Raw genomic sequence first — 288,358 nt, forward strand, 5'->3', positions numbered from 1 at the left:
TAATTTTTTAATGTTTTTGACAAATTTTTAATGTTTTTGACAATTTTGGAATTGGTGGGAGTGGAATGAGGATGTGAGTGAGAATTTTTGGAATATGGGGATAATCGGGGCCTTGTTAGAACACATTAAGAATGAAGGAGAACAAAAGTAGGCCAAAAAGGCTAAAAGTGAGCTTAGAGAGCTATATTTGAGACGATGGAGGTAAAAAAAGATCTTTGGGACTTCAAATGGATTTTATGAAGGCTAAAATAAATATTGGGAACTATTGGTTGTGGAAAATATTTGATATGTGTACTGATTTGCACGCAATTCATGTCGATAATATCTGAGAACATAATCAGACTCCATGTTTCCTCTGAGTTGCCTGTCTTCCTTTTGTTATTGTTTTGCTAGTTGTCTCTACTGCTGTGAACTGTGTTTGAAGCTAAGAAACCACTAAACTATAACCCACAAGTGTTTCTCAATTGGGTATGTGTGAAATCAACTCAATTGTGCTAGGTAGTGTGGTGAGATGTAGGGAGAGTTTCTTGAGGCATGCTTGGTTGTCTCTCTACATTGAAGGACTTGTGTTGTTTAGGGAAGTCCAAAGTTGTTATCTCTCGCTCCTTTTAAACCAAAGGTGATATTTCTCATTCCTTTTGTACCATTTTTAAAAAATGTTTTCTATTATTTTTTATTTTTTTCGTATTTTAAGTGATGAGGTGCTTCCTCAAAGCTTTAGACATAAAACCTTTTGAGATGGATATTGTTGACGAGCTCTGCTAGTTCCTCTCTATCACAATCTGAGAGTCTATAAGTACCAATCCTGAAGGATTTCATGATGATGTAAGGATCAATCCAATTGGCCTCCCATTTTCCTTTCTTTTCCCTAGCTGCCTGCTTCTTAGGGTTTTCCTAGAGAACTTAGTCTCCAATTTGAAAGACATAGGGTTAGACCTATTTGTTGTAATGTCTGGACAACCTATTTTGATACACTTTGAGATGCTCGTGTGTTGTATGTTGATGTTCTTCTAATAGTTCTAGCTGCTCTAGATGGGCTACTCTATAGTCTTCATTTGATAGGATATCACAGAGGGTAACTATTAAGTATGGGATCTCAACCTCTAAAGGAAGAATGGCTTCACAACCATAAACCAAGTAGAAGGGTGTGGTGCCTGTAGGTGTTCGAACACTCATCTTGTAGGCCAATAGGGTAGGGTTCAGTTGTAAATGCCAATCTCTACGAATATCATTGATGATTATTTTAAGAATATTGGTAATGTTCTTGTTGGTGGCCTCTACTTGGCCATTGCCTTGAGGATAATAAATGGATGAGGAATGGTGTGTAATGTGCAACTTGTCACACAACTCATCAACTATTTGATTCTTGAAATATAAGGAATTATCTGTAAGGATGACATGAGGTATGCCAAACTGATAAATGATATGGTTTAGTATGAATGAAGATTTTTTTTTTAGTAAAGTCTACAAGTGGTTTCGTTTTGACCCACTTGGTGAAATATTTTGTTGCGATGATGATCCATTTATGTCTGTTAGAGGAAGGTGGGTGGATGACTCCAATCAAATCAAAGCCCTACTGATAAAAAGGCCATGGTGTGGCCAAAGGATTAAGTTCTTGTGTTGGTGCATGAATAAGGTTGCCATGGATTGGCAGTTTTTACATAGTTGATAGAATCCTTTTCCATGGTTGGCCAGAAATAGCCCATTCTAAGAATTTTCTTTGCTAATGTAAACCCACTAGAATGTGACCCACAGATGCCTGCATGGACTTCTTATAGAGCAACCCTAGACTTGTCCTTTTTGAGACATCTAAATAAAGTACCCTTGAGACCTTTACTATACAGCGTATCAGCCACCAAAGTGTAATGCAAGGTTTGAGAGGTCAAAGGGAATGGCGTCGTCATGGAGATAAGTGGTGATGGAGTCATACCAAGGGGAATTGGGGGTGTCTAAATGGAAAATAATGAGGGATTTGGATTGAGTAAATGTAGATTGAACCACCTCTTCTACTAAGAACTCATATCGCTTGTGTTGATTTGGTAACTGAAGCAAGAAGGCCGGGATGGCCATGGCATCTTCTGCCCTATTCTTGTCTCTAGGAATTTGTTCAAAATTAATGTGAACAAAACATGCCTTAAGCATATCAACTATATGCTTGTAAGGTAACAATTTGCCATCTTTGGTTTAATACGTGTCTATAACTTGATTGATGACCAAAACTAGTGCTTCATATTTTTCCATATTATATGTGCATGGGAAGAGCAATTTTTAAGATTTGGGGATGGTGACGCCTAGAGGTGTGATGAAAAAAATACCAACACCTAAACCAGGGTGGGTGTAGGAATCGTCAAAGTAGAACTTCCACGTGATTGGTTTTGTTTGAAGGATATGCATGTCTGGAAAGTTAGCTAAGATAGGATTTGAGCTCTCTATGGGCACATCTACCAATTGATTGACAATGACTTGTCCTTTTATAGCCTTCCTATCAATGTACTCAATGTTGAATTCACTTAGGATCATTACCCATTTGGCCAATTTGCCTGTTAATGTTGTCTTGCTGAGAAGATATTTGAGAGGGTCAATTTTTGATATGAGCTCAACTTTGTGTGTCAAAAGATAGTGACATAGTTTTTGTGAAGCAAAAACTACGACCAAGCAAGCTTTCTCAAGAAAAGTGTAATTTAGTTCATAATTAACCAGGCTGCAACTGATGTAGTAAATAACTCTTTCTTTGCCTTGATTATTTTCTTGCACCAAGAGGGATCCTATTGATTTGTTTATTAGAGAGATATAGAGCAACAAAGGTTTGTGTGACACTGGAGCTGCCAACACAAGTGGATTCATCAAGTAGTTTTTGAGAAGATCAAAGGCCATTTGATACTGACTATCCCATTTAAAAACTATGTCCTTGTGGAGTAGATGAGTGAAAGGCATACACTTTTCTGCTAACTAAGATATGAAGCAATGAACTGATTGAAGTCTTCCCTGGAGAGAACGTATTTGACTCAAGTTCTTTGGAGGTTGCATGTTGATAATGACTTGTACCTTCTCAGGATCAAGCTCAATTCCTTTGGTAGGGACAATGCACCCTAGGAGTTTTCCAGATTTCACACCAAAAACACATTTCTTGGTTTTTAGTCTAACTTTGAATGCTTCTAAGCATGTGAATATCTTGTCTAGGATAGGAAGATGATCCTCTCAGGTATGAGATTTGGCAAGAAGGTCATCAACATAATCTTCCATAAAAGTGTCCATCATGTCATGAAAAATGGTGGTCATGGCCCATTGATAAGTAGCCCTTGAATTCTTGAGAACAAAGGGCATGGCATTCCAACAGAATGTGCCCCATGCACAAGTAAAAGTTGTTTTCTTTTGGACCTTAGGTGATATTTTGATTTGGTTGTATCCTGAAAAACCATCCATGAGTGAAAACATGGAATATCTCACTGTTAGATCTACAATTGTATCAATGTTTGGAAGGGGAAAATCATCCTTAGGACACACTTTATTAACATCTCAAAAATCAATACAGATCTATATGCTACCATCTTTCTTTGAGATAGGTACAATATTGGATATCCATGATGCATAGGCTAATGGTTTGATGAAGTTGGTACTAAGCAGTTTCTCCAATTCTATTTTGACTAGTTTTGCTATGTGAGGATGCATTTTCCTTAGTTTTTGTTTAACTGGCTTGACATCTAGAGAAATGTTTAGGTGATGAAGGATTAGAATTGGATCTAGCCTTGGCATCTCAGCGTAAGACCATGCAAAATTTATTTGCCTTTCTTTGAAGAAGTGAATGAATTTACTTATTTCCGTCATAGTTAAGGACTATGCCAAATGAACTATCCTAGGTTCTTACAATATTCCAATATTGACTTTTTCTATAGGCTCAATTAAAATAGATGACCTTTACTTTGAATGTTCAGGTAAGGTATCAATCATCTCATTCATGGGTGCCACAGTTGGGTTTTCACTGTTGGATGTGTCACTTCTATTTATTTCAATTTTTTTCAAGACCGACCATAGTTTGGTTGTTGGTTGTTGGTTTTTGGATGTGTTTTCCCCTTTCTCATATGATTGAGATGATTGATATCAGACCCATCTACATACATTTCTCTTGTTCTTTGTGAACGAGATGGTTCAACTGCATTAAGGTATATGAAAACATCTTGGACATTGTCAAATTGTGAGAAGTTGTAAGGTTTGGTTGAGTCCCAGATGATAAGCTTGGGATGGACTAAGGATAGTGATATGTAATAGGAATGGAATTCAATAGAGTTTGAAGAAATGACCTCATTTGATGGTTCATACATTTTATCAGTTAGGTTGATAACGTGTGCCTCCCTTAAAGTGTTAAGGAAAGTAGAGCTTATGAGAGGCTCATAGTATTCATCTTCGACTTCTATTGGAAAAAAGTCTAGGAATAAAGTCTTAAACTAGAACCTATCATTAGGTTCATCATCCTCATGTGATGTGATGACACATGTTTTTTCTGTATCCTCTTCTAAGCTGTGCTAATGTGGATTGACTCTCGATGGAGTAAGGTCTGCTGTAGAACTATTAGGTGCAGGAATGGGAACAAAATCACATTCTTTATCATGGATGGATTCTTTAGATAATGAGTCAAATTCCCACTTGGTGGAATCATCATCATCTTCATTATTTGGGGAATCCATGGACAATTCTCTTGTAGGTTGTAAATCAGGGAAGGATAGATTCACATTCTTAGTATCAATTGCTTTTTGGTTGTTGGCATCTTTTTCATTGGGTACCAATACCTAGGTGGAAGAGGAGGAATCATTATGTTTAGAATGAGATCTAGAAATGGCCTTTGCATTGTCTTTTTCTAAATATCATAACCCTATTTTTGATTTTTTAGACCTGAACTACACTACTAGGGGTCTAATGATACCTTTTCCTTTCCTTAAAGGACCATCACTCGTATAACCCATCTTCTTCATTAGATCAAAACCTTTTCCGAAAAGGTGAGGGGAAATATCAATATTTTGTATTCATTCACTTGTTTCCTCTTAGGAACTTAAAGGTACACCATTTTCTTTGATGAAATGGTCATGATATGGCCTAACGGTTGAAGAGGGTTTTCCATGAGATCTTGGAGATGGTGGGGGATCAAATAATGAGATTGAATACTCTCCTACCCCTTTGCATTACAATTTACAATTTTGATCAAATTCTTTCATTAAGTGGTCCATTTCCTCATTATGTGACTATTTGGGGTTTTTTGATGATGATGGTGAAGGAGTGGAAGAATTGGAACAACCCACTTTCTCTTTACCCTTAGTTGATGTAGATAAGTGGTTATTACCTTGGCTAGTGGAGCATGAAGTGTCTTTTGATGTGGACTAGTTGATGTCATCTATTGAGATGTCAGTTTCTTCCCTATTATGAGGAACAAGGGAGTTACAATATCGAGTAAAGTTTTGATCCCCAGGCATGGTCACCTCTTCACCCATGTATGGAAATTTGAGAAATTGATGGTAAGCGGAAGGAATAACTTGCATCTCATGGATCCACGACCTTCCTAACAAAATATTGTAAGTTAATTTAAAGTCAAAGAATTGACAAACAGTTTCTTTTGCAACTGAGCCTACCTTGATTGGTAGAATAACCACATGTGCCCTTGGAGGATCTCTTCTTTTCATTATAATCTTTGATTGTGATCTTCTTTTTAGGGTCAAAAACATCCTCTGTGTATCCTAGGGCTTGTACCAAATTCAAAATGAAAATGTTTAGGCCTACTCCAACATCAACTAAGGCTCTTTTGACTTTGTTTCTGTGAATAAAGACCTCAATGTGTAATATAGAGTTTTGTGGGTGAATGACAAACATGTCATCTTGGGATGAAAAAGATACACAATGGGGATCAACAAGGTTACTTACCATGTTTTGAAGTCTGCTAATATCCAGGTTGTTTGGCACTAAGGCTTTGGTGAGGATCTCTTTATGCTAAAGTGAGGTTTGCAACAACTCAAAAATAGAGATATGGGTGGGAGTCTTTAATAACTAGTTGACCAAGCTATATTTGGGTATGTGGGCATTAGTGATGGCTTTCTCTAGACTAGTGACTATCCCTAACATGACCACTTTAGAGGCTTGACCTCGGGTAACATCATTTAAAGGTTGCTTTTTATGTTTGTCTGTAACAAAAATGACATTAACAACATTGTCAAACTCATAGATCATGTTAATTGTGTTATCATAGTTATGGGCGTAGTTGACTTTGTCATTGGATGATGAGGCCTAGTTATTTTTTAGATGATTCTCCCTTCTTGTGACTCATGAAAGGGTTCTTGAAAGTTGTGTGGTCTTTATTGTTACAAAGACTATATTCTTCAATAGTGCCATAATCAATTAATTTTTGGATGGATCCTTTCAGGGTGTAACAATTGTTGGTATGATGCCCCTAGTTTTGATGGAAAGCACCAAAATGCTTTTTTCTTCACCACTTAGGTTTGACCTATGATTCATAGGGCTTGGCTTCAGGTAGCACAATGAGCTCATCTTCTAAGAGTGTTTGCAATGCTCTTTCATAGGTCTCCCCAATGGGAGTATAGACTCTAGATTGATTAATAGATTTGTATCTTGTTGGTGGAGGGGCCTAGTTATAAGCCTCCTACTAGTTGGAGACACTTTGGTTTGGGTGAGTGATTGTGTTTCTACAATAAAAAGGACATGCATGATCTTTCTTTGGTGTGTCCTGTCAAGCAGTAATGTTGGTATTGTTGATAGTTGGGTACTGTTGATTAGGAGAGGGGAGGGGGGAATTGTGGTTTAATATGATGAGCTTCTACCAACCCCCTCATTGGTTATTTGTTTATTGTTATTACTCCACCATGATTTTTGTTTATTACTTGACCAGTTAGAAGAATTATGAGGTTGGGAGGAATTGATTGAGAAACCCTTACCATCTTTTGATAGCTTGATGATATCATTATTTATTAGGGTCTCTTCTACTTTGGCTACATTTTCTAATGTAGTTTTAAAGTCCTTAGGACCTTGAAGTTGAAATTAATAGTTCATTAGTTTGGAGAGGCTATTAATGAATATGTCTATTTTTTCTTTATCCAGGATGTCCTGATGATATTTGGCAAAGTTATGCCTCCATCTTTATAGGAACACCTTGAAGGATTCTCCTAGTAGTTGTTTTGTGTTACATGAGTCGATCATGGTGGTCTCCCTTTCGATGTTATATGAGTACTATATAATGAATACAACAACCAGTTGATCAAATGATTTGATGTTGAAGGGGAGTTTCGAGAACACTCCATGGCTTGCCCTCCTGGGCTTCTAGGAAACAATCGCATTAGGTAAGTTGTGTCATGGACAAATTCCATACTTAGAGTATAGAATTGGCTAAGGGGGGCTCTTACTAATAGCTTGCTTCCATCCTTCACCCCCCAGTAAGATAGTTGATGCCAACTATCCCTAAATAATTGTATACCATGGGGGAACGAAGCTCCATCCTTCAGAAGGTATTCAATTAGGAAGGTGATCATGAGAATCAGATGTACCAAAATACTTATCATATTTTGGTAGTTGCACGTTCTATGGGAAAGGTGTAAAGGTGATACTTTTATCGAATGGAAGGGGGCACACATTTTCAAGACTGAACTTAGGGGGTTGGATCTTTCCTCACTTCATTCTTTCCATTTCTAGTTGTAAATCTTGGACTTTTTGTGTAACAACGTCCAAGGGTGCTTCTTCTTCATCCCATTTAAAGTTTGTTACATCAAAGTTGGGTTATAATTTTGCTCCTTGTGTGCTAATGCTAGCAAGTAGCGTTCTTTGTGTCTTTCAAGTATTTTATCCATGATGTCCACGAGCTTAGGATTTTGTTGAAAATCCTCAATTTTGGTTTCAATACTCTTTTCATCCCACATGTTGGATGAACCCATTTTGATAAAGGGCACTAAGCTCTAGCTGAACAAGGGTGATTCATGGGTAGTTGTTTTTGGTGAACAATTTTTGGGTGTGACAAGCTCACTGAGGTTTGGAGATTGTGTGTATTTGATGGTTCTCTTGGCTATTCTAGCACTCACTCATATAGATGATCATTTTGGTTTTGCAACTACATTGATTTTATGTAGTGGCATGAGATGTAGATGGGCTTCCTTTAGTTTTTTTGCATTTTGATAGCACAAGGATTTCTTGCAGACCAAAGTTCATTGAGCAACAAGCGATGTTTGAAAAAGTGTTTGGTGATGTTGATAGATGATAAAGTCACCTTCGTGAAGTCAGGTAGGGAACAAATGTTTGTTTTTGGTTTGGTGTTGACTTGATATGCAAAGTCAAAGTAAAAAAAATATTGGATACAAATCTCCAGTTGGAGTTAGAACATTGCTTGTTTGAAAAATGGTGATGGTCAATTTCAGAATCTCTCAGTTTTGCAAAATGTCAATGAGGAAAAAGGGGATCCAAATCTATTGTTTGTTTATGAAAGTTACACATGCAAATAGCCTTTGTTTTAGGATTTCCCTCAAATGCATTATAAGAAGTCTTAAATGTGCTATTTCAATGCTTTTATGCACTATTTAATTCTTCAAATGCATTATTGTTTCAACTAGATGCGCTATTCCAAGATGCAAATGCATTACAAAAAAAGTCAAATGCATTGTTTAAAGCATTGGATGCACTATTTTAGTTTATTCAGTAGTTTTTGAGATTGGTTTTGTATCAGTTTGGAGTTGCATCTTCTTGGGAGGATTGTAATTTGAAGGATTGTGATTATTATGTATTAAAGTAGACACATCCAAACATAATTGTAGTAGAAATGAAAATGAAATAAACCCCACACACACCTAGAAAAATGGCTTCCTAACAAGGTTGTCTAAAGCTGGTGACTATGACATTTTAGTGTTTGACCAATGATGTTTGAATGTACCTCTCTGTGAGAGAGAGCTTCCCACCAATGCTAAGGAGGTTTGGCGCAATTTCTTGTGAGACTACTAGAGTAGGGCTATATTTCAAACACAGTTGACTTGCATTCAATTAAGAATGCAAGATTAGAAGATGTTCCCTCTCACTAGCCCTGCTAAGGTGGATCTTGAGAGGTAGCCCTTCTATGGTTATATAATCTAGCTAGTAAAAAGTAGGAAAAGTAGAGATCAAAAGTAGGTTTGGGAGTTTGATCACACTAAGAGAGTGAGAGCACATCTATACTACTTTGATCTCCCCAAATACAATAGAAAAGGTTTGTTTAATTTCAAGCCCTTAACTACAAAAGACAAAGGGGCTCCTAGTTAAGCTAAGTGTTTGTTAATTACCTATTTGATTGTTATTGACCCTTACAGAAGGTTTGGCATTTTGACCAACTCTTGTGAGTTGAGAGCATAGGCCTACTCTGATCAGATCAATGAGATCAAATTTCTTACTTAAACTAGGTTATGGATTTAGAAATGTCACAATCTAGTTGATCAGTGTCTAGGTCTACTTACTTGATTTGATGCTAGCAAAGGTTAGGCACATTTTTGAGGGTCTTCATTCCTACCTCATAGTTTTAGCAGCTTGAGAGTTCCTATCAGCCTAGAAGAGATCTATAAACAACCAGCAATCAGATCTACAAGTTAGATATGGTGATTTAAAACCCTTATCAGATGTGCTATAGAAAATGACATATATGTGTTACATAAATGTTTAAATGCTATAAAAAAAATCAAATGCATTATTTAAACATGCAAATGCACTACAAAATCTAGCAAAATATTTCAAATGTGCTAGAGAAAACTTTAGACGCATTACAGTACACTTCAAATGCATTAAAAGACTATGCAGAAGTGTTAAAATAGTGTTTAAAAGTGCTGCAATGTCAGGAAAATTGTAGATCAAGTTTTCATGAGCTTGGGAATGTCTTTGAAAGTTTTTTGTTCTTGTTATGAAGCTACCCAAACATTGTAAAACCTACAACCAGTCAGATCTGCACAAGAAACCAGAGAAAAACATAGATCTAGAAGAAAAACAAAGATTAGTAATAAAATTTGAAGAATAAAGAGGCTTTAAGACAAAGCCCCATTGTGGGCACCAATTTGTACATGGTGGAATCATGTATTCATGGGACCTTAGAGTAGAGTGCAAATAGAATGACAACGAACTAATCTAGACCCAAGAAATCATTGTCAAATAGAGACTCTACGAACATCCCATGTTTCCTTAAATACAACTACTAAGATTTCTCTTAGATCAATATCTCATTGAAAATTCTAGAACGAGAGTGTGCTATGAATGCAGATCTACAAATATCTATGCAAGATCTATGTCAGAATGTAGATTATATGAGTACAATAACCCTAGAATGCTATGATATATGCATGCAATAGGCTAAAAAAGTGCTAAATGATATCAAATGAACAACACAACAATGTTAAAAAGATGCTTGAATGACATAAATTCACTATAATATGAATGCTAACATGATAACTCTAAATATGCCTATAGTGCAGATGCATCAAACTTGGGTCCTTTTGCTCTTGAATTTCCCTCCTATTTATAGGATTTTAGAAGGGGTTGGGGTAAAGATCAGGATTTCACTTATAACTAGAGGGTAATGGTGAAACTATAAATATCATATAAGGCACCAAGAGGAAGAGTCCAACATACTTAGTTTGTGAGGGAAAATGAGGATTTTCCAATTCTTTTAAATGTAAAAAAGGAGGATTTTCACTTTTGTGAGGATAAATGGCTTTATTGATTTAATAAATGTTCCATTTATTTTCAACTTTTGTCTTTTCCTTTTCCTTTTTTAATTTCATTTTACGACTTTTTGAATTGTTTTTCCTCTTTTTAAAGTTGATTTAGGTCCTTTTTGATTTGATAGGTGATTTGATTGATTAATGACTTGATGTAATGATTGATTTAAAGGTCTATTTTTTTCATCTAATTTGATCCTTAATTTGCATCATTTGATTGAAATTTGCATTGTTTTAGGTCTTTTCCAATTTTGGTTGTCTACACCAGTATTCATGTTGAATTGTAGATTTGACAAATTTGAGTTGACTATTTTGTTTTCTTGAATTTTTTGAAGCATGTGGAAGATAACTGTGATGAGTTGGTGGCACAAAATTCATGGTAAACCATTTTTGAGGAGAATTCAAAGAGGATTGAAGAAGAAGTTTCTAGAAGGGGCTCAAATGAAAAGATGGGTAGATTCATTGAATCCTACCTAACCTTTAAATGGACGATAAAGTTTCAATGACAAAATACCTTAATTTTTTATTTTTAGAGATGGCTGGTTAGAAGCAAGGTTGGTCATGTTGAAGAAGCTAAGTTAGACAAGAGGTCTAAGGTATTGCTTCATTTAGTGACCGTATAGAAGAGACTACTATTGGAAAGCAAAACAAGAAGGCTTAAGAGTATGAATGCTTGAAGGGTGAGCAAGATATCAGAGCTGAAGTGTGTGAAAGCCAAGAAAAATAGAGTACTAAAATAGAGATTTGTAATTTGCAAGTGAGCTGTAATTTGTTATCAGATCAAGCCTTACTGTTACTTTCTAATCATTGTACTAGTCTAGGGTAAATCCTTTGAATTAAGGTTGACCTAATAGTCATTTCTAAATCCTTTAACTGGGTGACATGTCAAGTGAATGATCTAAAGTCCTCTAACAAGGCTCACTCCTAACAGAGTGATTGAAATCTTCTAACTAGGTCACATTTAACAGTGTGTCTTGTAACCTTTAAAAGGGTTGGCCTTTCATAGGGCATCACTTCATAAGAGGGAGAATGAGTAACATGTTACTAGTGGTTTTTCCCAAATTGGGTTTCCACATAAAATCCTAGTGTCAAATGTGTTATTGAATGTTTCATGTTTACATTTCTACAAAGTTGTTTTGACCTAGGGTAATAATCTACAAGTTTAAGTGATTGCATGATCTAATGGATGCATGCATGAATATGTTTTATGGATATGGGTTCACTAAGTTGTGAAAAGTTATTATTTGTACATTTGAACCTTGGATAACTGATTCACCTCCCCTCTCAATTATTCTAAAGAATTCCAATGCAATTCAATAAACTAAAGGAGCAACTCTCTAAATCCTTGCAAAGAAGGAAAGAACTAGCATCACAAATGAATGTCAATCTCTACATAGAAGAAAGAATTGAAGATATTTTCCAAGACATAAATTCAGATGAAGTTGATGCAATAATTAAAGACTTACTTGAAAAGAATCTCACTCTACATGAAGAAGTCAGAAAAATGAAAAGAGAACAAGAAATTCAATCAATCAGAATGTGTGAAGACATGGACCAAAAAGACATGGAAAAATAAGAGAAAAGATTGCTAACTGAAAATATAGAAGAAAAGGATAATGAAATTCAACACCTATCTCTTCAACAAGTAGATTTGATAAATCAACTCAATTATGCAAATCAAGAGCTTATCAACTTAATGATAGATAATGCAAAATTACATAATGATATTAGCATAGAAAGGAAAACCAATGAAAGGATGATGAAATATCAAGAAAGCATGAATCAATTGGACAAGCAAACTCAATTCAGATACAAAGGTAAAGCTAGATTAGGCTATACAAATGAAGGTGAATCATCACAACAAGGAGCTTAGAAGAACAAAAGGCCTACATGTAATCATTGTGGAAAGATGGGGCATACATCAAACAAGTTTTGGATTAATGGTAAATCAAAATTCGGTGGAAAATGTTATAGTTATGAGAAGAAAGGTCATAGAGCAAGTGAATGCACATACAAAACCCAGTTTGAAGGAAAATGTTTCAAATGCAACAAACAAGGGCACAAATCTTTAGAATGAAAAACCAAGAAATGGAATCTAGTAGAAAAAATTGTGAAAGCTATATTTGGTTGGGATTATAACACATGGTGTAGATGTCACTTATGTGGTGAGCATGGACACATTGGATCAAATTGCATAAGAACTCATACTAGGAAGAGAGACCCTACAAAGAGATGTTTTGTATGCATTGAACTTGGTCACCATGAATTGAGTTGCCGTTGAAGATGAATAGAAAGAAAAGGATGACAATATCATAAATAAAATGAGGTAGTAATGGGTAAAGAAATCTCCAAAGAATGCAAGTCAAAGTCATGAGAGCATTGACACCCAAGTCAATGAATTGGGTGATTTAACCTTTTCAAGTTAATTATCCATGGAGATCACTGGAACTATAATTCAAAGAAACATCTTATATCAGTTCCAGCCAGCAAGCAAGAAGATCCAAATCAACATTTTAGATGCATTGGGATCACTGAGTTGAATGTAAGTCTGAATCAGTATCTTAGACCTTACTGATGAAAGTCGGGTTGTATGACTTAACCAAGTGATTCGAGCACAAGTTAGTTCTAATCAATCTTTATTGAGTTCAAAGACCTAACCAAGCATGAATGTAAATGTCATTTATCAAGTTAAAAACTTGAGTTGAAGACTAAAGGCATTAGCCGTGCATGTCACATCTTTCGAGTTAAACAGGCTATCACTAAGCTATTTGTTGTACAATGCATTTATGGTTACTTAAAGACAAATTTTGAATAAAAGAAAGAATCAAAAAATTTCATTCTTTTCCGTGAATTCAAGAGAAAATAGAGCAAAGCAACCTTGAGCCCCCAAGCAATTCAGAGAAAATTCATCAATGGTTATTCTACCATCATCAAGCATTATAGCATCCTCATCAGGCAACAAGGTTAAGAAGGGATCTGAGATGTTAGTAAGGAATTTTGTGCATGAAGATCTAAAGTTTAAGATTTGTCCTATGATTGTAGAGGAATTCGACCCATTCAATGCACACTCACAAATTCCACTAAAGGTACTGTTAATTCATGATGTCAGATCTTTTTATCACTATTTAATTCAAGAATTAGGAACTCTATAGCTAAATCAACCATATGAGGCATTGTGTGTGGACAAAAACCTCAAACACGAGCATAAACACCTAGAAGCGAAGGGTTTAACTCATATTTTATATATGCCAAATAATTTTCAAATCAAGTGGATTAGGTTCATTCCAAGTTGTGTTCATGATATGCAATTTTGGCTCGATCAACCCATCAAGATCATGAAGAAAATGATTCATAGGATTACCAAATTTCCCATGCTTGATAAATCCAAGATGACCAAAACCCTAGGTCAATTTGATCTGGTAAAGAAGACTCTTTCCAAGTGGGGTGGAAGATGAATGAAGTTAAATGGAGTCATTGAAATGGAAATTAAGTTTGGCATTCTTGTGACTGTACATAAGATACATAGTTCTAGCTGACCAAATAGTGTTACATGTGAAGCTGTGGACTTGGCTTTCAAGGTAGTCGAGATCAATTTTTATTTTGACCTTGTCAAGTTGCAATTAAAGTAGTTGAGAAAAAAATGGAAAGCATCTCGGCATCAAAGACAAATCTATGTAAGTTTGGTTCACTTTTAGTCTGATTATTCTTTTATGTTCATAATTTTTTTCCAAGGGCAGTGTAGTATGGAATAAGGACATACCCATTGTATATTAGATTAATGAATTCATAACTGAAATGGGAGACAACTTTGAGGGCATCATGGATGCATATTTTGAAACTTTCAAGGAAAGGATGCAAAGCAGATTTAGAATTCCTAAGAAACTTGTGGATGACCATGAACAAGACATATGTTTCCTTGTAGACTATGATAAGGTACATATTCAGGCAGTCAGACCTAGAATTGTATGGGTAAGACTGTTGTCACAAAATTTTTCACCCTTGTCCAAAGTTTTTACCTAAGGACAACCTTGTGAAACATGGACACAACCTCCAAGTTGTGGGACTTGAACTGTGAGGTTGAGTCTCCGAAGAAGGCTGACTTCCTTTATTATCATGATGTACCTAACTATTCTTGGAGAGGAAAAGGGAGAAGGAATGCTTGAAAGAAAATCCACCTACTCTAACCTAAGGGGGTGATGCACCAAAATAGAGTGTTTGATCCTTTCTCTACCCATAAATGCACAATTAACCAGTTATAATCTCAAAGGATACAGATTCAGACCTTGATTAATCTCACAAGCACACATAGACTAGACAACACAAGAATGCTATAGGAAGAGACTTCACTTAATATCATTCAAATGCCAAAATAGGTACAATCATATAGTTGCAAACTATAGACAAGAACATTAACCAGAGGCAAAGAAGTTTGGCACAATGTGTTAATGGTTGAAAGAGACACAACAAAGAATTACAATGGCTCAGAGGCATAGGAAGTTATAGTAGAAAGTATGGGATACAAGGCTAGAGAATCAGAGAAAGATCAACCCTTACAAAGATTACAAAATCTACCTTTATAGCTCAGGCATAACTGAGACACCTTGCCCTGGAAGCCAAATTCAACCACTACACTCAACAATTACTGCAAACCTAGAAGAATTATGATCATGGAACAATCCTAGATGTAGCATAATAATTGAAACCCTACCTGGAAGAATCTTGGAGGTGATAGACATGACACCATTCAATGCAAAAAACCCCAAAATGGGTAGTCAGACAGTGGAAAAGTGTCCTTTGCTTCATTTTTTAGCCTTGCATTTATTTGGATGTGGTTGGGATTGATCAAGGAGATCAAATCGCACAAGAAAACCCAATTTCCATCATTTTTGGCATATGGATCAGCAAAGTCAGTAGGTCAACTGAGTCTTGTAACCAAAAAAAGCCATGTGGACCAACCACATTATTTTGTTTTGCCACCTCGTGAAGTCTTCAAGTATTTGACTATATCATTTAACTAACTATGCCGCCCTTTACAACTTGACCATGACAACTTACAATATTGTTAACTTTAGCCACAATGTCAACCTAACTGCACCTACAATTGGGCCCATCAAGACACGTGGTCATTTGTTTCTTTCTCACACTGTTTAAAGATCGAGCAAATCCATAATGCGAAAAAGTGATGATCATTGATTTGAGAAGATGAGATGACCATGAAAGACCTCAGTTAATACTATGCCTGCTTTGCCTTTTTTGGGCCCATTGAACACTCAACATCCACCTCATCAAGCACATAGACTCCTAACCAATCTAAACTTTTTGACCTATCATGATACTCTAACATATCCACATTTTTCTGAAAAGTTTTACTTTTGTGGCCCACTAAGGGGAATGACATCAAAAAGTCCACGTGTCATGATGTCACTTTGTGGCATTCCATAAAAACCTTACAACTTCATAAAGTGATAAAGCGATGGTCATAGATGCTCTTTGATCTAACGGTGAAGGCATAAACTAGGAAAATGCAGCCCACCCAATTGACCATGTCACAGACTTAACCAATGAAATGCCCACCATATGCTAGAATAGTCTGACTCATCATGTTGTCACATTGTGGTCCACATGATGGAAACAAACCCATAATTTCCATATGGAAAAAAGTCACTTTCTCGCATTCTACAATATTCTAACAATTCTCAAGATGTAGGGAAGCACCAGTCATTGATCTAGGAAGATCCGATGGCAGATAAAATTCGAGCCCATAAGATAAAAGGCATAGCCAAACAATATAACATAATATTTTAATATAAAGTATTTTCATGCCCCATTTATTTTAATTTTCAAATATGTGAACGTTACTATGTTTGAATTCAAATATGGAAATTTTGGTGGGAAGGCAAAAATGACCAACAAATCTGGTGACTTAGGGGGAATGCAAGCTAGCTATGCATAGACCAGTAGCCTGTGTATCCATTGGGCAAAAAAGTCATAGAAATCATGAAGATCCACCCAAAAAAACCATAAAATCATAGAAAACATGCCCAGTAACCTCAAAACTACCTCTCTGCAACTTAAACTAGGAACAAGAACTCTCTGCAACCTCTGCTAAAAAAAAAAAAGTGCTTGTGCACTTCTTGGAAAATAGTAAACAATAGGAAGAAAACTAGCTAAGTATATACATGAAACACTCATTTTTCACTAGAAGTAGGACTTAAGATATATTCGATTATCTGGGATCGAGAAAATTTCACCATCAGGCCTGCATAACTGAAAAGCATTGGACTGCTTGCAACTAATAACCACATAGGGACCACTCCACAGTGCATCAAACTTTGAGTGCCTCCCTGGTTTTTCCCTATTTGCATCCTATTTCAACACAAGGTCACCTTCCCTAAAAATTCTAAGCTTGGCCTTCTTATCAAAGCTTTTCTTGACTTGCTATTAGTGTGTTTCTAAGGCTTATATGACATGATTTCTTTTCTCCTCTAGCTCCATCAGTTCTACCATTCTTACTGTCATAGCATCACTTTCCATTAACTCCAACTGATGAGCTAGTTCTAGAGATGAGAATTCTAATGAAATTGGAACCCTTGCTTCCCTACCATATACCAACATAAAGGGTGAATTTCCAATTGCCCTCTTAGGTGTTATTCTATTGGTCCATAGTGTTGTCCTCAACTTTTTATGCCAACACCTCTAGTTATCCTCTATAGTCCTTTTCATAATCTTGATTAGTTTTTTGTTAGATGACTCAGCCAAGCCATTATCTTGGGGGTAGTAATTGGAAGAAGTGCTCAAGTATATGCCATGATCAACTACCCATGCATAAATCTAGGCTCCTACAAATGATTGCATTGTTTGAAATAATGGTGGAAGGAGTACCAAACCTTGTGATGTTTCCATCTAAGAAATCAACAATAGAATTCTTAGTGGTATCTTTTAATGCAATTACCTCTGTCCACCTAGTAAAGTAGTCTGTAGTAACTAGGATCCATTTATAACTAGATCTAGAAGGAGGATTGATGGGGCCTATGAAATCTAATCCCCATCGAGCAAATAGTTGATCAACTTGGATAGGATGAAGTGGGAGGGCTGCAAGCCTTTACTTACTTGAAAAGAAAGAACATTTCTCACATTTTTTGACATATCTATGGAAATCATTGAACAAGGATGGCTAGTAATATCCTACCCTCATTATCTTCATAGCAGTTGTTCTTGCTAAAAAGTGGCCACCATCAAGACTATCATGAAGTTCTTTGATCATTCTTTCAACTTGGTTTATATCAATGCATCTCGATAGGGCTCCATTTAAATCCTTCCTAAATAGGATACCATCAACTATGACATAAGGAATGGACTACAATCTAAACTATCTTCTTTTTTCACTATCCAATTCCTGATGATATCCATTGCTTGATAAGAAAGTCATCATATTATCCATCCAATTCATTGGATTATCATTTCTTGCTTCTTGTTGTTCTATTAGTATCAAAGAAAATTCCTCATCTATCTCTTGAGATGAGACCCTCTACTTGCACAATCCTTTCTCTCTTTCCAATTTGGTGATTTGAATGTCCACATCATACTCCATTACCCTAGTGACCCATCCAACTCTCTTCTCACTAATATCTTTGTTCAAAAGAAAGTCCTCGACACTTGCATGAGGCACTAGCAAATGGATCTTGTTGTGGGACAAAAGATGTTTGACCTTCTTCAAAGCTCTTATGAGTGCAAGGGCTTTCTTTTCCACATAATTGTACTTATCCTCATACTCTTTTAGCCCTTCACTGAAGAAAACAATAGTTTTCTCTTTATTCTTGTAATTCGATTGAGTCAAGACAATAGAGATACTTGAATCACCACCTAAGGTGTAAAGAATGAAGTCTTTCTCAAAATTTGGATTGATGAGAGTAGGGGCTGAGGCTATGGCTACTTTGATCTCCTCAAAACTTGCATTCCCTTCCTTGGTCCATGAAAAGACCATTTTCTTTTTGAGCATTGCTGGAAGAGGTTTCACCATGGTAGCTAAATTAGGAATGAATCTCCTTATGAAATTTATCCTACCAAGAAAACTTTGCAGCCCTTTTTTGTGACTAGGAAGGGAGAGAGTAAGTATTGCTTTCATTCTTTTTGGATTAATGGTCAGACCATCCTTGGATACAATGTATCCTAACAATTTTTCCTTGATTAGTAGCAAAGACACACTTGCTTGGATCTAGGGATACTCCATACTCTCTACATCTGATACATACTTGTTTGAGATGGCCCAAATGGTCTACTACATTATTTGAATACATTGTGATATCATCAAGGTAGACTAGCACAAACCTTTCAATCATGTTCCTGAAGCCCATCTCCATTACCTTTTAAAATGTGCAGCTGCATTTGTTAGCCCAAATGGCATCTTACTATAAGCATAGGAGCCCCACTTCATTGTGAATGTAGTCTTGTATCTATCAGACTCTTTCATTAACACCTGATTTTAACTTGAGAATCCATCAATGAAAGAAAACCTCTCTGAACCACTAACCTTGGATAGGATCTACTCCACGAAAGGAAGGGGATGATGATCCTTAACGGAGGCTTGGTTAAGATCCCTACAGTCTACACACAATCTGATTTCTCCACTCTTCTTCCTAATAGAGACAAGGTTAGCTACCCAAGAGGAATGTTGATAAGGAAGATGATATTAGCCTCAATCAACTTGGATAGCTCCTTTCTCATTAATGGTTCAATCTTAGGATTCGCTGGCCTCTTCTTTTTCCTTACAGGTTTGACATTATCAATTAAATCTATGGTAAGCTGAAACAAACTTGGGTCAAAACCCTTTAAATCATCATATGTCCAAGAAAATATATCATTAAATTCTTGACATAGATGAGCACAACTTTCTTGCTTATTTTCAAAACATAACTTTCCCATTTTCAAGGTCTTTCCATCAGTAACCACAACTGGTGTGTAATAATCTTTGTCAGTAGTAAGGTTCATGCCTCTATCTCTTGCTTGGTCATCATGATTGAAGACACTCTCTAAGGTAATGAGACCCTTCAAAAACTTGTTAGAACTAAGATTAATGATTTGATCCCCATATTGGTCATGTAGTCTCAACTAATTTCTATCTAAGAACTCTGCTTCATTCTACAAGAAACTTACAATTTGTGCATTAGATTCAAACACTTGCCAATTGACATTATTATCAAGGATAGCAGGCCTAACCGCCACTCTAATTTGCTAATTTTTCTCATCTTCAGGGCTCTTTAGCACATCATAAGATGCACCAACTACTGTAAGTGTATCAAGATGTCTATTTTCTTTTCTAAGGATGCTTTAGATGTTAAATGCATTAAAAATTTCAAGAAAATCCCATACTCTATGTTTGTAACACTTGAGCAAACCATTTTTAGTGACATTCTAATTTCTCAATTGATTAACGACCAACTCACTATCTCCATATACACTCAAGGCTTGAATTCCTCTTTTTTGAGCAAGTAGGAGACCTTGAATCAATGCCTCATACTCTGCTATGTTATTAGTACAACTAAATTGAAGCCTAAATGAGAAGTGGTACCTTTCTAGTGCAGAAGAAATCAACATCACACCAGCCCTTGATTCATTCTTATTTCTTGATCCATCAAAGTACATGCTCCATACCCCACTTGTATTCTCTTTGTCCTTCATAAGGTTGGGGACAAGAGTATCCTTTTTTGATAAACAATATGTACCAAGGCCTGTCTCCAGGATTTCTAATATAGGATCAAACTAGTATACATTAGCCCACTCATCCAAGAGGAAATTAGGTATCTCTACTAGGGAAGTGGTAGGTTCATTTACTATATCATTTTCTTCTACCTCTAGAACAATGCAATTCATATTGATGAGATTGGGAGTGTAGGGCTCAATATGGTGGAGGGATAAGGGCTTTGCTCTAATCAAAGCTTTAGTTCCATATCTCATTCTGAAAAATATGTATGACCAATCAAAAGATATATAGCCACCTATTTGTGTAGTGAAATATCTTGAGAGACAAATGACAAAGTGTGGCTTGACTTCAACAACTGATATATCTTGGACTATAGTACAACCAAGGCATGCATGTAGGGCCATTTCAACATTCTTAAAGATTCCTACAATCTTAATAATACTACCATCCAACTATAATATATTCCTAAATATGGGATCATATTTCTTTTCTAAAACATTAGCTACACACTTGGGCATCATTGAACTACTAGCCCCCGAATCAATCATGCAATTGTGGACTAGTTATCCCCTATAATCAGAGAAACATAAAAAGGTGGAGATCTAAACTTTTTACTAATTTCACCTTCTTTTAATGGTTGTACAAAGCTTGTGGCACGATGGCTAATCCTTTTGCTCAATACTCTCCAATTCTTGCTGTAGCAACTTCTTTTGCATAGGTATAATAGCAACGACATCCTGCTTAGAAATATTCACATTTGTTTTCTTCATCTGCTCCACCATACTGAATGAGGCATTAGGTGCTTTGGTAGAATCCTTGGGAACTACATGAGTAGAAGGTGGAGGTGGAATAACTTGAGGGCCATTCACATCTCCTCTCTACTATTCTATCTTTGTTGTTAAGGAGCATTGGATTGATCATTTTCTACTTGTACATAAGGTATTGCATCTAATGTTGAAGCTTGATTAGGAGGAGGAGGGGTAGCATCTTCAACGAATTTTCTCTTGCTCCTAGATTTGTGAGCAATGGAATCCTAGTTTACATTACAATGCTCCTCCACTTGATGGTTCAAGAAGGAGCAATCACCTTGTCATTGCAAATGTGAGGCATCTTTAGATTGACTCTCCTTGCATGATTGTCCTACTACAGGCTCTTGAGTGGTCAATGCTAAATAGGATTTATCCTTTTGACATATACAATAGGCATAGGAGTAATTGTAGGAGGGATGAAAATCTTGATCTTGAGCCATTTTTTTGAGGGACTAAGGCCCTACTTTGATTTGCGTTTGAAGTAGAAGCATGACTATTCTACCTACTCTGAACAAAAGAAGTATTTCTTGTCACAAAAGTTTGCACCCTTTTCTAAGGGAATACTTCTTAGACAACCTTTTGTAACATGGAAACAACCTCCAAGCTATGGGACTTGAACTATGAGGTTGAGTCTTTGGAGAAGGCTGACTTCCTTTACTACCAGGATGCACCTAACTACTCTTGGAGAGGAAAAGGGTGAAGGAATGCATAGAATCAAACTACCTAATCTAATTTAAAAAGGTGATGCACCAAAATTGTATGTGGATCTACTTATTTTCCAATGAATGCACTAAAAAACTTAATAGATTTCTCAAAAATATCATTATCTGCACCTTTTCCATCTCTATATCATGATAAGCCAAAGATAACTCAATCAGAGAAGGAATACAATGGATTCACTTAATCTAATTAGTAATCAAGTATGAACATGAGTATATGATATTTTGATTGTCAAACATATTCAACAAGTGAGGTCACATGGGTATACATATACTTAACTAATAGAGAATGGATATAGCAGAGAAAATCTCTATTAAGCATAGGCCAAATTATAGAAAAGCTTTGAAAATTAGAAAAGAGAGAACTCAAAGAAAATTAAAAAAATTGCTTTTATAGTTCAAACATAACTCCCGAGATTTCTCACTAAAGTTACTTTACAATTGCTGCTATTAAGTGCTTAGAGAACAATCAAGGAAATCTCAACAATAGATCTGATCTGGTACGCTTGTAGAGGAATGAAAATCATGGAAACCCTGACTAGAGTAAACCTTGAAGTAATAGAAACAAAACCAATCAATGTTAAAACTCCTCAAAATGGACGATCAGATGGTGGGAAGAGTGTCCTTTGCATTTTTGAAAACCTAACATTAACTTATAATGTTTGGGATTGATAAGAAAGATTAGATTTGTGCAAGAAAACCCAATTTTCCTTCATTTCTGGCTTATAAATCAGTAGGGTCGGTAGTCAAGAAAAGTCTTGCAACCAAGATGAGCCACATGGGCCAATAGTCTTTTATCTTTCGACCACCTTGAAAATTCCTCATGGTTTGACCATCTTATCTATCATAACCACGCCATCCTTTAAAACCTTAACCGTGACTGCCCAAGAAACTGCCAACTTAACTGCAATGTCACCGTAAAAGTTATCACCGATGTTATCACCTGGGCCCACAAGGAAAAATATCCTTTAGGAACTTCCTTTCATTTATTAATTTCCTTACATCTTCAAAATGTGGAAAAGTGTCGATCGTCGATCTCCACAAGATTGATGATCACGAAAGACCTTAGTGTTACTACGCTTGCCCTTCTAAACTTTTGGGCCCACTGAACAATTGACATCCACCTTAGCAAGCATGTCAAATTTCAATGAATCAACATAAAGAAACTGGTAGATATTCCACCTTGGCACTACCTAACACCCTTCAAAGCAATTGAACCCACATGTCCATTTGTTAACAGGTCGCTTCCCTGCATTGTCAAAAACTCTGACAGAATACAGAATGCAAGAAAGTGACGACCAATCAAAATGCCAACGAACACCAACATGTCAACACAATAAAAAGATGACCACAAACAAGAAGCAAGGCCCCACCCTAGACGCGTGGTAAAAGGTTGCTTCCTCACATTCGTTAAATACTGGGCAATTCCAAAATGCGGGAAAGTGACTACCATAGATCTGTGGGAGATCTAACAGTTGGACAAAGTTATGGGGGCTGGAAAAAAAAATTAGGAAAAATAGGAAATACAATAAGGTTTTATTTTTGTATTTCCATTGGCATTTAAATATTTAAAAGAGTGAAGTGATTGTCAGGTGGGCTTAGTCATTAAAGTTCAAATATTTGGTGGGTGGCAATTTTGGCTAACAATTCTAGCAACTCAAGGGGGATGCAAACCTGCTATGCATAAGACTAGTGGCCTAAATAATCCATTGGGCTATAGAGTCATAAAAAAAATGCAGATCTTGTGCATTATGAAACCCTAAAATCATAGAAAAAATGCCCAAGAAACTCAAAACTGCCTCTATGCAATTGAAACCAGGAACCAAAATCCTTTGCAACCTCTGTAGAAAACACATGTGCTCATGCACTTCTTGGAAAATAGGAAACCACAGGAAGGAAACTAACCTAACTATATACATGATCTACATATATGTAGGGTTAAACAAACCCATTGATTGGTTTGTTGAATTAGCTCCCTTTCCTCACCAGTTGATTTCTTCTCTCATGCATAAGGACAACTAAAAATGATAGCAAACATAACAAACATGTTGCTGCATGGATCACCTCCTTCTTAATACTGAAAATAATGAAGCTTTCTAGGACTGGGGTGCTATCTTGTGGAGCAAAACATACTTTCTCTTCTTTGTGATCTTCCTCCTCATTCTTATGTATAAGCATGATTGGGGGGTAACTTGCTATTTGTTTTAGAACTAGGTGCTTGATGAGGCATCCTCTTGATGGTGTAGGGCTAGAGGAATCATCCTTTACCACTTGATTATGCTCTGCAATAGTAGTCTCTAATTGGATTGGGAGTGGCTCCTCCTCCTATGAAGAAAAAATCTCCACCTTGTCTTCATGATACTCATGAACCACCTCCTTGGGAGCTATTGGTATGGTGTGATTCTCCACCTATTGCTACTATGGAACATGCTCTTCATATATAGAAAATGATGATTTAATATCAATGGAAGAGTAGATAACATCCAACTAATCCAAAAGATCATCCTCATCATTGATCTCCTCCATTATAGTTGTAAAGACATGCATATGTTGAGGGGAAACCTTAAGTAGGTTAGCATATTCCTCCTCAAGGACAAAGCTATCCTTGAGGCTCTCTTTTCCATCCTCGACATCATGGTGCACAGTCAGCTACAGTGAATGATCTTCTTCCTTTTCCAACAACAGCTCCTTATTGTCTTCTAAAGGCTCAAAAGCCATGATTGAACAACCTTGTTGTCTTCTTGTTCTTCCTCATCAAAGGAGGGAAGCTCTTCAGATAAGAGGATTGGATCCTCTTCCTTCTTCTCAACGGCTACCTCCTTGCTCTCCTTAGTAGGCTACAACTCCTCCCATGGAAATCTTGTTGGCTTATTTTCACACTCCCAAAATTCCATATTTGGACCATTAGGAGTTCACACAACCGATCCACCCTAAAAGAGTGAAATGGTGGCATGTGTGGAAGGCTCATGACCTAGCCAATTTTCTCACACAAGGACTAGAGGGGCCACAATAATAGGCTCTTATGAGGGAGGGGGCTTCTTAAAGCTTGGGATGACATGTTTTGGAGAAGGGGCTACCTTTCTTTCCTTGTCTTGAAAATGAGTTGACTAGAGCCTTATTTCCTCCTCTCTTACTATAGAAACGCCTTGCAAGATTCTCTTCAAAATGTCTTTATCTCTCCCTCTTTTCTTCTTGTTGTTGGAGATAGCCTTGGTATGCCATCCCTTCCTGTTGTTTCTCTATTTCTTGTTGCTTTGCAATCTTATCAAGTCATCTACCAAGGTTCAACATTTGCTCATGGCTTTCATCTACTTTCCTATCCCATGCACCCATCTTCCTTTGGGATTCCAACAACATATCTTTAAGCTCTTCAAATAGGGATGTTGGGACTAATGGAGTAGGGGTAGGGGAAGGGTAATAATTTTTTTTAGGATTAGACCACAGACATAAATAACAATTACATGCAAATATAACCAATAACAAAAAATAATAGATCACACAGAAAAGAACACAAGACAAAAAGATTTAACATGGTTCACCCAATCTCTGGACTATTTCCACCAAACAACAAGTCTGATATTATTATGATCTAGTGATTACAACTTGATTACGATTTGTAATCCCTTACAACTCACTGCAAGAAGCAAATTCACATGACCACAATTAAACAATCCCTAACCCTAAGCCCTTTTATACAAGTATTTTAATGCCACTTTAGGGTTATAACATGTCGATCATATGTTGGCCATGATCCAAAGAAATTTTTTTGGGCCATTGCCTAGAACCCCAAAATTTATGAAGTATGTACAATACTTCCCTGATCAGTCACCACAAACTAACAATTTTGAGCAGAAGGACTATAAATAGTTTGGGGTTGAGATTGAAACTGGCAATATTAGGGTTGAAGAATGGTATTGTCATGATATAGGGGGGAATAGTAGCTATTTCTATGAAATGGATTCATGATTGGAGCTTCATAAAAAACTACAATTTCATAGAAAAACTTAAAAAAAATCACAAAGATCAAAGATGATCCTTACATACCAGCACTGTGTCCATATAAAACTAGTAGAAGTGCACTAGATTCACCATTTTGTTTGATTGAATGCCTCTAAAGGTTGATGAAACTGAGAAAAATACCCAATTTCATAATGGATCAAGCTCAAGTGACTAACAAGTGGACTTATGTAGTTGAATCTTCTTTGTCCCATTGTGCATGCCAAAAACTGTTGTCACAAAAGCTTGCACCCTTGTGTAAGGGAATACTTCTCAGATAGCCTTGTGTAACATGGAAATAACCTCCAAGCTATGGGCATTGAACTGTGAGGTTGAGTCTTCGGAGAAGGCTGACTTCCTTTACTATTAGGATGCACCTAGCTACTCTTAGAGAGGAAAAGGGAGAAGGAATGCATAAAATCAAACTACCTAATCTAATTTAAAAAGGTGATGCACCAAAATAGTAGATGGATCTACTTATTTTCCAATGAATGCACTAAAAAACTTAATAGATTTCTCAAAATATATCATTATCTACACCTTTTCAATCTCTATATCATGATAAGCCAAAGATAACTCAATCAGAGAAGGAATACAATGGATTCACTTAATCTGATCAATCATCAAGTATGAACATGATTATATGATATTTCAATTGTAAAACATAATCAACAATTGAGGTCACAGGGGTATATACACACTTAATTGACAGAGAATGGATTTATTATAGAAAATCTCTATTGAGCATAGGCCAAATTATATAATAGCTCTAAAAGTTAGAAAAGAGACAACCCTAAAGAAAACAACAAAACCTCCTTTTATAGTTCAAGCATAACTCCCAATATTTCTCACTGAAGTTACTCTACAACCACTGCCATTAAGTTTTTAGAGAACAATCAAGGTAATTCCAACAATAGATTTGATTTGGTACGCTTGCAGAGGCATGAAAATCAAGGAAGTCTTGATTGGAATAAACCCTGAAGTCATAGAAATGACGCCAATCAATGCTAAAACTCCTCAAAATTAATGATTAGATGGTGGGAAGAGTGTCCTTTGTATCGTTCAAAACCTAACATCAACTTAGAGTGGTTGGGATCAATAAAAAATATTATATTGTGCAAGAAAACCCAATTTTCCTTCATTTATGGCTTATAAATCAGCAAGGTCAGTAGTCAAACAAAGTCCCGCAACCATGATGAGCCATGTGGGCCAATAGTCTTTTATCTTTTCATCACCTTGCAAAGTCCTTGTGGTTTGACCATCTTATCCATCATAACCATGCCATCCTTTAAAACCCTAACCGTGACTACCCAAGAAACTGCCAACTTAACTATAATGTCACCGCAAAAGTTACCATTGATGTTATCACCTGGGCCCATAAGGAAACATGTCCTTCAGGATCTTCCCTACATTGCTTAATTTACTCACATCTTTAAAATGCCTAAAAGCATTGATCGTCGATCTCCACAAGATTGACAATCACAAAAAACCTTCATATTACTGCACTTGCCCTTCTAAACTTTAGGGCCCACTAAACACTTGACATCCACCTCAAAAAGCATTTCAACTTCCATCAAATCAACATAAAGAAATTGGCAGATATTCCACCTTGGCACTACCTAGCACCCTTTAGAACAACTAACCCCACATGTCCATTTGTTAAAAAGTTGCTTCCCCACATTGTCAGAAACTCTAATAAAATATAGAATGTTGGAAAGTGATGGCCAATCAAAATGCCAACGAACACCAACATGTCCACACAATCAAAAGATGACCCACAAACAAGAAGCAAGGTCCCACCCTAGATGCGTAGCAAAAGGTCACTTCCTCACGTTCGTTAAACATTGGATAATTCTAAAATGTGGGAAAGAAACTACTATAGATCTGTGTGAGATTTGATAGTTGGAGAAAGTTGCAGGGGCCAAAAAAATAACTTAGAAAAAATAGAAAATACAATAAGGTTTTATTTTTTATTATTATCATATTTCCGTTGGCATTTAAATATTTAAAAGTGGAAAGTGACCATTGGGTGGGCTTAGACATTAAAATTCAAATATTTGGTAGGTGGCAATTTTGGCTAATAGTATTCCCATGGTTATGATCTAGAGGCATACCATTATTTGGAGTTTGATATTGCAGTTGAGGAGCCTTATTACCTTGAATTTGCTATCTCTCCAAAGTCACCACTTTGTTGCTCACTTTTTGCATCACGGAGAAGCTATCTTCCAACTTCTTCTCTTGACCTTGCAATCTCTTATTTATGTTCAACATCATAGATTGCATCATCTCCTTAATCTCATCCATTCCATTTGAAGATGTGGAAGCTTGAGGGGCTAGATCAAGGGGTTGTGATGTGGAAGGTGTGAGAATAGGGGCTATTATTTGTTGGTGATTTGGGATATTAGGGAAGAAGGGCATAGGAGGCCTTGGGGCTAACTTTCCTCAAATCAATATTTTTTTTTGCCCTTATTGCTATTTCATAAGCATCAGGTAATGTATCTCCTCCCATGGTTTGTATTGTAGTGGAAATATCACTATTAAAGGCTCTGAAGTAATGTAAGAATGCATTACTATGGGTAGGCTTCACTGTAGTTGGTATTCTATTCCATGTCTTTTGAAATCTATAGTTAAAATCAGTCATGTATTCATGAGGAGCTCTTTTTATAGTAGTCAATTGTTCTAAAAGTGAAAGATAGTCACTTTTATCCTCAAATATTTTGCATAGTGCTGCTCCTAACCCATCACAATCAGCTATAGAGTTATGAGGCAACCCTTTATACCAATGTAGTGCTTTTCCTTTCAATGATGATGCTAGAAGCTTGATTGCTACATCATCTTCAGATACTCCATGTATATTACAAACATTTACAACTTCTTGAATATGTTCTAAGGGGGAAACAAAAGTCTCACCAATAAACTCAGGTATACTTTTAAGAGCTAATATTGGTATGTCATGTCTTTGGGCTAATAGGAGAGGACTTCCATCATTAAAGGTGGAAAAAGCATGAGCTTTAGCCATGTAAGAAAGTGATCTATTGATGTGAGTAGATGGTATTCTAGGTTGAGATCTAACAATAGGAAGAGTGGAGATAGATCTTATAGGTGTATGTGTTATTACTGCACTCCTAACTGGTGATAAAGACACTCTAGTTTTTCTTCTTCTAGGATTGGAAAATGAAAGCTCTTGGTACTGAAACTTACCTCTGGAAGATGCCCTTATTTTAGCCTTGAGCATGAATCACAACAACTATGGTCTAAAACTAGATATGAATGATGTAGAATCGCCAAGTGCTTTATGGAAATGAGCTTCTTGAAGACTTGGAATTCTAAACATAACATTGCTTCCTCAGCATCAATCTTGAAATTATTCTTGGACACCAATAGACTTAAAATCTTCTTGAATATTTGTCCCATCAGACATGCCAAAAACTATTGTCACAAATGTTTTCACCCTTGTCCAAAGTTTTTACCTAAGGACAACCTTGTGAAACATGGAAACAACCTCCAAGCTGTGGGACTTGAACTGTGATGTTGAGTCTCCAGAGAAGGCCAACTTTCATTACTATCATGATGCGCCTAACTACTGTTGGAGAGGAAATGGGAGAAGGAATGCATGAAAGAAAATCTATCTACAATAACCTAAGGGGGTGATGCACTAAAATAGAGTGTTTGATCCTATCTCTTCCCATAAATGCACAATTAACCAGTTATAATCTCAAAAGATACATATTCAGACCTTACTCAATCTCATAATCACATATAGACCAGACAACACAAGAATTCTATAGGAAGAGACTTAACTTAATATCATTCAAATGCCAAAATAGATACAATCATATAGTTGTAAAATATATATGAGATCATTAACTAGAGGAAATTACAGAAGCAAGTATGGGATACAAGGCTAGATAATTAGAGAAATATTAACCCTTACAAAGATTACAAAATCTACCTTTATAGCTTAGGCATAACTGAGATACCTAGCCTTGGAAGCCAAACTCAACCACTACATTGAGTAATTACTGCAAACCCAAAATAAATCTAATCATGGAACAATCCCAGTTGTAGCATAATCATTAAAACCCTAGCTAGAAGGATCTTAAAGGTGATAGAAATGATGCCATTCAATGCAAAAAACCACAAAATGGGCAATCAGACAATGGAAAAGTGTTCTTCGCATTATTTTTTGGCCTTGCATTCATTTGGAAGTGGTTGGGATCAATCAAGAAGATCAGATCATACAAGAAAAAAAATTCCCATTGTTTTTGGCATATGGATCATTAAAGTCAATAGGTCAATTGAGTCCTGCAACTAGAAAAAGCCACGTGGACCAACCATGTTATTTCATCTTGCCACCTTGCAAAGTCTTCAAGTATTTGATTGTATCATTTAACTAATTGCACCACCCTTTATAACTTGACTGTGATGGCTTACAATATTTTTAACTTTAACCACGATGTCAACCTAACTGTGCCTACCAAACTGGGCCCATTGGGACACGTGGCTATTTGTTGCTTTCTCACATTGTCTTAGGATCAAGCAAGTCCATAATGCAAAAAAGTGACAATCATTGATATGAGAAGAGAAGAAGACCTTGAAAGACCTTAGTTAATACTATACCTGCTTTGATTTTTTTAGGCTCACTAAACACTCGACATCCACCTCATCAAACTCATAGACTCCTTACCAATGAAAACTCGTTGACCAACTACACTGCTCTAACATATCCATGTTGTTCTGACAAGTTTTACTTTTGCGGCCCACCAAGGGGATGTCATAAAGTCCACGTGTCATGATGTCACTTTGTCACATTCCATAAAAACCTTGCAACTTCATAAAGTGAAAAAGTGACGATCGCAGATCCTCTTTGATCTGACAATGAAGGCATAAACTAGGAACATGCGGTCACCCAACTGACCAGGTCAAAGACTTAGCCAATAAAATGCCCACTGCATGCTAGCTCAGTCTGACTCACCACCTTGTGACATTGTTGCCCACATGATGGAAATAGACCCACAATTGCCATATGGCATAAAGTTTCTTTCTCGCATCATACAATATTCTGACAATTCTCAAGATGCAGGGAAGTACAAGTCATTGATCTAGGAAGTTTCAATGGTAGATAAAATATAGGCCTTAAGATAAAAAATGTAGCCAAACAATATAACATAAGGTTTTAATATAAAGTATTTTCATGCCCCATTTATTTGAATTTTCAAATATGTGAACGTTACTATGTTTGAATTCAAATATGGCAATTTTGGTGGGAAGGAAAAAATGACCAACAAAGACCTCTTGGCTATGAGGTAAATATTGATTATACTAAGGACATTATTGAGGCTCTTGTCAATGATCATGTAGACTCAAAAGAACCTTATTTTGGAACCTACGAAGAAGCCAGATCAAGATTCCTCAAATTCTGAAGAGAGGAAGGAAGAAGTTAGAAAAGATTAAGAAGGAGAATGTGAAATATGGTTCCCCTCTTCTTCTCACAGAAGGTAAGGGTGATGACATTAAAGATGAAGAAGAAGTAGAGGAACATGAAGAAGAAGAATAAATAGAAGAAGAACCACCTAAGAAAAAGAGCAAATCTGCATCAAGGAAAATTACAAGGTTAGCTCTTATTTTTACCACCAACAAACCCACCAAATCAAGAAAGAAGCTCATAATTGAAGATGAAGAAGAAGAGCATCATATATCATTCAAAAGGTCTACTCCAACCTTTGAAGAAAGGTTGGAGTGACTCAAAGAAGGTGGAGGTATAGCAGATTTTAAGTTTCTTATATATGAAACTAGAAATAAAGAGGAGAAGATACAAACAAAAGAAGCCTTAGTTGCAAAGAAGGCAAAATGGAAATACTCTCCAAGTGAATTAAGAACACATGTTCATGATATTCTACTTTAGGTAGTATCACATCATTGGGATAATGCAATAATGGTTTCCAAGGATATTTGTTATCAAACCTTGAGGAAGTTACTAGCAAACCTATCAGACAAAGAAGTGAAGGAGGCATTGAAAAAGCATGAACAAAAATTAACTCCTAAGTTCAACGCATTCTTAATTCTATCAAATGATATTGAATCTATTGTGAAATCCAATACAAATGCATGGAAAAACATTTATGGATTGAATTTTTTAAAGGTCACCGAGGAATTTGTACAAATAAATGATGTGAATGACGATGAAGAGGATAGGGAAGATCAAACAGTCAATGAGGATTTACCTAAAATTTAGAACATTGAAGATTCAGATCTAAAAAATATTGTAGTAGAGGTAATGGCCTTCCTCCCTAATTCTTTGAGCAAAACATTGATAACATCAAGTTTAGAGACATCATCTAAGTCTCAAACCATTGGGTTAAATACTATTAAAGAAAGAATTCAATTGGCTGTTGGATCTATCTTATGAAGTTCAAAGATGAGTAATGTTACCACTACTTCATCTACCAAGCTATAGGCTCCACTCATCTCAGAATCAAGTTAGACCAAGTCACAACAAGGCACTATAAGTACTCCTACAATTGTTGTTGTTTCTCTAATTAGTCATGTTGTTATTGTTGCAAGTGATTCTACAGTAAGTGCAATGACAATTGAAGTCAAGCCTCAATTGATCACTAAAGATATGAGTAAAGGTATGAAAATCATTCTTTCACCTATTCAAAGGCTAAAGGGAAATAGATAGAAGTTTGTATTTATGAAGTTGATCTGGATGAAGACATAAAATTCCATATTGGGATCTCTCCAATCTTACTCCTAATCAAATAGACACTCTTAGAGAACTTCAGAAGAAAAGAGCCAAACAAAAAAAGCTTAGAGCAGAGAAGATGAAAAGAAATAAAGTGTTGGAAGACATCAAAGATATATTTCTTGATGCATTGAGTATTGAAGTTAATGAAAAGAACTCTATTTTGGACCAACTTGTTAACTTAGTCCACATGTTTAATGAAGATTTAAATGGTCAAGAGAAACTACTATAGAGGGCAGAGAGAAAATTTGAGAATAAAGTTTTGGATAATGTGGCATAGAATATTTCCATAGATCAAGTAGAGCTATCCATTATTCTTATTTCTTTTGGAAGCACTGTTAATAATGTTGTTTCTTTGTTTGTAAAATTAAGTAATACCACAAATTTTACCAAGGAAATGAGAGACAAGTTGTCAAAGATTGATACTAATTTGAAGGCAAGTGCAAACCAATTGTCACTTGAACCTAGTACTACCTCAACACATTTTGTCAAGATCAAGTATTTGAATAAATTGATAGTAGAGTTATTGAGAGAAGAAGCAAGAATTAGGGCTACACTATCAAAAATTTAGATTTTGATAATTTTGAACATGGATGTAATGCAGAAACACATTGTTCATGCAAAGAAATTAATCCATGAGAAGAACTTTTCTATTGCTGATCATATGATGGAGTTATCAACTAAAGTTTAGATAGCTTTGCATATGTCTAAAGTTTTGCAAGAAAATTGGGACAAAACCATGTCTCTAATTTTGAAGATACATAGTGATTTCCTCTCACATTTTGGTATTACCATGCAAATATGCATTTTTGGTATTTGTGTCAAAACAAGGGGTAAATATAGCATGTGAGGAATCAAAGGGGGAAATATAACTATATATAACATTTAAGGAGTCTTTTGTACAAGGGAGAAATAATCTATGTATATAGCAAAGCTACAAAAACAATTTAAAAAAATAAAAAATAGAGTTAGTGTCAGCTAAGTCTCAACACAGTAGTCAAAATTGAGCTACAGACCTAGGTACATTGATAGGAAGAGTTTTGAATCATCATTTTGAACATTTAGAATTTTTAGTATGATAAGTGTTTTTGTCACTAATGCCAAAGGGGGAGATTATTAACCTTATGGTCAGACTAGTTGTCAATTAGTGCCAAAGCACTTCATCATTTGGTTGGGTACATTATCACTGAGCACCACCGAGTAAACCTTGCAGATAGTGTCAACTGAGCATGGAGTGTTAACAAAGCATAGCAATTAGCCATGTTAACCAAGTAGAGCAGATAGTAGGGTTGATTGAGCTACAATAGTAACTGAGTTTTTGTAGTGTCAACCAAGCTCTTCAATGTTTGCGAAGTTATCAATGTTAATCAAAGTTCCAAAGATTGTCGAGTTCACCGTGTTTCCAAGTATCAGTATATCACTTGAGTGGACTTATGAACCTAAGTTTTGGCACTGAGTCAACTAGTTGAAGATTGTTTAATATGATATTGTAGCTAACTTCGTAAGGTAATTATTTGGATTGGTATAAACATGAAATATCTTTTCATATCCAAGTCTAGAATGAAATGTATGAAATATGAAGCACATGTGAGTTTGAAGGCTACAAGCAGTATAAGGAAAAATAGAATCTCATCCATCACATTAAGGTGATCATTTTACATCAAAGGAATCTCATATAACAAACCAAGTTGTAGAGCAGAGATCAACTACTGGTTCAACCTAACAAGTGCATCAGTCAAATCCTCTAACAAGGTGGACTTAATAGTCTTATGCAAAATCTCCTAACTGAGTACATACTTCATTGTATTGTATAAATCCTTTTAGAAGGTGGACTTAATAGTCCTTATTTCTCCTAACAGGGTAGATCATAATAATGTTAGTCTCAAAATGGTTTTGACATTTGAGTGCCATCGCACTTAACCATTTTCTACATTGGAGCCGAGCACACTATGTATGCCAAGACACAACATGAGCTGAGTCAGGAAATCCAACAGATGCCGAGTGATCTTCAGGTGCCAAGTAGACTTTAGGTGCCAAGTGAAGATCAGGTGCCGAGTGAAGATCAAGTGCCAAATGACTTTAGGTGCCGAGCATGATACAAGTGCCAAGTGATATTTGAGTGCTAAGTCACAAATGATGTCGAGCAATATAGAAATGCAACAGGAGCCGAGTAAGCTAGTTTGTCACATGTGCCGAGCATTTGAGATCAGTAAGTGCCGAGTAACACAAAATACATATATGAGTCTGGAACTTTACAAATGCAGATGTAAATCATTTTCATGGCCGACATATGAAGAATCTTGAAGGATTAAATAATAAGATCAAATATTTTGTATTTCCTATGCAATCTACATGCAGCCAATAAGAAAAATGGAGAAGCCATGCAACCAAAAATAAAAGTGCAAGGAATGAGCGAAAACAAAGATTCAATATGGATCGTAGATCCACATCTAACCCTAAGTCTTCGAATGTCTTTATAAGGAAGACTAAGTCTCATTGTATGAGAATGGACGATGGTATGTAAGGGAAACTATTTTTAGAGTGAAGAATATCAGATCTCAAGAGGATCAAGATCAGAGAAAGAAGATCAAGTGCCTATATTTAGCAATCAAAGGATTGTAAGCTATCAGGTTTATTACACCTAATACTCTCAAGCAATTGTATTAGAAAGGAAACCCTATGGTGATAGGTTAGCTTAACAACTATTTTGTAGATCCTTTAAATAGGTGATTAAATCCTTTAACAGGGTAACACTTCTTGTAAAGTGTTTGTAAATCCTTTAACTAGGTCACTATTGATACAGTGTAAAGCCTTTAATAGGGCAGACCATCATAAGTGGTTAAACATTATTGCTGGAGTAATTTTTGTGGGTATCATCCCCACCCCAGTTTTACCTTCTTATTCTTGGAGGGTTTCTGGGTTACCAAAATTTCTAGTGTTATGTGATGATGCACATATGTTTCTCATAATTGCTTAATGTTGATATGCATGCATGTAAATTTCAATATTATGTTATTAAGGATTTGAGAAAATAGGTTAGAAGCTAGTACTTCTGATTCACCCCCCCTCTCACAAGCATTCTTTCCATTAAGATATTTCAACAATTGGTATTGGAGCTACAAGGTTCTCACAAGAAGAAGTCTAACAGCTTGGAGAAAAAGGTCTGAATATGGAAGTCTTCAAACTTGGAAAGATTATTGACAATCAAGTGATTGATGTACAACTGGCTCTACACAAAGTAGAGGAAGCAAGGGAGGAACTGAGAAAATCCTTGAAAAGAAGAAAGGATATAGCCATAGCTGAAAATGATACAAACTACAAGGAGATAGATACCACAAAACTATTTTCCATGGAGACACTAAAGAGTTTGATGCATCAATAGCAGAACTGGTGGAGAAAAACAAAGTTCAAGCAGAAGAGATAAGATCTCTCAAGATGGAACATGAATCACAGGCCATAATGTTATGTGAAATCACTGAAAAAAATAAAAGAGTAGTCGATGATAAAGTCATGATAGAAGATGAAAAAAGAAATCTTGCAAACAGACTTGAAGAAAAATGTACTGAATTAACAAGGATGTCAAATATGCAGATGGATACACTTGCCCAAATGATGAACCTTCATCATGAACTCAATATGAAAGATATTGAGATCTCTACTCTGAAGATGCAAAATGAACAAATGGTGAATGAATTGAATAGAGAAAAAGAGGTAGCAGAGAATCTAAATAAGTCAAGTGAAGCCATCAAGTACTTTGAACAGTTGATGAAATTTCCAAGATCAGCCCATGATACATCAGGACTTGGATACAATAGCACTAAAGTAGGAGAATCATCAAAGAGTGTTGAGCAAAGAAGTGACAAAGGTAAGGATTCAAAACCCATTTGTCATTACTGTAATAAAAAGGGGCATACTGCTAATATTTGTAGGAGTAGAAGATTCAATCAGCAAAACACACCCAAGAGCAAGAGTTACTGCCACAAGTGCAACATGCAAGGACATGTGACACAAGATTGAAAATCCAAAGTCACAAGGACACAAAGATTTGATGGACATTGTCATAATTGTAAGAAGTATGGACATAGAGCATTTGAATGCAGATCAAATTCTATGTGGGCATCAAATCAACCAACAAAAACAAAAGGAAATGAAAGTCAGTACCATTGGGATTACAACACTAGGTATAGCTGTCATTATTGTTAGGAATATGGACATATACCCCAAAACTGCATAAAAACACATTTCAAAGGGAACTATAAAAGATGGTTGAACCAAACCACATGTTTTAGTTGCTTGAAAATTAGTCATATCAGTAGAAACTGTCCTACAAGGTCTAAAGCACCAAAAAATGAATCCAATAAAGAAAATAAGGGCAAAGAAAAGATTGATGTCAAGAAAATAAGAAGAAAAATGAATAAAACTTGGAAGAAGAAAGATGAGAGTGGCACATCAAGTGGAGGGATCACTTCAGCCAATGGGTCAAGTGATCACACTTTATCAAATTAAGCATAAGAGAAGTGTATGGGACTGATATAAAAAGTTACATCATACATTAGTCCCAAGATAAAGAAGTACTAACAAGTATAAATAAGCATGAAACAAGATGTCAAGACAAAATTTTAAATGATGATGCCAAGCTGTCTTTGGATGTTGAGTAAAACTCCAATACATGCCGAGTTCTTAACAACGACCGAGTTGATAGCTAATGCTGAGTTGAGTAACTCCTATGGAAGCTGAGTGAAGTGGAAATGTAGTGCAAGCTGAGAAATGTCAAAAATCCTTTAGAAGCTGAGTTTGCAGTTGAGCATTTAATATGATGGAAATAGGGTATATTATCATGATTTCAATCATTTTTCTTCATCGTGATCAAGAAGCAAAGAAGAGAAAGAGAGCAGAGTGACTTCATATGAGCGAATCTAGCATTCCAAGCAGATTGCAACCTCTTATAACACATTTTCATCAATCTTGAGGTATTTTCATTTGTGCCAAGCTACACAATTTTCATATTTCTATGAAAAGGAAACCCTAGTTTGCATAAATGGCTTCGAGTTCTAAGACAACCCAGGAAAAAGAATCGTTTGAAGTGCAACTAGTATCTAATGAGGTTAGGCAGCCTGATTTTCATCCTATCCTTGAATTTGCATACAAAAATGATCTTGCTGGAGCCCTTTCTTGCATACCTCCAAATGTTGTTATGGTTCAGGATGTAAGGAGATGTTATAATTGCAAGATAGGAGCCATAGGAGACATGGAAATAAGAGAATCCTATGTGAAGCTGTGTGTCGATGGAGTCTTGAAAGATGAATACAAAATTTCTAAAAAGAAGGGTTTAACATGAGTTTTGATTTTTCCTACCGTATTTAAAACAAAATGGATCAGACTTGTGTTGAGAAAAATTCATGATGGCAGTCTGTGGTTAGAAGATGTCCCTGTCAAAATCACAAAAAGAATCATTCATAGGGTAACTAGATATCCTACCCTAGATTGGTTCAAGACCTTGAGAAGTGAATCCAAGGAGGTTATAGAAAAGAACATAGGTGCTTAGTGGAACAAAAGAGGAATGACAATTCACACCATTCAGGATCCTCTAGTTGAGTTTGCTATTAGAGTTATTGCCCACAAATTCTACCAATCCAGTAGACTCAACAGTGTGCCATGTATTGCAGTAGATGTAGGCTACAAACTAGTGAAAAAGGATCATACTTATGATCTTGTAGAACTGCAACTACAACAAATTAATGAAAACCTAGTAGCCATAAGAAGGACAAAGGGTGCTCAATGCAAATTTGGAGCAATTCTAGTTTGTGTACTCTTTTATGTTCAGAATGAATTTCCCTCTTTTGGAAAAGTTACATGGAGAAGTGATAGAACTATTATATCTCAAATTAATGAATATATAGAACAAATGGGAGACAATTTTGATACCCTGATGACAAGCTATTTTGAAGATTTTAAGAAATCCATGAAGCAAAGGGTGAGAATACCAATTTCCTTAGTGGAAAAATACATTAATGATATATGCTTCTTAGTTGATATTGACTTTACCTATATCCAAGCAGAAATTCCAAGGGTGAGATGGCTAAGGCCATTTGGTTATGAGATCAACATAGATGAAGCATCTGCAGTAATAACTGCATTATTGGTAGAAGAGACAGATAAGAGTGCCCTACACTTTGGCACTTATGATGTGGTAAGGTCAAAGATAAATATGGAATTAAAAATTGCCTCCACATTGAAAAAGAAAGATAAATTGATGAAGAAAATTAAGAAGAAATTTGGTGAAGGAATAGAGGCTGAAGCTGAAGAAGAAGATGATGATGACAATGATGATGATGAGGATGAACAAGAACAAGGCCCAATGGAATTAACTCAAGGCCTAGGTGAAGAAAAGGAAGAAGGTGATTAGGAAGAAGAAGCCAAGGAAGCACCAACCCAAGCCAAGCCAAAGAAGAGAAAGGCAACAGAACAGCCTCCAGCTCAGCCCAAACCAAAGAAAATTGCCATGCCATCACCACAAAAGCCAACAACTAGAGCTGCAACGAGGGCCTCCATACAAAAAGCTAAAGAGGAAGCCACAAAGAAGAAAATAATCAAGAAGACATAGGAAGAGCCAAGGAAAAGAAGAAATATATGGCTTAACCTGGTACTGATGAAGAAGATCAATCTAAAAAGGTAAGCCATTTTTTAGTTGATACATTATGTAAAAAGATTGTAAATGGAGACTTAAGTAACATAAACAAAGTTGATTTTATTAAGTTCACTAAAGATGAAAAAAATAAAATAGAAGAATCAGTTTATGGAATGATGGCACAGTTCAAGTATACTCCTCTTGAACTATATGGACAATTGCCAAATGAACTGTCTAAAATTGTAAAAGACAGATGGCATTTTTTTTTGAAAATGGGGAAGGAGATGAGAGAATCAACCATAGCAAGCATATTGCCTGATTTGACTAAGGAACAAATAGAGAAAGTAGTCAAAAGGAATAATACTAGGTTTACACCTAAGTACAGGGCATTCTTCATTCTCCAAAACAAAATGGAAGAAATAGTACAAAGAACAACAAAATCATGGAAGAACTTGTACTAAAAGATTGAAGATTTTTTTGAAGAAGAATACAAGGAAGAAGCTACTGCTCCACCAGAAGAAAGAAGAAAAAGGAGAGAAGAGAAGATATAAGTAGAGCAAGGTAGAGAAGAAAAGAAGGAAGAAGAAAATAAACAAGAAGAAGAGAAGAAGGAAGAAGAAAAGAAAGAAATAGAGGAGGAGACACAAAAGCAAGATGAAATGAAAATAGTTGAGAAAGAGCAACAAGAAGACCAGAGTGTGCAAGACACACAATTGCCATCTACTAGCCCTCCTCATGTACCCATCACACCTGTAGAAACTATAACAGTACAAGATGTTCCTAACACTTCTGCTCAAAACATCAATCCAATAACTGCAGAAGATCTCAAAAGAATCCTTGACCAATCCATGCAACAAGCAAGATTATGTGCAGATCCAGTATTGGTCAGTATGGATGAATTACAAAAACTAGTAGAAGACATAGTTAGAGATAAGGTGAATCCATAAGAACCAATTTCCCTCATCTCTACAGCTACTAGTGGTCAACTTCAAATGCCAATAGTTGTTTCATCAGGCATAGTTGACACAACAATACAAAAATTGAGTGCAACAGCAGACAAAGAAGTACAACAAACAGGACAGACTATTACATTTGATCCTACGACATAAACTCAAGGTGCACTTCCTAAAATTACAATAATTGATCAAGGTAGATAGTAGGAGGAGGAAACAGAGGAAACCCCTAAAGAGCAGGAGGCAATACAAACATTGATAAATTTTCCTACCTCGGGGACTCCTTCACAAAAGCCATTACAAATATCAGCACCGAGATCAAGCTCTACAAAAGTTGCAAGGGTACTTCACTATGGAGACCCTAAACTAGATGAGGAGATAGTCATACCAAGTTATGACTCAAAAACAATAAACATTGATCAAATCAATGAGGTGTAGGAAGCATTAAATAGAAGAAAGAGGCAAGAGATACTCAGGAAGGAGTATCAAGAAAAACAAACTTTACATGAAATTAAAGACATATTTATGGATGCTTTCAGTATTCAGTCACCAAATGAGTCCAAGCATATCATGGAACAATTATCAGATATTTTTGACCAGGTGACAAATGCAGACCAAGAGACAAATGCAAAACTTATGGAATGGTCTGAAAGAAAATTTCAAGGGAAAGTTAATGAGAAAATATCTAGTGAAATAGCACTTTCACAAATTGAATTGGAAAAGGTCATAGACAAAGTGAAAAAGGTACTTGAGAATATGTTCTCATTGTACAAAAAGTTGTGTGACTTTTCATACTTCACACAGGAGACAAGCCAAAAGATAATGAGCATGGAGAGGAAATTGAATATTTCAAGCATGCAGTTACCCAAAGATCCAGCTCAAAGTGAGAAGCATTTTGCTCAAACGCTTCAAACTCAAAAAGAAATAGCTATATTAACAACATAAGAGGCCACCGTCAAGGCAAAATTGATACAGCTCCAATCCTCCATTACCCCACATTTAGAAGTACTCCATAAAGAGCAGGTCTATGCTGAAGCTGTTCTCAAGAAAGATCCTAATCTTTCTACTTCAGAAGGACTTATTCACCTTGCCGTAGAGACTGCCATCTAGCACAAGTAATTGGAAATTGCTTTGCATAATTGGGATGCAGCTCTTAGGATGATTATGGAGGTAAACAACACATTGTTGGCAAAATATGGTCTTAACCCTTAAAACCCTTTGACATAAGTATCAGAAAGGGGGAGACAAGATGAAAAGGGGGAGGCAAGATAAGAAGTTAATAGGGGGAGACAAGATAAAAGGGGGAGCATGATATACATCATAAAATTTTGGTTACTTAGAGCATGATATACAACATAAAATTTTGGTTACCAAGAGAGCACAGATAATGGCACAATCAACTTAGGGGGAGTTACAAAATTTTGAGGTATATATTGTATATTACAAAATTTTGATCAAGGTTTTAAAACCCGAATGTACTCATAAGGTCAGTTAAGTGTTTTTGTCACTCATGTCAAAGGGGGAGATTGTTAGTCTCAAAATGGTTTTGACATTTGAGTGCCATCACACTTAACCATTTTCTACATTGGAGCCGAGCACACTATGTATGCTGAGCCACAACATGAGCTGAATTAGGAAATCCAACAGATGTCGAGTGATCTTTAGGTGCCGAGTAGACTTTAGGTGCTGAGTGAAGATCAGGTGCCGAGTGAAGATCAAGTGCCGACTGACTTTAGGTGCCAAGCATGATACAAGTGCCGAGTGATATTTGAGTGTCAAGTCACAAACGATGCTGAGGAATACATAAATGCAACAAGAGCCAAGTAAGCCAGTTTGTTACATGTGCCGAGCATCTGGGATCAATAAGTGCCGAGTAACACAGAATACACATATTAGTCTGTAACTTTACAAATGTAGATGTAAACTATTTTCATGGCTGACATATGACGAATCTTGAAGGATTAAATAATAAGATCAAATATTTTGTATTTCCTATGCAATCTACATGCAGCCAATAAGAAAAATGGAGAAGGCATGCAACCAATAATAAAAGTGTAAGGAATGAGCGGGAAACCGAGATTCAATATGGATCGTAGATCCACATCTAACCCTAAGTCTTCGAATGTCTTTATAAGGAAGACTAAGTCTCATTGTATGAGAATGGATGATGGTATGTAAGGGAAACTATTTTCAGAGTGAAGAATATCAGATCTCAAGAGGATCAAGATTAGAGAAAGTAGATCAAGTACTTGTATTCAGCAATCAAAGGATTGTAAGCTATCAGGTTTATTACACCTAATACTCTCAAGCAATTGTATTAGAAAGGAAACCCTATGGTGATAGGTTAGCTTAACAACTATTTTGTAGATCCTTTAAATAGGTGATTAAATCCTTTAACAGGGTAACACTTCTTGTAAAGTGTTTGTAAATCCTTTAACCAGGTCATTATTGATACAATGTAAAGCCTTTAACAGGACAGACCATCAGAAGTGGTTAAACATTATTGTTGCAGTAATTTTTGTGGGTATCATCCCCACCCCAATTTTACCTTATTATTCTTGGAGGGTTTCTGGGTTACCAAAATTTCTAGTGTTATGTGATGATGCACATGTGTTTTTCATAATTGCTTAATGTTGATATGCATGCATGTACATTTCAATATTATGTTATTAAGGATTTGAGAAAATAGGTTAGAAGCTAGTACTTCTGATTCACCCCCCCTCAGAAGCATTCTTTCCATTAAGATATTTGAACAAATAAGTGATCATTTTTAATCCTTAATAGGCCAACTTTATACTACAATACTAAAGATTTTGGGTATAACCCCCACCCTAGTTTTACTTTCTATTTGGAAGTTTTTTGGGTTACCAAATATTGTGTCAAGTGTTATGAATGTTTTATTACTTTGAATTTTTCATGCATGCAATTATATCATATTAGTTTATGAAGGATTAATTGGTGAATTAAAGTAAAAGTTTTATTGGTTCTTGATTCAACCACCCTCTCATTCACCTAGCCTTCTCTACATTTCCAATGCTAACAACATAGCTATCTTCATTGACATTGGCTAACAGTTAGGGTTTACTATACCAAGGGGTGTGTCCAGACTAGGACCCATCCAATAGTATGAATGTGAGGATAACCAAAGTGAGTTTCCTTCCATCCTCTTATTGTTACATGGGTTTCATTTTGAATAATCTAAACATGTGGGGACATTACTGATAGTAGAGTTGTACTTATAATAATGTTTTCATAAAAGTTTGCACCCTTATCTAAAGTTTTTACCTAAGGACAACCTTGTGAAACATGGAAACAACCTCCAAGCTGTTGGACTTGAACTATGAGGTTGAGTCTCTAGAGAAGGCCGATTTCCTGTACTATTAGGATGCACTTAAACTAAACTTAAAGAGAAAATGGAGAAGAAATGCATGAAAGTGACTACCTAATCTATTCTATAGAGGTGCTACACCAAAATAAGGTGTTCGATTCTACCTTTGACCATATATGCATAGTTAACCAATTATAACCTTAAAGGATATTGATCCAGACCTTGCTTACTTTAATAACCACATGTAGTTCAGACAACAAAAGAATGTTATAGGAAGAAACTTCACTCAATATCATTCAAATGCCAAAATAGATACAATCATGTAAATTGCAAAATATAGACAAAAACATTAAATAGAGGCAAAGAAGTCTTGCATAATTGTGTTAGTGACTGAAAGAGATACAATAAAGAGTTATAATAGCACAGAGGAAAAGGGAATTTACAATGCATATGCAAAACATGCCAATGAAAATAGAGAAGAATCTACTATCGAGAAGTTACAAAAAATGTGCCTTTATAGCTTAAGCATAACTAGATATTTTTGACAGAACCACTTCACAACACTACATCTAACCACTATTGAAAATCTAGAAAATATCTAATCCTAGTACAAAACTAGATGTTGGAAATTCACTTGTCCACCAAACAAATCTTTGAGAGGTCAGGAACAGTGGTCATTAACTTCTGACTAAATAGATGGATCAACATGTAGTGATGGAGTGTTCCTTTGCATTTATTAGACCCGGGGAATGATGAAAGTGGTTATAGGAGATTGAAAAGATCAGATACATTATCAAGGAGCTTCTTCTACTATTATAATTGTGCCAAATTAGTTGCATTATTCAGTCCACTAGAGTTGACCATCAAGCCTTTCCACATGGACCAAACATCTCTTACCATTCTACCACTCTGCCACATTCGACTTTATACCTTATGTTTTGTAGGCATACTTCTAATTCCCCAAATTTAAGCTTCCAAATCATCCCATTAAGTAAATCTTTTGTTCGTTCATTTTGCTGATTATGGTGTTGAAGGCTTCATCTTGTAGGAAGATAGCATTTGGTGCAAGCACTGAACCTAAATCTCAAAGCTTGATATATAGTTTAGATGTATATAGCACTTGGCTTAGAATAAAATTTAAAGTGCAGATCTAACTTACAATTTCAAAAGACCATCCTTCAGGTGCAACTTCATGAGCATGAGTTGCTAGTTCAAATTATGAGACCATCAGTTTAAAAGATCAGATGCATAATTTAGAAATACTATCATTGATTCCACACAATCTCAAATGCCTATGAACTTGCAGGAGTGTGCAAACATATCTTAATACTAGGAAATAAGGGCTAAAGGCACAAATAAGTTATTCTAGCACTTATATTGGAGGTGATTGAAATGGTCTATGGAATAATGGAAACCTATTGCTCAAACAATATCAACAGTGCAGAATTCAGAGTAGCATATGGATAGAATTGTTCTATGAGGCTGAGAGCTTGCCAATAAAAGAACTTAAATGGATTTCAATACTGTGTAACTTATTCAGGGAAGGATCAATCTATTCCTCTGATATAAACATAGTAATGTACAAGTAGCCAAGATATGGTAGCTATCATTTTTCTTTTACGTCTTGGAGTTCCTTGTCTAAACCATCAAATGTTTATAATGGTGCAAAAAATTCCATGAGGCCTAATTGAATAGTTGAGCTGGAACAACATCTGGAGCCATCTAACCTTGATGTGGTCGTACTGGCAATGAATAGTGCCACTACTATGGAGAACATAATATAGAGGTTTTTACAGTCTAGTGATGTATCATGTAAGTAGCTTTATTTAATTTCAGTAATGATGGTCATCCTGCACAAACTCAAAATTATACATGTGGAACTCGATATCTAATTGATAACATGAAAGGGGAAGTTGACTAAGTTTAAAGACATGTAATAATTTCTATGTGTTCAAAAAAAGCTTGAGCATTGATATACTAACCTTTATACTGGTCAAATTTGATGTTCTAAATACATTTTCTATCTCTTGCCCCATTGGATGCCATAGCATCAGCTTGCGAGTGTGGAAGTCCAATATCTAAGCTTGATATAAAGGAGGCAAAAGTCTCAATCTCCATTCACACATGAATCGGCACCAAGTTCTATTTGGGGAATTGAAAACAAAGCATGGAGGTCACGACAGTGGATGAACCCTGTGATAATGTTTGCGGGTTGATAAGGAACAACACAAGCCGTCAATGGAGTAATGAACCCAAGCCCAAACTTCATAGTAGCTCGAGGTTATATTGGCCGACTACAACTAACTTCATGAACTATCAAGTGCAAATAATTTAGAGCATTTAGGTTTAAAGACAATACATCTGGTATTTAAAAAGACTCATATTACGTGCATGTGGTAAACATGCAAAGGTCATTCCTTATATGTGTTAAAGGTAGCTCAGTATTAATGATTTTATGATATTAACCCGATGCATCATCACTATAATATCAGTTTTGAACCCCAATCAACAATTGTTTGCTAATATGTTGAGACAACATATTATTCATCAATCAAGTAATGTGGATGATTCAATACATATATTGAAAGGTCTACAGGTACGATATGAGATCTTTCACAAGCTTCGTTACACTTATGAGTCTCTGGAGTTTGCTGCCAAGTCATCATATCCATATAACATAAAAGGACAAATATATGCAAAAAGTTCATTTTCGTGAGCATAATGTTCCAATCCCAGATTTTGTGCTGATTGACTACTTTAAAAGTGCAAAATTAGCAGGTGATCTATTTTCTTATCCACTAATGATAAAAAGTAGACATCCTGCTTATGATGGCCAAGGCAATGTCATTGCAAACTGTGAAGAGGATATAATTATAGCTTTTTCTACATTGGGAGGTTATGAGCATGTGTTGTATGCAAAGAAATACACAAATGAAGTTGATAGTAGATGGGGAAATTCTTGATAGGAGCTTTGGCTCTAGAAGTACACGAGCTTCAAGAAGTTGTTCAAAAGTTTCAGCTAAAAAGTTTTGTGACAAGCTCTAAAAATAACAATTAAGCTAGCCCAAAAGTGGGTATTCTAATGGGCTTGGATTTTGATTTGCCAGTAATTCTCAAATTATTCAACATTTCATATGAGATAACCATTGTATCTACTCATCAAACACCTGATAGAAGGTAGAATATGCCAAAGAGGCCCATGGAAGAGGCATCAAAGTCATTATTGTAGGTGCAGATAGAGCAACACACTTGCCTAGTCTGATAGCTTTGATGACTACACTTTCCATCCTTGGTGTCCTAGTTAAAGGTTCATCACTGAATGGAATGGACTCTCTACCATCAATTGTTCAGATTCCTAAAGGTATTCCAGTTGGTACTTTGCAATTCAAAATGCAAAAAATACTACTTTTCTTGTAGTGCAACCATAGATGCCAACCTCCATGAAAGATTAAGTAAATACCAGGTTAGAATGAAAGAAATAGTTAAGAAGACAAAGAGGTTGAAAACTATTGGATTAGCATTCAGTACACTTGCGGATTATGTGTGTGTGTGTGTTCAGATAATGACGACTCAATATATAATTCCTTTGGTTAGAAAACTAAAATATAAATCATGAATTAAGGAAGAAATAAAGAGGTTCAGCCAGTACATAGGGAAGTAAAAAGATGGGAAAACCAAATGTCAAGGAAAAGAAGAAACTAATCACCTTCCCAAGATTTAGTTATAGAACCAAAAGGATACTATGGAGAAGCGAAAGGTTTGTGAAGGGGCTTATTTATGTAAAAGTTTTATCGATAGCCAGGGGTTTTGCTTTTTCTGCATACAGTTGGAGAGCTAGAGTAGAGGGGAGAGCATTTAGTTTTTTTGCATTTTCATTCATGCATCTGAGATTGATATCTTGTTCTTTGTAATAGATTTGGCTGTAGATTGTAAGCAATTTTAATTAGAGTATTATGTTTGTTGTGATTAAAACAAAGAAGGCTTTGTTACAAATCAAAGTATTTGGGCATCACTTTTCTTGATTATTTTCAATCGGAGTATTATTATGGTAAGTTTTGAGCACTTTCTTGCATTCATAGTCAAGTGGTGAATGGGTGGTAGATCGAAGTACTATCATTTGTTCTTGTTTTAAGGATTCAAATGTTTAATCTTTAGTTTAATTTCATGTCACTACATTTGCATAACGAACATGATTCTTTCATTACCCATCTCCGAGAATCATAGGATGTGTGAGTTCTTGAAGTTGGCTAGGCTTAACATCTAAAATATGCATGAGTTAGTCCTACCTAGGATTAACTTGGTTTCTCCTCTTTTATTCTCAGGTTAAGAATGCACTCAGTTAGTTTAGGAAATAAACAAATTCATTGCATATCATTCTATAAGGGAGCTATACCTTTCAATTCAGAGGAAATCTATCAACCCCATGATAGATTATCTAACTGTTGGCATTTAATTATTCTTTTAGATTTGGGCATTTTGGGAGTTTATTCAAAAGAACAATCTGTTTACCAACATGTTTGACTACCCGTGATCACAACTTCACCACCACCTTTCTTTAATAACAGTTCCTACTTGCAAAACCATGACCATTTAGTTATCATTGCTTCACAACCTACCCTTAACATATTTCATTAACCATTGTGACCTTGTGAAGATTGAGACCCTGATCACATCCACATTGTTACCACTTTGATCTCAGGTTCACCTTCTAACCTTTCGACCAAGTGAAATAAAGGAAATTTCTTGATCGCAACTCTAACCTTATCTTCTATTGTATTGTGATATCACACTAGCCATAGATCTAAAAGATCTAATAGTGTGAAATGTCTCCTTGAAACACTGAAGACTTTCCCTTTCCATACTATCATGACTTAAACCACAATATGTCAATACAACCTTGCGACCAAGTGAAAATAATACAATCATGCCATCAGGACCCTAACCTCGGTTGAGCTAACTAACTTTGCAACAATGCAAACAAAAATAAATCATGCCTTCGCCACCTTGAACTTGGTTGAGCCAACTAACTCTACGATGATGTGAACACAAAGTAATCACACCTTCGCCTCCTTGACCTGAGTTAGCACTTAATTGACTGTGACTATGCGAATTGCACGGTTGCAACTTGAAATGTTCTAAGGCATAACATGAAACAAAGGATATAGCCAATGTTAAATTATTTCATAAAAAACCCTAGGTGACCATTGAAAAAATTATCATTTAAAATTGATTTTCTAGCGGAAGGGCATTTTTGTTAAGATTTTTGGTGAATATGACCAGTGACCATTAAAAGATCCATTGTGCTATAGAGTCTTTGAATTTGAGAACAAATCCATTTTACTTGCTATGCCACATCCTAAGCAATAAAAAAAACCCTTCTGTCTCTACAACTTCTATAAAACTAGAACCAAAACTCTCTGCTATAAGAAACACAACATGTGCCTATGCACTTCTTGGAAAATAGGAGAGAACAGAAAGCAAACTAACTAACTATATACATGAAACATCATCTTTTCTCAAAAATAGGGTTTAAGATATATTCCATTTACTAGAATAGGTAGAATTTTACCATAAGGTCTTCTTAACTAGAAAACATTGGCCTATTTACAACTGGTGATCACATAGGGACCACTCCATAAGGCATAAAATTTTGAATGTCTCCCTTCTTTTGCTTTATCTACATCCCATTTGAGAACAAGATCACCTTCTTTGAAATTTCTAATCTTGGCCTTCTTATCAAAGCTTTGCTTCACTTGTTGTTGATGTATTTCTAAGGTCTATATTGCTTGATGTCTCTTCTCATCCAGCTCCATTAGTTCTTCCATTCTTCCTGTCATAGCATCATTTTTAATTAACTCTAACTGATGAGCCAACTCAAGAGTTGGAAACTTGAATGAGATAGGAAGCCTTTCTTCTCTACCAGATACCGACATAAAATGAGAGTTCCTAATAACCCTTTTAGGTGTTATTTTGTCAGCCCAAAGGGCAGTTCTCAATTTCTGATGTCAACACCTTTGATTATCTTCAATAGTCCTCTTGAAGATTCTTATCAAATTCTTATTGGAGGACTCATCCAAGCCATTACCTTGGGGGTAGTAATTAGAAGAAGTGCTCAAAATAAATGCCATGATCAATTGCCCATGCACATATCTAAGCTCCTATAAATGACTTTGCATTGTTTGAAATTACTGTAGAAGGAGCACCAAACCTTGTAACAATTCCATTAAGGAATTCCACAACTAAAGCTTTTATAAAATCTCTCAAGGCTACTGCCTTTGTCCACTTGGTAAAGTAATCCATAGCAGCTAAAATCCATTGGTGACTAGAACTAGAAGGAGGATTAATAGGACCAATAAAATCTAATCCCCATTGGGTAAAAGGTTGATCCACCTGAATAGGATGAAGTGGAAGAGCTACAAGTCTTTGCTTACCTAAAAAGAAAGCACATTTTTCACAATTTCATACATGTCTATGGAAATCATGGAATAAAGATGGATGGTAGTAACTAGCTCTCATGATCTTCATTAAAGTGGTTCTTGCTAAAAAGTAGCCATCGTTAGGACCATCATGAAGGTCCTTAATCATTCTCTCTGCTTGATTTGCACCAATACATCTTAACAAAGCTCCATCAAAGTCCTTCCTAAAAAGAACACAATCAACTACAACATAGGGGATTGATTGCAATTTGAATTATCTCCTTTTATCCTTATCCAACCCTTGAGGATATCCATTCCTAGCTAAGAAGTTCTTCATGTCATCTATCCAACTTCTGTGATTATCATTTCTCACTTCCTACGATTTTGCCAACACCAAGACAACTTCCTCATCAAGTTCGTGAGATGAAATCATCTTTTTACACAACCCTTTCCCTCTTACTAGTTTGGTAACCTAGATGTCTGCATCATACTCCATCACCTTAGTGATCCAACCTACTCTTTTCTTGTTGATGTCCTTGCTCAATATGAAATCTTTAACACTTGCATGAGGAACCAATAAGTAGATCTTGTTATGTGATAGAAGGTGCCTAAATTTATTCAAAGCTCTTATGACTACAAGGGCTTGCTTTTCCACATAGCTGTACTTATTTTCATACTCCTTCAACCCTTCACTAAAGAAAGCAATAGGTTGTTCTTCATTCTTATCATTTAGTTGAGTCAAAATAATTCAAATACTTGACTCACCTCCTAAGGTGTAAAGGATGAAATCCTTATCAAAATTTTGATTGATGAGAGTGAGGGCTGAGGCTAGGGCTACTTCAAAAATTGCTTTCCCTTCCTTGGTCCATGAAAAGACCATGTTCTTTTCAAGCATAGCTGTAAGAGGTTTCACCATGGTAGCTAGATTAGGAATAAACCTCCTTACAAAATTTATTCTACTAAGAAAACTTCGCAAACCTTTCTTATGGTTAGAAAGAGAGAGAGAAAGTATGGCTTTGGTTCTCTTTGGATTAATAGTCAAACCATCCTTGGATACAATGTGTCCTAACAACTTCCCTTGATTAGTGGAAAAGACACACTTTCTTGGATTCAAAGATACTCCATACTCTCTACATCTTATAAATACTTGTTTAAGATGACCAAAATGATCGGCTACATTCTTTGAATACATTGTGATATCATCAAGGTAGACCAACACAAACTTTTCAATCATGTTTTTGAAGGCCATCTCCATCGCCTTTTGAAATGTGGCACCTACATTTGTTAGTCCAAAAGACATTTTACTATAGTCATAGGTGCCCCATTTGGTAGTGAGAATAGTCTTAGATCTGTTAGCGTCTTTGACTAACACCTAATTATAACCCAAGAATCCATCCAAGAAAGAGAATATCTTTGAACCACTAATTGTGGACAATATCTGTTCGATGGAAGGAAGGGGACGATGATCTTTAAGGGAGGCTTGGTTAAGATCCCTAAAGTCTACACATAGTCTAATTTCTCCATTCTTTTTTCTAATAGGAATGAGGTTTGCTACCCAAGAAGAATGCCTAATAGGGAAAATGATATTGGCCTTAATTAATTTGGATAGCTCATTTCTCATTAGTGACTCAATCTTGGGAATCATTGGTCTTAGCTTTTATCTATCAGGCTTGACATTATCAACTAGATCTATGGTATGTTGAAACAAGTTTGGGTCAAAACCCTTTAAATCATCATATGTACAAGAAAATAAATGATTAAATTATTGAAATAGATGAAAAAAACTTTCTTTTTTAGTTTTAGAACATACCTTCCCCATGTTTAGCATCCTTCCATCAGCAATTGCAATTGGCATATAATCATCATCATTTGTAGCAAGATTCATGCTTCTATCCCTTGCTTGGTCACTAGGATTGAAGATGCTCTCTAAGCTAATAAGACCCTTAGGAAACTTATTGGAGCTGAGGTTGATGATTTGATTGCCATACTGGTCATATAATCTTGATTGATTTCTATCTAAGAACTCTGCTTCATTCTATAAGAAACTTACAATCTGTGCATCAGATTCAAAGACTTGCCAATTGGTGTTGTTAACAGGGACAACAGATCTAACTACCACTTTAATCTTCTACTTCTTCTCATCTTCAAGGCTCCTTGGCACATCATAAGATGCACCCACTACTGTAAGTCTATCAGCATGTCTATTTCCTCTTCTAGGAATGCTCTAAATATTAAATGCATTGAAATTTTCAATAAAATCCCATACTTTATGTTTATAAGACTTGAGAAAACCATTCTCATTGACATTCTAATTTCTCACCTAATTAACCACCAACTCTCTATCTTGATATACACTTAAGATTTGATCTCCTTTTTTTTGAGCGAGTAAGAGACCTTGAATTAATGCCTCATACTTAGCCACATTATTGGTACAACTAAATTGAAGCCTAAATGAAAAGTAGTACTTTTCTAGTGCAGGAGAAACCAACAACACACCAACCCATGGTCTGCTCTTATTCCTAGATCCATCGAAGTACATGTTCTATGTCCCACTTGTGTCTTTTTTGTTCTTCATTAGGCTAGGGATGAGAGCATCCTTTTCTAATATACAATAAGTACCAAGGCCTATCTCCAAGGTTTTTGATATAGGATCAAACTGATATGCAGTAGCCCATTCATCTAAGAGGAAATCATGTATCTCTACTAAAGAAGTGGCAGGCTCATTTGCTCTATCATTTTCATCGATCTCTATGATAGTGCAATTCATATTGATGAGATTAGGAGTGTAGGGTTCAATATGATGGAGGGCTAATGGTTTTGCTCTGATTGAAGCTTTGGTTCCATATCTTGTTCTAAAGAACATGTATGACCAATCAAAAGATATGTAACTACCTATTTGGGTAGTGAAATCTCTTGAAAGACAAATGGCAAAGTGTGACTTAACCTCAACAATTGATATATCTTGAATTATAGTACAACTAGGGAATGCGTGTAGGGCTATTTCAACATTTGAAAGGATTCCCATAGTCTTGAAAGTACTACCATCTAACTATAATACATCCTTAACAATGGGTTCATATTTCACTTATAAAATATCAACAACACATTTGGGCATTATTGAACTACTAGCCCCTGAATCAATCATGCAGTTGTGGACTAGCTTATCTCCTATAATTAGAGAAACATAAAAAGGAGGTCTAACATTTTTACTTGTTTCTACCTCTTTTTATTGTTGTACCAAACTCACAACATTCTCCATGCTAGGCAACTGATCTCTAAGTTCAATGCTTTCCAAATCAATACCTTCTTTTGTGATGGTATAGTAGCAACAACATCCCACATAGAAATATTCACATTTGTTCTCTTCATCTACTCTACCACACTAAAAGATGCATTAAATGTCTTAGTAGAACTCCTAGATGTAGAAGATTGAGATGGAACAACCTGAGGGTCATTCACATCTCCTCTACTTTCATTTTCCTTTGCTATTGAGGAGTATTAATAGGCCGCTTAACATTGTATTGCTAGGCAATTGTTTTTACATGCAACACTGCACTTGATGTTGAAGTCTGATTAGGAGGAGGAGGAGTAACCTCTTCCATAGCTCTTCTGTTGCTCCTAGAATTATAAGCACAAGAATCCTAGTTTACATTACAATTCTCTTCCACCAGATGGTTCATGAAAGAACAACCATCCTACTAAAAAGTATCAATAGGTTGATTAGCATTGTGTTGCTGGGAAATTGCTTGCTCTGGTATAGTTAATGCCAAGTAAGATTCTACCTTATGACACATACAATATCCATAGGAGTAGTTACAAGAAGGGCATAAATCTTGATCTTGGTCAAGATTTTTCTGAGGGACTAAAGCCCTATTTAGGTTGGTGTTTGTAGTCTAGGGGTGGCTGATAGGTCTATTATGATTGTAAGGGTGGTCAATAGGTCTATTCTAATTATAGGGGAAATTACTTTGGTTTAGGTATCTACCGTGAATGGGACCTTGACTCTAGAGTTGGAGAGGCCTATTATTTTGAGCTTGCTACCTCTTAATAGTCACCAACTCATTTCCCATTTTTTGCACTACTGCACTATTATTCTCCATATTCTTTTCTTGATCCTACATCCTCTTATCCACATTTTACATCAATGTCTGTATCATGGCCTCAATCCTATCAACTCCATTAGAGGATGTGGAGTCTAGTGGGACCACAATAAGAGGCTGACTTGTAGAGGAAGTATGAATAGGGGCTACAACAGGCTGGTGATTAGGCATGTTAGGGAATAAAGGCATTGGGGGCCTTGGAGCTAACTTCCCTCCCTATATCAAAATATTTTTTGCTCTTATGGTAACCTCATAAGCATTTGGTAGAGTGTCCCCTCCCATAGATTGTAGAGTGGTAGCAATATCAGTATTGAAGGCTTTGAGATAATACAAGAATGCATTACCAGGAGAGGGCTTCACTACAGTAGATATTATGTCCCATGTCTTCTAAAATATATAATTTAAATCAATCATGCATTCATGGGGTGCCCTCTTGATAGTTGTTAGCTATTCTAAAAGTGATAGGTGATCACTTTTTTCCTCAAAATACTTGCACACGACTGCTCCTAACCCATCCAAATCAACAATAGAGTTATGAGGTAAACCTCTATACCATTGTAGCATTTTCCCGTTCAAAGATAAAGCCAACAACCTAACACCAACATCATCCTCAGATATTCTATGTATATTGAAAACATTTTCAACTTTTTGGATGTGTTATAAGGGGGAGATGGAGGTTTCACCAGTAAACTTAGGTATAATTTTAAGAGATGATACTAGTATGCCATGCCTTTGGGCTAATAGGAGGGGGCTTCCACCATTAAAGGTGGAAAAAGCATGGGCGCTAGCCATATAAGCAAGTGATCTATTGATATGAGTAGATGGTATTCTAGGCTGAGATCTGATAACAAGAGGAGTGGAGATGGATCTTGCAGGGGTATGTGTTACTGCTGCACTACTAACTAGTGATAGAGATACCCTAGCCTTTCTTCTTGGTTTAGAAAATGAAAGCTTCTGGTACTAGAACTTATCTCTAGAAGATGCCTTTGTTTTAGCTTTGGGTATAAATCACAACAACTTGGTCTGGAAAATAGATGTGAAATGGAGTAGAGTCACCAAGTGATTGGGTATGAGCCTCTTGAAGGCTTGAAAAAATGGAGAGCAACACTACCTTCTTAGCATGTATTGGAACTAAATTCTTCTTTGACACCAGTGAGCTTGAAATCTTCTATATGTGGTCCCACCGGGCATGCAAAAAATAGTTGTCACAAAATCCTGCACCCTTGTCCAAATTTTTTACCTAAGGACAACCTTGTGAAACATGAAAACAACCTCCAAGTTGTGGGACTTGAACTATGAGGTTGAGTCTCCAGAGAAGGCCGACTTCCTCTACTATCAAGATGCACCTAAACTACACTTAAAGAGAAAAAGGAGAAGGAATTCATGAAAGTGACTACCTAATCTATTCCAAGGAGGTGATGCACCAAAATAGGGTGTTTGATTCTACCTCTACCCATTTATGCATAGTTAACCAATTATAACCTCAAAGGATACTGATACAGACCTTGCTTACTCTAACAACCACATGAAAATTAGACAACAAAATAATGCTATAGGAAGAAACTTCACTCAATATCATTCAAATGCCAACATCGATACAATCATGCAAATTGCAAAATATAGACAAAAAAATTAACCAGAGGCAAAGTAGTCTTGCATAGTGTGTTAATGGCTGAAAGAGATACAACAAAGAGTTACAATAGCTTAGAGGCAAAGGGAATTTGCAATGCGCATGCAAAAAATGGCAAGGAAAATAGAGAATAATCTACTATCAAGAAGTTACAAAAAAGTACCTTTATAGCTTAAGCATAACTAGATATTTTTGACACAACCACTACATCCAACAACTATTACAAATCTGGAATATATCTAATCCCAGTATAAAATTGGATGCTGGCAATTCACTTGTCCACCAAACAAAGCTCTGAGAGGTTAGGAAAAATGTTCATTAACTTTTGACTGAATAGATGGATCAATAGGTAGTGATGGAGTGTTCCTTTGCATTTATCGAACTAGGAGAATGATGAAAGTGGTTATAGGAGATTGAAAAGATCAGATCCATCATCAAGGAGCTGCTTTCACTGTTATAAGTATGCCAAATCAATTGTGTTATTTGGTTAACTAAAGTCAACCATCGAGCCTTGCCACATGGACCAAACATCTCTTACCATTATACCACTCTGTCAACATTCAAATTCATACCTTATGTTTGACCACTCGTGATTGCATCTTCACCACCACCTTTCTTCAATAACAGTTCTTGCTTGCGAAATCATGACCAATTGGTTATCGCTACTTCACAACCATTCCTTAACATCTTTCATTAACTACTGCAACCTTCTGAAGAATGAGATCTTGATTGCATCTGCATCATTGCTACTTTGACTCGAGGTTCACCTTCTAACCTTGTGACCAAGCAAAACAAAGGAAATCACTTGATCACAACGCTAACCTTAGCTTCTTCTTAACCTGCTGTGATAGTGCGTTGGCCATAGATCTAAAAGATCTAATAGTGTGAAATGTATCCTTGAAACACTAAAGACTTTCCCTTTCCACACCATCATGTGTTAAACCACAGTATGTCAATATAACCTTGCGATTAGGCAAAAACAATACAACCACGCCATCAGGACCCTGACCTTGGTTGAGCCAATTAACTCTGTGATGATGCAAACAAAAAGTAATCACACCTTTGCCACCTTAACCTTGGTTGAGTAAACTAACTCTACTATGATGCAAACATAAATTAATCATGCCTTTGCCACCTTGACCCAAGTTAGCACTTAACCAACCATGACTGTAAGAATTGCATGGTCACAACTTGAAATGTTCTAAGGCATAACATGAAATAAAGGATATACGCAATGTTAAATTATTTCATAAAAAATCCTAGGTGACTATTGAACAGATTATCATTTAAATATGATTTTTTGACAGGAGGGCATTTTGGTTAACAAATACCAAAACCCTTATCCTCAATTTACTATAATTACATAGTGGGGCATCTACCCACAATATTTCTTAGGTCAATTCACCACAATATACAAGTTGCAATTGTGCTATTAAATTCACCAAAGTTGGTATGATCCTATATACACATATATCCTTGTGTACCTAGATTTAAGCTGAAATTTTGTGGTATAAATTTAGGATGATGGAATTTCACTATCCTCTATGCTTCCATCATCTCATGTTTTACTATGTGGCTTTTGGATTGGTAGGAAAATCCATACTCCTAGAAAAGTGCATGATTGAGATTTTTTAGTACTTTTTATCTTTTGATTGCATTTCCTAAATATATCCTCTTGTGTATTTTGGTTCATTAGATTACATAAAGTTGGTTTTTTCCATCCACAAGAATGTGTGTGTTCCTATGGAAAGATCTTACAAGACCTAAAATCTTGATATATAGGTCAATTGAGTTCATGCTCATTTGGGGGTTAGGTTGGGAATTTTACATTTTCCTTATGAAACTTGTTGTATGAGGAGAAGGGTATGTACAAGTGGACATGTAAAGTGACTTCTCACAATTATCTTGGTTTGAAAGTTTTCAATAAGGTATTGTGAAGAGGTTTAACAAAGTGATAACCAAGTAAATACATGCGTAACAAAACTTTATGATAGATAAGAGAGTTGGAATGAAAGTATGGTGTCTGGCCTCTTGTAGTAGTTGGAACAAATGCATGATAGCTAGCTTCTCGAGGGAGAGTAAAGATAGATTATGAAATTGACCTCTTGAGGGAGTTGGAACAAAGGCTCCATGCCACTTGGCCTACTATGAGCCAAGTAATGACACTACACTACACTCCTACATAGTATCCTATAGACTGGTTGAGTAGTGACATGAAGTACTACATGTTACCATAATTTATGCTAGCAGAGTTTGAAAATGTATTGAAACACATGTTTGATGATGATTGAATCAATTATTGTATTTTCATTGATGTTAACTTGATAATTTGTTGTAAACTATTTATCAAGAAAAATAAGCTTTTATGGTATAGGTGACAAATCAAGTGTATGGTTGATTTGTATGATGAGTTAGTATGTGTGATTGGTATGAGACTCAAAGATTCTTTAGTTGCTATATTTGTAATTTCATGTATTGTACATCAATATTGAGTGAGTTATGAATGACTAAAGTGAAATAATCTTATCAGGTTGGCCAATTTATGACATGCAATAAGTGATTTGATTGGTTTATCAAATCTATGTTGTTTCAAGAGATGAAATCCATAATTATGGAGGTTACTAATTTTTTTGAGTAATGTTAGAGTTATTTTTTATTTGGTTTAAAGGAAATAATATTTTGGATTGACTGAATAGATTTTAGGAATAAAAATGAAGAATAGATTGAATGTTTAAATTTGATCTTGAGTTGGTAACACGTAGGTCATTTCTAGTAGAGCTTTCAATTTGGCAAGTTGGTTGATGATGTGAAAATGACATGGAAGTGAAGATATGTGATGGATTTTTTACAAATTGAAGATTATGATGAACTTTAAGAACTATATTTTTCTATTACAAAAATTGAAAAGGACAAATGTGTGATGTTAGATTGATGCGTGATGGAAGATGTTGATTATATGGTACCAACTAGTGATGGATTAGGGTTGTTTAATATGTTTTGCTCAAATATCGATGGATTTGGGTAGGACATTTAGGGTTCAGGTTACCTAATGATTAAAAGTATATGTATATGGAAGAGATTTATTTTGTATGTGTGGTGTAAGAGTATCATTGGTTATGATTGACAAGGGTTGTGCGATCAAGTTTGTAGTTGAATGTCTACAAGGAGATGCCGATGGTGAACTAAAAATAAAATTTCAACTAATTGTGAAGTGTTATTTCTGTATCATTCTACTTGGTTAATCTTAATAGGCTGATAGGTTAAAAGTCTCTAACAAAGTTACTTTTAATAGGGTGAGCGAGATCTTTAGTGGGATTTGAAGATAATTCCTTAAATCATGCGGTTGATTAATTTTAGTCAGAAAATCATTTCCTAAAGTTTTTATTTACAACGTAAATCTCCTAATAAGGCTAGAGGTAAATCCCTTGACCGAGTGAGTCCTAATATGTTCTATTCTTAACTAGACATTATTGTAATCTTATAATACAACCAAGTATTTAATATAACACATTTAAGAAGAGTACACAATACTTGTGGGTATAATTGTCATCATGGTTTTTCCCTCTAACTGAGGGTTTTCATGATAAAATCTTTGTGTAATTGTGTTATTTATGTAGACGCTTTTATGATTTGTGTTATAGTTAAGTTTCACAAGTTAACATAAATGGATTGGTGAATGAATAGATGATAAGTTGTGATTTAAGTTTTAATTTTGTTAATTACTATAACTTTGGACCTTGAATATGTTAACAAATTGATACCATATCTCTGGTCCTCTTTGTAGAAAGCCTTACAAATTGAGGAAAATATTAGGATATTGAACAAGTAAGGCCATAAATTCTCCAAGGATAAGTTCTTATTTTGGTGTGAGAGGATGGAGCTCTACATTGGAGGAATTGCAAACAATATTGGACACACATGAAAACCAAGTATAAAAAACTAATGGACCTCTAAGTGCAGATGAGTTGAAAGTGGAGATAGAAAACATAAAAACCTAGAATATAATTGTAAGTAATCTAAATGATGTTGACTTTGTTGATATCCATAGAATTAATAATGACCATGATGTTTGTAATCCACTTAAGTTAGTTTATGGTGGATATGTTCATATTCAAAAAGCTAGGGTTTAAAGTTTAAAAGGAAAGTATGATGACATAAAGATGGTTGAAGGTGAAAATGTTGCTTAGTATGGTTAGAAATTAAAAAATGTAGTTATTAGAATTAGAAATATTGGTGGCGTTATTCAAGATGATGTTGTGGTTAGTAAAATATTGAGAAAAATTCAACCTAATTATGCTATCAAACTTTTTGAAATTTATGAGTTGAGAGATTTTTAGAAAGTCTCTATTGATGGGCTAATTGGTAAGCTTAATTTTTTAGAAATGAAATTGGTAAGCTTACTTTTTAAGAAATGAATAATTATGGAAATACGATTCTTAAGGTTGAAGTTTCTTTTAGAGTCTCTTTATTTAATCTAGGAGGTGAAGGTGAGAAAATTGATACTTGGTCTAGTCTTAGTGACATTGAATGATTCTTTCATGAAGAACGGAAACACGATGAGTTTGAAGTTTTTCTTGGTAAAAGATTACCTAGAGGTGCCATTAAATATAAATGGGAATTACTAGTGGTTTTTTTCTAATGTAATAATATTGGTCATATTGCTGCAAGATGTCCTAACATTAATGAAAATCATGAAGAGAAGAAGAAAAGATTCAAGGCCAAAGGAAAGAAGTAGTGCTACATGGAAATTGATGAGAAAGAAGTTGAGGATGATAAAATTGATGAAAATGATGGTGAAGGTGTTGTCTTTATTAAAATAAAGGAAGACATTGTTGATGGTGAGAAATATTTTGTTTCTCATGCACAACCTAGTTAGGACAAGGTGATTAACAGTGGTTGTTCGCATTACATGATCGATGATAGAAACAAGTTTATCAAGATTGAAGTATTTGATGGAGTGTTGTAAGATTTGGAAACTATATTTTTGTATGGTCAAAGGTAAAGGGTCTATTTATTTGAATGACAAGAGTAATGTTAATGATGTCTATTTTGTTGTAGGTCTTAAGTACAATTTACTTAGTGTTGGTCAATTGAATGATATGGATGTCATGTAGAGTTAAAGGAGGTATGGAAAATAGTCTAGGAAGCTTGGAAGATCTCATTTCTATTGGGAGACAACCAAAATGTAACTTATTCCATTCAAGTACTACTGCTAATAATTGTTTGGTTACAAATATTGAGGATAGTTAGTTATTTCATTAAAGATTCTTCTATGTGAACTTTGACAATTTGGTTAAGATAAGAAATACTAATACAGTGAGAGGGTTGCTTACTATAGTTAAACTAGACAATGTTATGTGCAAAGATTACCAATTGGGTAAGTTAAGAAGTACTACTTTTAGTAGAATTTATTTTTCATTTGAGAACATTTGAGATTTAGCACATAGTGATCTTTCTAGACCAATGGAAACTATGTCAGTATGGTGACAAGTATTTTATGCTTTCTCTTGATGACTAGATTGACACATATTGATCTTTTTAGACCAATGGGACATATGTCAGTATGGTGAAAAGTATTTTATTCCTTTTCTTGATGACTATTGAAGAATTATATGTGTTACTTCTTGAGAGAAAACTATTAATATTTAATAAGTTCAAAATATTTAAACCTTTAGTTGAAAATGAAATTGGGAAGAACTTGAATTTCTTAAGGCCTAATAGAGGTGGCGAGGACACTTATTAGAATTGTTTTGATAGGATTGGCATGAAGAGACAAATGTCAATTTGTAGGACTCCTAAATAGAATGGTATAGCAGAAAGGAGGAATATAATAATTGTTGATGTTCTAAGAACAATGTAGTTGTACGAAAATGTTGCAAATAAATTTTGGAGAGAAGTTATAAGTATTGTAGTCTATAAATTAAACCAGGTACATGTTAAGAAGGGAACTAGTAAGACATCCTATAAGTTATTGTATGGTCATACTCTTAGTGTAAATTATTTCACCGTCTTTGGTAAGTATATTTTGTATCAAGAGATATTGTTTAACTCAAAATCTTGATGCAAAAAATGATGAAGGAATTTTTCTAGGTTATTCTACGAAGATTAAGGCATATAAATATTGGAACAAGAGAACTAAAAAAATGATTAATAGTGCTAATGTAAAATTTGATGAATTTACAAATACATCTAAAGTGAATGATGATTCAAATAAACAAGAAATAGTAACAAATTGAGGTCTCATATTTAATAACCCAAAAGTGCAAGAAATTATCATGCAGAAAATTGATGAAAATGTAGAGGTGCAACTAGTGAATGAAGAAGAATAAATAATACCTAAACTAATATTACCAATATATGTAAGATTGAATCATTAGAACTAATAATAATATTATTTGGGATAATAATGCATGTGTGAAAACAAGAAGGATTAGATAAAGTACATGTTTGATTTCTAAGATAGAACCCATAATGGTGAATAAAGCCTCAAAGAGTGATGATTGGGTAAAATACAAGGAAAAGGAACTTGACCAGATCAACAAGAATGATACTTGGACTTTAGCTCCTAGACCAAATAATGAGAATTTTATTGGTATAAAGTGTATATGAGCAATGCTAGTATGCTAATAGAAACCAAATTTAAATAAAGCTTCTACAAACTAAACAAAATTCGTAAACTTCAAGATAGACTAAGATGAGCTCTCAATTGAGAATATGAGCCATTAATGGGCTCTCTCAATGAGAACCTCTCTTGTTGATGGCTTTGTCTAAATAGATAGGATGTATGCTCAAGCTTTATGCTTCAAAAAGGGCTTCAAATGGAGTTGGAATTTGGGTGTGAGTGTATGGTTTTGATGTAAAATGGCTTCTTAAAATGGCATTATGACTTTACTTCATGGATTGTGTTATTTTTCAAAGGGGAAGGATCCAATTTATAGGCAAGAGGCTTGAGGGATTGAGGGCTAAGATGCAAGGATGGGAAAAAGCTCATGGAGGGCTCAGATTGCATGAGAAAAGAGCACATGGATTGTGCTTCCTTATAGCCAATCAAGGAGTGACACATGTCACATGGTGAGAGGATGGAGGAAAGGGGAAGGATGAGTCAACAAAGGAGGCTCAAGGGATAAAATCTTCATAAAGACCCTCATAATGACTTGTAAGAGCAATAAAAGGGCTTGTAAGTGTCATTTATGACCTAGTGGACTTCATAAAGTTTTATGGTTGAGATATTTTGAGGGTGATGAGAGAAATTTTGACTTGGACTTGATTAGGAAGGTTTTAAGCTTGTTTAGGCTTGTGCAAATGATTAGAGGATGGATTAGGATGGTTTATGATTAGCTTAGGGATAGGCAAGTGGATGGCATTTAATGAGGGTGGGTGAAGGAGGAGATATTTGTTAATTTTGGCTTGGGTTAGTAAGTTTTAACCCATGTTTAGGGAATGTGACAAAGTTAGGAGGGGATTAGGATTAGGTTTAAAGACATCTTCTAGAAGAGTCTAGACTTTGGATGAGGATAAAGACTTTCTAGAATAGTCTAGAATTTCCTAGGATGAGGATGAAGACTTTCTAGAAGAGTCTAGAACTTCTTAGGATGAGGATAAATTAGATTTTTAGGAAATAAATAAAGTTTTATTTATTTCAAGGGTTTGGGTTGAGGAGATATTTATTAAAACTTTTTTAATAAACATGAGGATTAATATTTAATCTTAATTAAATATTTTGAGTTGGGATTAGGGGTAGGAAATGATGGGATTAGCCTTTAATCGAAATTAAAGAAGGATTAGAAGATTTTGGAAGAGGTTATTGGTCATAAGGAAATTGGCCAAGTTTTGGGCAAAAAATAAATTTTTTATTTATTTTAGGATTTTTGGTCAATTTATTAATTAAATAATTAATAAATAAGGAAATAATGTTTAAATAAGGTTTAAACATTTTTGAGAGGGATTCCTTAATTAAATATTTTTAATTAAGATAAAGGGATTTAATGGCATAAAAATTAATTAATTAATTAATTAAATAATTAATTAATAAATGATGATGTCATCAGGTATTTTTTCAAAAAATAAAAATACTTTTTTTTTTAAAGGATTTTTAGGTGTCTACATTTTGCCCCTCTTTGATGTGATGCCGCAAGTGGCATGGCATCAAAGATAAGAAAATAAGATGCCCAAGGCTAGAGCAGAAGAGGAGAGAATGGACTGTGAGATGCCCCCTCAAGAAGGCAGCGGGGAGAGAAAGCGAGGCTCGGTGGCTTCTTGAAAAATACAAGAATCTGGGATGAGCAAGGAGACTCAGATTGGATTAAGAGAAGAGGTTTAGTTAGCTCAAACTCTTACTATGGGAGAATGATAAAGGGAGAATCAGAGGCACAAGAGGAAGCAAGCTTAAGATCTCAGGGATTGCAGAGGATGAAGGAGCGGAGCACTATAAAAAAGAATCCAGGATAGGGAGATGGATGAGGGGATTATAAAGCTGATGCAATAGGATTTCAAAGAGTTAGATTGGTGGAAGATGGGTTTTGGAGATCCCTAGGACTAGGATTGTGGATCTCGAAAGATGAGGCTTGGTGGGTTGATTTGGATTGGTGGATCCCTAAGACTAGGATTGTGGATCCCTAAAGCTAAGAGTGATGAGTGATTCAAAGAGATACTAATGCATCAGCTAGGGTAGGAGAGACGGATGCTGGATATGGATGGGGGATAATGGAGATGAAGGAAAACTGTTGAAGCTTTTTGAGCGAGGGGGGATACTTCAAAGAGAAGTACCACCATGTAGTTGAGCACTAGATTTGCTATAGGACTATTGGTTAATTGCCAAGGTTACCAAGAACATCAAGGCCTTTTCACCAACCATCCAAAGGACTAACAAACTAACTCAAAACAAACACACAAGGATTGCCCCAGTATCACACATGAATCCTAGAGGAAGCAACGTGGAAACGACACTGGAGAACCCACAAGCAGAAAAGAAAAACAAACGAAAGACCTGATCAAGACCTTACACTCTAATTACCCCATTCGCAGCATACCATGATATGGAAGATCGTGGCAACCTTGAGGAGGGAACAAGGAGATTGCTTGGAAAAGATACTTCAAGACCCAAAAGGGAAGATCCCAAATGAAAAGAAAGTGAAAATCCAAAAGAGAGCTGTTTGCCAATGAGATGGGTAGGACAAGGTACTAATGGACCAAGATTAGACATGAGGAAAGCTATATCCTACAAGGACCTATCGGAGAGCACCGAAGTTGGTGGATTTGGATGAGTGATGTGTCTGGCAAGCTAAACTAAGAAAGATAACACTTTGGTGACAGGAAATCTAGCTAAAGGATGCGTTGGAATAGCTAACCAAGATGTGTGATGGGTGCAAGATGCTGATCAAGGATGAACTGACACGAACACTGGATAGATACAATGGTACTAAGCTAAAGAGGATGTACAAGCTGATGGACCAAGATATGTTACAAATGTACAAGTTTGTTCATGTTTTGGTTTTTGTGAGATGGAAATGTTTGTTAGGATGGGATGTCTATAATAGGTGATAGGTGGATAGGTAGATGGTTTGCGAAAAGCTTAAGTGAAAATGGGGTTTTGTGTGTGCACGTGATAGTATACAAGCTAGGATACAGGATTATTTATAGGCTAGAATATGGTACAAACCTTGGACAAGATTCGGATAGACAAGGTATGGTACAAGATTTACAAGGTATAATACAAGCTTTGGTACAAGATTTACAAGCTGTACAGGAGGTATTTACAAGCTTCATCAGATTTTGGATATTTGGTTGGAACACCAAGGGAACAAGCAAGTGTTTCTTATGGGATGGTGGGTGAATGGATGAGGGATAGGATAGTGATAGATAATGGATTAGTCTTTAGTACACAAGGCGCCTGAATTACCAGGTTTTCACCAAGGTACCTATCCAAGGTGCTTGAATTGCCAAGTTTTCACCATTGGACGCTTATTTCTCTTTACTATTTTTTTCTGTTGTATTTTTCAAAAGCTGGGTATACCAAGGATCTTCAAGCATAGAACTTCTTGAGATGAATGATGTTAGTAGGATCATTCAAGAGTTCTCCTTTTGGTGTAGATAGCTGATAAGCTCTAGAGCCAAAGGAAGCAGTGACAACATAAGGACCAAGCCATGTAGGTTCAAACTTGCCTTTCTTTTCTCAATCTACTTGGACTTTCATGTTTTCTTTGAGGACCATGTCACCTGGCTGAAAGTGTCGTGGAAGCACCTTCTTGTTGAAATTTCTTTTGAGATGAGTTTGATAGACTGTGAGATGATCATAGGCTTGTTGTCGCTTCTCGTCTAACAGATCTAGCTGGGTGAGTCGAGCTACTCTATATTCTTCATCTGATATTTGCCCTTGCAAAGATATGTGCAAGGAGGGAAGTTCAACTTCTATAGGTAGTACCGCTTCGGCACCATAGACTAGGGAGTATGGAGTTGTGCCTGTGGATGTACGGAAGGAAGTTTGATAGGCCCATAGGGCTGGATTTATTTGTAGGTGCCAATCACGGCCAGAATCATTGACAACTTTCTTTAGAATTTTGAGGAGGGTTTTGTTAGTTGCCTCTGCCTGGCCATTACCTTGTGGGAAATATGGCCTAGAAAAGAGGTGATGGATGTGGAGGGAAGTGCATAATTCTTCCATATTGAGATTTTCAAAGTTACCTCCGTGGTCGGTGAAGATGGTGGATGGGATGCCGAAGCGGCAAACAATGTGGTACAAGATGAACTTGGAGACCTGAACTCCTGTAGCTGAGACTAGGGGGACTGCTTCCACCCATTTAGTGAAATAGTCTGTAGCTGTTATTATCCATTTATGTCCATCAGATGAGAGGGGTGTGATAGTTCCAACTAGATCAAGGCCCCAACAAGCGAAAGGCCAAGGTGGTGCAATAGGCTGTAGATCCTGTGCTGGAGCGTGAACAAGATTTGCATGCTGCTGACATGGGAGACACTTTTTGAAAAAGTCACAGGAGTCTTCTTCAATGGTAGGCCAATAGTAGCCTGCTCTAAGGATTTGTCGCACTAGGACAATACCACTCGTGTGGGCACTGCAAAGTCCAAAGTGTACTTCCTTTAACACCATCGCGACCTCATTTTGGTCTACACATCGAGAGAGAGTATCGTGATAACCCCGACGATATAGGGTATTGGCTATGATAACATAGCGGGATGATTTTCGGATGAGGTTCTGGTGTTGGGTATGTGTGAGGTGAGGGGATATGATACCATCGTTAAGGTAAGCGTGAATCTCATGGTACTAAGGGGATTGGGGACCAACCAAGATACAAACACGATTTGAATCCTCATTCGCATAGGCGGGTGTGAGGAGCTGCTCCACTAAAAACTCATACTGTGTAGCTGCTTGGGGAATTTCCAAGAGCGAGCCTATAGTAGCCATAGCATCTGCTGCTTTGTTCTATATTCGAGGCACTTGTGTAAACTGAAGCTTTGTAAAATGTTGGGTTAGCTGATCAACTAGCTCTTTGTAGGGTAATAGCTTTTCATCTTTGGTTTGATATTCATTTAGGGCTTTCTTGATGATGAGATGAGAATCGCCAAAGATTTGTAGCTCAACAATGTTCCATTCTGCAGCTATCTTTAATCCTGCTATGAGGGCCTCATATTCAGCTATATTGTTGGTGCTAGGGAATTGTAGCTTGAAGGCTTTTGGAATGTAATCTCCTTGAGGTGTGACCAATAATATTCCTACCCCTGATCCATGGGATGTGTATGAACCATCAAAATAAAGTTTCCATGGGGGTTGTTCTTCAATTAGACAGATATGCTCATTTGGAAATTCTGTGATCAATGGATAAGCATCTATTAGAGGTGCATCAGCTAGGTGATCTGCTATAGCTTTCCCTTTGATTGCCTTTCTATCCACATACTGGATGTCAAATTCACTAAGGAGCATAACCCATTTGGCCAAATGGCCTGTAAGTGCTGTTCTAGAGAGCATATACTTGAGAGGGTCAATCTTGGAGACTAGTTGGATGGTATGACTTAGCATGTAATGGCAAAGCTTTTGAGTTGAGAAAACAACTGCCAAACAAGCTTTTTCCATAGGAGTGTAATTGAGTTCATAACCAACTAGGGTTCTACTGATGTAGTAGATGGCTCTTTCTCTGTTGTAGTCATCAAGTTGTGCTAGAAGTGCCCCTAGAGCAGTAGGTGTTGCTGATATGTACAAAATTAGGGGACGACCAAGAACTAGTGGAACCAAGATAGGGGGATTGATGAGATACTGCTTGAGATGGTCGAAGCTGCACTGACATAAAGGATCCCACTTGAAGTTCTCATCCTTCTTCAGTAAATGTGAAAATGGTGTACACTTATTTGCAAGCTGGGAGATGAAGCGCCGAACAGATTGGAGCTTTCCTTGAAGAGAGCGAAGCTATCGCAATGTCTGGGGAGGAGGCATGTCTAAGATAGCCTTGACCTTCTTGGGGTCGATATCTATACCTTGTTTAGAAACTATGAAGCCTAGAAGCTTGCCAGATGTGACCCCAAAGACACATTTCTTGGGATTCAGCATGAGATGATATTTGGCTAACCTATCAAAGACTTTCTCTAGGTCAGCAAGATGATCCATGAAGGTATGAGACTTGACCAAGATATCATCCACATAATCCTCCAAAATGCTATGGATGAGATCATGAAAAATGGTTGTCATAGCTCTTTGATAGGTAGCCCCAACATTCTTTAGGCCAAAAGGCATCATGTTGTAGCAAAAGGTTCCCCAAGGGGTAGTGAATGCTGTCTTATGCTAATCCTCTTCTACAATCTTGATCTGATTATACCCAGAAAATCCATCCATGAGGGACAGAATTTCATGTCCAACTGTAAGATCTACAATCATATCTATGTTGGGTAAGGGAAAATCATCTTTTGGACAAGCTTTGTTAAGATCTCTAAAATCAGTGCAGATTCTGATGTCACCAGAAGGTTTAGTGACGGGGACCATGTTGGAGATCCACTCTGAGTAGTCGATAGGTCGGATAACCTTAGCAGCTAACACTCTTTCTAATTTAGCTTTGACCAATAATGCCACCTTGGGGTGCATTTTTCTAAGCTTTTTTCTGACGAGCTTGATCTTTGGATCAACTGCAAGATGATGAACTACAAGCTTTGGATCAAGTCCTGGCATGTCCTGATATGACCATGCAAATTGGCCAATGTTCTCTCTTAAGACCTCAAAGAGGAGGTCAGCTTGGTCTTGTGATAGGGATGCAGCAATGTGAACAAGTTTGGGGATCTCTGAAGAACCAATGTTGACTTCTCGAGTATCCTCAATTAGAATAGAAGACACCTCTAGTCGATTATCTTGAGGAGGCAATGCTAAATCCTCATGTTCTTCTTGTGGCTCTAGATTTTCTTGCTGAGGGGTTCTCTTTGTTGCCTTAGCTAGTCTCAGATTCACCTTAGTTCCAGTTTTGGGTGTATCGAAACTAGGTTGGGGATTTTCTCCAAAATACCCCTTGGGATCTAGCTTGTAGATATAGGCAGAATCTGGCTTTATTTTCTTGTGAGGAGTTTCAGCTCCCATGAATCTTAGAAGTGCCTCCTCTGATGTGAACTCATCAATGTGTATGACACTTGGTTGGTCCCAATCTATGAGTTGTGGATGGGCGAGTGGTAGCTCAATGAGGTGGATGGATAGTTCTTGGAGAACAGAGTCTCTGAGGGAGATTTGGTCTAGGATATCGTCGTAGGCTCTCTTTTCAACTTCCTTAGGAATGTCTTTGATTTTGACAAGGTTGCGGTGAATGTTTGAAAAAGTGTGACCGTTCTCATTGGTGCCCCCAGTTGTGGGTATGCCAAAGCCAAAACCTGACTTCGATTCCCACTTGTGTGCATCGATGGGGCACTGCATGCCTCTTTCTTCTGGTCCTAGACCACCACCTTGATAGTTCCATTTGTCAGTGATGAGGTTATGTTCTTGGGGATACTTTAGGCTGAAGTGATCAAGGCGTGCTTGATTTCTTTGAGGTGCATCCTTATGTAACCATTTGTTGATATCTGGAGTGAGCTCCTCATGAAGAGGGATTTTCGAGGATACAAAGGTTGTTGGGCCAAACTGTTTGTATCGAGGAGGTGGAATCTCCTTAGCTTTGTGATATGTCGGTTGTCCATGGGCATGTGGATCAAGTGGGAGTGCCCCGACAACAAATGCATCTGACAGACTATACTCTCCACAACCTTTGTTATTGATCTTCATGGTAGACAGGGTAGAGGCGAGGATGGTTTTTGGGTCATTATAAGTGTGGGATGAGCTGGCGATGGATGTGCCGATATCAATTCCAGGGTAATGGTTTGTATATGAAGCTTTAACCACATTGCAGTAAGCAAAGGGTTCTGGATCGGCATGGATGGTTACCTCAGTGCCTTGATGCAGAAATTTGATGCACTAATGGTAAGTGGATGGAACAGATTTCATGGCATGAATCCATGGGCGACCGAGGAGGATGTTAAATGGTAGGTTTAGATCAATAACATGGCAGAGTGTCTCTTGGATGACTGGCCCAACCTTGATTGGCAACAAAATAGTTCCTTCTGTGGTTCTTTCCAAGTTGTCATAAGCTTTGATGGTGATAACCTCACTGATGATATCTGCCTCAGTATACCCAGCTTGTTTTATGAATTTCAGGGTGCAAATATTCAAGGCTGATCCATTATCTATCATTACTCTTTTCACAGCAAAGTTGGATACCATGATGGCTATGCGAAGCGGAAGGGTGTGATCTGGCTCGACCACGGGTATGTCAGTGGGTTTGAACGATAGGGCACATGAGGATGAGAGGTGTCCAACAAGATTACGAAAATTAGTAGCATTGATATCAGAAGGGACACGGGATTCTATGAGAGCACTGTCAAGGGTGTTCTTGTACACAGGACTAGTGCGAAGAAGGTCTAAAATGGAGATTTGGGCTGGTATGTTCCCAAGGTGTTCCAAGATATTGTACTGGCTTTTTGATGGAGCTGATGGTGTTGGTGTAATAGGTGGGCCTGCGATGTTAAATCGCGCTCTTTGAGTGGTGACTGCACACTTATTGTTTGGTCCTTGGATATTGATAACATTGACGGAAGGCTCTTTCTTGGATATACAACCTGTAAGGCTACCATAGTCTATATAAGATGAAGTGTGGTCATTGTTCTTCCCATGCTGTTGGTTTGGCTGACGGTTGTTGGTGTTGTTGTTGTTAGTTTGGATAGGTGCTTTTCTAGGATTTTGGTTGTGGTGTGGAGGAAAAGCATTTTGATAGATCTGTAAGCCTGCATTGGGAGAGGTTTGGGCACCAATAGTGATTTCCTTACGATCAATGAGGTCTTGCACATAGTCTTTCAGTTTCATGCATCTGAGGGTAGTGTGACCTTTTACCCTATGAAATTTGCAGTACTCATTATCTTTGTACCATGCAGCTTTGGATTGGCTTGGGTCAATTTGCTGGGTAGGAGGAAATTTTATGAGGTTTTCCTTGACTAATTTTTCAAAAATGACATCCAATGGCTCACCAAGGGGTGTATAGTTTCTAGGTGTAGGTTGGAATCTAGGCTTTTGTCCTACAGCTACATTGATGGCATTAGCTTGATTGCTAGACCCTTGGAAGTTGGGTCTTGGATTGTGGTTTTGATAGCTTTGGTTATTCTGTTGTTGGTAGTTGATAGCTTGTTGATTGTTTGGTTGATATGGTGGGTTGGACTGGTTGTGAGAAGGACCAACAATATTCACATGTCTGGTGTTAGTGACGCCATCTGTTGCAACGTGCTTGTTTTTGTTCCAATACCTAGACTTGTCATTGGAATGTGATTGATTTTGGTTGGCTTCCTTGTAAATTTTGACCACACCATCTTTAATGAGTCCTTGCTCAAGGATCATTCCTTTCTCTTTGATATCTTTGTAGGTCTGCAAACAGTTCATGGTCATGTGGTGAGCCAAGCTAGGATGGGCATTATCAATAAACATTTTCACCACATGGCATTCTGGCAAGGTGCAGGATATGCGGGTGGTAAGGGTTTGCCATCTTTACAGGTATTCGGCAAGGCTTTCTCCACCTTTTTGCTTGGTGTGGACAAGATCAACTATTGATAGCTCTGTTTCAACAAGATGGGCATATTGGGCTACAAATGCCTCAGATAATTCAACAAAGTTTTTAATTGTGCCATAGGGGATTCTATAAAACCATTCAAGAGCTGGTCCAGTCAAGCTTTTGGGAAAAAGGTGCAAGAGGAAGACATCATTGTATGCTACGTCCTGACAGTGCATGTAAAATTCTTTGATATGTGTGACAGGGTCTCCTTTTCCTCTGAATTTGTCAAATTTGGGTACCTCAAAGTGTTTGGGAAATGGTGTCATGGTAATGGCTCTATCAAATGGGTAAGGACACACATTCTCAAACTTGAATGTCTTTGGATCATTCCCTTCTTGGATGGCTTTCAGAGCTATCTTCATTTGCTCCCATTCTGAATTGATAGGTGATAGCTGGGGTGCCCCCAATGTAGGAGTGCCTTGAGGTAGGTATGTGCTGGATGGGGCCACTAAATATGGATGGCTATGAGGGATTTGCTGATAGGGATTGTACATTGTTTGGGCAACTGCATGGTGGATGAAAGGTTGCTGAGGGGGAGGTGGCGCATATTGTTGCATGTGCTGCGAGGCTTGCTGTTGATATGGGATTTGAGGTTGGGATTGAGGAACATAAGTTGGCTGTGGGATAAATGGATTGCTTTGTGGAGGTAAGGTATAAGATGGTTGAGAGGCTTGGGGAAAGGATCGGGGGGCTTGTGGGGTTTGACCAATATATGTGGGTTGTGCCCCCATTTGGGATGGTATCTGCAAATAATTGGTGGTTGGCTGGGGTGGTGGATTACCTCCTAGAAGTGGCATTGAAAAGTAGTTGGTAATTAGAGGTAATGGATTAGTTGGTGGTGGAGGTGGTGGGAATTGAAAGCTTGGGAATGGAATTGATGGGGTTTGATAGCTTTGTGGTTGGATTTGGAAGCTTGGTAGAGTGGTGGTAGGGGCTGGGGTCACTTGGGAGCTTGGTAGAAAATTGGTAGTAGCTTGTGGGATTTGATAGCTTTGTGGAGTGAGGGTAGTAGCTTGTAGATTTGTGGCTAATGGTGTTGAGCTCCCAAGACCTAATGGAAATGACGGGATTGTGCTTTGGGCTACAGTTAACAAGTTGGGGGTGATGAAAGGTTGATTACTTGGCCCCATGGGTGGCATCCCTATTGTATATTGCTGAGGTTGGCCAAAGATGCTAGCACTGATTTGGGAGATGGGTGGATTTGGAAGGCTGGGTTGGGGAGCAGCAGCAACAATAGTGAAGGGGGTGAACGGTGAGCTGTTTTGGGTAAAGGGGGTTTGGAGCGGAGAGGTATGAACCAAGGATGGAGTGATGGTGGCTAGGTTGGCTTGCGGCATGGAGATTTCAACTTGGGTGGATGATGGTATGTTTGGGTCTGTTGGATCATATGGATTGGCTGGAGGCTCTTCTTTTGCCATATATTGAGGATAATTTGGATCATAAGAGCTTATGGGTGGTGGTAGCTGCCCAAACAATGGGTGAGATGGATCTGATAATGGAGGGGGTCTTCCAAAGTCAAAGGTTCCTACATTTTCCCTTCAAAAATTAGCCATGATTGTCTCTTTGTTCTTGTCTATAATGACATTTACCAATACTGCATTTCTTGGTTGGTTCATGAAAGCTTCAATGTCAGTACATGATGGCATAGCTTTCTCTGGGCTGAAGGATGGCTGAGTGCTCAAGGGGGGTGAGGCTGTTCGATCCAAATGATAGGGCTCCATTGTTTCTTTCTTCTTGGCTAAGCGAGTGACGGGTGGCATGAAAAATGCTCCTAGGGATGAGATGCAATAATGCTAATGGATGCAAAAGGGGGAAGGCTTCTCTATGCAAATGATTTCCTAGGTTAAGGGCAAAGCCATATGACAAAACCTAAGGAGGATTGGGTTGGAGATTCTAACTTCAAAGATATGTTGCCAAAGCACGAAAGGTCTGCTTTCGTATGTGCAAGCTTGGTGGTGATTGTGTCAACTTAAGGATAGACTGATGATCCTTTAGGAAGAACACGAGATTGGCCATTGTGGATCCCAACCTTTAGCTCAAGGTGATGAGGGATAACAAGTGACAAAGCTGGATTACCCTAGACAAAGCTCTGTCAAAGGGATAACCTTGGTGAGATTGATGGATTTGGAAGATTTTAGGAGTGGCAAACTTTTGGCAAAAGTGACAACAATTTTGAAGGCTTGGATGTGAGGTTTTGATTGCTGGCTAGATGGTTTGATTCTAAATGAGATGGATGAGCTAATAATGCTTAAGGGGATAACCTAAGATGGCTGGCTTTTCTACAAAGATGACTCTAAAGTGAAGCTTATCGAAGAAGATTTGGAGAAACAAGGGTGTCTAATCATAGAAATCATGCCTAATTGGTAAGGCATAAGCAGGATTAACTCCTAGATGTTGGCTAAATTTGATGTTGCACTCTAACTAGGCCTCTTGAAGTGCTTCGTCGGTAGCTTTTTCCTCTTCTTTGTGGAGTTTGGCAATTCGTGGGCTTGGTGTTATTTCTTTTCTCTTGGCTGAAAGTTCTTGGTATGCTAGAGATGGTTTGAGTTTAACTTTGTGAAACTTCTGTTTGGGTTTGGGTTGCTCTGACATCAATTCCTGAATCTACTTGGCTTTGAGAGATCTTGGTTGTTTTGCTTCAACTCGTTCAACTTCTGGAATAGGCAGTGACTACGCTAAGTACGCCCTAAGCTAGGATTGACCAAGTTTGGCAAACATTCATTCAACAAATAAAAGATCAAGCAATAGATAGAAACAACCAGATAGATGTTTTTGATTCTCAGAAAGTGATACTTGCAACAAGGAGTGTGTATGTTCTACAAATGTTTTGATTCGTCACCTCAAACACATTAACATCCTAGATGGTTGTCTACAAGGCTGAAAATTGGTTTAGCTAAGGAGTCCTCGATATACCCAAGGTACGTGAGGCCCAAATCCGTAGATGAGACCAAAAAGATGTCACACAGTCGAGAGGAGCGGTAACCCACTTCTCCTCTTTCACTTCTCAAGGGTATAAAGTTACTTGAGGCTTAGCCTGAGTGACAAAATCTTGATCCCAAGAGAGGTGTATTTCGATTCACCTCCCGATTCTTATACTCCACCAGAATGCTGGAGTTGAGGTCATCCAAGGGGTGATGAAATCCCCAAGTAGGCCTCCTAAAAAGAAACAAGGTTTTGGATCCTAATCTTATGCACCCAAGATGGCCTCGAAAGACGACAAGGGGAGAGAAGACTTGGATGACCTTGGGCTAAAAAACACGCTTGTTCTTTTACCAACTGACTCTTATGTGTGCTAATCTAGACTTTGCAAGCACTCATGTTTAAGAGACAATGTTCAATTCCAACTTGAAGCGCCAACAAAAGTAAATCGATCGAAGAATGCAAACAATAAGAAGAGTTAGGGTCAACAAAAGCAAACTCCCGTGCCCAGAGGCCCTCCATGTCAAGTATCGATTAATTTTCTTTAAGGCATTCAAGATTGAGTGTGAGTTTGTTTTAAGCCCAAAACAAAAGTGTGTGAGATTCAATTTCAAGTGCACGCCCGGAGGCTCTCCACGTCAGTTGTTGTTCAATTTTAGTGTCCAAACTTGAAGTGTGATCAATTTAATCTAGAGTTTTGATCATTTAAGAATTTTGATAAAGTTAAAGCAAACATTCAAAGACCAAGTGAGTGAGTTAGATTGTGGAACATTTAACACCTTTTTCAAGTAGACCCATCCCCATAAATGGCGCTGAGATTGAAACCAATGGTTAATATTTGATGGGTGATTAGAAAAGAGGTGAGTCCAAGGAACTACTCAAATTGATTTTTGCAAATTTTTATTTTAACTTAACAAGGTTTCTTAAATGTCCAAAAATCAAACTTTACCTAGATTGCATGTGGAAAAGAGATTTGTTTTGTTCAATTTTTAGAAGCTCCAAATAAAGTGTTTGATATTGCAACGGTTAATTGATCCTTGGAATTCAAGATTAGATTTGTTGTTTTAATCATGCATTCAAGGAAAATTTGATTTTAATCCATGGCATTCAAGAGTGATTTTAGCAACACGCATTCAAAGACAAGTGGTTATACATTCAAGTGTTTTCTTTTGAGCATTCAAGATTGAGATTTTGTGTGTTGTTTTAAGAACTTTGAAGTGCTTTGTTTTAACCTTAGATCATTCAAGATTTTTTTGGACTCAAAAGTGAAAATGACTCTTTGGACTTTTCTTTTCATTCAAGATTTTGTGTTCTAGTTTGCATGTTTTAAGCCCAAAAATGATATTCCTAGATTGTTTTGATGCATGAAAAACCTAAGAAACATTCAAAATTTTGCAACAAGACATTTGTTTGGAACAAATAAAAAAAGTTTTAGGACTCTTACTTTTCATGAGATTTTTAAAAGAACTTTAAAATATTTTCAAATGAAGTTCATTTTATCCTTGATTGATGCTTTGAGTTTGATTTAGATTTTAGTGTGCACTTAGTGTTGATTTTGACCCTTTTGAAATGGAAACTTGAAGTTCTTTTTAAATTCTCAAAAATGAAGTGTTCCTAACTTTGCATGAATGCATCTAAAACCTTGATGTTGCAAGGATGCAAATGATTAGATTGGTTTAGTTTCACTTGTTAAAAGATTTTTTCTTTTTTGCAAATTTTTAATTTTTTAATGGATTTAAGTATGATTTTGGGTTCATTTTAAGCACTAAAAAGAAGTGTGTATGATTTTGCTTCCTTAAAAAAAAAATGGCCAAGATCTCCCACAAGAAGAAGAAGAAGAAGTAGATGGAATAAGAAGAATATAGACAAGAAGAGGAAGAAGAATTCCAAGTGCTTTGTCCACCTATAAGCTTGAAAAATCTGCAAATACTATGAGATAGACTATGAGTTCCTTTGTCTTCTTCATGCTCATGTGGACCTACAAAACCAATTTATACAATCCTACCAATCACAAAAACAAGCAGAATTAGCCAAAATCAGCAAATGACATACAAAACTTGGCTAAAAAAGCTAATGAAGATGACCCATGCGGGGTCCCACCAGGCGTGCCAAAATGTATATGAGCAATGTTAGTATGCTCATAGAAACCAAATTTAAATAAAGCTTCTACAAACTAAACAAAATTTGTAAACTTCAAGATAGACTAAGATGAGCTCTCAATTGAGAATATGAGCCATTAATGGGCTCTCTCAATGAGAACCTCTCTTGTTGAGTGGCTTTGTCTAAATAGATAGGATGTATGCTCAAGCTTTATGCTTCAAAAAGGGCTTCAAATGGAGTTGAAATTTGGGTGTGAGTGTATGGTTTTGATGTAAAATGACTTCTTAAAATGGCATTATGACTTTACTTCATGGATTGTGTTATTTTGCAAAGGGGAAGGATCCAATTTATAGGCAAGAGGCTTGAGGGATTGAGGGCTAAGATGCAAGGATGGGAAAAAGCTCATAGAGGGCTCAAATTGCATGAGAAGAGAGCACATGGATTGTGTTTCCTTATAGCCAATCAAGGAGTGACACATGTCACATGGTTAGAGGATGGAAAAAAGGGGAAGGATGAGTCAACAAAGGAGGCTCAAGGGATAAAATCTTCATAAAGACCCTCATAATGACTTGTAAGAGCAATAAAAGGGCTTGTAAGAGTCATTTATGACCTAGTGGACTTCATAAAATTTTATGGTTGAGATATTTTGAGGGTGATGAGAGCAATTTCGACTTGGACTTGATTAGGAAGGTTTTAAGCTTGTTTAGGCTTGTGCAAATGATTAGAGGATGGATTAGGATGGTTTAGGATTAGCTTAGGGATAGGCAAGTGGATGGCATTTAATGAGGGTGGGTGAAGGAGGAGATATTTGTTAACTTTGGCTTGGGTTAGTAAGTTTTAACCCATGTTTAGGGAATGTGACAAGGTTAGGAGGGGATTAGGATTAGGTTTAAAGACATCTTCTAGAAGAGTCTAGACTTTGGATGAGGATAAAGACTTTCTAGAATAGTCTAGAATTTCCTAGGATGAGGATGAAGACTTTCTAGAAGAGTCTAGAACTTCTTAGGATGAGGATAAATTAGATTTTTAGGAAATAAATAAAGTTTTATTTATTTCAAGGGTTTGAGTTGAGGAGATATTTATTAAAACTTTTTTAATAAACATGAGGATTAATATTTAATCTTAATTAAATATTTTGAGTTGGGATTAGGGGTAGGAAATGATGGGATTAGCATTTAATCGAAATTAAAGAAGGATTAGAAGATTTTGGAAGAGGTTATTGGTCATAAGGAAGTTGGCCAAGTTTTGGGCAAAAAATAAATTTTTTATTTATTTTAGGATTTTTGGTCAATTTATTAATTAAATAATTAATAAATAAGGAAATAATGTTTAAATAAAGTTTAAACATTTTTGAGAGGGATTCCTTAATTAAATATTTTTAATTAATATAAAGGGATTTAATGACATAAAAATTAATTAATTAATTAATTAAATAATTAATTAATAAATGATGATGTCATCAGGTATTTTTTCAAAAAATAAAAATACTTTATTTTTTAAAGGATTTTTAGGTGTCTACATAAAGTGGGTCTTTAGGAACAAATTGAATGAGGATTGTAAAGTTTTCAAGAACAAAGCAAGATAAGGGTGTAAAGTTTATGCTCAAGAAGGTTTGGATTATAGTGAGACGTTTGCACTAGTATAAAGACTTGAAGGTGTAAGGATATTACTTGCATACGTGAGTTATAAGAAGTTTAAAGTTTACTAGATGGATGTGAAATATTCTTTTTTGAATGGTCTATTGGAAGAAGTCTACATAGAGTAGCTAGATGAGTTTACTCTATCCAAGGATGAAAACATTGATTTCAAGTTGAAGAAATATTTGTAGGTTTTGAAGAAATCTCTGAGAGTGTGATATAAAATGTTACACCCATACTTAGTAAAGATTGGTTTCAAAAGGAAAAGTGAAGATAGAAATCTATATCTAAAATTGGAAGGTGATATTTTGTTGATTGATGAAGCATTTGTAGATAATGTTATCTTTGGAGGAGATTATAACATGAGTATGAATTTTGTTAAAGAGATGAAGAAATATTTTGAAATATCCATGATTGGTGAGATAAAATGCTTTATTGGATTACAAGTAATGCAAATAGAAGATGCAATTTTCATTTTTCATACCAAATATGGCATGGAGACATTGAAGTATTTTTGCATGGGAGATATAAAGCCAGTTGGTATACCTATGGCCACATGTTGTAAATTATCTAAGGAAGATACTTTAAGTTTAGTTAATGAGACTCTTTACATATCCATAATTGGGAAGTTCTATTATGTTGTTCTTGTTAATCTTAGATTGGTTTTGGCAAGGTAGTGAAAAAAGACTTAGTCATTATCTATCAGTATTATAGTGCAAGCCGAGTGATTAGAGAAAGCTAAGTAATCAGTATGAGCCAAGTGATCAAAGCATGCTGAGCATAAGTTTCCAGACAATACATGTCAAGTAATATACTTAGTCAGTGCCAAGCATTAGTATGTGCCAAGAAGATAGTTAGTGCCGAGTCACACATGAGTCGAGTAAATAGAGTATGCTGAGTCATTTAGGAATCGAGTTACAAAATTGAAGATATAGTGGATGCCAAGCATCAGAGACTTCAATTGCTGAGTGAATAGTTTTGGACATAGTTCTTTGTAATGAAACAAACTTCTATGTAAATCATTTTTTGGCTAACTTAATGATTATTTTATGATTCTAGAAGATGTATATTACAAATACCTATGTAGTACATGCAACCAATAAAATTGAGGGATTTTCTAAGCGAAAAATGGATTAATCTCAGCCGTTGACTCTAACCCACTTGTGTTTACTTAAGGAGACAAACCTTAAACAATTTGTAATGCACGAAGGAAGAGAAGGAGATACAAGAGAGACAAATTCTAAGTGCAGAGAGAGCATTCATGTTGGCTATGTTGGAAATATTATGATAGGCTAGGTTACTGAGAGGGGAGGGGTGCATTAGTAACCAATAAAACTTAATCCATAATTAAAAATTAATCCTTCATGTATATTCTGATCTAATTGCATGCACAAGAAACTGAAAACATTAAAACATTCATAACACTTTGACACACAATTTGGTGACCCGGAAACCTTCCAAATAGAAAGTAAAACTAGGGTGGGGATGATACTCACAAGTTTTAGTACTGTAGTATAAAGTTGGCCTTTTAATGGTAACAATGATCACTTCTGATGATCTTCCTTGTTAGGAGCAATAAGGACTACTAGGTCCACGTTTGAAAAGGATTTACAAACATACAATGAAGTGTGTAATCGGTAAAGAGATTTACATAAGACTATTAAGTCCACCTTGTGAAAATATTTAACTAATCCACCAGTTAGGATGAAGCAGTAGCTAATCTTTGATCTACAACTTGGTTTGCTAAATGAGATCCCTTTGAGTATAGCAATCACCTTGTTGTGATAGATAAATCTTTGCTGCTCCTTATATTGCTGTAGCCTTTGTAATTCACTCTTCTTCTCTTCTCTACTTATTACATTACTTCTTACCATCTCATTCCATACAATGGATGTGATACAATACATTATATATATATACCAATCCAATTTACAAATTACAAAGTTGGCCACAATACAAGTTTACACAAAAATTGCAAAGTCGGCCCAACTGTAGGAACTTAGGTTCTGAAGACTGGCTTGGTGAGGTTCTGATACTCAACATCCACTATCAATGCTCAACATTGTCATGCACTTGGTAGACATAAAAGCTTAGTCCATACTGATCACTTCCAAGTAGTATTAAACTAAGTCTATACTGGTGAGTTGGTGAATACCATAAAACTCAACATAAAACTGAATTACTCGATTCACACTGCATAGCTCAATCAATGCTATCACTATGAGCTTGATATAAATTGAGTCACTTGGTTAACAATGAATAGCTTGGTTAACACTAGATTCACATCACATCAACTACAAACTCGGTAAGTACAACACAACTTGGTTTGCATTGATAAAATTGACATACACTAAGATGCTTGATTTATACTACTGATCAACACCTTGGTAGTAACTATTCAACACAAACTGAATACTATCCCTTGGACTCAGTAGCAACTATAGAACTTGGTAGATACTAAAATGCTTGGTTAACACTTTTAACTATACAATGTTCTCGTAGATACTTACAATCTTAATAAGTGTATGTCACTAATAACAAACATGACTATAATGTCAATAATCTCCCCCTTTGGCATTAGTGATAAAAACACTTATCAGTTAAAACTAAATTCAAGATGTTCAAGAACATCTTTTATCCATTACCTTATTTCTCCAACTTGGCAGAGTATACTATTTTTGAGATTTTTCAAAATTGGTTTTGTAAGAGATATACATTTGAGTATCTGTACATGAATAATATTATAATGCTCCCCCATACAATATACTATGCATATTTTCACATTTGATATATACATTTTCTCCTCATTTCTATACATCTTTTCCCCTTTACATAATATACATTTTCTCTACAATATACATCTTCTTCCCCTGTTTGACATTAATGTCAAAGATGTATGCTATGTATATTATATAGTAATGCCAAAATGTGACAAGAAATTTGAATGTACCTTCAAAATTAATGACAATGTCTTGTCCAAATTCTCTTGCAATAGCTTGCATGTGTGCAATGCAATTTGTACTTTTGCTGATAGTTCTATCATGTGGTCTGCAATGGAGAATGTGTTGTCATGGATGAGTGTTTAAGAATGTGCAATGTGTTTCTGCAATGCATCCATGCTTGGGAGAATCATACCCTGTATATCTATCAATTTAGCTCTAATTCTTGCCTCTTCTCTTAGCAATTCTACTTGTATATCAATCAGGAATCTAATCTTGGTGTAATGAGCAGAGCTGTAGCTTGGGTCAAGTTGCAACTATAGTGCACTTGCCTTCAGATCTTCATCAATCTTTGATAGTTTATCTTTTATTTCCTTAGTGAAATTTGAAATATCATAGAGTTTAGTAAATAGAGAAGACACATTATTGCAAGAGGTCTCCAGTGAGCCTAGAATAGTAGATAATTCTACTTGATGGATAGCAATTTGTTGAGAAATAAGTTCCAAAACTTTATTCTCAAACTTCTTCTCAGCTCTCTACAAAAAGTTCTCTTGTCCACTCAAATCATCATTAAATTTTTGGACTACCTTTGCTAACTAGTTCAAAATTGGTTAAGAAGTATCAACCACTGTATTTAATGCCTCTGCAAGGATATTCTTTGCATCTTCTATTATTTGGAATTCCTTGTTCCTTTCTTCTCTAAGCCTTTGCTTCTTGGCTTTCTTCTAAAGAATTTCTCCAAAAACATGCATCTGATTAGGATTGAGATTTGAGATGTCCCAATTTGGAATTATAATCTCCTCATCAAGATCAATGTCTTCTTCCTTCTCTTTTCCTTTACCCAAAAACCTTGTACTCGATTGAGACTTGGTCTCAACTATTTTTGTACTTATTAATTGCATGCTAGGAATGGAAACAATTGTAGAAATAGTAGGACTAGCTATAGATACTGCACTTATTGCCAAAATACCTATAGTAGGAATACTTGGATTTATTAAAACTAATGTAGAGGAAAGTGCTAGCCACTCGGTAGATGAAGTGCTTGTCACTTCAATCAATGAAGTATTGAGCTATACGGGTGCAAAGATTGATTGAGTGCTTGTGCTTTCAGTGTTTGTCACAATCAATCCTACTGAAGAGTTCTCTGGGCTAGATGTTTTTAGTGCTTTGCTTGGATAATGAGGAGGTGAGGTTATGATTGTTGCAACAATTTTTACTAGGTCAGTCTCCTTAGTATCTTGTACATCTGGTAGATCTTCCTCAGTAGCTTCCTACCCCTATTCCTCTTCATCATCATCTACATTGTCATAATGAGTAACTTCTTCATTATTAATTTCCTCATCTTTTTCTTGTTCATCATCACCTTCATCCTTGTCATTGATATTGACAACAAAATCACTCAGCCTATGAAGAACATAAATGTTCTTCCATGTGTTTGTAAAATTCCTTACCACATGTTCAATGTCATTCAATAATATAAGACAAGTGTTGAATCTCAAAGTAAGCTTTTCTTCATTTTTCCTCAGAGATTCTTTTACTTCCTTGTCATCTAAACTTGACATGAGTTGCCTCAAGGTCTACTCATATATGTATAATGCAATTTTCATGGCATTCTCCCATGTTGGCTTGATCTTCTCCATTAGATCACTCATAATCTGCTAAACAAGCTGGTCCTGAGAATACTTCCATTTACCCATTTTAGATATTAACACATCTTCTATTTTCCTTTTCTCTTCTGCAGTCCTAGTTTCATACTTTAGTGCCTTGAAATTTTTTATGCTAGATCTCGATTCTAAATCTTTCATCCTTTCCTCAAAAGTAGGTGGAGGCCTCTTAAAGATTACATCTCCTCCTTCTTTATCTGCTTTCTTCCTAGATGATCTTCTTGTAAACACAACAACAGATGACTTGGTAGGATTGGTAATAATTACCCTACCTTTCTTCTTCAATGGCTCTTCATTCTTTGGTTTCTCTTCATCTTCTACTTCATATTCAATATCATCTCCTTTGCCTTTAGTTAATAGAAGACAAGAACTGGTTTTCAGTTTGGTAATTCTCTTCTTTCCTTTGTTGATTGCCTAAGGGAGTTTGATTTCAAGTTCAATCCTAGCCTTTACCTCATCATAAGTGCCAAAGTATGCAATGTTAGGGTCAATAGGATAATTAATCAATGCCTCAATAATGTTCTTGGTTTCATCTATGTTTACCTCATAGCCAAGAGGTTTTACCCATATTGTCCTTGTTGTAACTGCTTGAATGTATACTTTGTCACTATCAACCATGAAACAAACATCATCTTTGTAATCATCAACTAGCTTCTTAGGAATCATCTTCTCTTTGAATGCATCAAAGTAGTTGTCCATAATACTTACATAGTTCTCTCCCATTTCAGCTATATACTCATTAATCTGATAAAGAATATGTACATCCTTCCTCCAAACTACTATACCTATAGATGGAAAGAACTTTTGTACATAGAAAAATAGACAAGTCAAAAGTGAACCAAACTTACAAGGATTATTCTTGGAAGTTCTTATACTCTCCAAGTTCTTGTTGAATTGGTTCAACATCAGCTCGACAAGGTTAAGTGATAGATTATTCTTGACCACTTTGTATGCTAAATCAACTACTTCACATGACACACTATTAGTCTACTTGAGCTATAAATCTTGTGAGAAATGACATGTTTTCCAAACTTGAGTTCGATGTTAGTAACATAGCTGATCTTCATTTCCCTTCCATCTCACTCAACAAGGGTTTTCTTCTCCAATTCAACCCAACTTAGGGTTTTGGTCATTTTTCCTTTTGTCAACATGGGAAGACTAGTGATCTTATGGATCATCTTCTTGGTTATCAAAATAGGTATTTCCAACCATAGCTGAGCATTGTGCACATGACTAAGAATATATCTTATCCATTTTATTTGAAAATCTTGTGGCATATGTAGAATGTGAGTTAAACCTTTTGTTTCAAGATGTTGATGTTCCAATTTCAACACACCATTAACACATAGTTCCTTCAATGATTCATCCATCTCCAATGTTCCAATATCTTGAATAACACATTTGAAATGTGAAAAAATATCATTTATTAATAGTACCTTTGGTGAAATTTGCGACTGTGCTCTACTTGGATCTAGGGTTTCCACAACGACAAGACTCAACTTAAAATTTTGTGCCTTCCACTCCATGCCTTGAACTAACATGTCTAAACCTTTCTTTGATTTATTGCTGGTGGATGCCATATTTTCTTAGTAGAGTTTGAGAGAATATGAAAATCTTCAATAAAATTTTTCTTAAATCACTTGAATGCTCTAAAGATTGCCTTGCACAAATAGCTCTTGAAAATTTGCATTGAGAAATGACTTCGATTTTTCCCTTTTTCATCAAAATTTTCCATAAATGCCTAGTACAATTGTTTCCTCAAATGATAGACTACCATCCACTTCACTTGCATTGAATTCTTGGTAGAGTCTTCCATGACTCGATAACCACACAGAACTTAGTTACTCCCAACCTAGCTCGGTAAGGTCTGCAACCTAGCCATGCTTGGTAAAGACTAGTATCTTTTACTCAGTGATCTCTTTGCATCTTGAATGCTAATTTGGATCTTTCATTCTGCTAATTGGAACTAGTGTGAGATATCTTCTTCAAAATCCTAGTTCCAGTTCTCCTATGAGAAATCAAGTGGAAATGGTGGAGTCACCCAATTCTCAAGTGACATTGTCACCATTGCTCAAACTTGTATTCTCAAAAGATTTTTGAATCCATTGCTATCTCATCTACTTTATGATGTTATTAGCTTTTGCCTTCTTTTCATCTTCAATTTTTCCAGTATTCATACAGTTCTTAGCAAGATGACCAAGTTCTATACAAATAAAACATCTTTTGGTAGTGTCTCTTTTCCTCATGTCATGTTTCACACAATTCATTCTTATGCGTCCAAAATTTTCACAATAATGACATCTGCACCAAGTATTATAGTCCCAACAAAATATAGCTTTCACAATCTATTCTACTAGATTCAATATCTTAGTTTTGAATTCTAAGGATTTGTGCCCATGCTTCTTACATTTATGACATTTTCCTTCAAACTTAGGTTTCTTTTTGCATTCATTTTCCTTATGACCATGTTGATTGCAATTGTAGCACTTTCCATTGAATTTACCTTTTCCATTGCTCCAACATTTGTTTGATGTATGGCCTACCATAGTTACTACAAATAGGTTTTTGATTCTTTTGAGCTCCTTTCTTGGATGATTCACCTTCTTTTGTACATCCAATTCCTACTTTTCCCTTTTTTCTATAATGGCTTTGCTCATTTAGTTGGTTCATGTCTACTTGAGATTTCATCATCCTCTCATTAGTTTGCCTTTCAATGTCTAGATCATTTTGCAATCTTTCATTCTCTAATCTTAGATTTATTATTTCTTTATTTGCATTGGTGAGTTGATCAATAAAGTCTATTTGCTAAAGGGATAGGTGATGAATTTCATTGTTCTTTCCTTCTATCTTCTTTTATCTTATTTTTATCTTCCATGACTTCACACAATCTTACTGACTAAATTTCTTGCTCTCTTCGTAGTTTTCTTAGTTCTTCTTGAAGAGTACTATTCTTTTCAAATAGTTCTTTGATTACTTCATCAACATCATCTGAATTACTTGAATGGATGTCTTCAATTCTTTCTTCAATATAGAGTTGATCATTCATTTGGATTGCAAGATCTTTCCTTCTTTTCAAGGATTGAAAGAGTTGCTCTTTTTCTTTCTTGAGTTGTCCAATATCCAATTCCAAATATAGCTTCTCATTATCAATAGCCTTGTCAAGTCTGAATAACTCCATAGCCTTTGATCTTTGCTCAAGTTGTTAAACTTCTTTCCTAAGAACCATAATGCTTTGATACCAATTGTTGGAAATATTATGATAGGCTAAGTTATTGAGAGGGGAGGGGTGAATTAGTAACCAATAAAACCTAATCCATAATTAGCAATTAATCCTTCATGTATATTCTGATCTAATTGCATGCATGAGAAATTGAAAACATTAAAACATTCATAACACTTTGACACACAATTTGGTGACCCAGAAACCTTCCAAATAGAAAGTAAAAATGGGGTGGGGATGATACCCACAAGCTTTAGTACTATAGTATAAAGTTTGCCTGTCAAGGCTTACAATGATCACTTTTGATGATCTACTCTGTTAGGAGCAATAAAGACTGCTAGGTCCACTTGCAAAAGAATTTACAAACATACAATGAATTATGCACTTAGTAAAGAGATTTACATAAGACTATTAAGTCTACCTTGTGAAAGGATTTAACTGATCCACCTGTTAGGATGAAGCAGTAGCTGATCTCTGACATGCAACTTAGTTTACTGAATTAGATCCCTTTGAGTATAGTAATCACCTTTTTGTGATACATAAATCTTTGATGCTCCTTATATTGTTGTAGCCTTTTTAATTCTCTCTTCTACTCTTCTCTACTTATTACATTACTTCTTACCATCTCATTCCATACATTGGATGTGATACAATACATTACATATATACTAATTCAATTTACAAATTATAAAGTCAACCACAATACAAGTTTACACAAAAACCACAAAGTCAATCCAACTATAGGAACTTGGGTTCTGAAGGCTGGCTTGGTGAGGTTCTAATACTTGGCATCCACTATCAATGCTCAAAATCATCATGCACTTGGTAGATGTAGAATCTCGGTCCATACTGATAACTTCCAAGTAGTCTTGAACTTGGTCTGCACTGGTGACTAGGCGAATACTGTAAAACTTGGCATAAAACTAAATCATTCGATTCACAGTTCATAGCTTGGTCAATGCTATCACTAAAATATCAATATAAACTTAGTCACTTGGTTAACACTAAGTAGCTTGGTTAAGACTAGACTCACATCACATCAACTATGAACTTGATAAGCACTACACAACTTGGTTTGCACTAATAAACTCTGCATACACTAAGATGCTTAATTTATACTACTGATCAACACCTTGGTAGTAACTTATTGGTGCAAACTAAATACTATCCCTTGGACTCAGTAGAAACTATAGAACTTGGTAGATACTAAAATGCTTGGTTAACACTATTAATTGTACAATATGCTCGGTAGATACTTACAATCCAAATAAGTGTATGTCACTAATAACAAACATGATTGTAATGTCAACAGGCTATGGAGGTTGTAATAATGTTATGGATTGTAGAATCACTTAGAGAGAACAAAGGAAAGTAGAGAGAGGACATATGAGACATATCTGATTAGAAGGATCAAGTACACATAAGGAAAGAGAAGATATGATATCTAGCAAGTATAGAGTGCTAACCAAAGTATCATGGTGCTGAATTATTCTAACAAGTGATGCCAAGAAAATATCCTAATAGAGTAGCCTTAATAGGCTTGTGTAAATCTCTTAACCAAGTGCTTTTTTATTGCAAGTTTAAGTCCTCTAACACGACACACTTTTAGCAGGGTGTTTAAATCTTTTAACAAGGTGAGACCTAACAATCTTTGTAAGCCTTTAACATGGAAAACCTTTCACAAGGTAGACCATAGTTTATAGTCAAAATTATTCTAACTTTAATTGGCTACACTTTAAAATTGCAATAGTGAAGATTTGTGGGTGTCATCTCCACACCCATTTTAACTTCTGATTGGAGGGTTTCTAGGTAACAAATTAATTGTGTGATGTGTTACCTGTTTCATGCCATGGATGAACATGTGTAGTTAGCTATTTCAATTTACATGCTAAATTATGAGATGGGTGTGTGGTGAATGTTTTATGGTTAAAGTTTTGAAGTAATGATTCATGCCTCCCCTCTCAGAGTTTACTTTCCCATTGTTATTTCCAATAATTGGTATCAAAGACCTATTCTCTGAAAAGGAAAGCTTTACAACTTTGAGGAAATATCTCCAAGATCAAAGTCTACAAGTTGGGAAAGAATATTGAGAACCAAAATATTTAAATCCAGCTTGCCCTATACCAACTCATGGAAGCAAGAGAAGAACTGCAACATTTACTAAGGAGAAGGAAGGAGATGGCCATTAAGAAAGATGACACTCATTACCAAGAGGAAGACACTACTGAATTGTTTGAAAATGGAAACTCAAGTGAGTTTGATGCAGTAGTTGCACATCTGATGAAAAAGAATGGTGCCCTAACTGAAGAGGTTAGAAATCTTAAGATAGAATAAGAAGTCCAATAAATATTGCTATGTGAGGTGATCAAGAAGAAAAAGAAAGTTGATGAAGACAAAATCATGATTGAAGATGACAAAAGAGCACTGACCAAACAGACTAGAAGAGAAGACATCAGATGTGCAGAAGATTGCTAACATACAACTGGATACAATGAATCAATTGATGATTGCAAACCATGAATTGAATGAAAAGGATATTGAGATCACAACTTTGAAGTTATATAATGAACAATTGAGGAATGAACTAGAAAAGAAAAGGAATTTTCTGAAAGTTTCAACAAACCTAATGAAGCCATCAAATACTTTGAGAAACTGATGAGATCTCCTAGATCTAACAATGATATTGTTGGATTGGGATACACCAGTACTGAGGAAGGATAATCATCTAGGAGTGGTGAAGAAAGAAATAACAAAGGTAAGAATTACAAACCCACTTGTCATAATTGTGGAAAGTTGGGTCACACAACAAATGTTTGCAGGAGCAACAATGCAAGTCAGAACCCTAAGAAGAAATTTAGGGGTTACTATCATAAGTGGAACAAACAAGGACATCATGCACATGAATGCAAGACCAAGACCTTAAGCACACAAAATTTGAATTATATTGTAACAACTGTTAGAAGTATGGACATAAAGCATATGAATGCAGATCTAATGTCATGTGGAAATCAAACAAGCAGACAAAGGTACAAAAAATTGGAAAATCTTGTATCATCTTAAAATGGAAGCACTTCCATGTTAAGAGTATTTATCCCTCTGAGTAAGTGGTTTGGGATCATGTTAATCACCTTGAATGGGTTTTTGCATGGATCTAGCTATTTTACCTTTGTTTTGCTTCTCTCTCTCTCTCTCTCTCTCTCTCTCTCTCTCTCTCTCTCTCTCTCTCTCTCTCTCTCTCTCTATTTCCAACCTATTTCTAATAAACTTCTCTGTGAAACTGAGGACTTTGGTTTTTGGGTGAAGGATGACCTTCTAGGTCATGGTCAACCTCGAACCTAACCTAGGTCAAGGATGACCTCAACCCTGATCTAGGGCAGGGTTAACCTCATCCCTGAACCCAGGTCCTATTTTAAATTTTTGAGAGTTTCAAGATCTTAGGCTTCAGAAAGTTTCTTTTCCCACTTCTAGGTTGACTATTTAAGGTTTCATGATGGTAGACTCTTAAACTACATTTAATCAAGTTCTATTCACAAGGGTTAAGATTAAATGGGATATACTGCTCCTATGTCAACCTTCTCCATGAGTTAGTGCCCTAGATCTCTATATAAGGAAGCCTTCTTCCCTCATTTTGACATTCATAATTTCATGAGTGCATCTACTATCTACAATCTACCTACAATCAATGAAGTGAATTTCTATGAAGAATTCAAGCATTCAAGTGTTCAAGCATCCAATTCATCAAGGAGATTCATTGTTAGCCATTTAAGGATTCAATCTCTATGGAGCCCTCTTATTGAAGATTTATCCATCCACATTCATCCAAGACTTCTTCTATGCAAAGATACATTCAAGATTGGTGTTGAAGATCTAATGAAATTGATTTGAGACATCCTACATACATTTTTACATATATCTGGAGCATCCATACTTGTGGATTCAATGATTCAAATCCTCCACAAGGATTTACACATAAGAAAGGTGAATAGTTCCATTTATTTTGTTTATATATATTATATTTTCAATTGAACCCCCCATACAACAAATAAACCATTTCCTTGCAGTCATAGATGTGGAACAACAAATTGGAGAGTAGATTTGGATACCCTTTTTGTCAAACTTGCAAGATCTACCAACATAAATTTTGTCAGAGTAATGCATGTCAGGGTCAACTTTTTAGGGTACAATTGTGCCCTAGGGTAAGATTGTGCCTCGCCAACAGGGTCAAGGTCAACTTCCCTTCAAAAAGATAAAAGATTTCTGGGTTTTCTTTGTCTTGACATTTCCAGTTTGGAATAGGTTGTAGATTTTCTAGAAACTACATACATACATCAACATTTTCCAATTTCAAGGTTAGTATTTTTCTTTTATCTATTTCATGATTTAAGCACATACTCCCCCATAATAGGAATATCATATAACCTCCTTTCTCCCTATTTTCCATTACTTGATCCATTTCTACATTGATCACTCTCTTGTGCTTAATCAATTTGGATCATTCCTTTTGGAAATTAGGGTTGAGAAGAGGTTTCCATTTTCTTTCAATTCAAATCCTACAATTGGGATTACAACACAAGGTACAGTTGTCACTATTATCAAGAATATGGAAATGTTCCCAAGAATCACATTAGAACACATTTCAGAGGCAATTACAATAGATGGTGGAATGAGACTACATGCTTTAGCTGTTTGAAGACTAGTCATATTAGCAGAAATTGTCCAACTGGATCACCAACACCAAGAAATTGAAAAAATAAAGGCAAAGAAAAGGTCAATGTTGAGAAGGTCAAAGTGAAGATGAACAAGACATGGAAGAAGAAGGAATATTGTAGCACATCAAGTTCAGAAGAGGTCACTTCATCCAATGGATTAGGTGATCACATCACCCCCAACCAGGCAACAAAAGGTATGTGTGGGATTGATATTTCAAAGTTATATTATACATTAGTTCCAAGAATCTAAGTTCTCAAAATATTATATATTCATGAATTAAGATGCAATGTCTTGGTAAGAATCTAGAAGAAATCTATAGTTTTGTTAGTTTTCATGTTGTTTTCGAGCATGGAAAGTTTCACAGTTACTACTGAGCGTGAATGGAATTTTAGTTGTTGCCGAGTAATGAAAGTATGGTGGTATTGGCTGAGCTTGATATGTGAACCAAGTGTAGTGGAAATCATGTGTAAGCTGAGTGAGTTGGAAACCCTATGGCAGCTGAGCTTACAAATGTGTAAGCATTAAGCAATTATTGCAAAATTCTAAGGGTTATATAGTTATTTCTTGACTCATTTGCATTCACTAGTGATCAAAGAGAGCATGAAGAGCACAAAGGAGAATTGAAATAGGAGATTCTTTTGTTTGCAAACCAAATTCAATGACAACTCAACTCATTCATTAGATTGAAAGGATATTTTACTAGTGCCGAGTTTTGCTATTTGAATTTTCATGAACCCTAAGTATCAAATATGGTAGCTAGCTCTTTTGCAAGTGTTAGGAAAGAGGGAAAAGAGGTTTTAAATGTGAAACTAATTAGTAATGATGTAAGACAACCACTTTCCGTGCAATATCTAAAATTTCATACGAAGGAGACCCATCTAGTGCATTGTCAATGATACCAACAAAAGTTCTTATGAATCTTGGGATGTCAGGTGTTGTTATACTTGTAAATTTAGAAGTATAGGAGACATGGAGATAATGGATTTGTATAACCAACTTTGTGATGATGGAGTCTTAAGGGAAGAAACAAAACTATAGAAAAGAAAGGTTAACCTATGCCCTAGATTTCCCTAATGTATTCAAGACTGAATGGATAAAGATTGTGCTTAGTAGAATAAATGGTGGCTTCATATGGTTAGAAAATGAATCAATTAAGATCACCAAAAGGATCATCAATTAAGTGACAGTGTATCCTACCCTAGATAGACCTAAGAGCATGTGAAGTGGTTCCAAGGAGATAATTGAGAAGAACAAAGGTGCAATATGGAATAAACAAGGGATGTCTATAGATTTAATCTCAGACCCCCTAATTTATTTTGTAGTGAGAGTGATTGCACATAAGTTCTTTTAGTCTAGTAGACCAAACAATGTATCTTGTATGGAAGTGGATTTGGGATACAAGATAGTGAAGAGAGACCACACCTATGTCCTTTCTGAGTTGCAACTTTAGAAACTATCTAAAAAACTTGGAGGCCATAAGGAAAACAAAAAGTGCATCTTGTAAATTTGGCTCTTTACTAGTCTGTATATTCTTTTATGTGTAGAAAACATTTCCTACATTTGGAAAAGTTTCTTGGAGGACCAATAGGTCTACTAGAGTTTAGATTGTAGAGTTCATAGAGCAACTTGGAGATAATTTTGAGTTAATAATGACTAGTTATTTTGAGGATTTTAAGAAATACATGAAATAGAAACTAAGGATTTCCATGTCACTAGTGAAGAAACATTACAATGATGTTTGCTTCTTAGTTGATGTAGATTATACATATGTGTAGGCAACTATTCCTAGGTTCAGATGACTTAATCCCTTTCCATATGAGATCAATGTAGATGAGGTATCTACAACCATCACAACTCTACTTGCAAAAGAAATAGATAAAAGTGGTACCTCATTTGGAAACTATGAGGAAGCCAAGTCTAGAATTATAATTGACTTGAAAATGGCTACTATTCTTAGGAAGAAGTACAAACTTGTGAAAAAGTTGAAAGGGAGATTTGGTGAAGGGGGAGAAGAAGAAGAAGAAGAAGATGATGAAGAGGATGAACAAGTCCAAGCCCCTTTGGAACTCACTCAAGGACAAGGAGAAGATGAGGAAGTTACTATAGAAGATGTCGAGGAAGAAGAAGTTGAGGAAACACCTAAACTAGTTGAGAAGAAGAAGAGAACGACAAATGAGCCTAAAATGGGGAAACCTAAGAAGAAGCTTGTGAAAATTTCACAACAGAAGTTAAAAGTACCTACTACTAGGTCTAGCACAAGGGTAGCCACTAAGCAAGTTATGGTTGCTGAGAAACCAAAAGGGAAAAGGACTATTACCTCAGCATAGCCGAGCAAACCTAAAAAGAAGAAATATGTAAGGAGGAAATACACTCCAATGACTGAGTTAGATGAGGAGAAAATAGAGTCTAATGACATGAGTCAATTCAAGGTGGTAAGCCACAATCCCTCCTTTGACTTAGATAATTTATGTGACAATGTTAAATCAAATATAAATTTATCTAGTTTCACACACATCGATTTTGATAACTTAGGAGAAGTTGAATAGAATACTATTGAGGAAGCTATATATGTCATGATGGTTACACTAAAATCAACTCCTATTGAGATTTCCAACTCTCTACCAAAGAGTCTATATGACCGAGTTGATTAGAAATGGAAATACAATTTACAAATGAAGAGACAAATTAAGAAATCCACTATATCTCAAGTCATGCCAAAATTGGATAAAAGGAACATTACTAAGGCTATGGAAAAGCACAAGTCTAAATTTGCCCCTAAATATAGAGCTTTCCCTATATTGAAAAATAGAGGATGTGGTAACCAAAAGAACAACTATTTGTAAATCTATTTATGGGTTACCAATTCCTGTAATAAAAGAGAAAGGTGAGTAGGAAATACAAGACCCTAAAAACATTTAACAAGAGACAACAAAAAATGCAAAATAGATATCAATAAAGGATGGTAGTGTAGGAGGCACTAAGGAAGCAGTAGTAGAAGAGGCTATAGTTGAAGAAGAGTAGAAAGATGAACATAATGTACAAGATGTACAAGTGCCAAACAATAGTCCCCCACATGTAGACTAAGTGAGTCAATAGGACTCAATAAAAATTAAGGATGTTCCTAATAATTCTATTGAGAACATCAATCTTTTTACTGATGATGATTTGAAGAAGATATTTAAGGATTCCACCATCACAACATATATATGCACAAATCATGTATTGGTGCAAATAGATGAAACTGAAAAGGTAGAAGTGGCATTAGTAGGGGAGAAACAAAATGACACATGCAATGTGCCCCCTCAAACTACAGAGACAAAAGAGATAGAAGATAAAAGTGCAAGCACTAAACAACTACATGTTATTTATGCAACACAAGTAGCATTGTCTCTATTGCCACTAATTTCAACTAAGCAAGCCTTAGTTATAATTGAGAAAGATGGAACTAAAGTTAAACTAGGTCAGGAATCTAGTCTTGCACCTACTCCACAAATTGAAGGTGAAGCACATTAGACATAAGTGAGATAAGATGATAAGTCTAAATAATTGAAGGTGACTACTATCTCAGAGGAACACATTTCCAGTCATTCTTTGGTTACCTTACTAGTTTTTGTTACTCCTACTAGTAGTCAAGTTATTCAGAGGCTGAGCACTCATTGCACAACCTTGTAGATATCAAGGCCAAGTGTAGAAACATCAAGGAGCTCAGAAGAAATATCTTATAGAGATGTAAGTCTAGATGAGGTGATTGAACTATCCAAGTTTGATCTTAACATAATCATCATTGAGCAGATGAGCATTCTACAAGAAGCTCTATAGAGGAAGAAACAACAAGAGTTGCTAAGAAGGTAGCATAAGCAAAAACAAGGGCTTCACAACATCAAAGATATATTTCTTGATGCTTTCAATCTTCTAGCTACTAATGAAGATAAATCAATTATTGAGAAATAGGTAAATATTGTTGATAAGATTAGTGATGAAGACCTAGATTCAAATACTAAACCATTAGAATGGTTTGAAAGAAAAATTTGAACTACGGTACTTGAAACGATATCTAGTGCCATTGCACTACGACTTGTTGACTTAGCAACCAAGATGGAGAGTGTGAAGAAGGTGTTGGAGAACATTTTCTCTCTTTACACCAAGTTATGTGATGTGAATCTTTTCACACATGGAATTCAGAAGGATGTTGACCAACTAGAGGGAGATCTAAAGATTATAGATAATATCTTAATAACTATCTCCTAGTCAAAGTCAATCACAGTTTAGAGACTGATACCCACTCAAGGTAGGCTTGCCAAGCTAAAATCATAAGATGCCAATATTTGAGCTACCTTGATCAACATCTAGTCCATGTTGACCCTAGACATGGAAGTATTGCACAAGGTATTAACCTATGCTAAGACTTTGATGAAGAAATATTCTCATCTTTCCACTCATGATAGTTTAGTTAACCTTGCTATTGAGCTAGACATGTAGTATCAATCTCTAAAGGTAGCATGGAACAATTGGGATGCAATGTTGAAAATCATAATGGAGATCCATAAATCAATTTTGGATAAACACACTATTAGTGTACCACTCGTGACATAAGTGTCAAAAAAGGGGGTTAGTGAAGTGAAGGGGATGAATTATAAAGTTTTGTTGACAAAGGGGAACAATTATGAAACAGGGTACAACAAATATACTCAGCATGAGTATCGGATTTAGATACAATAAGGAAACATTTATATAGGGGGAGTAATGGAGGAATGAGAGGTATAATAGTTCATCATCCATTTTGCAAAATTTTAAAATTTTAAAATTTTGTATATGAGCAAGCCAAGCAATTAATGCGAGCTGAGTGATCAAAGCATGCCAAGCATAAGTTGCCAAATAATACATGTCGAGTAATAGACTTAGTCAGTGCTAAGCACTAGTATGTGTTGGGAAGATAGTTAGTGTCAAGTCACTCATAAGCCAAGTAAACAGAGTATGCTGAGTCATTTAGGACCTAAGTTACAACATTGAAGATATAGTGGATGCTAAGCATTACAAACTTCAATTGCCGAGTGAACAATTTTGGACATAGTTCTTTGTAATGACACAAACTTCTATGTAAACCATTTTTGGGCCGAGTTAATGATTATTTTAAAATTCTAGAAGATGTATACAAATGTATATTATGAATTTCTATGCAAAAAATGCAACCAATTAAATTGAGGGATGTTCTAAGTGGTAAAATGGATCAACTTCAGCCATTGAGTCTAACCTAATCCTAGCCCACTTGTGTTTACATAAGGAGACAAGCCCTAAATAGTTTGCAATGCATGAAGGAAGAGAATGAGATGCAAGAGAGATGAATGCTAAGTACAAATAGAGCATTCATGGTGGTTATGGAGGTTGTGATAATGTTATGAATTGCAAAATTAGTTAGAGAGAACAGAGGAAAGCAGAGAGAGGACATGGAGACATATTTGATCCAAAGGATCAAGTACACATCAGGAAAGATCCTTTAATAGGGTGAGACCTAACAGTCTTTGTAAGCCTTTAAGAAGGAAAACCTTTCATAGGGTAGACCATAGTTTATGGTCAAACTTCTTGTAACCTTAATTGGCCACACTTTATAGCTACAGTAGTGAAGATTTGTAGGCATCATCCCCACCCTAGTTTTACCTTCTCATTGGAGGGTTTTTGGGTAGCAAATTTATTGTGTTGTGTGTTATTTGCTTCATGGTATGGATAAACATGTGTAGTTAGCTATTTCAATTTATATGCTAAATTGTGAAATGGATGTGTGGTGAATGTTTTATGGTTAAAGTTTTGAAGTACTGATTCACCCCCAGCCTCTTAGAGTTTACTTTCCCATTTTTATTTCCAACAGTTCTTAGAAGACTTGATATTGTTCATGCAATTCAAATAGTTGGAATATTTTAGTCTAATCAAAAGAAAGCACATATGGTGGCAGTGATGTTTTTATCTTGAAAGTGTTAATTGGTGAAAACTGGGTAGGAAATGTTGATAACAAGAAGAGAACAAGTGGTAGATCATTCTTTCTTGGAGGAAGGATAGTTTCTTAGATAAGTAAGAAGTTGAACTATCTATCCTAGTTAATACTTAAAGTCAAGTATGTTGTTGCCTCAAACCATTGTGCTTATGAAATTTGGATCAAGAAAGTCTTAGAAGGTATAAATGAGAAGATAACTAAATAATTAGTATATACTATGATAACAAAAATGCTATTAATATATCTAAGAATCTGGTATAGCATCCCAAGCTAGACAATAATGTATTTTAGTATTATTTTTCTAAGTAAAAGGGTATGGGGAAGGAAGTGAGAATGGATAACGTGATATCAAAGGAGAAAGTGGTAGATATATTTACTAATCCATTACCTAAGGATTTGAGTATCTAAGAGATAGGATAGGGGTCATTCCCCTACTAGATCAAAAGTAAGATGCAATGAATGCCTCAATCCACTTATCTTTCTATGGATTGGTCTAATGAGGACTACTTCTCAGGAAAAAGTAAGTAGTTGGTTATTTTAATAGTTAGTTGAGTTGTCAAAAAAATTGTTGGAGATTCAAATTATGAAGGTGGGCTAAGAAATGAGTAAAGAAATTTTAGCATTGTTTTCAAAGGGGGGAAGTATAGAAGAGAAAAACAAGAGGAACAAGAAAGGAAAATGAAACAAGTTATACATTTGGGAGAAGAGAAATGGGAACAAAAAGATGGTTCTAGGAAATATCAAAACGAGAACAACAACAATAACAACAAATTATTGACTAGAAAAAAGAACAAGGAGATTATATTCCTAGGGGGGAAAATTTTAAGAAGTATAGATCAAAAGATGAATCAAATCAGGGGGAATTTAGTGAGTGTTTTATTAGTTATTGTTGTCAGTATTGCTTGGCATTTCTATCAATTCTAAAGGGGGTGATTATTAGAATAATTGATGCAGATGTCTTCAAGATTTATTATGAGAGTTTGATGATCTCTTGAAGTACAAATTTGATGATGATTAAATCAATTATTGTGTTGTTATTGATGTCAATTGAAACTCAATAGTTTGTCTTGAAATTCTTATTGGGAAGTTAAGTTCTTACTATGCAAGTCAGAAATCAAGTGTGTGATTTATTTATATGATGAGTTAGTGTGTGAGACCAGTATGGGTGACTTGAGATATCTCTAGTTGTTATTTTTTATAATTTCATGTACTATAAATCACTCTTGAGTGAGTCACGAATGATTTAAGTAAAAAAATCTTATGGGGTTGGTCATCTTATGATAGTCAGTGAATGATTTGATTGGTTTATCAAATTTGAGTTGTTTCATGTGCCAAAATCAAGGATATATGAAGTCTACTATGTTATGAGATATATTTTAGAGTTATGTTTGTTCTGGTTTAAAGGAAGGCATGCTTTGGATTAACTGAAAAGAGTCTAGGAAGAAAAATGAAAAATAGGTTGGTTGTTTAAGTTTGATCTTAAACCAATAACATGTAGGCCATTTTCAGAAGATCTTTCAATTTTGTGAGTTGTTTGATGATGTGGAAATGATGTAGAAGTGAATATATGAGATGAATCAATTATACATTTAAGATTGTGATGAGATTTCTTGGAACTATGTTTTTTCATAGGAAAAAATGAAAAGGACATATGTGTGATGTTAGATTGATGCACGATGGAAGATGTTGACCATATGGTACCATCTAATGATGGATTATGATTTTATAATACATTTTGGTCAAATTTTTATAGATTTATGGTTAAAAAATTAGGGTTAGGGTTATCTAATTATGAAAGGTATATGTATATGGCATAGAATTATTTTTCAAGTGTGGTGGAAGAGAAATAGTGGTTGTAATAGACAAGGGTTGTGCAATCAAGTTAGTAGTTGAATGCCTACAAGGACATGCAAATGGTGAACTAGAAATGATCTATTAAAAAAATTGTGAAGTTCTATTTCCATACCATTCTACTTGGTTAATCATAACAAGTTGACAAGTTAAAATCCCCTAACAAGGTCACTTTTAATATGGTGAGCAAGATCTTTATAGCAAGATTTGAAGATAGTTATTTTAATCTAATTGCTCATAAATTTGAGTTAGAAAATCCATTCATAAGGTTACTCCAATTAGGGTAAACATCCCTATAAGGATAGAGATAAATCTATTAACCGAATGAATCCTAATAGAGTGTATTCTTAACTAGACATATTGTAAGGTCCTAATAGGGCAAAGCCTTTAACATGGTGCATTTCAAAAGAGTGCAAAACACTTGCGGGTATCAATTTCTTTTATGTTTTTTTCCTTTCACCAAGGGTTTATATAATAAAAATATCTATGTTATTGTGTTACTTTTGTGGATGCTTTGATGAGTTATTTTATGGTTAAGCTTCAAAAGTTAACATGAGTAGATGAATGAATGAATTGATGATAAGTTTGATAATTTTTCATTTGAGTTTGAAGTTTGTGGATTAATTATTCACCTCCTTCCCCATCCCCTGCCACAAAAAAATATCTAGGAACTTGAATATAGTAACACTATACTACATTCGTGTTTATTGTATTATGTACTTTTCACAATTTGGCATGTATTTAAGCGTTTTGGTTGTCTATGTCTTTTATAGCTATGGTTGGGTCATTAGCTCCATGAGAATGATGGGTGGGTCTATGGGTTCCACATGGCTTGGAGGCATTTCTTTCTATACCACTAATGGAGATAAGAAAATAAGGACTATCTTCTTTAAGTTATAGGTTAATATCATGTCCTGTTGATTATTGTACTTAAACGCTTTGGTCTAGTTTATATTATATAATTTATTAGATGATTTAATTAGGATTTTAGATTATTTAGATGTTAGTAATCATCACATGTTATGTTTAGGAAGAATTTAAGTAATGTCCTCCTTAATTTGTTAGTTCTCTATACTCCCCAGTGTGGAGATTTTATGGTTGGGCTTGCATTTTTTACTTGTTCCTTAGACACCACTTTCTATGATCGTATGACAAAGAATTTAATCATAAAAACTTAAATTTTATTGTACCCTTCTTAGTGTCCCATAGTACTATAGATCATTCTATTGTATGACATGTATTTTGTCACATGACTCTTAAGATGGTTAGCATACAAATTTGTATCTCATCATCTCCCTTCTAGAGTTTTATCGCATGATAGTTTGTAGGAAACCTTCATATCTGGGACTTTGTGCATGATCAAAAAATGTGAAAGGAATATTTGGATATCCTTTTTGGAGATGCAACTTTCCAATTCATGATAGATTAGATATCAAACATCGTTGGGGTATATAGATGTAATCTCTTGTTTAACTATGTTTTTTAATTTGGAAAATGAACTTGTATGATTAACCACATTGGAATTTTATTTTGGATTTAAAATTTAATATAAAATGAAATGTCAATTTAGTAAATTGGATTGACCTTAAATGTTAATCACATAGTCATAATTGATCTTATGAACATAATAAAGGTCTTGGGAATCTTTGGTTAGTGTATTAGTTTTCTACTGGTGATATGTTGTGCATTTTGGATAATTCTATCTTTAAAGAAAAAAATATGTTACTCTATAATTGATCCTTTTTTTCATGGATTCCTAGGTGGGGCATTATGTCTAGTATCAGATTCCATGTTCAGATGTTGTGATTTCTACGTTATGCTCCTATTATTCTCTTCGTGTGTGTGTGCGTGTGTGTGTGTGTGTATACATAGAAACATACTTGTCTTTAAATGGTTTATGCTTGTGGTGTGAAATATTGTATTATCATGAGATCCTAACCTGTCCGTTGTTGTCCCATGAAGGATGCCTCCTATAATTAGATATGGAACTTGTTGTGACCAATAGAATTCCAGTCAGAATGACCATGAGGAAGAGTATAATAAGGAACACACTAAGGAGGGGAATGAGGAAGGGGATAGGATAAATGAAAGGTAGGGGGAGAGCCAAGGTGGTGTAGAGTTATTAGTTCCTTTGATTTAGGAGCTTATAGCTTAGTTGGGCCCTAGATTTAGGGTTTCACAACATGAGGGTACCCAACATAAGGACTCATAGGTAGAGATACCCAAATTTCAAAAAAGAAAGAGGAGAGGAGAGAGTTCAAGCATTCTCATACACCAATTGGTTCTAGAGAAGAACAATGCTTCATTATGCTTGCACATGCGAGAAACCTTAGAGCTAGCTATGTGGTCTCACTTAGGAGACTATACTTCCACTTTGTAGAATATAGAGGAGAAAAAGATCCAGATAAGTCTTGCAGATATCACCTGAGAGATATTTGAGGAGAATTTTAGAGAGACATTTCTATTTTCTAAGGACATAGAGGCTTGTGAAGATTTATCATGCCCAAAAATCAAGGCAAAAACACACCAACAATTTTTTTCATAAAGGTAATACTTTTGAAAACAATTATTCAATTATATATTGTCATTGATGTTACACAACTGTTACACTCTAACCGAGCACTACCGGTAGTACTCGAGCTTAGAAGACTCTAACATCAGCCAAGAAAAAGTTTAGAAGAAGCCAAGTTTAGTGATCAAGTGAAAATGGAGCTAGGTCACTCATTGAAGGATTCAAGTGTTAACTAAGTTAGGTTAGTTACCAAAGGGGTTTAGTGTAAGCCAAGTTAGGTCAGTTACTAAGGAACTTAGTGGTAATTGAGTGACCCAGTTTTAGGTACAACTGACTTATAACAAGAAAATTTTATTTATTATTTTGTTTATGTAAGCTAACTTAGTGGATGTTAATTATTTATTTGTAAAGGTATTAAAGCTGACTTGACATTGGGCTTCATATATATGAATGGTCAAGCTGTGAATTGAAATATGGAAATTGTGAAAGAAAATAATATGTAAATAAAGAAGGATATCTGATTAAGAGTAGAACATCCAAAGAGCTACAAAGAATATTTTGATAAGGGAGGATCTAGAAGATAAACTAGAACAATGATTTGAATATGTAAATCAATTGGTTTATTAATCAGGTCAATTATTGCTACTCTCTAAAAATTGTAGCAGTGAAGACATCTCTTAATAGAGTTGACTTGATGATCATTTTGTAAATTCTCTGACAAGGTGGCATTTCTAGATTGAAGTATCTTAAGACCTCTAACCAAGCCACTCCTAATAGATTGATTCAAATCCTTTAACAGGGTCACACCTAACAGTGTGTTTTATAACCTTTAATAGGGTTGGCTCTTAATGGGGTTCACTTTAGAAGAGTGAAAAGTTGTAACTAGTTGCATTAGTGGCTTTCCTAAATTGGGTTTCCATGTTAAATCTTGGTGTCTCATGTGTTCATGTTATTTTTTTACAACTTTATCTTTTTGTGGTTAATACACATTAATATCTCAAGATTTCTTTGTTAACTGAGTTACAGTGAATATCTAGTTCTAACTGAGCTATGCAAGGATTTGAGTTATTAAGAAGTTTTTATTGACATCTAAGGGATTTGGAATTGTTTTAGTGGTAATTGATTCAATTGTCCCCTCTCAGTTACTCCTCTTATATTTCCAACAATTGGTATCATAGTTGTTGTTTCTTGTAGAAAAGGTTTCAATGACCTAAGTCAAAGATCAAGATGTTTTTTAGAAGAGAGATTCCTAAGTTGAATAGAGGCAAATTCAAAGCATGGCAGGAAATCATGAAGTTTCATTTGGGGACCATTGGAGATACAAGCCTAAGCTTCTTGGAGAACTAGTATGTGTCACCTCCTAATCCTTTGATTGTGGATCAAATGGTAGATAAAAAGAATCGCAATACAATGATGATTGACATTGCTTCTGCTCTCAACTATTTTGAATTTGATGAAGTAAAGATTTTCTTACTACTCATGAAATGTGGAACAAGATGAAAAAGACCTGTGGAGGAGATGACAATGTGAGAAGAACAAAAAAAAGAAGTATAAGAGGCCAATTCAATTAGATGAAAATAAGAGAAGATGAAAACATTGCCAAATACAGTAAAAGAATCAAAGCAAGTGTGAGTGCAATTAGAGTTGTAGGAGGAAAAATCAATGAGGTGATAGTAGTTAGCAAGGTATTAAGAAATTTTCTTCCTATTTATGCAATTAGAGTTTTAGCTATTCAAGAGATGAGATGTGATCCCAAAAATGATATAACTTTGGATGCAATGGTGGGAAGGTTAATAGCTTTTGAGTTGGATAACTTTAAGAACTATCTTCCTGGATCTTAGAACATAGAATCAACATTCAAAGCCAGGATAACTCTTGGTAGAAAGGGAGGGAACTCAAAAGAAAATAGTCTGATAGTGAAGTTATTGAAGCCCTTCTTGCAAGAAGGTTACCAAAAGGAAAAGGTAAATATAAAGGAAACATTCCACTAAATTTTTTCTCTTGTGAAGAAGTTGGTCACATTACTACAACATGTCCAAATAAAGAAAGCAAAGATGATATGAAACTCAACAAGTTCAAGGGAAAGAAAGATTTCAAAAGCTACAAAGAATACAAAGACAAAGGTAAGAAATCTTATTATATTGCTAAAGATTTTGACAGTGATGATGAAGATGAAATGGTATATATTGCTATTAAATATGTGTCAAATGATGAGGATAATAAAAAGATGATACTTATTTATCATCTTAGCAAGAATAGATAGTGGTTGTTCTCATCACATGACTGGTGATAAAACTAAGTTTGAATACTTGGAACGCTATGATGCTAGAAGTGTTAAATTTGGAAACAATGAACCATGTTATGTGAAGGGAAAATGATGCATTGCATTGACCAATGAACTCAAATGTGACAATGCTTACTGGCTTGAAGGATCGAGACACGATCTTGTAAGTGTGGTACTATTGAACAACATTGGATACAAGGTAGAATTTATGAATGGGAGGGCCAGGCTTTTGGATTGTAAAGAAAACCTAGTTAGAACCAACAATCAAATAAAAGGTAATCTATTCTATTTAGATCTCACTTATAGCTCCTAATTTTTGGCACAAGTAGAGGAAATTTGGCTATGGCATAAAAGAATGTGTCATGTAAACTTTGACAATCTAGTTACTATGAGTAAGAACAAAAGAGTAAGAGGTATTCCAAATTTGAAGAAACCTAAAATGGTCATATGTAAACAATGTTAGATTGGAAAGATGGGTAAAACTAGATTCAAAAGTAAGAATTACAATACTAAAGAAGTCTTGAAACTAGTTCATACAGATCTTTGTAGACCAATAGGCATAGAAGCTATAGTGGAGATAAACATTTCATTTCATTTTTTGATGATTATTCTAAGATGATGATAGTAATACACTTGAAGGATACATCTAAAGTTTTCCAAAAATTCAAGCGGTATATGGCTAGAGTTGAAAAAGAAATAGAGAAGAATTAAAAATGTCTAAGATAAGATAGAGGAGAATTCATCTCTAATGAATTCAATGAATTTTGAAATGAAAAAAGACATGTATTTTCACTTGGTACACCTCAACAGAATGGCATAGCAGAAAGAGGCAATAGATCCACCATGGATTGTGCAAGAACACTGATGATAGAGAAAAATGTTGCGTTCAAATACTAGAAAGAAGCAATCAACATAGCAGTTCATACCTTGAACTAAGTTCAACTAAAGAAAGTTATAGATCATAAACCTTATGAATTGTGGTATACCTATACATGTAATGTATGTTATTTCAAATTATTTGGAAGCAAGTGCTATAACTTGAAAGAGTCAAAGAGAGGAAATTTTGATGCAAAAAGTGATGAAGGCATATTTCTAGTCTATTCCAACAACAACAAAGCATATAAATGTTTGAATCTTGCTACTCACAAGTTGTAGAAAGTATGCATGCAAAAATTAATGAGTTTGCAGAAAAGAGTGAAGAACAAAATAATAAGGAAACTTGAAGAATACAAAAATTTGGTTTATTTTTAGCATAATACTTTACCAAGATACAAAACAATGTGATTGGGTAACAACATATAGCATCACTCTAGTAGTCAACACCACCTAAGTCACCTAAATCTGTAGTTCAACTTGAGTTGGAGCTAGAGAAACTCGAGTTGGAGCTAGCTCAAACTGAGTCCTAGAAAGAGGAACCTGAGCCACAGACTGTGAGAACCAAGTCTTAGATAGGGGAAAATAGTAGAGTTTAGAGTTTCACAAAACATTTGAGCATGGTGAACCAAGTGAAACAAGTCTAGAATCTAGAAGAAAGGAAGCTATACTTGCTAGATATGTTAGAAGGCATCATACACCTAAAAAAAAATTGGATATCATACAAAAGGCACAATGAAAAGGAACAAATTAAAAGGTACATGTTTGCTTACTGAATTTTAACCTAGAACTGTCAAAGATGCATTGAATAGTGAAGTTGGATAGAGGAAATAAATGAAGAGGTTGAGAAAATTGAAAAGAACATTCTTGGACTCTTGTTGCTAGACCCAAGGAAAAAAGTGTAATTGGAACAAAGTGGGTATTTAGAAACAAATTGAATGAAAATGGAAAAGTATCAAGGAATAAGGCTATAACGCCTCACCAAGGGATCCAAAAGAATTAACCTAAAGTTTTAACTAAGTTTGCAAAACATATATATATTTAAAAAAAAAGAACAACATACACATCAAACATAAAGTAAGAGAAGCAAAAACATACAATCATAATTAAGAAAACATCACAGATTACATTCCTTAAGGATCCCAATATGTTGAATCACATTTAAGTTTAATTAATACTAAGTCTAGCAAATACCACATCCACATGAAAGAATAATTAAAGTCCAAGTCCATTTAAATAATATACATTTGTTTCGAATGCCACTTGGCAATAAAATTTAGAATGCTCAATCATCCGCTATACATGTCAGAAAGTATGAAAGGCTAAAAGAATATAAATTTATAAAAAATAGATTACATCATCCCTTTTAGATCCATGAAACAAATTATAATACAATAAGTAAAATCATCCATCATAAAGATATAACCATCCACAATAAGATATAACCATCCATTATAATACACAAAGATAGAATGAAAGAAAATGCAAACAAAGAACTCTAGCCATGACATCAATAGATAGATCTCAATTGTAAGAGTAAAAGGCACTACCACTCGACTACATGGTAACCTAAAAAGGCCCACTCCCACCGTGCTAAGGAGATAGTCTCAAGTCCCAAAGAGGATATCAATCCAAAAATCAAAAGTAATATTTAAGTCCAGAAAACCCTAAAAGTAATCTAACTCAAAAGTTCCAAGATAAATCGACATCTAGACCTAGAGGCACAAAAAGACACGTAGGGAATCTACTATGTAAGTAGGAAAGTGTCATTACATAAATCAATGCTAGAGTTACCCTGGTAGTCTAACTTGACCTTGACCCCCTAGTTACTCTATGCGACACTAGTATCCTTTCATACTAACAAGGCATACTAATGATGCATGGTCGCAACCAAGCGTTCTCTCTACTCCCATCCTAGTCTGTACTAGTACTTGAGGCATGGGCAAGAACATACAAATACTCTTATTAGGTTCATTTTACTCTCATTTAGTGTAGTATTTTCACTTATTAAACAACTTACAATGAGTTACCTTGGCAACCACTTAGGGCCCTGGCCTCCATTGCAAGCCACTTCCCAACATTACATATAGATAACCTACCCTAAGCTCATAAAAGAACAAATCAAATAATCATAATATTTCACCTCAGTCTTATACAAGTGACTGGAAAACATCAAAAGATAAATCACAATAACCCATCAATTCTCTACAAGCAACTAGAAAGTATCCCAAAAATACTAATCGAAGACTCAAAATGGTTAAGTCAAGTATGTCATAACATTCATCCTATTATCCCACAATAACATTGAAGACAATGACCAAGAATATAAACAAACTCATCATAGAGCATACCAACACATTACCATGGTTGAGTTTCAAAGATCAAGATCAAATCAACATAATACCACAATAAAAAAACTCCCAAGCCTTTGGTAGACATCCTAAAACTAGTCAACACTCTAGTCAACCCAAACCTAAAACATAAACAACATATAAACAATAGTGTAAGTTTCATAGTTTGGTTTAATTTTGAAAACACATTGTTGAGTTAACAATAAGGTTTAAATATTTCTTTCAATGTAAGTTTGCAATTACCTACGATTTATAATTTAACCCTTATAATTTACCCCATTCTTATATTTGAATAAAATTTACAATTACCCTAATTAGATTTTAAGTCCAATATTCCAAATGACTTAAGGGTAATTATTTATTTAAAATATTAAAATAATACTCATTGATTTGAAATAAAATAATTTCAATTCTATTAAGGTCAATATCATTATTAATAAAATAAATCTAAAATCCATTAAATACTTCCATTTATTAATTAAACTTAATTAAATTACATTTAATTAGATTAATTAATAATTATATAAAATAGATAACTATATTAACATTTTATTAATAATTAACAAACTTATTAATAAATTTATTAATCAAAATGAACTAAATTTAAATATATACAAAAATTAATTAATATTTAAATTAACTAATTAATAAAATTTATTAATTTAAAAAAAAAAGTTTATAATATTTAAAAAATAAGCGTTTATTTTTACAAGGCTCGTCGGCCTTTTAAATTATAGCCACCCTGCTGCTGCTGGGCCTACAGCCATAGTGGTACTCTATACCACTGTTGTCGCAGTACCCTATGATCAACAGAGGTACCACCACTTTAAAAGTGGTGAGGGGAGGAGGTGGGTAAAACCCGCCCCTCCCTAAATTATATTATATTATATTTTTATTTTTAAAAAAAAATTGTTTTAATAAAATTTTATAAATAGAAACCCCGTGTGAATAATTTTCTTAATAATAAATTAAAAAAAAAAAGAGTTCCAGCAATACCCTGATAGTGAAAATACGACCAACTAGTTGAATTTTCAAGTTAAATTTTTCATTTTCAATTCTTGAACCCTTCCTGGTTTAAATATGATTTGTAAAATTACTAAACAAGGATTCTAAGATATTTTAATCTCTAAGTATGTAGAGGAAATCAACATGCATACTAGTAATCCAAAATTGAAATATTAGTCACAAAAAAAAATAGATAAACATTTCACAGTCATGAAGAAGACAAGAATAATAAATAATGTATTTAACTATGCGAATCAAAACACAAGAATCTACCTGGATTCCGATGCTAAAATTTGTGAGAGAAATTTCTTCTCTCAAAACCTTCTCTTTGAAAAATCCCTTCTCCAAAATTTGAGGTCCCTAAAAAATGAACTCTCAATTGTTGATAAGGAGTTCTCTCCTAAATTCGAGGCAGTAATTGTGCGATCACTCGAGAGGACTCCTTGCTTTCCACTCTTTAACTCTTTATTATCTTTCTTTTATGTTTTCATGCACGTTTATTGCAATATAAAATATCTTTGATTAAATTCACTCAACTGCTCTTTTTAAATTAATTTATTAAATTATAATCTCATGCATAATTTATGCAATCTTAGAACTCTTTAATAAATTAATATCTTTTCCATTCTTTAATTTATTTTTTGAAACATAAATTGATAAAATATTTATTAACTTAAGTAATAATAATATTTAACATTTATTTAAAAATGATCTCCTAAATATATTATTATTAAATTAAATAAATATTATTACATTCTAAAATTAAACTTATAATTTTATCTTTAAATTTAATTCTTTTTATTTAATTAATTTCCCAATTAATAAAATATAATAAAATATTAAAAATATCATAATAATTTCCATTAAATTAAATCATTAATTTAATCTTTTAATTAGACTTAATTAATAGAAAAAACACCAAAGACCTATAGGATGAAATATGAAAACCCATCATAAAAAATCACATACAAGATCAAACTAAAGGGTTATAATCACAAATTTATGTCATTTGACACATTTAGAAGGTAATCAACTCAGATACTTGTCTTAATTTTCTAGGACAAATGAGTTTAAAGGTTAGGATTTGGACTTAAGAATTTATCTTCCCTCTCTCACCATTGAAATAATGCGATAGGGTACACTCATCCTCGCAATTCAAGGAAGTTGATACCCAATACTTGCAATCTACATAAAATCTACACATGTACAAATACATATATACTAAGCTAAACATGCAATGGTAGGAAGTGGTACATCATGTAGATCCTGACTAGTAGGTGAGTACGACTCCCTTCCTTAACCACATTAGAAATGTCATATATAAAAAAAATATGCACGCACACCATACACATGCAGTATGGGGTAAGTATCCATAAAAAAACACATATGATAATTTATCTAACTAATCATCATCAATAACTCAAATCACTGTAATAATCATCATGCATACATGAAGTATAGAGTACCAAGTAGTCTCATCATAAAATCAGTTGAATATGAAACAATATATGATAATATAAAAAATAATGCTACTAATCATCAAGCATAAAACTAGCCTAAAAGAATTTGACAATAATAACAAAATGTGAACTAGGGGTAGGTACTACAAAGACAAGGCTAGTGTGCAAAGGATATGCTTAAGAATAAGGTATAGACAATGGATAAACATTTGCTCCTTTTGCTAGGCTTGATGGGGTCAAAACACTACTTGTATATGTTGCAATCAAAGGATTCAAAGTGTATCAAATGGATGTAAAATCAACTTTCTTGAATGTAATTCTAGAGGAAGAAGTTTACATCGATTAGCTTGAAGGTTTCATTGATCCAAATAAAAGAGACATGGTTTGTAAGTTACGCAAAGCTTTGTATGGTCTAAAATAAGCTCTTAGAGCATGGTATGAGAGGCTACATGGATATTTGGAAAAGATTGGTTTTTAGAGAACCAATGATAACAATATTATGTATATTAAAGAAGGAACAAAAAATAAGATATTGTTATTAGAAATATTTGTGGATGATATACTATTTACAGTTCATGATGACTTATGTAAATCATTCTCTGAAGAAATGGGGAAAAAATTTGAAATGTCAAAGTTTGGAGAGACAAAATTCTTTATTGGTTTACATGCTCATCAAATGAAGGATGTCATTTACCTTATTCAAAATATATCAAGGAGATATTGAAGACCTTTGGAATGGAAGATTCCAAACTAGTTGGTATACCTATATCTACTAGACACAAACTATCCAAGAATAATGACTCAAAAGAGGTAAATCAAACTACCTAAAAATCTATTATTGGGAAACTTGAGTATGTTGTTCACACAAAATCTATTATTGCATTAGCAGTTGGTATAGTTGCAAGTTTCTCACAAATACCAAAGAAAATCATATGATGGTAATCAAAAGAATTATAAGATATCTAAAAGGTACTCAAGGCTATGGTCTATGGTACAAGAAAGGAAAAAACCTTGAGTTGAAAGTCTTTATTGATGCAGATTGGGCTGGAAGCATTGATGATAGAAAAAACACTATGGAGGAGCATTATTTCTTGGAAAGAGGCTAGTTTCATGGACCAGTAAGAAGAAGAATTACATCTCTTAGTTTGCAATAAAGGCATAATATGTTGCTATAGCAGTTAATTATTCCAACACAATCTGGATCAAGCATCTATTGTTAAGAATGAAGGAAGAAATTAAGTACCCAGTAGTTATCTATTGTGACAACACAACTGTAATCAACATATCCAAAAAACCAGTGATGCACTCTAAGACAAAACACATTGTAATCAAGTATTATTTTCTAAGAGAATTAGTTCAAGATAAAGATGTTAGATTGGAATATGTGAACACAAAGGAGCAAGTTGTTGACATATTTACTAAACCATTACTCAAGGATGCATTTTTGTATCTCAAAGGAAAAATATGGGTCATTCCCCTATTTGATGCTCACTAGAGTACATATTAGTGATGCATCAACCAAACTGCATTGAAGATCTATCAAGTTGATGCAAATAAGTCAAAGCTCATTGCATATGAATCAGTACATAAGGTACATTATCAACTCATTATGTCAAGTATTTGACATTTGATCTAAAAGAAGGAGAGATTGAATATGTCAAGTTCATATCAAAAGAAAAGAGTGAGAACTTGATCAGATGGAGTTTGAAGTTAAGATGTTAGAGGGAGAATCTCAGAGGGAGTTCTCATGGATGAAGAATCATAATAAACCTAAGGATATTATAAAATCTTATAAATCATTTTGATTTCTCTAAGTTTCATTTACTTATGACATGTTCTGTTACCATCAATTCCAAAGAGGAAGATTAGTGAAAATAATTATTCAATTGTATATTATCATTGATGTTACACAACTATTACACTCTAATTGAGCACTGCCAATAGTAACTAATCTCAAAAGACTCCAGTATTAGCTAAGAATTTTTTTAGAAGAAGCCAAGTTCAATGATCAAGTGCAAATTGGGTTAGATCAATCATTAAATAATTTAAGTGTTAAACGAGTTAGGCTAGTTACCAAAGTGGTTTAGTGTAGGCTATGTTAGGTCACTTACCAAGGAACTAAGTGGTAATCAATTGACCCAGTTTTAGTATCATCCAAATTACAATAGAATAATTTTTATTATTATTTCATTTTTATAAGCTGACTTAGTGGATGTTAATTGTTTATTTGTAAAATTATTCAAGCCGACTTGACATTCGGTTTCATATATATGAAAGGTCAAGTAGTTGATTGAAATATGGGAGTTGTGAAAGAAGATAAGCTATGAATAAGGAAGGATACATGATTAAGAGAAGAACATCCAAAGAGCTACCAAGAATATTCTAATTAGGAAGGATCAAGAGGATAAACCAAAGCATCAATCTGAATCTACAAATCAATTTCTTCATTAATTAGATCAATCACTATTACTCTCTAATAATTGTAGCAGTGAAGAAATCTCTTAACATAGTTGACTTAATAGTTATTTTGTAAATCCTTTAAAAAGGTGGCATTTATAGATTGAAGTTTCTCAAGACCTCTAACCAGGCCACTCCTAATAGGGTGATTCAAATTCTTTAACAAGGTCACACCTAACAGTGCATTTTGTAACCTTTAATAGGGTTGGCTCCTAACAAGGCTCACTTTAGAAGATTGAAAAGTTGTAACTAGTTGCATTGGTGGTTTCCCCAAATTAGGTTTCCACATTAAATCTTCGTGATTCATGTTATTTTCTTACTACTTTATCTTTTTGCAACTAAGTTACTAAGGGTTGATACACATTAATATGTCAAGATTTCTTTGTTAACCGAGCTATAGTGAATATCTAGTTTTAACTGAGTTGTGAAAGGATTTAAGAAGTTTGTATTGACATCTAAGGGATTTGAAATTTTTTTAGTGGTAACTGATTCACCCCTCCCCTCTCAGTTACTCTTACATTTCCAACAACAACTATGCTTAAATACATACTACCATTAAAGTTATTGGAAGATGGAAAAAAATTAGAAGCTAAGTTCAACTCTCAAGGTCACTTGGATTAGTTTACTAAAGTTTTTGGGTTATACTCTAAACGTTGATAAGGGTAAGAGTGGTGAGATGTGGTTGAATAACATAACTAGGCCTAGCCCCTCATCAATAGTTTACTTGATCTTACTCAAATATATTAAATCATGTATCATATGATAAGACAAAAATAATGAATACATTAGGTTTAGTTCAATGTCATATACTTTGTTGCAAAAATACTAGGTCAATCCCCTAGAGAAAACAATCTGCACTTAAAATTCATACTATTGGTCTAATACTATTTGATTTCAATTATCAACATAAACTAATAGGACCAATTAAAATTTTAATTACTTTCAATTAAATCTATTTCTACATTTAAATATATCTTCCAATATAACCCCGAATCTTCCTATCAAGTGTCGATGCAATTCTTCTTGTAACATCTACACTTTGGAGTTAACATTAGATTTAACCCACAACCCCTTTTTGGGAAATAAATCAAACATTACATATATTGAAAAAGATAAATTAATATCTATGCAACTAATGTCCTACTTAAAACATAAAATGTAAATATAACTTCACAATTGCTATCTAATAGCTCTATATACTAACAACTATATATTAACAACTCTATCTTAAAGCATTTAAAATACACCCAATACTCATCACAAAGAACAACATATACTAACTTACACTCACTAATTACAACTAAACCCTAACTTTCTAATTCTAATAACATACTTATTAAATGACTAAGATATACTACCAAATCCATCTAACAAATACCTACCAACTAAATTATTTATTTAAAACTTTTAACATACAATCCTATTTACACAATGCTATACTAATCTAACTAATAAACATATTAAACCAATTTTACTTGCCTAAACTAGCTCCACACATACCAAAAATATTAAACAATAAACTAAATTCTAAATCCTACTAAACAACCCCTAAACTAATAATAATTATTAACTAAAACCAATCCCTAAACTCTATTCATCCCAAGTGGGCCGCTTGGCCACTATACAAATCCATAGGCCTCCCTAATCCCCATGTCCCTTGGGAGTGCTTCCCAAGCCCTGAAATGTACTGCCCAAGGGATGACATGCCAAATCTCTACCATGTACACACTCAACGCAAAATAGAGAGTGTTTAGAAAAGAGTGGGCAACAAGGATATGGTAAGGCTTTTTAAAAACAAGGTTACCTTTTTTATTTGCCTAGCCTTACTAAGGCCAAAGTCAATGATCAATTGGGGGGTAAAGGAAACACGTGTTTTAGGAATTTGATGAGGAGTCCAACGTAAGGAAGGAGTGAGGCATTAGGGAAAAGGATAGGTTAGAGGGGATGGGTAGGTGATCTTTTGATGGGCGGTTAGGAGTTAGAACATAGTATTTTTTTTTTGAATTTTTTGGTTCAGGAGCACCTACATCAAATGAAGAACCTAAGAATCTATATGATAGGTTATCTTTGGCATCTAAGCATTTGGACCTATTTGTAAGGCCTAGCTCCAAGATTGGCATAATTATAAGCCCTTGGTCAACTATGGTCAAAGGTGGTAAAATGACTCAAAAACTTAGGATTTTTCATGATTTCATGTTTTTGGCATGTTTTAATCCTATTTGGATCATTTAGGTAAGGTTTGAACATATTTTGTTCACAAATTACAAAAGTTGCATAAGATGCAAAAATCGCTCAAAAGTTGCTTTGCTCAACAGTTGTCAAGCAACTTTTAAGAAAAAATTGCAAAATCTTGTAAATTGATCCCCAATGGCCAAAAATGGTTTGAAAATCTATTTTCACCATTAGGGAAGCCTACATAAGACCTTTTACAAAGGTGGTAGGTACAATCATGTACTTTTGCATTAAAATCAATAGAAAGAACTCAGATTTCCTGTCAAATTGATGTTGTAGCAATGTGTATGGACTTGTACAATTGCACTAGGGTTTCTAACCTATATTTTCAGAAAGGTGGATGAATCATATTTCCAATGCACTTGGTTTGAGGTCTTGATCAATCTCTTAACTCAAGATATTTGGATTTTTGTAGAAGTTGCTCAGAAAAGTTGTCATACGTAGGGTCTCAATAAGAAATTGCCATATCTTAGGATTTCATCATGGGAACTTTATGAACCCTAGTGAAACCCAATTATGGATTATGTACTCTAAGATTATTTTGGTCTCAAGCTTGTATGTGCAGGTAGCCAATAGGAATCTGACCCATGTGCATGCTCATAATGCTGATAAACATCTCCCATAACTCACTCCAAAAGTGACACTGAGTATTTAAATCAGGTTTTATATCTATTTATACTTTACCCTTCATGTTCCAATTTTTTTTTTGAAGTTTGGGCTTTTGCAAAGTATATCTCCTTTGTATTTGGAGACCTAATAGGGCTAATTGCCTAGGGAAGAAATTGGGAAAAACCTAATTTGTTTGTAACTACCTATCCTAGTGTTTGGGTATATTTAGTAAAACCCAAAAAGGGTACTCAAATATGTGATTTATTCATAAATTTATGTGGAGACTACTGAATTTAAGTTAGATTTTCATGAAAAAGGGCTACAAGCCTAATGTGGTGGATTTGTGAAGGAACCATATGATAAATTTTGCATAGTTTGGTTTTAGCTATCATTCCACCTTATGTTAGACCTAAATATACTAAAAGTCCATCCTTGAGTCTCCCCTGGTGTTATTTTTTTGTTTTGGGGTCTTGTGTCAAAAATTGTCAATATGTGCAAATTTGGGCAATTTGTGATAAGTTGTCTAGTTTGAAGGGTCTTCCTTGTGATTGGGATTTCCTTGTTTTGGATATTGGTTGTGATAACCTAAAATCCTATTTGAGCACTTTTTATTGGTTCTTAATCACATTTGGGAAAGATAAAGGATACTTTCTTTGGCATATCTTCAGCGATGGGGGTCTAAGGACTAGTTGTTAATCAAATGACTACTCCACTAGGCTCCATCGCATCATTTTATTTTTTCAATAAAACACATAACCTATGTGGTTTGAGGTATGTGTTGAGGGTGATTGGTGGTGTGCGGTCCACTCATCGCCTTCAACTTAATTTTTAAAATATATTTATTTCTATATGACATAAAGGCATATTTTTGAGTATTGGTTTAATAAGGGGTATATGCTCAAGTGGGTAATATTTGACCTTTTTATAATGACTATGGAAAATGGAAGTTGGTATGGGAGGGATTTAATTTCATCCCATAAAATTTCCAGTGACCCGTAGGGTCTCATTAGGAAGATTGTTTTTTTGAATTTTCAAATGATAAAATGTTATATGGATATATTTTCAACTTCCTTAGTAATGATATTAGGTGCATTTTCAACAAGTTTAGGAGTTAATTGTGAGGTGAAATACATGTGATCTAACTTGGATTTTAATCCATTTATTTACCATTATGTCTATTAAAACAAATTTAAGATGTAACTATATGAAATATATCAATTTTGAACATTGAACTTAAATCAAGAACTTAAAGAAATCTATCCACATTTCACTTTGATTTCTTCACGCAATACCATGAATTTACCATAATAAAATCTATTTAAATTTATTATTGAATCCAAGATTACAAGAGGTTGAATTATGAAATAAGCTATCTTTTGATACTATGTCATTCCAATGCATTTAAAAGAAAAATAGAAGTGAAATCAATTTGAAATCTTATCACCATAATATACAATTTGTTCATAAAATAATGTTCTTTCTTCTTATTGAAAATGAAACCTAAAACATGGAATAAATTTCAATAGGTCACAAGGGAGTTATGAGTTCTTTCCTTCAACACATAAATACAATGATACAACATGAAAGATGAGACAATTGAGAAGCCCCCAACACAAGGTGACTCAAGAACACCACCGAGAAATCCAAGTTACCATTCCCAAATCTGAAAATACACATACTACAAACCACAAAGAGTTCAGCTCCCAACATAAGTCTTAATGAGATCATCCACCGAGCTTGGAGAAACCATAGCTCATTGGGTGACAATAAAGCCCAATCCACAATAACACAAACACAACAATAACACCCATCCAAGCTATACACAATGTGATTTACCTTAAACCCATGACAAAAGGGGTGAAGGTGGACTAAAATTTAGGAGATGCCAAATGTAAAAACATACAAGAACATGCCTTTTCCAAGGCTATAATTCACATACAAATTTCCATACTTTCTCCTCCTTATCTCCCCCAAACAAGATCAATAACATTGGCATGCAAGGGCCCATACACCTTTCATTTCTTCCCTCTTCTCTCCATTAGAAGAGACTCTACATTTTGATGGAGTCAAACTAACCCCTTCCCCCATACTTGACTACTTCCCTATCCAAGGGTGAGTAATACCATTACACCCATCACATATTTCCTCATACAAAATCAAAAGATGAACAAAATAAGAATGAAATCAAAACCAAAATCTCATCCCTTACATTACAATAACACAAATACATAATGTACATATACAATAGAATAAACATACTAATCTATTTGCAAAACAAGAACAAGATTTCCATGGAAATAGAGGTGATCAACCTTCACAAGTGTTATGGTAAAATGATGTTTGAGAAGAGCCCAATCCCTTTTTCTTGCTCCAAATTCAAAACCCTAATGTCTCTAAAAGTAGAGAGTGGTTGAACACCCTCTAACTCTCCCAAGGTCCTCTAAAAAGGCCTCTAAACCTTACAAACCTATCCACATTAAATTTAGAATTAACTCTTAGTCCTTTGGCTTTCATTTGTCCCCTATCATAAATTCAATATTGGAAAGGAATGTGGGTTTGGGGAAGGATCAAGAGCTCACTCAATTTTCACAACATGTAGGAAATGGGATATTAAAAGGGTCACCAAGGCCACTAGGGGGTTCTAGTAGTGTCAGAAGTGTCCCTAACCCATACCCCTAACACTTAGGCACTTAGATTTCACTAAAATTAGCCCCTAGGACCACTTTGTTTAACCTCTAGAAGTGACTAGAAAGAATTGAATCCAAGTAATCTAATTGGTGAGGCTTTACAAGTATCTTTAATCAAAGGGTTTTAATTAGGTTCCTAATAAGTTAGTTACATTTAGGGTTGCATTGCCAACCTTAGTAGACATGTTATAACACATACACATGACAAGTGTCAAGTGACACTATAAAACACATTACACAACATTTGACATGTCACTAATTACATAGTGAAATCACCTAATACATACATACAAATTATGATCATGAATTAAATCACTTAACAATGATGTTCGAATCTCTTCATTAGATTTAACCTTGGTTTTACAATTTGCACAAATAGTTGGTTATTGTTTCTTTGATAATTTCCATGGTAACTTTCCTACACACTCAATTTGAATATTAGTAGCGTGATGAAATCACATGTATACATAAACCAAATTGCCTAATCAATTGACTGAACCTTCTACATTCTAATTTTAATAAACTTTTCCCATCTTTTCATATTGATTAAATATAATTGATTTGTATAATTGAACTAACCATTTAACATCTATAATCTCATTTCAATGAACTTATAATTTCTAACAGTATGCATATAACACACTTACGAATTCTAAATCTAATTTTAATCAATCTAATATTATCAAACTAAACTATCTAAATGCATATAACATAATCATAAAGGTATCATAAATGACATCATAATCATAAGGTAAAACACCACATAACATCATTAGTACAAATCAATGTTTAAAAAGTCAAACATTCTAGTAAATCTCAAATCATGGGGTATCAAAATATGAATGTATCAACTAATATCATTTTCCTTTAGAACACCTAAAACATAAAACATTAATTCATATCCATCATCATAATCATCTAAGTCCATAACTTCTATCACCTAGTTATGAGGATGTATCATAGAGAACACATGCAATGTTTTTGATTTAAGCCATAATTTTGTGTAACCAAATAAATCATCCCAATAGAGAAGTATATCCTCTTGTACATAATAACCTAAAAACCTTAACACATTGTACTATACTTTTAATATTTAAAATTAAGTCACTTAAGAGAAATTTTATTGAGTTGATACTTTTTTTCTTTGAATTTCTAATGATTCATAAGAGGGTAAGCATTAAGTTATACTATTGCAACAATCATCAAATCATTATATATAAGATAGCCATAATTATCATAATGTCCTCTACATGGTTTCTAGCAAGAACAAAAATATTTTACCATACCATTGCCTTGTTGTGTTCATATATCCATTCAAATATTTTATAAAGGATTTAACAGAGAAATTCATATTTAAATAACTACATATGAGGAGGGGTTTTAAAAGACGAGTTTCATGAGATCATAAAAGGTACCATGCTACTAGACTAGTATGATATAGCTTCTTTGATCTGAGGTAGTATTCCAACAATAAACCTCATGAGGTTCTCTTGATTCATCACTTTGTTTGGGGCCTTAATAACTCTATTATTAGAGATGTATGCATGCATCAACCTAGGAAACTTGTACTTTCCATTGAGAAGGTTAGAATTATCAATCAAAATGCGGCTAGAGGATACATTATCAGGGCATACCCATGAAGATATAGTGTTTGGCCTACAACGTATACTACACAGGTTTTATAGACACAATTTGTTGGGCTAGCTCATACATAATCAACACCCTTTAGGGGGGGTTTCATAAGTTTTGTAGGCAGATCCATTCAAAAAGTTAGTAGAGTCATCATAGCTCGATACCTTAGGAGGGAAAAAGTGTGACATTTATCAAGATATAAAATCACAACCCAATAGGTTAGCTCAGGGTGTACAACTAAGTTATAGAATTAGGAGTTATCAATTGTGCAATATTCCTTATAGAGGACACACAAATAGATATGATTTTAGGGCATGCTTCTTTTATCACCATTATGGTCACAAGTTAGTGATTTATCCTCAAAATATGTTAGTATAATAAAGTAGGAGTGTAACCATGTTAAAGCCTATAGCTGAGGATACAAGTTGGTCTTATAGACCATTTAGAGTGGTTGATAACCATTAGGCTGAGCACCAAGGAACCATGGAAAATACTATAGGTGAGTTACATGGTATGTTTACCACAATTTTTTTTATTTTGATGCTTTATATTCTTTTATTTTACTCTCTCTTACTCAATGATGTGGGCTAGTGGTAGCATGATAGGTTGATAGGTGGCAAGTTAAGTTGGCAATGAGTCCTAAAGTGACCATATATTTCCTTATTCATGGTTATGTGTTGGATTTGAGAACCTGTTACAAACTAGAGTTTTGTTGCGCCAAAAGATTGACCTTTTAGTATCTGATACAACCACTAGATTTATAGAACACAGGAGGTGGTTAAACCATGTCACAAATCTCGAAGGTGGATGTTGTCAGTTAGTCCAACAATCCCCACCTTAGTGTTACTTAAGGAGATTCAAACTTCTGACCAAGCACTGATACCACTTATTACAAACTAGATTTTCTATTGCACCAAAAGATAAACCTTTCAATTCTCGATACAACCACTAGATTTATAGAACATAGGAAGCAGTTAAGTCATGTCATGAATCTTGAAGGGGAACATTAGTGGTTAGTCCAACAAAACCTTCACAACTACCATTGATATTGTCATCCTAACCTTTGGATCTTATGGCATTGTGTTTGGTTTGGACTAGTTAGCTTCTACTTAGACAAGTATTGATTGCCTACATAAGTTGGTATAGTGTGTTGATAGTATAAGTGGTTGAGTTAAGCTTGTAGGGGTCCAAAGAGTAGTTTCACTTTATATGATCTCATTCAAGTAGATAAAGCAGAGAGAGATAAGGATATCAAATATTTCTAGTCTTTATTAATGACCTAGATGAGGTTGAGATTTGAGAAGTATTACTTGATTAACTTCCACTCCTATGTAAGTTTGCCAATGTGTTTCTAGATGAGATATTGGGTATGTTTCCTAAATAAAAAATTGATTTCTATATCAATCTCATCGCTAAAGAAGAACCTATTTCTTGGGCATCTTACCACATGACTACTCAATATTTTAGTGAGATTTGGTTGTAGCTAGATAATTTTTTGGCCAAGGGCCATATCTATCCTAGTGTATCCCTATGAGGTCCACCACTCATCTTTATTAAGAAGAATAATATATCCTTGTATTTTTGTAATGACTATCAATAGTTGAAAAAGGTGATGGTAAAGAATTGATAACCCTTGTTGAGGACTCATGATTTATTTGATCAAATGAAGGAAGTGAGAGTGCTCAAAAGACATATCTAAAGTTAGGATACCATCAAATTCATATCCAAGAGGTTTATATTCATCAGATAGCTTTATGTACATGCTATGTTTGTTAGGTGTTCATAGTTGTGCCCTTTAGGTTGACCAATGCCTTATCAATGTTCATGAGTTCGATGAATGTCATTTTCTTAACTTTCCTCAATTAGATTATCCTTTTTTTCTTAATGACATACTAATTTATTCTAAGATCATTGAAGAAAATGAGGTCAACTTGTGTTAGACATTGTAGTATCTTCCTAACCATCAATTATATGGAAATTTTAGAAAGTGTGAGTTCTTCCAAATTAAGGCGAACTATTTGGGGCACATCATATCAAGTGATGTTATTATAGTAGATCCTTCTAGAATTTGAGATATCATGGATTGGCCAACACCCACTAGTGTCCTATAGGTTCCTAGTTCATGGTTTTGGAAGGTAATTATTGTTGATTCATGAAGGATTTATCTTGTACAACTCCTCTTATCATTTCTCTCTAGAGGAAAAGTAAGAAGTGCATTTGGACTAAATAGGGTGAGTCAAATTCTGAAGCTCTTAAGGAACAATTAACTAGTGCACCTATCATAGCAGTGTTCGATCTTGTAGTTGAGTTTATGGTGTGAAGTGATGCATCATAGTGGGTGTGGAGGTAGTTCTTATGCAAAAGATACATGTGATTGCATATGAATCCTAGAAGGTCAAGGTCCATAAGTTGAACTACCTCACTCATGATTTGGATTTAGTGGTGGTTGAACATGGGCTAGTGCATTGGAGATATTTTCTTTTGGGTCATAGGTTTGAGTTGCATAGTGATCATCATAGCTTGCAATATATCTTTTCTTCATCGATCTTGAATATACACCATAATCATTAGATGGATTTATTATGTGAGTACCATTTTTATGTTTATTATATAAAAGGGAAGGATACTATTTTCATGGATGCCTTGAGTAGAAGGAGATATAAGATCTTGGTTTTGTCATTGGGTGTAGATTTTCATAGACATATCTTGGAGGCTTTTCCTAGTGAAACTTTGATGAAGGGTGTTCCTCTTACTACCACAAACATATAGAAAAATAGAGGCACAACAATAATTTTCAATAATATAAAATAGGCTTCTTATTATCTTCAAAAGTATGGAACTATAGATTTTAGAAATACAATGCACATGGACACTTTCCTCACAATATTCTATGATATAGAGTTGCAAACAACCACCTAGAACTTTCCTAGACAAAAATCAAGCCTTCCTTATATAGATAATTTTCCATTTCTTGGGAAGGTTATAAACATTATCCCTAACCCTTCAGACCAACTAACCCTAAAATTATCATCTTTGTTACATTAGGTTGACTCAAAATAATTACAAATTATACTTTTAGGTAGCCCAAATTATGGAGACCATAACTTTTAAACTATAGCCTCAATTGGTTATTATAACCACTTTTCAAAAATAGAAGCTCTTGATCTACAATGTAAAACTTATGCAAGCTCTAATTATCTAAAGTTGGACCTCATTTTGGAGCCTCTAAAGCCTTCAAATTTGAGCTCATTATTTTTATACCAAAAATATATACTAAAAACCCTCAATAACTTCATCAATACATATGATATGTCAATAAAAATCAATTGATAGGTTGATAGATCTAAGATAAACCTCCACTTGTGAAATTAGAACATTATGAGCTCATATAACCATCTTAGTAAAAATATTAAGCTTCTACAAATAGAAACTATACATTGAACCACCCTTATTGAAAAGACAAAAACATAAATATTTTTGGGTGATGCAAGATTGCCCTTACACCCAAGATGGTGGTGCATCAGGCACTTGGGGTGATATGAGAAGTGATTATGTCATATCTCAAGTGTTTAAAGGAAAAACAAGATGGTTAACCTCTTCCCTAGTTAGCAATGATGAATCTTCTCTAGGTTTTCCTTTCCATTTGACCATATATTCTTCATATTTCATGTTCCTTGTGCTTTTGTCAACATGACTATCTAGTATATCCTCAATCTCTTTTGTAGTTGAAGTAGTTTCTAAAATACTCCAGTGTGTTTCTATGACCTCATCATCAACAACTCCTTCATGATACTCTGTCAAATCTAAAATGTTAAATACTGGTGAAATATTCAGCTTGGTAGGAAACTCTACTTCATAGGCATTTCTTGAATCATGCTTCTTTAGTATCTTATATGGTCCACACTGTTCAGCTTGTTATATATACCTACTAGAAATTGCTCCCATCTTAAATGAACCATGAATTCATTTCAACTTAAAATTTATTATGCATCATATTATTATCTACCTTAGCCTTGTATTGTGTATCCATCTTTGTGATGTGTATCCTCACCTCCTCATGAATGTTCTTCAACTGTTCTACCAAATCCTCAACTTCAACACTAACTATTTTCCTCTTATCTAACTTCCTTAATTCAGAAGCACTTTTGAGACTACTTCTATATACATTCTAGAATGGTGATTTACCAATTCTCCTATTGATAGAACTATTACATGAAAATTTTTACTATGGTAAAATCAAATTTCATCTCGTTGGCTTATCTCCAACCAAACATCTCAATAAAATATCCAAACTCCTATTTACTATATTTGTCTATTATCAGTATGTGGATGATGTGATGAGATGAACTTCAAATTGATCTTTAACTTCTTCCATAATGTGTGCCAAAAATATCCAACAAACTTATTGTATTAGTTTGAAACTATGCTCTTTGGTAGACCATGTAGTCTCACCACTTATATGGAAAATAATTATGTTGTATGAACAACATCAACAATATAATTTTAAAAAAAAAGTACCATCTTTTAAAACATGTCAAAAACCATAAAAATTGAATCATACCCTTGCCGAGTCCTTAGTAAACTAAGAAAAAATTCCATTATGAGATCATGCCATGACTTCTCTAGTACAAGTAACGGATGATAAAACCACATATTCTTCTTTTCTCCTTTCACCATCTAACATAATCTACAACTTTGTACAAATTTCTTGACATTTTTTTGCAATTGTGGCTGGTAATAATTCTTAGTAACTATAGAAATGGTTTTATCTCAACCAAAATATCAAACCAATCATCCACTATGCTTATTCTTGATGAGATTATTCCCAATAGAACTTCTTGGAATGTGCAAATGACTTCCTCTAAATAGCATACCATCCTAGATGGTGGAATCCAAGAACTTGGTTCTATCTGGGGTAACAAGTTTTCTATAAGCTTTCCAAGATTTACCAAAATTGATATCCTCTAGTTACAAAATCTTGAATTCCTTGAACCCAACTACCTCAATCTGTATCTCTGTAAGAAAAATTTATCTCTTGCTAAGAGCATCTACAACCTTGTTATACTTTTATTCCTTTGTTTCAAAACAAACATGTAGCTTTAAAAAAACTCAACCCATTTTGAAAACATCTAACTCAACTTTCCTTGACTATTCAAATATTTTAGAGCTTGATTAGTATATAAAAAAACTCCTTAGGAAGAAGATAGTGTTTCTACTTCTTAAATGCCTTAACTATAGAATTATTTATTGATAATAAAAATAATATTTTATCTTAGCATCATTTAATGTCTCACTAAAATATGCAATAGGTCTTCCTTCTTGGCTAAATACAACTCCTATTGCAGAACTAGTAGCATCACAATCTACTTGAAATACCTTATTAAAATTTAGAATTTTTAAAACAAGTTTTTTGATAAGTTTTTGTTTCAAAAATTTAAAACTCTTATCATCTACTATAGTCTACTTAAACTCTTTCCTAACCCCTCTCATTGTTTCAATCAGGGGTCCACAAACACTACTAAAAATACTCATAAATTTTCTACAAAAGATACCAAAACCTTGAAAAGATCTTACCTTAGTACTACTCCTTGGAGTAGACTTTTCAAGCATAGCCTTCACTTTCTCTAAGTCCATTTTTAGACCTTCTATTGAAACTACAAATTCTAGATACATTAACTCATTCTTCACAAAATTGCACTTCTTCAAATTAACTAGATTTTTTCCCCTTAACTTCTCAAACACCCTACAGATACACATTATTTACTCTTCCAATTCTTATTGAAGATTAAAATATCATCTAGGTAAACAATGAAAAACTTGTTAGAAAGGCCAGTGTTGTTGTTGCACCAAAAAGATCAACCTGTTATGCTTGATACAACCAATAGTCTTATAGAGCCATAAGAGATGGTTAAGCTATGCCATGAATCTTGTGAGGGGCATTGGACCATTGCCAACAATCCCCCTCCCAACATCACTCATTGTGGCCTGTAGGATTTGAACCTATGACCAAGCTCTGATACCAAGGATTTGAACTTCATAGATCCTCAAGAACACCTGCATGCAAATATCCTGCAATGAAGAGAAACTAGAAAATGGAAAAAGCAGAGCTTAAAAGTTCTCAAGAATGTGAGAGCGAAAATGTATTCTAAGTTATGAAAACAAAATACAAAATTTCAATCTTTTAAGGTGAACAAAACCCTAAAGGAAAGAAAGCTAGGTTTGCGCATTATAATTAATATAAAATATTAATTATATGCACCTAAGAGAGCTAAAGCAACTAGAGTAATAAATAAATTACTCTAACACCCCCCCTTAAGTGAAGCTTAGGAGGAAGCTAACCTAGCAAAGCTATGAAAAAAAGAAAATGGGTCTCGGAAACAAGGCCTGATCAAGTACCCAATACAAGAAAATATCTGTAAACTAGAGACAAAGGAGAAACCCCAGTAGGAAAAAACCCTCTCCAAAAAGAGATGAAAAAAAATAGAAAGAAAATGGCTCAAGAGACTCTCTCAAAACCATAAACAACCTCCCCATGAGAGAGAGATGAGACATCAAAGTCTCCCAAGAATGAGGAAGCCCTTGTAGAAATGAATGAACCAATGGAACTCCAATGTAGAGGAAACAAGGGCATAGAACAAGGAAAACACTAAATGATAATAAGGCCTAACTGATGCTCAAAGGAGTAGACATGAAGATCCTGAAAATGAATCCCCAATGCAGGTGTGCTAACACTATCATGAAAGAGGAGATGAATGTCCTCTATAGAATCCAAAACAAGTGCTCCTAAATGCTTGATGAGTGGTGCTGGAGGGTCCAACAGAGGTGAAGAAGAAAAGACTTCAATGGGATGAGGTGTGGTGATCTCAAGAACAATACAAAGGTTCACATGTCCTGACTGCACCACATGGTGCTCTCGTGAAAGAGAAGAAGTATGCTCTGATGATGGAGATGGTGGACCAAAGTGTGAGAAGGTGTAGAGATGGGTGGTATGATCAATTGTCCCTATAGAAATAAGGCCTCCTGTTGCACTATTCCAAATGTAGACTAAATCTGCAGTGAACTCAACTGACTTCCCTGATCCACTGTGTGTAATCTGATACATCGAGAGAAGGTTTGTAGATAGAGATGGAACATACAATACATCATTAAATGTGCCATCCTGAATGTGAACTAAACCTTTCCCGTAGACTATTAGATCAGTGTTATTCCCCATGAGAATATGAGGAATTGGAGAAGCCTCAATAGAGGAGAAGACCCCTTGAGAATATGCCATATGGTGAGAAGCACCTGAATCTAGTATCCAAGGGACCTGGGAAGGGGATGGAAGGGAAGCTCGTAATGCATGACCTTGTCCAAAATCTAGTGAAGATGTCAAAGAGGTGGATGAAGACTAAAAGGCAGACCCCTATGAGGTAGAAGAGGATGGGGATGAAATAGAGCTCTTTTGAAGAAGAGCTTGCAAATCTACAATCTATTTCTCATAGCCATCAAATCTCTTCTGAAAATAATGTGCCTCATCATGAGCTCCTTTTTGACAATAGGAAGAGGAAGGAGTCTCAATCTTCTTTTTCTCCTTCTTCTTAGAAGAAGAGAATGGACTAGTAGAGTGCTGAGAAGAGGAATCGGATATCTTCTTTGACTTCTACTCCTATGTATCCTTGGCAAGTAATGCCTATGATGGTGAACCTATAAGTGAATCCATCTAAGTGAGCTTGGACTGCTCATGAGTTAACTTATCACAAAAAATCTCAAAAGAGGGCATCTGATGTCTGTTACCCAAGGCATCCATAGTGGAGTAGAAAGTGGAAGAAAAGATCTAATATTGTCCTCACAACTTTGAGAGTATAAAAAAAATACACTCATCATCTGTTTTGTTTCTACCACATCCCTGCAAGATTGTGCATAGAGATTTGAACTTTAGTAAGAAGTCCTCAATGGTGGGAAAGCTATCAGGTGTCAAAGAAGTTAACTTTGCATCAAGTTGAAGTGCCCAAAATTCATTCACTTGGCCAAAAAAAGTCTAAAATTTGAGCCAATAAGCTCGTGGAGTAGTCAAACCATCCAAGTGAAACAATAGACTATCAGAGATGTTCAGTGCAATAAGTCCCATAGCTTCATCCATTTTGTTTCTGTGCTGAAGAACCTCAAAAGGGTACTATAGAATAAGTTGGTTCGTATCTAGGCATGACCATAAGCCTCTTGACATGAGAAGCCTAGTCATCTATGTCTTCTAGGTGTGATAGTTGTGTGGCATGAGCCAGATCACAGAAGGATTCGACATTGAGAGAAAGAAAAGATGGAAGTAGAAGGATCTGATTCTAAAGAAAATTATAGAATAGAAAATGCTCCCCCCTACAACAAAAAAATATCCCCCAAAAGCAAAGCAACAACAATGGAAAACACAAAAACTAAGAAAAGAACCTGGAATTTGGATGCAGAGAGGAGGAAAATAGAAGCCTCTACTTCAACACCAAATTTAGAAGCTCAAATGAACTTAGAATCAAATGAAACTAGCACCATGGTCTCTGTCTCTAAGTCAACTTTTTGGTGCTTCTTTTAGATTGCAAAAATACGTCTAGATGCTCAAGTTATGTGCAAAAAACTGACTGTAGGTCCAGAAAAAGAGCTCATTGGAAAATTACAGACATGGGCTTAAATTTGATGCCTGTATGACTATCACAAGGCCGTCACCAAAAAAAAAAAGGTCACTGAGAAGATGACATCATTAGTCATAAAATGATGTTAGTTGATTGAAGAATGACATCAACACTGAAATTGCATTGGCGATGCCTGAGCAAAGGAATTGTGTGCAACACTGGCAGTGGTGGTGATTTGTGGTTGTGCCACTGGTGGAGGCAGCAGTCAGGCCTGAGCTAAGCTTCAATGGCACGATTGGCTATGGTGACTAGTGAGTGGTGCACAAGTTGTGTGGTGGTGGTCGTGCGGTGGTGCTGCAGTGGTAGCCTGGCTGCAGCCATTTTTAAACTTTTTTTTGATTAAAAAAAAAAATTCCTCAAAAAACATATCCATACGGCCTGCTGGGGGGGCTAAATTTTTTTCCCTGAGGCCAAAAAACAATTTTTTTTAATGTATTTTGATTTCAAATGACCTTCTAGATCCAATGGTGGCATTCGTTTGAGCCCAAAGTGCCCCAAAAATTTTCCCTTCAGCCTTTTGAAGAAAAAGAACTCTGAAAAAGCTTGGGTTTCTGACTACGAATCATGGCTTCAAGAATGTTAAAACGAGGAAGCAACAGGTCCACTCTAATACCATGTAGAAGTTGAGAAAACCAACTTCACAGATCCTCAAGAACACCTGCATGCAAATATCTTGCAATGAAGAGAAGCAAGAAAACGAAAAAAGTAGAGATTAAAAGTTCTGAAGAATGTAAGAGCGAAAATGTATTCAAAGTTATGAAAACAAAATACAAAAAATCAACCTTTTAAGGTGAACAAAACCCTAAAGGAAAGAAATCTAGGTTTGTGTATTATAATTAATATAAAATATTAATTATATGCACCTAAGAGAGCTAAAGCAACTAGAGTAATAAATAACTTACTCTAACAATTAGAAAGGCTAAGGTTGTCCTTACACCAAAAGATTGACCTATTGATGCCTGATACAACCAATAGTCTTATAGAACCATAGGAGACAGTTAAGCCATGTCACAAATCCTACAAGGGATGTTGGGCCACTGCCAACAAAACTTACCTAGAAATTATTTTTATACCTCATTCATGAGCAACATAATAGTGTTTGGTGCATTGGTTAGCCCAAAAGGAATGAATGACCACTCATACAATACTTCTTTTTTCTTGAAGGTAATTTTCTATTCGTCTCCTTCTTTGATTAAAATATGATGATATCCACTCTTCGGATCTATCTTTTTAAAATACACTACTCCATTCAATAGTCCATAATATCATCCATCTACAACAATGGAAACCTATACTTGATTGTGATCTTGTTGATAGCCCTAGAATTTATACACATCTTTCATTCTCCACTCTTCTTTAGTGCTAATAATGTTGGTACACCACATTGGGCCAGACTCTCTCAAATCAATTCCTTCTACAATAATTCTTGTGCTTATCTATTCAAATCTTCACTTTCTACTAGTGTCATTCTGTGTGATGTCTTATTTGGAAAATTGGTTCCTAGAATCAAGTCTATTTGATGATTGATCTTCCTTTCTAGTGTTAATCCATCACGAACATTATTAGATACAATATTGTGAAAATCATTGAACAAGTCTGCAACTTCTATAGGTACATCTTCTACTTATTCTTTATTATCTTTTAGAATTATAGAAAAACACATATATTCATGCCTTGTTTCCTTTACAAACTTTCTTCCATCAAAAAAACTTATTCTAGCATTACTATAAGCTTTTTCTTTGATTTCCTCCAATGGATTTATCTTATGTCACACTCATCCTTTGTTAGGGAATAGGTATCCAAAAAACCATCATGTATAGCATGCATTTGAAACCACAACAACCTACCTAAAAAATAATGACATGCATCCATAGGTATGATATCACATAATACCTCATCATAGTAGCCCCCAATCTTGAACTTTACTAGGCACTATTCATTGACCATGACCTTGTGGTTACCTTGCACCCAAGTGATCTAGTATGGGCGTGGGTGTTTATATCTCTTGATAATTAACTTTGAGGCCATCTCTTTTGACACCAAATTTTCAATGCTTTTACTATCAATGATCACATCATAACACACATCCTCACACTTGTAACTAGTTCCAAACAAGTTTCTCCTTTGCTAAAGTTCATTCTCACCACTGAGCAATACTCTTTTGTTAACTAGAACTTCTCCTCTTTCAACATATTTAAAATTTTATTATTTGGCATCTTCATCTACATGTACAACTCTAGCCCAACCTTCCGTTCTCCTATCTATGATTTTTTGGCATTAAGGACATTCATATGTCATATGACCTTCTTCTCCATTATGAAAACATGTTTCATAGAAGCGTCATCTTCTTGGTCCTTGTCCTCTTCCTCTTCCTCTTTAGTCTCTAGTATTCTAATCACAAAAATGAATGAAACTATTTCCTCTATGATTCTAACTACTACTGGCCCAATCCTTCATTTTAGCCTCCATAATACTATCCACTAGCCCTTCCACCATGACCTCTTTTGTTTTTCCTTCTCTTAAACTTCTTGTTCATCTTTTCCTCTTCTTTTAGGGAAAAATAGCATGGCTCTTCAACACTTCTCATTCGGAATAAACTCAACTCCTCATGAATGCTCAACCTCAACTCATTAAGCTAATGAGAAATTTTCCCCTTGTTAGCTTTTGTATGCCCAATTCTGATTAGGACTCGATAGAACTCCTCCATATATTCCTAAATAGATCTTGTTAGATGCTTTAATCAAGATCATAATCAACAAGAATGAATTATCAATTCAATTTATCTACCATCTAATCTCATCTTGTGATTTTTTGCTTTCCTCTTCTGTTTCACTCCAATTGAATCTCTTGCCACCAAATATTTGCATGAACCTTCAGGATAGCCTTTGCAATCTAGACCCTATTAGGATCCTTGATATCTCCATTCTCAAAATATTCTTCTAATTCATTGACTACTTTATCAATTCCTCTTGGTTAATATTTCCTAAAAATGTGGAGACCTTAATCTTAGGTATTTTTCCAATCTTGAAAATGGACCTAAAAGGCCTTTTTTCATCTTGGTTCAAAAATTCACCTTTGTCAGAGTGGGGTTTCCATTACACCAAAAGACCAATTTATCAATGCCTGATACAACCACTCAACTTATAGTACAAATGAGGGATTTAAGCCCTTTTCATGAATCCTGAGGTGAGTGCTGAACAAATTTCTAATAATCTTCTCCTCTGCATTACCTAAGGGTCTAAGGATTTGAACCTGTGACAAGCTTTGATACCACTTGTTAGAGTGGGGTTTTCATTGCACCAAAAGCCTGATCTATCAATGCTCGATATGACCACTCAACTTATAATACACATGAGGTGTTTAAGCTCTTGTCACAAATCTTGAGGGGAGTGCTAAAAGAATTTATAGCAATCTTCTCCTTCTTGATCAACATTTCCTTCTTTGAGTTCATCCTCACTTTCATCTCTTATTACAAGATTCATCCCTTTGTTAATCTCTTCTTGTAATTATCACACTTGTCTTTGGAGGTCTCTAATCTCAGGTGTCATGACTTTGGCTCTTTTACCACATTCACTTCATGGAGGCATTTTTGTGCTTACCACTAAAACCTTAAACCATAGTCCTAATGCTAACTGTCTCACAATTAATGAACTACCTACACACTTAGTTCAAACCATGGTCCTAGAGTAATAGCTTCATAGATGGTGATCCATCTACACACTCAGGATCTCCTTCTCCAATACCACTTGATCAAGGATGCTCCCCTTATTACCACAAATACATAACATAAATAGAGATACAACAACAATTTGTAAGAATAGAAAATGGGCTTCTTATTATCTCCAAAAGTATGGAATTATGAATTTTAGAAAAGCAATATGCAAAGTCATATGGGTTCTTTCCTTACAATATTATGAAAGAAAGAGCTACAAAGAACCACCTAGAACTACCTTAGACAACAGTAGGGGCTTTCCTTATATAGGTAATTTTACACTGCCTAGAAAGCTTCTAGACATTATCCCTAACCCTTGAGACTGACTAAACCTAAAGTTATCATGTTTGTTACATTGGAGTTGACTCAAAACAATTAAAAATTATATTTTTAGTTAGCCCTTCTGAATACCACAACTTGTAAACCATAGACTCGAATGACTATTATAACCACTTTTCAAAAATGGAAGCTCTTGATCCATAATATATTTTTTGTGTAAGATTTATTTATTGGAGGTTGTACCCCTTTTCAAAGCCTCTAAGCCCTTCAAATTGAGCTCAGATCTTTTATACTAAAAATCTATACAAAAAATTCTTAATAACTTCACCAATACATATGATATGGCAATGAAACTCAACTGGTTGTCTAAATAGCCTCTAAACTTATCTAGCCAAAATAGAAATAAATCCAAACTTGACTTTAAGCCTGGTATGGTCTTCCCACTTTTCCCTATCATAAAGGCAACCTCTTAGAAGGAGTGTAACCTTGGGTAACCTCATGGAGATGATCCATTTTCGCAACAAAGGGAAAATGGGATATTTTAGGGCTCATTAACATTTATAGGTAGTTCTAAAAGGGTGGAAAAGGTTCCCAACCCATACCTCTACCACTTGGGCACTTGAATTACATTAAATTTGGCTTATAGGATCAATTTATGACCTATACAAGAGGCCTAAAATATTTGATCTCCAAAACTCCTAAGGATGTAACCTTTCCACTATACCCTAATTAAGGGAACTAATTTATGTTACTAACTAATTAGTCTTAGATTAATGAGTTACTTTTCTAACCCTAAATTGACATGTCGATACACATATGCATATAATGAGTGTCAAGTGACACCATAGAATTTATGTTTACATAACATTCAACATGTCACAAAATATAGAATGATACACATACATTTAGATTACGATACAAATTAAACACTTGACAACAAGGTTCAAATCACTTTATTGGATTCAACCTTAGTCTTACATTTTGCACATGGGGTCAATTATTGATTCTCTGATTAATTCCATGGTTAACTATCTTACAGACTCAATTCAAATATTAGTAGTTTGACAATATCACATTCATATATTTAAACCAGATTTGCATAATCACATTTATAAAAATATTAAAACTTTCATTAAAATAGCCTTTTTCATTTCTATACACATATTTAATCATCACTAATTACATAATTAAAGTATTTATGTATTCATAATTCTTAATCATTTACTAAAGTGTGCCATCATAATGCATTGCTACACATAAAACATCAAATAACATGATTAACCATTTTTAAAGTAAAACATCACACGACATAAATAATATAGATAGTGTTCAATACATAAAATAATGTCTCAACATATTGAGTCACAGTGTGACAAAATAAAATGTATCAAATATTCTATGATGGATCAGGGTGAGGCCTCACATCCTCCCCCACTAGGTACGAAATTCCTCCTGGAGTTCATAAAAAGGGTATGCGTATATCATATGTTTTGAATCTTCCCATGAAGCTATAAACTCATTATAAAAATTCCATTGGATCCTAACCTGGTCTAGCTCTCAGCCTCAAAGAGCTAGGGTTCATTAAGCAATAATATAGATGGGCTCTAGTGCTAGCTGCCCGTCTGACTCCACCTACAAGGAATCTCAATCTATAATATGAGACTCATCATATATATATCCTCTAAGTATAGAAACATGGAACACATCGTGGATGTGTGATAGGCTAGGTGGAAAGATGAAATGGTAGGAAGCTAGCCCCATCGTCTCTAAGATCTCAAATGGTCCAACCAACCAAGGTGCCAACTTAGATCCCTTTTTGAATCAGATCAAACTTTTGTGCTATCACACTCTCAAGAAGACTCTATCTCCAACTTTATACTCTCAATCAATTCTCTTCAAATTTTCATATTTCTTCTCTCTATCCTGTGCCTCTCTAAGACATTGTCTAATAAAATTTATCTATTGCTCCATCTCTCTTAATATTTGAGGACCAATATATACTCTATCCTTGATCCTATCCCATCTCAAAGATGTTTTTCAAGGTCTTCCATACAAGGCCTAATAACGTGGCATACCTATAGAGGAAAGGTGCCTATTATTATAGGAAAAATTGACAAGATGAAGGTATTCCTCCCATTTTATTTGATGGTTCATCACATACATGCATGACATATCCTCCAATACTTGATTCACTCTCTCGGTCTGACCATTGGTATGAGGATGGTACATTGTACTAAAATTAAGCCTAGTGCCCAATGGTGCATGTAGCTCTCTCCAAAAGGATGATGTGAACAATGAATCTCTATCTAAGATGATCTTATGAGAGATGCCATGAAGTCTAACAATATCCTGCAAAAATACCTGAGCTATGTCACGTGATGTGAAAGTAGTAAGCATGGGTGAGAAGTGGGAAACATTGGTTAGTGTGTCAACTACCACCAAAATAGTATCATGGTGGCGAGAAGATAGGGGAACAATAATAATAAAATCCATGGAAATAGTATCCCACTTCCACTTTGGAATTTCATGAGGCTGAAGAAGCTTGCTGAGATGACAATGCTTTGCCTTCGCCCTCTGACAATCGAGGTATCTTGTAACAATGCTAGAAATTTGCACTCTCATGCTTGGCCATTGATATAATTATCTTAGATCTACATGTAGCTTCTTAACACTAGGGTAGCTTCTTAACACTAGGGTGTGTTGTATAGGGTGCTTTGTCACTAGTAGAATTGGACTCATTTTTCAACAAAAAACGGTCAAGTTTTTTGACTCATGTTGGTCAAATGATCTACAAATTATTTTGTCACTATTTTCCTCATTGAAACTTTGACCAATTCTTGTTAGTGTTGGAATTTCAACGTACAATTTGGTAAAAAATGGCCTCCCTTGTTAATGATAATGGTCACCAAACTTTTAACCAAGTTTGGTCAAACTTTTGACCAAAGCATCGACCAATATGCCAAGCCCACAATAGAATCTTGGTTGTTGTATTGGCAAAAAGTTTGACTAATTCAGACCCTCAATCAACTCGGATGCCAAATCCATGATGACATCCTGGTCGATGCATTGGTCAAAAGTTCAACCCAATTTGGTCGAAAGTTTGACCGATGCTTGCTAGCATTGGTCAAACTTTTGACCAACATATTTTCTTTAATTTTTTTTACCAAAGATAAATATCCAAAGTAATCACCGATGGCAGCCTTGTTAGTAATTAGTTTGGATATTTATCTTCAAGTCTTTTGTGGGTCTACCATCACCTTGAGATGAGATTTCACAGATCTATATTTATGGCACTTATAATGAGATGAGATTCTAGTATGACATCATTCCATCTATTAATTGGGAGATGTTGGGAGTTGGCCATTAAATTAGTAAACATCTATCAGATCATATATATTTTCATAAATCGGGAACAAGTTATGATAGATAAATCCTTGATAACCATCATCTATGAGTCATGCATCTATAAGGTTATGGTAGGTTAGTGGATGATAAAGGACATCTCTACTCATGGTTTCTTGAGTAAGGATGGTTCCAGATTCTATTGATGTAGTAAATTTTGATGACCACAATGGCACTACAAGTGGTTATAGATGGATGAGGTTCTCATCTATTACGGCGTCTCATTCCCTACATCTAGACCATGGAGAGGGAGAAAATACATGTTGGGGTCATAGCATGCTGACCCACCTATACCACAATCATGGATGTGGGAACACATCATGTGCATTATGCATATGAGTTAACCTTATCCTATTGATTCTTATCTCCCTCAAACCCACATATGTTCATAAAAATCAAGACAAAAGGAACAAGGAACTAGTTTTCCTTTAGGTGAGATTGAGATAAAACTTGCTTCAAAACTAGTTTGACACCTTCACCCATTAAAATACATATCCTAAATAGGGTCATGATTGATTGTGAGAAAGTTCTCAATAAAAAATAAAATCAAATGTGGGAAATGTTTTAGGTGAGGGAGTTTCTTTAATTAATTAGTAATCCCTTGAATTACTTCTATGTTGCAAACTTGTGGTTGAGCCCAAAAAGAAACATCACCCATTTTGTTAATCTCCCTCAAATATCAGCCTTGGAAAATATATCATAAGTAAATTATTCTTAGTGAGCACTCAAGTTTTTGTTTGTTGAAGGTGGTGCCTCAAATTTTGTGTTGTGAAAACTATAGCAAGACATTGTTTTTCCATGGCAAAGTTATGAGAGTTATACTCTACAAGAACATGACTAATATAATAATAAATTTTATTTTCCCTTCTCATCACACTAAGATAATAAAGTTGCTAAAGCATTTTTCAATGCTGAAAACATAAAGGGCCTATCTTACATAGTGTACATCAACATGGAAGTATTAGCAAGTTTTTCTTGATGGAATCAAAATCCCCCTAGCATTCACCTCCCCATTTGAAGTGCACATCCTTCTTTAACAATCATGTGAATGAAATAGTTAGCTCAACCAAATGATTAACCCTTGGATCCATGAAGCTTGCTAAGCATGTATAAGTTAGTATAACACTAATTTAAGAATAGTAAATGTAAGTAGATTAATGTCTACAAATATTTGGACAACAGGGAAAATTGGACTATGTTTGTTCCTAACAATCAAATCGAATGTAATTCAATACATTATATGCCCAAAAATTGTCCCAATATTGTTAAATAAATTAGAATTTGAAAACTTTATAACTACACTAATAATGTTGACTATCCAGGTGAGCTATTGAGCCATAAACTTGACTTCCCATATCATTACACAAATATGCTTAATACATTTGATTTGAGCCTAATTATACTTGTTGATCCATGTCACTATGCATGATCTTGGTCAAAGGCATTAATAGCCTACATATGTAAATCATTTATCTTAAGTTAGCCAAAAATTACATGACATATATGCTACAGATTACGTAGAAGACAAAAATTACATGATGCGTTCATCGAAATCATTGTATATTTTCTAATTACTTACCTCTACTTTATGTGTGGTAGCTATGAAATATCATTGTATATACTCTATGATAGTATTATAAAAACATACAAGTCAAACACATTTCTATAAATAAATTACCCCATCATACTTGAAATTGATCATACATTGACATACATTTCATTAATCATCATCTTCATCCATTTCATTATCATCACCACCACCACCATATTCATCACCATCATCATCATCTTCATCACCATTATCATGACCATCATCATCATGATCATTATCGCCTTGATTATCACTGTCTTCATCACCATGATTAGGATTGTCATCATTGTCACCATAATCATTAGCATCACCAGAATCATCATCTTCTTCTTCTTCTTCATCATTGTGTAATAGTCATTCATGATCATCATTTACTTCATCTTATAATTCTTCAGTATCTCCTTCTTCCATCACATTATACTTTACCAACCTTCCTCTTGGGTAATATCTAACAACAAATGACCAACTCGGTTTATGTGGAATGACAAAGTAAAAAAATTGCTCACATTGGCCCGAAAGAACATAGGGCTCATCTCCAAATGACTTAAATGACCTTGTATTAATAATTATAAATCCACTATCATGTTTAATAATAGTCCTATCAAAATTATTTTGATTCAACCATAACCTATACCATTTGATGACAAATAGACCTAATTTGAATGAATTAAAGTCACATTCAAGTATATCATACAAAATTTCATAATATAGATTTGTAGATTGTTAAGGATGTATGTCATTTCTAAATGAAATATTGGTGACCTCAAAGATTGCACTTATCCCAGAATCACAAATTTTCTTCATTTTGTCTAACTTTTAAATGAAAAATTTATGGCCATCATAGTACATAACTTTGTGGTGTTTGATTTGCAATTATTCAAACATGTCAAGATTATTTGCATCGATCTGTGAGTTGATATTAAACTTATGGGTCATGATTAGTAATCTTATACATAACTTTCTATCTGTTAAGCCATATTCTAGATCAAGTACCATTAGAATAACATTGGGATCTCCATTATGATGAGCTTCTTTAACCAATGACAAAACACCATCTCATGTTAATGAGCGACCATTTTCTTGAGACTATTGAATCCATATTGTCATCCAATCAAGATTGTTTTTAAAATACAAGTGTAGTGCATCCCACTCATGACCAACTATAAAGTAAACAACTAGACCAATTAGAAATAACTTCTATTGATGATGGATACAAATTAATTAACTACAATAACATCTTATAATTACCTATCACTTTCCTTAATCTACCTTTACCTATCAAGTACTCCCCCTTGAATATGTTAATGGAGTTAGGATCCCAAATGTGATCTACATGGATCTTTGATGTAAACTTGGGAAGATATTCACCAATGTACACCATGGTTTGGTATACCATACACCCCACTACCATAGAACCCTCAGGATGTGCTCTTTGTTGAACCAAGCCCTTTGTAAATTTATAGTGCCTCTCAACCATCCATATGGACCTAGTTTGTACAGGTCTACACAATACAATCTCCTCAACTTGATCTATTTCTTGAGCATTGAGAAAAGTTGAAGGTAGACACCTTTTCATTTCACACATAAGCTATGGAATTTTTCTCTTCCAATATTTATGTCTTTTTTATCAATTTATTTTGATGATAACCACCTAAACGAGACAACACACAAGAATATATAAATGATATTTTAGATAAAAATATACAATAAATTACATAAAAAATAAAATAAGTCATAAATATAATATATGTACTACAAATCTAATAAATAACACTTCTAACTTCATGTATTTTCCAAGATCATGTATAACTTGTTTAATACTATTGTCAAACTAGTTTGGAAGGGATATAGGTAGGATGTACTGCAATCATTAAAAATGATCTTTTTAATATATTATGAAATAATTCAATAGGTAGTACATGCAATTTTACAAATATATTATAAATAGAGAACATGAATTACTTTGACGAAGGTATGTCAATTATGTATTTTCAACCCTGGCACAAAATCAACTTTCTTTGATACAAGAGTGCTTATTTGTAGCAAATCCTATGTGATTTTTTTTTTTAATGACTTCTTTTAATGCATCACTTTTCTATTCCAATAATAGCCAAGGAAGGGTACTCCTATTTATGTGGTCTCCATTGCTATTTGATTCAATGAAATTTTTTAGTGCATGATCAGATTCATGAATGCCATTACAAGTTTTGGCAATTTTTTCTCTGTCATGCCTTCCATCCAATATTTTCCATAGTGTCTCTATTACATTCTTTCCAATATGCATAGCATCAAACAAATGCACAATTGAGAGATCCTTGTAGTATAGTAACCTACTAAATTGAGTAAGATAACCTTTTATTCCTCTAGGAAGTTGGTCATTGATGCCTTGATGACCTTCACGAGAATAAATTAAATCATTACTAAATAAAAGATAACATCAAACTATAAATTTTAAACTTTAGACCACAAAATGGACATTACCTCGACGATTTAGTCAATTGTATTCCAACTTCCATTTATGAGGTGTCATTCTTCATGGCCTTGATGTTGTCTCTTCTTTTCCATTAAAAATATTTTTTTTAGTAATCAATACTTATGATTATTGTGGAGAAAATGCCTAAAATCATCGAACATCTGCTTTCCTACACTTCTAGAATGATGCAAACTAGACATACAAATTTTGCCTTTGTTTGAAGACCTAAAAGATCATATACAATTGGATCATGTAAAATTATCATGCACAACTTAAACATACAAAAATAATGTGTAACCACTATAACAAATCATAAATATGTAACCTTAACAATATAACATAACACAAAAATGAGTTAGCCCAGAAGAATCATGTATTGTCTAAAAAAACATTATATGGAATTGAAATCATCTTTGTCCTATTAGTCTAGAGATATCATACATAGTGACCCCATTCCATAACTTCAACAAATCATCAATAAGAGACTCAATATACATGTTCATATCTTTAACTTGGTACTTGCCTAGTAATTGAATGAATATAAACATTATATAATTATTATGACCATTTTGATGTACTGTTTATAAATTAAGTTAGATAACTATTAAATGAAAAATATTTTGTACAATTATTGACAACATTATGTTCTCCCTCTTTATGGAAATCCAAGGAGGAATGTTATTGTTAATTAAAAAAATAGGCCACATTGAGTAAACAGATCTCATATCTCCAAATAGATTGACACCGTCCGTTGCCAATGAAAGCTTGAGATTACAAGGTTCTTCTTTAAACTGTGACCATATTTTTTCTATGTCTTTAAATGAAAAACCATTCATAGGGATTCAGATAATGTCATCTTGACTTCTATTGCATGCATGGTAATCCATAAATTGTGTCAAGCTAGTGCACTTGAATAATCATCCAAGACGTGAAATAATGGGAATGTACCAAAAAACCTTGTGAGACACTTTTTTGTTATTTGATATGACTGATATCTACTAATATGACAATCATGAAATTATGTTACAAATTCAAGTTGTTTATGATATAGAATATGATCATTGGGACATTCATGTATTATCTGACACTTCATTCTAATTTGATTCATAATGGTATATAATTATTGGTACAAATGAGGCAAAATGTTTGATGGTGGTAACAAAAACTCACCTATCAACTTACAAAAATAAATATGAATTGGTAATATAATGAATAGTAATGGTATGCTAACATTGAAGATGACAAAAATGGCATACTTTAGCATACATGACATTGCTACATTGGATAAACCATTCATAACCTTCAAGTTCACCAACAACACTATAATAGAGAGAAGAGTTGTTTGGGAGCCTTGCTATAGGGGTTTGTATGCCTTCTCAATTATAAGTATATCAAGACCATCTTCATCATCATTATCAGATGCTCTAGTACCATCATCATGATCATATTCATCAACTATACCAATACCATCTTCTTCAATCATGTCCTCTGGCACATTATCATCTTCTTCCATCGGAGTGTTATTCTTAGCTTGGATATTCACACCTCCATGTTCCTCTAGTTGGAAATTCACATTCACCAATGGATGAAAATCATCGCCCCCTTCAATGTGATTGTGTTGCCTATAATGACTCTAGGCTGTTGTGATTAGAATTCTTCAATTCTTTAAGCCCTTACACTTTTTGGAAGGATAATTACATTTATCAACTTTTTTTCAAAACTAAGACCACAACCTAGAAATTGTCTCATTCTTTTGTTCAGGGTTCATATTGCCAAGCGTGGTCTGTCTTCTTAGGAAAATATATCTACAAAATTATTAGACATGTTGTACTTAATGTTTATATCTGGACATATGGTTTTGAAAGAAAAATTTGGTATAATTAATGTGTATATCTGCAAAAATATTGGACATGTTGTACTTAATGTTTATATTTACACATATGGTTTTGAAAGAAAAATGTTGGGGTAAATAAGTATTTACTTATTACACTTACTTAAGTTTATTTAGGTTAATGCATTATTTAATTATTTTGCATTATTTTATTATTTATTTAGGTGAGACACTTAGGAGTTTGTGTCCTCTCATAGATGTATGCAACTCTAATTATGCACATGGTGTCTACAACATAGGAGTTTGCATCATTCTCTGAGTTTTTGTGATGACAACATAGTTATCTGTACTTCTTATTTTGCACATGTTGTCTACACCACTAATTTGCATGCTACACCATTGTAGGCTTATCCTCACATCATCACACTTAATTACATGCTTAATGGAGGGTAATCCATATTTGGTGGACATGTGCCTAGTTGTATGACTTATCATAGTGCTAACTTCTATGCATTCTAGAAGCTCTCCTAAGGCCTTTATATACAAGCACTCCTAGTGTACTCTAAAGTTGGCATATTGAATGAATATCATCATTCTGATCATACTCTATCTATTTTGGTCTACTGTGTGCTTGTGTTTGAGTTCCTTGGTCTTGGGTGAATTCTGGTCTAAGAAAAATTCTTACATGGTATCAGAGCTCTAAGGGAGATTCTCTACACATAGCCATTCGAGACTGTTCATGCTTTAGCACCTTGACTCAAATCTATAGGATTTGCAAAAATTGGAAGTGTCTAGAGCTAGATCTAACCTCACTGTTGTGTTTGGAGCATTTATTTGGTGAAGATCGACTATAAATTTGCCTATGCTGGGTGAAAGTTGATCGTGAGGCAATTTTTTTTTGTAAATCAAAACCCAAAGGCCTCGATTTGCAATTCACATATGATCGTTTTCTTGATCTGATTATTTAATTGTTCAGATTTGAATTAATTTTCTTCTCTACATTTTATTCCAAACTAGTATTTTTAGATTTATTAATTGCCCTAGCAAAGAATTTTTTTTAGCTGAACCAAGTAGTGACACACTGGCTCAGCTTTGTAATTTTGGTGGTGGATACTCTGTAATTTATTTTGCAGGGTTTATTTATTATTTAAGTAAGAAAATTTGAATTATTTTGGCTCCAATAAATTGGGCCATATAGTACACAAATCCATCACTGAATTCTTCTGGTTAGACCCACCAATCCACCCACAAGGAACCTAATGGCACTCAAAATTACTTTCCCATTTTGAGTGTCCATTCCAAATTTTGAGTCACTTTGAGCCCCCTGTGAATGCTTTTCATACTTATATACCCGACTATTGAATTAATGCCTAAGTGGTGTATTATGTTTCTAACACCCTTCATTCAGCCTATCCATATGTTATGTAATGATAGATTGACATTTTGAATCATTCTACGAAGTCTTGTTTTGTGCTAGTGTCATTTTGCATTTTCTGCCCAAGTGTCAAACAGTGATAGAGGCCCCAATTTGCCTTTGAATATCTTTTACCTAGTTATGTTTCATGGTTTTCCACTTTGAGAACATTTAATATGCATAACAAAAAACCTATGTTCCAAGTTTCAAGTCATTTTGAATCTGTTTGACTAGGTTTCAAACCCCTCAAAGTTGGTCAGTTGCCTCTCTTGTAAATTTGCATATTTTGTTCATAATTTCAAGTAGCCCTGTTTGACAAGTTATAACTTTTGACTAGTTGATCCAAATAAGAAAATTCATTTTGCATCATATTCTAGAGGTCAGAGACTTCCTATGCTCTAGATTTGAGCTCATGATAAATCTGTTTGATCAGTTTTCAAATGCGATTCCATTTGCAATTTTTAAAGTTTCACTGGTAACCAGAAGTGTAGATTGATCGAGAGCCCTATTCGAGATGTTATATCTTTGATTCCATGATTGGTGGGATTGAATGAATTATACCCCTATATTCTACTCCAGAAATACTACAAGTGTGCCAATTTTCAAGTCTTGACAAATTCATCTGCACACTTTTCCAAGGTCATTTCATTTGCAAAAATTGTTATTTTACTGATGACCTCTATCCTGCAAATCCAAGTAGCCAAATTCAGAAGCTCGCCAAATGCGCCCCATGATTTTTCATGAGCCCAAATCATAGAATCATATTCTCCTCATGACAAAGTACCTGTGCCCCAGTTTTCAAAACCTCAAGTGCCCATTTGCCCAGTTTTCAAGGCCAAAACCAAAAGCAATTTCCAGCTTTCTGACATGTTCATCTGTAGGTGATTTTAAGTGGGTAAATTCAGAGGTCGATATCTTTTGACCCTGATGTCTTCATGCAACGAGATTTGGAAAGCTTGCTAAACGTGTCAGAGAGATGATATATCATGAGTTTCAAGGTTTGATCAGATGTTTGAATCAGTTTTTAAGGCCAACCGATAGGCCTTGTCATCAAAAAATTACACTTTTCAAAGGAAAGTTATAAATGAGTTTTCAGTGATGATTTAGTGATCAATTTGGGTTTCAGTTAGTTCAAGGTGATCGATGAATTAGTTTGCAATGTTAGTTGTTCGAAAACAATTTTTTTTAAAAACCAGACCCATTTTGGGGCCCAACTGCTTCCATCAGGTTAGCATTGACTATAAAGGCTATGAGACGACTAATGGATGTTTATTATATAATGGGAGCATAGTGGAATCCTTGATCAACTTTCGACATACAACTTCATACTTGAAGATCCTCAAATATGTTAATCAAAACCGTCTCCCTGCTATGGCTTTTTGCCAATCCAGTGCACTTTATTTATCCTTTTCATTATAATGTCTTGAAGTTTTTTGATCTTTCGTAAATGATAATGTTTTAATTTAAGGAAAGAGCAATCTTCATAATGGGAATTCTCTAAAGTGGCATATGGACTTCATTGCTTATAATTTCATATCATACGCATGCAAAAAGTTAAGATTATGATTTGAAGAATCTGCTCCCAATCTGCAAATGATTTGTATGGTTAAAGGGGGATGCTCACATTAATTTGAAGAGAAAGCTCCACGTGGAGAAGAAGATAGGGAGCCAACCATTTAGAGGAATGTCCCATGCAAGAGAGAAGGATGGAGCCTCACATCTTGGGCATAACCCATGCCCACACACAACAAGGAAGTCATTGCCTAGACATTGAGCTTCAACATTCAAGGGAGATGTAGCGATGGTTTAGGCATGCATTTGGAAAAAACATCCAAATCAGAGATTGACTTTCAAATGGAATCTATGCCAATAGTAGAAAGCTCCACGTTTCAGTTCAAACAACCCACGTTGGGGGGGGGGGGGGTTAGTTTCAATTTATGTGCAGGGCAGGGGCTCTGTTTTTCAGCTCTCACACTCATGTTTCAAAGCATCCCATGCCTGATAAAACTATAGGGTATAATCATGAGGCAACTCATGCACTATGAACAAGATTCCCACTTTTTGAGAAGGCCTACGCATATGGAAGGAAGGGTTTTGTTTTTTGTTTCACGTCATCTAAGCACACAGATCCGCATGCAGGACAGGGAAGATATAACAACATCTCACATTTTGAAGGGGAGGCTCATGCATTTGAAGACAACAACACCTCATGTAACAAAGCCATGACATAACCAAAGGCATCCACAGCCCATGTGCATCATAGTAGGAATAGTCCTGCGAAGTAGAGAAGATACAACAGATTTCATATTTGGAGGTCTGTATTTTTAGAATGGGGAATGAAGAAGATATGTCCCACATTCATTTCACTTGAGATTTTTTGATGTTTTAAAAGTGCGCTAACTCAAATGCATTGTAAACAAAGAGCCATGTCTTGTATGACTTCAAGCCCAAGTTGTGAGGGGCCTGCCCATGGCTTGCCATGGGGTCAATGCTATTTTGATCTCATCACATGATTAGGGGATGATATTTGAAGTCGTGCGATCCTATGACAATGTTGTGTGGTCGAGAGGGTTGGTCTTGGTGATGTGCGATATTTTGATGGGGTCATATTATTGTGGATGAAAAAGTGAAGGGCTTCGATCCTATGACTTGTCATAGGATCGGAACATATATTTTGTAGTTTCCTGATGTTCTGACAACGCCTGAGAGATATGACAAAAATCGCATGTTATTGTGTCATCGGAGAAGCCAGTGAAAAGATGTGAGATGCTACAATTAAGTGTCATCGTAGGATTGGAGGAGTTGAAATTTCAAATAGAAATATTATGATAGGTCATTATAATGTTGTTATAATGTCGTGAGATCGTAGAATTACCTCCAAAATATTAAGATGCTATGATGGAAAAAATAAAAGGATAAGGTCAATGCTATAGGAATTAAAAAATTAATTAGAGCATTTCAAATGACATGATGCTTAAATAAAATACGTCCCAAGGTTTGTGTCATATCATCGAGGAAGCTAAAGCTAAATGTATAAGCTATAATATTATGATGATCATAATATTGTAGACTCATAAACTTCAAACATTTCAAATGAAATATAAAGGGGGGCCCATTTAGCAAATCTAGGATTGACATATGGACTTGTAGAGATAAGGGAAAGAAAATTGATTTAAAAATCAAGATCCTAAATGATTTGAGCGCTCAGATAATAAAATTGAAATATTTGATTTATTTTTAAAAGTTTATATAGTTCATATTATGTAAATTTTTTAAAATTTTAAAATTTTATTGCTTTGTTTAGTCTGGGGGCTTGATTTTCAGAATGGTCTCAGGGGGGCATTTTTTTAATCTAGATTAGGTAGTGTTTTATACCATCAGAACTGGGAGAGAGCAAACTCTTCATTTTTGCAGTTAGATTTTGAGTAGGTATCAGCTGGTAGCAGCAATAGGTAGTTTTTAAATTTTGGGGGCTTCACAGTGAATTGTGCAAATTTAATGTTGCAGATGAAATTGCAATCAGATATAGAGATATTTTCATCTGATTTGACTTCTCCAACAATTATAAGGATGAATTGAATGTTTTTTGATGCAGTTGGGAGCAGTTATGTTTTTGGCAACAACACACATTGATTTTCATGAAAAAGCAATTGAGACATGTTGAAATCATATTTTTGGAGCCTCAATACAGATTGTGATGATTTCTTGATATTTCTCCATGAGATATTTGCATATTTTTAAGTGGAATTATATAAGATATTTTGGCATCATTTATGGTTTTCAAGTGCAGACAGTTGAAGGAAGTTCAGTTTCAACAACTTTAGATTGAATACTCTTTCAATGGGACAGATATCAATTCCAGATTACATTTCCTGAAATATCTTCCCTTTCTAATCTTTGTAATGGTTCCAATTCTTTGAAGATTTTAGGAGGATTGTGAGACCAGTCTGGTTCTAATTTCCTAAGTTTTCTCACAGTTGTGATACCATTTTCTCAGTGTTTTTCTGTTATGAACAACATATTGTATTCCTTTTGAGGCAATTTTAATATTACACAGTCATTCTTTGTGTATTTTCTGAGTTTTAATATGCAAATGATGTATTGTTTCCAAGGAAATTAATGCAAGAGCTTCACCTTTCTTAGTTTCATTTTGATTCTCATCTATTGCTTCTGTTATCTGTAATGTTTTGTGTTTGAGAAAAAAGAGCTTGGAATCAGTTGCAATCCATTAAGGTTGTATGTCAGTATGATTTTTCTATTGGAACAAAGATCCATGTAAATGCTTGTTTATACTGATAGGGTTATAGGTTACACCAAAAGGATTTCATCATAAGTATGAGAGTTGTTATGAAGATTGATGTTTATTTGCAAGTCAAATAGATAGATCATATGCTTGAATATATGAGTATAATTTAAGTAACCATCTGAATGTTAAGATTTAGTTGATGCCCAATGGATAAGGGACTGGTCAGCTTGAAGGACACATGTTCTTTGTTGTTGCATACTTGGGTTATGCTGAGATACAAATCTTAATCGAATATCTTTCCTTTTGTGTTTAAGAATTAAAAGATTTTTCCCTCACTTAGTTTATCAGGTTCATGTGCTCTATTATTAGCTATTTCACCCATGAATGCTTGCATAAAAATAGAAGATTAAGGGATTTTATCTATTTTCCAGATTCAGTTGTATGCCTTTACACTGGTACCATCTGAAGAATCTGAGGTCCACTTGCCTAGGTCTAATAGAGCCTGAAGAAGAAGAAAGATTTATCCTTATAGTTGGCCCAAGACTGTAGTCAAGTGCATCCATGATAGGAATTTTCTAACCTTAGATGTATTGGTCTAGTTTCTTGGTTATTTCCAAAACTATTAAATTAGGAGCCAACAAAACCCACGAGCAGCAACACAAAGCAAGGTGCACTCAATTTATCTTATTGAGTGAGGGCTATTTATTTTATTTGGTTCAACCTTTGCAAAACCCATGCATGTGGGATTAAAAATGAAAACTCTGATGGACAGGTAAAATTTTGGCATTGGCAAAGCTTTTCTGACAAAGATAAAAGGAATCTGGTGTGCAAAGGTTTTTCAGGCGTGGTAAACAAAATATTTCATGGTGACTATTAAAAGATCTTTGGTGCCACCTCAGATCTATGCGATACTCCTACATGGTCCAAGCTTGTAGGTCACACCTATGACAACAATCCATGCGGTACTGCCATAGCCACATCAATCAGTCCATGTGGCATCCAACCACATATAAAATCTAGTCAGCATCCTATGCATAGTCAACAAGTGACTCAACCATCTGATGCTGTTGCCACATCACACGGTGACTTAACATGACACATCATGCTAGCTTGTACTCCAATCAGCAGCTGTACTAATCTATATCAACACATGGAGTCCATACATTTCTTCATAAGCTTCCATCACCATGACGTTATGCTAATGTCACCATAGGCCAAGGGGATGCTGATGTCATCATTTACTGTACTAAAATTGACAACCATCTGACCATCAAAATAGGAAAAATTACAACTGATGTGATGGTTGTATGAACATCAAATTTGACCTCGTCATTTTTTGATGCAACCCCTCTCCAGATTGATTTTGGTTTTTGCAGTCTGACTTCAGGAGGCCATAACTCGGACATACAGACTCCAAACCAGGGGCATTTTTTTTTGAAATTGGGTAGAATTTCCTAAAATTTTTAGTGGTGCAACTATTTTCTAGTTTTGGTGCACATAATTTTCAAAAATTGCATTTTTTGGTGACTGTACCTGTATAATCCTACATTTTGTAACTTCAAATGCTCCCTACGGGCACATTTGGAGTCAAAAATAGGTTCTATTTTTTTGAAAGTGTGTTATTATTCATCTAATTTCTAGATCTTTAGTCATATTGTAGGGTTGTGTGGAATAAAGTGTCATTTTCAGCAATAGGGCCTTTCTTTGCTTTGTAATGCTTCAGAATTGTAGCACATTGTAAAGTTTCAGATTTGTACTCCATTAAGAGGTTGTAACAAGAAAATCAAAAGTCCAAAAAGGCTAGAATTGGCAAGTGGCTCATTGTAATCACACTACAGATAAAGTGCCCAAAGCATCTATTTTTGGGGGGGTTTCTTGATTTAGTGAAAAGGGTGGGGTGTTCTTGGTGTTGTGTTCTCTCTTTTCTATGCTTTTCTGTGCTTTTCTGCATTATGGGAAACTTTAAGTTTCCAAAATTAACTCCTCATAACTATGCTACATGGTCCATAAAAATGTGGTATCACTTAACACATAATGGAGTTTCACAATATGTAGATGACACTCTTCCTAAGCCAGTAGGTGATAAAGTTTTAGATAGTGATATTTCATCATGGGTAGCAATGAATAGGAAATCCCTAGGTGATATTTGTTTGGGGGTAGATGATAAGATCATGTATCAAATCAAGAAGTGTTCTACATCAAAGGAAGTTTGGGATACCCTTGAAAACCTCTATGGTAAAGTGTCTGAAGAGGATGTGTTCAAAATTGAAGATGAGCTTGTTTCCCTAGATCCTAAGTCATATGACTCAATCCAAGATTTTATCATCAAGATGAATGAGCTAAGGACAAAGCTTATTGATTGTGGGAGTTTTATCAAAGATGATAGACTGATCTATCTCATACATAACAAGTTACCATCAGAGTATTCCACATTTGTATCTTCTTTTAACACCTCAAAGACTACCTTAGGGTCTGCCTACAAGAAAGTCACTTTTGATGACTATGCTAAACTATTGGATGATGAAGAAAAGAAGTTGAAATCAATGGAGATTCTCAATTCAGCTCAGTCTAAAGCATTGGTGGCCAACAATGAGGGTTCTCAAAATTTAGCTGGACAGTCTTCAAATAAAGGAAAGGGTAAGAAGAAATGGAAGAGCAAATCTAAGGGTGCAAAAAAGACAACACCACAATCTAATCAACAATGAAAGTCCTCAAATTCCAACAAGAAGGACAACAATAAGGAGAAGAAGAAGTGCATTTATTGCAAGAAAATGGGTCATGAAGAACATGAGTGTTATCTCAAGAAGATTGATGAGTTGACCAACATCATGAAGAGACATAATATTCCATTGCCTAATGCTTACAAGGAGAAGGGATCTTCTTCAGATTCAAAGGGCAAAGGGCAAGCACTCATGGCTAATTCAAACTCTTCAAAGGAATAGATATTTGACTCAGGTGCCTCATATCATATGGGTTCTTCAAATGAGGATTTTTCTTCATTGAATCACTCAAAGGTACCGCACATCTTCATGGGAAATGATAGCAAAATGGAAGTTGAAGGAAAAAGAAATGTGGAAATGGAAAATGAAGGGTTTCAAAATTTTCTCTATGTTCCAAACCTAAGTTCAAATCTCCTATCAATCTACCAAATCACTCACCTTGGAGATGGATATAGAGTTGAGTTCCTTCCAAACTCAGTGCAAGTGCATAGTCTTAAAGATGAATCATTGGTTGCAGTGGGGAAAGTGAATCATAACAAAAGGTTATTCTCTTTCTCTCATTTTGTACCCAAGTCTCCTTCAGAGCCCTTGTTAATACAAACAAATTCAAACATGCAATTATGGCATGAGTGGTATGGTCATCTTGACTACTGCTATCTTCAACAACTTTGCACATACAAAATGGTCAAAGGTCTACCTCAAATCAACTTTTCTAAGGGTGAATGTTCAATAGATTTAGTGGATATGCATCCAGAGGAAAAGTTACAGAGAGGGAAGTCTTCAAGAGCACCAGTTGTTCTACATATGGTTCACATGGTATTAACAGGTCCTTTTGCATTCAGCTAGGGTCACCACATACTTACCTTAGTTGATGAATTTTCAAGGTTCACTTGGGTCTATTTTCTTCATAATAAGAATGAAGTGTTGGACAAGTTTCTAGACTTTAAGGCTAATGTAGAATGCAAATCTAGAAAGGCCATCAAAGTACTCCAAATGGACAATGGAAACATGTATGTGAACAGAAGACTTATGGACTGTTGTAGACATGAGGGAATTGATCTTCAGACTCCACTAGCATTCAGTCCACATAAGATAGATGTTGCATCTTTGAGGATTCACACTCTCAAATCTATGGCAAGTTGCATGATACAAGCCAAGTCTCTAGATCCATCAATAGAATTCGAAGCAATCTCTAGTGCCACTCACATTCTTAATCATTCTCCTCATCCAACCTTAGATGGAAAAACTCCTTTTGAGGCATGGTGCAGTAGAAAACCTATTGTGACACACTTTAGAGTCTTCAATTGTCTTACATGGGCAAACAAATCTTCCAGGGGATGCAAGGCATAGTCACCTTAGCCTTGTACTTTCATTGGTTATGAAGATAGTGTGAAGGCATACAAACTTCTAAATTTGGAGACACATCAAATATTTGTGGAGAAGGATGTACATTTTGAGGAAAGTTCACCCGGCTTGTCCTCTCATCCTCTTCACACATCATATAGCATGGAAACTGATAGTGACACCATCGATAGTGCTTCAACAGATTCAAACACATGGGGTTCTATTGATAGTTATAGTGAGAGGTCACTACATCAATTTAGTCCACATGCATACATCGCCATAGTGATAGATCTAGCATAGCAGGGTACATCTAGTCTTCTAGATACAGGTTTAGTGATAGATTTGGGGGACAGTATTGATGATCTGCCTCTGCTTCTTGATACAAAAGCACCTTCTTTAGTTGTCATGAGGGTTCCATTAGACCTTCTTGTTCATTATCTACATGATCAATACTCATAGGTTGAAGTGATTGTGGATACTTATGATCAACAGTTGCAACAGGGTTCTTCATCAATAGCAAAGACAAACAGTTCTTTAAGATAGGTTCTTTAGCAGTTGAGCAGGTTTTAGAGACATCACTTATCCAAGGGATTCTTTCCACACATAGTGTAAGCATCTCATTTTTACCCTTGGCATTTTTCTTCCTAAGGGGAGGAACACCATTTTGTAGTCTTGGATTAGCTTCTTCATCGGAGTAGTCATTGGTTGACATTCTTCTTTATGGGGGGCGCCTATCCTATCTCTCTTCCTCTTCTCATCATTCTCTTATGTATATACTGGATGTATGTCATAATGGGGGGGTCTTGATTACTCCATCCATCCATGCATCCTATTCATCTCTCTTTTTGGGGGAGGGTTTTTCCCATGAGGTTTTCCCTCTTTCTCCACTTTATGAGAGATTGCATATCATTATGTACATGGGTACCTAACATGGCCTAGTAGCCGGGACCCATCCTGCATTGCATCCTAGATTTCATAAGCTTAAGGGAATTCCCCTAAGTTTCACTTAAGGGGGGGTGTTGGTGTAAATAAGTATTTACTTATTACACTTACTTAAGTTTACTTAGGTTAATGCATTATTTTATTATTTATTTAGGTGAGACACTTAGGAGTTTGTGTACTCTCATAGATGTACACAACTCTAATTATGCACATGGTGTCTACAACATAGGAGTTCACATCATTCACTGAGTTGTCATGATGACAACATAGTTATCCACACTCCTTATTTTGTACATGTTGTCTACACCACTGATTTGCATGCTACACTATTGTAGGCTTATCCTCACATCATCGCACTTAATTTCGTGCTTAATGGAGGATAATCCATATCTGGTGGACATGTGCCTGGTTGTATGACTTATCATAGTGCTAACTTCTATGCATTCTTGAAGCTCTCCCGAGGCCTTTATATACAGACACTCCTAGTGTACTCTAAAGCTGGCATATTGAATGAATATCATCATTCTAATCATACTTTATCTATTTTGGTCTACTGTGTGCTTGTGTTTGAGTTCCTTGGTCTTGGGTGAATTCTGGCCTAAGCCAAATTCTTACAAAAAAATTGGTCTAATTAATGTGTATATCTATAAAAATATTAGACATTTTGTACTTAATGTTTATATCTACACATGATTTTGAAAGAAAAATTTGGCCACCTCGCTCAAATTCACCCATATTATAATCAATGAAAAGTTGTATACTTACAATGCTCTTTGATAATATTCTCCTTTGTTAATATCCTCCTTAGACATGCATTTCCTAACATTCCTAAAGGTTTGGGATCAGTTGGCATCCATTAGGATAAAAAATGCAAAAAGTTGTCATATTTGACAAGAAATTGCAAATATACAAAAATGCAATTTTGGAAAAGTTGTCAAAAATGTCTTTTTGGCCTCCCAATATTCATAACCATCAAAAGTTGGTTTGAACCAATGGGATGAAGGTATTTAAGACTCATTGTGTCCATTTCATAATTGATCATCAAGTTGTATGAAAGAATCAATATTTTATGAAGGAAAAAACCTATTTTCTAGAGAAAATTTGTTTTGTACGGCCCTATATGGACTAGTACAAACAAATGATGCACATATGAAGTTAGATGTCGATGTTACCTTTCATTTTCAATTAATTTGGTTGAATTTTATTGATCTTGGAGGTAGTTATAGAAAACTTTCTGACTATGGGTTTGAAACCCTCATTTCAAGGGGAAATTGATGCTCAAACCATTGGAAATTGATGCCCTTTAGTGAAATGCAAGTAGGTAGGATGAATTTTGAAACACACCCTCTCAAAAAAGAATTTTATCATAAACAAATTCCATGTGAAGTAACAAGACCAATTCTCTTTCAAAAAACTTGAAAAAATATTTTTATGTCAGACATATTGGTTTATAACAGAAACTTTGAAGAGGGGTTATGCTCATGAAAATCACATATTAGAATTAACTAATCAACTATTGATGACACATGTTGGTAGTAGATGGTTATTTCAAACAATATTTAAGTTGTTAGTTTTGAATGTAATTTCTATGTTCAATATGAAGAAATGTGAGATGATATGATGTATCCATAATAAGTTCTGTTGGTAGTCAATATGTTTAATGCAAATAATCTTTGATTTCTTGATTTACTTGACCATGTGATCTGGATATATCTCACCATTCAAGACTTTTTCTTCAATTTATATGAAATGTCGTAATATATCCATTGTATTTGTTTGCTTTCCTTTAATGGTCTCTCTTTTAAAAAATGATGATATATGTTAGTGGTTATTATTTTCAATCAAGTTCTAATGCAAATAACCTTTACTTTCTACTTTCTTTGACTTACATGTGAAATGGATGTGTTTAATCTTTTTCTTCTATTGACATGACATGTCATGATGTCATATATGTATTGTATTTTTCTCCCTTTTCTTATAATCAAATCTTGTGATAGATTCACTTCATTAAATAAAATCAATGATGCAGGAAAAGGAAGTGGTAGGGGAAAAGATACACTTTGTGTTGGTTCATGGAGGGTATCATGGAGATTGGTGTTGGTACAAATTTCTCCCTCTCCTAAGAAAGGCAGGCCATAATGCCACTACAATAGATCTTGCCTCCTGTGGAAATACCAAGTAAGATACTTCGAATGAACACCAATATCTATACATAATTATCTAATCAGTTCTTCAAAAAATGGAGATGTGTGTGTCTGTTTATGTAATTTTATCATTGTTTATGAATTCATACTACAACATAGATTATTTAAGAACATAGATCATTGTATTTTGTCGGCCTCTAATGAATTTATGACCCTTTAAAATTATTTGAGTTTATTTTTCTTAAACCAAAACTTACTGAACAAAATTGAAGGTTTTTAGTCTTGTTAGCCTAATAATATACTTCATTTTGGTTTAATCTAGGACAATGAAGACATGTTCTAAATTTTCTCCAAACATATTTGTTAAGTATCCAAAATTTCTATGAACTTGAAGTGTATATAGTAGTTGGAAAGTCCATTGTAGGCTCAAGTCTATGGGTGTAATTTTATCTTAATGGAGTGTTAAAGCATTTAATGGGAACATGTGAGGATGTCTATCATGCCTTCTCTTTAGCTAGAATTGATTATAACTTGCTGCTAGCTCTTTTGGTCACTCAGGAGATAATTGGCCTTGCAAGTGGACCTTTTTGATGGGGTATGCTTGTGTCCCACCTTTTCTTAGAAAGGTCCTACTTGGGTTGCTTATTTTGGTGCATGTTAATCCTAAGTTTTGTAGCTTAGAAAGTTATATAGCACATGAGAAGTTTAGTGGCTATGGGACCTAATTTAAAACTATTAAAGAACCTTTGAAAGTGTAATCACCTAAAAATAGTCACCTAGACTATTATCCCCCTTCTCAACATTTTGGCTAAATTAATTAATCATTTGCCTAGACCAAATTTCTAAAAATCAATTAATTTGATTATAACCTATAGTTTGACTATACTATCCTAAGTTCTTAATTTGATTAAAAAGAACATGTCATCTATTAATTAAATAAAAGACCCCATTCTTATAACACACTAAATGTGCACACGTAAAGCATTATTCCCATTTCAAAAGAAAAGTCTTTTTTGTCTTACATGCAAAGTCAACTCTTTTCTTATTGGTTGACTTCCTCTTGCACATGGATCATGCCTAAGTCAGCTTGCACCCTTGATCCTTCATCCATTGATCTTGATCTCCATTGTCTATATGCCTTTAAAAGAAAGAGCTCTCTCCTTCTCAAAGGATCCACACTCTTGACTATTGTTATGCTAGAGGTTTATCATTCTAATTCTTGAGAGCTTTATGGAGAACTTATAATTCCTTGTCTCATTCTATCATCCATGGAATTCTAGTTTAGATTTTATTTTGTAATAATATAGCTCACATAGTCACTAGTTTGGATCTTGTGACACTCTCATCCTTGTTTAATAAAACTGTATTTTGCATAGTCATGTTAATTTAATTCATATTTGCATTGCATAATCAGGGAACTCATTGTGGACACTTGAATTCTTGCTCTTGTCTCAAAGAACCTCCCATTGCATGGTTTACTAGCAAGGAACATGTCTCTAAAGCTTAACTGAGAGCCCACTACATGCTAAAATACACTTATTGCACTCCATGTATAGGGAGCTCTAAGCCAACATTAAAACATTCCAATCTCATGGAATCACTTGGATAGAAGGGTTTAGAGTGTGACACATTTATAGTGTACAGAAAGAAGATGAATTTTCATGAACTTGGGTTTAGGAAAAGGAAGGAGACACTAGATTAAACTTTAATACTAAGGCAATGCCCTTAGAACTTTGGTAAAACTCAAAATGATCTTAAGAATTCTAGATCCAATAACATATATCAAACATAAGCACAACCCTAAAAAATAAGCATAGTATGCCATAGTCCTTTCATTGTTGAAATGAGAACCAAGCAATAAGACATTATAAAAATTATAATATTTACATAATTTGTTGTGTGTATCCATAAATGCTTAGAAGATAATGCGAATTCTCTCCCATACTCCTCATTCATCTCTCTACTTCTAGCATCACTATGATTATGATATAATTCTAAGTATTCAAATATTCTTCAATTGAAAGAGTCTCAAACACAATTCAATTTAAGAAGCTTCACAAATAGAATTATAAGAGTTAGAGTTATGACAATAATAACTACTCACTTGACATAGATTCTTCATATAATCATGATGATATTAATATTATAAAAGCTTTGAAATATGACTATAATATGACAAAATTATGGTGTCAAGGAAACAAAGATGATAGTAATGGCAGGAACTGAGTTCTGAGAGTTTGTACTCATTGGGATTGTATATTTGAAAAACAAATATGATGAAATAGAGAAGAGGATAAATATAACTGATGAAATGGTAGTTGATGCTAATCACTTAAAGGCTTTTTTCATGTGCATCATTGGTGATTAGGGTGGAGTTGAAATTTCACATCTCAACATTGAATAAAAGAAATAGAAAGTGGGAATGAGTTTCTTTGTTATGGATGAAAATATCATATCCAAGATTATAATAGAGTATAATAGAGAACTTCTAGTAGTACACAAAGGACCTATTAGGATGGAAAGAATAACAAGATAGAGAATATTTATATTTCCCCTTGTACTAACTACAAGTCTTGAGTATCTATTAATTGATACAATGAGGCTATAAATTATTCATGGAGAAATGTGAATGTGTCTTCATTGACAAGAATGGGAGAAATTTTTTTAGTGGTACTAAAAAAGAAAAAAGAAAAACTAGTTCCTTTGATAGAAAAAGTTTTTAATATCAATAGTTAGTTGCATGCTTCATGCCTAGAAAATGAATAGAAATACATCAATGATCAATGTTGAAGAGTTTAGTTCAAGAATCCTCTTTATTTGGACATATTGGGTATGAACATTTTTACAACACTGGTTTGAGGCTATTGTGTAAAAATGAAATGGATAGAGTGTTTTCATAAATTTTATAGCTTATTAGTATATGCCAATCTAGAATTATAATAAAATAAAATATGAATCTCTTTCAATTGTAAAACTCTAAAGGAAAATCTACACCATTATAGTTTGTGCACTCTGATTTATATGGTAATATGCATAACATTTCTATTGCAAAGAGTTAATATTTTATGATGTTTATAGATTATTAGAGAAATTAGGGATATACATGTATTTTTAAGCACAAAGCATAAAATTTTATGATGTTTATGGCATTTAAGACCCAAGATAAGTAGGAGAGTGGACACTTCATCAAGGTCATTGATAGCCCTTATTTTCATTGTGCCAAAACTTTGGAAATTTATTGTGAAAATATTTTGAAATATGTTGTTTTGTTAGGGTTTATTCTTAATTCGTTATCAATTTTCCAGAAAATAACTCTAAACTGATTATTTTGCCTTAGCCTAGTTTAAAAATCTTGCCATAGTAGGATAGTCTGATATCCTAAGAATTATGACTTTACCCTGTCATGGAAAGAATTTCTTAAAATTCACAATTAATTTTCACCTTTACCCTAGGTTTTGTTTCAAGTGGGAGATTGTATGTAATTTAAAAAAATTTCATCATGTGATACGAATTTACGATCAGGGTTTTAGGCATCTAATCAAAAGCTTAAGATTTCCCTCTCCTAATGTTATGAATTATAGGCTAGCGAATGATCATAAGGGTAAAGTTTTGAGTCTCCTAATCTTAAGATATACTATATGGTCATAGCATTATGAGTATTTTAATAAAGTTTTCGATCTTATGATCACCCTTTTTTGTGTCATCTTAAGCCCATGCTAATGGATGTGTAGAGCATGATAGGCCATAGAGTGAAAAATCTAAAAACTATATCTCAACAGGCTTATGCTCTATTTATTTCTTTACAAGATGCTGGGCATGTTTGCAATGAAGCACTTGCATGACTATCACCCACTTTCAACTTGTAGGGGCCATATACTCAATTTTTGGATAGGTTAATTATGTTGATGGCTAAGAAGCCATATTTTCTTGATAAAATTATCATAATAAAGGAGGGCTTAAAAAGTAAAAAAAGAATTAATAGGCTTCTTTACTAGCAAGTTGCAAAGTATACAAGGGAAGATGAAGTCTTATCATACGGGATTGAGCCCTATATTCCACCAATCTTGGATGCTAGCAACAAGTTGAGAGACTGGTAGGAGTGCTTTGATTATTTTAGTGCAGTATTAACTTAGGAAAGGAGAGCATTAATTTTTGAAGATAATAGTGATGTTACTTTCAATAACCTGATTGATTCTTTACTTAAATTTGAAATATACTTAAATAAATTTTTAGTAGAATCAAAAGCTATAATAGATGCCAACACAACTGAATGACCCACAAAAAGAGAAATATATGTCTAGAAATCAGTTGAAGAGATTAAGGAATTTCCTACGGGGAGTAGCCAAAGTTTTAGGTGATTACAGGCAAAAAGAGAGTTAGATAAGATCAATTATATTGAGCAACCCTTTAATAAAGTAAATCTCTCATAGATGCTTATACTAATTTTTTTGAAGCTTTTAAGGAAGTTAGAGACAAAAGAAGACAAAAGGGATTAAAGTGAAGACTCCTGTAGTAAATGTTACCTGCTGACTTTGCAACTACTTTGCTATTTTGGTTTGAACATAGAAGAATGTTTTAATTGTAACTTTCTGGGCATGGGTTGCTTTTTTTTGTTTCCATTAGGGTTTTGACATTTGTCCTCCCATTTGAAGCTTATTGTAATCCTTCTATATAAAGATTTCCAAGATGTGGAGTAGAGGTCCAAAGTCTATAGAATTTTTAGTGTTTTATGTTATTCACAGTCAGTCCAAGTTTTTGTCAATTGTATGAATGTATTTAGTTTTTTAAATCCAAGAATACAATGAACATTGAGTGATTAAGATTTTCAAGTTGAGTTATATTTTGAGTTTATATCAAACTATATTTGTTTTCAAGGAGAGTTAATGCAAAAGGAAGTTCTACATATATGTGCCTTTGAATTTTGTCTCCATTTTTATATATTTGTGATCTTGGGATTGAAATAAACAAAGTTCTTTCATTTCAATGCAGCTTGGATGAGTTGTATATCTTTTATTGATTTCTTTTAATTCAAATAGTTAAGTAAGTGCTTTCAATAATTGATAGGGTTTTAGGTATATGAGAGGGATGCCATAAGAATGAAGTTTAGAGTTAACTGTTGAAAAATTTAATTGCAAGTCAATTAAATAGGTCTAGAGTGACTGATATTGACTCTGTATAACAATGGATAAGGCACTGATCAATTAATTTAGTTGCAAGATGATATGTTCATATGGTTGCACAATGCATATATCAATCAAAAATTAATTTTCCATTTATGTAATGAAGAACTAAAATTGTTGGTCAAGACTTATTTGTAGCAACTTTCCTTCTGGTTATAACTAGCTATTATAATTAGGGAGTTTATTGCAAACCAAATGAAGAATGTTGACTATTATTTGCTATAAGGGATAAATTTGAAAGAAGAAATATTAGTGAAAAAATGTTTGAAGACTATCAAAATAGCCAATCATATCCAAATCCCTAAGGTGCACCCGCTTCGGCCTTGCAGAGACTAAAGTATAGAGAGTCTTGTGTACTCTGTTGAAGTTGGTTCAGAGCTAAGATCAATCATATTGAGAATGGGATCTAGCTAATCCTTATGCTTATTTTTGTCTTATGCATCCCAGTATTGGGTTTAGAGAAACTTGGTAGTCCAAAAAACACTAACAATCATAATGTCTAATAGACAAGGGTAGAATCCCTCTAATATGTTGATGCTTGTAGGTCACAATAAAGAGGAGAAACATGTAGTCTTATAGTTGATTAGTGATTAATCTAACTTCATTATTTATGAGGGAGAGAGAAAAGTAACAAAGATTATTCATAGGCCTATGCAATGTAAAAGAGGAGGATTGGTTCATCATGAAAGACTAGTTCAAAATGAAACAATCTTTTGATCCACATAAAGTAGTTGGAGAAATAGAAAGCTTTCACCATTCAAATATAGGAATTACAACATGCTCAAATTTAAAACTTCTCTACCACAGTATGGATAAGTATAATTCTGAACAAAGAAGGATCAATCTTGGTGCTACACATGAATGTATCATGATTTGATGATTTTTACATGATGCAAGAAAAGGATTTGTAGGAATATATAGATATTCCAAATGTATCACAATTCACACCTATTTCCTTTACATTCCATAATAGTCTACATTATGCAAAGTTCTTATTCAATAGAGAGAAGCAAATGAGAATTTAGAACTAAATCAACACTACATCCATGATATCCTTCATTAATGATAATAAAAGGAAGTACATTAGTACCATATTCTTTTATGTTTAATTTAATACCAAATTCATAATATAACATTAGCAATTAGTACAATGTGGTACTAAAATTCATCTCATTTTATTTTTGGACTCCATAACATTCACACAATCATTATAATAAAATAGTATTGAAGTATCAATAAAATATAATTCTCACTTAGTATTGTAAGATCTTCACAGCCCACATGAATATTATTTGTATGTTCTTGATATGACTATGTTCAAAAAAATTAACATCTACATTTCAAACCACGAGTGCAATGATAGAACATTGCATTTTAGAGGGTCAATGTCATAGATTTTTGAATTTCCAAATATTATACAAATTATAAATGAATATTGCATAAGGTATGCCTAATTATCAAGAATCTTGGATGATATATACACACACAAAAAACATTCTTCTATTGGTAAAGACAATCATCTTCCATGTCATTAATTTCAGTTCTCTGATGCTCACATGGCTGGCAATTTTCCATTCACTTCAAACTACCTTCCAAAATGCAAACTCTAGTGTTCAAGTTGGATGTTATTATTGCTAGGGTTCATGCTCGAGTCAACACATTATTCTATTTGACTCAGCAAGAACACTTGGCATCTCCTCTCCTCCCCTTCTTCCTCATGTATAATCATCTTAGTTGAGTGATATAGGACAATGTCATGCTAAATCTTGAACAAGGTGAGACATTGATAACATGGTTGATTAAAATGATTAATTTTTTCACTATTCTCCAAGTTTCATTAATGTATATTAAGCATGGATGAAATGAAATATTTTTAATGATGTCCATAAGACCAATGGTCTAAGGGACCAAAAGAAAACCCATTAATAGTCTCTACTGAGATTTCTCTAGCCTATCCCTTTTGTTGTGTATTTGCATTAGCAAGATGGCCACTTTGTGTAGTCTTGACCCATTAAAAATCCTTTTATTTCCTTTTATTTTCTTTCTACTTTCTTATCATTTGCAAAAGGGGTTTTATTTTCCTGCAATTGACATCATCCTTCCCATATACAATTTCAAAGCACAAAAGAAGCAACATACATAAGCTGTAATTCATGGAGTTCATCTTTAAGAAATCATAATAATCACATTATATAAAACTGTTCAAACTATTCTTATCTTTCACATGGGGAATCACCATCTTCCACATACATGTGCAACAAGCACATAATACAACTAACCAAATGCATTCATTCTCTCTGAGATCTGAGGTGAGCCATGCAAAGACAACTTATCAGTACAAAATGCCTACCTATAAAATTAAAAAATGTGTATGCTTGAACAATGACGATCATTTTTACTTCAACCATCCCTTCTCTCAATTCTAAAAAAGAAGACAATTTTGGATGGTCAAAAATATAAAATTGATCATTAACTCTCTCGATTCTCTAAAAATAGCCTATTTTGGGTGGTAAGAAAAATACAAAAATTGATCATTAATGTTCACTTCAACTATTTTTATAACTCTAATGCACTCTTCCATATACAAAACTACTCATTCTGTTCTTTTAGCTACTTTCCACAAACTCCTGAAAATATCCATTGGAAGTAATGCCTTTTTCCCCAACCTTCACATTACGAGGAAACATACCAAACAATACTAGAAAACATCATGCATACTGATTATCTCCATGTCAATTAATTTTGAAAAAATTCAATTCAAATATTTTGATTCTTTGTATATGACATATAAAAAAATAAAACTAAATATTGATCTTTAAACATGCATTACCATCCAAATCCAAATTCAATTTTCTCCTTCCTTGGAGTAGTCATGTCTTGATAATCATCTCCTCTCCTTACAAGTAGCCATATCTTTTTACACCAATTAATGAAAAATGAAAACTTTAAAAAGCTATCAAATTTTGAGATCCATAGTAGATTAGTGAGCAATGTGTTTCAGTCATTGAAGGACTTATGTCACCTCAAATAGCTCCCATGATGCAGACACACACAAAACCTCCTCTGGCTGATGCGAAATGTCAACAAATTTTTTTTTATTTCTTTTGTTATGAACCCAAGTTGGTCAAAATTTTGACCAAATCAAGCATAAAAACAAAAAAATGTATTCATCAAGCATATTAAGAGCCAAGTCAAAATTTGACCTATAATATGTGAGTCTAAAGTACAATGAGATCACATAAACCTCCAATGGAAGGTACATATATATGTCCTCTATGACGTAAAAGTCCACTGGACTCCAATGAATACTCTGAATACTTCCCCTCTAAGGTTTTACGAGATTGCACCAATTGGAAAAGCTCTACATAATGCTCATCTTCTAGCAAATGATGTAGGATACACTCTCTCAAATTAGTGCAAGTAGTCACAGATGAAAGCTCATGGTGCCTTCTACTTAAGGCATCTGCAACCACATTTTCCTTTCCCTTGATGTAATGAACATCAAAATTGTACTCACAAATGAACTTCATCCACCTTCTTTGCCTAGAATTAAGGTTTGACTGTGTGAATATGTACTGTAAGCTCTGATGATTAGAATGAAGCTCAAATATATGACCTAGAAGGAAGTTTCATCACCTCACTAAAGCATGTACAACTGGTGAAAGCTCTAGTTCTTGACTAGGGTACTTAAGTTCATAAGTCTTCAACTTCCTAGACTCATAGGAAATAGGTCATTTATCCTACATAAGGACTACCCATATACCATCCAAAGATGCATCCATGCACACCTCAAAATCTATCGAAGGGTCTAACACTACAAGGATTGGTGCACTTGTGAGGGCTCTCTTGACCTCTTGGAAAGCTCTCTCAAACTTCTCTTTCCACTCATACTTTTTCCCCTTTCTTTGACGAGATGTGATTTGGTGTGTCGATCTAGAAAATCCTATAATAAAGCATTTTAGTATCTTGCTAATCCCATAAAACTCCTCACCGTAGTAACACTGGTGGGTGTTGGCCAATCCATGATGATCCTAATCTTTGATGGGTCTATTGAGACCCCATCACCTAATATAACATGACCCAATAATGTATCTTAGGTCTAGAGAATGCATACTTTGACAAGCTACCATACAACTAGTTTCCTCTCAACTTCTATAAAACCTATCTTAGGTGCTCTTCATGCTCCTTCTCATTATGAGAATATATCAAAATATCATCGAGGAATATGACTAAAAGCTTATCCAAAAAGGTACAAAATACTCCATTTATAAGGTTCATGAACATAGCTGGAGCATTTGTGAGGCCAAATGGTACCATAGTGAACTCATAATGACCATATCTTGTACAAAATGTAGTCTTGTGGATATCATTGTCCAAAATCCTCAACTCATGATAACCTAAATTCAAATCTATCTTAAAGAATACTTGGGCACCCTATAATTGATCAAAGAGATCATCAATCCTAGGAAGTGGGTATCAATTCTTAATAGTTACTTTTTTCAACTGCCAGTAATCAATGCGCAACCTAAGTGATATGCCCTTCTTCTTCATGAAGATCACTAGTGCACCCTAAGGTGACAAACTAGGTCAAATATGCATTTCTCTAAGAGTTCCTCCAACTAGTTCTTGAGCTCACCAAGCTCATGGGTAGTCACTCCATATGGTTCTCTCAATACTGACTCAGCTCCTAACATGAGATCTATGTGAAAATCCACTACTCTAGGTGGAGGCATACTAGGGAGCTCAAAAGGAAATACATTTGCAAACTCTTTTAGAATAGAAAAATCATCAAGGGATGGCTTTCCCTTTGAATCCTTCTCTGTATCACAAGTGATGATAGAGAACAATTACCATCCCTTCGCATGCACTGTCTAAATTGCATAGCAAAAGTCATATGAAGAGATATTGGTCTCTTCACTTTGAAGATCACCCTAAAAACCCCATGCTCATCCACACATTCTACCTTCTTCTATCAAAAATCCATCTTGGTGTTGTGGGTATAAAGCCAATCCATGCCAAGGACAACATCATATGATCCTAGAGGGGTAATGCATAGATTAAACATCCTGGACATGTCTCTAATCTGAATCTGAGAATTTTATACCATGGAAATAATTGACACCCTAGCTCTTGAGGCTAACTGTACCTCCCAACTGACATCCTTTCTAACTACCACTAGCCCACAATGCTCCACAATAAATGGAGATATAAAGGATTTAGTATCTCTGGAATCAAATAAAATAGGAACCATACTACCTCGTATCATACCTATGGCCTTCATAATTATGGTCTAATGATCGGCCTGGCAATTATCAACCACTATAAACACTCTGTGGGATCTACCCATATCACCAAATATAGGCTTTGAGGTAGTCCCTCTCTGACTAATGGATGATTTTACCTATGGCCACTCTCTAGCTAGGTGACCCATGCCACCACAAGTGTAGTATAGTCCCTGGGTATAAACCTATACACCTTGTGATTTAGACTCTTGTAGACCTCTAGTCCTACTAGATCCATTGTATCCACCCCTAAAGGACTACTGAGTCATTTCTAGCTGTGACTATGGGGCATGTGTCCTTTAATCTTGTTTAGGACCTGTGACTACCATTACTTGGGCTTAGAGCCCTGATATCCATATGATGGTTTCTACCTAGAGTCATGTTCTAGTTTTTACTATTGGAAATCTTGGCCCTTAGAGGACCCTACTAAGTTGTTCTACTTCCCCTTCCAAGGGGCTCTCTACTATCCTGACTTTTGGCTAGGGTTTCAGTTTTGAGATCGATCCCAAGACTCTTGTCTACCTTGAGTATCCTTAGAGACTAGTGCTATCTCAACTACCTATCTAAAATTGGTAGGGAATTACAAGAGAACTGAACCTTGAAGAGATAAATTAAGGCCCATAATGAAATGATGGATTCAAAATTTCTCATCCTTCATGTATTCAATATAAAGAAGGAGCTCGAGAAACTAGATCTCATACTAGGCTATTGTAAGCCCCCTCTACTGTAGAGAAATGAACTCCTCTATATGCTTCTATTTAAAATGCTTGGAAAGATACCTCTCATAGAATCTTGCCAAAAATATCTCACATGTGAAGGTTTCAATCCTCACTTCTCCTATCGATTCTTCTTCCTACCACCAATTGGAGGCATTCTCCCATAAGAGATGGACTACAATTTGTGCCTTTAGATTACTCCCATAAGGGTGCAATCCAAAGCAACATTGCAGACTCTATAACCAAGCCTCTACTACTACCTTGTTTATGGAACCCAAAAATAATGGTAGCTAGAGTTGTGTCAACTCCTTGATCTCATCTCCTACATATCTAGGAGGTCTATTAAGTGGTGGCTCTAATTGATGTACCAACTCACCCTCATGATCACTGTGTCTCTCAACTTGCCCTGGTAGGGGATTCCTATTCCTCTCTCTAACATTTGTCCTACCTCCTCTTAGTACATGTGCTTCCCCTTTGGTATTCTACTACTCAGGTTGTACTATGAGTGGAAATCTCTACTAGACCACCCTAACTAGGATCTAGAGGACATCCAAAATATCCTAGTTAGGGTTCCATGGTGGTGGTCGTGGTGAGGGTGGTGGTCCATCCCCCTATTTTGACCCAACACCTGTAGCTCTATAGCCTCTACCTTGTTAGGTGCTTTATGTGATGAGAGGTATCCTACAAAATTTTTTAAGTTTAAATAAATTGAAATATAATGGGTTTAGGTTCCTAGTGTTGAAATTGAGACTTTGATACCAAAATGTCATTCCCAAAAATTGGGGCCAAAACACAACAACAATTGTTTTTAAAAGTTAATAAACACTATGTTTAGCACTACAGTGGATACATTATAGAAAGTTGAAAAGGATTGAAGTGATTATTTATTTGAATTCATAATGGTGTAGAGTAGACATCTCAAACGTATTGCACCATTACAAAATATTAGGTTCTAGTGCTACAGGAACATTAAGTTTGGGTTCTACAATTCGATTTGACTAAATCATAGTTAAGATGTGACATTATATTCGAGAAGACATTAGGGCTCCATAGTTCTTGGGTTAAATTTGAATTATTGTTTGACTAATTACATAAGACACATTAGGTTTGATATGATTCCATATGCTCATTTCATTATGTCAAACAATTTCCCTAGGTGAACTAATTATGCACTTGAGGAGAACCATAGGATATACTATTACTTATTTCCAACTAGATAATAATCTTATAGTAACTCAAGAAGATAAGGAATAATTCACAATTAATTCTCCTTTGACATTCAATACATCTTCTAGCATAGTCCTTTAGACAACTATTCAAGTTATTAATCTAAGCCCCCCCTTACATAATGCCTACTCGCATTGTCACTATGTGAGCCCTAGGTCAGCCTCGTTCCCCATATAATATTATTACTTAACATCACACTAGAATGCCTAAAAGAATAAGTTATATAAATTTTAAACATCTTAATGAAAAAGAAAAGAAAACAAATTTCATATACTTTATCAACCCTATCCTACCCTTATGTCTACAATCCCACTAAAGCTTATTACTACTCACAAACTACCCACTAAACTAAAATAGTATAAAAATATGATGTGCTAAACTTTAATTAAAATATATTAAAAAATTCCTAGTTTAATAAAAGCTAACCCTTAATTACTAACACTTACTACAATCTAAACATCTTTAACTGTCACCTAACCACCTATTAAACACACCAACCAAGTGGTCCACTTGCCACACTTCTCCCCAAGCCCAAATGTGTGCTTCCCAAGTGGAGATCACATTATCCCATGCAGCTAGTATGCTGCCCAAAATTTTGCCAAGGGAGTATGTTTGGAGAGGAATGTGCAAGATGATATATATTGGAGATTGGGAGGGGAAAAGTCAAGATTTAATCAAATACTCTCTTAACCCTCATTTGCACACAATCCATAGCCTACGTCAACAAGGTGATGGGAGGGTGATGTGGATGAATGGTAGGAAATGTGAAAATCCCAATGCAAGGAAATTGATGGGAAATGTTGGAAAGGGGAGGGGTAGTTAGGAAACATAATACATAAGTTTTTATTTTATTTTATTTAATACCCATGTTGACTTGTGTCCTTCCCCAAACTCCTTAATGCAATCTACTTTCTATGTAGAGGATGGAATGGTGTAAGTGGACAATGACATTAGCCTAGGTGCACGCATAGACAAGGAGGGTGAGTGATGATTTAAAGGTTTATAGGTGGGTGGTGAGGATAAGATAAGTGTACGATACAATAGGTTTTTGTATTAATTTTCATTTTATAAATATATACTTATTACTTGAAAAGGTGTCTAAAATAATTTTAAGGGGAATCTCATAGAGAATATTCTTTGTTACCAAATGAGGAATTAAAATCTCCCCATACATTTTCTAGAGAGCATTTTGGCTCTCCCAAATAGATGGAAATTATAAGTTTTATTTTCTCCTTCAAAGTACTAGGTTTCCTCATAGGAATTTTATAATGGCATAATGTATTAATGTTTGGTCATTTTATTGAATGGAGTGTAATTAAAATATGGATATAAATCATTTTTTACACAAGTTAGGAGTGGTTTTAGGTAGTTTACAAACAATGCAATATAAGGTAAAATTCATTGATTTAATAAAATTTATAAAGGCTAAGTTTTTAAGATTTAAGTAAGATGATCATATCTAAATTGAACATTGATTTTATCACATGATTTTAAGGATTAATTTTTTCATATATATATATATAAAGTATTTCAAACATCCACATCCTAATATTCTCAAACAAAATAAATTAAATCCAAGATTTCATGGAGAAAGTAGAGAGTTTTCAACTTGGAATTTTTGCAAAGCAATATAATTGAAAGTAAGGTATGATTTAAAATCTAATAACACTTGATCACATAACTTTCTTATTTTATACAACAATTAAATTTCTATTTATCAATATTGAAGTTACAACATTTAATGCATTTCTTTCATAATCATTCTCAACATGGATATACAATAAAAGGTGATATTACAATGGAAACATTAAAAATTTCATTTAATAGCCTTTCTCATTTTTGCACACATATTTAATCATCACTAATTGTATAATTAAAGTATCGAGGTATTCATAATTTTGAATCATTTACTATAGTACACCATCATAATGCATGCCTACGCATAAAACATCAAATAACATGATTAAGAATTTTTAAAAGTAAATCATCACATGAAAAAAATAATATAGACAATGTCCAATCCATTAAATAATGTCTCAACATATCAAGTCATAGTGTGACAAAATAAAATGTATCAGATGTGCTATGATAGATCGGGGTGAGGCCTCATGATTTGTACTTGGTTAAGTTTTTCTATAGTAATAAGTACCATATTTCTCTTTCTATGTCACCATTTCAAGTCGTGTATGGTAGACTATGTTGTACTCCTTTGAGTTGGGATCAATTAGAGGACAAAGTAATTTTGGGTCCAAAGATACTTCAAGAGATGGAGTAATAGGTTGTACATATTAGAGATCATTTGGTTATTATCCAAGATTAGGAAAAGAAGTCTGCAAATGTCCATACTATTGATTGTCACCTTTTTTTGGTGACCGATTGTTTTTTAAAGTTCATCCATAGAAGAGTTACATCCAATATGAAAAGGATCTAAGTTATCTCTATGTTTTGTTGGAGCTTTTGATATCCTAGAGAGGATTGCTCTTTTTTATTATTATCACTTGGTATTTCCACCTAGCCTATCATGCATCCATTATGTTTTTCATATTTTTAGTTTGAGATAGTAATTCCTGATGTAACTTGCATTCTTGATTGAGGTGTTGTACAAGTAAAACATGGGAAAATTTCTTTGGAGCCCATTTGCATTCTCAAAAGTTAGAGGCTGACCCTCAGAGAATGGAGTATATAGTAGAAAAGGGTCTAATGGGACTCAAATGATGAGGCCAACCACATGGGAGGATGCCACATAGTTGAGAGATTCATACAAATATTCATTTGATGACTTTTAGGAGTAATCCTATACCTAGTGGGGGAGGATGTAGTGCCTCTTGTTTTTGCATATTATCCCATGGCTATTTTGGCCTTGTTATCACAAAAGCTTGCACCCTTGCCTAAAGTTTTTTACCTAAAGAAAACCTTATGAAACATGGAAACAATATCCAAGCTGTGGGACTTGAACTATGAGACTGAGTCTTTGGAGAAGGTCAACTTCCTTACTATCAAGGTGCACCTAACTACTCTTTGAGAGGAAAAAGGAGAAAAAATGCAAGAAAGAAAAAATACTTAATCTAATCTAAAGGAGGTGATACACAAAAATAGTTTGTTTAGTCATACCTCTACCTAATAATGCACTATTCATTAATATAATCTTAGAAGATATTGATTCAACCTTTTTTTTGACTCAACAATCACATGTAAATTAGAAACTGAATGAATACTATGAGGAAGGGAATTCACTCTATAACTGTTGATATTTCAGTCATGTTTGTTATTAGTGACATACACTTATTTAGATTGTAAGTATCTACTGAGCATACTATAGTTAATAGTGTTAATGAGCATTTCAGCTACTACCAAGTTCGACAATTGCTAGTGAGTCCTTTGGATAGTTTTTAGTTTCTGTTGAGCAGTTACTACAAAGCTGTTGATCAGTAGTATAAACTGAGCATCTAAATGTATGCCAAGATTATTGGTGCAAATCAAGTTGTGTAGTTCTTACTGAGTTTGTAGTTGACGTGATGCATGTCTAGTGTTAATTGAGCTACTTAGTGTTAACCAAGTGACTCAGTTCATACCGAGCTTGTAGTGATAGCATTGACCAAGCTATGTAGTGTAAATTAAGTGATTCAGTTTATATGCTGAGTTTCATAGTATTTTCCAAGTCACCAGTGCAGACCAAGTTTAAGACTACTTAGAAGTGATCAGTATGGACCAAGCTTCTACATCTACTAAGTGCATGATGATGTCAAGCATTGATAGTGGATGCTAAGTATCAGAACTTCACTGAGTCGATCTTCAAAACTCGAGCTTCTACACTTTGGCTGACTTTGTGATTTTTGTGTAAACTTGTATTGTGGCCGAGTTTGTAATTTTTTAGTTGGACTGGTATATATGTAATATGTTGTATCACATCCAAAATAATATATTGAAGTAATGTAATAATTAGAGAAGAGTAAAAGAGTGAATTACAAAGGCTACAATAGTATAAGGAGAAGAAAAGATTTATCTATCACAAGAAGGTGATTTGTATACTCAGAGGAATCTCATTTAGCAAACCAAGTTGTAGATCAGAAATCAACTACTATTTCATCCTAACAGGTGGATTAGTCAAATCCTTTAACAAGGTACACCTAACATTCTTATGTAAATCTCTTTACTGAGTACATACTTCATTGTATATTTGTAAATCCTTTTGCAAGGTGGATCTAGAGTCCTTATTGCTCCTAAAAGGGTAGATCATCAAAAGTGATCATTGTAAGCCTTAACATGCCAATTTTATACTGTAATACTAAAGCTTGTGGGTATCATCCCCACCCCAATTTTACTTTCTATTCGGAAGGTTTTTGGGTCACCAAATTGTGTGACAAAAGTATTATGCTTTAATGTTTTTAGTTTCTCATGCATGCAATTAGATCAAAATTCACATGAAGGATTAATTGCTAATTAAGGATTAAATTTGATAAGTTACTGATTTACCCCTCCCCTCTCAGTAACTTAGCCTATCATAATATTTCCACCAATTGGTATTAGAGCTTTGTGGTTCTCAGAGAAAAGTATAATAGCTTGAGCAAAGATTAAAGACAATGGAGATATTTAGACTTGACAAGGCTATTGACAATGAGAAGCTAGCTTTGGAATTGGCTATTGGACAATTCAAGAAAGCAAAAGAGAAACTCTCTCAATCCCTAAAAAGAAGAATAGATCTTGCAATCCAGATGAATGATCAACTCTACATTGAAGAAAGAATTGAAGACATCCATCCAAGAAATTCAGATGAAGTTGATGAAGCAATCAAAGAACTATTTGAAAAGAAAAGTACTTTTCAAGAAGAAGTAAGAAAAATAAGAAGAGAGAGAAATTTAGTCGGTTATATTGTGTGAAGTCATGGAAGAGAAAAACAAAAGAAGAGATAGAAGGAAAGAACAATGAAATTCAGCACCTATCCCTTTAGCAAGAAGACTTCATTGATCAACTCATCAATACAAATGAAGAAATCATGAATCTAAGATTAGGGAATGAAAAATTGCAGAATGATCTAAAGAATGAATGGAAAATCAATAAAAGGATGATGAAATTTCAAGCAGACATGAATCAATTGAATGAGCAAAGCCATTACAGAAAAAAGGGAATAGCAGGAATTGGACATACAGAAGAAGGTAAATCATCCAAACAAGGAGCTCAAAAGAATCAAAGACCTACTTGCAGTTGCTATGGTAAGATACGTCATACATCAAACAAATGTTGGAGTAATGGGAAAACAAAATTCAATGGAAAGTACAACAAATGTAATTAGCATGGTCATAGAGAAAATGAATGCAAAGAGAAACCAAATATCACAAATGTAAGGAGCATGGGCACAAGTCATCAGAATGCAAAACTAAGATATTGAATCCAAGAGAACAAATTGTAAAAGCTATATTTGATTGAGACTATAACACTTGGTGCAAATGTCATTATTGTGGAGAATTTGGACACATTAGAATGAATTGTGAGAAACATCACACGAGGAAAAGAGATACTACCAAAAGATGTTTCATTTGTATAGAACTTGGTCATCTTGCCAAGAACTGTATGAATACTAGAAGAATTGAAGATGAAAAGAAGGAAAACAATGATAACATCAGAAAGTAGATGAGACATCAATGGGTTCCAAAGTCTACTAAGAATTCAATTCTGAGCAATGATGATGTCACTTAAGAATTGGGCGACTCCAACATTTCCACTTGATTTCTCAAACAAGAACTAGAACTAGAATACTGAAGAGGACATCTAATATCAGTTCTAGTTGATAGGATGAAAGATCCATATCAACATTCAAGATGCAAAGTGATCACCAAGTAAGAGATGGTAGTCACTACCAAGTTACTATCTTACTGAGCGAGGTCAAGTTGTAGACCCTGTCGAGCAAGGTCAAGAGTAACTAAATTTTGTGCGGTTACCTAGTCATGAAAGACTACCTAGTATTCAATGCAAGTGAAGTAGATGATAGTCTATCATTTGAGTGAACAATTATACTATGCATTTATGGAAAAATTTGATGAAAAATGGTGAAATCAAAGTCATTTCTTACCATAAATTTTTGAGAGCTATCTATGCAGAGTGATCTTCAGAGCATTGAAGTGATTTGAGTGAATTGTTACTAAAAGATTTTGTATTCTCTTAAAACCTACCAAGCAAAGATGGAATCCACCAAAAAAAAACAAAGAGAGGTTTAGACACATTGGTTCAAGGTGTAGAATGGAAGGCATCGAATTTCAAGTTGTTTCCATGCAAAAACCCTAGATCTGACTGGAGCTCAGTCATAAATTCCTTCAAAGGTACTGTTGATCAATGATGTTTGTTCATATTTCAAATGTGCTATTCAAGATATTAGAACATTGAAGATGGATGAATCATTGAAGGAGTTATGCATTAATGGTGTTGAAACTTGAGCATCAACATCTTGAAACAAAAGGCTTAACTCACATTCTGCATATGCCACAAGATTTATAAGTAAAATGGATAAGATTTATCCTTAGTCATGTGCACAATAGTCAACTATGGTTGGAACAACCAATTTTGATAACTAAGAAGATGATCCATAGGATCACTAGTCTTCCCATGTTGATAGAGGTGAAAATGACAAAAAAACTAGGTCGGGTTGAACTGGAGAAGAAAAACCTTGCTGAGTGGGATGGAAGGGGAATGAAGATTAGCTATGTCATTTACATGGAATTGAAGTTTGGCATAAATGTCATCACTAAAAAATTCTATAGCTTGATTAGGTTGGACAATGTATCTTGTGAAGCAGTGGATTTAGAATACAAGGTGGTCAAGAATAACATATCACTTGACCTTGCCGAGTTACTGCTAAACTAGTTCAACAAGAACATGGAAAGCATCATAACTTTCAAGAAAAATCCATGTAAGTTTTATTCACTCTTGACTTGTTTATTTTTCTATGTCCAAAATTTCTTCCCATCAAAAGGTATAGTAGTTTGGAGGAAAGATGTACCCATTCTTTATCAGACTAATGAGTACATTACTGAAATGGGAGAGAACTATGCAAGTATTATGGATAACAACTTTGATGTATTCAAAGAGAAGATGAATAACATATTCAAAATTCCCAAGAAGTTAGTTTAAGATTACAAAAATGATGTTTGTTTCATTGTTGATAGTGACAAAATATACATTTAGGAAGTTAGGCCAACAATAGCATGGGTAAAACCTCTTGGATATGAGGTGAACTTTGATGAAACCAAAGATACAATTGAGGCATTGATAAATGAGCTTGTTGATCCTAAAGCTACTTAGTTTGGCACCTATGATGAGGCAAAGTCTAGAATAGAACTAGAAATCAAACTCCCTCAACCAGTCAACAAAGGCAAGAAGAGAATTGCTAAACTAAAAACCAATTCCACTCTTCTGTTGACTAAAGGCAAAGGAGAGGATGAAGAATTAGAAGATGAAGAAAAGTCAGAGGAAGAAGAGCCACTAAAGAAGAATGGTAAGGTAATTATTACCAAGCCTACCAAGACATCTTCTGTTGTGTTCACTAGAAGATCATCCAAGAACAAAGCAGATAAAGAAGAAGGAGATATAATCTTCAAGAGGTCTCCACCCACCTTTGAGGAAAGGATGAAAGAATTATAATCAGGATCTGGCACAACAAAATTCAAGGCACTAAAATATAAGACTAGGACTATAGATGAGAAAAATCTAATAGAAGAAGTGTTAATAACTAAAAAGGGTAAGTGGAAATACTTCCCAGACTAGCTAGCTCAATAGATCCCTAATCTTCCAAAGGAGAAAGTCAAGCCACGATGGGAACATGCCATGAAAGCTACAAAAGATATATATGAGTAGACCTTGAGAAAACTCATGCAAAATTTAAATGACAAGGAGGTAAAAGAATCTTTGAAGAAAAGTGAAGAAAAGCTAACTTTAAGATGTAGCACTTGTCTTGTACTGTTGAAAGATATAGACCACGTTGTGAAGAATGCTACAAACACATGGAAGAATGTTTATCTTCTTCACAAGCTAAGTGATTTTGTAGTTAGTGTAAGTGACAAGGATGAGGATGATGATGATCAAGAGAAAGATGAAGAGATCGATAATGAAGAAGTCACTCATTTTGATAATGTAGATGATGAAAAAGAACAGGGGTAGGAAGCTATCAAGGAAGATTTACCAAATGTACAAGATATTGAGGAGATCGACCCGATAAAGATTGCTGCAACAGTCACAATCTCACTTCCTCATTCTCCAAGCAAAACATTGAAAACACCAAGCCTAGAGATAGCTTCAACAAGATTGATTGTGACCAGCATTGAAAGCACAAGCACTCAATCAATCTTTGCACCTATCTAGCTCAGTACTTCATTGATAGAAGTGGCAAGCACTTCATCTATCGAGAAACAAGCTCTTCCCTCTACAATAGTTTTCGCTACTCAAGGTATTTCTTCTATAGGTATTTCAACAATAAGTGTAGTATCCACTTTTTCAGAAAGTTCTACCATTTCTACAATTATTTTCATTCCTACCATGCAATTAATAAGTGCATGGATAGTTGAGACCAAGCCTCAATTGAGCACAAATTTTTTGGGAAAAGGTAAAGAGAAGGAAGAAGATATAGATCTTGATGAGGAGATTGTCATTCCTAATTGGGACATCTTTAATCTCAATGCTAATCAAATGCATATTTTTGGAGAAATTCTTCAAAAGAAAGCTAAGCAACAAAGACGTAGAGAAGAAAGGAATAAGGAATTTCAAATAATTGAGGATGCTAAGAATATCCTAGCAAAGGCTCTAGGCATTGAGGTTGATACTTCTCAACCAATTTTGAATCAGTTAGCAGAGGTAGTCCAAAGATATAATGAAGATTTAAATGGACAAGAGAAATTGTTGCAGAGAGCCAAGAAGAAATTTGAGAATAAAGTTTTAGAACTTATTGTTCAACAAATTGCTATTCATCAAGTAGAATTATCTACTATTCTAGGCTCACTAGAGACCTCCTACAATAATGTATCTTTAATTTTTGGTAAACTTTGTGATACATCAATATTTACTAAGAAAATAAGAGATAAAATGTCAAAGATTGATGAGGATCTAAAGAAAAGTGCACAACAGTTGCAACTTGACCTGAGTTCAAGCTCTACCCACTTCAACAAGATCAGATTCCTAATAGATAAGTAGACAAAATTACTAAGAGAAGAGGCAAGGATAAGAACTACATTGATAAACATTTAGAATATTATTCTCCCAAACATGGATGCATTATAGAAACACATTGCACATGCAAAAACACTCATCCATGGCAACAAATTCTCCATTACAAACCGTATGATAGAATTGTCAGTAGAAGTGCAAATTTCATTCTACACATGCAAGGTGTTGTAAGAGAATTGGGACAAGACTTTGGCACTTATCCTAAAGGTACATTCAAATTTCTTGTCACATTTTGGCATTACTGTGTAAGTATATATAGCATAAATCTTTGGCATTAATTTCAAAAAGGGAGAGAAGATGTAAGAAGAAAGGGGGAGAAGATCGAAGACTGTAGAGAAAATGCATATATCAGATGTACAAAATACTATATATTATCTATGTGGGAGCATTACCATATTATTCATGTACAAAAAAATCTCTTACAAAACCAAAATTTGAAAAATCTTAAAAATAGTATACTCTACCTAGTTGGAGACATTAAGTGATGGATAAAGGTGTTCTTGAACATTCTTGAATTCAGTTTTGACTGATAAGTGTTTTTTTTGTCACTAATGCCAAAGGGGGAGATTGCTGACATTTCAATCATGTTTATTATTAGTGACATGCACTTATTTAGATTGTAGGTATCTATCGAGAATACTATACTTAACAATGTTAACCAAGTATTTCAGTTGCTACCAAGTTCTACAGTTGCTACCGAGTCCTTTAAAAAGTTTTCAATTTGCACCAAGAAGTTACTACAAAGTTGTTGATCAGTAGTATAAACTGAGCATCTCGGTGTATGCTGAGTTTATTACTGCAAACTGAGTTGTACAATGCTTACCTAGTTCACAGTTGATGTGATGTGAGTCTAGTGTTAACTAAGCTACTTAGGGTTAACCAAGTGACTTAGTTTATACTGAGCTCATAGTGATAGCATTGACTGATCCATGCAGTGTGAATTGAGTGATTCAATTTATATGCTAAGTTTCATAGTATTTGTTGAGTCACCAGTGTAGATCGAGTTCAAGACTAATTAGAAGTGATTAGTATGGATCAAGCTTCTACGTCTACCAAGTGTATGATGATGTCGAGCATTGACAGTGGAATGTCGAATATTAGAACCTCACCGAACCAGTCTTCAGAACCTGAGATTCTCCACTTTGGCTAACTTTGTGATTTTTGTGTAAACTTGTATTGTGGCCAAATTTTTAATTTTTTAGTTGGAATTGTATATATGTAATATATTGGATCACATCCAAAATAATATATTGAAGTAATGCAATAATCAGAGAAGAGCAGAAGAGAAAATTACAAAGGCTACAATAGTATAAGGAGAAACAAAGATTTATCTATCATAGAAAGTTGATTTGTATATTCAGAGGAATCTCATTTAGAAAACCAAGTTGCATATTAGAGATCAGCTACTATTTCATCCTAATAGGTGGATTAGTCAAATCCTTTAACAAGGTAGACCTAAAAGTCTTATGTAAATCTCTTTACTAAGTGCATACTTCATTGTATGTTTGTAAATCCTTTTGTAAGGTGGACCTAGTAGTCCTTATTGCTCCTAATAGGGAAGATCATTAGAAGTGATCATTGTAAGTCTTAATAGACCAAATTTATACTACAATACTAAAGCTTGTGGGTATCATCCCCACCCCAATTTTACTTTCTACTTGGAAGGTTTCTGGGTCACCAAATTGTGTGTCAAAAGTATTATGCTTTAATGTTTTTAGTTTCTCATGAATGCAATTAGATCAAAATTCACATGAAGGATTAATTACTAATTAAGGATTAAATTTTATAACTTACTGATTCACCCCTCCCCTCTCAGTGACTTAGCCTATCATAATATTTTCAACATTAACATTCAAAGGGAAAATAGTAGATACTTTTATGCAGATTGAAGAATGAAAATAGACACATTAATAGAGGTAAGAAGGTTTTACACTTATATTAATGGAGAAAGAGGAACATTAGAGATTACATTCATTCATAGAAAAAAGGAATTTACAATAACAGAGCGGAATACCACTGTTAAAGAATCAAAAAAAATGATCAACCCTAAGAAGGGTTATAAAATTTTCCTTTATAGTAAATGCATAACTTAGATAACTTCTACCATAAAGAAAAACTCAACCACTGCATTTAAGGTTGTAGAGAACAATCACTGCAAACCTGGGAAAGATCTGATCATGGTATACATCTAGATGTAGGAAAATTATATCTATTTATCAAATAGAACCTTGAGAAGATAGAAATAGAAGCCATTAACATTCTTATTGGGTAGATGGATAAGAAGGTGGTGATGAGTGTCCCTTTATATTTATCAGGCATGGGGAATGTCAAAGAGTGGTTGTGAACAATCAAGAAGATCAAATTTTCCATTTAAGAGTTATTTTTCCTTGTTATCAGCACACCAAGTTAGCCATGTCATCAGTCAAATAGAGTTAATCTTTAGGCTTTTCCATGTGGACCAGTCATATTTTATCATTCCACCACCTCACTAGTGTTCAAAATTATGTTGATCCATATCCTAACCCTAGTCATAGCTTCACCACCTGTTATCTTAACTAACCATTTTACCTTGCAAAACTATGAGCTTGGTCAAATTAACCATTATCGTTGCTTCATAGCTTGCCTTTGACATTTTCCACTAACTATTATGGCCTAACAACTGCATAATTTTAAGCCTTCACATCATCACCATGGTTATCCTTGGCTAACACAAAATTTCAATGACCTTGCAAATCATGGAGACCTAATTGCCAACATACCATTTGCATTGTAACGACTTGAGCCTTGACTTAACATGAAATGCCCACAACTTTGCAAAAATGATTAATTGCCACCTAGGCCCACTGAGACATGTGTCCATCTATCATTATGTTACTATGGATAATGACCTCGTATCTTTGGTTAGGGACATAATGACTATGCTTGATCTGTACTTAATTTAACAGTCTCAAAGATGTATTAACCCCTGTTAGTACCGTGACAAATAGAAACACTTCCCTATGCCAACTCATCTAATATTCTTTCTTTTGCTTATGGCCAACAATAGAAACATGACCCACATGTCCATGTGTTGCATCCTTGCTATCTCACTATGTATTTTCATCATATGTTTATTGTTAGCGATATAGTGACAAGCATTAACCATGGGAGATCAAACAATGAAGGGAAAACCACAATTTACCACTCATTTCCAAACCTTTTGACCAATTTAGTGCCACCACATCATCAAATTCCATATGGTTCCATGCCACAACTTTAATTTGAGATTAGCCCCAAACTCATGTGACCATGTGAACATAAGAGAATCATTCCATCACCACCTAAACCTTGGTTAACTATTTTAACCTTGAAAATGTGTGGAGCATAAGAAAACACAACTTTGTGGCCTTGATATTGAGTTAAGCTTAAACTTCTATGACCCTATGATGAAGCCAATTAACAAACCATGATCACAAGATTGCAACCATTAACTAGGTATTAATACTTTAAACTGTGACCCTACACCAACCACATGGATAACCACCTGACACCCTCACAACTTGGTAAATGGTGAAGGCACAAACTATGGTGATTGGGTGATAAAAGATAATCTCATAGTCGTGACTTAGAACTCCAAATGGATAAAGCATGAAAAGCTTGAACTTAGGAAAAAAGGGATAAGCCAAAGTTTTAAATATATCCTTATGTCATTTGAGTTATTTGAATATTCAAATAGATATGACTGTTGGCCATGTTTGACAGACTAAACCTAATTTTTGGTGGGAGGGTGAATATGACTAACAATTTTGGTGACTCAGAGGGGATGCTAGCCTACTAAATATATGATCAATGACCTCAAGTATCCATTGGGCTACACAATCATAAAAAACTAAGATCTGCTCTATGGAACTAGAAACACTGAAGAACTATTAGAAATAGGAATTACTTCGGGGGGGGGGGAGGGTGAATCAATAATCTACAAGATTTAGTTACCAACTAGATATTATTTATTACTTTAAACCATACATAACAAAGTGATAAAGTAATGCTGAACAGTAGTAGTAACCATGCACAAAGATAACTCATAAAACCATATTTTGTAAACTAGGAAAACCCTAGCCAAGGAAAAACCCTGGTCGGTCTTGTGATGTGGAGCCTAATTAGACTTAGAGGTTTATTTGGCATGATTTCCTTATAGATTATTTCTATGAGGGTTTAGGGGCAGCGCCCCCAAGACAGGATCAAGGGGTAGTGCCATTGCCCCAGGTGAGCTCCTTGTTATAGTATAGGGTGGGGTCAAGGGGCAATACCCCCATGGGGTTTTTCGGGGGCAATGCCTTTGAAGCAAAAAATGCCCTTATATTCTAAAAGGCATTGGCTACTATTTTCTATTATTCTAGCCCTAATTTTGTAAGAAAAAAAAGCTTGTATAAAAAGGCTTAGGGTTAGGGATTTCATAATGAATGGTGATATTGTAGCTTCTTGTGGTGGTATTGAGCTATAAGAGATTATGGATTGTAATCAGGTTGTAATCACTAGATAATAATAAAATTGGACTTGCTATTGGTGGATGTAGCCTAGTGATTGGGTGAACCACATTAAATCTTGGTGTCTTGTGTTCTCTTATGTGAGGTATATTATTTTATGATATTGGTTATATTTGCATGTAGCTATTATTTTTATCTAAGATTAATTCTAACAATTGGTATTAGAGCCAGATTGTTGCTATTTTTTTTTAGCCAGACTGTCGATATTTTTTTAGTGATCCTCTACAGGAATGTGTCATGGTTGAATGGGAGTCTCACAGTTGAGTGGGAGCGATGGAAGATGAGGGTAGTCTTTGGATTGACAAGTTTAATTTGTATAACTTTTAGTTATGGAAAATGAAAATGCAAGACTATCTTTATTAGAAGGATTTATGGAAGCCATTGGAAGGAAAAACCAAGAATAAGGGATCTATGACAAATGAGGACTGAGATCTTTTGGACAAAAAAGTACTTGGAAGCATTTGATAATGCCTGGCACCATTGGTGGTATTTAATATTTAAAAAGTGAAGATAATAGAAGAGTTGATGCAAACCCTAGAAAAACTGTATGAATAGCCCTTCACTTCAAACAAGGTATTTCTCATGAAGTGTTTATTTAATATGAAAATGATAGAAGGTGGATTTGTTGCAGATCATTTAAATGAGTTTAATACTATTACTAGTCAGTTATCTTCTGTGGGTATCAATTTTGATGAAGAAATTAGGGCTCTCTTGATTTGGTATTCTTTGCTTCAAAGCTGGAATGGCTTGGTAATAACTATGAGTAATTTTGTTTTTGGATCTAGTACTCTAAAATATGATGATGTAATTTGTATTATTTTGAGTGAGGAAACTGATAGGAAAACCTCAGGTGGATCTAGATTAGGAAGTTCTTTGAACACACAAAGTAGAGGAAGAGGGACTGAGAGGAAATAATTCTAAGAATCATGGGAGATCAAGAGGAAATTCAAAGGGGAAGAGGTCTTAATCCAAAGGACTAAGAGATTGCTGGTACTGTGGGAAATTAACATAGAAGAAGAAAGATTGCTAGACTCAAAAGGAAAATGAAGGAGTAAACCAAAAGGGAACAAGGTGTAAAATGTGGTAAGTAAAAAATTTGAAGAAGATGCTTTGGTTCTATCTTTAGAAAGTGTTGATGATTCATGGGTTTTAGATTTCGGTGCTTCATTTCATGCTACACCTCATAGAGGTTATTTCGTTGATTATGTCTAAGGGGATTTTGGACTTGTTTATTTGGGGGATAATGAACCCTATTAGATTTTTGGAAAGGGAAAAGTTAAGATTAAGTTGCAGAATGGGAATCATTGACTACTACATGAGGTAAGACATGTTCCAAGGCTGAGTAGGAATTTAATTTCAGTAGGGCAACTCGATAATGAGGGTTGTGTAGTTACTTTTAATGATAAAAATTGGAAGGTTTAAAAAGGTTCCCTTTTAGTAGAAAAAAGTGTGAAAGTAGGCACCTTATATGTTTGTACAGGTCATATTGTTCCTTCTACATTGATTGTTCCAGAGAAAAATGAATGTTAAGGAATAGTTGCTACAGTTGAGCAGGGAGAAAAAATAGTTGTTGTAGATTTTGATACATCATAATGGCACAATAGACTAGGGTAGATGAGTGAGAAGGTATGAAATTACTTCATTCAAAGAAAGTTTTACCAAGTCTAAAATGTGTCAGTATGGATTTTTGTGAAACTTGTGTGTATGGAAAACAAAAGAGAGTGAGTTTAGTGAAGACTAGGAAGGAAAATCAAAGTGAGAAATTAAAGCTTGTGCATATAGATGTATGGGGACTAGCTCAGGTATCTTTCCTTGGTGGCTCTCATTGATATGTTATATTTATTGATGATGCAACTAGAAAAGTATGGGTTTATTTCCTTAGACATAAATCTGATGTATTTCAAACTTTTAAGAAATAGAAATGCTTGGTTGAAAATGAAACTGGAAAGAAATTGTAATGTCTCAGATCTGATAATGGCAATGAGTATTGTAGTTATGAATTTGAAGATTATTGCTCCACTAATGGTATTTGTAGACTAAAAACTATTCCAAGGACTCCACAGGAAAATGGAGTGGCTGAACACATGAATAGGACTATAATGGAGCATGTAAGAAGCATGAGGTTGCATGTAGGGTTGCCCTTAAACATGTGGGTAGAGGCTATTAATAATACTATATATTTTATTAATAGAGGTCCTTCTACTCCTTTGGGTTGTAGTATTCCAGAGGAAGTATGGATTGGTAAGAAGGTGAGTTATTCTTTTCTCAGAACCTTTGGTTGTGAAGCATTTTCTCATATAGATTCTAAAAATAGAACCAAGCTAAAAGGTAAGTCAAAGAAATGTGTATTTGTTGGATATGGTATTAATAAATTTGGTTATAAGCTTTGAGATTTTGAAAATCATAAAATTATAAGAAGTAGGGATGTCATATTTAATGAGAAAGTATTGTACAAAGATGTACAACAATCGCAACAATAAATACCACACACCCCAGTGAATGTTAAATGGTCAACAAGGATGAGTAGACCTCCAAAAAGATTTTCTCATTCCTTGTATTCTATTTTACTTACTAATGATGGTGAACTTGAATGTTATGATGAAGCTGTGTAGGTGGATACAAAAATTTAGTGGGAGTCTGCAATGAAAGAAGAAATAGACTCTTTGTTGAAAAATAAGACATGAGATTTATGCAAGTTGCCTACAGGTAAAAAGGCTTTATAGATAAATGGGTTTATAGGTTAAAAGAAGAGGATAGAGGTAAGAAAAAATTTAAAGCCAGGTTAGTTGTAAAAGGATTTACACAGAAAAATGACATCAATTTTGATGAGATATTCTCTCCTATTGTGAAAATGACTTCTATTTGCACTATTTTAAGTATTGTGGCTACTAAATATGTTCATTTGGAGTAGCTTGATGTTAAAAAAACATTTCTTCATGGTGATTTGGATGAAGCGATATATATGGCTTAGCCGGATTTGAGGTCAAAATTAAGGAGAACTTAGTGTGTAGATTGAAGAAAAGTTTATATGGCTTGAAGCAAGCACCTTAGCAATGGTATCTAAAATTTGACAGTTTTATGCATGAGCATGGATATAGCAGGTGTCATTCATATCATTGTGTTTATTTTAAGAGGTTTGATGATGCCAGCTACATTATTTTATGTTTATATGTTGATGATATGCTTGTAGCTGGGTCTAACATGGATCATATCAAGGGGCTGAAATGCCAATTAACACATGCATTTGCTATGAAGAATTTGGGGGTAGCAAAAAAAGTCCTTTGTATGAAGATTTGTAGAGATAGGAAGAATAAGAAATTGACATTATCTCAGGCTGGTTATATTGAAAAGGTGTTGTAATGTTTCTCTATGGAGAATGCTAAAGCTGTCAGCACACCTTTACTTGGTCACTTGAAGTTGACTAAGGAGATGTGTCCCATGACACAAGAAGAGGAGGACAAGATGTCTAAGGTACCTTATGCTTCAACCATAGGAATCTTGATGTATGCTATGGCATGTACTAGGCTAGATATTGTACATGTAGTGGGAGTTGTTAGCAGGTATATGAGTCATCCAGGCCTTGGGCATTGGAATGCAGTTAAATAGATTCTTAAACATTTGAGAGGAACATCCAGTAAGTGTTTACACTTTGGCAGCTCTACTACTAATTTTTAGGGCTATGTTGACTTAGATTTGGTAGGGGATATTGATACCATGTGGAGTCCTATAGGTTATGTATTTACTATTGGTAGAGCAGTAGTGAGTTGGGTTTCTAGGTTATAGAAGGTTAATGCTTTATCCACTATAGAGGTAGACTATGTTGTTGCTACAAAGGAAACGAAGGAGATGATATGGTTTCAATTCTTCATAGAAGAATTGGGACACCCACATTAGGATAACTATTTGTTCACAAATAGCCAGAGTGCCATTCGTTTTGCAAAGAATTCTACTATGCATTCAAAGACAAAACACATATAGTTGTGGTACCATTTCATTCGATCAATTTTGGATGATGAAAAGTTAAAGCTTGAGAAGATACATACAAATGCCAATCTTGTGGATATGTTTATAATGATTGTGACAAGGGAGAAGCTAAATTCCTCTTCAGCTTTGGTTGGTCTTCTAGATTGAAAAGAATAAAATGACAATAGAGTCAAGGGCAGTTTGATATTCTTGTGTGACCTATATTTTTAAGTGCTATGATCAGTCTCCAAGTGGGACGTTATTATTGTGGATTCTAATTAGTCTCTAAGTGGGAGATTTTTGTGATGTGGAGCCTAATCAGACTCAAAGGTTTATTCAGCATGATTTCCCTCTAGATTATTTCTAGAGGGGTTTGGGGGCAACACCCTCAAGATGCGATCAAGGGGTAGTGCCCCTACCCTAGATGCGCTCCCTGTTGTAGTATAGGGTGGAGTCAAGGGGCAATGCACCCACAAGGGTTTCCGGGGGTAGTGCCCCCAAAGCCAAAAATGTCCATATATTATAAAAGGCATCGACTACTATTTTCTATTATTCTAGCCCTAATTTTTTAAGTGGAAAAAGCTTGTATAAAAAGGCTTAGGGTTACGGATTTCATAGTGACGATATTGAGTTGTAAGGGATTACGAATTGTAATCAAGTTGTAATCACTAGATAATAATAATATTGGATTTGTTGTTGGTAGACATAGCTGAGGATTGGGTAAACCACATTAAATCTTGGTGTCTTATGTTCTGTTATGTGTGATCTATTATTTTCTAATATTGGTTATATTTTCATGTAACTATTATTTTTGTCTGAGGTTAATCCTAATAGTGGGGATAATACCCACTAGATAATATACAAATATATAAGTTCCTTGTTAGAGGATGGACCCTATTAGGAGTCAATGAGAAAATTTAGTATAGAGAGTCCCTATTAGGAGACTTTGAATCCTTGTTAGGAGATTCCAACCCTATTAGGAGTTGTAGTATAGTAGATGCAAGATGAGCCCACTACCTAAACATGCACTTCCCATTAAAAGAAGAGCTCACTTCCCAAACAAATAATTAGATTTCTAGAATATAGATATTGTAACTTCTTTCTTGACTAATCTCTGATCTTCAATATGATCTTGGATCACAAAATAGCTTTTACAAAACTTTGCATAAACTACATTCACAAAAGTTTGCATATCACAATATATCACATAACTCTACAACACTCTTCATCACAATATGTCCTTTGCATAAATACCATGCTTTTTCATAAATTACTACTGGGTTACCTAAGACCACAATACACTTTTCCAACTTAGAGTAAACATCTAGAATGTCGGCCCTAATTGGTCAAGTAATTATTTTGTAAACAAAATAATTCCTTTCCTTTAATTTTGCTATCCTGTTATATTACTAAAACACAAATATCTCATTTCTCTATAGTTTGTACAGAATTTTGAGGTTATATACATCATTTTCAACATGTATACTATCTCCATCTAATTTTTCTAGTCATAATATGACATCAATAACAACTTACAAACAAAATAATACACTGTTGTATACCAATTTCATACTTAGACAATTTCTGAGCACCAAAAGCTAAGTATCTTTATTTTTGAGGTTTCCTGTAAGCATGTACATCATGTTTTACCATAAATGAAAACAATTACATATCTTCATTATCCAATTATCAACAATCTCCCCCTTTGGCATTGATGGCAACAAAATGGGGAAAAATTGCTAAGTATAAAAAACTCAAAATAAATAACATATTGACATTACATCTATTACAACTTGTCCATCTTACATATGTTCCCCCTTACAATATAATTTTATACTTTACAATTTTATCTTCTCTTTTACCTAATTTTCAATGTTCTAATTTACTTTTCCCCCTTTGACATCAATGGTAAAGGTTAAAATATCAAAAACTATCCAAAAACTGTCCATCTACTGTCAAAATCTTTGTAAACATCTTCCTTAAACTGATAGTATCTTCATGCAGTCATAAAAGCTTCTATTAAGATTTCTCATACCTTTTGTCCACATATCTTTGGATGATTTAGCAGAGGTGAGAATTGCACATAAGGCATATGATGCAATCTCAACTGCATTAAGGTCATAGTATAAAAAGTTAGAATAAGTGTCTTTGGCCTTGACACATTTTGCCAATTATTTCTCAATAATAGATATTTCAGAGCAATAGACTCTCTAAAATCCTATACTCTTCAAACTTTGTTCCTTTCAAAGTACTAGTTTCCTAATATCACTATGAATACTGGCCACTTGTCCTTCAAAATCATCAATTTTACTAGCAGGATGCTATACATGGTTAGATAGAGCCTCTAGCTCACTCATCTTTCCTTCAATCTGGCTATCAATATCCTTAGTCAACTTGTGAGATAGAGTACACTTGATGTACAATATCTTGCCAACCTATTGAGACTTTTGAAGTTCCTTGATACAAGTATCAAGACTTATCAAATTGTTCTTAATATTCTAACAAATAGTGCTTAACAAGTTAGCATCATGTGAGATATGTGCCTTTGTTTTTGCAACATTCAACAAATTTGTGAATTCCTCATCAAAAGATTTTAGCACTACCTATGTCCTTTGTTTAGAATCTACCTCTATATGCTACACTGCCAAAGTACTATGTAATTTATCAGTAACGCCCATCAAGGTTCTTTGTAGGCTTTTCACTATCTTGTTCTTCTCAATAAGTTTTGACAAGGATGAGATCAAGTCAGTTTGATCATCATCATCAGTTGTCAGGCTAGCAAGTGAAAGAAAAGTAGATGAACTAGAAGGTTTAGTGTCATCTTCCCTTTACTTCTTTTTAGTTGCCTCTTTGACTCTTCTTTCTTCTTCCTCTTTCTTTTCTCTTTCCTTTCTTTCTTTTTCCCTCTTCTCTTCCTCTTCTAACCTTTTCTTCTTATCTTCCATTGTTTTATTTTTCATTTCTTCTTCAGCTAATCTTTTCTTTTCTTTGGATCTCATCTTCAAGCAATTTCTTCTTGGCCTCTTCTATTTTCCTTTTTTCCTCCTTTAATAACTTCTTTTCCTCTTCATTTTTCTTTAATTGATCTTCAATATCTTCAATGCGAGGTTCATTCTATTCAAAAATCTCAAATGGGTTTGTATCATCAATGTTAATGGTAACATTGGTCTAATCTATCAACATTGTGTCACCACTCACTGACACTTCTGAGGTTCTGGGTGTTGGTGAAGATGATGCCTTGGGCTCTGTCATCATCTGACTTATAGCTACTGCAGTTTCACTTCTTATCTTATCTTTCTCACCCACCATTAACATAAATGATCTTACTTTTTTTTCTCAAGTAAGGTGCTAGATTGTTCAACAATCTCTTGACTTATTCTTCATCATTAGTCTTGCATATTGTTCTTATGCATAGACTTTCAAAGTTCTATGTCCTCTTCTCAAGCTGGTGCCTTCTTTTCTATGAGTTTATCATAGACCTTTTAGTTTATTGTTCCTTCAATATCTTTAAGTTTTATATTGTTGGCTATTATGTATCTCATAGTAGAGATATCAATCTGATTTTTCTCAAAATTTTTGTACAAAACATAAAATTTGTTCAACTAAACAAAGTTTCCTTCATTAGCAATAGCTGAATTTATCTTCTCTATCTTTGACTTCCAAGGTTACCAAGCTTTTCTTGCTAACTTCTTAGAAGTAGTTACCTTCTCTATCTATCTAAATTCTTGTTCTTGTTCTTCACTAGACTCAACAATTGTCAATAATGTCTTTTGTCTCTTTCCTAGTTGAATGGCTTTTTGTTTGAACCTTTAAGTCTTTGTGGTCACAACTTCCACTAATCTCTCTAATTTCCTCTTTAGTTCACTTGCCTGCACATCTCACACTACTACATAAGGGATGCTCTATTCCAAAGATGTCTCTATAATAGATACTAACAAAGGTTGCACATTCAGTATACCTTGATTAATAGTTTGCGTGACTGCTTGTAACCCACTCTCAGTCATACTGGCCTCTGACAGATCTTTCTTCAATATTATTTCTATCTTTTCATGAGATGCCTTCTCCAAGGGTGTCTGATGAGCTGATTGGGTAATCTCATCATAAGTTCCAAATCTATATTCAACTTTGTCCTTCTCTGATTTCAATAATAAATCAATGTATCTAACTATTGTTTCATCACTCAATTCATGACCTAAGGGATCAAGAAATGTTTCCGAAGGTTCTACTACTTGAATATAAGTAAAATCCATATCAATCATAACATAAATATCTTCTTTAAATCTATCTATAATTGTAGGTGCAATTTTGAATCTCTGTCTCATCTCATTCTAAAATGTTTTCATTATCAAGTTCCCACTATCCAATATTTTATCTGCTAGATGTCTTCTACATACATCTATTATTTTCTCCATTGTACAACTCTCACTACTCATAATCTCTATGATTGAAAAATATGGAGATCTCTTAAGCACATGAAAAAATAAATGAATGATCAATGACTAAAATCCAAACACACCATTCTTAGTCCTTTTGATTTTCTCTAGGTTCTCAAGAAGTTGTATTCTTAGAATTTCACTAAGGTTAACTTGTTCCTTCTCAACACATATCTTGTAGGTTACATAGATGAATTTGACTAACAATTCATCTATCTTAGAACTTGCACATATAGAATACGAAATTAATCTACTCAAGAATCTTACATCATCTTGTTTAATGGTGCTGATCACCATGGCCTTTCCATTATACATTGCCTTGGTGTAGCTCTCAACTTTCTTCTTAACCAATTTATCACCTATAGGCACACTACCTTTTTTACCAAGACCAGTTATCTCATGAATAAGGTCGGCTGAAATATCAACTACATTATCTTCCATCCATAGTTTTCCATCATGTATTCTACTTAGTATTATCTGTGTCCACTCATCTATGTCCAATTCTTAGTAGAAAAGATATTTGAATATATCTAATTCCTTCAAATGTTCACATCTGAGTTTCACAGTCATATCATGATTAAAGACTAATTCCATATCCTTGTTCACATACTCACTCCCAATAAATTCAAACTTGTTGTTAAGATAATTTCCTATATCTTCCAAATAGAATATATTGTTTAGAGTAATGGATAATGCTGAATTAGGGTTTCCTTCTATGGGTTTCATAGAAACAACCTTCAATTTTGGTCTCTCCTCATTCTCAAAATTATGAACTACTAACACAAAAAGTATTATGAATTTGGAAAGGATTTAGGGAAAAATGAGCATCATTAAGGGTAATAATGGTAGTTAATGTTGTTTATATGTAGTAAATTATACTAAGAGATTGACATAAGCTGATCTAGAGTCTTCATTATTGGAGAATTTACTAGCATGTTTTATGGGCGATCTCAAGGGTTTTTGGTAATTAATATAGATTTTTCTTTTTTGAGGAGGGGGTCAAGTATAGGTTTGGGGGGATAAACCAGATCTTGACTCAAGGCAATTAGAAAACTTAGAGGTGCTACTATCCTAATTGTGAAAACATGGTTGGTGAGAGGCATAGAAGGAAGTTAGAGGGGGACACTAAGAAGTGGAAGAGGTGATCAAAGGTATGGAGAAATTGAAGGAAGGAGGTATTTTGTCCTTCATTGAAAAACCTTATGGCTAGGACCTAAGGATCACTGACCTAATGGTGAAGACATGGAGAGAGGGGAATGTAAATATTGATGGGGTGGACTTTTAGATCAATGAAGAGGTTATTGTTGAGGTGATTAATTCCCCAAACCAGGGCATTAAATTCTATAAGGACAAGAAAATTGCCCTGAATGCAGTTAAGGATTTTGCTAGGGATTTGAAGGAAATGAAGGAGCTTGTGAAGACAAGTGCCTATTAGGAGCTTGCATCTATTAAGAAGCTATGGAGGTTTTTCCTTAGGGAAATTATATCCTATATCATGCTCAACACTAGGTTTGACAGAATTTGAACCCACCATTTCATTATCCTTAATCATATTAGGTACAGTACTAAGATTTCCATTCCCTATTTTTCTCAACTAATAAGAGTATAATGGACTATAAGAAGAAAGTTTACTCTAACCCTTCCTTCCACAAGGGTTTTTTACTACTCATATATGAGCATTTTAAAGCTCAAACTTGTGGAAGGGGTGTTACCTAGAAGGAAATTTCTTTCGAAGAAACTGAGAGGATAGTGCAAGTATGGACTCAGAAGAAGAAGAGGAGGTGGAAAAAATCATGAAGGATATGGGTAAGAAGAATAAAAAGAAGCCAGGGAGAGACTTAGAGAAAAGGATAAAACAAGAGGAGGAGTCAGAGGAAGAGTATAATAATGAGGAAGAGAGGATGGACTTAGACAGGGAAGGAAATGTGAGAGAGGTTGGACCTAGCAAGGGTTAGGAAGGTAGGAAGGAGGCAAGCTTGGTCAAAAGGGAAAAAGAGGAGGGGGTGGGGGGGACAAGGAGGTAGAGAGAGCTAATGGAAAGGGTAAGGAGATTTTTTTGAAGCTTGAGGAGAAAGGAAGGAGGAAGAGGGTGTCATTTGTAACGCCCCGCCAAGGGATCCAAAAGAATTAACCTAAAGTTCTACTAAGTTTGCTAAACATTTAAAAAAAAAAGAAAAAAGTAAGAATGTATAACATACACATCAAACACATAGTAGCGGAAGCAATAACATGTAATCATCAACAAACATACATAACAGGTTACATTCCTTAAGGATCCCAAGACGTTGAGTCACTTTTAAATTTAATTAATTCTAAGTCTAACAACTACCACATCCACATGAAAGAATAATAATAAAGTCCAATGTCCACATAATATACATTTGTTCTGAATGCCTCTTGGCAAATTAATTCGGAATGCTCAATCATCCACTGTACATGTCATAGGGTATGAAAGGCTTAAAAGAATATACATATGTAAAGATAAAGATACATCATTCTCAAATCCATGATACGAAGTACAGTAAAATAAATGAAACTAATAACATACCTGATACATCCATACATCCATAATGATAAAACATCCATCATAAAATCTAACCATCCATCATAATAACCCATGAATAGAATGAAGGTAAATGCCAACCAAGAAAGCTCCAGCCACGGTGACCACGGACGGATCTCAATGGTAAGAGTAAAAGCACTACCACCCGATCGTGTGGAACCTAAATGGTCCACTCCCACCGCGCTGAGGAGATAGTCTCAAATCCCAAACAAGATATCAAAACACAAAACACAAGTACTCTCTAAGTCTGGAAAATCCTAAAAGTACACTAACTCAAAGGTTCCAACATAGATAGACATCTAGACCCAGAGGTACACAAAGACATGTAGGAAACCTGCTATGCAAGCGAGAAAGTTTCATCGCAAAAGTCACGTCAAAAGTTACCTGAGTAATCCCTTAGGAATCCTAGGTCCCCTGTGATCCTGCAGCCACTAATATCCTCTCGTACTAACGAGACATACTACGGAATGCAAGGTCATAACCAAGCGTTCTCTCTACCCCATCCTAGTCTATACTAGCACTCAAGGCATGGGAGAGAACATACAATTATCTTATTAGATTCATTTAAGTCAGTATTTAGGTGAGATGTTTTCACTTATTAAAACAACTTACAATGGGTTTCTCCAGTAGCCTCTTAGGGCCTCGACCCCCATTGAAAGCCACTTCCCGACACTACACATAGATAACCTACCCTAGGCTCATGAAATCATGATTCCAAAGAATCATAATAAAATCACCTTAGTCCTATACAAGTGATTAAAAAAATCATAAATATAATTCACAATCATCACATCAGTTCTCCAAGAGCAACTGAATAGCATCAAATAATAAACATAATGATCACAACAAATCTCTATCAGCATCCGAAGGCATCAATAATAAATCACAATATCCAAAGGTTCTCCAACAAGTAAACAGAAAGAATCCCAATAATAGAACACAAAACTGATCGACGAGTCCAAAATGGTCAAGTCAAACATGTCACAACATGACATCATCAAGAGCATAGCAAAACACTTTAGTCCCATCAAGGCAACTGGAAAGCAACCCAAGTATAACTGATCAATGACTCAAAAATGGTTAATTCAGGTAACTCAAATACACACACCTCAGCCTCACACAAGGAAACTGGAAAGCAATAACAACTAGTAAAAACATCCATATCATAGAGCATAGCATCACATTACCAAGGTAAGGTATAAAGATCAAGAACAACTCACCATAACATCACAATCGCACAACCCCCGAACCTCTGGTAACATCCTAAGACTGGTCAACATCTAATCAACTCCAAAACATAGATAACATAAAAAAAATAGTACAGTTCATAGTTTGGGTTGATTTTCAAAATACATAACAGGGCTAGTAGTAAAGTTCAGTTTGCGTTTCAAAGTACATTCCAAGTGCATGAGATTCTCCGCTTAATTTACAAGTCAACTCATTAATTTATTGGCTCAAAAAAAACATATAAGGTTACCCTTATTATTAAATTTACTATCCTAAAATAGTTTAGGGTTAATCCTTAATTAAATGAAATATAATTAAATTAACTAATAATTTATTTAACTATTATTCATGAATTAATAACTTATTTAATTATTAATTAATAATATAACTTAATAATAAAATTTGATTAAATAATAATATAAATTTATTAATAAAATTATAAATAATTAATATTATGAATTTAATATTAATTAAAATTCAATAAAGTGAATATGATTTATGACGCACGTAATAAAGAAATCGAAATAACAAAAAAGAAAGCCTTTTAAAAAAGGCTGCCAGCCTCTGAGCGCAGTACCTGCTTTCGCAGGGCCTGCAGTGGCCGGATACAAAGTACCTTGCCATCGCAGTACCTGTGACGCAGAGTACTGGTCGCAGACAACGATAGGGGGTGGGGCACGGGGTAAATCCCTCCCCCACCATACTTAGAAATATCAAGTTTTTTATATATATTATTTTGTTTATAACAAAAAAAGACTTTTAATCTTAATTTAAAATTGCCTCTTTTTAAAAAAAATAGTTTTGTTTATCAAAAGACAATTCTCTCTTAATTAAAATTTAATAATATATGTTTATATATATATATAAATAATTATATATATATATATAAATAATTATATATATAAATAATTATATATATATATATATAAATAATTATATATATATATATATATATATTTTATAAACATTCACAAATATATTCTGATAGAGAAAATAATATTGACCATTCGAATTTCAATCTACAATTTTCATTTATAAGTTTAAAATTTAACCCTTCTCTGATTAAATTCAGATTTCTTTAATCTATCAAATAAGAATTCTTGATTACTCTTCTAATTTTTACATATGTCGAATATATTGACAAGCACTTAATAATTTACAATATCAAAATATTTAAGCTTTCATCGCAGAGAATTTAGTTATACAATCCACAAGCACGAAGAAGACAGGAAAGGATAATTGCGTACTTAATCGATGATCAAAACACAAGACCCTACCTGAGCCTGATGCTATTATGCAATCCCCAGGAACTGTAAGAGAATTCTGTCCTCTTCAATATCCTTCTTCCGAAAATCTTTCTTGGAATTAGCCTTCTGAAATTCGCTTCCAAAAGTTGTCTCCCAAAAATTCACCGTCCAAATTTGTGTTCCCCAAAAATGAACCCCAAAGTTGTGATAAGGAGTTTTCTCCTCAAATCGAGGCACTAATTGTGCGTTCACTCGAGAGGACTCTTTGCTCAACAAGACTCAAACTCTAAATTAACTTTTTACTAATCTTTGCTTTATCTTTCATTAATCTTTTCCATGCACATTTATGAATTATAAAATTACTTTAATCTCATGCGCACTTCATGCAATAAAAATATCTTTATTAATTTCACTTATATATTATCTTTTAATCAATTTCTTCTATTTTAAACTTATGCACGCATCATGCAATGTAGAATCTTTTTAATGATTTAATATCTTTTCCACTTCTTAATTCATTTTAGAAACTTAATTGATAAAATATTTATTAATTCAATTAATAATAATATTTAGCATTTATTTAAAAATGAACTCTAAATATTTTATTATTAAATTAAATAAATATTATCACATTCTAAATTTAAACTTTTAACTTTAATCTCCAATTTTAATTCTTTTCATTTAATTAATTTCTCAATTAATTAAATATAATTAAATATTAAAATGTCATAATAATCTTCTATTAAATTAAATTATTAATTAAACTTAATTAATAGAAAATACACCAAAGACTCATAAAGACAACATACGAAAACCCATAAAAGAAAAACACATACTGGATCAAACTAAAGGGTTATGATCACGAGTTAACATCATTCGATGCATTCGAAGGGTACTGACTTAGATACTTGTCCTAATTTTTAATTAGGGCAAATGGCTTAAAGGTTTAGGATTTGGACTCAAGAATTTATCTCCCCTCTCTTACCATTGAGATAATGCGATAGGGTACGCTCATCTTGGCAATTTAGGGAAGTCGATACCCGGTACTTGCAACCTGCATAAAATCCACGCATGTACAGACACAATATTCTAAGCTAAACAAGCAATGGCAGGAAGTGGTGCATCGTGTAGATCCCGACTAGCAGGTGACTATGACTCCCTTCCTTAACCACATCAAAAACACCATACATAAAGAAAAAAAACACACACACCATACACATGCAGTATGGGGTAAGTATCCATAAGAAAGCACATGTGATAATAAACCATCTAACTAATCATCATCGATAACTGAAAACACTGAATAATCATCATACATACATGAAATATAGAGTACCAAATAATCTCATCATAAAAATCAACTGAATCTGAAAAAATAACTGATAAACTTAAAGTAATGCTACTAATCATAGGCATAAAACTGGCCTAAAAGAGTTCAATAATGATAATAGAAATGCGAACTAGGGGCAAACACTACATGGTTAAAACTATAGTTACTCTAGACAAAAAAGGAAGAAAAATTGTTTGGAGGAATTTCCATGTAGGTACAACCAAGATGGGGCTGGTCAGAGAACACATAAATCTAGAGGTGCTCGAGGGTAGGGATGGTACTATCTAGTTGGAAGAGCTTATTGATCCTAGTCTAGTTATTGTAAGTGACAATACATGGGAAATAGGTATGAATTTCTTGAACAATGCCAGAAACAACCTCATGGACAATTTTCAATCCTTAAAATGGATATTTCATGAAATTGAGGAAATAAAGTACAAAGTGCAAGCACATGATAGGCAGGAAGGGGTGGGAGAGAATGTCAAATTTGGAAATCTAGAAGGTGAGGTTTTCAAGATTAAAAAAAGGGTAGAAAGGATGGAGACAATGCTTCATAGCTTGGCTAACTAGATCCTTAGCATTATAAAATGTCTAAATGATAACATCATTCAACTATACAAGATGATAGAGGAGAATAAAAAGGGTAAGGAGGAAGAGGACAATGACATGACCCGGGTGATTGAGGAGGAGGAATCCTTGTAGGAGGAGATCCTAAGCAGAAAGAGAAGAGAGGAAAAAAGAAAGAGGGTTGAGCTAGCTTCTTCGAAGGACAATCACTCAAAGACTGACAAGGTGGAGACCAAGGAAGAGATGGAGTTAAAGAATAAGGAGTTGGCTAAGGATCTCATTCCCTGATTGTTCTTCCTGGTTTTCACTGCTTTCCTAGCTTTTGGCCTTTTATTTTTTTCTTCCTTTTGTTGGCCGAGTTGAGCCTATTATTTTTTCTGTTGCTTAGTAGCTAGACTTGAACTGTTAGTTTATTTTATATTGTTAACTAGTGGGTTTCAGGAACCCCTATTAAAAACCTATTTTACTTAATCAAAAACATTATGAACTACTGACATATCGATGCTTCTATCAAATATAAACTTTTTATCGAATAAATTATGTGAATAAATAATAAAATACCTTTTGTTGAAAATAGGGTTTGCTTCAAAATTGCCTTGTCAAGTCACTTCTGAGTGCTCTACGCTTCTAATGTAATCATAGTAAAGTGGTAATGAATTCTATACTCTAATTTATTACTTCAACTCAAACTTGCATTAATTGCATACTTTGCGAATGTGAAAAAGATGTCAATTACATTTGAAATCAAATAACTACTCAAGATCTTCGATGTGATCTTCATATGCTTCCTCAGTTTTACTATAGCTTCCTCCCATCATGACAATGTTCCACAAAGCTTCACTCTAAAAAATTCTTAGTAAGAACATAGTTTTCATCTTCTGCTATAGAATTAACTTTCTTTGTAGTAACATTAACTCTTAATTCCTTTGTAACTAGTTTCGATAAGCTCCAAATTACAAGTGAGCTTAGATACCGTCTAAACTTATCTGGATACACCTTTTCCAAACTTTGCTACATCTAAATTGATCTCTAGATGAAGTTTTCAAATTTTGGTGTTGTGAATAAGCTTAATTCAACTTGATTGAATCAAACTCAATAACTAACTTCGATCTTCCTATCTCATCATCTTCTAACTTTTCTTTTGAGATGTCTAATACTTTTACAAATTCCTCCTTGAGTTCTTCTCAAAGTTCACTAACTACATTCCTTTGTTCCTTATTGTCATTGTTAGGTCTAGAGTTCTTCTCATGGTTCCTTCTATCATTTTTGACATTTCTTCCATCATTTCTTCTGTTTCTTCTATTTTTTCTATTGTTCCTTCTATATCCAAAGTTTCTATCCATTTTTCATTAATTTTTTGTATGTCCAAAGTTGTTGCATAACTGACATATTGGAGTTTTGCTTCTAGGATTTTGCTGATCATCAGGTGCATGACAATTCTGAACTATGTGACCAAATTTGTTTCACTTATAACACATGATTTGTCTTCTTTCTTCATAAATTCTTCCTTCTCTTGATGTCCTTTCATTAGATATTCTTCTATTTGTAGGGTTAGTATTTCTAGACATTCTACTATTCCTTCTATCATTATCATACTTAGGTTCTCTACAATCAATTTCTTTATGACCCATACCATGACAATTATGACAATAAAAATTCTTAACATGATTAAATAACTTATTTGTACAATCTCTTTTCATATGACCTATTTTATTACATGAAAAATACTTAGCTCTAAATTCATTCCTAGTTTTCTTAGGAGATTCCATTTGCTTTGGTTCATCCAATATCTCAACTTCCTTGTCTTGTCCAACCACTTTAGGTTTATTAGAAGATTGACTAGATTCAATCTTATCATCAAATTTATCTTTTTCTTTTGGATTTGATCTAATCTTAGGTTTCTTTGTAGACATGTTAAATAGAAACCAAGACTAGTCTTATCATAAGTAGGTCTTTGTATTGACATTGAATCATCAAGATTTTCTCTACTACAATAAAGCTTCTCAAGTTTCTACTTGCACTTAGTTAATTCACCTTTCAAAATAGTATTGTACTTATGAAGTTCTTCATGATCTTCTTTCAATGTTTCAAACTCAGATGTCTTCTATGCTAGACTTGCTCAAAGATCTGTATTCTTAGTCTTCAAACTAGTTTCAACTTTGCTAGGATCACTCCTCAAAGTTAAGTTCAGATTCATAATCTTCAATTCATGCTTCAAGATCTTGTACTCTATCTTCAACTTTGAATAATCATCATCACTCATTTTAGATTCAGTAGATTCAGGCTTGGATTTGAGATGTTCAATCTTTCCCTTCAATTGTCCAATGTATACTTTAGAGTCTTCATATCTATCCTTCAACTTATCTCTTTCTTCAGTAAGGAGATCAATTTGTTCAAGTACCTCTTCAAGGGTCTTCATCAACTATTCCATATCCATAGGGATCTTACTCAAGCTCTTAAGCCTCTTCTGAGTAACTGAGCTCTAATACCAATTGTTAGAAATAGGAATTATTGAGGGTGGGGGGTGAATTAGTAATATAAAAACTTTAGTTACCAACTAGATATTATTTGTTAGTTTAAACCTTACATTACAAAGTAATAAAGTAATGTTGAATAGTAATAGTAACCATGCATAAAGAAAACTCACAACACCATATTTTGTTAACTAGGGAAACCATGGCCAAGGGAAAACCTCGATGGGGATGATACCCACTAGATAATATACTAATATATAAGTTCCTAGTTATAGGATGGACCTTGTTAGGAGTCAATGAGTGAATTTAGTATAGAGAGTCCCTATTAGGAGACATTGATTCCTTGTTAGGAGATTCCAACCCTATTAGGAGTTATGCCAACATTGTTAGGAGTTGTAGTATAATAGATGCAAGATTAGCCCACTCCCCAAACATGCACTTCCAATTACAAGAAGAGCTCACTACCCAAACAATTAATTAGACTTTTGGAATATAGATACTATAACTTATTCCTTGACTGATCTCTAATCTTCATCACAATCTTGAATCAAAAAATAGCTTTTATAAAACTTTGCATATACCACTTTCACAAAGTTTTCATATCAGAATATATTACACAAGTCTACAACAATCTTCATCCCAAGAAGTCCTTTGCATAAATACCATGCCTTTTCATAAATTGCTACTAGGTTGGCTAAGACCACAATACACTTTTTCAACTTAGAGTGAACATCTAGGATGTTGGCCTGAATTGGTCAAGAAATTATTTTGTAAACAAAAATATTTCCTTTCCTTTGATTCCATTTTCCTTTTACATTGCTAAAAAATGAATATCTCTTTTCCATATAATCCATATAGACTTCCAAGGTTATACATGTCATCATCAACATGTATACTATCTACATCTAACTTTGCTAGTCATAATATGACGTCAGTAATAAGTTATAAACAAATCAATACATTGATGTATACCAAATTCATACTTAGACAATTTCTCAGTACCAAAAGCTAAGTATCTTTATTTTCGAGGTTTTCTATAAGCATGTACATCATGTGTTGCCATAAATGACAAAATTACATATCTTCATTAGCCAATTGTGAACAAGAGCTATAACCTCTGCAACAAAAAACATAACTCTAAATTTTTTGCCTCCATCTTCTCTGCAACCTCAATTTTTTTTTCAAAACCTAGCTTATCTCTAGAAGAACAGAGAGATAACCTATGCTCATGCATGATGCATAGGCTAGTGGTAGATTACATTTCTTTCATGGTTTATTGCCTTCTTCAATCTTCATTCTAAGATAACTCTTGGACCCATTCCATTCCATAGACCTATCAGTGGTCAGTATCCATCATCCTAACTCCACTAGACTCCACACATTGTATTCCCTTTCACTTCTTCAAACCTATCAATCATGTTCCACATTCCATGTCAAACACACTTCCACCAATGTGTTTCTACAACAATAACCATCAACCATTTTTTAGATGGTGATCCTAACCCCTCCAAGGACTCCAATACACTCAAACCATCCACCCCCCAACATCTAGACTCACTCTAGTGGCCAACCTTTCTCCTGGCACTAAACTGTCCCTGCTTGCACAATCCTTATGGTACAGTAGTGAGGGTTTTTAAATATTTCCCCAAAAAAATATTCAAACACATTAAATATTCTAATACCATTTTATAATCTTGTCCACATACCCCACATGACACCAAATCCTTTCATAAAACTCTCCAACGTATTCATGAAGTAAATCCAAGAAAATCTGCCCTGTTGCTGTCCTCTACATGGACCTATATACAGATGCCTATAACTTTTGAACCAAACCTTATTTTCTCAATCCAACTATTGATATTTGGCACAATTTGGCTCTCTCCAACATATCAAAAATTCAACAAGATCCAACAGTTAACTACAAAGAAATGACCCCCACACTGAACTGTAACTTACTGAGACAAGCATTCTTTCCTCTTGTGATTGTCCAGTCACTTTTCCACCCTCCAACACGACCAAATTCTCTTATTCTCTTGCAAATGTGGTTCATTCCTTCATAATAATTGTTAGGAAATTTTATTACCAGTGTGGATCCATCCCCAAGAAACAATGTTTACAGAAAGGGGATGGATCTCATGAATCCATGACTGGCACTAAAACAAAATTTAGAGATTTTTACAGAACAATGAATCTGAGTGATTGAATCAGTATTAAAAATCACTTGGAACTAGATTTTTTGGAATTTAAAAAAATAATTACACATCTATCTCCAAGTTAATAGATTAATACAACATCAAAAGACTTCCAACTTGCAAGAAAGTAACTGTTATTACTTCAAATATGGACACAGTCTGTACAATCTAAAACTCCAACTTCCACACCCTACCCCCATGCCTTCTGAGGCGTACATATACTTAAAATAACTCCCTTAACTTATCCAAAGTAGTTGAATCCTCTAACAAAGCAACTAATCCTTATTTGGTAATTTCAATCTAAAACACAGTTGACCATTACCTTCCAAATATTTAAAACTTATTCAAATAACTTTGTAGACTTTAGGACTTCAAAGTTTTTTCCATGTAGGATCTTGACACAACTTTAAATCCATTATCTAATACTTATCCTTTAGCCTTCTAGGCCTCCTATACTATATAACTGCTATTACATCAACACATGCCTTTATAGATTTAGGCTTATTACATGACATTCCATCAAATTCACAAAATGGACCATAAGCCCAATTACATTGATATATTCATGTTTTGATCTTTTAGATCCTATAATATTTATGATCATTCTTCAAGACCCAGTCAAATGACCCCTTTTCTATGGCTTTGTCAAGGTGCCCTACACCAATGCACTTCTTAGAAAATTGGAAACTAACCTAATATATAGAGGAAACCCTAACCCTCACTAGAAATAGGGTTTGAGATAAATTCCATTAACTAGAATTGGTAGGACATCACCATTGGGTTTGGATAGGTGGAGAGCATTATCCTACTTGAAACTAGTGATAACATAGGGCCCACTCCAAATAAAATCAAATTTGGAGTGCCTATCTGGTTTGGCTCTCTCTTTATCTCACTTGAGAACAAGGTCTTCCTCTTTGAAAACCCTAGCTTTGTCCTTTTGTCAAAGCTATTTTTGACCTATTGTTGATGAATCTCAAGTGTCTACATATCTCGTTGACTCTTTTCTTCTAGCTCCATTAATTCTTCCATTTTTATGGTCATGTCATCACCTTCCATTAACTCCAATTGATGAGCTAATTAAAGAGAGGAGAACTCAAGGGAAATAGGAAGTCTTGCCTCCCTTCCATATACCAACATGAAAGGTGAACTTCCTATTGCTCTCTTAGGTATAATTCTGTCAGCACAAAGGGAAATTTTAAACTTTGAATGCCAATACCTCTGGTTGTCCTCAATAGTCCTCATGATTCTAATCAGGTTCTTATTAGAGGACTCGACTAAGCCATTGCCTTGGGGATAGTAATTTGAGGAGGTTCTCAGATAGATACCATGGTCAACTACCCAAGAACACATATGAGTCCCAAAAAAAGACTTGGCATTATTTGATATTATGGTTGAAGGATTGTCAAATCTATTTATAATTCCATCAAGGAATTTAACCACTAAAGTCTCCATGGCATCCTTCAAGGCCACTACTTCTGTCCACCTTGTAAAATAATCTATTGTAGCTAAGATCCACTTGTGACTAGAGTTGGAAGGTGGATTGATTGGACCAATGAAATCTAGTCCCCATTGGGAAAATCATTAATAAACATGAATAAGATGTAGGGGAAGAGCTGCTAATCTCTATTTACTTGAAAAGAAGGCACACTTCTCACACTTGCTTACATGTTTATAACAGTCATGGAATAGAGTTGGCCAATAATAACCAGCTCTCATGACCTTCATAGTTGTTATTCTAGTTGAGAAATGACCACCATTAGGACCATCATGAAATTATTTAATCATCCTTTTAGTTTGATCATGGTTGATACATCTCAGTAGGGCTCTAGAAATCCTTCCTAAAAAGGATTCTATCCACTAGGAAAAAAGGAATAGACTACAATCTATATTGTGGTCTTTTAGCTCTGTCTAATCCTTGTGTATATCCTCCTCCTAACAAGAAGGTTGTCATGTCTTGCATCCAATTATTTGTATTTTCATCCCCTGTCAATTCTGCATTTTCTATAACTAGAGCAATATCCTCAATTTTCTCTTGGGATGAAATCATCTATTCACATGATCCTTTACCTCTAACAAGCTCAGTGATCTTGATGTCTATGTCATCCTCCATGACCTTAGTGATCCATACAACCTTGTTCTCATTGACATCCTTATTTAAAAGAAAAGTTCTTCACACTTGCATGACGAACTAGGAGTTAGATTTTGTTATGTGATAACCGATGTCTGAACTTCTTTAAGGCCATTATGACAGAGAGGACCTCCTTTTCCACATAACTATACTTATCTTCATAATCCTTTAGCCCTTCACTAAAAAAGGCTATAGGTTATTATTCATTTGCATCATTCAACTATTTCAAGATATCTAAGATGCTTGACTCATCTCCAAGGGTATATAGAATGGAATCCTTATCAAAATTGGGATTGATAAGGGTGGGCACTAATGCTATTGCTGTTTTAATTTCTTCAAAATTGGATCTCACTTCCTTTGTCCATGTGAAGGCCATATTCTTCTTGAGCATGGTTGTAAGAGTTTAACAATGGTAGAAAGATTAGGGATAAATCTCCTTACAAAGTTGATTCTACCAAGGAAGCTTTATAGCCCTTTCTTATGAGTAGGAAGTGGGAGAATCATAATTTCCTTTATTCTCTCTAGATCAATAGTTAAACCCTATTTAGACACAATATGTCCAAGTAATTTACCTTTACTGGTGGCAAACACACACTTGCTTGGATTCAAGGATACACCATATTCTCTACATTTGACGAATACCTACCTCAGATGACCAAAATGATTTGCCACATTCTTGGAGTAGACTATTGTATCATCAAGGTAGACCACAAAAAATTTCTCAAACATATTCTTGAAAGTTATCTCCATTTCCTTTTGAAAAGTAGCACCTAAATTAGTTAGTCCAAAAGGAATCTTTCTATAGGCATAAGTGCCCAATTTTTTAGTAAAGGTTGTCTTGTATCTATCAAACTCTTGGACTAATACTTGATTATAACCAGAAAACCCATCTAAGAAAGAAAATCTTTTTGAACCACTGAATTTGGATAGGATTTCTTCCATGGAAGGGAGAGGATGGTGATCTTTAAGAGAATCCCTATTAAGGTCCCTAAAATCTATACACAATCAAAATTCTTCACTGTTCCTTCCTAGCAGGGACAAGATTGGCTACCTAAGAAGAATGCTTATTAGGAAAAATTATATTAGCCTCTATCAGTTTGGATAGCTCCTTTCTCATTATAAGCTCAATCTTAGGGTTGATTGGTCTTTGCTTTTGTCTAATAGGTATAACTTCACTATTCAAATCTATGGTATGTTGAAATAAACTAGGGTCAAGACCCTTTAAATTATCATATGTCCATGTAAATACATCACTGAATTTTTAACATAAATGAACAAAATTTTATAGTTCAAATTTAGAATATACCTTTCCCAAATTGAGACTCTTTCCATTAGCAATAGGGACATGTCTATGATCATCTTTGCTAGGAGCTAGATTCAAACCTTTTCTTATTTCTTGGTCATTAGAGTTGATGATACTCTCTTAAGTGATTAGGCTTTTGGATAACTTGTTTGACCCAAGGTTCATGATTTGATCACCATACTGGCCTTGTAGCCTGGACTGATTCCTCTCTGAGAATTCTGCTTCATTTTGTAGAAAGTTGACAATTTGTATATCATAATCAAACACTTGCCAATTTGTATTGTTGTCCAAAATTGTAGGCCTTACAACCACCCTAATGTGTTTCTCTTTTTTATCCTCAACATGTTATGGTACATCATAAGAAGCACCAATTGCCGCAAGCCTATCAACAAGTTTGTTTTTGTTCCTAAGAATACTCTAAATATTGAACACTTGAAAGCCTTCAAGAAAATCCCACACTCTATGCTGTATGATTTGAGGAGGTTGTTCCTTGTGACATTTTGACTCCTTACTTGATTAACAACTAACTCATTATCTCAAAATATCATTAAAGTTTTGATTCCTCTCTTTTGTGCAAGTTAGAGACCTTGGATCAGAGCCTCACACTCTGCTACATTACTGGTGCAACTAAATTGGACCATATAAGAGAAATAATACTTCTCCAATTCAGGGGAAATGAGCATGACACCAACCCCTGAACCATTCTTATTTCTTGAGCCATAAAAAAAATGCTCCAGAACCCATCAACATCTTCTTATTTCTTTATGAGATTAGGAATAGGAACATTCCTTTTTGATATGTAATATGTTCCCAAGCCTGTTTCTAGAGCTTCTTGCATTGGATAAAATTGATAAGTAGTGTCTCACTCATCCAAAAGATAATCAAGCACTTCTTCCAAAGAATTAGTAGGCTCCTTTACTATGTTTCCATCCTCCTCTTCAAAAATAGTGCAATTCATGTTTATGGGACTTGGAGTATAGGTTCATATATGATTGAGGGCTAGAGGCTCTACCATTATGGAAGCTATTGTTCCATACCTTGTTCTAAAAAACATGTAAGACTAATAAGATGAAATATATCCACCTATTTGTCTAGTAAAGTCTCTGGAAAGATAGATTGCAATATGTGGCTTGACCTTAGCTACTAATATCTCTTGTGTTATAGTACAACTAGGGCATGCATCCAATGCCATTTTTACATTCTTTAAGACTCCTATAGTCTTGATAGATCTACCATCCAATTGAAGTACATCCCTAACTATAGGCTCATAGTTGATGTCAAGGAGATTAACTACAATTCTAGGCATTGTTGAACTACTAGACCCTGAATCTGTCATGCAATTATGGACTAGTCTATCTCCTATGATCAAAGAGACATAAAAGGGAGGAGGCATAATTTTTTTACTTGTTTCTCCCCCTTTTATTGGTTGCACTAGGCTTGTTGCATCATCTTCTCTATGTGGTTGATCCTTCATCTCTATGCTATCTAGCTCTTGTTGCAATAGCTTCTTTTGTGATGGTATAGTAGCAAAAATATCTCATATAGAGATATTAATGTTATTCTTTTCATTTGGTCTACTAAATTGAAAGGAGTATTAGATGCTTTGGTTGAAGCCTTGGGAGCTGTATGGATAGGTGGCTAAATTTGAGAAGCAATATTGGATTGTGCATTCATCATAGCACATAAGGAGCATCATCTAAAATTGAAGCTTGATTAGGTGAGGGAGATGCAACATCCTCAACAACCCTTCTCTTACTTGTAGTATTGTGAGCTATAGCATCATGATTAGCATGATAATGCTCCTTTGATTAATGGTTCATGAAAGAATAAACACCTTGTAATTATATATGGGAATCATTAGTAGGTTGACTAATATTATATTGTTTTCCTACTACCTACTCTTGTGTAGTCAATGGTAAGTAAGACTCTATCTTCTGACATACACAATAAGCATAGGAATATTTGCATGAAGGACAAAAGTCTTGATCTTTAGCAAGATTATTTTGAGGGACTAAGGCCCTATTTAGGTTTATATTTGCACCAGGGGCATTGCCAATAGGTGTGTTATGATTATATGGAGCATGACCTAATTTTGATTTGGAGGCCTATTATGCATGAGACCTTGATACTAAAGTTGGGGAGGCTTATTGTTTTGAGCTTGTTGCCTTTCTAAGGTCACCACTTTATTTCTCATCTTTTGTATCACTAAGAAACTATCCTCTAGCTTCTTCTCCTGACCCTACAACTTCTTGTCCATATTTTTCATCATAGAGTATATCATATTTTTAATTTCATCTATTTCATTTGAAGATGTGGAAGCCGAATGAATAATAGAAAGGGGTTGACTTGTAGATATGGTAGGGATAGGGGCTACAATAGGTTGATGATTGGGCATATTAGGGAAGAAAGGCATTGGAGGCCTTGGAGCTAACTTTCCTCCTTATATCAATATATTTTCTACCTTAATAGCAATCTCATGAGCATTTGGTAAAGTATCCCTTGCAATAGTTTGCACTATGGTAGCTATGTCACTATTAAAGGCTCTGAGGTAATGTAAGAAAACATTAACAAGGGAAGGATTAACTGTAGTAGGTATTATATCCCATGTCTTTTGAAATTTGTAGTTAAAATTAGTTATACATTCATGGGGTGCTCTCTTAATAGTTGTTAGCTACTCTAAAAGTGATAGGTGATCACTTTTATCTTCAAAGTGCTTACAAAGCCCTGCTCCTAACCCATCCCAATCAATAATAGAGTTATGAGGCAAAATTTAATACCATTGCAATGCTTTTCCCTTTAAGGATGAAGCTAGAAGCCTAAAAAAACATCATCTTTAGTAATACCATGTATATTGCAGACATTTGATATCTCCTGAATATGTTCCATAGGAGAGATGGAAGTTTCACCAGTGAAATTAGGTATACATTTGAGAGTTGACACTGGAATATCATGTCTTTGAGCCAAAAAAGAGAGGACTCCCACCATTAAAGGTGGTAAATGCATGTGCTATAGGTTATGCCATATAGAATAATGATCTATTTAAATGGGGGGATGGCACCCTAGGATGTGACCTATCAATAGGAGGAGTGGAAATATATCTTATAGGTGTATGTGTTACTACTGCACTCCTAACTGGTGATTAAGATAATCTACTTCTCTTTCTTCTAGGATTTGAAAATGAAAGCTTAGTATATTGAAAATTACTTCTAGAAGATGCCCTTGTATGAGATTTGGGAATGAATCACAACAACTTTGGTCTAGAAACCAAAATGTAGACTTGGAGTTGCCAAGTGCTTTGAAAATGAACCTCTAAAGGCCTAAAATATTGAGCACAACACTATCTTCTCAGTTTGAATTCAAAATTTTCTTCTTTGACACCAGTGAACTTAGAATGCTTCAAATGTAGTCCCACTGGACATGCCAAAAAATTTTGTTGCAAAAGCTTACACCGTTGCCTAATTTTTTTTAAAACCTAAAGGCAACCTTGTGAAACATGGAAACAATCTCCAAGTTGTGGGACTTGAACTATGAGATTGAGTCTCTGGAGAAGGTTGACTTCCTTACGATTAGGATGCACCTAACTACTCTTTGAGAGGAAAAGGGAGAGGGAATGCATGAAAGAAAAACTATTTAATCTAATCTAAAGGGGGTGATACACCAAAATAGTTTGTTTAGTCATACCTCTGCCTAAAAATCTACTATTCATCAATATAATCTCAAAAGATAACGATTCAACCTTTTTTTTACTCAAGAATCATATATAGATCAAAAACTAAATGAATACTATGAGGAAGGGGCTTCACTCCATAACATTCAAAGGGAAAATAGTAGATACTTTTATGCAGATTGAAGAATGAAAACAAACACATTAACAAAGGTAAGGAGGTTTTACACTTATATTAATGGAGAATGAGGCACAATAGAGATTACATTCATACATAGACAAAAGGAAATAACAGTAATAAAGTGGAATACTATTAATGGAGAATGAGGCACAATAGAGATTACATAATTACAGTAACAAAGTTGAATACTACTATTAAAGAATTTTAAAAAAATGACTAACCCTAAGAAGGATTACAAAATTCTCCTTTAAAGTGCAAGCATAACTGAGATAGCTTCTACCCTAAGGCAAAAATCAACCACTACATTAAAGGTTGTAGAGAACAATCACTACAAATTTGGGAAAGATTAGATCATGGTACACATCCAAATGTAGGAAAATCATATCTATTTATCAAACAAAACCTTGAGAAGATAGAAACGATGACCATTAACATTCTGACTAGGTAGATGGATAAGTGAGTGGCAATAGAGTATTCCTTTACATTTATTAGGCATGGAGAATGTTGAAGAGTGGTTGTGGATGATCAAGAAGATCAAATTTTCCATTTAAGAGTTGTTTTTCCTTTTTATCTGCACACCAAGTTAGCCATGCCATTAGTTAATTGGAGTCAATCTTCAGGCTTTTCCATGTGGACTAATCAAATTGTATCATTTTGCCACCTTTCCAATGTTCAAACTTATGTTGTCCCACATCTTAACCCTAGTTACAACTTCACCACCTTTTATCTTAACTAATTGTTTTACCTTGCAAAATTGTGAGCTTAGTCAAATTAACCATTATTAGTGCTTCACAGATTGCTGTCGACATTTTCCACTAATTGTTGTGACTTGATGACTGCATGATTTTAAGCCTTTGCATTGTCACCTTGGTTTTTCTTGGCTAACACGAAATGTTAGTGACCTTGTAAACCATGGGGAACTAACTACCAACATATCATTCGTGTCATCACAACTTGAACCTTGACTTAACATGAAATACCCTTGACTTTGGAAAAATGATTGTCACCCAGGCCTGTTGAGACACATGTTTGTCTATCATTATGTCGCTATGGATAATAACCTCATATATTTGGTTAGTGACATAATGCTGATGCCTGATCTGCACTCAATTTGATAGTCTCAAAGATGTATTAACCCCTGTCAGTACCTTAACTAATGAAAACATTTCCTGTGCCAACTCATTTGACATTCTTTCTTTTTCCTATGACTCACAATGGAAATAGGAACGACACGTCCACATGTCACATCGTTGCTATCTTGCTATGCATTTTCATCATACATTTTTTCTTAGTGACATCAAGCATTAATCCTAGGAAACTAGATGGCCAAGGGAAAACCACAGTTTAGCACTCATGTTAAAACTTCTGACCAATTTAGTGTTGCCACATCATCAAATTCCATATGGCACCATGCCACAAATTTAATCTGAGGTTAACCCAAAAATCATGCAACCATGCGAACAAAAGAGAATCTCTTCATCACCACCTAAACCTTGGTTGACTATTTGAACCTTGCAAACATGTGGAGCAAAGTAAAATGTGGTGTCATGGCCTTGATCTTGAGTTAAGCTTAACCCTCTGTGACCCTGTGATGAAGCCAATTAACAAACCATGATCACACAGTCACAACCATTAACTGGGTATTAATACTTTAAATAATGACCCTACACCAACCATCAGGATAACCACCTCACACCCTCATAGCTTGGTAAATGCTGAAGGCACAAACTACACCAATTGGGTGATGAAAGATAATCGCATGGTTGTGACTTAGAACTCCAAAGGGATAAAGAATAAAAAACTTGAACTTAGGAAAACAAGGGATAAGCCAAAGTTTTAAATATATCCTTGTATTATTTGAATTATTTGAGTATTTGAATAGATATGACCATTGGCCATGTTTGACAAACAAAACCTAATTTTTGGTGGGAGGGAAAATATGACTAACAAGCATAATTGACATTTTTTTTATTACTTGTTTATTTTCATGATGAAATGTTTCAATGACTATGCATTATTTTGATTACCAATTTCATAGTGGTTTATGATGTTACTATTTAGTTTGATCATATTTGCATGATGATGCTAGTGTTTTGATGTGATTCTTTATGATGATTTTTTTTTTTTGTATTTGGACTTGGATTATAGATTTGATGCATGTCATTGGATTTATTGATATTGCAATTTTATGTTATGGATATATTTCTTTTACCTTTAATAAATATATGCTCATATGGTTGTAGATGATTATTTAAATGCTAAATCACATGATTGCATGTTGTTATGTTGTGTTGCACCACTATTATGCATTATTTCCTATTTGTGCTAATACAAAGTGGGAATAGAGTAATAGTCACTTGCTTGTAAGATCTACACAATGTTTTACTCTCCTTCAATGTGACTATGTGTTTATGAGTTCTTTGAATATTTGTATATTCAACATCTGTAGTTGATAACAACTTGTTTACTGAATAGGTACTAGGTACATTCATCCTGATTATAGGATCTAAGTGCATCCCTATATCCCGAGCAATGAAACCAAGAGATAGTGACCTTGGCCTTTCATATTAAGTCAATTTCATTCTTGTATGGACAATTTATCCATGTTAATTGTATTATTATTCTATCTAGTAATGTTGGTAAATCTAAATTCATTATGCATTATGTAACTAGACTAATGATCATGTCTATGCATTTTAGGATTCTATAACTATCGTGAAAACTATTAAGTTGAAATGTTGATTTAATTATTGTGGGAAAATTTTAAATATTTAATTTAATTCATTTATCTACCATTTTTTTAAAAGTTGAATTCCAAACACCTAGAATTGTTTTAGTTAAATTGGGAAAATTGCCAATTAGTTTATTAAGTGTCTAGTATTCTAATTTAAAAGTAACTTTCAATTAAAGTTCTTTTTAAGGGGAAAAATGTATTTTTACACTCTTTTCTTGTTTGTTGATTGGAGAAATTGTGCTTATGCTCCAAAACCCTCTTTGGAGATTTTAGAGTTTTTTTGTGGGAGATTGGCTCGTCAGATCATCGTGAGGATAGGCTCATTGGCTTCCTAGAGGGAATCTCCATCTTCCCTATAGTTTTGATCTCATTTGGAGTTTTCTCTTATTCTTTCTCTTCATTTCTAATTTTAGGGTTTTGGAGTGAGGTAGGGCTCTCTCATTTTATTTATTTTTCTTACTTTTAGCATGTTCTTTAGATTTCTAAATGTTGGGAGGTTGAGAACTAGTGTCTCCTCCATTTTCAAGCAATTTTATAACCCGGTTGGATGGGTATGATTAATTGTATGAGTTTCATATTTAAAATGTTAAATTTGATACAACTATGTTGTCAAATTTTGTGTGTATTTCCAAAATGGGATTTCTATTTAATTTTTGAGAGTTTCAATATATTTTAGAAGTGGATTTTTTATTTCATCAAATTTTGAAATGTTTAATTTTTGGGCACTTTTCCTTAGATTATTTTTTGTACTACCTAGATTTGAACTGGTAGTTTGTGGTGTAAATTTGGGATAATGGAATTGGATTTTCCTCCATGTTTCCATTCATCTCATCTTTTTAATTTGTGGCTTTCATATTTGTAGCTTTATCCCTACTCTTGAAAAATTTCTTGGTTTATTGTAGTTTATACTTTTATATTTTGACTGCATTTCTTGAATATAGCCCCTTATTGTGGTTCACTAGATTATGTGGAGTTTTTTGTTCTAACCCATTAGCATATGCCCATGCCTATGGTAGGATTGTGAAAGAATTGAACTGCTAGATATGGACTAGATGAGTGTTTCTTCCTTTGGGGCCTAGGTTGGGAATTCATATTTTCCTTATGACACTCCTATGATGAGAAGGGCATGTATGGGTATACATGTGGACTAGCTTCTCATGGTTATCCTATCCTGTAAGTGGCCAAAAACAAACTGATAACCAAATAAACACATTAGTAATAAAACTTAATGAAAGATTAGAGTATATTGAACACCTTACCTCTTGAGGGAGTTAGAACTAATTTCTCTAAATCATAGGATTCTTATGAGATGTTAGGGATCCTTAGGACCCATTGCAACTCTTAAGACCCCTTACCTTACACCAATATATCAAAATGGGTCCTCAAAGTATTGTAAGGGTTCTTAAGATCTTCTAAGATTCAATATTATTTGTTAGGAACCATTAAGACCTCTTACAATCTCTTATGATACACTAATGCATGTTAAGGGGTCATAAGAGGTCCTATGACACATTAATGTTTCCTAGTACACCTTAACACCCCTTACCATTTATTGGTCATAAGGGGCCCTAAGAGGTTAAGGGGTTGTATGACACATTAATATGTTTTGGGATCTTACCATACATTAGTATATAGTAGGGGGTACTAAGATCCCTTATGAACCCTTTAAGCCACTTAAGAATCCTAAGATATGTACCGATTAGTGAGGTGTCCTAAGGTGGGGAGAGTGAGAGAGAGAGAGAGAGAGAGAGAGAGTGAGAGAGAGAGAGAGAGAGAGAGAGAGAGAGAGAGAGAGAGAGAGAGAGAGAGAGAGAGAGAGAGAGAGAGAGAGTCCTAAAATGATCATGCGTAAGTCAAGGGCTTATGGTCATAACCAGAAGTCCACTAGAAGTCATGCTAAAGATAATGTGTTGGTTTCAAAAATTTAAGTGAGTTTGAATTTTTTGGAAAACCCTCAAAATCTAGAATCTTTATCTTAACTCCTACGAATTTGAAACTACTCTCAAACATCTTGGAAGTATATACATAAAATGTAACTTAAGAGTATGCAACTTATACTTAAATGTTACATTTGGGTATGTGCAAGATCATGGTCAACCAAACTATGCCCTTAAGTGGCAATAAAAAAACAAAAAATTAAGGTAATGTCAATTTGATGCATAATTTGAAAGTAGTTATGGACTTTATATCAACAATTTGTAAGAAAAGTATATATAGAGAATTGAATGTAGTTTCTAAACTAATAGGCCTTATCTGAAGAACAAAAATTGATTGGTCAAAATCTTGGATTTTAATGCAGTAGTACAAAAATTTTAGGAAAAAAATAAGAAGTAGGTGTATGTTTGACCACCTGAATCAAAATCAAATGATATGATTTTTTTAAGATTATAGATATAAGAAGTACATTCATGCTCGAATATGACACATATTTTTGGGTATTTTTATTCCAAATAAATAATTAATTATGAATTTTCTACTACACCATTTTTTGAATAAAAAAATCTTGTGTCTGACCACCTTAACTAATTTAAAAAATCAAAAATAATTTTTTTCCATTATAGTAGTCAAAGCATATAATGTGACACATCTTTTGGATTTCAAAAATCTTATACAGTTTGAAAGTTATAGTTTTTTTTTAAACAATATGTCAATCAACACTTTGTAGCAAACTCCACTAGAAAATAAATAATAATTACTTACTAAACCCATAATTTGATAGATATTATATCGATGGAAAGCTCAAAACATTCTCAAGAAACTCTTTTCATTTCATTAAATTTGGATGAAAAAAAAGTCATCTACATGGTCGAAGTTAGAAACATATAATAACAAGTCAAAAACACATTTTTGGAACATTTTTGGTGTTGACCATGGAGGGTTGCTATAAAAAACAAAACCAGGCCTAACCAGGTACTCGATAATATTGGGTACGTATTCCCAAATTGGATACCTGTTCTTAAATCGGATACCCAAATTTTCTAATTATTATTATTATTTAAAAATATTATTTAATTAAAAAATTTAAAATTATTATTTTTAAATTTTTTTTAGTAATACTATGACCTACTTTTAGGATCCTCAGTATGGTTTTTTAAAGGCTTTAGGACCCTTAACCATACATATAACAGTTCCAAAGGATCAAAAGGGGCCATAGGGTACACTTTCACACTCTTTGACCCATTCTATCACAATATGTGTGCTTATGGGGTCTTAGGACACCTAAACACATAAATGAAGTGATCTAATGGCTCGAAAGGGGTCTTAGAATACCTTATGACCCCTTTGACACAAATGATGATATTGAGTATCCTTAGGGTTCACAGAGTACTCTATGACCCCTTTTGACTCATTTGAACACATGATATACATTCCTAGGACCTCTAGGAATATATTTTCTTATTTAATGGGTCATAGGGAATATTATGACCCCATTTAACTCATTCAAATACATAATGTATAGGGATATATATTGTCATTTAATGGGTCTAAAGGGGCCATAGTGTACTCTATGATCCCTTTTGACTCATTCAAACACATGGTATATGTTTAGAGGGGTCCTAGGCCCTACGAACATATGTTCTTAGTTAATGGGTCAAAGGGGGTCATCTTATAACCCCATTCAACCCATTCAAGCACATGTTATATGTAATTAGGGGTCCTAGTACCCTTAGGAACATGTATTGACATATAATGTATTGAAAGAGGTCAGAAGGTATTCTATGATCCCTTCTGACTTATTTGAACACATGATATATGTTTCCTTAACATATGTTATCATTTAATGGGTCAAGAGGAGTCATAGGGAACCCTATGACAAAATTCCACTCATTCAAACACATGATGTATCTCCCTAGGGTCCTAGAGAATACATTGTCATATGATGGGTCGAGAGGGGTCATAGTGTATCCTATGACCCATTTTGATCCATTCAAGCACATGATGTATGTCCCTAGGGGTCCTAGTACCCATAGGAATATACATTGTCATATAATGGGTCAAAAGGAGTCATATGGTACCTTATGACCCCTTTGAATTCATTCAAACACATGATGTATGTTCATAGGGGTCCTAGTACACCTAGGAACATATTTTTCATATAATATGTTGAAAGGGGTCATAAGGTACTCTTTAACCCCTTTCAACTCATTCGAACACATGATATATGATCCTTGGGGTCCTAGGACCCCTAGAGACATATGTTGTCATCAAATGCGTCAAAACTATAACCACTTTCAACCCATTCAAACAAATGAAATAGGATCCTAGGGGTACTAGGACCTCTAAGGACATATGTTGTCATGAAATGTGTAAAAAAAAATCATAGGTTATCCTATAACCTCTTTTGACCCATATGAACAATTATAATACGTCCCTAGAATGCATCAAAAGGGGTTACCCTATGACCCCTTTCAACCCATTCAAAAGTATGAAATAGGTTCCTAGGGGTCCTAGAACATATATTGTCATGAAATGTGTCGAAAGTGATCATAGATTATCCTATGACCTCTTTCAACCTATATTAACAATTATAATATGTTCCTAGGGGTCCTAGGACCCATAGGATCATGTGTTATCGTAAAATGTGTCGTAAGAGGTCATAGGTTATCCTATGACCCCTTTTGACCCATTGGAACAAATGATATAGGTCTTTAGGGGTCTTAGGACCCCTAGGGACATATGTTGTCATGAAATGCATCAAAAGGGGTCATAGTTTATCCTATGACCCCTTTCAACCCATTCAAACAAATGAAATAGATCCATAGGGATCCTAGGACCCCTAGGGACATATATTGTCATGAAATGCATGGAAAGGGATCATAGGTTATCCTATGATCCCATTCAACCCATTTGAACAAATGAAATAGGTCCCTAGGGGTCCTAAAACCTCTAGGGACACATGTTGTCATGAGATGCATCAAAATGAGTCATAGGTTAGCTTATGACCCCTTTCAACCCATTCAAATAAATCAAATAGGTCTTTAGGGATCCTCGAACCCCTAGAGACATATATTGCCATGAAATATGTTGAAATGGGTCATAAGGTACTCTATGACCCCTTTTTCTTTTTTGAATACATGATGTACGTTCCTAGGGGTCTTAGGATCCTTATGAACATATGTTATCATTTAAGGGGACAAAAAGAGTCATACGGTAGCCTATGACCCATTTCAACCCATTCAAGCACATGATTTATGTCCTTGGGGGTCCTTGGACCTCTAGTAACATATGTTCAACTCATTCGTACACATGATATATTTTCCTATGGGTCCTAGGACTCCTATGAACATATGTTATCATTTAATGGTTCAAAAGGGGTCATAGGGAACCCTATAACCCATTCGACCCATTCAAACAAATGATTTATCTTGGGGTCTGAGGACCCCTAAGGACATACATGATGTGTTGTAATGGGTCAAAAGGGGTCATAGGATACTCTATGACCCATTTTGACCTATTACACAACAACATATGTTCTTAGGATTCCTAAGACCCCTAGGGAAATACATGTTATGTTTGAATGGGTAGAAAGGGGTCATAGGGTATCCCATGACAAATTTTGACCCATTACATGACAAAATATGTTCATGGGGGTCTTAGGACCTCTAGGGACAAACATGTTGTGTTCAAATGGGTTGAAAGGGGTCATATGATAACATATGAGCCATTTCAATCAAATACATGACAACATATGTTCCTAGGGGTCATAGGGCCCCTAGAGACATAAATGTTGTGTTCCAATGGGTAGAAATGGGTCTTAGGGTATTCTATGATGTATTTGGACCCATTACATTACAACATATCTTCCTAGGATTCCTAGGACCCATAAGGACATACGTCTTATATTCCAATGGGTAGAAAGGGGACCTTTTACATGAGAACATGTGTTCCTAGAGATCCTCGGACCCTTATTGTCATACTTGTTTTGTTCTAATGGGTTGAAATCCTATAACCCCTTTTGACCTATTACATGACACCATATGTTATTATGGGTCCTAGGACCCCTAGGGCCATACATAATGTGTTCCAATGGTCAAAATGGGTCATCAGATACCTTATGACCCCTTTTAGCCCATTGCATGGAAACATTTGTTCCTAGTGGTCTGATGACCCCTATGAACATATGTTATCATGAAATGGGTCAAAAGGATCATAGGATACTCTATGACCCCTTTCGATCCATTAGAACACAACATGTTTGTCTATGGGAATCCCAGGACCCCTAGGAGCTTATGTTATTGTGTAATAGGTCAAAAAGGGTCACATGATACTCTATGCCCACTTTCTACCCATTTGAACACAAGATGTATGTCCCTTGGCATCCTACAATCCCTAGGAACATATGTTGCTGTATAATCAGTCTAAAAGGGTCATAGGATATTCTATGCCCCCTTTAAACTCATTGGAACACAACATGTATGTCCCTAGGGGGACCCCTAGGAACATACATCATTATATAGTTTATTAACTTAGGTTTCTAATATATATAATATATAACTATAATATATATGATATATAATAATATAATAATAAATAATAAGTACTAACTATATATAAAATATTTATATAATAAATAAATAATAATTATAATTATTTAATACTATATAATAAATTTTAGTTATGATATATAATAATTGGTCTCCCCTTTGAGTTTGGAAAATAAAAATTAATATTTAACTTCAAAATTGGTCCCCACTCCCCTTACATTTGAATTTGGCGACATGATTTGGGTGCATAGATTGGGTACCCATTATGAAATTGGGTGCCCGTTCTCAAATTGAGTACTTGTTTTCAAATTGGGTACCCAATAAGGTAAGGTATTACTTTTTGGGTTTGGTATTACCCCATAGGGTGTGCTCACTATAACACACATGCACTATTTAATCCACTACATTTTGATAGTGCGTTCATGCTTTAGGGTGAGATTACCTTTTAATACATTTTAATTTACTAAGACAAAGGCTTGGATTGGCCTTAGATATCCAATCCAAATGCTTGGTGGACTCAAATAGGTCGAAGACCTATTTCCCATCAAACATGCAAAAAATGCTTAACTTTTCTTGTGCACTCTCCATCAAATTTCCTCATGGTTAAATATCAATAAAATCATGTTATATTGTAGATTTTTTTGTTAGCTAACTAACCATATAAATTATTTTGAATTTAGACTATTTTAAGACTTCCAAAAATAATTTTTTTTGAATGCATGTCCATTTTTTCTCAAAAACCACCATGTAGCATTTGGGGGTTAGTTTTTGGCTTGTTTGTTGGATTTTGCAAAAAGTTAGATTTTTAGAAACTAGACTCCCTTCTATATACTTTTTAAAATTATTTTTTGGATTTTTGATAGTTTTCAATGATTTCTGGGGGGAACAAACAAATGTTTCACATTTTCAGGATGTGCCCACTTAAAAATTTGTAAAATAAAAATATACACTAAAAATTACCCAAAAAATATGAGATAAACTATATGGTGTTAGGTAACTTCTAATTGAAGCAATTAAAGAATCTCAAAAAAAAATGTTAGCATTTTAGGGGTACCACACTTGACACTATGTTACATTTTTACTAAAAGAACAATACCACTTTGTGTGCCCCCCTTTTTTGAGGGCCTTAAGTTACACCATGTAAAAAAAAGAGTAGTTTAGAAACTAGATTAAGAGGACTAGGACTTTTGTTTTTTTTCATATCTTGAAATTTTGAGTGTAGCTATCTTCAAATTCTCATGAAAGTTTAGAAATTGCTAATTTTAGAAAGGCAAAAAAAAGTGGCATCTTATACGCTCCTTTTGGTACCACAAATTTTTGCACATACTCTTATGACACGTCTCTCTTAACCACCTCCATATAATAAAAGGGTCTATGATTTGAAATTTATGAAGGGTGTAGACCATTAGTTTTAAAATTACCTCACTTGGGATTTCCATGATGGAAGGACAAGGTTCTAGGAGGACTCTTGGGGTGGGTATGTGAGCTTTGACAATATTATGGATATGGTAACTTCCAAGGATATGCTCAAGCATATATGGGGTCTCTTTGTGAGAGACTACTTATATGTAAGTATAACTAGATGAGTATAGATTTGAACTTGGAAAGAAATGAATTACCTTTGGTTTCCAAGGAAGATTTGTTACAATTCGATGACACTTTGGAAGATGAATTAGTCACTCTTTAGGAAGGTTAGAGAACTCTATTCTGGAATAGGTCCAAGTTAGGCATGTATAATGTAAGGATGAATATAGGTTGCTAGATAGTGAGTTAGTCCAAGATAAAATTTAAATTCCACTGCTTGCATGAACTTTGTTCACCCAAAGAAAGCACCTTTACTTGGGCCACCCTACAAAAGAAGATATCGACAATAGATACGTATGCAACAATGAGTTTTCATGAAAATTTAGATGTCAGCTTTTTAAAACCTTTGAAGAAACCATGGATTTTCTTATGCAAAGATGCCCATTTTTTTAAGAACATTGGAGATTCCTTTGTGTAAAATTAGGGTGATAAAGTGCCTTTCCTAATGAAATTACAAGATTATTTAAATCTTGGCAATTTTAGAGTAAGGTCACAACTTTTCCTTCTTTGTGGATAATTTGTCCATCCATCTTCATTTGTGAGGTTAGAAAAGATAAAATTTGAAGGATCATTCAACACAAATAAATAAATTTGACCTCCTTTCTAAATAAGGTGGAAGCAATAATGGTAGAAGATTCTAAACAAAAAAAATCAAGGAGAAGAATTTGAAGGGGTCTTCCTTCTTGTTTTGGGATGCTTATATGGAAATGTCTTGACATGGATTGAGAAATCTCCCTATTGTAGGTCTTGGAGTAATATATTGGATCTTGGGTGGTAAAAGATGAGATTTTATGGGGACTCCAATGACAATCCTAGGGCATCATTCATGATGCAAGAGCATCCAATGTTGTAAGGGCAATCCTGTATCACCCAAAAACATTCTTAGAGATAGTTTCTATTTAATGTGTTTTTATTTTTGGATGTCCATTTGGGTCAAATATAGGTTCCAACTCTCACAGTTCCACTATTAGTTTTTTGTGTTAGAGTTTTTAAGCACCTTGGGATACGTGTAAATGCAAAAAATGGGTTATTTTGTAATAGAGCCAAAATTACGATGAGTTAGAGAGTGTAATTTAGAGGGATAATTATAATTGTAATTTAAAGAGCTGTAGAAAAAGAATCAAGTCAAAAGACTTTACGGTTAGAAAGTTATTGCAACTTTAAGTTTCTTGGAGACCTCCCAAGAGTGCTTCAAAGTTAGATATGGGGCACTAAACGGCCTCATATAGGGCTGAAAAATGGGGGATGAGTGAAGCTAGTCTATAGGGATGTAGAGCACTTTGAGAGCTTTCTGGAAATATAAATGGTTCATAAATCAAAGTCTCGGTTCAAAAGCTATGCCTCCCAGAAGTTGGACTACCATTTTTGGATTCTTCTAACTTTACATCGACCTCTAATGTGACTTTTGGAACCTTCTATTTTGGCAGTGGATGCCAACTGGCATATTGTAGAATGTATTCTTAACCCTAAATGAATTGGGGTCTATTTAAGAAATTTTTTGGCATTGTAAAGGAAGTTCTTAGTGGAGTTAGAGAGAAGGTACTGTGTGAAGGATTTCTTTCTCTAGAATCATACTATTGTAAGCCCATAGGGCATTTTTCATTGATAATAATATTTCCCTTTTCTTGTGTGTTCATTTTGGTCTTTGGTTGTGTCTCCATCAAGTGGTATCAGAGCAGGTTTTCTTGAGTGTGTAGATAGAGCACTGACTGTGAGGCAGTTTGCACCAGGACTGTGTGGTTGTGGGTTTGAGAGAAGAAGATGCCTCCACGAAGGGAATGTGGTGAAAGGGGCGAGATTGTTACTTCTAAGGTTAGAGCCCTCTAGAAACAAGTTCAAGCATTGCAGGAGGATATTTGTAGAGGATTGAATGTTACCATAGGCAATGAAAGTGAGGAAGAAAATGAAGAAGAAGAAAATATTGGATAGGAAGGGGAAGGTGAAGAGGAAGTCCTAAATCAGGTAGAGGAGAGGCTTTTTAGGGCCATTTCTAAACTTGGAAAAAGACCTAAAATTTTCGTGGGTATGTTTTCAGTAACTTCAAACTTGGATGAGTTTATTGATTGGATCAATGAACTAGATGAGTATTTTGAGTATGAGGATATCAAGGACCTAGAGAGGGTTAAATTTGAGAAGGCCAAAATGAAAGGCCATGTCAAAATTTGATGGCAAGAGATTCAACTAGAAAGGAATAGAAGAGAAAAGGAGAAAATCACAAGGTGGGATCGCATGGTGGACAAACTAAAGAAGTAATTCATTCTTGTTGATTATGGGCTTGATTTGTTCAGGAAAATGCAAGGGTTAAAGCAAGCAGGAAAATCTGTCTAGGAATATATAGAGAAATTTTATCAACTTCTTATTAGGGTAGGGCATGTAGAAGCTAATAAGGAGAAGGTTTCCTTTTACCTCAATGGGTTACGACCTACCATTTAGGAGGAGTTAAGTCTGGTTAGAATGACTAGCATTGAAGAGGCATACTAGTTTTCCCTACAAGTTGAAGAGAAGCTAAAAAAAAGGTTTGACAGAAAGCAAAGAGGGCACAATCAAGGAGGAAGGGGCAGTGGTAGGTCATTTGGAGGCCAAAATGAGACCCACAAGAAAAATGAAGATGTGGGTACTAGCAGGAACCAGAGGAGCAAGGGTTTCAACTGCTCCCATGATAAAAACTTTAGAGATTAGAGAGGAAGAGGCAGAGGATGTGGACAAGGTTCAGGAAGAGGAGGCTTCTGTGGTACCTATTTTCATTGCAATGAAGAAGGTCATATTTCATTTGAATGCCCTCAATGACAAGGAATGATAGATAGGAGAGATGATGGTCAAGCAAGGGTTGCTCATGTGGATGAGAATGCACAATCATCACATTTTGAGGATGTAGAAAGAGGAGAGGTTCTTGTAAATGAAAGGGTCTTACTAAGTGGGGGACTAAACCTAGACAAAGGAGGAGTTTGTTTTGTACTAGGTGCAAGTGCAAGGATAAGTGTTATGATGTGATTGCTGATGGTAGCAGCATTGACAACTTGGTGTTTAAGGAGATGGTCTCTAAGCTAAAGCTCAAGAGGGAGAAACACCCCCAACCCTATAGGATTGCTTGGGTGAAGGATGATCATAAGGTCATCGTCAGTGAACAGTGTTCGGTGAAGTTCAAGATTGGGAGTTACTATGATGAAGTTCTATGTGACATTATTCCAATGGATGTCTTCCATTTATTGTTGGGAAGACTGTGGCAATTTGATAGACATGTTGTACATGATGGTCATGCAAATAAATACTCTCTAAAAAAGGATGGAGTTCACCACAAACTAAAGCCCTTGATAAAGGAAGGTGAAAAGGTATGCAGTAGTGCTAGGATATGTCTTGTTGATGGAAGGCATTTTTTGGATGGTATGAAACATCAACATATGTGTTATGCTTTGATTCCTAGAAGAGATAAGGAAAGTAGTAGTGAAATTCCACCTAAAGTTTCAGCCCTATTAAGTGAGTATGGAGATAGCATCTTTGATAATGTTCCAGAAGGGTTGTGACTAGTAAGGAAAATCAATCATCAAATAGATTTAATCCCTGGAGCTAGTTTTCCTAACAAGGCTGCTCATAGGATGACTCCTACTAAAATTGAGGAGCTAAACAAACAAGTTGAGGAGCTATTGAGGAAGGATTTGATTCAAGAGAGCCTGAGTCCATATGTAGTACCTATAGTACTAACACCAAAGAAGGATGGATAGTGAGAATGTGCATAGACTCTCAAGCTATAAAAAAAATAACCATCAAGTATCAGTTTCCTTTGCTAAGAATGGATGATCTTATGGACTACTTGAGTGGAGTTCAGTACTTTACAAAGATAGATCTCAAGAGTGGCTATCACTAGATAAAGATACGAGAGGGAGATGAGTGGAAGGTTGCATTCAAGACCAAGAAGGGTCTATATGAGTGGTTAGTCATGCCCTTTGGACTGACCAACCTGCCAAGCACCTTCATGCGGCTTATGAATGAGGTACTAAAGAAATTCTTGGGAAAAATTTTTATTGTCTATTTGGATGATATTTTAATTTTCAATTAGACTTTGGATGAACATTTATTGCACATTCGTAGTGCCCTTGAAAGGTTGAGGGAAGAGAAAATGTTGATTAATTTGAACAAATGTAGCTTTATAAAAAAAGAGTTAGTCTACTTGGGGTCTGTTGTATCATCTAAAGGTCTCAAAATGGATCTAGAGAAGGTAAAGGCCATCTTGGAATGGCCTACTCCAAGTTCTACTATTGTGGTGAGATCATTTCATGGTTTGGTTAGTTTTTATAGGAAGTTCATTAAGAATTTTAGTAGAATATGTGCACCCCTAATTGAAACAATAAGAGGGGTAGGAAAGAGTTCAAGTGGACTACAATAGCTACAAGGATTTTTGAATTGTTGAAGAAGAAGGTGACAGAACAACCTATGTTGGCACTTCTTGATTTTAGTAAGGTGTTCCAGGTAGACTGTGATGCTAGTGGCAGTGCTATTGGGGCTGTATTGAGCCAAGAAGGTAAGCCTATTGCATATTTTAGTAAAAAATTGAATGATGCAAAGAAGAAGTATTCTATTTATGATCAAGAGTTCTATGCAATCATTTAGGCCTTAAAGAAATGGAGGCATTATTTATTGCCAAAAGAATTTGTCTTGTATACTGATCACCATGCATTACAGTACCTAAATAGCCAAGGTAAATTGAACTAGAGACATATGAAGTGGGTAGAGTTCATGAAGAGCCATACATTTGTGTTGAAACATAGAAGTGGAAGGTCTAATAGGGTTACATATGCATTGAGTAGGAGACAGTTGTTGCTTATAGTAATGCTGGTTAAAGTGGTTGGGTTTGATGAACTCAAGAATCTGTACCCAGAGGGTCTTGATTTTGCTGAAGCATGGAAGGCTTGTAAAGAACTTATTACTGTAGACAGAACTAGGTGGCTAGATTATTTGATTCAGGATGGTATGCTATTCAAGGGCAGTTAATTATGCATTCCAAGAAGTTCCATGAGGGAAAACTTGATCAAAGAGAAACACAGTGGGGGAATGGTAGGACACTTTGGTTGAGATAAGACCATTGCCATTCTTAGAAAACATTATTTTTGGCCTCAAATGTCACAAGATGTAAAGAAATTTGTGCAGAGTTGTCAAGTATATCAAGTAGCCAAAGGATTTAGTCACAATACTGGACTTTATCAGCCATTGCCTGTTCCATCAAAGCCTTGGGAGGACATAAGTATGGATTTTTTTCTTGGATTTCCGAGGACACAAAGGGGTAATGAATCAGTATTTGTGGTGGTTGATAGGTTCTCCATGATGGCACATTTCATCCCATGCCACAAGACTCATGATGCTATACATATGGCAGATTTATTTTTTAGAGAGATGGTGAGACTACATGGTCTCCAAAGAGTATTGTTTCCAACAAAGATACTAAATTTGTGGGGTATTTCTAGAGGAATTTATGGAAGAAGTTGAAGATAGAATTGAGGTTCAATTCTACACATCATCCGTAGTCTGACAGATGAACCAAAGTAGTAAATAGAAGTCTGGGCAATTTGCTGAGGTGTTTAGTGGGAGATAAGCTCAAGGGATGGGATTTGATTCTACAACAAGAAAAATTTTCTTACAATAATTCTATAAATAGGAGTACTGATACATCACCATTCCAAATTATGTATGGAAGTAGCCAAAGGACTACACCAAAATTGAGGAAAATGGAGCAAGGGGAGAGGACAAGTGCTGAGGTAGAAGAATTTGCTGAACATATCAAGAGCCTACATGAGGAGGTCCATGCACACATCAACAAGATGAATCAATAGTATAAAGCCAAGGAAAATCAAAGGAGGAGAAATAAGGAGTTCCAAGTAGGGGATCTAGTTATGGTACACTTACAAAAGGAACAGTTTCTAGTGGGCCTTGTAAAATTTTGAAGAAGCATGACTCGAGAAATGCATATGAGGTGGAGTTGCCAGATGGGATTCACATTTCTCCTATCTTCAACATTGTAGACTTAATAAAATATCATGATGATGGTAAAAATGAAGGGTTAATGCTGGAGCCATGTCCAATTCCTACTTCTAAGAAGGAGGAGATAGAAGAGATTCTGGATAGTCGTGTGGGCAGGAGAACTAGAAATAGGTAGTATAAAGAGTACCTAGTGAAGTGGAAAGGATGACCAATATAAGACTCAACTTGGATATCAGTAGTGGAGGTTTCCCATTTGGGTTTCCCTCTACTAACCATTAAGTGACAGGGTCACTTTTCAATCTACCTTGGGTGTCTGATGCAGGAGCATCCAGTGGTGTAAAGGCAATCCTGTATCATCAAAAATATGCTTAGAGATAGTTTCTATTTGATGTGTTTTTATTTTTGGATACCCATTTGGGTCAAATAAAGGTTCCAACTCTCATAGTTCCACTATTAGTTTTTTGGGTTAGAGTTTTTAAGCACCTTGGGATACATGTAAATGCAAAAAATGGGTTATTTTGTAATAGAGCCAAAATCATGATGAGTTAGAGGGTGTAATTTTGAAAGATAATTATACTTGTAATTTAAAATGCTTTAGAAAAGGAATCAGGTCAAAAGAATTTACGGTTAGAAAGTTATTGCAGTTTTAAGTTTCCTAGAGAACTCCTAAGAGCGCTTCAAAGTCAAATTTGGGGCACTATATGGCCTTGTACGAGGCCAAAAATGGGGGATGAGTGAATCTGGTCCATAGGGCTGTAGAGTGCTTCAAGAGTTTTCTAGAAATGTAAACAATTTGTAAATCGGAGCCCTGGTTCAAAAGTTATGCCTCTTGAAATTCGGACTATCGTTTCGAGATTCTTCTAATTTTACACCAACTTCTAATGTGACTTTTGGAACCTTCTATTTTGGTGGTAGATTCCAACTAGCATATTCTAAAATGTATTCCTAACCCTAAATGAATTGGGGTCTATTTAAGAATATTTCTAGCATTGTAAAGGCAATTCTTAGTGGAGTTAGAGAGAAGGTATTGTGTGAAGGATTTCTTTCTCTAGAATCATACTATTGTAAGCCCATAGGGCATTTTTCATTGATAATAATATTTCCCTTTTTCTATGTGTTCATTCTGGTCTTTGGTTGTGTCTCCATCAATTCAAAATTAGAATAAAGAAAGTTGTACATAGAATGGTTATACCCCTAGTGAAGAACAAATAATGAAGCTAAGTTTAAGGCCCCCACTTTGATCAAATGGGGATCAAATAATGAAGCTATGTTTGGTCATAAAAGAGCTAGACTTGAAGAAGGTGATAGTAGAATAAAGTTCCTCAATTATCATTAATGCAGTCAAGAAAGCAACCACTTATAACAAGAAGCTTAAGGCCCTTCTTGAATAAGAACTTGTGAAATCTCTTAGAATTTTGATCAATTTTAAACTTATCATGTCTTGAGGGAAGCAAATGGGGAATTGGGTAGCCTAGCGAATTGAGGGGAAGATGGGACAAGGATCTTATGTTTATCCATGAAGCTAGTAGAATGGGACATATTGGATGGTAGCTAGTTCAAGTTAGCATTAAGCCAAGATGGTTTTTTATGCAATTTTTTTAAAATAAAGGAGTGCATCTAAACAACTTCATAAGTTTTTAAATTATGCTGAGAGGCATATAGAATGGAAGAAAGCATTCCCAACATGGTCTAAGTGCACCAACTTGTGGTGCCAAAAGTGGGGTATAAGTGGCCATTTTTTTCCCTTGTGAAATTAACAATTTTTGAACTTCGACAAGAATTTGAAGATAGTTATGCTCAAAATTTTAATATATGACAAAACAAAAAAAAGTAGTAGTCCTTAAATCTAGTTTCTAAACTACTAATTTTTTTCAAGATGGTTTAGTTTTAGGTCCTTAAAAAAAGGGGCCATAGAAAGTGGTAATGTTTTTTCAAAAAAAAAAAACATAACATAGTGCAAAGTGTGGCCCCGCTAAAATTTTAACTTTTTTTTTTGAAATTCTTTCATCGGTCTAGTCAAAAGTTACCTCACAACGTGTAGTTTATCCCATATTTGTTGGGTAATTTAATAATGTGTATTTTTTTTAATGAATTTTGTAATTGTGCACATCCCAAAAATGTGAAATATCTATGTGCTCCCCCTAAAAATGATTAAAAACTAATCTAAAATCAAACTTATTTTTTCAAAGTGAATGGAGGCTGGTTTCTAAAAAACTATGTCTTTGTGAAATTTGATGAATGAGCTAAAATCTACACCACAATTAGTACATGTTGGTTTTTGAGAGAAAATTGACATACACTCAAAATAAATTATTGTTGGTAGGCTTGAAATAGTATGAATTAAAAATAAATTATACGATTATATATCTAACATAGAGATCTACAATATTATGTAACCTGATTTGATCGATGCTCAACCACAAGGCAACTTGAAGGATAGCACACATGAAAAATCAATCATTTTTTGTATGGTTGCTGCTAAACATGTTCTTAGACTAGTTTAGAGACTCCAAACCTTTGGGTTGAATCCCCAAGGAAAATCCAAGCCTTAGGCATGGTAGAATCCAAAGCTTTAAATAGCACATGTACACCATAGCACATGTGTACTATTTAAAACATTTTAAAATTCAAGGCTTACATAGCATGCACACTATTTAAAGCATTTTAAAATTAAAGGCATACATAGCTCGCGTCACACTTTTTAAGCCTTGTATTTCATTAGAGAGGATGGATAGGGATAGAGGGAAGGAGAGAGGGTAGAGAGTGAAAGAGTAGAGGATAGGGAGATAGTAGGAGAGGTGAGAGGGTTCGATAGGGAGAGAGAGAGAGAGAGAGAGAGAGAGAGAGAGAGAGAGAGAGTAGGGGATGGAAGAGGGGGAGAGTGAGAGAGAGAGAGGAAGATTCAGTGATGGGAGAGGGTGGGATAGGGTAGGTGAGAGAGAGAGGGGGGGAGAGTAATGCCTACCCCTAATTGACTTTCCTATTGTAATACTAAATTCTATTAGACTAGTTTTCTGATTGTATTTTATGATTATTGGTACTTAGTTACTAGATTGTTAAGATGTTATTTCATACTCAGTTGATTTATGTGGTGAGTTATTTGGTTATTTTAGTTATTTCATGTTTTTATGTTTATCCTTTTAATGATGATATATGTATGTTCCATTAGTTATTTTAGTTATCTCATGATGATTAAGTTAGATAAATGATTTATATGCAGTTATATTGTTACCCCATACTTGTATGTGTATGGTGTACTTTTCTATTTTTATTTTATGATTGACATTTTTGATACAGTTGAGGAAGGGAGTCATAGTCACCTGCTATTCGGGATCTACACGATGCACCACTTCCCACCATTGCCTATTTAGTTTAGAATATATGTGTTTGTACATGCATGAATTTTATGCAGATTGTAGGTACCAAGTATTGACTTCCCTGAATTGCCAAGATGAGTGTACCCTATTGCAGTATCTCAATTGTATAAGTGGGGAGATAATTCTTGAGTCTGAATCTTAAACCTTAGCCAATTTTCTTAGAAAGTAGGACAAGTATTTGAGTTTTTTTACTTGTCCAAATTCGTCAAGTGACGTGAATTTGTGATTTTGACCCTAGAGTTTGATTATGTTCTTTGTCTTCAGTTATGATTTTTAGTTATAATTAAATAAAATTAAAATATAATTTAATGATTTAATTTAATAAAAAATTATAAAGAAAATTCAAAATTAAATTTTATATAATTAATTGAGAAATTAATCAAATAAAAGAATTAAATTTAAAAGGATTTATTAAAGTTCTAATTTTGGCATATTTATATTTATTTAATTTATAGTTATTATTTTAGAGTTTACAATAAACTATAAATAATATTATTAGTTAAATTAATAAATATATTATTAAAGATGTCTTATGGATTAATAAAAGATAAAAGAAATTGATTTAATAAAGTTTATTTTAATTAAAGTGCAAAAGTTAGTGCATGAAATTAAAATATAATAAAGTAATTAAGGAAAAGGGGTTTCACATGATTGCACAATTGAAACCCTAATTTGGGGAAGAACTCTTTACTAAGAAATTTGAGTTCATTTATTAATAACTAAGATTTGGAGGAGCCAATTTTTGTGAAGAGAATTTTTGGAAGAAGGAGAATTGCTTGCGAGCTCCGTGCGTTCATTGTTTTAGCATCAGATTCAGGTAGGATCTTGTGAGTTTTGTGCAACATTTCATCCATGAAATTATCTATCTTCTCTGTGTCTGAATGAAACTATTTTCAGAATTTCAATTTCGGTTGAAACCCTTGTTTGTGAATCTATTGTTCTTTGTTTTCAATGATGACTGTGAATGAATTTCATCTTTTTAAAACCCTTATTTGAAATGTATTATTCTTAACATCTGTGAACAAATTTATTATCTAAATTAATTTAGTAATTCATAGATTGAATCGATTTAGAAAATTGTGTTCTAGATAAGGTTTGGAAAGTTTCCATTTTTAACATGTTTCAGTATTTATTTTTAGCAAGTTTTCATTTTGGGAAAGTTTCTATTTTTAGCAGGTTTTTACTTTTGAAAAGTTTAAGTTTTTAGCAGGTTTCCATTTTTTGAAAGTTTCAATTTTCAGTAGGTTCCCATTTTTGGAAAGTTTGTATTTTTAGTAGGTTTCCATTTTTGGAAAGTTTCCCTTTTTAGAAGGTTTCCCTTTTTAGAATGTTCCCATTTGTAGCAAGTTTTTGTTTCAAGAAAGTTTCCAATTTTAGCAGGTTTCCATTTTCAGAATGTTTGTCCAAAGTTTAATAAATATAAAATTATTTTGGTAATAATTGATAATTATTATTATTATTAATAATTTTAATAAGTATTCTTGAAATTTTAAATTTAACTATTGAAAAAATTGATTTATTACTTTATTATTTAAATATAATTTTAAAGTAAATTGAAAATTTAAAAAAATCAATTGAGAGAATTAATATTTTATTTTATAAGCTTGGATGTGTTTATATGGTTTAGATATATGAAAATGATTTGTAATACTAGGGAAATTTTATTATTCAAAAACCTTGGTAATTATAATACTTTGAGAAGGCAAAAATGTGAACCCTGATTGTAATTGAAAACTCTACAAATTGTAATACTTGGAAATGAGAAGTGAAACCCTATTTTCATACTAAACTCTTATGTTTGAAGAAAACCTAATGAATTATGAAAACAAATATTCAAAAGACTCTGATGAGATGTGTGTGGTTTTACATTTGGGGTTTTATGTTTAAACAACTTTTTATGATTTATTGAGTGTTGAGACTCATGTGGACTTGAGAACTTTAGCAAATCTGTAATTCTTGAAAATGGAAATGAAAACTTAAAACCATAGTGAAAATTGAACTTTTTTGCTCTCAAAACCTAATGTATTATAAAAATTACTTTTTTATGTACTTTATGTGACATGTGGTTTACTATTGTTGGGTTTCGAGTTGAACTTAATACTTTGACCAAATCAGGATGTTTACCAGAGGCTTGGGGACTTTGTTCTGTGATGATGTTATGGCTTGTTTTGGTTACGGTATTTTATACCCGACCATGGTGATGTGTCTTCTTTGATGAGTTTGATCTGTTGGTTGTTATTGCTTTCCAGTTTCTCTTGTGTAGAACTGAAGTGAATGATATGACTTTTCTAGTATATTCTTTGAGTTTTCAATCAGTTATCTTTAGATTGATTTCCAGTTGCTTATTTAGGACTGAGTTAATTATTGTGATTTTTTAATGGTGATGTCATGTGATGTCATGGGTTGGTATATGTGTACTTGATTTTAGATCAGTCCTGTTAAGAGGATTTTATTGGTGAAATTTATGATTTTGATCAGTGATATTTCAATGCTCTCCAATTGCTTGTTTAAGAACTAATGTGTGGTTTATGGTCATATGAGACCACCTTCTTTTGTTGAGCTTAGGGTAGGTTATCTATATGTCATGTTGGGAAGTGGCTTACAATGAAGGCCAAAGCTCTAAAGAGGTTTCCTGGGTAACCCATTGTAGATTGTTTTAATAAGTGATAACATTTCATTAAATGGATTTAAAATGAATTAATAAGATATGGTGCCACATAAATTCACTAGGGGGCTAGAGTCCTAAGGGACTGCCAAGGTAATCTTAGAGTTGACTCGTTAGTATGTCTTGTTTGTAGAAAAAGATACTGATGCGACACAGAGACACTAGGGGCTGGAGTTAGAGAGGATGCCAAGGTAACCTTAGAGTTAGCTTATGTGATGACACTTGCTGACATACATAGTAAATTTTCAATGTGTCTTTGTTGCCTCTGGGATTAGTTGATACTTGTGTCTTGGTACCCTTTGAGATAGTTTCCTTGACCTAGATGTTGGATATGACTTTTGTGTTTGTTATCCATTTGGGACTTTAGTTTATCTCCTCAATGTGGTGGGAGTGTGCCATTTAGGTTCCACAAGGTCAGGTGGTAGTGCATTTTCTTATACCATTGAGATCTAACCATTGGATGTCATTTTTAGATGTGTTTGTGCAGATGTTCCTTTCTATATGATCTTAGACTCTGTTTTACTATATTTGTTTATCAAAGATCTTATGAGATATTGTATATTATTTTATGATGTATATTTTTTCAGCCTCTCATATCTTGTGACTTGTATAGTGGATGATTGTGCATTTTGTTTATTGCCAAGTGGCATCCTGTAATTGCATATTATTTAAATGGATTTGTACTTGTAGTTATTCTTTAATGTGGATGTGTTATATATTGGTAGTATTAATTAAACTTAAATGTGATTCAACATCATGGGAGCCTTAAGAATTGTAATCTATTTTATGGTATGTGCTTATGTGTATGTTATTGCTTTTGTTGTATTATCCATTGTTGTTAAGTTGTTATCTTTCAAAAACAAATGTTTAAAAAACTTAGTAAAACTTTAGGTTAATTTATTTTGGGTTCCCTAGTGAGGCATTACACAGAGAGAGAAATATATAGTAAAAGAGAGGAGTGGGAGAGAGATTTAGCTAGATAAATATTGAGATGAAGATCATGATAGATACATTAAATATATATAGAGAGAGGGAGAGATAGAGATAGGGAGAGTAGGGGATGAGAAAGGGTGGGATAGAGAGAGAGTAGGGGATGGGAGAGAGAGAGAGAGAGAGAGATGTGTGAGAAATATATAGTAAAAGAGAGGAGTGGGAGAGAGATTTAACTAGAGAAATATGGAGATGAAGATCAAGATAGATACATTATATATATATATATATATATAGAGAGAGAGAGAGAGAGAGAGAGTAGGGGATGGGAGAGGGTGGGATAGAGAGAGAGAGAGACAAAGGGAGAAATGGAGAGAGAGAGAGACTAGGGGATGGGAGAGGGTGGGATAGGGAGAGAGAGATAGAGAGACTAGGGGATGAGAGAGGGTAAGACAGGGAGAGGGAGAGAGGGAGAGAGAAAGACTCTAAACCTTTGGGTTTGATCCCCAAGGAAAATCCAAGCCTTAAGCTTGGTAGAATCCAAAGCTTTAAATAGTGTGTGCACGCTATTTAAAGCATTTTTAAATTCAAGACTTACATAGTGCACTTGCTCTATGACATGTAAACGCTATAGTACACACACACACTTTGTAAGCCTTGTATTTCAATAGAGAGAATGGATAGGGACATAGGGAAGGAGAGAGGGAAAGAAGGTGGAGAGTGTGAGAGATTAGAGGATGGGAAGAGAGTAGGAGATGGGAGAGAGAGAGAGAGAGAGAGAGAGAGAGAGAGAGAGAGAGAGAGAGGGAAGGTGGGATAGGGAGAGAGAGAGAGGGAGAGAAAGAGAGGGAGAGTAGGGGATGGGAGAGGGTGGGATAGGGGGAGAGAGAGAGAGATGTGTGTGAGAAATATATAGTAAAAGAGAGGTGTGGGAGAGAGATTTAGCTAGAGAAATATGGATATGAAGATCAAAATAGATACATTATATATATATATATATATATATATATATATATATATATATAGAGAGAGAGAGAGAGAGAGAGAGAGAGAGTAGGGGATGGGAGAGGGTGGGATAGAAAGAGATAGATGGAGAGAGAGAAACTAGGGGATGTGAAAGTAGGGATAGGAGAAGGTGTGATAGGGAGAGAGGGAGAGAGATAGAGGGGAGAGAGAGAGGGGGTGAGAGAGAGAGAGACAGAGAGAGGGTGGGATAGGGATAAGGAGAGAGAGAGAGATAGTAAACCTTTGGGTTGGATCCCCAAGGAAAATCCAAGCCTTAGGCTTGGTAGAATCTAAAGCTTTAAATAGCATGTGCACTATTTAAAGCATCTTTAAATTCAAGGCTTACATAGTGTGTGCACTCTATAGTGTGTACACTGTATAGTGCGCACACACTTTGTAAGCCTTGTATTTTAGTAGATAGGATGGATAGGGATAGAGGGAAGGAGAGAGGGAGAGAAGGTAGAGAGTGTGAGAGAGTAGAGGATGGGGAGAGAGTGGGAGATGGGGAGAGAGAGAGAGAGAGAGAGAGAGAGAGAGAGAGAGAGAGAGAGAGAGAGAGAGAGAGAATGGGACAGAGTGGGATAGGGGCAGAGAGAGATGTGTGTGAGAAATATATAGTAAAAGAGAGGAGTGGGAGAGAGATTTAGCTAGAGAAATACAGAGATGAAGATCAAGATAGATACATTAAATATAGAGAGACAGAGAGAGGGAGAGAGAGGAAGAGATAGAGATAGAGAGAGTAGGGGATGGGAGAGGGTAGGATAGAGAGAAATGAAGGGGGAGAGAGACTAGGGGATGGGAGAAGGTGGTATAGGAGGAGAGAGAGAGTAGGGGATGGGAGAGGGTGAGAGAGAGAGAGAGAGGGTAGCATAGGAGGAGAAAGAGTAGGGGGTGGGAGTGAGAGAGAGTGAGAGATAGATGGGAGACTAGGGGTGGAAGAGGGAAGGAGAGAGAGAGTAAGGGATGGGAGAGGGAGAGAGAGAGAAGGGGATGGGAGAGGGAGAGAGAGAGGGTGGATTAGGGAAAGAGAGAAATTTTTCACATACTGTGTGCACGATTTATAATGCATACAGAAAACACCAAAAAATGATTACAAGGAAATTTTGGGTCCCTACTAACCGATATTCTCTATTGTATATTCTGTTGTTCTAATAGAAAATACAGGTTTCATGGTATTCGAAGCTAGCAAACACCAAATTCAATCAGTGGTTAGACTATTTGAAGGGTTTTTAAACATTCCTTTTAAAGAAAAGGTTAGTTTGATCCTTTTTAAATATTCTTTGACATTACTATAGAGAAAATTTTCATTATAATTTGACAAGTTGTTTAATATATAGTGAATTCATTAAAATTTGTATGTTTGAATGAATTGTTATTTGAAAATGGTTAGAAATTTTAATGTATGAATATTTCATTATAATTTTACAAGTTGTTTAATATATAGTGTATTCATTGAGATAATTTTAATTTGTATATGTGTTTCAATGATTTTTCGTTTACAAATTGTAAGTAATTCAGATGTTTGAATAATTTGACGTATAGAAATCATCACCATGCCAAGGAAGAAACCAAAAACTCAAACAACAAAAGAGAGGGAGAGAGATTTTGAAATTAAAAGAGACAAAATGAAACTACTATGTGAAAAATAAAATTGAAATACAATAATGAAGAATTGTATTCTTTCAAAGAGGAACACGAACTACCCATACAAAGACACAAAGATGAAAAAATGGAAAGACAAAGAGAATGAATGAAACTCTTATGCTAAAGAAGAAATTTTAATTATGAAGCTATACCATCTTCCAATGTTGGATTCATATCATCATCTCATTTTGAAGAGACACTAATTTCTACATGTGATGATGTACACACTCTATCATGTCATGTTGGAGGTACAACATCAACATATCAAGTAGGTGATATTCCATCTTTTGCATCTTCTTGCCAAGGCACATAATCTTTGATTCAAGGTACGTAAATCACTCAACCTTATGTTGATGTTCAAAATGTTGAAGAGATGGAAGAGATTATAACACCTTCTAGAATTCATTTTAGAAGACCAAAATATTTGATTGATATTGATACTAACATTTTTAAATCAATGTCTGACAAGATTAGCAAGCATACTTGTCAAAGAAAAGTTAATCGTATGCGGAGATTATTCTTTGAAGAATTAAATATGAAAATTCAATGCCAATTATTTGTTGAAATAATGAGGAATTTGAAATTTATGCCCATCATGAAGATTCTTGGGCTAATAATGATGGATGATTGAAATGAAAAAAATATTGTAAAGAATCTAATGAGTGCATATGACAAAGTGAGTTCTAAATCATGCACCAAAGATAGTAATATCACAAGATGCATACTTAAATCAACAATAGTAAGTACCCAAATGAAGAAATCTTGACTCATGGGAAAGAAAACCAAAAATTTGAAAATCGATAGAGGTACTCTAAGGAGAGCCATGGCTAAGCATGAGAGAGTGGAAGATCCAACAAAAAATGAGTTATGAACATTTAGTCGTAGACTACCAAGAAAGGATAAAGAAATTAGTGAAGCTTTGAAATCATTGATTGAAGATTTTTGGACAAATAACATGCGTGTTTCCCTCAATCAAAGATATGTTTTAAGAAGGAGGATTGGTAGCCAAAATCACAATCCACATGCAAAACATTTTTTGGACTCAACTCCAACACATTTTTTTGCAAAATTTATTGGTATCTATCTTGAAATTTGAATAAGTAAAAGATTTTTTGAGATGGGTAAACCTTTTTATGTGAAGATAAATCACACATGTACAACTTATTTTTGTAGGATACCTGTTGAATTTTCTAACCATTTTGATATTTTTGTTAGAATTCTTTAGAATAACTGAGAGGAGGTGGGGCTAAATTAGTTATCCAAGGTCTAGATGTATAAATAAAACTTTTCATAGCTTAATGAACCCATATCCATAAAATATTTTTATCATGCACACATCCATTAGATTATGCAATCACTTAAACTTGTAGGTTACTGTCAAATCAATTTGCAGAAATATAAACATGAAATATAACATATTCAATAACACATTTGACACAATAATTTAACATGGAAACTCAATTTGGGAAAATCCATTAGTAACATGCTACTCATTCTCATTCTTCTGAAGTGATGCCCAGTGAAAGGCCAACCCTGTTAAAGGTTACAATGCATATTGTTAAATGTAACCCGCTTAAAGAATTTCAATCACCCTGCTAGGAGTGAGCCTTGTTAGAGGACTTTAGATCATTCACTTGAAATGTCACTTGGTTAAAATATTTACAAATGACTGTTGAGTAAACCTTGATCCAAAAGATTTACCCTAGATTGATACAATGATTAGAGAGTAATAGTAAGGCTTGATATGATAACATCTTACAACACACTTGTAGATTGCAGATCACTATTTTAGTCCTCCATTCTTCTTGGCTTTCACACTCTTAAGCTTTGATAGCTTGTTCACCTTCAAGAATCCATACCCTTAAGCCTTCTTCCTGTGTTTTCCAATGCAATCTCTTCTCTTAGGTCACTGAATGAAGCAATACCCTAGAGTCCTCGTCTTCATTAGGTTCTCACATATGATAAACCTTGCTTTTGACCAACCATCTCTATAAATATAGAATAAAGATATTTTTCTATTCATCCTCCATTGTCCATTATAGGGTTAGGTTAGATTAAGTAGGATTCAAAAAATCTATCCATCATTTCATTATTTTCCCTTCTAGAGACTTCTCCTTCAATCCTCTTTGAATTCACCTCAAAATGGTTTACCATGAATTCTGTGCGACCAACTCATCAACCTTATTTTCCACACAATTCGCACAATCCATGAAATCAATCTTCTTGACTTTGATTCATTGAATTCTCAATCTTTCTCATAATGCTGACACTCGGCATTATTTAGCTTCTAATGCTTGGCACATATTGCATTTCTTGACATCCTCTATTAAATCACTTAGCATAAACTAAAGTTTATTCGTGCTCAGCATCAACTAAAATTTACTTAGCTTACACTAAAATTGACTTTTCTCGGCTCCAACTAATTTTATGCTCGGCTTACATTATCTTTTCTCAGTACCTACTATGCAAAATGTTAATCTTGGTAGACAAACTTTGTTTAGCTTGTTCTTCTAAACTTAATTAGTGTAACCAACCTTTGCAACCTTAAGTAGATTATTAATACACTATAATATCACTATCTTAACTGATTCTTGTACTCCTTTTCATATCATAACTCAACCTTTCCTGTAGGTGCTATTGTTACTTGATTTGATCAGATCCTCTTCATCAATCAAACAAATGATAGTATTTAAATCATATAAGCAATTGTCTTACTAGAAATGAGTAGGTTTGACATTAGTGACAAAAAAATGATTGAAACACATTTATCATACTTGTATCAATCTATTTTTAATAATCTCCGTCTTTGGCATTGATGGAAAACCAAACTAACCAAAATTAATCAATGAGACCGACAAAATACCAAAAAGAAAATAATTCCTCATCTTGAAATCTCTCCCTCTATCAACAAATTCCATCTTCTAAATAGGTTACAAAATTTTGTTCTAACTAATAGAAAATCAAATCAACTCATGCTTATGACTCCCTCTTACTAGGTAGATATAATCAATAGATACACTTTCTCCCTCATCACACTTACTCCCTCAACTTTCATCTCTTAGTACACTTTAAATCACTTTAACTCTCAGTATATTTTCTCCCTCTTTGACAATTATGCCAAAGACTTGTCATCTTCATATGTAGATATGAATATTTTTAGTTTCTCCCTTGGTCACCTAGCTTATGACTAATTTGTAGTTCCAGCTCTTTGAGTACTTTAGCTAGCTCCTAAAGTAAGATCCACTACATCAATGTGTAACATATGTCAATCAACTTGTTTGATGTAGGGCACCCACACTTCTTAGATAGCCTTTGATAGGGTTATCACCCCTAGTTTACCTCTTAGATACTCATGAACATCCTTGGGTAATGCTTTTGTGAAGATATCATCTATTTTCTCTTTCGTGTTAACATATTCCATCTTCACCTCTTTATCTTGAACTAATTCTCTCAAGTAATGATACTTGATTGCAATGTGCTTAGTCTTTGTATGCATCATGAGATTCTTTGATATATTTATAACACTTGTATTATCACAATAAAGTATCTAGGTTTAGTGATTTCCTCCTTCATACCTTTGAGTAGCTATTTGATCCATACAATATCTATACAATTTACTGCAGTAACAACATATATAACTTCAACAGTAGATTGAGAAATACAAATTTTTTTCTCACTAGTCCAAGTAACCAGCCTTTTGCCTAAGAAAAATGCTCCTCCACTAGTGCTCTTTCTATCATCAATATTTCTAGCCCAATCAACATCAATATAGGCCTTTAATTCAAATTTATCATTTTCCTTGTAGTATGGATCATACTCCTCTATTTCTTTCAAATATCTCATTATTCTCTTAACTACTATCAAGTGGTTCTCCTTGGGATTAGCAAGGAATCCTGCAACTATCCCTACAGATAATGCAATATCATGTCTTCTATGTACTATATATTGTAATTTTTCAATCATAGACCTATATAATGTTTGATTCACCTTAGCTAAATCATCATTCTTTGACAAGTTATGTCTTGTCACCATGGGTGTGCTTACTAGCTTGGAATCTTCCAATTCAAAATTTGTTAGCATCTCCTTAACATACTTTGACTGAGTGATGTATATACCATATTTCATTTGATGTATTTGCAAACCCACAAAGAACTTGATCTCTCCAAACATAGACATCTCAAATTCTTTCTTTATTTCATTTGCAAAAGCATTACATAAAGTATTTTGACCTCCAAATATGATATCATCAACAAAAATTTTAGATTAAAAAATACCTTTTCCTTTCTCTATCTTCAAGTAGAGATTGTTGTTATCACCAGTCCTTTCAAATCCAATCTTCACAAGATAATTATGAAGCCTCTCATACCATGTTCTTAGTGCTTTAAACCATATAAATCTTTATGTAGTCTACATACCATGTTTTTGTTGTTAGCATCAACAAATCCTTCTAGTTGTTCTATATAAACCTCTTCCTCTAATATACCATTTAGAAATGTAGACTTAACATCCATTTGATAAACTTTTAAACTTTTGTATGCAGAGTAAGAAAGAAGAGTTCTTAATCCTTCTAGTCTTGCAACATGACTAAACATCTCTTCATAGTCTATCCCTTCTTCTTATGCATATCCTTTTAAAATTAATCTTTCCTTGTTCCTTGTGACTTTTCCATTCTCATCTAACTTGTTTCTATATACCCACTTGGCACCAATCACATTTTTGTCTTCTAGTTTGGGAAATAGAGTGTGTGTCTTATTTTTCTCAATTTGTTCAATCTCTTCTTCCATGGATTTAATTCGGTTCACATCTTCTAAAGCATATTTCATAGTTTTGGGTTCCTGCATGCTTAGAAAACATGTATCATTTCTCAACTTTTTTTTGTCATTGGCCTAGCATCTTAATCTCCAATGATTTATGCAACAAGATGATGTATCTTGACATACTTAGACAATATTGGTTTAGCTTTGGCTTCTACATTTGGTCTCTCAACTTATAAATCACTATGTACCTTTTTGTTAGGTAATTCAATATCTCTTTCATGTACACTAATCTCTAAATTAGAATATGCCTCAACTTCATTCTACATCTCGACACTTGAATGTAGCTCAATTCTTGAATGCAACTCGACATTCATAGTATATGACTTGGCAGTCATTGAAACTTGTTGTTGGTTCACAACTTGATTTACATCTTCTTCAACAGGCATACCTTCATAAAAGTATACAAATGATTTTTATTATTTTGATTCCTTCATAGGTTCAACCTCATATACTTCTATATATTCATCAAAATTTTTAAGCACTTATAAGCTTTACTTTGTGTGGAATAACTAAGAAATATACCTTCTTCACTTTTTAGATCTAGTTTACCATTCTTGAAATCTTTGAGAATATAGCATTTGCTTCCAAATACCTTAAAATATTTTACATTGGGTGAGTATCCATGGCCATAGTTCAAAAGGTGTTGAATGATTACCTTTCTTGACTTGTACATGGTTCAAGGTACAAAATAGATGTATTTACATCTCTCCAGTATTTCAAAGAAACATTTTTCTCCATTATTAGTGTCCTAGCACAGTCCATTACAAATATGTTCCTCCTTTTAGAAATTCCATTTTTTGGAGGGGTTCTAAGAGAAAATATTTTTCTTTTGATTCTTCTATCATTACAAAATATCTCAAAATCATTTGATGTAGATTCTCCTCCTCTATCATATCTAAAACATTTCATACTTTTACCTATTTCCTTATCAACTCTTGCTAAGTACCACTTAAACATTTAGATAGCATCAGATTTCCATTTCAAAAACATAATTGTCATCATTCTAGAATAATCATCAACAACAAGCATAATTTACTTATCTCCTTTGCAGCTTTGCACTTCAATTGGTCCACACAAGTCAGTATGAACAATCTCTAATATTCCTTTATAGGTATGAGTCTTACTCTTAAAACATAATTTTATCATTTTGCCTAATTGACATTGTTTGCAAATTATATTGTTAGGACTTTTCAACTTAGGAAAACCTCTGAGTCTTTTCATGTTACTGATACTAACCAAGTTATCAAAATTAACATGACATAACCTCTTGGGCCATAGCCACACATCATCAAATTCTACAACTAAACAAGTAGCATCCTCTATATCAAGGTAGAATAGATTATGTCTAGTTTGATCATCTGTTCCAATTAGTTTTCCATCAGTATCATATATCTTAGCAATTTTGTTCTCAAATTCAACCTTACATCCCAAATTATTCAGTTGTAACACACTCAAAAAATTATAGTTAAGTCCTTCAACATAGTAAGCATTATCACATAAATTTTTTTCTATGAGCTTGATAGAACCTTTTCCTTTTATCAGATATGGTCCATAATTACCAAATATTACCCTATTTCTATCATAATAATTCAAGGTAATGGACTTACTTTTATCTCTAGTCATGTCATGTGAACACCCACTATTAATGATCTACCTATCATTCTTGTTCACACAACACACTAGTGTAGTTGCCTCATCTTCATTAGATTCATCCTTCACTACAAAATACACCATTTCATCATCACGATTGCTACATCCATCTTTTGTTTCCTCTTCAGAAATGTAGCAAGACTTCTTGCCTTTGTCTTTGTAGTCTTTGTTGTCTTCATCTCTTCTACTTTTGTACTTGTCACCACCTCTGCAATTCTTCTTTCTAGACATCTAGCAACAATATGACCAACCTCATTGCAATTGAAACACATGATAGGTAACTTACCTTTAAAATTTCCTTTAGCTCTATGAAATCTCCTCACTAAAAGTGCTTTAAGTTGGTCTATATCTTCCTCACCTATATCATTGTCACTGGACACATATTTTTCCTTTTTCTTCTTCTTTTTCTCATTAGGTTCCTTTAATGACAACTTATCTTTGAAAGAAGATTCAATATTTTTAGGTTTATAAATATGAAAGTTAGATAGCTCAAAAGCAACGAGCCTGCCAACTAGACCTTCAAGACTTAGATTATTCCCTGGCATACATCTCAGTTCTTATATTGGAAAAACTCTAATAGCATATATAGGTAGTAGTGTTCTCAAAACTTTGCTTAGTACAATATCATCATCTATTTTACTAGTAGCTCCTCTTATTGCATTACCAACATCTTTTATCCTAGAGCAATATTGAGCCATATTCTCACTTTCTTGCATTCTCATATCGTCAAACTTACCTCTGAGACTTTTAGCTTTGGCTCTTAGAACATTCTTGTCACCTCCATAGATAGTGTATAGAGCATCCCATATTTTCTTTGCACTACTAAGACCTTTGATATCATCAAACTTGGCATTAGCTTAGGGCAAGGGAAATCTCCAAAATTTCCAAGTTGTATTCTTTCTTCTTTTTCAGGTCTTCAGTAGTTAGGGCTCTAGCAAGAACAATATGCTCAACAACAATGGTAGATTGTGCATGATCTCCAAGAACTCCTAGGTCTAGCTTCATCAAACTTTGCCATGCAGGAAAGTTATCTCTATTGAGCTTGGGTCCTTCTCTTTTTGACATCTTAATCTTTTTGCTTCTAGTACCTTCAAAGTAGTCCTCTTAAGTAGATGGCTCTGATACCAATTGTTGGAATTCTTTAGAATAACTGAGGAGGGGGGGGGGGGGGGAAGGGGTGGGGGGTGAATTAGTTATCCAAGGTCTAGATGTATAAATAAAACTTTTCATAGCTTAGTGAACCCATATCCATAAAAAAATGTCATCATGCATTCATCCATTAGATTATGCAATCACTTAAACTTGTAGGTTACTATCAAATCAATTTGCAAAAATGTAAACATGAAACATAACAGATTCAATAACACATTTGACACAATGATTTAACAAGGAAACCCAATTTGGGAAAACCCACTAGTAACATGCTACTCATTCTCACTCTTCTAAAGTGATGCCCCATGAAAGGAAAACCCTCTTAAACGTTACCATGCATATTGTTAAATGTGACATGGTTAAAGGATTTCAATCACCCTATTAGGAGTGATCCTTATTAGAGGACTTTAGATCATTCACTTAGAATGTCACCTGGTTAAAGGATTTACAAATGACTGTTGAGTCAATCTTAATCCAAAGGATTTACCATAGATTCATACAATGATTAGAGAGTAATAGTAAGGTTTGATATGATAACATCTTACAACACACTTGCAGATTATAAATCTCTATTTTAGTCCTCCATTCTTCTTGGCTTTCACACTCTTCAGCTCTGATAGCTTGTTCACCTTCAAGCATCCATACCCTTAAGCCTTCTTTTTTTGTTTGCCAATGCAATCTCTTCTCTTAGGTGACTAAATGAAGAAATACCCTAGACTCCTTGTCTTCCTTAGGTTCTCACACATGAAAAACTTTTCTTCTAACTAGCCATCTCTATAAATAGAGAATTAAGATATTTTTTCATTCATCCTCTATCGTCCATTATATGGTTAGGTTAGATTAGGTAGGATTCAATGAATCTAACCCTCATTTCATTATATTCCCTTCTAGAGACTTCTCCTTCAATCCTCTTTCACTTCACCTCAAAATGGTTTATGATGAATTCTGTGCCACCAACTCATCAACCTTATCTTCCATACAATTCACACAATCCAAGAAATCAAACTTGTCAGCTTAGATTCATCGAATTCTTGATCTTTCTCATAATGTTGATGCTCAACATTAGATGGCTTTTGATGCTTGAGACATATTACATTTGTTGACATCCTCTATTAAATCACTCGACACAAACTAAAGTTTACTGGTGCTTGGCATCAGCTAAACTTTACTCAGCTTACATTGGAATTGACTTTGCTCTGCTCCAACTAATTTTCTACTCGGCTTAGATTATCTTTTCTTAGCACCTACTATGCAAAATGTTGAGCTTGGTAGACAAATTTTGTTTAACTTGTTCTTCTGAACTTAATTAGTGTAACCAAGCTTTGCAACCTTAAATAGATTATCGATGCACTATAATATCACTATCATAACTAATTCTTGTACTCCTTTTCATATCATAACTCAACTTTTCCTGTAGGTTATATTGTTACCTTATTCGATCAAATCCTCTTCATCAATCAAAAAAATGATTGTACTTAAATCATATAAGAAATTGTCTTACTAACAAGTAGTGGGTTTGACATCAATGAAAAAACAATTATTGAAAACAATCAATCATACTTGTATCAATCTATTTTCAACAATTTTTAGGCATATATGTGTGTTTTTGCATTCTAAGTTTGTTTTGTAGATGTTGGGTGGTGGTTTTACATGAGGTCAATGGTAGGAATCCATTGTGCAATTCCTCTCTTGAAAAGCTAATCATTTTGGGATCAACTCCAAGGTTCAGTATTTGTCTTGTGACGTACCAAAATTTTCTCAGTCGAAGATAAATGTGATTGTTCATGAGGAGGCCTTTGCTGGCTCTATTATGATCTCAGAATGAAGTAAATCTATTTTTTGTCTCAAAATAACACACAAAAGAACAATATTTTTGTATTTTCTAGTTTTTCAAAGAATGCAATTGTAATAATGCAACTAAAATGAGTTCCTATTCTAACAAGGGGTTAACAAAGAAAATAAAAAAACTAAAAGAAAATAACATGAAATTGAAATAACTTGAAATTGAAATCCTAAATGGACATAAGCTATAGAAAACAACATGCTGTGAGTTAAACTTTCAAGGAAATAGGTAGGAAACCAACGAAAATAGGAGCAACGCTTTCTAGAATCCACTGATGCAATCGTCAATGGGAAATTTTAGTAATCGAATGATCTTTCACTCTTCATCAAATCACAAGGCCATAGAAAGTGAGCTCATATGAGACAAGGAGTTATGCGGGCACAATTTGGTGATTTTTTCTTGAGCTCATTACGTTAGTGGAATTCATAAATCTGTATTAAACACTAAAACTAAAAGATTGCACAACCAAAAACAACACAATAAACCTTTGGCTCAATCACAATCTCATGAACAAAATTCACAAAATAATGACACATTTAGGCAAGAATAATTACACTCCAAATGTGAGCACCAAAAGCATAATTTTATTTCATAATAACAGTGGCCCTTGTTACATTTTACAATGAGGTATTTATAAGAAATTGTCTCCTCAATTTGTGTTGAGAGTGAGAGATATCTTCATGCAATAAAATGCTTTTAAAACATTAAAAATAACTAAATATATACAGACTAACAATTAATCTAGTGCTTAAAGGGACTCCATCCATATTTTATTCTTTAATTAGATGCATGAGCCCTTTACATGTCAAAAATAGAGAAAACATAAGAGAGAAAGTAGGAGAAAGCCTCTAGTCAAAGTAGGAGCATCTGGAGGTGCCAAAAATAGAAGTTGGTCCTTCACTAGGCATGTGTTGTAGTTAAACCATCATTAGAATGTGTTTTTGATGCATGGAAGGTGCTATTTTTAGAACGTGCAGTTAACTATTGGAACACCTTTGACTTGTGGAGTTGCAGAGCTACGGACCTGCATACCTGCAGACATGCACACCTATGGAGCTATGGACCTCGACAGGGTCAAAATCTCAAAATTTTAATAAGTGTCAAAATTGAAATTCTGGCATCTGGATTTTGTTCTTCTTCATCCCAAAGCTATGTTTGGATGTTTACCCTTGAATTTCTCTATCATCTTAGTTATCTTAGGCACATTTGGAAGATCTAAAGCCTCCTACTTGTCCTTGACCTTCTGTTTGTAGTTGTCCACCTCAATTTGAGTCTCTGCAAAATCTTTGAGTTTGGTGTCCAATTCTAACAAGGCTTCTTCTATCTTGAAGGCTTGTCGAATATCCTTATCATCTACAACCTTCAAAAAAATATTCCTAAAATTTTCCACTACTATTTCTACAGGTAACAACTTCTCTCATTCTTCATCCTCATGGATCACTGTAGTGTATTTCTGCTCCAAAATTTTCTCTCGGGCTTGGTCCTTGAGCCGACGGATCTCCTCGTGTAATGTTTCCATTGCTTTATTGCTATTCGCTATTTTCTCTATCCAATTATCGATCAAATCCAATTCTTCTCCAGTATATACATCAATCAAAACCCAATATCTTTGGCCCTTTGTGGCTTGTAGAGTCTGCAAATCCTTACTCCAGGCATGTACCTCATCCATGATACTGAAGTCTTGCTTCAAAATTGTTATGATCTTATTTACATTCTCATCCATAGCATGTAGTAACTTCAAATTCCTTGTGATGATTGTAATACCTTTCTCCACAAAAATTTCTCACCATTCCTAACAAGATCTCAAAAATGGATCAAGTTGCACACCTCCCCCTTCTCTAAGTATAGCATTCAAAGTATGCTCTAGGTGTTCAGAATCAAGAGGACCAACAACTTCAGCTAGATATCCTTTTAGGATCTCAACTTGCCTTTGAAGTGCTTGGAGTTCAATCGTCTCTTGTTCCATGTACTTGAGGACCTCTTTGACTCCCATAGTCATCATTTGTCAGGCTGAATCCCATGTAGGCCTTCCCAGCATAATATCCTTTAATTCATAATCTTTGAGGCTAAGCCCTTCTGCATCTGTACCATTAGGAGGGAGAGCCACTTGTGCAAATAAATCTTGGTTCTGTATGGTAGTGACAAATGCCAAGGGGGCTGCCTCATGTGATGGAGACTCATATTTGTTCAAGATCTCTGCAATGTCACAAATGCCTTCTTCTAAAGCATGAAATTGAGGCTTAGTACTCCTCATTATCTCCTTTTGGATCCACCTTGGGATGCATCTTATTGAGGACCTGGTTCTTGATGATGAAGGGGTATGTTCTACTACTTCCTTCCCTTTGTTGCTCCTATTGGGAGTTGTATCCTATTGGGAGGGTTCTCCTTGTGTAGCCTCAGTCTCAGTGGACCCTATAGCCTAAACCTCAGTGTCTTGGGAAAGTGGTTGAAAATATTCTACCATTTGTCCTTGGAACTTGAAGACTACCAGTTTGGGTGCTACTGCAGACATGGACGCCATTTAAATATCTGCACATTATGAAAAAAAAATGTTATTTTCCAAAAAAACATAAAAATTATGAATTAAAATAAAAATAAATAAAAGAAAAAAAATGCCCCCATTTAGACACTTTATTTATTTTAATTTATTTTTTTATTTTCTTCATAATTTTTTTTAATGTTTTATCAAATTTTTTAGTTTTTTGAAATTTAAAAAATAAAAAATAAAAAAAGATGAATGTGGATTTTTTTTGAGAGGCGTGCAGTTCATGGTGGTGTCGTGTGTGTAATGTGTGCTATAGGCTTGAAGACCCAAAGTGCTACATGCAATAAGGTGCCACCGCACAAAGCATAAGGAGCGGTCATGGGCACCATCGTGCATAAGGTAAAAAATAGGCTTTGTCACTCAAAGGCGCAGTGCATGTAACATGAAGTGTGGTCATGGGCACCAAGGGTGCCATCACGCATGAAAGGTAAACAAAGGGTGCTGCCACTCAAAGGTGCAGTGCGTGTAACATGAAGCATAGCCATAGGCGCTAAGGGTGCCACTGCTCAAAGGTGCAGTGCGTGTAACATGAAGTGTGGCTGCAGGCACCAAGGACACCACTACACATGCGAGCTAAACAAAGGGCATCACCACACAAAGGCATAATGCATGTAACATGAAGCCCAATCGTGGATGCCACCATGCATGCAAGGTAAACAAAGGGCACCGCCACTCAAAGGCGCAGTGCGTGTAACATGAAGCATGGCTGGGGGTGCCACCGTGCGCACAAGGTAAACAAAGGGCACCGTCACAAGTCTCACCTTATTTAATATTTTCCAAGTGTAAAATAAAATTGTAAATGAGTTGGAAGGATGGGCGGGGAGGTTTTATAACCCCTGTCGCACCGGCTAGGTGTGTGACACTCCTCGGCACACGCATCGGTGCATGGCATGCACTCCGCCCGTGCGCGTGCATGCTTGTGCTTGGACATCATCTTCTTTTTTTTCTTTTTTTTCTTTTATTATTATTATTATTTTTTTTTCTATGCATTTTGTCAATTTTAATTTTAATTTTTGGTAAATTTTTTGATTTTGCTAATATTTTTTGTGATTTCCAATTTTTCTAATTTTTGTGTGTTTTCAAATTTTTTGATTTTTTTGAATTTGATGACTCTAGAACTCTAACTTTAATAAAAATTTCTTCTCCCAACTCTCGAATTGGGAGTTGAAAAAAGTAGGGGGTTCCCATTCCTAGTGAGGAATGGGGCGTGTGTTGTGGACACCACAACATATTGCCCTAAAAAAAGGAAGGAATTACCAAGGGATTTCTTCATCAACAAACATTCCTCCAATGTGTATCAAACACCAACCAAAATTTGAACATTTTGAGCATCTTTTGGCTGATTTTACAATCAAAATCTCAAAATTTGAAACCTCCAAACTTAGTGTGTGCATTGATTCCCTTTGATGCCTTAGGATGCAATCTATCAAAGTTTTTTGATAACTTGAAAACAAATCTTCCACTCTTCTCAGCTCATTCATTCAAAATTTCTATGAAGGCTTTTATTAATCAATTGCTTGACTAGATGAAAGAATTAGTTTGAGAGCTCTTGGTAGGATTCCACATTCTTTTGATTTCTAGCTTTTTGAATAATTGCTCCATGTCCTTTATAATGTTACTTTTGATGAAACAATGCTTGGAATACCATATACTTTGGTTTGAGGATGTATCTTTTGCCATTTCAGATCTTTAGAATCCTTCAGACTTAACACCATATTTTATCATTTTTTTAAATTAAAAAATTTGTATCCTAACTATGCTTAGGCTATGTAGTCTGGACATCGGTGTTGTTTGTTGGATTCAATCTCTTGTGAACGATTAGAACTTTTGAGAAACTCTCACGCCAAATCAATAATCTTAGTAACCTTTCGAGGAGACCCCTCTTGTTTGAACTAGTTGAAGTTTGGATCATCTCTCATCATCTTTGACTTCAATTCAACAACACCTAAAATGATCAAATTTTAAAATTTGCAAAATGTTTAAAACTTGTTGGTCTAGAGCTTTTGGTTTCCAGATTGACAATCCCCTATTTCCACAAGAAATATACATTGCTCGGTTGGTATAAGACACACAATTGTCCCAAAATTTTGACAAAGAAATAGCTCTTTCTAAAATTGAAACCAAGGAGTGGTTGGTAAAATTTTGAGAGAAAATCTCAAGTACACCTTACCCCTGGACTGACGCAACTTTGAAAGGAAACATACGACTGAAAGCAAACACACAACATGAAAGCAAACACACTTGCATGAATGAAAATCTAAGTTAAATGAAAAAATAAAATCTAACTTTTTTTGGTTTTTTTTTTTATAGGCTTCAAAATAATGCTTTAGAAAGTGCCCATTTATGGGCAAGGGTAGAAATTCCCCCTGTAAGGAAGTGAGCCTAAAAGTGTTTTCTTCTAGAATTTCCACAATTTGATAAGGGACCGTTCACAAGAATTGAAACTTGGTATGGTTGCCCAAATTTTCTTTTGCCTTATCCCTCGGTAGGACAAGGTTGGAAATCTTGAATGATTTGATCGTGGCTCTCTTGTTGAACCATAGTTTCATAATAGCTTGATGTTTAGCCATGTGCTCCAATGCAACTATTCATTTTTCATCCATCTCTAATAAATTCATCAATCTGATTTGTCAGCATCTTCAGCATACCCACTCATGAATTTCAAAATTAGGATTCTAAGATCAAGCAGGAACACTGGTTCTTGTCTGTAAACAAGAAAATATGGAGAAGTCCCCAAAGCGTTCTTGACTCTCATTCAATCTATCCATAAGGTGTATTTGAGTTGCGTATGCCAATCCCTAGGATTCTCCTTCAACAATTGGCTTATCACTATGATCAAGTTCTTGTTTGTATATTCTACTACCCCATTTCCTTGTGGGTAGTAATTTGAAGAAAACTTGATAATGACTTGATTTTCAAATGCCCACTAGGTCAAGAATGCAGATGTGAAATCAAACCTGTTATCACACACAAGGGAAAATGGCATTCCAAATCTAGTAACAATGTGTTCTTCCAAAAAATTTGTCACCACCTTTGCAGTACAATTTCTGAATATTTTTGCCTCAGTCCATCGTGTGCAATAATTCGTAGCTATGAGAATAAATGCATGTCTGGTTGATGATGGTGGGTTGACCAGACCAATGAAATCCAACCCCAACTTTGCAAAGGGGTGTATCTCGTACATAGGCTATAAGGGCATTGTTGGATTCCTTTCTCTATTGGCACTGGTTTGATAGATATGTCAAGAGCGTACATGCTTGAAAGCATCTTTGAATATAGAGGGCCAAAAATAACCCGATCTTAGAATCATATGGGTCGTTGCTTCTACTGAACCATGCCCTATACCATACTTCATGAAAGTGTTCCAAGACTTCTTTTGCTTCCTCACAACCTAAACACTTCAGATAAATCCCTTCATAGTTCCTCTTGTACAACTTGTTGTCATGCAACATATAAGATTCCACTTCATCTTAAGTCCCCTACATTGTGAACTATTCATCCACTTTGGGCACTGGTCTTGTAGGAGATAATAAACAATGTCTTGACTGGTTAATGTCAACTTGTGATACAACCATCTTCTTTTGATCATCCTTATCCATTTCATTGTCAAACTTGAATTCTTTTTCATTTCCATCCTAGTTATTAGCTATCATCTTTGACAACCCTTGACCTTTGACTAATCTCATAGATTGAATTTCAAGATCGAATTCTTGAAGTATGGCCATCCACTTTCCTCTCCTTCCACTGAGTTCATTCCACATTAAGAGCATCTTTACTATTGGATTAGGTACAATTGCATACACCTTACTTCTTAGCATGTAATGATGAAACTTCTTTACTACCTTGATTAATGCAAAGGACTATTTATCAAGGTTTGAATAATTCAATTCTGCATTCTTAAAAGGGCAACTCATAAAAGCAATTGGTCTTTCATCTTCCTTTTCCCTTTTTTGTGTTAGGATCCCTACACAAGAATGTTTGAAAGTGAAGGAATAGATCTTGAAAGGTAACTCATAATTTGGACTCACCAAAACTAGGGCTATTGAAATGGAAACCTTGATATCTTCAAATGACTTCTTTATCTAAGGTACCCATTTCGTCTTAGCCCCCTTTTTGAATAAATCATTAAGGGGATTAACTATCTCTTCAAATCCACTTATGAATTTTTGTACACAATTTATCTTCCCAAAGAAAGACTTTAGTTCCTTCCAACTATGTGGAGGTGCCAACTTTAGAATAGATTTGACTCTATCTAGATCAATGGAGATTTTGGCTTCAAAAATAACATGTCCCAGGGGCTTTTCTTTAGTAACATCAAATGAACATTTCTTGGGAATGAGAGATATGCCATATTTATGACATCCATTGAATACCTATCTTAGATCAGAAATGTGGGTACTTTGATCTTTTGAAAAGATAGTCAAGTCATCCATGTAGATGACTATACATATGTTAATCAATCCTTTGAAAGCCTCATCTATTGCTTGTTGAAATGTAGCTCCTACATTAATCAATCCGAAGGGCATTCTCCTGCAGGAAAAAGTTCCCCACTTTGTTGTGAAGGCTATTTTTAACCTATCTTATTCGTCAACCATCACTTGATTATATCCTGAGTAACCATCCAAGAATGACTTCATTTTTGAACTGTTAACAATTTACAAAACCTCATCCAGTGAGGGTAGAGGATAGTTATCCTTCTAAGATGCTAGATTCAAGTTACGAAGGTCAACACAAAGATGAATCTCTCCTATCTTCTTCCATATGAGAACCAAATTTTCCACCCATGTGGAATGGTGGATGAGAAATATGATTTGAGCATCTAGTAACTTCTTTACTTCTTTCATGATTAGTGATTCAATGAGAGGATTTACCAGTCTTTGTCTTTGTCAGAATGGTTTGGCATTGGGCTTCAGTGGGATGTCATGTGTGATAATATTAGGATCATAAGTCTTTAATTCTTCATAACTCCAAGCAATGATATCCTTGTACTTGGTGAGTAATTTGAGCATGTATTCCCTTTCTTGTGGATTGCATGCTTTTCCTATCTGTACCATTCTTGGTTATTCATTAGTACCCAGATTGTATGAGTCACATTCTTTGATTCCATTTTCTTGAGTTTCCCTTCTATTGAGTGCTGATTCATCTTGATCAAAGATGAGTTCTAATTCAACCATTCATTTTGGAATAGTGTTAGTCTTTAGATTAAGAATCTCATCTTCATCTTCAAGCCCATCATCTTTAGGTCTATCATTTGATGTATCATCAATTTCTTGTCCCTCAAAATGGTGACTACACATGATAAACTCCAGTATATGTTGATCATCTTGAAAGACCTAGAAGTTTGTGATATCATCAAGAATGGATGGAATAGCAACCAATTCCACTAAAAATATTTTCAAATTGGTTCTTTCAACTGGCTATAAAGCACTTTCTAAAATGGTGAGAGCATCTGCTACCATGTTCTTTCTTCTTGGAATGGATTTTACATTTAAAGCTTCGAAGTCATCCATTATATCCCATACCCTTTTTTTGTAAGAAAGTAATATTTTATCGTTGCAAGAGTATATCGATTTTACTTGTCTTATGACCAATTGAGAATCCACTTTGATTTTGAGAGCTATGACTCCTTTCTCCAGTGCAAAGAGAAGTCCTCAAATTAATGCCTCATATTCTATAGCATTGTTAGTACATCTAAACTATAAACGATATGTAGCATAGAAAGATCTACCTTTTAGGTTGACCAATTTGATACCTGCACTAGCTCCCATCTTGCACCTATAACCATCAAAGTGGATTGTCCAAATTGCATTTTCCTTGGGTTTTCTGACTTTATGCCCTTTCATCCTTAATTTCTCTTTCACTTGAACCTTGAATGACTATTTCTTAGAAACCCATTATAACTTTCCTTATGTAGGACTTGATGAGTCCCCTTCATAATTTGTACATAGAAGAAGTGTGTGTTTTTCTTGTTTATCTAGAATCTCCCCTATTAGCTCTTTGATTTCCTCAACTTTAGGTTCAGGATGAATGACTCCTAAAGTCCATCCTTTACCTTTCACATATTGTCTTTTTCTTTGGACTTTGATCATCCCTAGAGGAGGAGAAGACAAACCTCCATCATTTGAAGAGGTATCACTATATAAAATGTTTAGATCTTCACTTTCTTCCTCGATCCTTTCAACAAGGTCAGATGAGCTCATTGAATTTTGGCTTTCAGTGACTTCATCTGTTGAGGTGTTTTTATCCTTGTTTTCCATTATGTGTGTCAGTACCTTTGTAATTGGTTCTTGACATGATGAGCATTCAAATTTGGAGTGACTAACTTTGTGTAACCAAAAAAATCCTAGAAGGAGGAGGATGCTAGGATTAGCTTCCTCTCCTAAACATTGTAAATTAGTCACCATATTGTCTATGAACTGTGTCATAGTTTCAATTTTGGGTATTGGCACCTTAGGTTCTTGTTTATGATCTTAAGGTGTATTGGTCAGAGCCACATCCAATACCATCACTTTGTATGAACCCAAATTTGATTGTAAGAATGCTATCTCATTTGGGGCATTGTAATCTGTGATCATTGTTTTCAATTTGGGCTCAACATCTAACATGATTTGATTGATCAATCCTTTCCATGTCAACCATAATTGAGTGAAGTCTATAGAAAAATATCCTCTTAGACATTTCATCCATTCTCTCCTTAGAAGTAACTCGTATCTTTCCAGGATATCAACCACATGTATGTCGATAACATCCTAAATCTGGGGGTCAAATATTAATTGTATCCACACATCTTTCAATACTCCAATGACTTTTACCTCTATTTTATCCAACTATATCACCACTTGATTAGAGGGTTGAGGACTCACTCCTAGCCTTTGAGCTATTGATAATGGAATTACGTTACATGAAGCTCCTAAATCAATGAGGCAATTGTGAAGATTCTTCCCATATATCTTGATGCTAAGAAAAAATGGGGGTACCTCAACTTTGCCTTTGAACATAGTGGGCATCGCCTCTATAGCATTAACTTCTTGAGATATTATCTTTTGAGGAATAGTATTCATATTGTGAGAAACCTTTATGTGATCCAATGTCTTCATAAGAGCTTCTAGTTGTTGTGGAAAATTTTGTAACATGTCAAACATGGACATGTTGGCTTTAGTTCATTTCAAATCCTTGACCGCATTGTACTTTTTAGTGGACCAAGTAGGATTCTTCAGTATTGTTGGTATGTTTACTTGATTCCAATTCTGTTGTTCTCCTTGCACTAGTCTTACCAGTTGCAAATTGTTGCTTGCTCTTGGATTAGGTGGAGTTGATTGTAAACCTAGAGGAATCCCATCTATCAAGGGGTCCTTTCTATTTCTGAGGTTGTATGTATTCCGATTGTCATTGCAAAAAGAAAACATCTCACCATGCTGAATATCAGGTTCCTGACTAAACAAGAATGAGAATTCCTCACTTGCTGGTTGTTCCACTTCTGCATTCTGTGTAGAATCATAGGATTTCAATAGCATAGCATTGAACTATACAGGAGGGGGATTATCATTTTCCTATAAATTTTAATTCATCTCCTGATTGCCATTATAGTAAGAACCATCATTGTTGAGTGCATTTTGTCCATCATCATACTAATTGATATCAACATATTGAACATTATTGTTGTTGTTATCAAGAGGAATGCTTCCATTATTCAGATAGGTGTTCCATTGTTAGTTTTGTCTTTGGAAGCCATTATTTTGATCAGGAGGATTGAAGTTGTTCCCTCCATTGTTGTTTCCTACATTATTGTTGTTACTATTCCCGTTAAAGTTCCTGTTGTAATTTTGACCAAAATTGTTGTTGTAGGGGCCAACATTGTTTCTTTAGAAGTTGTTATTTTTTCCTTGTGACAATCTAAGATGTGTCAATTCATTGTTCATCTGTGACATAGTCTTCTTCATTTGACCAACTTCTTAAATGAGGTTATTGTCTATTTCCATGGGAAATGTATTGGATATGTTATCACTTGATTTTGTGGAGCGGGTGCCTACTATAATGGAACTGGATTCATATGTATGAACTGGCTAGGCACCATGGGTTCTCCCACTAGGTATGTTGGTATTGTAGGGACCGCTTGCATTAGAAGCATCATTCCTCCTCCATTAGGATTGGCTTGCTTTGTGAACATGATCGCTTCTGGAAAAACTTTATCCAATGTGTCAATATTTGCTATAGGAAGTCTTCTTAGAAAGATTGTAGTAAGATGGTCCATAGCATTCAGATAAATCTAAATAGAAGCTTCAACTAATATGGTGTATGGAATTTCCAATTTATGGTAGGCCATATGAAAGTGATGGTTGAAGTGGGAAATTGTCTCAGTTGGGTCCCTTTTGATTAATATGAATTGTTGATGTATCACAGCTGGATTGATGAATGTTTAGAATTGTTCCAAGAACAATTTTTTGAATGTATCTCAATCTCCAATGCATCCCAGTGGCAAATTAATGTACCAATTAAAGGAAATTTCCCCCAAAGAGTAGGGGAATAAATGAAGAACTACATCCTCATTAGCAACTTGCTTGTGATTGCAAATTTCCTTGAATACCTTGACATGATCTTCAATAGTTCATGTTTCACCATAGATGAATCTAAGGCAAAACTTCTCGAGATTCTTAGGGAGGTCATGGAGTGCACCTCGCAAGTTTATTCGTGAGTCTAGGAAATTTGCAAAAAAGGCCATTGGAGGCTTTGGAAGACCTAACAGTGGTTGTTGAGGAGTAGCTATTGGAATACGTGGTGGTTCACTAGGTGGTTGGAGTGGAGGTGGAGTTGAAGAAGATGATGAAAGTTTGAATGGACGTTGTTGAACTTGGAATGTTCCCTTGTCACTACATGGTTTGCAGAAGTGGGTAAGTTTGAGAAACTCGTGTGCACTTGGTGTAGACCTTAATGCTTGCTGAAATGGGGATTTTGGATCAATATCCTCTAGCTTGCATCAACTCTTGGAAAAAATGCACCTCTATAGAAGTACACTTTCTCACCTTTCTAAATTTTGTGAACCACAAAGTTTTGCACACTTGTGGACCTACGTACCTACAGAGTTGCAGACCTAAATTTATCACAAACTCAAGAAAATTTCTAAACTTTTGTGAAGCTCAAATCATTATAGAAGTGCAAAATTCCAAAGCTTTAACAAATTTTCTTCCTTTCCAGGAGACAAAAAGGGCCCTCCTTCTAGTACCATTTCTATTTGGTGATCATTTTACATGAGGTCAAGGATAGGAATCCATTGCGTAATTTCTCTCTTGAAAAACTAATCTTTTTGGGATCAACTCCAAGGTTTAGTATTTGTCTTGCAATGTACAAAATTTTTTTAATCAAAGATAAATGTGATTGTTCATGAGGAGGCCTTTTTTGGTTCTATTATGATCTCAGAATGAAGTAAATCTATTTTCTATCTCAAAATAACACACAAAAGAACAATATTTTTGTATTTTCTAGTTTTTCAATGAATTCAATTCTAAAAGTACAACTAAAATGAGTTCCTATTCTAACAAGGGGTTAGCAAAGCAAATAACATGAAATTGAAATCCTAAATGAACATAAGCTACATAAAACAACACGATGCGAGTTAGACTTTCAAAGAAATCGGTAGGAAACCAATGAAAATAGGAGCAACACTTCCTAGAATCCACTAATGCAATTTTCGTAAGAAATTTCAGTAACCGAATGATGTTTCACTCTTCATCAAATTGCAAGGCCACAAAAAGTGCACTCATGTGAGACAAAGAGTTATGCAAGTACAATTTGGTGATTTTTTGTCGAGCTCATTACATTAGTGGAATTCATAAATCTATAGCAAACACCAAAACTAAAAGATTGCACAACCAAAAACAATGCAATAAACCTTTGGCTCAATCATAATCTCATGAACAAAATTCACAAAATAATGACACATTTAGGAAAGAACAACTACACTCTAAATGCAAGCACCAAAAGCATAATTTTACTGCATAATAACAGTGGCCCTTGTTACATTTTACAATGGGATATTTATAAGAAATCATCTCCTCAATTTGTGTTGAGAGTGAGAGATATCTTCATGCAATAAAATGCTTTTAAAACATTAAAACAAACTAAATATAGATAGACTAACAATTAATCTGGTGCTTAGAGGGACTCCACCCATATTTTATTCATTAATTAGATGCATGAGCCCTTTACATGTCAAAAATGAAGAAAATATGAGAGAAAAAGTAGGAGGAAGCCTTTAGTCAAAGTAGGAGCATTTGGAGGTGCCAAAAATAGAAGCTAGTCCTTCACTAGGTGTGTGTCACAGTTAAACTATCATTATAATGCATTTTTGATGCATGGAAAGTGTTATTTTTGGAACATGCAATTAACTATCAGTGCACCTCTAACTTGTGGAGCTACGGACCTACGTACCTACACACCTATAGACCTTGATAGGGTCAAAATCTCAAAATTTTACAAGTGTCAAAATTGGAATTCTGGCATCTGGATTTTTTTCTTCTTCATCCCAAAGGTGTGTTTGGATGTTTGCCCTTGAATTTCTCTATCATCTCAGTTATCTTAGCTTCATTTAGAAGATCTAAAGCCTCATACTTGTCCTTGACCTTCTATCTGTAGTTGTCTACCTCAATTTGAGTCTTTGCAAAGTCTTCGAGTTTGGTGTCCAACTCTAACAAGGCTTCTTCATTCCTGAAGGCTTGTCAGATGTCCTCATCATCTATAACCTCCACAAAAATCTTCCTAAAATTTTCCACTACTATTTCTACAGGTAACTACTTCTCTTGTTCTTCATCTTCAAAAATATCCAAGCATGCATCACTGTAGTGTCTTTCTACTTCCAAAATTTTTTCTAGGGCTTGGTCCTTGAGCTGATGGATCTCCTTGTGTGATGTTTTCATTACTTTATTGCTATTTTCTATTTTCTCTATCCAATCATCGGTCGAATCCAATTCTTCTTTGGTATATACATCAATCAAAACTCAATATCTTTGGCCCTTTATGGCTTGTAGAGTCTGCAAATCCTTACTCTAGGTACAAACCTCATCCATGATACTGAAGTCCTACTTCAAAATTGCTACGATCTTATTCATGTTTTCCTACATAACATGCAGTAACTTCAAATTCCCTGTGATGATTGTAATACCTTTCTCCTCAAAAATTTCTTGCCATTCCTAATAAGATCTCAAAAATGGATCAAGTTACACACCTCCCCCTTCTCTAAGTACAATGTTCAAAGTATGCTCCAGGTGTTCAGGATCAAGAGGACCAATGGCTTCGGCTAGATATCCTTTTAGGAGCTCAACTTGCCTTTGAAGTGCTTGGGGTTCAATCTCCTCTTGTTCCATGTACTTGAGGACATCTTTGAATCCCATAGTCATCATTTGTCAGGCTGAATCCCATGTAGGCCTTCTCAACATAACATCCTTTAATTCATAATCTTTGAGGCTAAGGCCTTCTACATCTGTACCTTCAAGAGGGAGAGCCACTTGTGCAAATAAATCTTGGTTCTGTATGGTAGGGAAAAACACCAATGGGGCTGCCTCGTGTGATGAAGACTCAAGTTTATTCAAGATCTCTACAATGTCACAAATGTCTTCTTCTGAAGCACAAAATTTAGGCTTAGTATTCCTCATTATCTCCTTTTGGATCCACCTTGGGATGTGTCCTATTGAAGACTTGGCTCTTGATGACCAAGGGGTATGTTCTAATACTTCCTTCTCTTTGTCGATCCTACTGGGAGTTGTATCTTGTTAGGAGGGTTCTCCTTGTGTAGCCTTAGTCTCAGTGGACCCTATAGCCTAAACTTTGGTGTCTTGGAAAAGTGGTTGAGAATATTCTGCCATTTCTCCTTTTGACACTTCATCAGTCACTATTTTTTCTGGTCTCTCCTCTGATAATGGTTCCTCTTGAACATGCTCTTCCTCTAAACTTTGAGGTGGTGGAGTCATTGAGCCTTGTTCTACTATTGTAACTCATGGTGGAGATGGAGGAGTAAGATCAGGACCCTATTTATCTAGGGGCATCTGCCTCTAGTCTTCCTATTGAGGTTCACCTATAGGGGTGTGCTTGATCTTATCCACATCAATTCTATACCTATGAGCATGAAATCAAAATCTAACATTGAAAAAACAACATTTCTTTCTTCACTTTGCTCATCCACCCACTATTGTACTTCATATTTCAAGGAAGAGAGCTCTAAAGGTTCTACTTGAGTGGATGGTAGGGTACCCATGGCACTCTTTCTTCTTTGTAATTTGGTAGCTCTAGCTAGCCAAGTTCTTCCCTGTAGGGGCACTTATTCCTCCTCTTCCTCCTCTGATTATAGTACTTCTTCTTCTTTATTTCCCTCCAGAATGGTTTCAGGGATAGATGAATTAGGAACTAATCTTCTATTGATCCTTTGCCTTTTCTTCATCTGAATCTTAATTCTTTTCTTCTATTTCTTAGAGGTAGAAGGAGAAATTGGCTCATCTTGTGTAGGAGGAATGAAGACTTGTGGAATCTCTCCCTCTTTTGGTTGGCTAGACACAATAGGAGGCAATTGTGGTTCATACTGGACTTGGGTAGCTCTAGTATCTTGGGACCCTTGTGGGCTTTGTTCCTGATATTGAGAAGGCACCTATTCTGTGTGAATCCTTTGAGGAGAGGTCCTCTTTCTCTTGTTCTTTCTCTTCCTTTTAGGAGGGTGATAATATCCCATCGGGTGATCAAGCTAGTACACTGTTTCTAGCCTGATAGGAGACTAGAGTTGAAAGGTAGGAATTTTGACTTTCCTTCCTTTCCCCCTTTTTGGGTGAGCATGTGCATGGAAGATTACTATGTCACAAATTGGATCAAGTGGAAAAGGTTTCTTGATCCAATTCTTTGTTGTTCTGATGACATGCCTCACTTGATGGTTAATGTCATCTTCTTCCTCCCTATCAACCTCTACATTTAGAATAGTTATTTCACCAATTTTTTCAGCATTGAACAAGGGGTCCAGTAATTCCTTAGAATCCTATTGCCTTATCTCATCAAGGATGTTCAACTAGAGAGCTTTTTCTACTAGATACAAAGTCATCCTATAATAGTCCCTAATGAAGACATCATAGTCATTTGTGGCATTCATCGAGTGATCTTCAACAACATCCTCATGATGGAAGTCTTTTCCTGTTAGACTCTCCACTTTCCCAACATTGTCAAAATATGGCCGGGGAGAGTTGTATTCTTCAAGAGGATAATTCTCCCACTCCCACTCAAAGGATGGAATGTCTTGTTTTCTCTTCACCTAATACAGTCCTATGATCAATGGCCATGCCCAACATGATCTCTATTTCCTCTTTATCTTCTCATAGGCTAATTCAATTTGTTAGGAGATCTCCAATAGTACCAACTTGTCAATTGGATATCTCGGGAGCTTCTTAGGATTGATGGATGCACTAGCTACCTATAGATAGGTAAACATTTTGAACTAGATGAAGTAGGCTCCAAGAGCTATGACTTGTGCTTTGGCTTCATTAGATAACCTCTTCCCATAGTCTCTTTCAATAAATCAAATGATCACAACGATGAATGCATCATTCACAATTATGTATTCTTTGCTCTTCCCTAAGAGCTTCTTCTTCACTAGTTGAGGTTAGACTATATAGGGCTAGGCATTGGGGTCTTACATACTGCCTCTCCTGTAACAACTAGGATAGTTCATTGCCCTCACTGCTAGTAGGTACACCATGTAAGAAGTCATATAAAACTTCTTCTTATCCTTCATGGTCCTCAATTGCTCACACAAGTTTTCACATAGTGTGGTGGCCCAATCTAATGGTATCTTTGCTTGTCTAATGGTGTCAATGAAGTTGACCATGAAGGTGATAAGGTGGCCAGCTACAGGTAAGCCCATGACTCTACTCAAGAGAATAATAGAGTATCCAATGTCTTCCTTCATGTATCCTTGAGTCATGTCCACTTTTCCCATTATCCTTGCCCAAGGAGGCTTCTCAATTAGGTATGAGGATTGTATGATGTCGATGGCCTCTTGTTGGTGCTCCCTGTACCATCTCTCAACTACTTCGTATGACAATCTGATGAATTGATCCACTCTTGGTAGGTGAAAAAGACCCTCTCAATATTATCAGGTCATAGGTCCAACACAACCTCTCCAGTTACACTCTTAACTATTATTTCATTGGGAACAAAATGTTGTGATAGGGCCATGATTAGCTCTATCGTCTGTATTGACACAGGGTGAGATGTTGCATTCACTAACCCAAAATGGATCAATGTGAACACCAAAGTTGACCTCTCTATTGGCTTGTTGCAAATTCTTAAGAATTTTCCTAGATCTGTGTGCCTGAGGTTGGTATCTTTGATCTCAGTGTAATCATCATGGAATCTTGACTTTGAAGGTACACCTTGGAACTTGAAGACTACTAGTTTGGGTGCTACTCTAGACATGGACGCCATTTAAATATCTACACATTATGAGAAAAAAAACATTATTAGTCCAAAAAAATGTAAAAATTATGAATTAAAATAAAAATAAAGAAAAGAAAAAAGACACCCCCATTTAGACACTTTATTTATCTATTTCTTCATTAAAAAAAAAAATGTTTTATCAATTTTTTTGTTTTTTGAAATTAAAAAATGAATGTGGGATTTTTTTTTAGAGGCGTGCGGCTCATGGTTGTACCACGTACGCAATGCATGCTATGGGCTTGAAGACCCAAGGTGCTATGCACAATAAGGTACCATCATGCAAAGCATAAGGAGTGGCCATGGGCACCAAGGGTGCCATTGTGCACAAAATGAAAAAAAGGCATCGCCACTTGAAGGCACAGCGTGTGTAACATGAAGCACAGTTGCAAGTGCCGAGGGTGCACATAAGGTAAAAAAAGGGTGCTGGCACTCAAAGTTGTAGCATGTGTAACATGAAGCGTGGCTGTGGACACTATGGGCACCATTGTGCTTGCAAGGTAAACAAAGGGCGACGTCGCTCAAAGGTGTAGTGCATGTAACATGAAGTGCGATCATGTGCATAAGGTAAACAAAAGGAGTCACTACTCAAAGGTGTAGCGCATGTAACATGAAGTGCAGCTACAGGCACCAAGAGTGCCACCACATGCGTAAGGTAAATAGAGGGCACCACTGCTCAAAGGCACAACACGTGTAACATGAAGCCCAGCTGAGGGTGCCAAGGGTACCACCACATGCGTAATGTAAACAAAGGGCGCCACTATGAGTCTCACCTTATTTAATCTCTGCCAAGTGTAAAATAAAATTGCAAATGAGTTGGAAGGATGGGCAGGGGAGTTTTATAACCTCTACTGTGCCGGATGGGTGTGTGACGAACCGGTGGACATCATCTTTTTTTTATATTATTATTTTTTTAATGTGTTTTGTCAATTTTAATTTTTTGTAAATTTTTTGATTTTGCTAATGTTTTTGTGATTTCCAAATTTTCTAATTTTTTGTGTTTTTTTGAATTTTCAAATTTTTTGATTTTTTTGAATTTGACAACTCTAGAACTCTAACTTTAATAAAATTTTCTTCTCTCGACTCTCAAATTGGGAGTTTGGGAGTTGAAAAAAGTAGAGGGTCCCCATTCCTAGTAAGGAATGGGGCGTGTGTTGTGGACACCACAATAGCAAGATTGTGAGATGAATGAGCCACCTAGATCTTCAAAGGAATTCATATCCAAGTTGTTATGTGAAATAAGGGATGGTCAACAATTTTACAAGATGCCATACTTGGATGGTAGATGCTTATTTTGTGGCTCTTTGTAGGTTTTATCAACTTGTGAACATATGGATAGTACACATGCAATTGGAAATGAAATAGTATTTTACAAAAAATATAAAATAGTGACATATGCTCTAAAATATGGGAAATAGGGTAAAATATTTGATTTAGTCATTACAAAGATTCTAATGTACGAGTTCATGAAGATTTTTCATGAAAAGATTATTTACAAGTATGCAAGGCATACACATAGAGCTCGATGGTTGGATTTCTAATTAAAGTTTTGCAAGGATACATTTCCACTGGATACCATTGTTTGTGTTGCAGACTTCACAAAGAACTACACATTACAACCACAAAATGAGGTGCAAGCAAAGTATTATACTTCTCAAAGAGTTTCCATATTTGTTCACATAACAGTCATGCATTCACCTATAAGTATAGAGCATGACAAGAAGATTATGAGGGAGTGCCATTTTTACATCAGTGATGATCAATCACATTCTAAAGAGTTTGTACATACCAACTATTGAATCTCTCTAACTATTCATCATGGGACCAAACTATCTACTGTATTAGCTTTGAGTGGCTAGGTAAACCCTAGTCCCAATATCATCTCATCATGTTGACCGCTCAAACATTCTTGGACACATTGAATGGAATAGACCCTAAGAGTCACTAAATATTGTGTGTCAATACTCAGAAGAATGAAAAAGATACAAGAAGTTGAAGATGACATCCTAGGGGTATAAAAATTGTTCTTGGGGAGGCCTCCTTTGGTGAAAAGCATCATTTCTCATCCCTCTACCTTCTCCAAATTTGGTTTGAACTATCATCTACTTTCAAACCCCAAACTCCTCAAATTAGCACTCTAATTCCCTAGCCAAGTATCCAAAATGCCTAGGGCATCATTGGAAAATTAGCCAACTCCATTTTCAGGGCCCAAGCTTTATGATACATTATGTACAATGTTTCCTCTCCCATTTACCTTAGTTCCATGGTGGGAACTCATGGGAGAGTCATTTTTGTGTGGGTTGCCTTGGCATGACCAACACGTAGGGCATTTTGAAAACAATTTCTAAAACCTTAATAGATGAATAATTCAAAGAAATTTTAATGATGAAAAAATTACTGTACAAACATGAAAAAAATTAATCCAAGGTAAAAATTCAATGTTCAATCCATTATCTCAAGCTTTCTTTGCAAAATCTAAAAACTGTTAAAGGAAATGTAACAAAACATTTGTATTCAAATTCAAGAATGAACTCTTCCAACATCCAACCAGTAGATTTATCTTCTTCTAGGTCTTAGAGGACTTCCCAAGGTTTTTATTTAGTTAAACCAACCATATTTACTCCCTTCCATGCCATGACTAAAAAGTTGAACAAAATGTTGTGGAGCAACTTTTAAAAGTTCCTGATCACATTGCAATTTTTACATTTTTGACTTCTAGACCCTTGAAACCTTTTTTAATGGAACCAAATAGGTTCAATAAAGGTATTTAGACATAATTTGGCCCCCTAGTAACCAATATGCCTCTTTTTCTCCCCTAGACGCATTTGAGCAACTTCTTGACAACTTAGCAACTTTTGGCATTTGGGATCCTAATCAACCGACATTACATTTTATGAGTTTCAAATACTTGAACAAGATGAAAAGTCACTATTTAGGACCTAGTTGGGTCATATCCCACTCACCAATGAATTTTAGGGACTTTGATCCACTTTGACCACCTAGGGACCCCCCTAGTGTGTATTAGCTTGCACATACCTAAACAAGACTTAGTCAAACCAAATTGATCTAAGCACACCAACACACCACCTTGAGTTGGTTAGGGTCACAACAAGCCTCAAAGAAACAACAACAAAAAAAAATCCAAAACAAGGGTTGTTAGGTTCCTTGAACCAACATAATGATAGGCAAAAGATATCCAAGAAAAAATGTAATAACTATAGCTATAGGAATCATAAGAAGAGCATATATAATGTGTTTCCATGAATGAAGCTCTTGAAGAGATGGATAAGCAATAAATATTGATGTCATGTTCCATGAATAAATTAAAAACTCTATTTCAAGTCTTCTCGTGTTCTGTAGATAAATAATATATAAAATATTGACATGTTTATGATGAAACTAAGATTCAAGCTTAGACATTTACATAATGCAGCCAATTCAAGAGTCAAACTTGTATATTAATTGTATAATAGTAATAAGAATTCAAGTTTCACTATTCTCATCCCAACAAAAACTCCAAATAAGTTACTCATGGCTTATATAATCTAAACACAAATTAATATCATAGCCTTATTCACATGTCAAAAGATACTATCAAAGATTATTATAATTATTCCTGCCCTTATTTTGGATGCAAGTTACATTAGAATGAAATACATGAAATAATTAAAACATAAAAAAGAAAAACAACATATATATTATGATAACTATTGACATGAAAGTTTGTACCCTTGCCTAAATTTTTGACCTAAAGGCAACCTTGTGTAACAAGGAGACAATCTTGAAAGTGTGGGACATTGCAATTAGAGATTGAATCTCTAGAGAAGGTTGGCTTCCTTACTATTAGGATGTACCTAACTATTTCTTGAGAGGAAAAGGGTGAAGGAGATACATGGAAATGAAACTACCTAATCTAATCTAGAGGGGTGATATATCAAATAGTATTTTGATCTATTTCCTTATGATAAATGCACTAAAATCTAATGTATTTCACAAGACATACCATTATCTATATTTTTTCAATCTTATTACCATAGAAAATTCAACAAGATAACATAACCATACAAGGAATTCAATAGATTCACTTAACATATTGGTTTAATTGAGATGGACATAATCATATAGTATTGAAATTGCTAGAATACATTTAGAAAGAAGAGGTATAACTAGTGGTACAATTCTAACTAATTGAGAATGGATGTAATAGTAGTGATTTCTATTGAATAAGAGGCAAGCATTTATAGAGAATATCTGTTAAAGACCCCAAAAAAAAAAAGAGAGATTGATCTGATATCTAAGATAAAGATCAAAGACAAAAGATGATCCCAAAAGGATCCTTGGAAAAACAACCAAACTTTCCTTTTTAGGGTGCAGGCATAGCCCAGATGTTTACATTCCAAACTCAACTGTCGAATTCAAGTTGTAGAAGAGCAATAACTATTGATCAGAAAAGGTCATGATCAGATGGACATCCCCATACAAAAAATATAATCCTTGCTTGCAAATAGATCTCTAAAGATACATAAAATGACAACCATAATTGCTCTTACTAGTAGATAGATTGATCATGGCAGAAGAAGGATAAACACTAAATTTAACAAGCATGGAGAACACCAAAAGGTGGTTGCAAACAATCAAGAAATTTGTTTTTTTTATTAAAGAGATGCTGGTTTCATATCCATAATAGTGCCAAATCAAAAATGTCATCAGGTCAAATGGAGTCAACTGTCTAACTTCACCATGTGGCCCCATAACCTTTTAAGCCATCTGCTAGATCATCTCCCAGCATTGAAAAGTCTCTTCAAAAAACATCGAGAACACCTGTAAGCCATAGATCCCATTTTCCTTCATGAAGAATGAATGATTATCTTATAATCCATCATTATGCCCCCATTGCTAATCTTAGGACTAAATGCCCCCATGAAAATTTGTTCCACTTAAGTTCCTTGGGACATATGTTAACCTATTGTTATGTTGCTAGAATTAAAGATCGAGAAACTCTTGCTAGTGAAATAATGACAACCACCGATCCTCCCTACATTTGATGATCAAGAATAAGACTTCAGCCTTAATTGAAAGTGGGTCATCCGTACTACGTACCACTATATTGTTATGTCATGATAGATAACTGCCTTGCATTTTGGGCTAGTGACATAGCAACAACCCTTTAATCAATTTTAATTTGATGGATGGTAGAGAAAAATACATTACAAAAAGCTTATGGGCCCAATAGGACATGTGTTCTCTTGTCATTATGTTGCTATGAGTATTCCTTGTGAAACTTCTATTAGTGACATAACGATGACCGCTTATTCTATAAGAATTGACAACAGAGATGAGTTATAATGAAGCTTCATCATAGATAGGTTGTGTAAACAGGTGTCACTTTGTCGTTATGTCATATGGCTTAAAATTCCTTCATCTTTCCATAGAGATATAAAGACAACCCTAGATCCTCCCAAGATCTGATGATAGAGGTCGATAGAAGGCCTTTGAGACAATTCTTCCTTTGAACTTAAGGAAAGATATTGTGATAATGTATGATTTAATTTTATGAAAGAAGGGGCCACAGGGAAACACTTAAAGTGAATGAACCTAACAAGGGGACCCAAATTAAGTGATGCATGGGTGATCTAACCCTTCAAAAAAGGTAATACAAAATTATATTGTTGAAAGGGGGAACTAGGGTTTGGCACACTGTGCAATCTTGAAGCCATAAATGAATATCTTTGATCAGATTCTGATTATGACAACAAGAAAAGGGGGGGGCGTTAACATGAATAAATTGATGCATCAAAGTTGCAATTCTACTAATGTCATGCATCAAATATATGCCATACATCAAATATAAAATTTCACATATACATCAAATGTATGTTGAATATGTCTACTAACATAAAATCCAAGATATATCTCTGTTAATGCCTTTACATGTGTCCATCCCTATATGTTCTCATTCCCACAAGGGAAATGAAAAAAATCCCTAGAGGTCTTTGATCATTGCATGGAGGGAGATGATGGGGATGATGGGGTTTTCCTCACATGCTCACTCATCCTCTTGTTTAGGCTACTCTAACTAGAGCTAATACAAAAAAAGTATATATGAATCAATAATTATTATACATTGAAATAAAATATATGTACACAAAAAATTAATTATTTTCTTACACCATCAAATAGTCACTCTATACATCCAATTGAAAGGCTTGCAGATGACCCTGCAAAAAATCAATCAATATAATCACTCGATCATACTTATAAATACCATTTCAAATTTCAATACTAACTATTATAAATAAAAACTAAAACTATGAAAACTCTTTCATACCTTGGTCAATGGCTCTAAAATAGCCATCATGGCAGTAACTCCATGATCGATGGACTAGAAAACATGAGGAGGATCTCTAACATCAACAACTACAAATCATATAATACAATTTAAATGTATTTTTTTTATAGAATATAATATAATCAAATGAATTAAATTAATATGAAACAAATTTACCTCTTCAAAGTTCGTACTAGGCCTAGGCTCAGAGTCACTTGTGAATGTTAATGGTCTAGTAGAGAACTAATGCACATAGATAAATTTATTTGTCAATCCTTCATATGATTTCTTAATAAATATATGTATTAATTTAAATGATTAAATCGATACATACCTATCGACTCAGCGAAGAGACATAAAATATGGTTGGGGAATATGTACTAGGGCCATCAACACTCTTACCCTAATTTTTGAACAATGTCAAGACATGCTAATTTATTATTCATTCATTGTACATAGGAAATGTGATCAAATTAGTTTATTATAATTATAATTTACCTATGTGTCAATGCCAAATGTCTCACTCAAGAAGTCATCAGTGACTAGCTCATCATCCATAGTGTCTCCAATGTGATAGCCAAACATACATAAGGATTAACATGACATACACATGTGACCACAATACAAGGAAGGCTCCTCAACTAATTGAGTGACACAATAAATGAGGGTTTGTGTCAAAGAATTGATAGTCCCTAGAGTATGGGTCTCTACACATTCTATCACAACTAAAGGAATAATGACATGCTCACCTTGTGGCTTGACAATAGGCATCCTAACTATATTAGGGTCACAATGTGCCCCCAACCTCTCAAATGATGACCCCCCACCTCTGCCGTGAGAATCTAGTATGTCAATATTATTGGCGATCTCCCCAAGGAAAAATTCACAATACAAATTCTTTAAGAAATATATTGGAACCTTGTGATTATTGTAGGGAGAGGCATCAAAGACCATCCACCATAAATCCCAAAAGTTATTCCTAATATCATCATGTATCCACCAATGAATGGGGAACCTTTTAGTTATAGTTTTAATAGTGTCTTGTTCTCTTGCCTTTTTAAACAATGCACATATGTTACCTTTCATTATGTCCCTTTTTTTATATCTCTATAGGATAATTTTTTCAAGCACAAAATCTTCTTTTTTATTCTCTCTTAACATGCCAAATATCCAACTGACCACTAACAGATGCTACATGGCTCATAGTGGACTCAAGGGAGGATGGCAATTGTGCTCTCATAGGATTAGTTTTCTCACAAGTTTTTAACCTACCAATGATTGCTTCTAATTCATTTTTCCCTCTTTCTATTTCATTCATTATATTTTTTTGGGTGCCAAGAGGTCTTTCAATTGGTGGAGTTTGTTGAGGCTCTTGTTCTTCCTCATGAGAGTTTTTATTTTGTTCTTGTGGAGGGTTTGGTTTTGATTTTTTTGATTAGGTTGAGGATTTGGTGGTTGATTATTAACATTTTCCTAATAAGAAATAAATTTCATTTTAAAGAAATAAATAAAATTGAAGAAAAACTTAAAAAATACAAAAAAATGCTAAAACATACAAAACAAGATTAGAAAACATACTTGATGATCCAGATCTTGATCTCCAATAATGAGGAGGCATTGTGAGGAGGAGAATAAGCAAATATTTCACCTTCTACAAAAAACATGCACACTTTTGGGGGTAGAGAAGAAAACCAACAAAAGAAAACCAAAAAAATGAGATGGGTTGTGGATTGCAACCCATAAATATGTATTTTAAAAAGTGCGCACACACTATTGGAATGTTCAAAATGTGAAGAGTACTTTTTTTTTTCGGGGGGGGGGGGGGGGGGTGGGTTTGGGTGGTGAATCAGAAGTACCACACTTTTGACCTTTTTCAACAATTTAAACATGTAACTAAAAAGTAAACTGCATGCATATAAACATATAAAAGATCATTAAATAAACACATGCAATGTCACATAACACCAGATTTTGTAACCAAGAAACCCTCTAGGAATAAGAAGGTAAAACTAGGGTGGGGATGATACCCACAAAAATTACTACAGCAATAAATGTTTGACCACTTTTGATGGTCTACCCTGTGAAAGGCCTACCCTATTAAAAGTTTTACATTGTATCAATAGTGACTTGATTAGAGGATTTACAAACACTTTACATGAAGTGTCACCCTGTTAAAGGATTTACAATAGGTTGTTAAACCCACCTAGTACAATAGGATTTTCAATCACATTCTCCAAAGGTTCTCCTACCTAGCTTTTAAGCTAACCTATCAATAAAGGATTTCAATCTTCTAATATAATGAAAAGAAAGTATTAGAGCAATAAACCTGATAGTATGCAATCTATAATTGCTAGATTCAGGAACTTGATCTGCTCTCTCTAATCTTGATCCTATAAGATCTGATGTCTGATCGTGTTCCTTGTTCCATATGCTATTCTGATTAGCTGGATATATAATTGTTACTATGTTCATCTAAGTCTTCTAAAATTTCACTCTAAATTTCAGTGTAATCTCCCCATACACTATTCTCATCCACATACCTAATGAATTTTTTGACCTCCTTTTAAAGATTTTGAGGACTTAGGGTTAGATATGGATCTACGATCCATATTAAGTCTTAAGTTCTCGCTCATTCCATGTATTTTTATCATTGGTTGCATGCCTTATCCATTTTTCTGATTGGCTGCATGCTGATCGCATAGGAAACATAAAAGATTCATCCTTATCCTTTTTCTTCTTCAAAATCTCTCTATGTCGGCTCCAAAAATGGTTTACATATGAGTTTGTGAAGGCACAAACTCATATGTTTATTATGCATTACTTGACACATACTGTACTACTAGTGCTTGGCACATGTTCTATCCTAAATTCCTCGACACCTATTACACTCTATCTTGCTTGACATATGAACCATTCTAACTTGCTCAACATCAATTGTGACTCGACACTTATATACTTCTCGGCACCTGAAGTCACTCGGCACCTGTTGAAAATCTAGCTCAGCTTCAATACAAAAAGTGGTTAAGTGTGTTGACACTCAAATGTCAAAATTGTTTAAGACCAATAATCTCCCCCTTTGACATGAGTGTCAAAAACACTTAACTGGACATTACTAATCTATCCTTATGAGTACCTTATCCAAAAAAATTCATTTTTTTTTCAAAATTTGTTCAAAATACCTTAACTCCCCTTGGGTTGATTATGCCTTGTCATTCTTGCAACCAAAATTTTGTGTTGAATGTGCCTGATACTCTTTGTCTTTTTGTCTTGTTCCTACATTCTATACCTGTATTCTATATTTAATCTTCCATATGCTTGTCAAAATTTGTATCTCACCCTTTTTGCTATCAAAAATTTATAGTATTCTACCATTTTCCTTATTATTTTTTCTCCCCCTTTTTGACACTAATGTCAAAGGGTTCTAAGGAGTAATACCATACTTAGCTAAAAATTTACTATTTACTTCCATTATTGTTTTCAGAGCTGCATCCCAATTCTCCAAAGCAATGTCAAGTGACTTGTGTTGGATGGTAGTCTTTGTAGCAAGGTGTACAAGTACATCAAGTGTAGAAAGATTTGGATCTTTCTTTAAAATTGTTTTAGCATACACTTGCTCCTTGTGGAGGACTTCCAAATGTGGGGTGATAGAGGACTAAATTTGCATCAATTTAGCCTTAATATTGGCTTCCTATGCTATCAGTACAGCTAACTCCCTTTGAGTGTGAAGTGATTGTACCAAATGATTCTCACTTTGTGCTAGATCCTTTGGTAGTTGCATGCTAGAAATTTTCAAATTTCTTTCCAAGCTCATTATTCTCTGATGTGTTTCTTGTGTGAAATTGGAAAAATCACACAGCTTTTTGTATAATGAGAAAATGTTCTCAAGTACAACTTTGACCTTGTCTATTTTCTTGGCCAACACTACCTATTCAAGTGCTATTCCACTTGATATCTTCTCATTTACTTTTCCTTGGAATTTCCTTTTAGACCATTCTGTAAGTTTAACACTTGTATCCTGGTCTTCACTAGTCACTTGGTGAACCATATTAGATAATTGTTCCATTATGGGCTTTGACTCATCTAGTGACTGCAAGCTAAAGGCATCCATAAAGATGTCCTTAATCTCATGAAGTGCTTGCTTATGTTTATACTCTTTCCTGAGTATTTCTTGCCCCATCCTTCTGTCTAATGCATTTTGAATTTCATTCATTTGTGACATTGTAATGGTCTTGGAATCATAAGAAGGAATGATTATTTCTTCATCTAACTCAAGGTCTACATAGTGAAGCACCCTGGCCACTCTGGTTGAGCTTGAGCCTAGAGTTAAGAATTGCAAAGGAATAGCTTTAGAGCTTGGCTTCTGTATGGCCTTTGTAGGAGTGCCAGTCTTTGGTAATTCTACCAATGTCTGTATGGTGGCCTACTTCTTTTCTTTTGAGGTATCCTCCTTCTTATCTGAGTTCACTTCTTTTTTGCTTGGCTTTTGAATGTTGTCACCTATTGTTTGAGGTGGTGGAAGCATTAAAACTTTAGTATGAGTAGCTATGTAAGTGAAAGGTGGTTCTTGTGTTTTCACCTTTTCCCTTTGTAGTTTTTCTATTTCCTTTTATAATTCATCTACACTCACCAATATAGGGCTTGAGCATAATTGTGCCCATAGAATGGATTGGTGAAGGATGTGGAAAAGACCATTTGCAATTAGGGGATTAATGTTCTAGGTTGAATTTTCAGGAACATCCTTGATAGTTATTGTATCTACAGGCATGATGTTTACCTGTGAAGGGCTAGGAGGTGAGATTTGTGTGCCTTCCACACTTTGTTCTTCTTCTTGCTATTGTTCAGTTGTTTCCATATCTCCTCCTTCATGTGATTCTTCCTCCTCACCTTTTTCTTTTTCTTCTTCCTCTATCTTTTCTTCTTCTTCTTTCTTCTTTTCTTCTTCAGTTCTTGCTATTACTTCCTCTTGCTTCTCTTCCTCTCCTTTCTTCTCTTCTATTTTCTTTTCCTCTATCTTTTCCTTGGCACTGGTCTCTACCTTATTTTTTTCCTCATCCTTATCATCAGTTATCTTATAAATTGTTTTCCACAATTGTGTGAATTTATTCACTACATCCTCAATCTTGTTTTTTAGGATGCTAAAGGCTCTATACTTTGGCACAAATTTGCCACAGTTTTTCTTATTTTCCTTTTTTATTTGACTCTTTCTCATGTCAAGCTTTATTAGAGCCAAGCTAGATTCTCTAATCTCCTTTTCCATTTTTAAACAATAATGCCATTTATTTTCAACTATCTCATATAGCTCCTTGGGCATAGTATTTTCAAGTTCTAGAGGTGTATTTTTAAATTTTTCCATCATGGAATACATAGATTCCTCTATTTTATCTTGCTCTTCTCTACTTAGCTTGTTGAAATCAGAGTCTTTAATTCATTGAAATCTGTAATTTAAATATGCTCACAAAGTTTGTCAATTGCAGACTTAGGGGGATTGCTTACCACTCTAAATTGGCTGATATCTTCTGATTCTATTCTTTCTTCATCATCTATATCTGGCTATGCCACATACATTCTTCTCTTCTTTGGTTCTTCTGAAAGTTATTCAGTGGCTTTCTTCTTCTCTTTTGATGCCTCTTTAGCCTTTTGAATGGATGCTCTTGTAGTAGCCCTTGTTGTTGGAGCTGGCTTGGCTTGTGTTGGCTTAGTGACCTTCTTTGGCTTGGGCTGAGCTGAAGACTGAGTTTTTGCCTTTCTCTTCTTTTTCTTGGTAGCTGTATGTGCTTCCTCAATTTCTTCTCTCTTGGAACTTTCCTCCTTGTCTTCTCCTAAGCCTTGTGTTAGCTCTACTGGGCCTTGCCCTTGCTCTTCTTCTTCACTGTCTCCTACTTCTTCTACTTCTTCTTCACCTACTTATCCCACAATGCTTGCTCCAAATTTCTTCTTTATTTTCTTCACTAACTTTTCTTTCTTCTTAATAATAGTGGCTATTTTTTGATTCAGTCTCAACTTTGGATTTGACAACATCATATGTGCCGAAATGAGGAGCATCCTTATCAATCTCTTCTACAAGAAATGTTGTGATTGTTGCTGAAGCTTCATCTACATCTAGTTCATAATCAAACGGCCTTAGCAATCTTACTCTTGCTCTTGTTGTCTAGATATAGGTATTGTCAATGTTAATCAAAAAACATATTTCATTGATGTGTTTTTCCACTAGGGAAACTGGTATTCTAACTCTTTGCTTCATGGATTTCTTAAAATCTTCAAAGTAACTTGTCATTTGTGCCTCAAAATTATCACCCATCTGATTAATGAACTCATTGATTTGTGTAACTATAGTTTTGTTAGGGTTCCAATTCACCTTTCCAATAGATGTAAACTGTTCCATGACATAAAAGAATATGCACATAAGAACTGAACCAAACTTGCATTGGGCACCTTTTGATCTTCTTATTGCTCCCAGGTTTTCATTTATTTTTTGCAACATCAGTTCTGACAGATCATATGTGTGATCTCTCTTCATAATCTTATAGGCTGCATCCATAGCAATACATGGTACACTATTTAATCTACTGGATTGGTAGAACTTGTGAGAAATGACTCTCATAGCAAAGTCTAGAGTGGGATCTATGATTGTGTCAATTGACATGCCTCTTTTATTCCATTTAGCCCCTATGTTCTTTTTTGGAGTCACTTCGCAAGGTTTTGGGTTGTTCTAGGGTTAGAAAACCTATAACCCTACGTACTATCCTTTTCATAATTTTTACAGGTCTTATCTCTAGCCACAAGCATCCATTATGATTTTTTCTTAAAACAATCTGTATCCATTGGATTTTGAAACATGTAGGTTATACTAGGGCATTTCTTAATCCCTTCCTTTTGATTATCTAAAATTCATCCTTTAGAATTTTGTTTTCACATAGTTTGTCATAGGCTTGAAAAGTTTCAAGATCACCCACTACTCCTATTTTGTAGTTATAACACTTTCTTACATCTTGTACCATAACAACCTTTGGTGAGATAATGGAAAATGTGCTAGCAAGGTCATTTCTATAGACAACTTCAAGAATTGGCCTAGACTCAGGTTGTTTGACCTCATTACTAACTAATTGGACCTCATGACTTTCCTTTCCTTTGGGTTTCCTTGAACTAGAAGCCATTATACTGAACTAGGGTATACTATATTAAAAAATTTAACACTACGTAGCTCGGCACTTGATAAATACCTTAGATCATCAAAATGTATGCTAAATTGCTATTGAGATCAATGTAAATGGCTTCAAGATTACTGTATTATTGCTCCTGCACTTTTCTTGTTCTTGCTCTATGTTCGAATGATGTGAAAATGAGCAAAACTCGATCTTATACCTTTCCAAACCTAGCATTAAATGCTTAGTACAAATAGTTGTACACTCAGCACTTGAAGGTTTCACCATGACTTGACTCTCATTGTATTTTTCTTACTTGACTTCCACTAATTCTCCACTTCAGTCAGATTTAGCCATCAACTCGATTGCTATTAGAAACTTGGAATCCATTGGAGCTTTACTTGGCATCTAAGAGTAACTCAACAACTTCTTCAAAAATTTGCTTGGCATCTTTTCTCATGTTGATTTCTTCTTTTTAGTACTTCTCTGTCTTGGAACTAATGTATGATACAATTTTGTATATTAGTCCCACACATTCATTTTGCTTAATTCGATGAAGTGTGATCACCTGATCTCTTGGGTGAAGTGATCTCTCTATTTGATGTGCTGCACTCACCTTTCTTCTTCCAAGTCGTGTTCATTTGCCCTCTTATTTTTTCAACATCAACCTTCTCTTTTCCTTTGTTGACTTTTGTCTTGGTTGCTTTTGACTTTGTTGGGAAATTCCTACTAATATGTCTAGTCTTCAAGCAACTAAAACATGTAGTTTGGCTTAGCCATCTACTGTAACTTTCTCTAAAATGTGTCTTTATGCAATTTTTATGAATATGTCCATACTCCTGACAATAGTGATTGCTATACCTTGTATTGTAATCCCAATTGTAGTGATGACCATGACTGTTTCCTCTTGCAGGTTGATTAGGTGTCCACATAGGCTTTGATCTGCATTCAAATGCTCTATGTCCATTTTTTTGCAGTTGTAGCAGTGACCTTCAAATCTTGGTCTCCTCATAGTTTTTGTTCTACATTCATGTTCTTGATGTCCTTGCTTTTTGCATTTATGGAAAAAGCTTGCATTGTTAGGCTTATCATGCTGATGACTATTCTTGCTCCTACACACATTAGAGGTATGTCCCTTTTTACCAAAAAAAATGACAAGTAGGTTTAGTGTTCTTACCTTTGTTACTCCTTTCTTCTACAATCTTGGATGATTCTCCTTGTTCAGTGCTGGTGTAACCAACTCCTGAAGTATCATTACTAGCTCTTGGTGATTTTAGTAGTTGACTAAAGTATTTGATAGCCTCATTGGGTTTGTTGTAGCTTTCTACTATCTCCTTTTCTCTCTTCAATTCATTCTACAATTGTTCATTCTACATCTTCAAAGTGGAAATCTCAATGTCCTTCATGTTTAGTTCATGATGAGAATTCATCATTTGACTTAAGGTTTCGAGCTGCATGTTTGAGATCCTTTCAAACACAATTGTCTTCTCCTCTAGTCTATTGGTAAGAATTCTCTTGTCATCTTCTATCATGGCCTTGTCTTCAATGGATCTCTTCTTTTTTTTAGTCGCTTCACAAAGCATTATGGCTTGTGATTCTTGTTCAAGCTTGAGCAATATGATTTCTTTAGCTTGTGCTCTATTTTTCTCCATCAGTTCTACTATTGCTGCAACAAATTCCTTGGAATCTCCATTGGAAAACACTTGTGTGTATCAATCTCCTTCTAGTGTATGTCATTTTCAGCTATGGTTGTCTCCTTCCTTCTTTTAAAGGATTTTCTCAATTCTTCTCTGGCTTCTTCCACTTTGTGTAGAGCTAGGTGCATATCAATCACCTAATTGTCTATAATCTTCCCAAGTTTGAAGACTTCCATATTCAGACCTTTTCTCTAAGCTATTAGGCTTCTCCTTGTGAGAAACTAGGCTCTGATACCAATTGTTGGAAAGTTCAAAATGGGCAGAGTACTTTTGAGAGGGGGGTGAATCAGAAGTACCACACTTTTGACCTTTTTCAACAATTTAAACATATAACTAAAAAGTAAACTGCATGCATATAAACATATAAAAGATCATTAAGTAAACACATGCAATGTCACATAATACTAGATTCGGTAACCCAAAAAACCTCTAGGAATAAGAAGGTAAAACTGGGGTGGGGATGATACCCACAAAAATCATTGCAACAATAAATGTTTGACCACTTTTGATGGTCTACCCTATGAAAGGCATGCCCTATTAAAGGCTTTACATTGTATCAATAGTGACTTGATAAGAGGATTTACAAACACTTTAAATGAAGTGTCACCCTATTAAAGGATTTACAATAGGCTGTTAAACCTACCTAATACAATAGAATTTTCAATCACATTCTCCAAAGGTTCTCCTACCTAGTTGTTAAGCTAACCTATCAAAATAGGATTTCCATCTTTTAATATAATGACAAGAAAGTATTAGAGCAATAAACCTGATAGTATGCAATCTATAATTGCTAGATTGAGGCACTTGATCTACTCTCTCTAATCTTGATCCTTTGAGATCTAATATCTTATCGTGTTCCTTGTTCCATATGCTATTCTAATCAACTGGATATATAATTATTGCTCTGTTCCTCTAAGTCTTCTAAACTTTCACTCTAAATTTCATTGCAATCTCCCCATACACTATTCTCATCCGCATACCTAATGGAATTTTTGACCTCCTTTTAAAGATTGTGAGGACTTAGGGTTAGATATGGATCTATGATCCAATATATTACATCTTAAGTTCCCGCTCATTCTGTGCATTTTTATCATTGGCTGCATGCCTTCTCCATTTTTCTGATTGGCTGCATGTTGATCACATAGGAAACATAAAATATTCATCCTTATCCTTTTTCTTCTTCAAAATCTCTCTATGTCGGCTCCAAAAATGGTTTACATCTAAGTTTGTAAAGGCAAAAACTCATATGCTAATTTTGTGTTACTCAGCACATACCAGACTACTGGTGCTCGACACATGTTCTATCTTGGATTTCTTAGCACCTATTACACTCTATCTTTCTTGACATATGAAGCATTTTGACTTGCTTGGCATCAATTGTGACTCGACACTTATATATTGCTCGACACCTAAAGTCACTCGGCACCTATTGAAAATCTAGCTCAACACACATAGTGTACTCAGCTTCAATACAAAAGTGGTTAAGTGTATTGACACTCAAATGTCAAAACTATTTAATACCAACACACACTATTGAAAATTTGAAAAAAAATGTGTGTCATCTTTTTTGCACCAAAAATTATTGCATTCACCCCACGAGAATATGTTTATAGACTATTCCATGTAAGAAAAAAAGATTGCATGGCAGTTACAAATGGAATTAAAATTGAAATAAAAATATGAAATATCATTTGGTATTATAGAAAAAAGAAATGATTTTTATTCCATTATAAAGGTTATAAATTAAAATGAAGGCTGAGTACTGAAAAGAGGAAGATGAAAGGATGTTAGCATACATAAATGACATTCATTTAAGTGGAAGAAAATTAATGGTAGTGGAACATTATATGTGTATGGATGCACTTAAAATTTTTCCTATTTATGCATAGAGGGGGATTTCAATTTCTCCTAGAACAAACAACTTGTAGTGTTACATAGGTATGGTTGGAAAATTAGGCCAAAGACACAACTAATAGTTCAAACACCTTCTAGAGAAAAAAAAAATGGAAACAACAACAGAGAACAATACCAAAGAGAGAAGAAATAAAAAAATCTTTATTGAATCATCAAATTATCAATGAACATGACTACCTGTAAGGCCTTCTAGGTTACAACCAATACAAGATGATTACAATTTCAAGATCCATGATTTTTGCAAATCTAACTCTAAATTTTTTTCTCTAGGATCATATGCTCCCAACTCTCTAGGTGATCCTAATCTAAGCTTAGACACCTCTATGTATACTTTCCAAAATGACATACACAAGATTCTAGATCTTTACATAAGAGAAGGCCAACCTAAAAAAAATGTTTTGTACACATTCCATGACAAGATCCTTACATTGAATTCATGACTCAAATTAAATACATAGGCCAACTTAGACTAGCAACCAATCATAGAAAAACCCACTCAAAGAATGAACTGAGCATCAACAAACATCAGGTTTTCTCAACACATGAAGGAACACTCAACCACCATAGCACTTGATCAAAACTAAAGAACTTGACCAATACTAAACTTAGAAGCAAATGTAGCTCAACAACCATTGGAACATGACATCAACATGCATAATGAACAAATATGAGTAGGATAGCGAGGCAACCTAAGATGCTCCTACATCAGACAAGTAGGGTTGGAGGAAATTATTCTCATATATCATTAAGAGGTTACAACCCAAGCTGAATCCAACTTAGATTGAGAAATCTATGTAGCATGTTCCATTGATATGTTCTTCCACTTCAAACAATATTCATTGTAATCTTTTCCTCTTGTTCTTTTACCAACTATTTGATCCAATATTTGTTCAACCTTTTCAATCTACTTCTTACGATAATCACATGGTACAACAACTTTATCATCTGACTCATGATACTTTTGTAAATCAACAAAATTGAATATAGGAGATATATCCATGTCTCTAGGTAACTCAACTTCATAAGAATTACCACTACCAAACTTCCTCAAAATTCTACAAGGACCAAACTTCATCTTCAACTTATTGTATGTCCTAGGAGGAAGCATACACTTCTTCAAATGAATCATCACCTCATCTCCAACTTCAAAAAATGATGTCTTGCAAAATTTTCTGCATTCTCCTTATACTTCTGATTAATTTGTTCCAATCCCAACTTTACGTCCTTATGCAAAGACTTCATAGAACCAAAAAATTCTTCCCCTTCAACTTAATTTGATATACCTCTAGGATGAATTCCAATAATAATCTAAAAAGTTTTTTTCCAGTTCTCTTATATATTCACAAAATTATTATATGAAAACTTAAGTTGTGCTAAAATAATATCCTGATTACTTAGCTTATCTCCAACTAAACATCTCAACAATTTACCTAGGATTCTATTCAAAACCTTTTTATATGGATGGAATGTAGAACTAAACTTCAACTCAATGTCCATCTTCTTTCGCAAAGTCCTTCAAAAGTAACCAACAAATTTGTTGTCTTTTTCAAAGATAATACTTCTTGGTAATCCATGCAATCTAACAATCTCTTTGAAGAAAATATCTACAACATGCACTACATTTGATGTATTCTTACATGGTATGAAACATGTCATCTTAGAAAATCTATCCACAACAACAAATATGGAATCATACCCCCTTGTTGTCTTAGGTAATCCAAGAATAAAATCCATTTAGATGTCACTCCAAGGTTTCTCAGGAACTTTAATAGGTGTATACAATCCAGTATTTTGAGTTACTCCTTTTGTAACTTGAAAAATTCCACAACTCCTTACAAAATTCTAAACATCCTTATACATTTGTTGCCAATAATATTTATCCTTAAGCAAACTTAATGTTTTATCAATACCAAAGTGTAAAGCCAATCTACCACAATATTTTTCCTTAATCAAATTAGCTCTTATAGAACTTCTTGGTATACACAATAAAATTCACTTGAACAACATACCTTCTTGAATAAAATACTCATCATATTTACTTAGTTGATCTGATAGATTTGGTGCTATGTACACTCTCCACGCCTTGGAAAAATTAGGGTCAATGTCATAAACCTCCTTCATCTCATGACAACCAAGAACTTTAACCTTCATCTCGATCAAAAAAGAACGTCTTGTGTTCAATTCATCTGCAACTCAATTAGTGACTCTACTTTTATGCTTTATCAAAAATGTGAAACTCTATAAGTACTTATCCCACTTCATATGTCTCTGATTCAACTTATGTTGACTTCCCAAATAATATAAAGCTTTATGATCAATGCACAATACAAACTCCTTAGGAATAAAATAACATTTCCAATTCTTCAAGGCTTGAACAATAGCATAGAAATCTTGATTGTACACATAATACTTCATTTTAGCTTCATTCAATTTCTCACTAAAGAAAGCAACATGTTTACCTTCTTGACTCAACACAACTCCTATTCTATTATCAGTTTTACCACACTCAACTTGAAATAACTTATTGAAATCATGTAAATCCAATATAGGTAACTCAAAAACCTTTTTCATCAAAGTCTATTATCTCTAATCATCTCCATGTGCCCACTTGAAATCTTTTTTATCTCCTCCCATAGTTTCAGTCATAACATTACAAGCATTACTAAAATTATTTATAAACTTCCTATAGAAACTAGCCAAACCATGAAATGATCTTACATCACCCCTATTCTCATATGTAGGCCACTCCAAAATTGCTTTCACCTTCTTAGGATCTAGTCGAAAAGAAAAAATGGAATTCACAAATCCCAAATACACAATCTCTTCTTGCATAAAGGAACACTTTTTTCAATTAATTAGCAACTTCTCCTCTTTTAACCTTTACAATACATGCCTAATATACCCAAGGTGCTCTTCCTTATTCTTATTGAATATCAAAATTTCATCCAAATAAAAAATCACAAAAATTACCCAAAAATCTCTTTAGGACTTCATTCATTAACCTCATGAAAGTACTCGGTGCATTAGTCAAACCAAGAGGCATATCCAACCACTCATACAAACCATCCTTTGTATTAAAGCAGTCTTCCACTCATTTCCTTCGTTTCTTATGATATGATGATAACCACTCTTCAAATCAATCTTGGTAAAACATTTTCCTCTACTCAAAAAGTATGTTATGTCATCCATACTCAATATAGGAAACCTGTATTTTACTACTATCTTGTTCATAACTTAGAAATCAGTACACATTCTCCACTCTCCATTCTTCTTAGGTGCTAATACAAGATGTACAACACATGGACTCATTATTTCTCTAATTGAACCTTTCTGCAAAAAATTCTATACTTTTTTGTTAAGTTCTTCATTCTCAATAGGTGTCAATCTAGATGGTTCTTTATTTGATAAACGAGATCCAATAATCAGATCCATACAATGACTTATACTTCTTACTAGTCGTAAACCATCATGTATATCTTCTACAACAATCTCCTTGTACTCATTCAACAAGTTTCTAATGGAAATATGGTTAGTTAGATTTCTTGATGGTTGTCATTTATGGAAACATATTTTCAAATTTTCATTTTTGTATTTAGAGACAAAAAATTGTCTTAGTATTAGACAATTTGTAGGAGTACAGTGAACAAATCTTAACAGTGGATGATGCATAGAGAATTAGCTTATGCGTAGTTGAGGAAAGGTTTGTGACATTTTCATGATGACATGTACCAGTGCATATGTGTTTACAATTAGTATGATACAAGTTACAATAAGTTTAATGGTGTTGGTGTTTAACAGTACATAATAGAGTAGAGCAAAAAATAGAGTTGTACGGTTTTAGAAATTATTTTGGTTTCAAAATAATTACTAAATCATGTTAAGCTGAATATGTGGATATAATTTTATTTTATGTCAAGTGTGTGAAGACATGGAAGTCGACTGAGCAACAATTTGTGAATGTGCAAGATATAAGTAAAGATCTTATGTTACGCAAATAGTGTAAAAGAGAGTTGCACAATGAATATGTGTGATTCACAGATATTGTGAAAGTTGCGTGATTAGATTTGACATGAAAACTATTGTGAAAATAATCTACGAGCCTTATGTGATGCCAAATATGATGTAAAATCAAAGAAAGTGTGAATTACAACAACAAGAAAGTATTGTATGTATATCTATTCTGTGAAGTAACTAAATTATATAATTGCATGTTAGGGCAGTGGGCTCTTCTTGCATACAATGTAATTGATCTACCAACTCCTAATAGGGTTGAGGATTCTAACAAGGCCTAGTCCTCTAACAAGGACTCGATACACTATATATACTTCATAGACTCTTAACAAGGTTAATATCCTTAACTAGATCCTATTGTTTAATGAATCATCTAGTGGGTATCATCCCCACTGGGGTTTTCCCTTGGCCAGGGTTTCCCTAGTTAACAAATAATGGTGTTATGATTTCTCTATGTTTATGGTTATATTTACTATTCAACATTATTGGTTTACATTCATATGCAAGTTATAAAGTAATTAATAATATTCAGTTGTGAGCAAAACTTTGTAGATTACTTATTCACCCCCACTCTCAGTATTATATATTTCCAACAATTGGTATTAGAGCATAATTACTTTGAAGAGGCTTAACAACTTAAGTAATATCCAAGTGAATATGGAATAGTTGAAGAACAATCTTGATGAAGCTCTTGAACAAATTGACCTTCTTATTGAAGAGAGAGATATCTTGAAAGATAGCTACAAAGATGCAAAAGTTTACATTGGAAAACTAAAAGATGATACTAATGATCTAAAATTTGGCAAAGAATCATTTATGTAAACTAGTGTTAATGATGATATAGAATATCTTAAGAAATAGAATGAGATTTTGAAACATGAGTTGAAAATTGTTGAACTGGAGTTGAGTCTTAAGACTAATAGCAATAAGAGTGAACCTAATCTAAAATCTTAGAATGTAGCCTTTAGAACCTATTTAAGTCAAGTGATATTTGAATTAGATTCTATTAAGATAGAGCATGTAGAGTTGGATAAATACAACATCATTGTGAAAGGAGAATTGACACAAGCTAAACAATAGTTAGGGAAACTTCACAAGTTATAATAAAATTGATGAACATATATTTCATCAAAGACCTTATGACAAAACAAGCCTTGGATATCTTCTTGAAGAGAAGTTAGAAAAGAAAGATGAGATTAGGATAGCAGTATAGCAGAAATCCCTAAAGAAAAGTTCAAGTGGTTTGATGAAGTTGAGAAAATTGAATTGACAAAGAAATTTGATGAACTTAGAACAATACAGCAAGTTGAAGAACCTAAGCACGATGATTCATCTAAAGAGGTAAGACATGAATTCAAAGGTAGATGTTTCATATGCAATGAAGTTGCACAGATGAAGAGAGATTTCATAGGTAACTCTTTTAAACCTGTTACAAATTTCTATTTTTATAATTGTCATGGTTATGGACATAAGGTAGTAGAATGTAAGAAACCTAAGTTTGTTGATGATAATAAGAATAGTAGAATGTTTAGGAATACTAACCCTATAGGTAATGGAAGAAGTAGTAGCATATCTAATGATGGAAAGAAACCTAATGATGAGAAAAACCAGTTTGTTTGTTACAAATGTAACAATCTTGGGCACATTGTAAGGAATTATAGAGCACCTAAAAGTCAGAATGGAAACAATTAGAGGGAAATGTCCTCGTATATCAGTTATGCAAGAACTTTGGACACACAACAAGATTCCATAAAATGGATAGAGGGAACTTTAATAGGAACCCTAATCAAAGAAGGAACAACAACATGAATGATAGAAGGAATGAAAATGGAGGCAATAATAGTCAGAAAGAAGTAGTCAAGGAACATGTTGAGGAATTCAAAGAAGCATTTGTGAAGGCTTGTAGTCTAGAGAGTTCACATACTATATTGGAAGAGCAATTCTTTAATGCACCTGATGGAAAGTTGAAGTCACAAATTGTTTGTGGCTCAACCTATCTAAATTAAGCTATTGTAGAAGTAGCAAAGCATCAATGGTCAAAACTGATGTTAGAGACTAAGTTAGAGATTGCATAGTTAAAGGTAGGTAGAAGACATATAGAGAAAGCTATGGTTTGGTGCACAAGTCTTGATGTGATCACAGTAAGCATGAATTGTAAGATCAAGGTTACAGGTAAGCATAGACAATATTACGAGTTTATGGTAGATACACATTTATTATGCAGTGCTATTTGAAATGATTTAAGGACCACTAATAAGATTTGAGGTACAATTTGTTCATGCAAAGTGTCTCGAGTGAATTGAAGTGCAAAGAAAGTTTGTAAAGGAAAAAGTTGAAGAAGCCCTAAAATTGTGAATTTGAGGTATTTTATAGAATATTGAATCTAGTTTCTTCAAGTATTTATTGTTGGACTAACCACTAACCTTCTCCTTTGAGATTTGTGACATGGCTTAACTACCTCCTGTGTTTTATAAGTCTAGTAGTTGTATTGGGCATTAACTCTATCTTGTAACAAGTGGTATCAGAGCTTGGTCACAGGTTTAAATCTCCTTAGGTAAGGCTGAGGGGGGAATTGTTGGACTAACTACTAGCCTTCCCCCTTCAAGATTCGTGACATGGCTTAACCACTTCTTGTGTTCTATAAGTCTAGTGGTTGTATCGGGCATTAATAGGTCGATCTTTTGGTGCAACAACAACTCTAGCTTGTAACATTTATAGCTATAAAGGAATGGCTATTCAAAGACTGTATGATGTTAGTAATAGACTAAGGTATGAGTTCAAGAAACACCCATTTTTTTCTTTATTAGATGATCCTATAGGCACATTTTTGCACATTCTAGAAAATTTGTTACATGTAGAAGATATAAGAAGTTATATACATTGTGAAATTGAGAGCATAGGTGATGAGGAGATTCAAAAGGACTTAGGAGTCATGTTCAATAATGACTTTTCCCTGAAGTCTGAGTATGTAAACCTTGAATATTTAAATTTGGTGAAGTATATGTTCTACACAAAATTCAATAATCACAAGTGGACCCGAATTATATTGAGCAGAGTACATGATGATATGTTCTGGTTAGGTGATGCACAGATTGTCATTGACAATGACCTAATCCAAAAGGTCATAGGATTTAGCAGTGAAGGTTGTAATCCTATTAATGAGAAAAGTGTAAAGAAAGTAGTGGAGACAAACCTGAAAACCAAGTTTGATGGAAGGAATATGATGGTTGGTCCTATTTAGGATAAAGGAGTCAAGTTGTTGACCAAAATCTTAGGGTACAAGTTGAACCATAGATCAAGGGTAAACTTTGTACCAGCTGGATTCCTTCATACAATATATGTGATGGTCATTGAAAGGAGAAAAGTAAATTTGTACGACATTGTTAGAGTACAACTATTGGACAATATTGCAAAGATAAACAAAGCAAAGAGCACAATATTTAGATTTGAGTCCCTATTGACTCATTTGATCTTTTATATTACTAATAAGTTTCTTGGCGTGATTAATTGGGATAGCAGAGAGTGTGCATTGAAGATTGTAATTCAAACCTATAGATCTAAACCTGATAATGTCAGAGACATTGGTATTGACAAGATGATGAAATTTTTTTAGTTTGAGATGAAATTGAGGTAAAGCATACCCCACTCTATGGTAGAGAAGAATAAGGATGATTGTGCTTCATGGTGGAAATTGATAACACATGCATGGAAACAGTGATACACAGAGTGAAATTCATTGAGCCTATGGGCTATGAGATGAGCATTAACCTTATTGAAGGGTATGCATAGATCATATTCAAGTCTAAGTAGGAAACATAATGTCCTAAATGGGGGACATATGATGAAAGTTTAAGGGTTGTAGAGTCCAAGATCCACAACAAGGAGAGTAAGAAGAAAGTAGAGAAGGAGATAGATTCCATACTCAAGGAATCTAGCATGACCAGGTAGGAATTCAATGAGAAAAAGGCAATTGTGTTGGAGATGAAGGCTAGTGGGAAGACAAAAGTGTTGACAGTAACACCTATTGTAGTAGTAGGACCTTCAGAAGAAGTAACAGTGGCATAACCATATGTGAAAGCTCCCATTGCACCATATGCACTAGTTGTGCAAGTGCACCCTATAAGAGAAAGCTATGAGAAAACAAGAAGGCAGTTAGAGGTGGAAGCACCTATTGTGCAAAGGAATTCAGGTAGACTGGTGAAGGTTAAGCAAGAACCTGCACCTCATGCAAAGAAAAGAGTAAAGCAGATCAACAATATACCTAAGGAGAATCATGTAAGTGAGTAGTTATAAAATCCCAAATGATGATGATAAAGATAAACATATTGAGCAAGATGTGTAGGAAGCCAAGAAAACCACATGCAAAAAGGCATGGAAACCAAAGGTAGACAATATGAACATGTAGATTATAAATAATGACAATTTTTTTAGTTGAATAAATTTTATACCATGTATAACAGAATGGATAGGAGGCAATTAGAGAATGCATTAATAAGAAATATGATTCTAAGGAATAAAATATTTGATAGCATTCAGAATAAGATTCCTGAAGACCTATACAAAAGGTTGATCAATAGGAAGAGAAGGGTAGTAGAAGAAGATTTGAATCTGAGGATCACATCATAAATAAGTTATGTGATGTTGGATCAAAAGAGGAATCTGAGAAAATTTTGAAGGGTATTGAGTCCTTGTTGAGAAAAAAAAGAAGAACAATTCTTCTGATGGGAGGCAAATGAGGAGGTTAGGCAAGAAACAGAGGAGGCTATAGTGAAATACATATCCTCAATACCTAAGAAGAGTGTACAAGAAAATGCTAATAGTCCAATATATGTAGAGACAGATACACCTTCTAGGTAAGAGGAAGAGGTAGAAGGGACACAAAAAACACTATCTCCACCTCACATTGATATGGGTACTAAATCCATGCAAGTGGATAGTATGCACATAACTATGGATACAAAGGAGAATCCATTTGTAGCATATGGGGAAAATATTGTTGGCAATACCAGTGCCTATACCAGCTCTAATGAAGAAGAAGAAGAAGAAAAGAAAAAGATAGAAGAAGAAAGAGGCTGAGGAAAATAAGAGTGTAGAGGAACAAATGAAAAAGACTAATGTATCTTCAGTAGTATTAGTAGTTGGAACATCTGTACTTATTCCATCTAATGATGAAGATCAGAAATAACTAATGGGCATGTTGAGAAAATTGTTTGAGAAGAAAATTCTATATTCTTTGGAGAAGACCCTTGCCAAAGTCTTGGAGCGCATGCAGAAGATAGTTTCCAAAACTATAGCTAATCAAAACTTGCAAGCTAAGGAAAAAGAGTTGGTGAAGACCTTTTATGGGGAATTCACAACCTTAGCTAAAGTAGCAGCAAAACAAGTACAAAATAATCATGTTGCAACCCTATTCAACACAGTGTGCACTAATGTGTGCAATTATTTGAAGGCACTTGATGGAAACATCAAGGAATTGAGATAGTGTGCAATGTCTTACATTTACTTATTTGATTTTGATGCAAAGATCAAAGGCCATATGAGTAAGCTTCAATCACTCACTATAAGATTGCAACAACTAGAGATCAGAATTGAAGATTCTAAAAATGAGATTGAGAAGTTCCAAAATGTTGTCAGAAGCATTGAATGTGAAAAGGATAAGGTAATAAGAAGATTCTTTTTTCTCAGAGAATATCTAGCATCCAAGCTTGTAATTTTGTAGACACAATTGGAGGAATGTCTTTAAGTGAAGAATTCCTATGACAATTTTGCACTAGGATTTTGCCATGTTCCTGTCTCATGAATTAGATAAGTCAGCCTAGTCAACCTATCCTTGGCACTAGGATGAGCCACGTGGACCAACAACCTTCTTTCTTTTTTGCCACCCTGCAAAGTCTCCTCAAGTTGACCATGCTTTTCTAACTAATTGCCCCATCCTTTTAAATCCTGACCACGATGGTCATAATAACTATCGATCTCATCTATGTGTTACTACCTTAACTCAACCCACAAAACTCTGAGGACATGTGGCAAATCCTTGCTATGTCGCTATAGCTAAAGATCGAGCATTTTTCCATAGCGACATAGTGAGAAACATCGATCTTCCACCATCCGACAGCTCTGAAGATACATCCAATCCGTTAATGTGCTGACCAATAAAAACCTGGCCTTTTTCTAACTTGTCCAGTAAGTTCTTGCTTTTGTGGCCCACCAAGGGAAATAGGACCCACAATCCATGTGTTGCCAGGTCGCTAACTCACTATACCTAAATAGCATGCATCTTTCCATAGTGAGTTAGTGAGGACCATAGATCCATGCTGATCTGATGATAGTGAAAGACTCGTTGAAGGGATTGGCCCACATTTTGCAATGTCATCACCCTAGCCAATGAGAAATCAACCAACTACCAATGTGTCATTAATCTGTACACTCATTCCTGATGCATCACTGGTTCGGGGTCCACCCTGTGGCTTATGGAACAAACCTAGCCCCACAAAGACACACGATAGCGAATTTCTATCTCGCTATACATATCTTTCAAGAAACTTCCCACAGTGAGATAGCGAAAGCCATTGATCTGAGGTCAATCCAAGGGTGAAGAAATTGCATCCTGCATTTTGAATATTGGTGGGTCCCTTTGATCCACGTGGAAAAAACTCACTATTTCATTATAGCTAAAGGTCAAGAAGTTTCTCATAGTGACATGACAAGGGCAGTAGATACAGAGAAGATCCAACAAAAGGAGAGTTGTGGGTTTGTGGCAATGTTAAATCGCAGTCACTTAGGAAGTAAAGAAATAACCTAAGGCTTTAAACATTTGTTTTTTTTTTGTATTTCCAGGGTATTTAAATAATATAGAAGATGGGAAGTAGCTGTTGGATAGGCTGGGTGTACAAATTTGAATTTTTGGCCAGAGACAAAAAATGGCAACATTTCTGTTGACTCACAGGGGACGCAAGCTAGCTATGCATAAGACCAGTGGCCTGAAGCATCCATTGGGCTATAGAGTCATAAAATATGTAGATTCTGAGCACTGTGAAACTCTAACCCTACCTCTAAGAGGGAAAACTTGAAACCCCTGTCTCTACAATTGGAACTAGAGACCAAAACTCCTTTTGCAACCTTCAAAATTTTGAAAACTGACCATCTAATAGAGAGACAACCTGTGCTCATGCACTTCTTGGAAAGCAGGAAGCCAACAAAAAGAAAACTACTCTAATATGTAGGTGGAACCTTAGAACCTATCAAAAACATGGCTTAAGATAAATCCCATTAA

The sequence above is a fragment of the Cupressus sempervirens genome, chromosome 3, assembly GCF_028749045.1.
Source record: "Cupressus sempervirens isolate cs-2001-9-10 chromosome 3, ASM2874904v1, whole genome shotgun sequence".
In the NCBI taxonomy this organism is placed as follows: Eukaryota; Viridiplantae; Streptophyta; class Pinopsida; order Cupressales; family Cupressaceae; genus Cupressus; species Cupressus sempervirens.